The 288358-nt window shown below is 42.9% G+C and overlaps 1 protein-coding gene and 1 long non-coding RNA gene across 3 annotated transcripts; one reads left to right on the top strand and one right to left on the bottom strand.

The window, feature by feature from the left end:
* Window positions 1–45856: 45856 nt before the first annotated feature.
* TMEM132B (transmembrane protein 132B) lies at window positions 45857–284270 on the bottom strand. Of its 2 annotated transcripts, XM_030501673.1 has the most exons (9): window positions 283589–284270; window positions 218344–219223; window positions 181088–181228; window positions 117683–117869; window positions 85533–85676; window positions 57933–58138; window positions 50210–50483; window positions 48662–48853; window positions 45857–47858 (listed from the first exon to the last, which is right to left on the bottom strand). In XM_030501673.1, the coding sequence occupies exons 1-9, from the start codon at window positions 283671–283673 to the stop codon at window positions 46707–46709; spliced, it is 3261 nt and encodes a 1086-aa protein (XP_030357533.1). In that variant the 5' UTR covers window positions 283674–284270; the 3' UTR covers window positions 45857–46706. The 2 variants fall into 2 exon arrangements, with proteins under 2 accessions (XP_030357533.1, XP_030357534.1); XM_030501674.1 differs by lacking the exons at window positions 218344–219223; window positions 283589–284270 and adding an exon at window positions 211165–211194.
* Window positions 58741–63426, top strand: LOC115614597. The gene is made up of 3 exons (XR_003993783.1): window positions 58741–58844; window positions 62731–62943; window positions 63348–63426. It is a non-coding gene; the product is annotated as an uncharacterized LOC115614597 (long non-coding RNA).
* Window positions 284271–288358: the final 4088 nt, after the last annotated feature.

The raw sequence follows: 288358 nt of genomic DNA, 5'->3' as shown, positions 1-288358 counted from the left end.
GGTGTTCTTTCACATTTTACCTTTTGTCTGCCTCGTGTAAATCTCAAGAACTTTAGGGGAGGGGTTGATTGAGGTGTGACTGTGACTTCAGTGTTGGCTGGAGCTGGCAAGTGTTGTTGTAATACAAACAATACCTCATAAGAAATCCAAGATAATGATATGGTAAAAATTACCCTGAGAAATCTGCCCAAATATCAAGACAATATTGGATAAGCAAGAAGAAAATGTTTTTAAAGTATGTGACAGATACTTTGGATGGTAAGGAAGGGGTCTTGCTAAAGTAGTAAGAGACGATCCTGTTTGAAATTCTTTTAACTCCATACTAGGCAGAAGTTTAGACATCTGTGTCATGAGATGATGTTACAGATACAACCAACCAAAACATGCAAACTGAAATTCAAAAGAAAAGGTTAGATTACAAAATTTCCAACATGGTTTTTTTATTTTTATTTTTTCCCCTAGATGTCTCTTTCCTGGGAACCATGAAGCAGAAAAGTGTCCTGGTTCAGATGAGAAGCGAGTTCTGAAGTACTGGTGTTTTCTGCAAGCTGAAAATTCTGGAGTTTGACTGAAGTCAGTTGTTACTCAACACAGCACGGGTAAGTACTGCATATTCTGAGGCCAGAATGTGTTGTATTCTTTACCATGCCAGCTATTAGCAAAATAAGAAGAAAAAAGTTTGAAAGTTATGCAAGAAATTGGGGTTTGGATTCCTATTGATAATAAAATTAATTTTGTATCCAAAACTTTGGACAATGACCTCTTGGAGAACAATGAAGAGAGTGAAAATCCCATAGGCAATGAGTGTTGAAAGGTGTATAATAGTCTTATCACTTTCTGAAGCAGCCTTGGTTGAGAGTGCTGTAATTAATTATAAGAAAGTGACAAATGGTCAAGGCTATGCTGAAAGCAGTGGCCCTGCTACTTGACATTGTAATGCAACTGGGGAAAAGCTTGTCAAATCAAGGCTGTGTTAATTTATTAGGCAGCTATTTGTGCCAAGTTGAATAAAAGGAAGAAAAAAGGTGGAATGGTACTGCAAGTATGAAATGTTTGAGGGATTTTCATAATCTGTGTACTTTAAAGAATAAAGTAATTCTGTTCATCTGGCATCTGCTCCAGATGCTTGGCTACGTGTCAGTCACACCTCACACAGTAGGCCACCACTAAAAATCCATACGTCATTATTAGTTGATTATATCCTGGAGTGTTAGTGGAGTAGAATCTTAGTTGGTCGAATTTCAGTTCAGTTTCTTGTAAGTGAAATACAAGTCTTTCACACTCTATCTTGTTTAACTCTTGTCAAAATATATGTTTCAGAATACATCCTTCTGCTCCTTTGGTTCTTCATGCATGTGCTCTGCAAAAAATCAGCAGTCCCGTGGTTGAATTGTTGGGTTCAGGGAAGGTAGACCACTATTACATCTTAGACAAGAATGTGACAGCATGTGATGGTACTGCTTTTGCAGCTCTCCAGGTGGCTGTCACCAGCTCATCACTCCTGTTTTTTCACCATTCATTAAATTATACCGGGAAGAGGTGACTGATCTAACTGCAAAATAACCCCTCCTCAAAAAATCAGTACTTGATCAGTTGATTGCTAAGACTTATGTCATTTTGCAGCTTATATCTGATTAGAGACACCTTTGGCTGAATGTTAAGCATATCTCTACTGTGATGCAATTCCAAGCAGTGCTATAAATCTATCTGTATAGATGTTTAATATATGGTTGTCATTTGAAAATTGAAGTGATGAATTGCAATTAATGTCTTGGTTTGCTCTGTAGGCAGGAGATGGGGCTCCAGTCGTCCTCTAATGTGCAATTTCTTGTCACTGCCAGACTTCATGTTCAGAGGATTTGTGCTGTTCCACTTAAGCATGACCTGATATGGCCACAGTCCTCTGGACTATGTTCTGGGTTTATATATATTTGTAATATATATATACATGTGCTATGGTGCTTATATGTAACAGCTGTATATGGACTGCTTTGGGCAGACCTTCTGATACCGCAATATACTGGTGATAAAGTACTAAAGATTGGTGCCACAACACTGCAGTAGCAGAACAGTCCATTGCCCCCGCTTGCTAAGAGTTGAGAGATGAACTGGCTGCTATGTTTCTGTTGATATCCTGACTCAGGTCGCCCTCTAAATACTCAGCAAAATACAGTGACCAATCTGTGACCAGAAGGGGCCATTCAGACATGGTGACATAGTTAAAATGAGGTTATTTTTGACATGGATAAGAATCCTGGTGTGGGACAAAGCCACTTTCGCATCAGTATGCAATTAAAGTTCACCCTGAAGCAACTGGCAAGCTAGAATAAGGCTTATTTTCTTAGCACAAGTTTGCTGACTGAAGATGATGAATCTGTGTTTTTATTTTTTTGTTGCTGAGGCTCAAGACATGAAAATGTGTCTGAAGTCTTTCATTTCCACCTATTGAAAATGCTTTAAAAAGAAAAGAAATAAACAGATGGCTCTCATTAGCACAAGAGTGCTTTAATCTTTTGCACATTTTAAATTTTATTTTCCTTTCAATGTTTGTAAGTAAATTGGTATAAAATTAAGACTTCACCAGAGCAATTGAATTTCACACATTTCAATTCATGAAAAGAGAGGTGGACTCCATCCAAATTGTGACAACTGATGTAATCCTGGCATCACAACTATCTATTATGATCAACAAATGCATTCTAAGTGAATGAAATGTGGCAAGGCTGGCCCTTACACATCTTACTCAAGCAAATCTCATTTTGTACACTCCTGTGTACAACTGGGTATCTTGCCTCTACAGTTCAACCAAATAACTTTTATTTTAAGCTGGAAAAATACAGAACTCATCATTTTGAGGAACACATGCAAGAAAGTGTGGATAATATTTGCTGTTGGTATAAATTGCCAAAGTTGCAGGGACATCAATGGAGCTATGTGATTTTCACCACAAAATAATCTCCCAGTAGCATGCTGTGGGGGTCACCTGTCAAAGATGTTGAAATAACTAGATTCTTCTCATGGCTCGCTAGCTGAATGGTGTTTAATCGATAGGCTAATAGGACCCTGATGCCCTATACTGAAGAAGTAGAGGTTGCTAGAATCTCCAGCTTCAGAACTTTGTGTCTACACATCATTTATCGGCACGTCATGCTTATTAAATTCTGTTTCAAGTCAGGGGATATGGCCATGGATGGCTGCTCCATGACTTTTGATCCTACATCAGCCAAAGTGCGTTCAGTCAAAATAGAGTTCTTGATTCAGTTAATAGGGAAGAGGTACCACTTCTAAGGTATTAGAAGGTCATGGCTTCCCTAAAAGTGTTATGAGTTGTGTTTCTTGTCAGTGATCAGTAAGATTTCTCCAGAGGAGATTCCTTGTTATGAGCAGTGGTTATGTCACGTTGTTTGTGAGAGCAGTGTTATCAGTACATAATTAAAGTGCAAACAGAAGGTTTCTGGTATCTTATCCTGTAAAAAGTATTACATTCTTTAAGGCTTGTTTTATATGATAGAAATTGAGGTCTGATCCTCTCCTATTGATTTGAGAAAAAGTTGAAAATTGGGGAACTGCTGGATTTGTAACATCAGAGAATGAAGTTGAAGACTCTTGGGGGAGGGCGAAACATCATTTTAATTCTGTCCCTCTTAGAACAGAACTGTGTATCAGGTGGTTTTTCTGCTTCCTAGGAGCTTTCTTAGTTTCTGCAAAAGAAGGTTTATTATTGGTGCAGCATTCGGATTTAAAAAAACCATTTCAGTTCCATTGAGGAGTTTTGAGACTAACCTTTGAAAATACTAGACACTTGAATAGAAAATGGAGAGCATCTGATTTCAGAAAGTTATCTTTAAATGGGGGAAAATTGAGCATTCTCACTTGGCTAATATAGTCTGTTTCAGGTATTGCTATCTAATTGCATTATTTCAGATGAGGGAAGGTGTTTCGAAAAATAGCATGTCAAAATCTGAATAACTTGAAATGACATGTTTCTTTCTCCTTTGCAAAGGTTTTTTTACTTTGATATTTAAATAAAAGCCTCTTTGCATCTGATTAAAGTAGTTTGCACCAGTTCTCTGGACAAAGTCAGCTGTTTGTGTAGGCTGCCAAGGCCAGATAGCGTTAGCTTTTTATTTTGCTTTTCTGTATTTCCTAAGGCTATCAGGGTTTCAATTCAGAATCTTTCAGTCATGAGTCAAGCTAGAAGAAATTAGCTATACTTCCTTTCTGTTGCTTTTAGTGTTTAAAATTAGGTGTAAATGACACTACTGCTGACATTGATTTTCATGGAAGGAGTTCAGATGTCATTTTGACCATATTCAAGTCCTCAAAGCTTTATGGATGTCAAGAGGTCTTCTCAGACCTTGTGCCTTATGCTAGAATAAAGCACCCTCCATATGTCAAAAGAAGTGTTTTTCTTTTTTGTTCTTAAGGTTCTACAAAGATGAAGAGTTCACATACTCTCCAGGCAGTTTGTTTGGTGCTGAAATAACTTAATGTTTGAAAGCGCTTCCAGCCATCTACCCTGGAGCTTCTTAGCTACGTTGTTCTTTTGCTTATTGCTTTTGTTTCATCTGTTGCCTTGTTCTTAACAGCACTTCTTCCTGTATATAAGCAGCATTGACATGCAGCTCCCTCAATTCAATCACACTATACATATATTTGCACCTATACATGCATGTACATGTAGGGTGCATTCTAGTTTAAAAGATGGAGTTCTGTGCTAATTATAATCACTTGTTTCCACAAAAGTAGAAAAATAAGACTGTTGTAAGCTGGTTTTTGTCATCTGATATATTTCTTGCATAGCCAGATAAAATTATTGCAGTGACAAGTCAATTGTATGCCATGAAAAATAATAATTTCCAGCAGAAAGCAGTCCTGCACAGTGGTGGATAATCAGAATATGTTTAAATTCATGGGTACACAGTTGATTTTTAAAGTAAGGAGCACTGCATATTGCTTAGGATACATTTGGATTCTAATGTACATGCCCATATTCTTGAATGCCATCTTTTACCAAAAGCCACTCATGTACTGTTATATTGATACCTCTTCCTTCAGTTGAGACGTTCTGTTTATAATTACCAGACTGCAACTCTCTCTGCTGTGCTATTAAACAAGTTACCTAGAAGATAACCTGGGACCTGCAATTTGTCTAATGGATCTCAGCTGAGATGAAGTTCGGGGGGGGGGGGGGGGGGGGGGGGGGGGGAGGAGAGGGTAAAAATAGCAGTCCTTTCACAATGTGTGTGTGGATTTACCTGAAGACTTGGAGATGTTTGAGAATGCCCTGCTACTTTTGCAGCCGCCTTAGCTATAGATATAGACCCTAAGTTTCCTACTTTGCATGCAGTCTATTAATTTCTCAGACTTCTATGTAAGTGTAGAAATCTACCTTGAAGTGTAATCTCATTTCATGCTGGGAAATGTCTGTGCAATGGGCAGGGAGCCTAGTTCTGTTGTTTTGGTAAATTCAGTTTCAGAAGAATATTGCAGGGGCTCGGAACTAGATGATCTTCAGGTCCTTTCCAACCCAGACCATTCTGTGATTCTGTGATTGCACAGAAATTACTCACATTTTGACACCTCACTTGGCTGTTTACTACTGGAGATCCAGCCCTTCCCATGCTGTAACTGATAGGGAAGACAATAGGATAGTCGTGTAGTCCAGAATAGCCTCTGTAACCATTTAGGGAAGTCCTACTTATTTACTCCTGTAGTTCATTAATGGCTGGATTCATCCCTTTTATAGTCACTGCTGAATATTGGAGTTGTTATAAGGAGATGGGTTTGGATTATCTACTTGATTGTGGAGATTCATTCTCATAGAAACAGTTTCTTCACTCTCAGTCTCAACAACTCAAATGCAGTAGCCTAGAAAACAGCTCCAAAAGGGCAGTCTCTGCATTTCCTCATCTTTCACACATCCACCTATTCATTAAGATATATATGATCCTCACTAAACTCAAGATCCTCGGTTCTGTTAATTACCATTATCCATTCATATCCACCGGTATTTAATCTTGCTTACCTTTGTTCCAATGTTCTATGATTAAAGGAACTATTTTTTTCTTATCCTAGCTAAATGAGATCTTTACTGTACCATTTACTGCTCTGCTTTGAATACTAAATTCTTTTTGCACAATGAAAAATACAGTTCACAATTTATATGCTACAAGTCTAGGATTTCATGTGCCGTAAGGTAGAATTTCCTCCACTAAAGCTGTTTATCCTGCCAGAGTCCCTTTCTATTTGGTATATGGATACTGAGCTAGAATCGCCTTTTGGCTATGCCAGCTTACTTATGTTTAGAGATTATTTATTTTGTCTTCTAAGGAGGGAAAAATGTAGTGTGTGATCTTGGATACACATAGTTTTATTTCATATCTTGTGTAATTTCATGGACCCTAATGGAGTTACTCCTCATTTACAGCAGTGTGAACTCCATGCTGTTCTATTGAGAGCAACCATTAGGGCTCTACTGAAATAAATATGCCATGGCAGTACAATTTCAACATTGCTTGTAGATTTATTTAACAGACTCAGAAGAGCGAATAGAGAAGGAAGACAAATGAGGACTTTAAAAATAAGAATTCTTATTAAAATAATTGATTTTTTCATTTTATTTGAAAAAGGATTTTTTTTTTAAATGGTCTTCCTTTCCTCCTTCTCTGCTCCTGGTAGCAAATAGAAAGGAAAGCCTGTTATTTCCTTGGAGGTGTCTCTAGGCTCATGAGTTCATTAAAAGGTATCTGAGATAATGACATACCTTTGAGTGAAACAACTTCTGAAGGTCTGACAGTGGTAGTTGTATTTATCCTAGATATTGATAAAGGGATTTCAGTAGTATGTGCCATAGGCCCATATGAGTTTCAGGCTCACATATCCGAGAGCAAAATGTGCCCCAAAATATGGAAATGTTGCCACAATGGCTTCTACATGTTATCCAGGTAAATTTCTTTTGTGAAAGGAATTTAGATCCCTGAACCTTTGAGATGCTGCATTTGAATATCACACTTCATAGAAACCATCGTCTGAAGTACAAGACTGCTCCTGTCATTCCATTAGATGAGTTATTAACAGACTGTGTGTTTTTATAAAACCATGTAACTTTTTTTAATGAAGTTTGGACAGGCCTGTTTAACAAGAAGAATCTTTCTTGATGTCTTTCAAGCTGAAGTAAAGATCTTTAGTATTAAGGTTTTGGTGCCAGTATTTTGACTGTGTATCTGTATAAAAACAAGCTATTACTGTTCCTTCTTCTAGCAGTTAATAATCTCCAGAGCAATAGTCCCGTATTTTTCTCCCTAGCAGGGTCTCCTCTAATATTTACTCTTTCTCTGGAATATGGTTTTCTTCCATCAAGCTCCTGTTGCCTTTGGTATCATTCTCCTGTCATCATCAACCTGTTCCCTCCATCTCCTGTCTTTGCTAATAGGTCTTTCCTGCCTACTGTTGCCTGCAGGCCTCTTTCACTTTGTTCTTAGTAAAGTGGTGCTGTTCTTGTCTTTGTTGTGTCCCTCTTAGACATCACATCATCTCTCTGTCTTTGCCGTTATATCCTCCTGTAGCTTTATTTTCTCCTTCTGCAGGCCATCATTGCTGGCACACTGTCAGCTTAAAAAGTCCTTGTGTCTGCCACAACCACTGGCACAGGTCACCGCTGCCTTCCCGTTCCTGTTAAAAGACATCTTTTCTCCCTTAATCTCCAGCTGTAACTGAAGCATTTTAACTCTCAATCTAACAACATGGTAGTTCAATAGTTACTTCTGTAGCTGAGCTCTTGTTTTTGTTAACTTCTGGTGTCCAGTTTCAGATTAGTTTTGGCTTTGACAGGAGAGTATCCTGTGTAAGTAGATGAGAGAGGGTGGGAATAGTAAAGCTTGTTTTCCTCTGGATGTTTATTTTTCAGCTGTCCTGACAAAAAGGTGAATATACATCACATTAGGAGACTTAGGTTGAAATTAGGACAATTCAGAACTTGATACTGTTGATTTGCTGGTGTTTAATTTAAAAATAAGTTGTTACTATTAACACCATCAGACTGTTGAAGCCACGTATGGCGTAAATGCACTATGTGTTTGTTTCTCAGAGCTCCCACTTTAACACACCATATTTGTTCTTCACATGCACTGTTCTTCTCCACTCTTCATTAGGAACTTTTCAAGCTTGAATAATACAAAGAGAATATGGCTCTGTGCTCCCTCCAGGAAGTGTGGGACATTGTAGTTACTTGGTAAAGAATGGTGCATTAGTGAACTCAAACACCTAATGCTGATGCCAGACCAATTGCTTTGCCAGCCATTAAAGCACTAACTTTATCTCTAGCATTGATCTAGACTTTAGAGAGAAGCTGTCATGAGATGAACCACCTATTGATTTGGTCTTCAAGGCTTCCTGTGTGTCACCTTCTGAGAGAAAGCTGTGCAACATAGACAATTGGCAAGGAACAACCTTGTTTTGAATTGGCAGCCGTTCTGTTTGGGCACGCGTTGAATTTGAGTGTTCAGTCTGTCTTTTGAGCTTGTGTTGTAATTATTGGCCCATTTTGAATCTAAGTAATCTAAGTAACAAGAAAGTCTTCAGGGTGTGGTTTCCCCTTACAGTTTCTAAAGCCTGATGTTCCTTATCCCAGATGTAAGGGAGCAGTTGCAGTGCTCTGAAGCTAACAGAGAGCTCCTGTTTAAAGAATTTACATGCTAATACGGAAGTAAAATGGATGGAAAATGAAAATGTCATTTTATTATTTCTGTGCATGGGATACTGAGGTGAAGAGATTCAGTGAATTAACCAAGGCAATGAAGGGAGTAGATCACAGAACTGATCTATATTGTGAGTGTACAACCGCCTCCTGTATTAGACTTAAAGCTTTTTTATCTATCTGAGAGTGAACAGGCCAAAGCTGATAGGATGTTTTAATTATTGCTTCTGCATAGTATCAATCATATAGTGTCACTGTATACTTAACAAATGCCATACGTGTATTGACTTGAACTGTTTCCTATTACATTACTGGGAGAAAAATATGAATCTTAAAGTCTGGAAAATGAGTTGAATCTCAGCCCTAGAAATGTTATTGCATTAAACAGCTATGAATGATGGTTTGGGAGTCCGTTTCTTGAAGGATCTAGAAGCAGTGACCTTGTTGCCCCTTCTTCATCCATCATCAAGAAACTTTATGTAAGTGGTTTAAGTTAGGACCACACTATACATATCTGAATATTTTGACATGTAGGGATTATCAGCTGAATTCCAGCATCCATCAGAACAAAGATTGCTTTCTACCTGATTTCTATTTCTACCTGGCCAAGTACCCCTGTTTAGATGAATTTACTGCTTGCTTATTATTAAATGATGAGAAGATTTATTCATCAGGGTCAAGTCAAAAGCTAGGATCCTTTCCGGTGTAGACAGTTTGGGTAGATTCCTTTAAATGTTTTCCTGTAACTTAGATTTAACTTTCAGTAAAAATGATGGGGCTGTTAGCACTGGTTGGGTAAACTGCTGATGCTCTTGAGAGAAAGTGTCTGTTCATCTTCAGCCAAAGCATCTCAAGACATGAAATACTGAGAGGAGTGAACACTGGAAGGAACCTCTTTATAGGACTTGAAAAGAGAACAGACTTACTAAAGAAGCTTTCTTTCCTTTGTACCAGAGAAGGATGAAGTATAGTAAGAGGGAAGAATAGAAGGAATCCTTAACATCAGAAAACACAGAGTTTCTGCAGGAGCTGCTGTATTATAGAAGACCCTGGCCCTAAAACTTGCTTTGGCCATGTGTTCTTCCCAAAGGGAAGTGCTCTAGCTGAGCTCTAGGGCAGGAGCAGTTACAATACATCACCTTGGTTCACTGCAGGAGAAAACATGCTAGCTCACTAGAGAGTTGTAGCTACAAGCAGTGTGCCAGGTGCCACATCATATGGCCCCAGCTCTTCAAACTGCAAAAAAAGTTGTATTCAAGTTCAGCCCCAACTGGCATTCAGCTTTTAAGTCTGTTACAGAAGTAGTATTTCAGGCAGCGTTTGTTGCAATACTGGATCCCTGGGAATAGGGATGGGAGTCTAATGGAGGAAATGAGTTGTGCCAGTGACTCTGTAATAAAACACTAATCCTACCTATTCTTTCGGAGTTCTGACTTTTAGAAATACCCTGGTAGAGTTTGGACCTTCTGTTTTGGTTTTTTTCCCCACAACCTAACAACTAACCAGTATATTAAAGTAATGTAATTTGATGGGTCCACCTTCCCATCATCTTTTATCCCAGCTCAAACATTACATCTGTTATCATTTGAGCTGGAGGGTGTGATTATCCTCTATAGATAGAAATGTTCTATTGACTGAGTCAAAGGCATTTAGTTCGTCCAGAGAAGTTATTGTTTGGAGGCCAAAATGTCTCCAGTTCATATCCTAGTTCTTGTTTCCATTATTGTATGTGTGTGATATTAATTTCTGTCTTTGAGGGAAAAAAGAAATCCATCCAGTGCTGAGAAGAAGGGAGAAATGAAAGTGAATGTCTGTGGACATCTCCCCTGGCATATCTTTCCATCTTGGCAATAGCAAATAGTCAGGGTTTCAATTTAAATTCACAAATATTTTTTCTTTTCAATGTTGGATATGTCAAGGAACTAAAAAATCTACTATGATGTTCATAACATTTATATGAGAGAAGTAGCTCTCTCTAGTGGGGCCTCCTATATCAGTTTAATCCAAACAGATATACAGACCATTGCTACAGCAGTTAGTAAAGTGACACTGTGAAACAGTTAAGCCAAACACCAAACCAGATGCTATGATCTATATTTACTTAGAGAAATGCATTATAGTCATCATTGCCTTTTATCTCAGCCATAGTGTAGAAAATTACCTTCTACTGTCACAATTTGTAAAACACTCTTTGAATGTTTATCACCAATACAAAATCATAACAGCAGCAAATGAGCAAGATTCTTTCTAACAGCTCCTCATGATATTCAAGTAATTTATACTAAAGGTAGCCAAAAATTGGCAGAGATGGGAAAAAATGTAATGAAGTCATTGAAGTTACTTTCTGCTAATATAAGCTCCATTACCTAAGAAACTCAGAACTTTCTGAAGAAGATAACTCTTGTCAAGTAAGCGTGAACCCTTAGAGAGAAGTGTGAGGTGGAGGTCCAGTGATGTGCTCAGGGTTGCCAGGCTGATCAGTTGCCCATCCTCAGAGGTCTAGTTCCCAGCCTGCAGTTCTTTCCTCAAGCAGTATCTTCTTGCCTTCTCCCAGTGTTACTGGAAAAAGATCTTCCTTTTTCCAGTAATGTTTGCAGTTACAAGCTTACAAATTTGGCCTTAAAAGTTCCACCTCTGAAATACAAATCTGATTCTTTGGCATCCTTCAGCCATACCCATATCCATTTAGCTGTGTTACTGTATAGCCATCAGCAAGCCAGAGCAACTCGGGTCTCATAGAACAGCCATCCAAAACTGAACACACACAAGAAAGATTGAGGGCAGAGAGCATTGGAGCAGCTCCGCTCCCCTACTTCTATGGAAGGCAGCCAGTTAATTTATTTAAAATAAAAGTATTTCAGCCAGCTGGATAGTGGCACTTGGCTGCCCTTGCAGGGCCTTCTTGGCATTTAATCTAGCCATGGGGTAACTTAAGTATTCAGAATGTGTAGAGGTAGCTGTCGATACCTAAGGCTGTACACAGAATGGAGAAATACAATACCCCAACAACAAGTAGTTCAGCATAGGAAACTAAAACACCGAAGTCTGACCTTTCTTGTTCAGGCAGTATGTTTGTGCTGCTGTTGAAGTTAAAGGCACAGATGTTTGGCCACTCCCTGGCTCTCAGCCTGATGTTAGAATAGGTGGCTGACCTACTCTAACCTATTCTCGGTTCTCTTGGAGCAACCTGTCAGGACTGTTACAATATATAGTGCACAGTATTGCAAACCTGTTTGGGAATGCAGACCAGAGCAGGAAAAATGAGGAGCTATGAGTTGGGTTAATTTCAGCAAGTTGTTTCTTTGAATGCCTCAACAAATAGATATGTTTGAGTGGAAATTCATGGTATCTCTTGCATGGTAAGTATAAAAACCTGTGTTTCTAAATTAAAACACCTTGGAAAAGAAGGACTTGTTTATATCTTCCCTGATTTTTGGCTTTGGGTGATCTTCGCCTTTTGGAGGGATTTTCAGTAAGCTGGACTGGTGTGTTCTGTGTGTATTGGTGAAGTGGGGCTCCCTCTTCGTTGCTTACCCTTCATGCTAGGTCTTTGCAGAGCAGTGCGCTATGGCGGTGATCAGAAGGGTACTCTTCACGTTGGCGTGCAGGTTTCAACAGAGCAGAGTCACAGGCTGCAGTGTACACAAGGGTCTGTCTTGTGTATAGTCAAGTCTAGGCAAAGAAGAGATGCCTGTTCCTTAATTATGGGATTCAGTATAAGAGCTCCTAACTTTTAAAGCGCACCACAACACTGGAATTATTTAAGCAAGTGTTACCACAATTTCTTCTATTCCTTATAAGAGATTGATGTGTTCAAGGTCATGACTCATGCTGCATTGATTTCTTGCCACGGGATTTAGACCTTAAGTGATGGATTGTGTTGTTAACTGATAAATTTTTAAAAAATCAGTAAAACTTCACAGTATACCTTCTAATTGTTAATATTTACTGAGTAGTGAATGTATCACAGCTCTATGTTCTATTACTGTTTCCTTCGGGAAAGAGCATTTAGAAGACACAAGCCCTTTTCAGTGGCCTGCCACACTGTTTGATAGCTTTTGTAACTGCTTTTGAAACTGATAAAAATGATGAGCCAGGTCCTCAGTTGGTATAAATCATCCTCACACCACTGGATTACACCAGCTGTCACTCTCCAAAGAGTTGTCCAAAAGAGCCTTTCACTGGCTGCCTGGCAGGGTTTCGGCTATGTCAGTCTGTGAACTCTCAATGGCTCTGCACTGAATTGCCCCAATGTGGGCTGCACCATCCACCCTCTATTCTGGAGACTGGCAGACATTGTGCAAGCCAAACAGAGCCTCACTGCTGCTGGACCCAACTGCAAATGATAACATCCATCATCACTGCCTTCCTATTCCACTGAAAGTTTATGAATCTGAACTACAGCAAAGCAAAACCTGGCTAATACTTATTTGAATTGTTAAATCAGTTTTCTTGAGCTGTATTTTCCCCTAGATTTAATTTTCTACTGCTGTTCTGAGTCTTTGACTGCGATGGCAGGAATACTTACTGAGTTTCCTTTTTTCATATAAGAGGGTAGAGGAAATAAATAAAACGGTGTTGCATTCACCACCAGGAGTGTTCATGCCAGGAGCTTTGCTCTCTGTAGATTTATCTAATCATGGGAACACATAATCTAGTTGTCCAATGCCAACTGATTAGAAATTTGAATATCAAGGGAGGAAAAATGTCCCAAAGCTGTGGAAAGTTCAGGAGTTGTTTCTCAGAATTAGTTTGCTTTGATAAGGTTGAGAGCTTTGGGTTGATTTCTTTTTAATGTTCTGATTGGTTCAACACCAATATTTTAAATAGGGGGGGGGATCCACTATGTTATTTGATGTATATTCTGTGCCCAGGTGTGCTCTGCCCTTCTTCATTTGCTTACAGGTCATCTATATTTGGAACAGCATCCAGATAACAGTTCAGGAAAGTGTTGACTTGTGATGGCAAAGATCAGTGTTCCATGAAGTTAAATGCAAAGCCCTTTTCACTATATATGCTGTTGCTAATGGATAACTGTATATTGACTATCCATTAGTACAAGAGCGAAGGGACAGTCCTCTGTGGATATGTCTTAAGGATTCTGCACAGTGTTTTCTTGTACCACTTTTGATCTTTCTAGTGAGTATAATGAAAGTGGGAGTAGATTTCAACCTACTCTGGGATGTCTTCAAGTTGTTTTGCACATCCAACACAGGAGAAACCTGGTCCCATGGATAGCTTTCAGAGCGTAAGTCAGTAATAGCACTTTGTAATAGTATGAGCCCAAATAGGTTTTAGCTCTTAGAATTAGTAAGTAAATTACTGTTGATAAATATCTCCATGTCTCAGGTTTAAGAATGACATAAATCAATGACTGTATCAAGAGAGAGACAGTAGCTTGCCTTGATTCCTGTGGTTAAACTTGAGTATTTGCCATCAACAGCATTTATCTGTTTGGCCACTAGAATTCTGTGCTGACAGTTGGCTGCACAGGAGAAAGGTCTGTATTCAAAGTGCAGTGACTGTGGCTACATGGAAAAGATTGTGACCAAAAGCAGTGATTTCCGGTTGACACAAAGGATTTAAGCATGTGAATCCATTGCATTTTGGTTGCTTTTCTGTGCATTTGGAAGTACCTTGTGTAATTTCCTAATTGTCAAATACTGCTCGCGTTTTCAGTGACTAATTCCCAATCACAAGTATTCTTTAGTTAACTCTCAGACCATCAAAAGATAGGCACAGTCCTGAGAACAAAAACCATACGTGTGAATTTCTGGTTAGAGCATGGTGAGGGACAGGAAGAAAGGCTTTATCTGCTGCCGCAGTCCCCACATGGCAATACCGCTCACTGTCACCATCACAGCAGTATCTCATCATAAAGCCTCAAAACATTAATCCTAAATCAGCATTGTAATATTAAAATATAATACCAACAAAGCAAAGGAAACTGTATCTCCCTCCACATGGCTTGCTTTCTCCACTCCAATACTGAATAGAAAGGAGAGTGCTGACTCTGGCGTTCTCTGTCTTTATGAGCCAATGTAGGAGGTTACAGAATGGTGTGAGGCTCTCTGCACCATTTGATACTATGCCAATATGCCAATATGGCTTGCTTTACAGAGCAAGAAGTTAGGTCCTTCTAGCCTGTACTGGAAGAAAAACTCAAACAGTTTCTTCAGGTGACTTCATTCTTGCATGGAAATAAAGCAGGAGTGCGGCCCTTGAAAAACAAAATCCTAATCCTATTTTCCTCCTCACCTATTCACTGTTCAGCATTCATTACTGTCTGTTGCAGTGCTAGGACTCCAATAAGACTTCATCAGTCATGGTTTTGCAGTCCTGCTAAAAAAAGTTGAGATTTCATTAAATAATGCTGTGCAGTGAAGGATAGAGTAAAATTTGGTGAGATTAACTGGGCTGTATTTTAGATGTCAATCATCTTCAAAGCAATGAGCAATGTCAAGATAGATGAAAAATGATGTACCAGAGAAGTGTCACCATTGGGAATGAGGCAGCGACTTCCTCGTAGAGAGAGGGATGTATATATTTGTTTTAATAATGTCTGAATGAGAATCTCAGTTTTAATTTTTCATAATATAATTTGGCAGATTTTGGAGGCTGATGATATTTTTCAGAAAAGGCTCATATCTTTTATCCTAAAAGTGAGCAGGAAAGAACCCCTTCACCAACCTGTTCCTGTTAATTGTAATATTATTCACATACTCTTGTAATTATTTCAGGATCTGTTCCAAATATTTTTTAGCTGGATCCCAATGATAATGAACTTCCAAGGCCTGTTTTCCTACAGCTTGCAGTGTCATGCTAAATGGACTGCAACAGGAAATGTTGCTGTGCCTGAGCTGTACTAGAGCCAGATCATAATTTGCAAATGTGTTTTTTGGGAGCTGCTGATATTTCTCACCACCTCCTTGCAGAGAGAGCAGAACAGTGCAGAACACTTCCCACTGCTGAAATCTTGGAGTGAGAACTTTTCAGGCTGATCCTCTTGACAGTGACCACTAAAGCATAAACCAAGGCTTTAAAAAGGACTAAGGAATCTGGGGTAATATAGTTCCCTTTTGTTCTCTCACAGGTACTTGCAAAGGTGCCTGGGTTTTTGGAAGGACAGAATATCTGCCTTCTAACAGATAAGCTCCACTTTAGGTATCTCAATTTACCCAGAGAAAGTGTCTCCAAAATCAGTTGGATTTTATGATCATGTCATGTCATAATTCAGTGCTTGTCCAGCCAGGAGTGTGTGTGTATATATAATGTATCTCTTTTTCACACCAGTTTCTCTCTGTTAGAGAAAATTAAAGAACACAGAAATGGTGAAAGAGTAGAAGTAGGCAGTTAAAGGATTAGAGGACTGATATAAGGTGATTAGTAATGAAATAAGATGCTTTAAAGCATATGAAGTCCAGGAGCCAAATTCTGAGCTATAGCTTACCTGTTGAAGTGAGTGAAATAGTAATGTAGACCACAGCTGCTTGATGCTACCCTAGTATGACCAGGACAGAGCGTGTACAGAGAGGATGAACAGGCTGTTGGTTCACCATTTGTTTAATTGGCAGTCATTATAGGAGCTTGGGTTTCTGCAACAATGAGTAGAATCCTGGAAACCATTTGGACAGGAGCATCTCAAATTGTTTTGGAGGCAGTATAATTATCTGAAATGTCATTATATTTTGTCCTAATGAAGTGGCTGAAATCTTGCACATTTTCCACCAGTCATTTCCAAAACAAAATGAGGCAGCCATACACGAAAGATAACAACTTGATTTCTTCTAGTGATATCTGCAAAGTAATAAAGCCAGCAACCTTCTCAAGTGAAGTAATACAGTTAACATAGTCTTTCTGCAAAAGGGCAGCATGTTTTTTCCTGTAATGACTTGGGTGGCTTGATGGCAAAGTTACGGAAAGGAGGTTTACTCTTGTTCTTCAAGGGCAACGATATGCTATAGTGGAAACAGACTGTAATTTTTTCTCCCCCTTATCAAGCATTTTATTGTTCAAGAAAAAGTGTTTCGGAAAAAAATGTACCATGGGATGAATGAACAATGTGCCTGCTGTTTGTGGAGGTAAACACAAAACAGACAGAATGGAAATTAAAGACTCTCATCAGAAGTGTCATTTTTTTACCACTGAGAATGTTTTCTTCAGCACCATAATAGAAACTCCTAATGTCAAATATTAAAACACTTCCTCAAAAATAAATTCCAATCACATTACAGCAGTTATATGTGATTTGATGGCTCTTAGCATGTGGGCCAGAAATGTCCTCAGTAGCTGAGCTCGCTATTACTATTATCTCTCACATGAGTTTTTCCTGCAGATGCTCATGCCCTGTCTCAGGGAGGTAACTAGTCTGGTGGCTGCAATGAACTGGTGCTTTTGGGAGCCATGCTTCTGGATTTCAAGCTTACACCAGCAACGCAGGAAAAGCAAATTGACAGATCTTGTTTTCAGTACTGCTCTATTCTTGGAAAGGAGCTACATTAGGAGGATGAGTTGTTTTAAAGAGCTTGCCAGCAAATGATAGATCCTCTTCTGGGTCATGAATTCTTGTCACCTTGTGTATTAATAGGATCTGCCAAGGTTTTGTCATAAGTTTCATTGCTTACAGTAAGTCACGTGGGTGACAGAACCACAAAGAGTTGAGCATCTGTGACCCATATACTGAAGAATAGAAAGGAAGGGAGGAACAGTCGAATAAGGACACAATGTTTGAGTCAGGAGCTTGACTGGCTTAGCAAAAATGTTTATGCAGTGCTCTGAAAATCAGATAGAAACATTGCAGCAGTGTAAAGCATTGTAAGTGGTGTGGGATTATCTCAGTTACCATGTGCCACCCATACACAAAACAGCATGTTTGTTTTGTGAGGAGGTTTGGGGATTGCCATGCTCAAGCGCTATCCTCTCCCACTTCAACAGACAAGAATCTCTGTAGGCTTTCAGCAAATGGCTGGCTCTGTGTGTATGGTCACAAAGTCTGGTACCACCAGCAATAAGTACTGATGCTCCAGTGTTGGTCTGTTTCATGCTATTTATGATACACAAGAGGGAAGTTCATTTCTTGGTTGTGTTTTCTTGCATTTTGGGGGGTCAGAGGTTGGAAATGCTACAGAATTAGTAGTGCAGCAGACTTACCCGTGAGGGACTTGCAATGCCAGGCCTTGATAGGATTGCCCAACTGTCAGCATATGGTATTTACTTCTAGGCAGCCAGAATATTTTGGACCCACAGAAATACACAAGTGGGAAAGACTTCACAGCAGGGGTATCCAGAAAGGGTACCTGGATTCTGTGACCACACCGCATGCCTATGACTTTGAAATTTGAAGTTGTGCTTAAATAATTTTGCAAATCTAATGGAACCAGAGTATTTTGTCCAAGACAAAGATTTACTCTGTTAGAACATGAGTTTTTCTCTTAGTGATAATGGAATTGCTGCTGAAGAAGGGGCTTCTCTACTGTCCTCCATTGCATTGTATCCCTTCAAAATCTGGAAGCAACTGAGATTTACCTCTTCTCACCCCTTAGTATCAAAAGGGATTTTTTCAACACTGTTGCAGTGCTACAGTGTTGGATAGAATTGCCCTTGTGCAATAACTTCCTTGTGCAGCTGTAGCTGATTTCAGCAGACTAAATCAAATCTGAATCTGTCCTGTGTGCCCCTCCATCTGCAAAAATAAACCCTCTTCCAGGTATATTTAGATGTATCTCACAGATACGACCAAAATCGTTGTTCCATGGAACAAAGGAACCTTAGTTTTCCTACTGATGGCAGTATATAACAGTTAGCTTTTTAATTAAATGCTAAAGAAACAAATGAGTAATTAGCATATAGATAATGTGAATTAGCCCTTATGTTATACATTAAATTCTATTGCAGTTATTGGACTGTAGTGCACTGCTGCAAAGTGCTAAGCTGAAATCCATGCCCTAATTATTTGCCATGATGTGCATGTCTTAGCTTTTGTGCTAAATGAATGTAGGTAAAGATAAAAACGCATTACAAAAAGCTGGGATTCTAATGTAAGATAGGCTAATGCTAATTGCTGGCTAATCATTGTGTTAGAGTAATTATATTATGTGCTTTCACAGCCTTGGTTAGTGCCAAGTTGAACACTAGGATATAATTTGTCAGAGAGGAGTTAGCTTTTCTTGTTATCACATCAAGGTACTATTTTCTTTTTTCCTCAGTATTTTTCAGGATTGTATCATATTGTCACTGATTTAAACATTTTTGCTGACTTGTTAGCCTTAAGGAGCTGTTTTGCAAATGTTGGTGTCCAGTTTAGGGCAGGTTTCATTCTCTCTTGCACTAATGTGAGAGAGCACCAACAGGTCTTGTGACTGCTCAGTGAACTGGATGTGATGATTATACAAGGCTGCGTTTTCAAAATGATGATTTAGCACAGGCAGAACTTTTCTCAAACAAGTCCTGGCAAGGAGTCATTTTTTTGCATTCCAGCTAGGAAATCTCCCAGGCCTGATCCTGCTTGCCTGAACACCAGCAACAGCCTTCTCTTTCTGGACCCAGAGCAGTGCTGCCCTGTACTCAGCATCCTAAGTAGCTGAAATAAATATAGTCATGCAGGCTGATAGTAGTGAAAGTCAACACAGTATTTTTAAAGAACTGTTTACCGTGATAGCAATTATGGGAAGATGGATGGTTTGAATCTCTAAAGCAAGTAAATAGTTAGAAACAGCTATATTCTTTGCTTTACTTCTGTTCCAATTATTCCAGAGACATGTGGAATATATCATTAATTTTAAAGAGGGAAATAAAACCAGATTGAAGGACCTAGATTCAAAGGCAGTACCTAAGCATTGCCATTTATTCTCTCTGTAATGGCTTGAAAAGCCTGTGTCGAGCTGCTTATGACAGAACTGGCAGAAGAGTGCTTCCAATTAAATATGGACTCTTTACAGATCAAATCAGGAACTTTTACTGGCTGAAGGTGGCTGTGTTAAACTGGGTGGGGACAAATGGTTCTTGGATTCCTAAAAGTTACACTGTATCTTCTTTTATGTATTTAAACAGGCAGTTCTTGCTGTCCTGCTCACCTAGCATAAAAACTATTTTTTCTTCTTTTTTAGGTTTTATTAAAAAATGATTTGATTTACTTTAATTTACTTCCTGCAAAATCTTTATATCCTTAACATACCGAATCCACTTCTTGATTTAGACCATTGTGATCCTGGGGAAATGGCTAGGTTTTGGTACATCTTTTACAGTGACAGCTATGTCTGAAAAGTAGTTCATTTTCTGAAGATTCTGGGGCAGGTTTTTGCATGTTGCTCATGATCTCTAATTGGAAGTAATCTTCAGAAGAGCTCAATATCTGTCATGCTTTTTTGAGAAGCTGGTCACTTATTTTAGTACCTGAACAGATGAAGAGCTCTTTGGAAAAATCTGACCCCATCTGTAAGTGCTGAACACATTTCAGAATCTGATTTGTTGTTTTCCAGCCTGCAGACAGTGAGATAATTACCTGTCTCTGGTATTAATAGTGAGGGAGAACTGTGCTCCCAGCCTCTTGCCTAGGACTCCATGACTGCATCTGTACTAATAAATGAAATGGGCCATGGGCACAGGCTCCTGCGCCAGTGCTTGACCATCCTTAATATTCACTCTGGTAAGGCTGGTGTTCGCTGGCCCGTGCTAGACAGTGTCTGGCCATGGTTTGAAGTGGTCAAGGACCACTTCTACTATGGGCAAAACTACTTCGTGTCATGGGGGCAAAAGAGTTATTTGCAGGGATGAGAGCTTGTGCGTTTATTAGAGTCATAGAGGAGAAATTGGGAAACAGGCAGGATTTGTATGAGCTGCTACCTGAACAGGCTTATGGATCCAGCCAGCGAACTGACAGATGATGATGCTGTCACTGGAGAACTCTGAATCATTGTTTAGTTTTATCTCCTGGTAATGATAGATACTTTTTATCTGCCTTTTTCTGAATGATTTCTCTTTTTGTGAGAGGAATATGCTTTTCCAACACTTTGAATGGAAAAGCTACTTACCTTTTCTGATTTATGGAGAGTACAAGTCTAAACTGATGTCCCAAAGGTTGCCTTTAGAGTATCTTTCTCAAAGTGTAATGGTACCAAGCAATTTGCCTCCACGTTACAGGATGACATAGAAAGCTTCAGAGGAAGCTAGTGGTAATGGGTCTCCGGAAGATGTCACTAGAGTTGGCTCCCATGACAGACAGAGTGTTAGAGCTATCTGTTTATATCCAATATTAATGCCTTCAGTTTTGAAGAGACAGGCTAGAATCTAGGCTGTCAGCAAAAATGTCCCCTTTCTTCATCTGGTGAATCTAAAGAACTGTCTAAACCTGACAGAGGAATCTCATTAATGGGGGAGATATACCGACATGTGAAGACTTTGCGCCAAACAAGTCTGCAGTAGGAAATCTCACCGCTCTTTTATGTTTGGGTTCTGAGAAAACGTCACCTGCGAGACACCACAGAGTTTTTGCAGAGACATCAGAACCTCCCTCTGTGTTATGGGAAGTATGCAATAAAGCTCAATAACTGAAGGTCTGATTTTGTAAGAGCCAAATGCTTCCTGCTAAGTGTGTAGCCCCATTAACTCGCACATAGACATTCAGTATTGCCTCTTTCCAGCTTGATCTGCTTTCAGAATTAGTAGCAAAATATCAAGTGGCTTTTTGTGAAAACAAAAACAGGCCCTGAGTAGAGTTAGAACTGAGGCAATGATTGCTGAGGTGGTAAACGCTGGATTGTAATGCTGACCTGCTGTAAATTCTTGGATAATCCTTTCCCACTTTGTGTTTCTATTTACTGTCTTCCAGTATTTGCCTGCCTAGATTGCCAGGCTCTGCACAGCAAGGACTGGGTCTCATGTTTGCTGTGTTTTTCATAATAGTGTCTGAATCTCAGATGGCTGCTATTAATCATGAATTATATATTAATGGTAACATTGTGGAGTCAACTCACAAAATCTTATCTGGTAACAGACATAGGTGAGAATCATAAAATAGATAGAGATAAGTATAGCACTCTGTAAACTCTGCTGTAAGTGGTAGAGCTGGGAGACTCAAGGGCAGAGTTGCAACAGGAGTAGTATCAGAAGGGAGGCAGAAAAAGGGGCTTCACATTTTATGAAGCCTGCTCTGTGCATGTCATGTCTCAGTTTGCTCTGTGACATTAAGTGAGATGGAAAGTCAGTTAATCCACTGTGCAAGGTCATTTTAATAAATGATTGAAGGAGTGAGAGAAGGCAACTCCTGAGCAGCACCTTTGCAGACTTACTCCAGACTCAGCCTTTCTGGGTCTGACTATGGAGTTGGCACGAGCAGGTGGAGGGCAGACTTGCTGCACAGAAGTGGTTATAGCACATACAGAAAGCTGTAGGAGGGAGACAAAATGCAGATTAGTGTCTGTAGTTTGATACAGATACTGAAATAAGGGAAGAGAAAGGGCACACAACACAATGAGAAAAGAGAAAACCTGCACTTTGTTGTAAATCCCCTGACACTCATGGAGAGCTGCCTCAGAATTCTAGTTTAGATTTGTGCTTAAATTTCCCTTACCATGAAATTAACAAAAATATTATAAACAAGGAAAAATATAAATTAGTAAAAAGAAAACGCCTGATCCAACATCAAAGCAGAAGCAAAGAAATCTGCAAATAGCACTACTAACAAATCCAGTTACAAAATCACCTTTTCCTAGAAGAGGATAGCCTAGTTTCACACTGACATAAGTTCATTGCAGTAGCTTTACATCTGGGGTGAATATGGTCCAGTGAATTGGCTGAGCCTCTGGTGTGCAATAGTTATCAAGCTCATTTTAACTGCAAGGAAACTAGACTGTAATGTGCTAGATGCAGACATCCCAGGATTACTGAAGTGCAGGAGTATGTAGCAAAGTAATATCTGATATTGAAAATATTTGGAAAACCACTACCAGACCTGAGGTTCTGCATGTTCTTATTGGCAAGCAAAGTATGCATCAACACACTGAATTCATTTAAAAAATGGCAATTCTTGCACTTTGCCTCATGCAGCAGATTGCTTTAGTGAAGAAATCATCAGCATGTGACTACAAATTATATCTCTGATACTGGGAGAATTTAGAGCCAAGCTATTAAAGCCCAAGTCAGGGAAAAGCTACATTTACAAATATTTGCAGAATTGGGCCCTGACTATGACCTGCTGCTTATTCATAGCTTTTGGTTCCATTTGTCTCTTGCATCTATTAAGGTGATAATGATACTGGGGTCATCCAGGAACACTAGGCAGCCTGCAGCTTCCGACCATCTTTCCAGTCAAGGATTTAGTGTCCTGAACCTAATCCAGGCTCTGGCTGGCTGCTTGACATGACTAGCACAAAGCATAGAAGAGGGCAGAATACAGCAATGATGGGATTGTGAAGGTGGCTCTTGGAAAATACAGCTCAGTGGTAGCTGCAGTCCAACAGGCAAATAGAATTGTAGGAATGAACAGGGAAATCAAAGTAAAAGTAATTGTGCTGCCCTGTAGTCTGTGGTGCTCCCATACCTGGCTGGAACACTGTGGACAGCACTTGCCACCAGACCACACATGGATAGTGCCAAAAGTTTGCAAAAAGGCATGGAGATGCTCAGAGACGGAGTGTGGCGTAGAGAGAGGGAGGAATTAAACAGGGCAGCACTTACCAGCTTGAGCTGGATTAGGTGAGAGATTTGTAAAACCATGAAGGAGGTGGAGCAGGCATGTAGAGAATGCTTATTCATTACTATTGCTTTTTGTAACACAAGACACAGGGGTTCCAGTGGCATTGTCAAAGTGCCGCTTCAGAACAAATAAGGGGAATTAATTTTTTATAGAAATTGTGATTAAACTGCAGATCTTGGTACCATACAATGTTGTAGGAGCCAAAGTATAAATGGTCTCAATCAAATTCATGAGAGATTGGCTAGGTATGAGTGGCTTTTAAGGAAAATGACCTGGCTGCAGTATCCAGCTGAAGAAGCCACTGAACCACTGAGTGCCAGAGGGAGCTCAGGGGTTGTAAAAGGGGTGTGATCACTTCCTTGATACCTTACACGTTTCGTCTGGGCAGTCTGTTGTACCCACTCTCAGGGGAGGATACTGAGTGAGCACCTTTGATCTGATGCTGTATTGTTGTTGTTCTTATGCTATTCCAAAAACTATGTTTTTTTCCAAAAATTATGTTTTTCTCTGATTGGCAGAGATTAAGATAAAATATCCTAATGATTTTCGGCATATGACACTCCAGCTACCTTTCATGCTCTATTATGGAGATGGAGACAAGGTAGCGGTCCTCTGCTGCAGTAACGATGGTGAAAATTAGCAAGACACCATCCGCTGCAGTGCTGTCATCGCTGTATCAAGCTGGTTGGTACACTGTTCTTTAGTAGACTCTCAAGAGAAGAGTCAGCTCTTCAGTTGCAGTGTTTTGGTCGGTGGTGATTGCAGGACAAGACCAGAACCCTGAGGTTTTTTCCCATAGAGAAACAGTTGAAGTGCTGTGGTGTAACGGGTTTGTGCACAAGCAGCGCTGCAGCAGCCAGCGGGTGGCACTCGTGTTGCAAGGAAACGGAAAAAACCCAACACGTAACACTTCAGAGATGTTTGGATGGAAGTTTTCCATTGAAAACAGCAGTTTTGCCGAAATTGAAATGTTTCATGGCACATGTCGCTTCTCAATGAATTTTTAATGGAGAAAAATGTAAATTACTCAGTTTGACTTTATAATTGCAATTTAGCTTGTTTTCCCTTACCTTATTGATTCAGTGTATTAGTTTCTGTGGATATGCAATTTCAATAGAATTCTTAATTTTGTAGGTTTTTGTCCTCCTGACTCTCAAGAATTAAACAGACTTACTTTGGGGGGAAACAAGAAACTTTGGTATTTTTAAAAATAATAATTTTAAAAGCCTTTCAGATGCTGTCCCAGGGAAACCATCATCTTTCACTCTCAATGTGGGACAAAAAACACGTTTCTGAAGGTCTGAATTTTGGTGGTCTGGATGATCTGTATTTTGACTTGCTCTGAATGGGTCTTCTTGACAAGAGAGCATGTTTTGAGGTGCTGTCTCGTGGTGTGAGTGGCACTGCTACCCAGCAGAACATGCACTGTAGAGGGACATCTCAGTCCTGCTCCAGCAGCCGGTCATTATTACTGTGTGGCATCAGGCAGGTGGCAACATCCCTTGGGGTCTTTGTTAGCTGTTGAGGGCAGGAAATGGTGTCAACGTAGGGCTATAATCTCAGGTAGTTGTTGGTTTTTGTTATTAATAACCAGTTGGTGGGGTCTGACTAGGGAGAGCTCCCTGTCTCTGTAGTTACTGTGGTGCTAGTGATGGCTGTTTACAGAATGACTAAAGGCAGTGCAGAAACTGGGAGGCAGAGGGAAAGAGAACTCAGGGAAATGGAGAGGGAAGACCTTCGCTTTTTCTGTCTTCCAAAAGAAAAAGAAATGCTATTTATACATATATGACTTGACTTGTTTGTTATGGCAAATGTGCAAAACATGGGTTTGTTCTACACAGACAGGGTAAGTTATTTATAGTGACTTCTCATACAGTCTTCTTGGAGAAAGCCCAGATTCTTCATTCTGCCATATGCAAAACTTACTGCAGTTATTACAGGCTTCTCAGATTCTGCCCACTTCATGTCAAGTTAGCACTGCTACAGCTTCTCTGTGCAGAGAGTAGGATTTGGAGTGACATACACAGGGGTCCTGTGGAAATAAAACTAGTGACAGGGATGTTGGCTAGAGAATCCAGAATAGTTATTCATAAATATACTTGTTTTCTAATTGGAAATTAATAATGGCCATGCAAGTTATTATGAGCAGCCTGTGTCTCTCCGGATTGCATGGCACAGCTACTGCAACGCCATGCAAAATTGCTTAAGCATATGCAGTCATCTCACTGAAATCAAGATACCTAATTAGGTCAAGGCAAATTCCTTAGAGATACTCAAAGTAAGTATGTACATAAATGTTTTTTTAGATCAGGGCATACAGAAGGACCTCCAGATATCCCAGAGGAAGACCACAATTTCTACATTCCCTCCAGGGATACATAGCTGTGCTTTTGTTCTTGTAAGTGCTGCAGTGAACTCTTTGAGGAAGCTCAGCAATAAGGAGAAGCACATTCTTTTTTGCTTTTGTTTGACACAGTTACTTTGGTGACTGTGTCAACAGTGGAGAAAGAACCAAAACTGTGTTACTACCTCTGTCAATTCTTAAACAGCACTGCAGAGTCCCCTCTCTTCCCCAAATGAGGGAGAGAAATTCACACTGTAATATTAATAACTGTGGAGCCCTTTAGCCTTTAATAATTAACACGCTGCTAACTGCAGCTGAATGTTCCTTTTTCTGATTCCAATTACAGACCCATTTGGACCAGGGTCAGCTGAGGGAAGTGGCTCAATTCCCTCACTGAGGGAAGCAGCAGTATTATAACAGAGACCTAGATCTGAGTGAAATTGTTCTCCTTTGGCCCACACAGTAGATTAAAGAAAGGTTTGGACTCAGGCAGTAGTGAAGCCAAAGGATCAGGTGTTACAGAAGAACAAAGTACTTCTGTACCCCAGTCATTCCAACCCAGGGGAATACTTCTAACATCAGAGGCAATTCCTGGAGCCTGCTGAGAAATACGTTCCCCTGCCCTGGGGTAAAATGAAATGTTCCTTTCAATAGGTGACAACTGTTCATATACTTGCCATTTTTCCCTAATACACTGCTGAGTAGGAGGCTTTTCCTGCCATTTTCTTATTTGTGGAGCAAGAGGATGTTTGGTACCATACAAGTAAGACAGGAGACCTGGTCTAAAACCATAGCTCCCAGATTGGCTATCCCCTAGTATTTTCTACCTGAAATAGAGTTGCTAGTGCAGCTCTAACAAGAAGTTTAGCATTTAGCAAACTTATTGTGATCTTTGCAATGTGATTTACAAGTCTTGGATAAATGTTGTTAGTGTTTTGCTGCAACATCATGATGTTTTGGCAGTATTCCTGCTACCCTAGACACTTCTGCTAGCAGACAGGCCAATTTAACAGTAACAGTTTAAATGCTTCTCAGATTATAGCCTTACATCAAAAGGTCTGCTATTATTCAACCAGAACTAGAAGGGAAGGGAACTAGTAAATTCCAAGATGTGGTGACATAGCAGCTAAAAGTGAGTGATGGAGGCTGCTTTCCTGCCCCTGGTTGTGCAGTCCCTTGTGTGTGCAGCTGTAAAGTGAGAAGGTGTAGAGGGGCTGATCCAGCAGAAAACTAACCTAACAAAAAATAGGTTTTGTGGTATGGCTTCCCATCCATGTTTAGATTAGCTCAAGCTATTATAGCATTATACCCAGAATTAATCAAAAGAGGTAGTGAAAAAGACTTGGAATTGTATTGGATTATGTCACATAGTGGGATGGTTTTAATAACTGTGACTCTCTCTTAGAGATATACTATCAGGCTTTTCTAATACTTGGTGAAATGTTAATTCTCATCATCTGCAGCACAGCCATTGGTATGCTTATTTTCAGCTACCTGTTAACAATTAATAAAGCTCTCAAGAGATTTTCTCAGTTTCAAATTATTTTCTCACTGCTTAAACTTGAGAAGTTGTGAGGTGGAAACATAGTAGGGCAAAGAGTGAGAAATTCTTTTGCTCAGTTATAAACGTAGGTGGCAGCAGATGGGGAGTAGGGAAAATTCCACATACACCTATGACAGTGTCAGAAGGAGGGTAGTTGGAACGTTAGATGGAGTGGCTCAGCGGCATTTAAACAGCATATATGCCTGGGTTAGAAGTCATCTGCACAATCTGGCCCTTGAGGGACTGGCAGGTTTCGGAAAGTAGGGTACTCAAAAATCAGATTTAAGTCTTCAATAGTGGCAGGAACCAGATTGAGAATTCAGAGCATGAACATGCAATGGAAATACACCCAAAACAATCTCATTGCAGAGATTAGGTTAAGGAGGTGGTAAATTCAGTATTATAAACTGAATCTTTACTTGGATTCAGTCACAAAGTGGAATTTATCTTCCTTTGTGAAGTGTGAATTTTTCAGTGAAACGTTGAAATAATGAATTGTATCTGTATTATTTAGATTTTAATTTTATTTATATGTAACTATGTATTTTATTGCAGTGTTGATTCCTCATAGGCATTGCATCTTGTCTTAATTTGCCACTCTCCATAGTGTTAGTTCCAAGGTCAGGCTTTACATCCCACGAGGCTCATCACCAGAACGTAGGTAATGAATCATGTCTGCCAAGTGTCTGTGCCACATCCTAGAAGATGTAGGCCAGGAGTCATAGAGGAGAACAGGAAAAAGGCAAATGAACTACAGTTCTCAGAGAGCATAATTGCAGTATTGGAGAATCAAAATACACTGTTTTGATGGTTCAGCTTTTCAGTGAGAAAACAACATTTTCTGCAAAAATTGGCTGCTGCTTGAAACTGAGGTTTCCATTGGAAAACTAGTTCTGACAGGAAGAAATTTAATGGATCTGTTCTTGATCCTTCTCTACATTTCTTTAGTGAGAACTGCAGTTCTTACCTGCTTCAGCAACACACACAGAGTTTCTCAATGGCTCAACCTAAAAACAGAAATGAGAAGGACAATTGAAGTTATAAGTAATTTTATGTTATGGAAACATGAAAAACATTGGAATGAATGAAAATTAAGCAGCTGAGAAGAGTTAAGTTTTGAGGATAATCTGATAATTCAAAGATGACATTTTGAAATTTTTAACAAGCGTACAGAAAGCAAAAAAAAAAAGGTTTCTCATGTTTTTAATTAAAAGGATTCTAACAGGCTCTAGTTTGGAAAAGTGAGTACTTGCATTTTTATCTAACGTCTAATAGACAGGATTGCTTCACACATTTTGGACATTTTGGTAGAGGTTGTTTTTTGGTTTCTCCAAGCCTGTTCACCCATCTGTGATCTTTTCAAGTACCATTAATTGTTACACCAGAGAGAAAAGAAACTTGCTTTAAAGAAAAAAGTGTGTTGTTTGACAAAGTACTAAAGGCAGAAGAAATCTGACTGTAAGAGAGCGTGTAACAGATAACAAAACTAGAGATTGGAGATCAGTGGTTTCATCCTTAGGGTTGTTTGCAGTTTATGGTATGAGCTTGTGCTTGACAGCCGGTCAGCTGGAAGGCAGTTGAATGATGATTTCATGTGAAAGACATTGAACAGGGCCCTTAAGTTCTGGGTTTAGTTCTTCGTGGGTGAAACTCTGCGTATGACCACGTCAGTTGGCCTGTTCTCTACTTACAATACAGGGGTGACAGTACTTCAGGGCAGAGGCTGGTTCCTTACTGTGTGCCTCAGTCAGGTGTACTTTTGCTCTGTATTTTGACCAGAAATTCCATCCCAGGCTTGGCTAGCCTTCCCATAAAACCCAACAAAGCCAACCTTCTCTCATTTTAAGCTGCACCTTCAGTTGCTTCACTTTCTGAAAATGCATTTTGTTGGAAAATAACCAGCTATATTCTGGGCACTGCTGTGGTGTTAACTGCAAACAATAATTATGAAGAGAGGATTTAAAAAAATCTCTGCAGGTTCTGGTTAGGATAAAGACTGAGATTAAACTGTCCTGGAACACTGGAAAACACTAGTTAAATTCCTCTGTAATACTTTGTTATGTCTGGATTACCCTGTTTCATGGCCATGCAGACCCTAGAAAGGCAGCGGGTTAACAGAAAATACAGATCAGAGGGGAAAAGTTGCTGTTTAGGAGAAAGTTGAAATTAGCATGCTGGATTTAAGGTAGGGGAGGGGAGAGCAGAGCTTGTTGTTAACTTTGGGATCTATGCCACAAGATGGTCACAACACATTTTGCCTACATTGTCATAGCCTTTTAAAGTCCGCAAGATGACGCACGTCATCACCATGGAAAGTCAGGATACTCATCAGGAAAAACAGCCAACACAGACATTTTAAAGATAAGCCATTAAGAATAATCCATGAGCAACTCCCATAAGAAATGGTAGCTGCTTAGGAGGTGGAGATTTAGTTTTTAATGCTGATCTTTTCTCCCTGCAGAATATTGCTCCCACCTTATCAATATTTTACAAAGAAAGAGAAACCTACTACAACTGTAGAGTCAATTTGGAGGGATTAAAAATTTATCCTGTTTTGAGCAAAGCTTTCAGCAGGTGCTGGAATCCACTTAATCACAGGTGGGTAACCTGCACAGCCTCTCTATTCCAGGGTTAAAACAGGGAGTGAAGGTCCTGGCAGTTCTTTCATGCAGGGATCTTCTGTCAGGACCTGCTTCCAATTCCAACCATAGTGGGCCAGACCCTTTGCCTAGAATGGCACAAAATTCAAGTCTAGGTTGTAAAAGTGATGTTTTTTCTTCTAGTTTCTTTTATTTGGTGAGGAAATAGAGTCAAGCCCACTCTTGGAGCAGCTCAGTTACCATGGCAGGGTTACGCCAGGCTTTGAATTTGGCTCAATAATTGGAAGGGCTATTTAACTGAAACTCAGAATTTGGCCTCTTCAGGAAATTCAGACAATCCCATGTTGATTTCACTGTAAAGTGGAAAAAAGCATGTGGCTTAGAAATTTCTCTCCAAAATATCTCCCTTGCCAAGAATTTTATTGAGGTGAAGAAGGAGAATAGGAAACCTCCAGTTGAGACTCAGAAATCAAAATAAAACCTTAATTTCTAGAAGACTTTTAAACATATGTTTTCTTCCCATCTCTAAAGGAAACCTGGTTAAAACGTTTCCTTTCAAGTATTTTTCAGTGAAATTTCATTGTGATTGTAGTGTTAAATGGAACATTTTGCTTAAACAAACCAGCATTTTTCAGGTGTAGAAACATCACCTGGAGAGACTTTTCCCTTTTTTCACTTGGCCTATTTGACACTATCACAGATGGTTTGCTGATCCATATGAATGAGCAAATATACACCATTGCTAAGGGCTGAGTTCTTCTAAGTTTTTTCTGCTCTCACAAGAGCAAGTTGCAGCTGACAGTGATAGACTGTGTAGAGTAACCATACCATTTGTTTACAGATCTGCGTGTAATTTACACCCACTAGAACTTATTGCATTTATCAACACCAGTAATTAGAAGCACCAAAGAAGCATCAGATTTTCTGACTGGGCATGGTATAAAAAACGGTGTGTACAGTGTGGTGTGACAGTTCAGACTAGGGCAGATAGCAATTTGGGAAAAGAATATAGTCAAAGAGCTTGTTGCTACACAGAAAACGGAATTGGAGCTTCCTGCTGCGCTTTTGGAGAAATAAGAGAGATCCTATTGCAACTTCTCTTGGCCATTTTCTTTAGAACTCTCTGCAAAAACACACTGGGATTAATCTTTTGTTGAGAAAGTTTTCTCAAGTAGAGAATGGTACAGCAGAGAAGAATCAGTCTGATGCAAGTAGAACAGACGGATTATCAGGAGAATTGGGTAGAAGTCAAGAGCTCCACTTCAAAAACAGTCTTTAAGTCTAGGTTTCCCACTGCAGACATGAGCATTTTCATGATCAGGGTGTTCGAATACTGCCAAGTGGGTGTCTTACTAGCTTTGATCCTGTCCTGTGATAGAATAGGAACAGGTTGGGAAGCCGGAAAACATGCTACCAGTTCAGTATTGGGCTCAGTGAGCCTATGGGAAAAGTAGTCCCCACTTCCCTATCCTTCCCTTCGCCTAATGACTGTCTGGTAGGACAAATGCTCTCCTGGACACGGTGAAGTGTCCAGGACTGCATTGTTCCATGTATGCAAACTGCAAATGTATCCAGCCTTGTGAGGAGCAGTCCAGTGAAGGAAATAAAAACAGGAAGTAGAAAAAAAAAGTAAAAAAAGGGTGATTTTTCAGGTAGTGGATTCAAGCTCTGTCCCTCAGTGCCAGACAGGTTTCTGCATCATTTGTGATAGGTAATACTGGAAATCTGTTTCTAACTAAGCTTGAAGTAGTTACTGCCAGAATGCCATCGTGGTACTGATGAGTATTTCTCCAACAGAAGAGAAACAACATGCTCATTCTTGAACCACAGAAAGCCATAATTGTCTTTTAAAATCTGGCATGTTGTTTAAAATACTAAATTCATTATCTTTCAGAATCTTTATAATTATACATCTAAACTATCACTCTGAATACATTTGCAAGTGTAAAGGAACAGGCATTCTTTTTTTCTGACAAGGGATTAGAATTTTGATTGTTCCATTTTTAAGATCTTCCTAAATCTATCAAGGCCCAAGCAAAAAATGAAATTAACAAATCCTACCTGCACAGAATGTAAAGCCCATTCTGTTTCAAAGCTATTCATTCCTCTTACAGTTACCCCCCAAAAGTTATAATTATGAAATTACAACACTTACTTGGAACATGTCTTTTGCTCACACAATAGCACATGTTCCATCTCCTCCTTTCACAATAAAATGACCGTACCAAATAATTTTTTCCATAAAAATCAAGAAGTGCTGGGGGAAAAAAAACAACCCCACAGACTATTAAAACTTCTCAGCTTCAGAGATCCCAAACTGTTATCAAGGACTGTGACAGGGTTTGCATTTTCAGAAATACTGAAAGGATAGGGAAAAAAATCAAGCTTTGACGTTAACAAGATGATAACAGCCCCTGGCTCTTGTTCACCAGCTTCCACCCCAGAATTTCAGCAGTGAGATAATCAGGTTTTCACAGATTTGTATGGGAATGGATTTGACTTGGATCAGACTCTGCTCTTTGGCCTGGCTGTTATTATGTGGAGTTATTCACTGGAAGAGTTTTGGCAAAAATAATAACCCCCTGAGTGAGGTTTTCAAGAGCAGAGACTCTATGCCAGACAGGTAAATCACAGGTCCTTGAATTAGCTCTACACTCCTGTGATGTCTGAATGTAAGCAGAGCTCTTGAAAATCCAGAGCTTTGAAAGCTTGAGAGACTGAAGGATCTATCTAGTGCTGATCTCAACGTGAACTATTCTGACAGTAGTGGAAAAAAGAAATCGGACATTGCTCCTACTCTAAAACGTGTGTCATGGCTTCTTGCTTTAAAGTAGTATTACAAGTATGGAAGACATTATCAAAACTTGAAAGTTCATAAGGTGATTTTCACATAATTTCTTCCAGTTGCAACTGGGAACCAATGAGCAGTGGCGAGAAGAGCTGCAGATCTTGTTTCAGGTAGTCTTCCTGATTTGATTTCTGGCTATACATAGACGACTTAGTGGTTAAATGCTAACAGTTAAAAGGAGTTCAGTCCCTCTCGTTATTTTAAATGATTGAGACACTGGTGCATATTTGCATCTTAAATAAAAAAATTCATATTTTTGAAAAGCTTCCTCAATGCAGCAACACTTCAGTGATGCAAAGTTAATCAATAATAACATGGAATCTCTTGATTCAGTGACTCTAGAGCAAGGGAATTCAAGGAATAGAATTGTTTATATCCTCCAAACTTTTCTATTGCTGCATATGCCATGTGATCTGGCAAGGAGTTAGCCTTTCCCTAGCAAACACCTGGGATGTACATTATTACATATATAGTACTACTTACCCTCCCATACCCTGCAAAGCCGCAGCAGAGAAGCACTGTCTGTTTGTAGCCTTGGCTGCGTGCATCTGCTCAGTTGGTCTTTCTTCCCATTCTGCTGGCCTGCTCTTCATTTTATTCCAAGGACAAGTTATTACGTAGATAACATTCCTGTTTTCTGGAGTGATAGTGTTTTGACTTTTAGCTGGCTATCACCCTAAAGATCAACAAGGCTCAGTTTTCTGTAATGGCAGGCCTTGGAGTGCACGGGCAGCTGAGGCAGCTTTTGTCTTGGGTGTCAGGTGTATTATTTATCAATGACATCAGGAGTTTATGGGCTTGGTGTCAGGATTACACAAGGAGCTCTAATTATGAGAAACATGACAAGAATGTGGCCAGGTACTCTTAGCATGTGCCTGCAGACATCCATATGTGCTGGGCCGGGTGTTGGCATGTGTTTCAGTCTCCTGTGTACTAACAAATGCTGCAGCATTTTAGGTACCAACCTACAAAGCAGCCCATGTGGCAAACCCCTCTGAATTCTGAGTCATTGTTTGCCAGCTCAGGAGGGAAATGTGCAGTTCCTGGAAAAATTACATTGATGCACATTCATAAGAAACTTCAGCCTCACTGCTATTGATTGTGGAGTTTGTGATACCTGCATCTGGGGCTTACATGCATTCATCGCTGACACTTAGCCTTGAGAAACAATCTAGCTGTATGCCAAGGAATATCTTCAGTGTTGTGTGTTTCTTGTACAACCTGTGCTATTTTGGCAAATAGGAAGAAGAGAAGGTACCATAATGTTTCTCTTAAAAAGAAAATCTTTCAAGTTCTGGTGCAGGTGATGTGTTTTATAGAAAGGGAATTGAGCTGAAGTAGTAGTACAGTGACATGCTTGATCGCTAAGGAGAGGAGATGTAATGATTTTGGACAGCAACTGTCAGGGTTAAGAAAGTTATTTGTTCCATTGGTTTATGGCACAGACTAGTAGTATTTTATTGTCAAACAGAATTAGTTTTATATCAAGAAGAGTGATTACTTGAGTTCACTGTGTTTGAGATTAAACTTGATGATTTCATGTCCATTATTGATTTAGGCTTTACATTCAGAGAACTAGTGGTTTATATTTTACTTAAGGGGATTTGATCACAGTAAATGCAATCTTCAGTGGTTTCTGCAAATAAATTAATAAAGTTGCTATGCCTCTTACAGTAACTGAAGAAGAAAAGTGAAGGGGGCCAGAAAAAGACCTTCTTACCTCAACAAAACCAGTCCAAAAATATCCAGAGAAGGTAGCAAAAAATGCTGCTTACTTTTCAAGTGTGCAAGGCCATGCTAACAGCTGAGTATGGCATACACAAAAACAGGAGCCACTCAGAAGCTAATCTGTCCATGGCACGTTGCATCTCCACTCAGATGATATGTATTTGCAAAGGGATGCCAAAAACTCACTGTATGTCGTCTCCTTTAATTTATCCTGAAATTACACCGAAGGAGAGAGGGACATCCAAGGTGCTTTCCAACATTAGAACAGGGTCAATGAAGCACCAAATGTAGGCGGCCTCTGTAGGAGGCAAATGCACAAAATATGTGTCACTAAAAATAGCCCCTTTTGTAACATCTTAAATCAGACAGTCAGAACATGCCATGAGGAACCAACCAAGCAATGTGGTCCGATCTGGGTCCTGCTCTGCTGCTGCTGGGAAATCTGTATCCAAGAGAAGACAGATGGTTTGTGGCCAGCCAGGGCTCTGCTCCCTTGGGCAGTAGTGCATGTCTACAGAGGGAGGGGAGAAAGCGTTTCATGGAAGCCACTGTCAAAAGTAGGCCATATCAGCTTGAGAGCTCTGCATGCTGTACTCCTCAAGGGATGGACAGTATGGGATGTTATCTATTGTACCTTCACTGTGAGCAGTTGTGGGAGCAGAAACAAGTCCTGCCAGCTTTGTTTAGAGCTGTCATATTCGGACCATCATGACTCCAAGCTCTTCTGGCTTCCAAAATACCATTCTTTGTTAGAGCTCTCCTCAGACACAGATGTCTCTGCAGAGGCTGAACTAGCATTGAACTAAAAAATTTGTGGGACTATTGGCTAGCACTGAATCATGCTGCCTTTACTGTCTTCCTCTTTCCACCCTGCTGTGTGCTTGTACGTTGCCTCTGTGACTCAGGCATTTTTCAAACACAGTAGAACAGGACCGTAATGCACTTGTACTTACCCAGCACCTGTGTGCAGTGGATTTTCACCTACACACTCTCATAGCCTTGACCTAACCAGAACCACTGTGCAGCTAACCTTAAAAGAAACCCTTTCCCTGCAGACGCAGTGTAGGATGTATTGAGTTCTGGCTCAGCAATGCATTTACTCCCTAGTTTCTGTGAGATTTCTTGTCTTTATACATGTCTGTAAATTGCTTGTTAGTACAAGATGGTAATTCAGGAAACAATCTTAAATTGTGTTACATTCCTTGCCTAGAATGCAGTGCACAAAACACCCTGGGTACTAAGCACTTGTTGGTTGCACAGTTAAACAGTAATAGCTACCAAGACGTATAGCAGCTAATGTTGGCCAGGGCTCTTGTAGTGACGTTTTCCTTTCTGTAGTTTGGGTTACTCCTAGTTCTTTGTTCCTTGCAGTGTATTTGGTTCATTAGGGACACAGCAAAGCACAGTTCTGCCCTGTCTGTGACATCCCCAAGTGTCAGGTGTTTACCACCTCTTTTTTTTCTGTATTTCAATTAGTGCCCTTTGCCTTTTGTCCCTTTGCTGAAAGGCATGGAGAATAATTGGGCTCCATCATCTTGATTTCTTCCCATCCAATGCTTATGGACATTGTTAAGATTGCCCCTGAGAGACTGAGACTTCCCAAGACAGAACAGTGCCAGCTCTGAGCCTGGCCTCGCGTGTCAGGTGCTGCAGTCTCTTAATCATCTCAGTGGCCATTTACTGGACCTGCTCCAGTGTGTCCCTGTCTGTCTTGTAGTGGAGCATCCAGAACTGAAAACCTTACTTCAGCTGTGGTCTTCCCAGTGCTAAGTAGCTTTTCCAGTCTTTGGAAAGGCATCTCTGTTCCAAAAGAGAAAGAAAAGAGAAGGAGGAAGCAGATGCATGGTTTTGAAACTAATTGGATGCATTCATTGGGGTGGGAGTTAAAAATAAAAAGCTGTTGCCCAAAGCATTATTTTTATTATTTTTTTCACTAATTTGGGAGTTTGTTTATAATTTTAGTTTCTCTGTTCAGTGAACTGGTTTGTATTTAATGGATCACTAAGTTATGACTACAATAGAAATGACAGAGGATGTGTTTTCTAATCTAGATGTATGGACAAGTGGCCTCTTATGCTGGAAAGAAAACAAAGCTAATACTGCTCAATAGCAAAGTTGAAACAAATGCTTCTCAGTATAGGTGGCAAAATGAGTGACAGGTATCTGTTCTTGTGGCTCTGATAAGCTTTTCTTGCTGTAATACTTAAGCAAAAGACCTGCAAATCTGACTAAGTCAGTGCTGCCTGACTAGTAGGTCAAGGTCATAAATCATTTATGATGCTTTGGAGCATGTTACCCTGTGGCACCTGGGAACACGAGCCCTGTTAGCTATCAGGAAGATTTAGCCTTCTTCCTCCTTGAAAGATTGTTAAAGGTATTTGGATACTGTAAGAGATGTCAAAACGTATGTAGATGCCAAAGAATATTTGAAAATCTCAGTAGCTTTTTACTGGGGCCTCAGTCTCAACCCAGACTGGAGATTGTTGTTAACACTGTTCAAGGAGACAAGACTCTGGTATCTGCTGTGTTTCTCCCTGCCTGTGTGCTCCCCTTCTTCCTGAACAGCAGAAGGGTTCATCACTGCTGCCTTTCTCGGGGCTGCTGCAGTGTAGGAACACAACTGCAACATCTTTTGCTTGGGACAGTTTTTTTCCCTGACTGCAAAGCCAAACAAGTCTCACTGTAAAGGCAACCCAGGTTTAATATATAGAAGTGGTGTTAAAAAGAGATGAAACCAGGCAGAAATAGATTCAGTTAAAAGCTTAGAGTTTTAAGTAATTAGGAGATCTGGCACACTACTAACACATTTGCCCCATTCATGAAAAAAAGAAGCAAGCTGTGAATCTCTTCCTCTGTTTTCTCTTTTTACACCATGCAGATAATAGCATGATGTATCATTTACAGACTATGCGATGCTGTAACTGAGAAAATGCCAACTATTCCCAGTGTCTGTACTGATGTGGCTGCCTCAGTGTTTCTAACCCCTATTTTTCCTTTCTCGGCAGGAAAAAAATAGACTGCTACGTGTTGTTACCTTTCATGAAAGGGATTTCCAACAAAAATGGTAGAATATTTTTTTAACCCATGAAAATTGCCAACTGCAGAAACACTTCCCATCTACGTGACCTGCAGATCCAAGGCATTTAAACGTGAGTCATACTAGCCTTTTTCTCAACATGACCCATCCTCTCTGGCTTGAATTTTTAATACAAGGAGTGTTGTTTGCTAGAGGCCAGCTCAGGTTCTAAGGAGGAGGGGGGACTTTGAGGTTGGAACTAGATGATCTAATTTAAGGTCCCTTCCAACCCAAACCATTCTATGATTCTTCCATCATAGAGAGTCCTGTATCCTTGCTAAAAAACGAGCCTGTGAGCATAAGCAGCAAGTGATTAATTCTGAGTCCAAATTAATGGCCAGATTGAGTGGCTCCAAAGGCTTGTATGAAGTAGTTTCACAATTTTCATATTTAAAAATGGCAGAAAAATGAAGGCAAAAGGCAGCCCCAAGCACTGGTATGACTCTAGGCAGAGACATTCCGTCAGCTTCTGGGAAGACATGGGAATTAGTTCACTTACAAACTGTATTACATTGACAAAAACATACATCCACTGTTTGGATTGCTGGTACGCACAGTGCTGACTCAGATCACTAGCATTTCCTTTTAAAATACTATACATCCTCATGAGTTACAATGACCAAGAGCATAAGAAAGTCAGCCACAGTAAAAAAAAAAAAAAAAAAGTATCACAGTCAAATAACAGCTGAACATACAGCAAAATCCTTGCTTTGATCCGTGTTTGCCTTCAGAAATACTATGTCAAGTGTCCTTATTTAAATGAAGCTTAGTTGAAAGTGGAAGTTGTTGTCTCAGGAATGCCACAGTGGCTCCTGGGTATATGATAAACTTGTTAAGCAAAGGGCTGGCTGGTTTATACTTTGTTTCTGATGTGCAAACTCCTCACCAGCACACCAGGCTTCTCTGCTTACTGTGAAGTTTCTCTCCTCCTGTGTTGCCACTGTCCAGTTTCTGATGTACTCCACAGGCACGTCCCCCTAAGGACACCCAGCTCCCTGCCACTTCACACAGGGTCCTGGAGGTGGAGTGGTCGCATGGATCTTGGTGTAGCAGGCATCAGCATCTTCCTCTTTGAAAAGTAATCAGGAATCCCAAAATGGCTCATTACATCCCTGCTGTGATCAGGTATCCTGCCAACTTTTATTTTCAATGTACTTTCAGCTGGTGGGGTCAACAGAAAGAAGTGCCACAAGATGAACTCTTTCAAATTAGGGAATACCCTTAGAAACTTTGGCTTTTAGAAAGCTTATGTAGAGGAATGCAACTTCTGTAGGGCAGCAAATTAAATGGTTTTAGTTACGTGCTCAGCTTCTTCTGGCACAAACCTTAAAAGCCTGAAACCTTTTGCTAGTCTGTATTTTGGTGATGTGTGCTTTGGAGCTTTTAAACCATTTGCTAAGTTAGAGTGATGCATTAGAGATGGCTGAAAGCCAGAGAAGGACTTGAGCAACCCTCTTCTGCAGTGAGCCAGAGCTGAGAGTCAACACAGGCAGCATACACCATATGATGGGTATTTTCAACATCACTGTATTTGGGCAGTCTCTGATTTCTCCCAGCCCCTGCTGAGCCCTTGCCCCTTTCCTGCTTGGAAGGTTATGAGTTGAACAGAGCACAGCACGGCTGTGTTTGCCATTTGTGCAGACCCCTTCTCTTGTTCTGCAGGCAGGCCTAGGTAAGGTCAGGGGCAGCAGTACCAGTGTGTCTTTCCTCTTCAGTGCAAAGCTGCTGAAAGCAGCCTTTTGTGCTTACAGCAGAATGGGTGGGATCCCAGCTGACCTCTTCTAGTCAGCAGCTGATGTCAATGGGATTAACATCCTCTGGCTCTGGATAAAGTACTTCATTTTGCTTGGTTTGTATTAATCTCTTCAATCCTTGCTAAACTCCTCTAGAAAAAGAGATTCTTGTAACCTGTCTTTGTAAATCAGGCTTAAATTGGCCAATTTAGTGCTATCAGCTACATATTAGTAGTGATGCCATATTATGCATGTATACTACATGCATATGTAGCATAGTATTAAGTGGTTTAAATATGTCTTACCTACTGTCCCTGGAATTAAAAGAGATACCTATATCCAGTTTATACAAACCAAGGGGAAATATTAACAAATGCTTAGCTATAACTAGGCAAAGAGTTCTATTAGTTCTGTAGTTCAATTTCCTTGCACTAGCTAGGTGGCTTTTAACATAGTTTGCCTGCCTGAGTTTTGACTCTTACCTCTCACTGTGTACCAAAACTGAATTGAACTGATAAAAACCATGCTCTTAATCTATCTATTAGAAAGAAAATTGTCAAAATACATTTTCCATGGAAGAGGGAGTATTTTACCTCAAGTGAAAGGTTGATTTATAGCCTGCAGTATAGTAAGTGGCATCTTTTTATATATGTTACATTTTTTTGAATGTTAGTAAGTTACTAATTCCTAATGAACAATAATGCCACCTTGTGCTTTTTCAGAGAGGAGCTTCCGTTATGGGGGTTGTGGGTTTCTCTTTGTTTATTCTTTTTAAAGAAGATACAATTAACTCAAGCTTCTGTTTTTTTAAGCACCTTCCATGGTAGGTGATATTTTCTATGATGAGAGAATCACTGCAAAGATTACAGACCATGAACTTCAACTATAGAACAAACGTCAGTTCTGAGGTGAGGTCTCACATTAATCCACACTAGACTTGTGCCTAGACTGTATGTTTCATCTGATATCTTGATCAGTGTGGTGTGCATAATGTATGGATCCCTTCCCAAGAAGAATTAGTATGCATTTTAATGGACTTTTTTTTCCATTTTAAGCTAGAAGTGTCTAAAAAAGCAAAACCTATAGTTATACAAAAATCCATTTTACAGACTACTAGTTTCACTTTATGAAGAAAATACATGGAAATACAGACACTCGAAAGTCCACTGGCACATGTACTCAGAGAAAAGGGAGTCTGGAACAGTAAGCAGGAGGACTTTTTTATACATAGAATCATAGAATGGTTTAGGTTGGGTCAGATTTTGGGCAGTACAACTGCTGTGGGCTTCAGTTTGCCTGGTAGCAAACCTGGAATACTAGAGAATCCTGATTGTGGTTAAAGCCAGCATGATTCCAGTTGGACCAAGAGTATCTCCTACTCACAGCATACTGTAACTTCTGCTCATTTGCTATTTCAGCACAGGAAATAACTCAGGGATAATATTTCAGTGTAAATGTATTGTAAAATGGCACCATTCTTTGTAATAAACGCATAAATTATAAATATAGTGTAGATAGACCTAGTTGAAAATGAATACTCTTTGTAATAGTCACAGATCTCGTGAGGTCAGGATTTTGTTCATATGGCAGGATGTTTTCTTTTTTAAATCCTACTGATTAAAAAACCCCTAAACCTACAGATAATACAAGTTACACTCAAAGGTGTAGATTGGGAGGGTGTAGAATTAATAGCTTCAGCTCCATGAATACCACATACTGCAATGTGTCACCACTTACAAGAACTCTAATGCACCCTGTTTGGTACTGGCCAGAGGCACTACCAATTGGGTCCACTTTGTATGACACGAGGACATTGCCAACCTGTCAGGCTCCAGACCTGACTGGCAACTGTCTGGTCCTGCCTCAGTCCAGCTCCTAACAAGACCAGTGGGAGTTTCAGCTGAGACAGCCTCCAGGATGTGGCCTATTTAATTTGTGGCAAATATCACGGTGTGGGCCTTCCGCCTGCCAAATCCTGAGGGCTCACTTTTTTGGGAGAAGAAAAAAGTTGTATTTGTTGGGCTACTTTTTTCCCACGTGAACGTAGGTAATTATTTTCTATTACATAGCACGCACACATGGGTAGTTAAAATTTACAGATAGGGTAGTTGTTTTGAACAGTTGAGAGTGTGTATTGTGTGCGCGCGTGTGTGTGTGTAAAATATAACTGCAAAGACTGTTTTCCTGTAAAAGCTCATAGCCTGATCCCTTTACTTACACTGAATCTAGTACTGCAGTGTAAATAGATCCACTGGCATCTCTTTAGTCAGATGCTGCTAAGGGGAAGGGTGTCACTGTAATGGTCAAACAGGGACCAAATATAACCGCCAGTACAAAAAGAGTGTCCTTTATGAAAAATGTTTCTTATTTTACTGTTGTGGTGACTGACTGGAATTGGTGCCTGAAGCACCTTAAAGTTTGGGTACTCTTGAGGCACTTCCTAAATTACAGTTTTCAATCCACTCATTCAATTGACTTTACATAAAACCACAATTCAGTACTTCAGAAATGACAATAGTGATCATTAAATCATTCAGGTGATGTTGAATTGCTCCCACTGGCAGAAGAGCAGCCCATACCTTTGCAGTGAGTTTGTATAGTCAGATCTAAACGTGGTCCAGCTGGAAGCAGCAAAAGGACGATGGAGGCCCCTCCTGAGTGTTGGTACTGTATTGTCTGTGGGAGGCCTGATCGTGCCCAGGAGATTTTGGGAGACTCTGTGTTTCTGGTTCTGCCACCACCTCCAAAACCTTGAGTAAAAGCTAAAAGCTGAGGCTCAATTTCCTATTTTGACATTAGCAAGCTCCTGTCCTACAGCCCTTGCAATGAGGTCAGTGGTCACTTAATGATTTGAGGCTTGATACTAATGGGAAGGTAAGGAAATTTAGAACACTGAATCAAAATCTGACCTATGGTTATTCACAAAGGAGAGCTAAAGGGATGGGTGAAGTTTGTTGCCTTTGAATCCAGAGATACCTCTCTGCTATTCTCTGCAAGCCAGTGGTCATTTAGTAGGTCATCTGTTTATTACGTTTGGTGCTGGGAAGGGATCACTCACTGCAGGAAGAGGGGGCTGGAACACCATTTGCTGGGAAGGTTGGGTGAAACCCTTGGACTATGTAATCGGGTAATTTGTGTTGCTTTGAGCAGGGAGGCAAGGAGCATTCCACCTGCTGGTGATTCTGCCGACTGTTAGTGCTGCAAGCACACATCCCCCTCCACCCAACCAGCAGATCCCCCTGACCAGTATAAACGGTGAATGGTTTAGTGAGTGTTAAAAACACCATGAACATTATGCTTATTTCTCCAGCAGAATCTGTTTCTTTCACAGGCTTTCAGTTGCTGCTTTACTGAAGAGTGAAGTCTTTATTTCAGACATCTGCCTATAGAAAATAAGGATTTTTTTTAAGAGCACAATTAAAGATGAAAACTGAGGCTTGAATAACTTAATCAGCATACAAATTACACAGATATAAAAGTTCTCTTTCATTGTCTTAACTTACAGTTTATTTTGAACAGAATTCATTATGTTATACATCTAAGACTTATTATATTGTATAAATACCTTGGGTGTGATGTATATACATATTCAGTGTTATAGATTCAGCAATTAATGTATGCATTTCACAATACACTATAGTGTATTTCAATGTAGTGCACATGATTCATATTTCAGAAAAGAGCATATCCACTATGAAAAATTGGTATTTCATTCATAGGGTACTCTACCTTGAAATACAGGGGATCCATTGAATAATGGACTGTTTGTACTGTATGGCTGTAAGATTTTCTTGTACATTCCCCAGTATGAATTAAGAAACAGCAGCTCAAAACGTTGATCTCTGTGGTTCTGCATCAAAAGGAGAGCAGGGCCTTGGTTTCCTAACTTCTTACAAGACTGGGAAAGAAGGTGTAGACAAGCCACACAGAGCTGCACTGTGCATGATGGCCAACTGAAAGAAAACCACCTGCACAGGTGAGAACTACCGGCTCTTGCTTCTCTGTATGCCAGTGTGCAGCTGCCATAAACCACTCTCATTACGTAAGAGGTGAGGTCCGGCATCAGCTTTATTTTTAAAGTTTGCAAACTCCCTTTGTTCCATTAATTCATTCTCTGCCCGGGTGTCTCGTGGTGTACGTGTTGACAGTGCACACTGTCCTTCCTCAACAGCTGGCAAAGAACTTGCGCACAGCGTTTTCTCTAGATGTGCTGTAAGAAAGATGTGCTGGGTTTGTTCAGTAGTAAATTACAGGTGTTGCTCTCCTGGGCACCTACTGAAGCATACTACTAATTAACCTGTCAGTGTAGTCTGGATTGTCTTTTTTAGACAATCCTAGTTTCCTGCATACATACATACATACATGCACATGGCGCCTGTTGATCATGTGGCTACCTTTGCTTTGTACTCTCAAAAGCAGAGACTCTTTTTATCAATGTATAAATGCTGTTCATTTAACAGCAAAAAGGAATATTATATATTCCATGAATAAAACATTTGATTTTTAAAAAAGTCATTGAAAAAAGTTTAGGTGAATCAGAAAACTGGGGGGGTTTTAATTTAAAATAATTTTTACTTATATTTAAAGTATGTCATAATTTTGAAATTAAAGCTATTTAATTTTTAAAGGACCGATCAGCTCAAAACCGTATTTTGCATTGAGTGTATTCATCTAAATTCTTTTCCTTTCAATTTTATAAGAAGTAGCATAAGCGCTTAAAGCAGCATAAATCTAGAATAACTGCTTTACTGGTGTTATTACTGTGAACAGAATTCTCTCTTCCCACTTCTTTTGGTTTTTTGTATTGCCATTTTTCCATGTAAGAACTTGCATGTAACAACATGTGATGTAAAAAAAAGAAAAAGAAAGGTTCTATGAGCTGCAGTTGCAGATTTTTTCTCCTTGTTGTCAGATTTTGGTGGCTTCTAGCAACGACCACACTGCATATAGGGCTGTCCTTCTTCCACATACTTAGTGTGCAGCCAGAATGTACAGTCACTGGTAGGTACTATGGACAACCAGGGATCAGGCCCCAGGTACAAAAGTTCAAGGACACACCAATATGACAGTGGTGAGCACACTGACTTAGTTATGATCTTCAGTCTTTCAAGCCATAGTCCTTGAGAATTTCCTGCCCAAGTAAATAAAGCTGTTGGTTTCCATTAGCTATTGATGAGTCAAAGAGCAGCTCAGCACACCCCCAAGGGCCCTGGTTCTTGGTGTGCCTTTGTGGCACTGACAGGAGGAGGTCAGCATCTACAGGTGTACTGAGCCACAGTGCAGAAACAAGGCATAGAGTCCAGTACACTGTTGTGAGATCACAGTTCCACTGGTGAACTGGTGGTATGTGCTCAGGAAAAGAGCTCTGCTGTTTGCCCTCTGCAACTGCCATCAGCAAGCTGTTCCCTCTGATTTCCAGACAAAACTTATTTGTGGTTTATATATATACTCATTTAGTATTGTGCAAAAAACATTCTTGCTTTATGCTTGGGCCACATACAAAATAACATGATGGAAAGAGACGTTAAACTCTAAAAAGGGATTTTTATGTTGCTAGTAATAAGGTTCATAGTAGGAATTAATATTTCCTTATGAGGTCTGGATCATTTAAAAAGGAGAGAACATTTGTTAAACAACCCAAGATTTCATTTGACGCACAAGTGCTGCATCCCTTATGAAACAGAAGTATCTCTGTGCTCTATTATTTTCTCTACTTAAAATTAGATTATAACAGATGCCATCACCTCACTATGCAGTTCAGTGCCAGCAAACGTAAGTCTCTCATCACTTAGCTAAGCCTGGTGTTCTCACTTTCTAGACTCACCATTAAAATTCTCATACTTTGCAGTAGTTATATTAAACCTGGTCCCAGTTATGGATTAGGCTGCAAATGCAGGATTCCCAGGGTTAAGGTGGTCTGGTCTGTTCTAATAGCAGAACTGAATGATAAAATTCAAATCCTGTCCCGATCTACCTAAAAGATGGGAACTAAATTATGTAAGGCAGTTGTAATTCGGATCTTGTGTTTATTGCACAGGATCCATCACAAGAACATGTGCTTTATTGTTTTTGTTAAGTATTATGTAGATTAATTTTTTTCTAACTGTGATTTTCAACTTGAGTCATCCTTCAGTAAAAAAACACATGTAATGCATATGAAATAGCAGCTTTGAATCTCCAGCATATTTCCCTTGTTAAACTTGGGAATAGTCACTCTGTAATATGCCCAGTGTGTCTTTTCTTTCCTTCTTCCCTTTAATGAAACATGGTGTAAAGTTTTTAATGTCTTTACAGTCAGAGATGTTTTAGACTAGGTCTGGGCATTAGCTGTCGAGCATGGACTTCTTTGTCCTGCTGAACTCTACCATCAGTGTCCTAATTAGCGCAGAGCAACAGTGACTCCAAGCTTTTGCTTATTTGCTAGGAAATATCCTTCCTATTCTCTGCATTTCAATGCCACATGTGACTTTCCCACTCTGATAATATGTATTGTCAACCCAGCTGCTGTTTCAGCAAAGCATTTTCCTTTGAAGTATGTGCTGTTTTGTGCAGGTTACTTTTTCATACTAGCAATGACAAAAGTAAACCCAGGGGTTACTCCTTGATTTTTATTTTCCAGGGTTTATTATTGTATTTACATTTCCCTGTAAGAAGATACAACCCTTTCCCAGTAAGAGTTCTAATACCTTTCTGTGTTTCAAATACTAACGAGCCATGTACCCATAAGGAAAGGAGAAAGATAATTGGTGATGAAAGAGGTATCTCTAGGGGCTGATGCAAATGAATAGAAAACTTAAATCATCATAAATATTACCGTACTACACTTTGGTACAACCAAAAAAGAAACCTTCAAAGAAAATATTTAATGTTTCCTAAGTCAAATAATATTCATAAACAATAGGAAAAGAAATTAACCACATGGGGGCTTTTATATCTCTAAAAAATAAAACAACTACTTGGCTGCATTGCACATAGGCAATAAAATTAGATTCATTCAGATCCCTTTTAATGTAAGCCTCGTTTCAGGCTGTAAGCAAGAAATGTCCACTGTGCTTTACAAAGGACGACGACTAGAAAAATCAATGCAAACAAGTATCCCTTTCTTTTCTGATTTACCATTTATCATGAGAGATGACAAACAATGAAGTCTCCTCTGAGTCTGAGCGTAGTTGTATTAGCATTTTGCTAGTACCAGGCAGTATACAAAAACAGCCATCGTGTGTGACACCTCCAACACCTACAGGTAGCTGTTTTAGGGGCACATCCTGGTTTGTGGTGAAACAGGTTTAACTCAGCCAGCCTCTTGTACCTGCTCAGTGATATCAGGTTATCATCTCAGTAACTCCAAGGTTGGGCTGTCTTGTTCCTATTGCTGACTGGACTGACTGCTCCACCATCCATAAACAGAAGGCATAAAGGTGATTACAAACATAAGAAAGTAGTTTTACATATTGTCTTGCAGTCTTTCCATATAGTCCCTAAGTTCCTTGGAATCACCAAGATTCATATCTTGGCATACCCATTTAATATTATCATCACTGTCAAATAGAATTGAATTGGTGTAGGGGCCTCCATCCTCTGGCAGTATCGTTGTATATGAAGTGAACTTTACTCGCTTCTGCTTTGGCCCAGAAGGATTTATAGGTTCACTTTTAACTTCTTTTTCACAAAGGTACTCAGAAGATCTGAGGATATGATTATGAAGAGTCTTCTGAGAGCTCCCATTAAGGAGAAAGTTGCTTTCTTCAAACTGCATTCCTCTGTCAATCATGGTAGTGCACTCCTCTGACGGGAGCGAAATGTCAACTGTGTTTTCCAGCAGTTCAACCTCATTTCCAAGCCAGACCCAATCATGGGAATGGGGGATATTGCCTTGCTCGCTCACAGCAAACCTTTTATGCCTGTACTTCCAAGCAAATGCCACACAGTTAATCAAGAAGACCAAGATTGCTAAGCAGAAAACACACAGCAGGGCATACATGCCGATCTCTAAATCCGTTAATCCTCTTGAATTCAATGTGAGATCACTGGGATTGTTTTCTCCTGGTATTTCTACTTGCACAGGGAAACCTGTGTAGGCAGTTGGGTTATTTTGGAGACCATCCTCCAGGGACTCCTGATCAATGGGATATACGAAAGTTGTGCTTTTGTTTGCATTGTCCTCGTGACTGGACATGTCCTCATGGTTTTTGAACCACTCTTGTACTGTCCTCTCTTGTTCTGCAGGTTTCTCTATAGAATTGCTTGCATGGCTTTTAAAATCTCTATCCATATCATCAATGTCATTAGTGCTTCCTTTTCGGTCAGAATCTTTTTGACCAAACTTCACTTTGACACTTCCTTTCCCAACAGCCAGAATGCTCTTCCGCTTGGTCTTCTGGCATGGCTCACTGATGACCATTTCAATTTTAATCAGAGGTCCTTGCCCGTCCCCTTCCGCCACCACCACAGGCCATCTGGACTGAAGGTTTTGGTGTGCAGACACTACCATCTCATCCAGGGAGGTGATGGCGATCGAGAAGTCCTTGGAGTCATAGATATCTAACGGCGTCACTGACCCATCGCTGAACAGAATCCACGCGCTCACTATGGCTTCCTGCGGGGAGAAAGAAAAATGTGGGAGAGAGCACAGATCAGGCACTCAGGTATTTAGGTCTGTTTGACATTGGCAAAATAATTACACAGTTTAACTTTGGGTTTGGGGTTTTTTTTGGTCAAAAAGAAAATCAAAATGTCTGCTTCGCTCCTCGTTTTCTTCTTGCAGATTTGTGTTCTCTAGACCACTCGCTCGGGCTTTTCTCTCATCTTCAGGAACTATGAAAGACACAGTCATCTAAATTTAATAAAAGGTGCTGACAAAATTGTAGGGTTTTCTCAGTCTGAAGTGAGGAGCCTCTTTTGAATGTTAGAGCCTCATGATGAAAATAATCCAAATAATGAATATTTCCAAGGTCCTGGTTAATTAATTTTCTAAAGGACCTATAATGGGGAATTTCTCTAGTACTGCAGTTCTAATGCCAGTTTTAATACCACATGCAGAGCCGTTATGTGTTGGAATGGTGTTCCCATTCAGCCCATTGAAACAATTTACCTTAAGAACACATCTTTGTGCTGTATTCTGAATTTTCTGTCATGCTTTCAAATATAGAAGATTACATGAAATATACAAAAGTGATTGTAGCCTTTTCTGGGAACTATAGAAACACTCGCAAAAATATCATTTTAAGGATGTTTTGATGAGAACAAGTCTTCTTACTGCAAACTGCCAGTGTTAAAAAGATAGTTACACTTTCTATAGTGATCTAGAGTCTCAATTCTATGATAAATACAACAACAAAAAAAGTTATATACATATATATATATCTATATAAAAATTCTAGATACTGTTTTGGATCATACCTGTTTCGGAGTATGAAGGATATCATATGCAGAGGTGGTGGAAACGATAGCTCTCTTGCTTCCTTTACTGATTTGTAAGGAGATGGACAAGCCTGAGACTAGCTGTACTCCTAGATCTGTAATGGTTACACGGTCATCTAGAACAATCACTGTCTTCTCTGCCAGGATGGAATCGGAAAGAGGTGACAGAACCTTGAAAGAGAAAGCAAATGTCTTGCATGAAACAGCAACTAACTGCTTTAAAGCAACATTAGACTCTAATTGGCCCAGTACTTTTTATGAATCTTGGGGTTGCCACATCCATGTATAAGCTATAATCAATGCTTCCCCAAGACTTGACACTTACTTGCTGCTAAATTACTTTAGTTACAAAAATAATTTAATAAAACAACCAGTCACTTCAAAATTGCAGCTTCATCTCAACAATGGAGTATAGATTAAATGGATTTGTTTTGCAAAAGTCATTTATTGTGTGGGCTATAAAGCTCCCTGTGAATGCAGTTTAGCAGGAGGCATAGTGTAAGACACTGATTTAACGCTGAAACTCAGTAAGAGAAGAAGTAAGTGTACAAAGCTTGGCTGATAGGAACTTGGCCTGATGCCTTTATAGGGACAGAGAACCTGAATGAAATGAAAGAGGACTTTGAAAATCCCACTGGGTGCCCGTCTGCATTTTTCAAAAACAAAGTAGTCCTATCAGTTTGTTCTAAGACCTTGTTTCTGACATGCTCAGAAAGAGACAGCCATCTTTCTACTGATGCCAGAAACAGCTGGTTCAAGCCCAAAATATTTGAGATGCAATTTGTCTAAACATGAGAAATCCCCAGCACAGCTCCCTGCATCGGAGCTTGCTGCCTGCTGCTCTCTTGTAGTCACTGGAGTGAAAGATGCTTTTTAAGGGCAGAAATCACTTGACCTCTCTGTGATGTTTGTTTTAGGCTGAAAGGAGCTGAGCTCTAGAAGTACCTGTTCCTTTGAACTGACTACAAAGGAAACCTAGCGTGAGTGGAACAATATGGATGTGTGCAGTTAAGAAGAGCACCAGTGCTTGTGTTCCTTTATTTTGATTAAGAAATATGTATGAAGTTAGACAGAGAGACAGGCAGTGAACATGAACACTGAAACATTTCTGAAGATTATTTTTGTGTCCATTTTGTGAACATAATGGGACTAATTTTTCACAGACGTTTAAGCATATAAAGATGCATGTAGATCTTCTTTGGTAAAATTTCCCAACAGTTAAGTTCACAAGGTCCCACTTAATTTGAAAGGAGCTAGGTATGTGCAGCACGTAACCCGCTTCACTGTTCAGAACATCTCACTGTGTTGCTTGTCACATTAACGTGGATAAATTCCATCAGGAGTTTCACCTAAAGGTATTTTATGGAAGTTCCGAAAACCCATTCAAACTTCCTTTTATGTTTAGCATGTGCATTTTTTTTTCAGCTTTTTTTTCCGAGAGCTATTAGTTTTCTAAGCTAACTATCCATTGTGTGTGTGCACCCAGAACTCCCTCTATGGAAGCTACAGATAAATCATGGGCTGTACCTGGACCGTGGTGATGCCATGCTCACGACCAACCAGAACTCGGCCATCTTGAAGCTTAGCAATCCTGGGTTCTTCTACCTTCATGAAATCAGCCACAAGGTCAGTGATGTCAAACTGCCACTCAGAGCCCAGCATATAGGTCAAGTGGCCTCCAAACTCAGAGGATTCAGCTACAAACTGTGTGAGGACTCGCACCATGGCATGCTGATACTGGAGGGTACAACCTTTTCCTTTTTTCTCATCATCCTCTTCATCCTCACTGTCACGGGTAGGCCTGTAAACAGATCCAGGTTTGTTATCTGCACCGCCATGATCTCCCTACAACACTGCAGCACTTCAGTTGCATGGTATTTTCAGTTAGGTTAATGTTGTTATCATCTGCTGCTGTGTGAGAAATAGGAAAGCAGATTTTGGATGGGTAGGTTACTACATCTGGGTGGGATGCTTCTGCAACTTTTCTGTGCTGTACAATTTAAAAGCTACTGTCACTTCTGATAGTGAATTCGTTGTTTGAGTGGGACCTCCCAGCAGCTTGAAAATATGTCTGCCACATTTCAGTGGCACCACTGCTTGTTCACCGTGTCTGCAAAGCAGCAGCCAAATCCTGCACAGGGCTAAGGAAAGCAACATGAAGTGTTTATGAGAGGGCAGTTTGGGAACAAAACCGTGTGGCAGTTCAGCAGGGATGGGAGAAGTATGTTTTAACATCCTTTCCTCCACCTTTCCCCATAACATTTGTATCACTTTCCTCCTCTCTTCAAAATTATTGTAACACACTGAGGATTCCCTGCTTTAGGTAATGCCACCACACCTTATCCCACATGTGTAGCTCATTAAGCTCTCTGCATCTGAGAAATATACTGTTTCACCTTAAATCTCATACAGGTCATGCAAGTGTCTGGTATGTTTAGTCAGGTAATGACCACAGGGGGCTTCCACTCAGGACATGAGTTACTCCATGCAGAGTTACTGCATGGATTACACCATGCAGTAACACCATGCAGTAATTCTGCATGGTAATGGTAATCTGCAGTAAAACAATGCAGATTACACCATGCAGACTGCTGAGGCTACCACTCACCCCACAGAAACAGCAGCATTAGACACTTTAACATTTTCTAACTATCCGTCCCCCTGCAAAATACAACCCATGACAACATAACAGCTTCCCATAAACCTTCTTCTATAAGGCAGCCCAGTGATTTGTACCTGACAGCTGTGCTGTCACACCTGACAGAGCTTTGCCTGGTTTAAAACCCTGTTTCCCATCAATTCTTTTCCTGTCTGTTATTGTTTATTCCTTGGGACAAACACATGGATTCTCTTATCTCTCTCAAGTCAGGGATTAAGTACTAGGTGGTCACACTTTTACTCATTATGCCCCCATGCTGTGGAATTCATTGCTCAGAAATAATTTGCCTTCCTCGTTTACTTATTTATTGAGCCTGAAGCCACCTCTATAGCAAGGGTGAGAAGCTCAGGGTAAGCCTCTTATTTTTCACAGTATTTTGGGGAAGTAGTTTTGTGTTTATTGTATCCCTTTATCTTCTCCTTTGAAATACTAGCTATGAAAAACTATTATAAAACAGAATTGTTTGTGTTATAAATTGTTTTATGACGAAGTTGGCAAACAGTCAGCTGAAAACATATCTAAGAAAAGCCCTTGTTCTCTTCAAAATGATCGAAAGATCTGGTGTTACAGAATCTAATACACTAGAAATATATTTTCAATGCACCACTTGGTAGCTGAATATATGTATTTGGCCTAAAGTAAATGGTATTTCGTACAGCCTTTTTGGTTTTGTGTGTGCAAAACAACAGTGTTCATCATTGTGTCCATCATTAGTCAGTGAAACATCACTGAATTATTAAGAAAAAACCAGGATCCTAAAATGGGATTTATTACACAAAAGAAATTAGTCTTGCAGAATTAGAGTAGCTGGGTGTTTCAGGAAAATTCAATTGTTCTCTCCGTCCCTACACAAGTGTCAATCTGGACTATGAACTGAACCAGCCAGGCAGCAAAACAGATGAGGGGAATATTCAAGAAGGGACTATTCATAGAGCTTACATGGCCAATGCCTACTTAGATTGCTTTTGGCTTGTAATGCTTATAAAGAGTTTATGAACTCCTTAACGTTCCCACTTCCAACTCCTGTATTCTGACCTGCTTCAGCTCATCTAAACTATAACCTAGCTCTGAATAATCACAGACTTTGGGAAAACCAAGTTTAGCTCCAAGATTAGGGGATTTAACCCTTTCTTTAGTGATACAGACAGTAACATTAGTACCTGTGCAGAATTGGAGAAAAGTCCACAGAAGCTGTTCAGGTAAGAAGTACTCACAGGATTTGGGGAAAAGAGCCACAGAACCAGTAGGAACCAGTCTTCTCATGGGAAAAGAGACACAGAACCAGTGTTCTGTGGCTTGAAAAAAATACGTTTGGCTTTCACACTGACTTAATTTTTTTTACACAACTCCCTTTTCTGTTTCTGTTACACAACCAGATGTGTTATGCGGATCCAATGTGTTATTGTAACTCATATTTATTCCTGTGCTTATTTGTTTCTACTTTCACTGTTTCAAATTTTAGACTGCTGGAGTGTTCTACAGGAAACAGAGCAACTTTGAGGGAAGGAATTGTTCAGCCCCAGTCCCATACAGCTCATAAATGTGGGCTGTGGGAAGAATGACCAGAGGTGAGGAATGCTGCTGTATTAGCAGGCTGAAGACTGTGGGCAGTCAGTACTACCAACCACAAAAAGATGATTCCGGTCCAACTCTTTCCTTGTGTTACCTCCTAACAAACAAAGGTAAGGGCTCCATTTCATTGAAAAAACCGTAAGTGTTTGTATCTGCACACTTCTCCTTAGGAATATGTGGTTTCAATTGCATGCAACTGTGGACCAGCAGAAAAGCATCCCAAAACCACGGAATGGGCAAGGCGCTTTCTTACATCAGTGCAAAGTGAAGAGAGAGCTGTTTGAATTTTCAGTACAAGCTTTGCAAGTCTACATCACCAGGTATCAACTTCAGTTTTTGCTTTATTTAAACAAATGATACCGATTTCTACTTCGAAGCCACAAATCCTGATTCAGTAATCGAAGCTCTTCAGTGTTTTGTCTCCATGGGTGCAACAAAATGTTTTGAGATCCACTGAATTGCATAATTCCCTTTAGAGTCTTAAACTTGTTACAGTGTTTTCAGTAGGCTTAAAATCCTTCATTAAGCAGTGAGCTCATTTTCTTTTTAAGAGATGTCCTCCTGAATATAACTTCTTGATGCATACTGTGCTTTTCCCCCCCTTGGTCATCTGTAAGGTTAGCTCTAGATATCTCTCAGAATCCTTCCTATCCTATTTCTTCCTGTTTGGCAAACTTGCTTGGAAGATTTTTTGCTTTTCTGTAGTGAACCAGTGTTGCCAGAATTACATTTAATTTACATTTCACACAGAGAAAGCCTTTGCCAGAGAGCTGAGTTACAACAGCAGCCCTGTTACAAGGGTGCCTGCTAGCACTGATCTAATCAGTGATCTGTCAACTTTACATTATAGACGCTGTCTGTGAGCAGTTTAAGTATGTCTCTTTTAATTTGCACCACTCTCAAACCAGGCATCACGTTCTTGGGCCAGGTGCCAATTTTCTGTTACAAAAAAACCGTAAAGAAATCAGTTTTGCTGGCTTTGAATTTAAATACTCATTAAAGAGTCATGTATTTAAAAAACAATTGCAACACTTCTAATTGGGGGGAAAAAAAAAGTAGTTTTGGACACAGAATACAAGCCACTGGAAGTTGATTTAGTGGAAGCTAAAGGAATAAATTGCAGATAGCTCCAGCCACAGTTCGAGAAGAAACACAGTTTGGTACCTTTACATGCCTTGAAAATACAGTCTGCCTATTTACAAACATCTCTATGGCCTTATCTCTGTAGGACATTAAAGTCACTTAACTAAAGGAGGGAATTTACAGCATGTTCAGGCGTTGTGTGGAAGTTACTCACAATTGCAATGGTTTGAATCTGGTTTCACTTAATTCACCGTCAAGTATGGCTTCATTTCTGAGTGGCAGCACTCACATAGAGCTTTATGTGAAGCAGTTTTGGTTCTTCCTGCATTTAACTTAGGCTGACTTCCCTGCTTTCTCTCTAGTACTAGACTAGAGCTACCACCTAATTAACCATTAGTCCAACAGACTACCATTCATAAGCAATACCACATCTCCCTTAACTCTGTTCTGAAGGTTTTAAGGGCTGATGCTACTCTGAGTTGCTATGACCCAGTAATGGCTTTACCAGCTTTGTTCAGTAAGGCCAGGTGCTGGTAAAAGGCCAATAAACTGTGTGCCAGATACTGAAGCATGTGCTGAAGTGACACAGTGTGGTGGCTGCCTCCCTGGGAGCCTCGTGACAACAAACTGCTATCCCAGTTGCAAATATCTACTTAAATTTCCAGCTTGTTCTGTGAGCCTTTAGCCATGCAATTCCTATTAATGCAAGTGGAAGCCACTCACCCATACAAATGTATGTACATACAGCTGCTAGTGCAGGAACTTCAAGAAGGTGGTAATTATTTTGCAGATACATGAGGAATCAAAATAAATGTTCATGTTAGACTAGCAAAGTCTGCCTGGACCTCTTCTACGCTCTCATATTTGACTTCCATTTAAATATACACCTTTTGTTTGCTGAGGCTCTGTGGGCTGCTGGGCAGCCTGTTGCAGGAGCAGGGTTTCTGTTAGCCCAAGCTAGCTCAAGGACCACATTCCATATGCATTTGTCATGAGCTCATCCCTGAACTGACTTTCATCTGGTGAGGGAGGCCCTTCACATCTGCAGTAGTACACACCATAGATCAAGTTCTCTTCTAGACAATAAACAAAGGTCTACCATATATTTACAGACTGATATGCTAAACTGTATTACTGCTCTTACACAGGGGAGACTGGATTTGTCCCAATTGCCTAGTTTTGCTCTTTCTATTCCTCCAAGAACTTCCTGCTCTTACAGCAGTTCAGACAGAACCCACACAGTTCAAACTGAGCTGGGCATGGGGCATTTGCAAAACTTGGAAAAACCCTTTTCCATTGCTTTGTGGAAATTACTCAAGAAGTTAGGTAAGCCAACATGTCTGTAATCACATGTATTTTTACAGTTACAGACATAACAGGGTTTATAGGGAGAAGCAATACATTTTAATAGATCAACAAACATCATTGGAAAGAACAGATGTGATCTGAGGCACATAAACACTTTTCAGGTCTGAAATAGAAGCTGTTATATTCAGATGAAGAACAGCCATGCTGGGACAGTAGTTTCACAAGCATTACTTTTGTTGACAGCACCAATAAAAACATTTACAAGATTACTGTAAACCCAGTTATATTTTGCCATCTGGCTCAGCCCCTGTGACAACTGAACCAGCACAGCCACACTGAGCATGTGGGAAGGAGGCAGTGGGGGAACCAGGGGAGACAGAGCAGTGTTCAGAGGTTGGGGAAGTGTCTGCACAATCCCTCTAAGAAATGCTCAAAAATATGTTACCTTCTGTATATGGCTCTACATGAACGTGAAGTTGAAGCAGTACAATGCTATGGCAACCACACCTGCTGGGAAATGCTTGCATTTGGGGGGTTAAAAAAGATTAAGGCCCTCTCCTCTCTTTCAAACCTATCCTCAGGTATCACACAAGACAACGTTCTCGCTGCTCAGCAGTAACACTGTATGACACACACTGGGCAGGCATGTGAAGAACTACGGGCTGAACCATTGCTCAGAGTAAGCGAGTGTGGCCTCCTGTCTGCATCACTGAATGAGGATTCAGGAAAAATTAATTTAGGAGAAAAATAAAAAATTGAAAAAAAGAAGAAAAGCCACTAAATCTCAGGTAAAACCCATCCGAATCTAAAAATAAAGGAAATGTAAAAAACCTTTGGTACAAAGCAAATGTCAGAGTGAGCACAACTAATGCTAGTTCTACACTACCTATTGATTTAGAGTAACTCCCCAAAGTTTAAAAAAAATCCACGTGAATGTTCCATAAACCAAGAGATAATTTATTTCTAGCTGAAACCTTTCCCATTCCCACGGGCCTGGACTGCTGACACACAGTGTCATAACCTTCCAGCTGCAGCTGAGGGGGGTGAGACAGGGGCCACCCTTTCTCTTCCACCCTCCATGGAAAGGCTTGCTGAAGATGTGCCAGCAGTTCTGATGCAATCTGAGCAGCAGCAAACCCGCCCCGCTCGCCAGCTTGCAAACAGAGCAGACTCTCAGACCATTATCTTTATTTCAGCTGGCCAAATAAATCAGAACTAGACACCAGGGGGTAAATTTCTAGCACTGCATGTAACGGGTTTAAAGTCAGAATGTCCACGACTGTTAAGCACAGCTGAATGTCTAACTCACTGAGCTTGCTGCTCAAAGATTACTCCTGTAATAAATGGCAACAGCCTAATCCTGCAGCTATTTGCTCAGCAAAATCCCCACTGGTTTTAGTAGGAGCTGTAACACTCCTAAGGGAGTGTTACAGTGCTGCGCAGGTTACAAGTAGAAGGTAAGTTAAGTGAAACTTTAAGCAGCCAGCATACTTTCCTTCCTCACCCAGCACATCTCTCCCTGCCACAAGTGGCAACTTTGCCTTTATCATGGAAGCAGACACACAACACACTCTTGTGCCAGATCCTCATCACCTATTCTGTCACTGCCAGAAGAAATGTCCCCCATAGCCCAGAGGTAAGTCAGTCCCCTTCTTTGGAGCTTGTTATCTCAATGTCCTGTAAATTCTGTCCTATTACCACCCTTAGTTTTATGCCCTCATAAAGTATTAGATAATTCTACTCCACTGCTGCCTGTTTGGGCTCTTTAAGGCTCTTCAATAGCTGAGATGTTCTCCTGGGCAAGGCGAGTGCTTCAACGAGAACTGCCTCAGTGTTTACCACTGCACTTACTGCTGCCAGAAATGCTTTTTCACTGTATTATAAATCTGAGCTGGTGTCATGCCTTGTTCTCCAGTAGCATTTTTCAGCTTAGCCTAGAATCCACCAATATAGCAGTATTACTGGAAGTTCTTCATCTTGCAAATTGTGCAAATGATGGGTATTTTCAGTAGAGAATAATGGGAACAGAGCTCAAAATCCCTGCTTCCCCTACCTCCCCCCACACACACCACCTTTTTTCCCCATCCACATTTGTCCTGGAAGAATCTGCTCATCAGAACACAGACTTCAATAGGAACATGAATGGGTTTTTACGTAATTCAGATGTGCTAAGTGGTGCTTCAGCCAGGTCTGCTGTACACTACAGAGACTGAACAATCATCCAAAGTTGCAGAATCACAGGATGGTTTAGGTTGGAAGAGTATATTATCTAGTCCAACAGCCCTGGCAGTGCCCACTGACCTCACTCCCTCTTTCTCCCTGTTTCCACAGAGCAGGTCCAGGTCCTTGTCCTCAGATTTGCACATCAGAGTTACGATACAATTTCCTGAGATAGTGTGGAATTCCTTAATGCTCCAGGCAAAGCCACTGACTTTTAACTACATAGATCAGGATAAAATGTAGCCTACGGATACCGCTGTTGGATGTCTTAATGAAGGCCAAGACAGACTGTAAACCTAATTCTAAACACGATAGGTTAGATTCTGAGAAACACTCTAAAAATGTGTTGTGTTCTAAAACCAGAGGCCCTGGGCATGTATGTGGACAGTGCCAGTGCTGGAAGCGTACCTTTTATTGGAGGTGACGGGTATCCTCCAGCCTTTGATCTGGCTGAGCTCTGTATCAGAGATCTCGATCTGCAGCGGGAGCCTGGGAACCCAGACCGTCACTTCTAATTGGGTGGTAAAATGCTGGTAAGTGAAGTTAACAATAGTATCCACTTTGCTTTTCATTTCCTTGCCATTAACGAAGATGGAGTCACAGCTGTCAGAAACCTTAAAAGAAAAAAAAAATTAATTAGGAAATGAATAAAAGTTCCTGAGGAAGCACAAGGAATGATACATCAGTCCAGAGACAACACTGATAATGTGAGCTGTGCATACTGCATTTTCAATTTTCTAATTAGTAGCAAACAGTGATAAATGGACCCCAGGGACACAGTTCTGCTTTCCTCAATGGATACTACTCAAACTACAGAAATAATTTAATGATGTTATATAACCTATGTGAATCTTTTATGTGAAGCAAATTAAACTGTTCATGAATCAAACTCCATGTGCATCAAAGTTTATGTTTACAACTTGCTTAAAGAACCTGGGAAAAATGGGGCCATATGTTAGTAAGAAAAAGACTGACTCAGAACTATAAAACAGAATCCATTCCTTTTTCCTTGAGCACTGTAACACTGAAAGACAAAGATCCCCTTATGGCTCAGGAGCACAAGTGCAGCACAAGCATTCATTTTTAGAACTTCTCAGTAATTGTTTTAGCAAAATGTATTTGCAGTAGCTGTGTGTCAGCATTCAAAATTACTGCCAGAACTAGCACATGGGCTCTAAACTACACCTCATCTACTCTCTTGGTCCCAGGGATCCTTTGGCACAAAATCACAGATCCTGAGCACAGATCCTGCTTATGTAAAGGCTGTGATATAGCAACGAGTTTGAGCTGCATCCTGACAAGACAGAACTGCTTCAGGAGGTATGGGTTTAAATTATATTTATGAATGTGTGTGTATACCTTTACATTATATATAATACATTTAGATTAACATATAACATGTTTGTAGATACATGTACATACGTACACGCATGTGTATGTGTATTTGGATCTATATAAAGGTTTGTATTCTGCTTCAAAGTGAGAGAGAGGTGATAGTCTCCATGAACTGTGGTTTTAATCTTTTAAAACCATGGCTCATGAGATGTAGCTGTGTTACTGAAATGGACTTTGTTCTTGTCAGGACTGTTCTGTGTCACGTTGTATAATGCATTGGGACTCAGATCTGAAGGGATTCTGGCTAAGCTGGTGATTAAATTCTGGTTTACTGGAGTTACTGAGATAGCTCATGTAGACTTCAGTGCTGAAACACTGAAACAGTGCTGAAACATGCTGAAACACAGGTTGGTTTTTGCTCTGCAAATGTCCCTCCCTCAAATCTTTTCTATTAACAGGAATTAGGGGTCACTGAGCCAAGAAAAATTACAGAAACTGTGTAGCAGCCTATTTTTTTTTCCCAAAGTCAGTCCTCACACCGCATATGACTTCAAAATTTAAGTCTTGTCCTGCTTTAAATCTTGGAATAACGTCATTTCTCTCTTGAGCTCTATCATATATAGCTATATATATAGCTGTTAGATGAACAATACCTGAGTTGTACTATCATATCAATTTCTACTATCAAGCATGGAAGGGGAAACATTTGGGAAACACTGTGCCAGCTGATCTGTTGGTATATACCCACTGAACATTGACCGTATCAAATGACTGTTGTTGCACGCTCAGTGACACCACGCAGCCAAACGTTGCAGGTTGTCCCTTTGCCAACACCACTGTACAGCTAATGTCACTCTCCTGTGCTGCTTAGTATTAGGTAATAGCTTTGCTAAAAATACTGTCAAGTGCTTTGAGGTTCTTGTTAGAAAAGCTCACTGTCCAATGTTTTTCCCTCCCTGTGCAATACCCATATATAAAGAGCTGCACTTCCACATTTGCCATTTCCACGTCAGCTTCTCGACTCCTCATTAATGTACTGAAACTACAATCAATTACTTGTTTACAAAGGGACCAAGCCACATGCCCCAGACCGCAAGGGATGGGGCAAAGGAAACTACGTCACTCTTTTGGAGAGATGCTCCTGCTGCAGAATTGCTTAATAAGTACAGGAATTAAAAAATAATAATAAATAAATCCAGTTATCTGATAAAGAGCTTAAAATGGACTCCAGGCCCTGGAGAACCACAAATGAGATGGAGCATACTCAGAACCTTTGTTTCCCCCCTCTGTCATAAGTGTCTCTGGAAAGTTTAAGCACATTAAGCAAGCCCATTAATTGAATGAGCAGCTGAGATTCTAAATCATAAAGCCTACACCTAGGGAGTTTTGTGAAAATTAATACAAGACAGAAATAATTAAGAAAACTCAAAGAGGGAGGGATAAACATCAAGACTGGATCAGGGGAATAACTGATATCTGACATGACAGCAGCTAATATTTTAGATTCTCTTCTTGCTGTTTAAAATGTTCTTGTCTTGCCAGCAGGCAAGAAAGGTGCTAAATTAGGGAACTGAAAGATGGACTTTAATGGTAGCTGTAAAAACATGAGGCTAGGCTTACAAATTTCATAGATTATATGTCCAAACAGAGCCATTCAGTCATTTGTACACTGACCAAGAGGTAAGTAGAAATCAGGATATATGACTATACTATAGAGGTTCACACAGCAGCCTTGTGTAGAGTTCAGAGCTAGAGTTTCACTTGATTCTATCTTCCAGAAAATAATCCTTGATAGGACAACTTAAAGAGCGCCATTGTTTTATCAGTTCTCTATCTGGAATTTGGGTTTACTCTGCTAGGTACAAGCAAACCAAAGCATTTAAAGGAAAATCATGTATCCATGATGAAGTATGTGAAACCATGACCACTGTTAACCATTCGGGCTAGACTAAAGCTCACCTGAGGAAGCCTCTGTTATCTAGTCGAGGTCATGCTTTGCCTTGAAAGGTTGAGCCAGATGATCCTGGAGGTCCCTTCCAACCTGGTATTTTATGATTCTATGATCCCTGAACATGTATGGAAAATGCCCAGCACTCTGTTTCACTTGGGATCTACTACAGGCCCAGAACAAAGAATTATTTTCATCCATGTCTCAGGTGAGAGCTGTGATTTCATGCTAACAGCACTCTGACACCCCTCCAAAGTGAAGAGGGAATGAGAAACACACGTTGAGTTTTGAGGACTCGGTGCCAGCTGTTTTCTCTGGCTAATGGCCTACAGCAAATGTTCCCCGTCACTTTCTCCCTTTCTCAGTCTCTTCCATGCCTGTGACTCCAGGCAGAGTCACACTCTGCCTGCCAGAAGTGGCTGGTGATGCTGCTGGAAGGGGAGCTTGTACAAGTTTGGGGAGGGCATGGCTGTTTGCAGCAGCAAGTGCTCAGGTTCCCCATGGAGCAAGCTGACACAGCAGGGTGACACAGGCAGAGTTACATTAGCAGGTAACTTAACACACAGATTTCTTTTGAGCTGCTGCTTTTGAAGGAACAAAGAGGGGAAATGCTGCAAGCACAAATCTCCCTTGCAAACACTACACAGTGAGAGGACACAGGAAAAACTTAGGCTGCCACCCTCTCGTCTAAAATGCAGAGAGCAAACCTGTTTAAAACAGTCTGTCACCATCCATTGTCAGCTGCCTGCCTAAATCAGGAAGTGCTGTTTGAGACAGTTTGCAGCCAGGAGGGCAGGATGGCTGGGATGTGCTCTGGTATGCAGGTCAAGAGAAGAGAGCTGCAATTAACCTCTCCAGGCTCTGGAGCAGGTGGTTGGATCCAATCCCCACAAGTAATTGTAAAAAGCACAATTGGCCCTGTACAGCCTGTCACAGCCTCCTCATTTTAGACTAATCCAGTACAAAAGTAGCTAGCAGTCCAAAAAAGTAATTGGGAAAGCATTCAATAGTCAGGTCAGCAAAGGTTTATACACCCTTTGAGTGAGCAGGTAAAATGGAGGAATGGGAACTGACAAGAAAACAAGTAACTACCGTCTGCTGCGTGGTTCTTCTTTACATGCAGGTTCTATTCCAAAGCTCATACCTTACCCTCAGCTTGCGGGAGACTCACACTCCTCATGGCTGTTAACTGCTGACGAGTTTGTTGGTTAAACAAGAGCTTGCTGCTGAATGCCCGCTCGGCATCTCTCCACAGAGGAGAGAGCAAGATGGCTTTGGGAGAGCCCTGCCCCACGGGCACCTCCAGCCAGCAGCACCTTCCCAGCACAGGCCTCATCTCCAAGTTCATCTTTTTTCACCTTCAGACATACACTTCTCACTGATATTTACATGAATGGTGTGTATGAACATGTACAATGAATTTTAAAGGAAGAAATGCTACCCAAAGGAATTAATTCTTTTTCTTTAATTTGGTATGAAGCAGCAGTGACCTTAGTCACTGGATGCAAGAGCGATACCAAGTACAATGCCGAACTGTCCTATGGCACTTTTCATCTGGGAATTTTTGATATGCAAAGCCTAAAATGATGTTATTTTTACAACCCAGAGGAAACTGAGGCACACACAGTGTGTGTCAGAACTGGGTCTAACACACAGCCTTTTCAGCTGAGAGCTATAGGCATTTGCTTATCTAGTCAGGTCCTCAAATGATTTAAATTTGAAGTTCAAATTCACCCTTGAAAAAAGGTCCCTTTTACACTTGCTTTCAAAAGATCCTTCACCAGTAACTCAGCAGAACTGGCCTTTACAGGAGTATTTTTGCTGAAGTCAAGATCTGCTGGCATTTAAAAATTCTGAATTTTAATGGGACAGATGTGCAGTCTCTTCAGTCTTCTAACCCTATTTTGGTTTTTTTTTCAACAGCAAAACCCAATCTTATTCCAGTCCCTGCCTGAGAAAACGCTGTTGCTGATGTCCAGCGCTTGAGAAGGACCCCAGAACATGGTCTGGTGGCAGCCACCAAACTCCTCTGCAAACAGGCCCACCCAGAGTCCTTGTGGAAGAGGAGGCCGGGATGACAGACCGGCAAATCACAGGCATTTAGAAGAAGTCAGAGGAACAGTGCACAGTGAAGGTGTAAGGGATGCAAAGTCTCGTTATCGTGGCTGAGGCTTTAAAGAGAACAGTTGTAACAAGATTTTAAAGTCAGTAGTGCCTAGAGTAAATGGCTCATTCTCACAATAATCTTAAAACTAATTTTGTGGTATTTCCTGAAGCCTTCTTTTCCTCCTTCTCTGCAGCACTGTTCTTAGCATTGTCTTTTTAACCCATTAAGAAGTACTTGCTGAGCTACCTCAAACCCTTATTTCTGGTTGGGATAATTCTGTACTTTATTTTTGCTACATGTTTGCTTTAGAAGCACAGTCTGAAATTACTTCCTCAGCCTGAGGAACCTGGCTTAGTGTTTGGGTAACAGCTGAAGACAAAAACGGATGATTATTTTTCTTCCCTGTCCTCTTCTTTCTCACTCTTCCAAACAGCTAGCTGGCTCCCTGCTCCTGTCCCCTCTGCACTACCTGCTCGCTGAAGCCACTGCTGGATCTCTCCTAAACAACAAAGGGATGGAAAGACAAGCCTCATGTCTTGCAACAAATAAACAAAGGGGTTTTCCAAGCCCTTTTCAGCTAAGAAATGCTGGTTTTATTTAAATTCAGAATTATGCCTGGTAGTAGTCTAGAAAATGTCAGAGTTCTTGTTTTGGCTGTAATTGTATGTTGTGTTCATGACATGTTAATCATTGTAGTGCACAATATTTGCCCATATGCATGTGTCAAGCAATAACACAAAAGTAGACATTGACATTATATTTCATTTTCCTTTTAAAGTTAAAACTAATTGGCCAAAGCTGAATTACAGGTCTGCCCCAGAACAACGTACTGGGCTTGTGTGGCAGAGACAGTGAAGAGACAGGTACCTCTTGAGAAGGAGACATCACCCTGGCGTCTGACGCCAGGCAGAATACAGCACAACTTCCACAAGCAGGCATCTTTCTACGCAGGTAATTCTGGCAATAGTTCTGCTTCCCCCTGCCCCAGCTAATTACATGTTCTGGGGTCTGCAGATACTGTCTCCAAGCAATTTGAGGCACATGGCAGATTAAGAATATGCAGAGTAAAGGATGGGAAATGATGTGATGCTGAAATTGAAACTAATGAAAACAGAAGTTTTATTCCCTTTTAGACACGTGCAGATGTCTTGGAAGTGTCATTTTTGAAACATTCTTTTCACGTTAATTTGTTTTTATTGGCAAACCAGTTCTCCAAGTACTGTTCTCTGGAATAGCTGCTGTGGTTTCAGATCTAAGTGTTGGCTCTAGGCATCCCTGGAGATACTATTTTAAGGTTGGTTTCCTCCGTAGAAACAGCAAGAGCTTAAGTCAAGTATTCCCCTTCCCGTGTGTTCAGTACGTGTTTGCTTTTCATCTTATCAATGAATGACAATGTTACACAGAAACTGTATACAAACGGTGTGATTCAATGCAGTCCAATAGCTATACTTACTTACAAATAGAATATCACCATTCCAGCCCCCCCACCTGCTGAAGGCAATCCAGTTGAATATAGAGGATGACCAAGCACCAAAGGCCAGAATTTCAGGGGCTAGCAGGCATTTCAAAAGGTAGGTGGAGATTTCCAAAACACCACAAACTAATCCATTGGGAAATCCAGGCCATTTTGAAATTATCATTTTGTGATGGCCATTTTTCCCAGTTTTACTGTCCTAAGGAGCTAAAGGGGCAGATTCAAAACTCACATCTGGATGTCAGGTTTCTCTCATTAGAGATGGATGCAGAATCTGACAACCACTTGCTCTGAAAGGGAGGAGTTGTTGGGAGCCCAAATATTTCAGCACTCAGCCCACCTCACACGTAGCTCAAGGCCTCTGAGAACAAGCCCCAGTAGCACAATTTGCTGCACAGAACGTTGCAGATAATGTACCTGTTTTTGAAGACTACCTGAAGACTACTTACGGCACTGGTACAAAATACAAACTGTAATTTATACTTAGGTCTGAAATGTAATGACAGGGAATAAGAAATAAGATTGAAAGGAAAACCCTTTGTCCAGGAAAGCACAGGTTAGGAAAACCAGGTAAGAGACTGAAGTGCTGCATGTTCAAGAAACCAGAAAAACATGATGGTGTAAGCAACAGGCTTGTAGAGGGGATGATCAGTTACACAGATGCACAGAGCTCCACGTGGACAACATGAGACCACTTTAATAGCAGCTCAGCAGCAATTAGCACAATACTTAGTGGTACCCTGTTGTTTTATTGAAGAAGCCTCTGCTCATTTGCTCCGTAGATGTTACTATTTAACACTACTGATGAGAGAAGCAGGATATTGGGGGACGAGGGAGATGAGACTACATATAGCTTATAATGATGTGAATAGGTATTTGAAGTTTTAGAGTGTTTTTACCTTTTAACCCCTATTGAAAGGCACTGAACTGGAGGGAAGGACACCATGGAAGACATTAACATTTTGGTGTAACAATAGGGACGACTGCTATGGCTTAGAAAAGGTGCAACGATCCATGAATGTACGATGAGAATTTAAAAACCTGCTGTACTGAATGAAGTGTGCACTATTCAGAAACTGTTGATCTATGCAAAATGATTAAACAACACATGAGCTCTGCCAGGATTGCAGTCCCAGGTGCAGAGCAGCTGCTCTCATTCACTCCCTGGCCTGCGGTGCAGGGGCGTTCCTGCTGGAGATGGGGAGTTTGGTGGATGCACAGGTTGAAAGGGGAGGACCAAAGAAGGTGGGTGTGCTTCCAGAGTCCAGCCTGCTGCTCGGCTCAGTAACAACCGCTGTGCCTCCACAGCGCGGTGCAGCTGGGAAGGGCAGATGCTCTGGCATTTCCTTCTTATTGATAATGTAGCGTGAATACTGAAAGCAACTGGGGGCAGCTAATAGCAGTACATGGTGGCTGCCAAAATGTGCTCTGCTCCACATACCAAGTTCCTTCGCTAATCAGATGAGCTTTTAATTGCATGCTTTCTACAGAAATCAAGCTGAGGAATTCTGTCAGAATTAGAAGTTACTGTTTCTGCTCTCCCCACTGATTTATCATCACCATTTGTGATCAGAATTGTGCCAGTCCCATTCTTATTCGATGAGTATCTGTTTCTTTTAAGCAGTCTAGCATGCAAGTCAGCATGGCTTCTACTTGCCTTGTCACCGTGATGCAGAGCCTCTCCTTGCATCCTTCCCAGACAGGCATGCTTATCTCTAGACAGACATCTTCGTTCTTACACTGAGATGAAAGATCTCTCACCAGCCCAAATTCTAAGCACATGCTTGTCTGAGGTGTTTCTTGCTTAAATATTTGATCCTTAAATTTCTGCAGATTAGGCATTACCAACACCTGTTAGTTTAAGTAAATATCAACACTTTTTCATACTCATAAGCTGGTATCTCAGAAGGGCTTAAGAGTTGTTTATCTGGTGAAACCACAGCATATGGTGCCAGCTCTTTCCTGCACCAGTACTAACTGCAAACATTGAACCTGTTCTGTAAAAGCTGTTAATTAGGTGAAGCTAATACATATGTTTGAGCTATAAACTAAGGTGGGGGTTTCTCCTTCTCCTTTTCCTGGCTTGAATTACACGAATGGGGTTACAGGCTGACAGAATAATTTACACATCGTCGAGAGAGGTAAGAGGGGAAAATATTGAGGCAGATGTAACATACTTCAGTTCCACTGAAGTTCTTTGTAAGATAATGGGCTTTAAAAGCAATCTTCTGTGTACTAAGTAAACTTAGTGTTCATGATTCATGGCTCTAATCCCTGTGACTGAAATTTAAGATCTAAGGCTCCATGAAATTAAAAGAAAAAGAAACAATTACATGCGTATTCATTCAATTTCATGTACTGAGTATCCTTCAATTTTTCCAATGAAATTTTAATGGGGAAATAGGGGTTTCTAAAGAGTGTGTGTTTGAAAAAAAACAGCTCATCAGTTAAAAGCTGTTCTGGTTTTGGCTGGGACAGGGTTAATTTCTTCATAGTAGCTGTTATGGGGCTGTGTTTGGGGTTTGTGCTGGAAACAGTTGATCACACAGGGATGTTTTCCTCACTGCTGAGCAGCACTTACACAGAGCCAAGGCCTTTTCTGCCTCTCACCCCACCCCACCAGCGAGGAGTCGGGGGGCACGGCCGAGACAGCCGACCCCAACTGACCCCAGGGATGTTCCAGACTATAGGACATCGTGCTAGCGTGTAAAGCTGAGGAAGCAGGAGGAAGGGGGGGACATTTGGAGTGATGCTGTCACCATTACCCACTATGGAGCCTTCCTGGGAATGGCTGAACGCCTGCTTGCCCATGGGAAGGGGTGAAACAATTCTTTGGTTTGCTTTGCTTGTGTGTGTGTCTTTTGCTTTATGTAATAAACTGTCTTTATCTCAAACCATGAGCTTTCTCACTTTTACCCTTCTGATTCTCTCCCTCATCCCACCGAGGGGAGTGAGTGAGTGGCTGTGTGGGGCTGAGTTGCTGGTTAGGGCTAAACCACAACAAAGAGCTGAAGTTAACCAGCTCTCCTGTGCCTGCTGCTTTCCTGGCATTCCTGGACAATGCCAGTCACCTCCAGATTTCCCCTTTTCCCATAAAAAATACTTCACAGATGCCACAACACAGTGTGCAAAAAGCACAAGGACACTAAGTGTGCACAGCCCTCTTGTAGGACACGGGCCGCTCAGCCCTTCCCAGCTGCACAGGAACGCTGCGGAGTAAACACAAGGGTGCTCACAACACGGCCTCTGCACACAGTCCTTGCTGCTCCTGGACTCCGCCGCAGAGGAAAGGAGCCCTTTATGCTGCTGCTCCCACCAAAGGACATCTGCACACCTTCCCTATGAATGCAATTTGAATATATGGCAACTACAACAGCACCGTAAAGCCACAGCCTAGAGGAAGACCAGACAGCCAAGGGATAAAGCCTGTGAGCTTAATGTAGTACTGAGAGTAATGTGTTAAGTTATGAATGTTAGTCACACTGATCTAGCCTTTAATCTTGTCCCTGTAGTGAAAGGCTACACCATCCCAAAGGATAAACGGAAAACCAAAAGAGCTTTTAAGTACACAGTACACTTCTACTTTGTCTAAAAAACTCTGATCCTATGCCTAGGTACTACTGCATCGACATTCCTAAGTCTGCCCAGCAAGTTTTTAGTCTCTGAGCAACAAATAATTCATTAATTAGTAAACAAGGAGAAAGGGACATTCAGAGAGCACTCAGAGCCCACAAAAGCAGCCCTCACCCTGCATTCACTCTGCCAAGTGCTGCAATAAAATTATTTGGAGAGAATGTCAAGAGCCTTTACCTAAAAAAATTACCTTCCTTTGCTGGTCTTACGAGACTTGACTACACTTGACTGTTTTATTCATCTAATACAGAATGGTGCAGAATACCAGCATTAGGAGAGAGTTCCCTATTCAGTAAATGGAAAAAGCCAAGCAACAATCATGGATGTAATTCAAATCAAATTTAGCCAAAGAGGGTCTGAGCTCCTCACACAAACAAGACAGTCAAACAATTTCTAGTCATCACCAGACCACGCAGCCCATTGCACCGATGCACTGCGGTCCTGCTAACGCTTGTCTCAGCACAATGTGCAACCTATTTGGTGCTTTCTCTGAAAAGTTCCCATTCCTGGAGTCGAATCAGTCTGTGGAAAACGAAACCTGATTTTTTCATATGAAAAAAAAAGCATCGATCTGTAGCGGGTCTGTGGCTGTTTGTTTAAAAATGTGAACTCCCTAAAGGCTGAAAGTACAGATGGGCTCCAAAGTATTTGAAACCTGATTTTTAGCCAGTGTTGTCACTCTTCTGGAGGGAGGGGCTGTGTCTCCCTGTAAGGCCATTATTGTAACTAACTGCAGTATTGCCATATACCATGCATAACAAAAAGCACTTTCTAAACAGCAGCAGAATGGTAACAACAGAAGGGCTTTATCTACAGCACAGGGGAGATGAGAGTAAAAATGCTCACTGGCTACAGAGGAGCAGAGAGTGAAGGTGAAAAGGGGAGTTCAGCTCTTGCCCATCACCTCTGAGCCTGTCCCAGGGGTCCCAGCTCCCACACTGGCTCTGGGAGCTTGCCATGGGCTGTGCTGTGCCATCTCCTTGGAGCCGGCTCCTGTGGACAGACTTGCAGAGAACACTCACCCAGGGAGACAAGAGGGAGGTCCTTCAGGGTGCGTGCACCAGAAAGAAGTCCCAGTCTATTGAAAATATGGCCAGATTTCCATTCAAGTGTACTGTCTCAGGGCTCTTGAAATTGTCAGGAAGACACTGACTGACACAGCAGATCTTTCCAAGAAATACTTCATCTCTTTTTAATGTCAGAATGACACAACCATGAGACTAAGCTTAACTCCTTAAGGCAAAGTGCTGGATTTGCTTCTGTATATAAACAGATCTAAGACTGTGCTGAAGATGGCATGCTTCAGTTGTGACACAGCCTCAACTCAGAAGCTTAAATTCTGCACATGAATTCACTGGAATTACCATACCACACATACATCAGCTGCACCTCGGGCAGATGGAATCCCTTGGAAGCAGCCCCCTGTATAACCCACTGTTCTGACGGCCACACACCTACAACTCCTCCTCCTCACTGAGGCTTCTTGCCAGACCAGGGGAGGAGAAACCCAAGGTAAAAACAAGGGAAGGTGAAGGGTGGAGGGAACAGCCAGTGCTGTGAGCGCTATCTGAAGGGTCTGCAGGACTAAGGGGCCACTGACATCTCCCACCCTTATGTCCTCTTTCATCAGCACTCGACCTTTAAGTGTCCTCCACCATAGGTAAGGAGATGGCACTGCCAAGGGTGACAGCTTTCCCTACACGTTATCTACCCAAACACAGGATTCAGCCCCACATGACACACACTGCCACGAGTCACTGAACAGTGCTTATATTTCTCTAGAGGCTCTCTGCCAGTCACCTCAATGCATTCTAGAAAGAGAATTAACTGTCAGAACCCTGCTTTTTTACCAAGAAGGGAACACAGCTTATTACAACCCTCACACAGAAGAGGAGCCCTGAGGACACGTGAGGCTCAGACACAGCTTTTGGGCCGGTGGCCCTGCACTGAGCAGCCCGGGCTTGCCAGGTCTGAAGCTCCCAACACCAGAGCAGAAAGATTGTGCTGGGGCTGCAGACCTGGGGACTGCTGGGGCCGCAAAGCACGTAACAGACCTGAGTTTTCTCTTTTGAGGAGAATTTTTAAAACCTCCTAATTACAGTGAGAACAAATGTCAAAATATCTACTTCCTGGATGACACAAAATTCACCTTTTCCCACAGAGCTCTTCAGAAACCATGTCCTATCAAAATCAATAGTTTGCTGCTGGCTTTAAGGCAGAGATTGAGTTATCAGAAAAAATCAGTGTAGAGCTACCCGACTCCTGCTTCACTCTCTTCACTGCTTCACCTTTGCTCCAAAGCCCACATGACCTGGGTGGACTGAGCTTCCTTCTCACCAAGACAGACCCTGTTAAAATCCAGCTACAAACGAATGTTCTTCCTGTCTGTCAGTCTCTCATCTACAGCCACAGTGCACGTACTTGTATGAACTCCATCTAAATGCCAAGACAGATCTGTAAAGTTCTTCAGTTTCCCCATTGAATCTGGGCAGAAATAACCGATCCAATTCATGCATGAAAGAGAAGTGACAAACCACAGAGTGCTGCCATAAGCTTTCTGTTGTACTTTTGGATTTTTCTCTTTGGTTTGTTTTCTGACATCTTCCCTTAGGGCTATGTACATACAGAAAAACACGCCACAGCCAAAGAATGTAAAAACCATGGGAACGGAACAAAAAGGTTTCTACCTTTCCTTAAAGTTAGACCAATTCACTTCACCACAAGTATATGTAAAAGCTCATACAACACATAAATACATCCCAAACTGTGCAATCACAGAAAACATATGCATCCATTTGGCTCTTACGAGCTGTTATGGTTTCTCTTTCCTAACCAGAAAGACCAAAAGCACATTATGGACTTAACGGGCAGTATATTCAATCAGCAGCGTAAACAAAGGACAAGCACACCATGGAAGTTGTTTGTCTTGACCATGCACATTACTTTATGTTCCTCTAATGATACCACATTTGCCTCATCACCCAGAGAATATTCCCTAAAAGCCTCTGGTATGGGTCTCAGTAAATGGAGGTTCATTTAAAGCCTCTGCCATTGATAAGCATGGAAGGAGCCTGACAGCTTCTTTACACTATCCCTGTGCCTGTGTCCTGTGCAGGAGAGATGTTGCTGCTCCAACACAGGGGCAAGGAGGCACTTAGACAGTAGGTTTGTTGGGTTTATTGCTGCTGTTACTCACACAGAGCTACTGAGCACATGAAGATATACAGACAGATTGTGCTGGAAAAGGAAATGGTGTCATTAAAAATGGCGCTTTGTTAAAAATCCCTAAAAAAGGGATAGAAAAAGCATATGTTAAAAATCCCTAGAAGAAGAGACAGGGAAAGCAAAATGAGAATAAACTAGCCAGAATACAAAGCAGATTGACAGCACTGGCAAAGGTACCTGATCAAGCTGCACATCATTTCCTACTTCATCCTGTTTCATGTATTAATCTCCCACTGCTGTGGCAAAGGAGGGCTTAGTGCTATTTTGTTTGGGATTTTAACTACACTGCCATATATTTTATCTGTCCATTCACCTTATTCCCTGATAAGATATCACATTCTCCCTTTCAGCTGTTTCTTTCTGCTTTTTCTTTCACTCTTCTTTCATTTTTGTCCCTTTAAACTCTTAGATCTCACAGCCGTGTGGCTTCCCTTATCTGTTGTATTCTCCACACATAAAGACTTTCAAAAGGGGCTTAAGAGAGTGGGATCCCCACATCCTCTTAGTTTATGTTGGTGATGAGTGCCTAAGAGAGGTTTAAAAGCTGGACAGTCAGAATCTCAAAGCCAAAAGGCTTCCTACACAGGCACAGAAGCCCGTGATCCAGCGGGATACACAGCCACACGGGAGGCGTGAAGGAATCTGAGGAAATCTGCACACCTAAAGAAGGATTACCAAAACCATCTCTAAAAGATGAGCTCGTGAGCTTCCAGAGTAACTGGAACCTCTCCCCCCAACCTCCTGTCTCCCTACGGAATGCCTGTCACCACTGAGCAGCAGGGGGGCAGAGGCACCATGTCCTGTGACCTTTGCCTGCGCTGCCTCGGCAGCCATGCTCCCAACATCCCGGCTTGGAGCTCTGCCCCCAGACATGTCATGGACATGCAACGATTGTTTTCCCATGGAAATTGCTCTGGCCATCGTGGCAGGTACCAGGGATACTCCATTTTCTGTTTGCTAAGGGGTAACGTGAAAAAGGTCACAGGGGCTCTCACCGCTGACATGGCGCTTAAACGTAAATACTCCAACCTTTCAAGGAGGGGAGAGCTCACGAGTTTAAAGGGTATTATTTCTGCCTGCCAATAATATCATCCTCAGAGCACAACATCCCCCTGCAGCAGGCAACTCTGAAGTCAGCTGGTGGCTACCAAAGCTGTTAGGTTCTGTTTACTGAAATAACTCTATTAAAGTCTCATGTTTTATGCAGATCATAGATGTAGTCCTACTGATTTAACTGGAGAGAGCACCCCTTCTTGTGGTGGTAAGATGTTTGCTTTTCTACACTTTGCTGCCTTCCTTGTTGTCGCACACAACAGTCTGCAGCTGGTGCAGGTCATCAGTTCCCAGTGAAGTGCAGAGCATTTGCACTTACTGATTCAGCATTAAGGGCCACTCTCGTGCACATGTATTCTGCATTGCCAATCTACAGCCCATTTCTAGCTCTGCTCTCAGGCTTAAGGGGATTACTCAGAGATTTTATTCAAACTAGAATAACCAAAACACACTTAGGTTTTCCTGTTCTGCACCAGAGGCTGCTATCTAGAAATCACATTTGCACTTTGCAACTTGCGTCTCACACACTTCACAGCACCTGAAAGGCACTATCAGAGTGTTCACAGACGCCATGGAAAAGGTCTGGTACAAAGGGCCTGTTTCTCATGAGTTAAAAAGGCCAACTCAGTTGCTCTCAGTTAGACAGCGCTGGTGGGTATCTGTGCTGCCTTCCTGGAGAGCAGCACAGGCACAGGGGCTGTAGCTATAGCAAAGGGGTTGGGCAGGGTTGCACCAACATCCTGCACTGGGCTGGGGAGTTGGGAAGGGATGAGCTGCTCCAGGCAGATTCCTGCCTTTCAGGATACCTTGTGTTTCTTTTCCTTAGTTCTGTTCTTGTCTCTCAGTCTCATCCCAGCCTTCTTTATTTAGAATCACCTTCATTTTCAGGTACCTCGGGCTCTTCCCTGGGCTTGCTGCAGCTCTCTCTGAACTCCCACTGACAGAAAAATAATTACTTGAAACACAGGCAGCAGCAGCCACCTTCAAAACCTCCCCAGTCTCACTAAACAGGATCCCTTCCCATCCTGACCCACAGACACTCGCACAATGTCAGCAACCTCCTCCAAGAAACAACCACCTTCTCCAAGGAGTCGTGCTCCTGTACAGAAGCACCTCTGCATTCTTCAAATGGGCCGAAGCTGGAGGTATTTTCTTATACAAATTAAAGAGATCAAAGTTGGCAATACAATATTTTTCCTCAGCAAAATTAGTTACACAAGATGAAAATATCAATAATAACATAAGGCGATTAAACAAGCCACGTTATCAAGTTTGCTACGAACAGAAGGTCCTAACAAATGGCTGTCTAGTAGACTTTAGACAACCATACTCACCAACAACACTGCAAGAAACAAACAAGCTCTAGCTCAAATAGTTATTGTTGTGTGGTATTCACAGAGTGTGTCCTCCCAGGGATAAAAAGCCACCCCTGCGCCTCTGACAGAGGAGGTCTGACAGAGGAGGTGTTGCAGTAAGGAGGAGATGCACAACTCTGGCACTTTGCTCATGGAAAATGCAGCCCCGTATCCACAGCCACTATTTCCCTTTCACCCTTTATTCGCCTCAGTGTTAGCTTGTCCTCACTCGTGGTACCCGGGTCCTGATCTTTTTTGCAAATGTTTGCTTTGCATTTACAGTGCACAAAAATGTCCTTAAAACCACAGCAATGAAGAATTCACTCCAAGGAAGGATCTTCTCATTTTACACTGAAAATCTCTCATCCAAACTCACTACAGGTTGGGGAAATCTAAAAGTCTACAGCTGCAGTGTCGCAGGGACTATTTCAGTCTGCAGTTTTCCAGTCTGCAGTTTTCCAGTAGTGTTGTATTGAAATCTTTTATTTGTGGGGTGTCAATAAAAGTTGTGGAGGGAAAAATCTCCCCTGGCAACATGTACTCTTGAAAGGCCCTTTCAAAGCAAACATTCCAGCAGTGCAAAATACTTCAGCACGCTGCGTTCCCATCTCCTCCTTCCCCCCCTCACCCCATCCCCTATGCTCTTAACATCGGAATAATCCATTTCTTTGTGCCCCATCTTCTGAAACTGTTTCACATCACCTTCATGCACGTGGCTGGGGGAGGCCTCATAAGCAAAGGTTACATGCTTTCACACAGCACTGTCAGTATTCTATGCTTCTTGGCAGCCAGGTGTTATCAGCTGGCCACTCAGCACTCAGTTTTGGAGGAAAAAACTAAAAATCATTGTATTCTGAAACACTGATTGCATCAAATGGTAACTAGCTCGGAAGAGAGTAACCACGCTGGGCTCAGCCGATTAAAAGCTCGCTTGGAAAATTGGCGCTTGCTGAGCCTCTGTGGAAAGAAATGAATTAGGAAGGAAAACAATAAGGAAGGGCATACATTAATTTTGCTCTGCAGTGGATAATAGGGGGTGTAAGAGACCTAGGGAAGAACTGTGTGTCTTAAGGATTTTCTCTTGCGCTTTCAGAAGAAAGCCTGAGAGCCATTGGAGAGGGGCTGCAAATTAAATCCAAACAGTAATCTCAGAAGCAGCAATTGGAAAAGAGCAAATAAATAAAGCATATAAATAGGAGGCAGCATTTCCTGCTAGGAACTTATCATTTCTGACAATGCATCTCAAACAAAGAAATGCCCCTCGCTGGCATTCCTGCTGGGCCATCTCCATTCTCCAGTCCCTGGGCAATGTCATTCCCCCCCTCACTGCTAAGCTGCACTGGGTATTTGTACAAGTAGCTCAGTAAAGGATTACCTCCCAGAATGTCTATATGGTAGCAAACCCTGTGTAACTCTGGTTCTGCTGTGAGATCTGTAGGGTAGGCACTGTGTACACAGGACTTCTGTACAGAGATGAGTAGAGCATCAGCACTCCACAAATAACAAATGGCTGCAACTCAAATAAACGCCCAAATCTTCTTCAATGACCTATACATGCACTTTACAGCCTTTTCTTGACACTTGCAAGAGTTCATATATCTCTGCTCATTATTCCCCTGTTCCTTACCACACTTCCTTTTCTCTGGCTCACAACAGATTTGTGAATCCAGGTAGATGTTTCAGGGAGGTTGAACTCCCCAGCCCAGGGCAGGAGGAATGTGTTGCTCAGCCTGTAAAGCCACCAGTGCTCTCTAGCAGGACTCAGGTGACTGAAGTTCCTGTTTGTCTCCCAGGGCATGGATTCTGCTATCAGTGCCAGCCCTGGGAGCTGTTTGACCACCAGCTACTTTAACAGAAACCCACAAGCAATGTGCTTATTTGTTCTAGAATCACAGAGCACTTCCAGTGCTTTTCCTCAGGGGAAATTCATCAAAGGAGTAAAATTAAATGAGAGAATATTAACAGAACAGAGATTCATTTTCACACTGAATTCAGTGGAAAGCTGCTTTAATTCCCCAGCTGAGCATCACAGAATTCCAAATCTGCCCTCTGAGGAGTTGTAAAGTGTAGATGTGATGGACTTAGTTTCTATTTCCTATTGAACAAATGCAAACTTTAAAGTTTGAATCACTGCTTGACACTTGATTTGTTTAAAGATACACCTGGACCATGCTCCAACAGCCTGACTCGACTCATAAAAGCAACTCTTTACCTCTCTAGCAGTTAAAGGAAGTCTTTCATGTGGCAGTGAATAATTTGGTACAGTGACATCACTACATATCAGACCTTAAGAATCCACAATGCTAACCAAAATGCCAAATCCTGCCATTTAATTAACTTGAAGCCACAGTTCCCACTGAAGCTAACGGGTGCTCTCTCACCAGAGTGCATAATGCAAGAGGAAGGAGAGAAAAACCCCACACCAGCACGTACCTTCCATTCCCTGTACCTCATGCAAATGGCAAAAGAAATACCATTTATAACTTCACTTTGTTCTTTCATCCTTATTTCATGACTTGTCTGATTCATTAATCCAGTATTTAGTTACTATGCTTTAAGGCTGGATTTTCCTCATTCCCTTCAAAATCCCAGACACACCCCAGCCCTGGCTACATGTCACTTCTCCTCTTGTTGCTGTTCCTGTGATGGATATCAAAATAGTTTTCATTTTGACTTCCAATTCTGTATGAGAATGCAGAATTATTAATAATTAAAAACACAGCAAGGAAAAAGTCTTCTACTGCAGAGGAGAAAGGAGCTGGAGACCGTCAATGGGAGGTGCTTTTTATGTCAGATAAATTAAATGCACTTCAAAATGGTGGTGGCGTGTCAGCCTCAACACCTTCATCCTCAACTCCAATTATGCTTCTCAAGGGAATGCATCTCAGAACACAGCACTAAAACACAGGTGTGGATAAGTAAAACCACAAGAACATACCCTCAAGCTGCATTCAAAATCCAACTGCGACCCACGGAGCCAGGGGAATGCAAAGGTTTGGCTGCTGAGCGCTGCTGAGCTGCCTCAGCACCAAGTTCTCTGGATATAAAGCCTGTTTGTGAGTTGAAAGATTCAGCATTGTATGTACATTTTAATACACACTTTTGTGTCCAAAACATTATTGTTTATACTGGGATGCTGTGCCATCCAGAAAGCATCATTTGCTGCCCAGTCTACTCCTCTCAACTATCGCATCAGTGAAGAGGCTGAAAGATAAAGACTTTTCTCAGCTGACAGCTAATGGCTGTTTTAACTTTCACATGGAGCAAACTTTGCCCTCTCCAACACCTCTGTCACTCCAATGCCTTTCACAGAGTTGCCTGACTTTAGCTGAGAGCACATTTTGGCCCCAGGGTTTGACAACAACGGGAATCTGAATTAATGTGCCCAGCCAGAATGAGAATTCGAGAGGTATAAAAGCCTCAGAATCCATGAGGTTCATGCATCTGCAATTAAAATATTTAAATGGCCGGCTGCATTAAAGTTCATAAAGCAGAGTTTATTTCCTACAGAACTTGGAGAAAATGCCTCCAGAAGTTTGTAATTTTCTCCCAACAACAGCTACTTATGGCTGCATCTGCCTTTGTTGAGCCCGGCCTGAGTTGTTTACCCTGAGCATCTCTTAGTATAAAATATTCAGAGTTTATCCTAAGCAGTATCGTGGCTAATGATTGTTTCCCAGGACTGGGATCCATGCCCTTTGCATTTCTGCTCTCAGAGCAGCCAAATGCTAAGCCATAGAATTGTTTTCTTCCTCTGAAGCAGCAGCTGGTCCCTTGGAAGACACCATAAGCATCTCTGCCGAGATCTGTGTAATTGCACATGTCGGCATGGTCTGTTCTTAACGTATCTTCTCCCAGACAAAACACTGTTTTCTCAAGCTGGCTTTGAAGACTGTGTGTGTTTAAAAATAGCTTCAGGAAGATACACACATATATTTTGCTATAAACTGTGTACAATGTGTACTGTGTACAGAATATTAATTCTTCAATATGTGATTTTGTGAGATTGCCTCTTTGGCATCATTATTGCTATACACGGAGCTGGTTTGTGTGCAAATATGATTCTAGACCCGAAGTTTCGGTTTGGCACAATCATAAAACAACATAGATTTCAACCTGTTGCTGTGTAACAAGAACATTTTTTAAGATAAATGCAGTCAGATATTTTAAGATAACATGCAGCAAGGCTGAGTTACTCTTTTCTGAGCATACTTTGTCTGGGTATGAAACTAATGAGCAAAATCCAGTGACCCGAACGTCAGAACCTCTGATACTTCAGCAAAAGGCACAATCCTTAATTCAACAGTTGACATATTGTGGAGAGATCTGCCACACTCTCCTGCCTATCTCCTATGACTCATAAAGATGAAGTTTGTATGGGGGCAAAGAGGGTGAGGTTTTGGCCAAAATAACTAGAAATCATAAGAAACTCTAATTCAGAAGTTTGATGAGTTGCAACCAGCTCAGTGATATTTAATTATTGCTCTTAGACATATGTGTCTACAGGTACAAAAGACAGGACGGAGCAATATTCAACAGCCTTCTTGCCAGTAAGTCCCACTAAGCTAGGAGTATCCTTATCACCACAGTGGCCCTACTGAGGCAGAGACCAGCAGCTTCACAAAGAAGGTCTGGCTTAAAGTGGAAGTAAACCAGAACTTCTTAGTCCCAAGCAGGACCCTCACCTCCTAAGTAATCCTTCTGTTCAGCTGAGGAGTACTTCACTACTAATAAACCTCTTGCCTCTGCCAGGCATCAGGGGAGTCATTATTTCAGGGGCTCTGTAATGGACTGTGGAGTCCATTACCTCACAGCTCCCAGAGCTGGAGATGAAGCTGACAGCGACTTGAGGTTGTTAACAGCTGATTTCATGGAGCTGATGATACAGACTCACTGGCACTAATCAGGTGAGATTAAAAGGACAGCATGGACAGGGAGGCAGACTCACCGCATGAAACATTCACACTTCAAAAGCTTTCTAGTTGATCGGCTGCCTGCCGCAGCCTCGGCCCGTCCCCGGCTCTGGGGCACAATGGACTGGTTAAGCCTCCAGGGCTGTCAATCTTGAACAATTCGGCTGCACTTAAAAAAAAAAATCACTTAAAAAATAAGATCTAGTTCAAAATGAATTGTGTAACATACTGACTGGCACCAAAGTAAATCCATCACATAAACAAGTAGAGAGTATTTTTCACTGCTTCCAGAAAGAGCTTGGACTCCTGGAGCGAGTTAATTTCTGTGCAAGTGACCACCAAACAAAGCTCTTGGATAATACAGTGATAAGGTACTCAAAAATATGATAGATGTAGGAAAAAGATTAGCTTCACTTTATGTATAAGTACATTACATTCTTGATCACACACTTTAATGGGGAAGCAGCTGCAGAACTTGTGAATTACAGGCTCTGGCTTTGTTTTCAGAGCTCCTGCATAAATAGTTGTATTTAACAACTCCAGGCAGGCACTTCTTTCTGTAAATTGTCCTAAGATATGCTGTGAGTCTGCAGCAAGGAGCTGTTCCCAAAAATTTAATATCATCTAAATTGGAGAACCGCAGCATCCCTCCCTTTCCCTAGGTTTTATTTTCCCTGTGTTTCCTTGTAGCAGTTACTGTGCTGGGGTTTGAGATCACTGTGCCCAAGGTACTTGAATAAGGTCCTCAGTCACCGACCTGCTTTCTGTCTGGAAGAGAGAAGAACCTTCCTCAGATCCAATCTATTTCAGCTATTACCTTTCCTGCCTTTCCTACACTATTTTTACTGCACATTAGATAAATCCTAGCTGGCTGCTGCTAGGAAAATTAGGGCTTCTATTGTTTTAATATTAATTATAGAGAGTTCAAGGCAAGGTTTGTGTTAGAAAAGTAGGAGGTACGGCTTGAATTTTACTTCCATTATAATTAGACAGGAAATCACGAAAAGGTGAAGAATAATTCATTGAAGTGCTTTCCTCTAGCAAGCTAACATGAAAAGTGCATTCTCGTGCAGGGGGAGTTCATGGTGTATTATCGAACCACCGTTGTTCTTAATGTATGCCCCTGCCTGGGCACACTGAGTCTCTTTCTATTGCACTTTATATGTGGGTGGAAATGGGCAGGATGATGCCCTCTGACTCCTGTCTGTTCAATTGAGGGCCCTTTCTTTTATCAAAAAATTAGGCTAAATTAGTCCACGGTGTAACTCCATGGAAGCCATTTGAATTACTGCCGAGATTAATTTGAACCATCAGTCAATTTGTGGGTAACTTGCAAGGGACAGGAAAACATGACTAATCTAAGAATGGATTAATTGGGCAGCTGTCTCCCTTTCATTTGTGCACCACCGAGATAAACATTTGGACTAAGAAGCTGACCTCATTATAATTTCCTCACTTGATGCTGCTTTGTGGGTGATGTTTGCGACTACCATGTAACTACAATGTTTTCAGAATTGTTCTTCACGTGAGATTACTGTGGTTCAGGTTTTTAAAGGCACTTTTACAGGGAGGAAAAAAGAGTGCATGGACCTTGTTTGGAGCTTCTGAGCAGCTGTATAGATAAACTGTGCCAAAGCCCCTCAGGTTAGACCTTCCTCTGTAATAAACCATCTTAAGGTGCTTCCTCCAACACGGATGCTGGCCTAACTCTTTACTTCCCTCTATCTATGGCTCAAAGGCCAGTGGGGAGCAAGCAAAACTCACTGTAACAGGCCAGCAAAACTTCAGCAGTGCTTACACTTCCTGGCAGGATGGATGAGCAAAGGAGGGTCTTGTGATGGTGCAACTGCTTTAATCTTTTTCTTCAAGGCTCTTCCCCCCTACCTGTGAAGACTGAGGCCCCATGGTTCAGCATACATATAGAAAGGTTCATCCCACCATGCCTGCAGATCCTTTATCTCCCAGTGCATTGCCCATTACCAAACTAGCTGAATAATTTATCAAAAAATTCTATCAAGTTTCCACCACTTTTTTCTTTTCAGCTCCACAACCCTATTTAGCTGTGGTTTGCAGGAAAAGTGGGGACACTGGGAGAGAAGTCCTTCAAGTGAGTTTGTGGCAGAAGACCACCCAAGTTAATGAGACTCTAGTGGAGATAAGGATTTTGTCCATTCAGAGTCAACAGTAGCTTCAGAAACTATATAAGGCAGGCCAAGACTGGGAAAAGGATGTTATTTGTCCGCCTTGTTTGCAGATAAGGAAGCAACATTCCAAAGGGAATGAGTGATTTACCCACAGTCGCACAGAAAATCAGCAAGAGATATGGAAATTAATGCTGAGAAGCAGTTCGGTGCCTTAATCATAAACCCAATCTTTTCCCTCAAACGCCAAAAGCATTCAATGTTCCTTTTCAATAACAGAATAAGCAAAAGAGTTCCACTGACTTACAGGAATGTTTCCATCAAAATATTTTAGAGGGCAGCCAGTCAAAATGGTTGGTCGGTATTAAGAGCTGTGTCCAACTGCAGTGATCAGCAATTGTAGGGACTAGGGTTTGTAGCTGAACTGAGCGAGTTTATTTGTGAGATTCCTTTGAGGATCAAGGCATGCCAAAGTCAGAAAATGCAAGGTCAAAAAGCACTAGATGTATTTTTATATTTACCACTAATTAGGTAGCCTTTGAAAAGTGTGGACTGAAATATTCTCTTGCTGGGAAGCTATTGAATGGTTCAGCTAAGGAAATATACAGCTCAGAATAGGACAGATTCCCATCTCTTGCCTACAGATAAATCACTCATACATCATCTACTTATTTGACCATCTCTGAGTAGTATTTATACCAGTGTGACATCTAGGTAACTGCCCATGGAAGCACGTTCTGCATAAATACGTAATAGCCTGGGCCAAAGTCTGGTTTTATTTAAACTGGTTTCGATTCATTGTGTCTTAATTGAAAATAATGGTGTTACAGCAGTGATCAAAGAATTGTCTCATTAATTGTCTACTAAATCATCGGCTATTAAACAGAAATAAAAGGTTAAGAATGCAACACACTGTTCTGCTCAAAAGAATATTAATATCTCTCCAATTACAAAGAAACAATAAAGGCAGAATTAACAGTGAAAAGAAGGTTAAGATTAGGCAATTACATCCAAAATGCCTGACAACTCCTATTAGAGGGTTTAGCAGTATGACCTATACAGAAAACGCAACACAAATTTGGAAGCAAAGTCAATACTAATTTTAGTAAAGGGGCTTGTAACTAGAATATTCATTTTTTTGAAGAAATATAGGCACATAAGCTCTGTACTAAATTTTATGACAGGTAATTAATGGTTATGGATTCAATCCTGCAACAAATACATGTATTTCAAGTTAAAAAAACGATGTCTGAATGGCATTCAGCCTGAGAGCACCTCGCAGTAATTTGCAACTGAAATCCATTATAAGCATATTGTGATTTTCACAAAAATAACATTACTCTCATTTTATATCAACAGGATGATGCAAAATGAACTCAGTGAAGACCACATTCAGACCTCTTCATTAGGTTAATATATTAGAAAGCTGGGTACCAGCTCTGGGAAAGAATCCCAGAGGCATTCTCTCCTTTCTGTCAGTGATTTGATACCCAAATAATTTCACACAGCAGTCAAATGAAGCCCTGATTTATACCAACTTACACACTACCAAAGCCAAAAGGAATTATAGTGCAAATCTTGTAAAGCCTGTGCAGAATTTTGGCCTGTGGTTTGGTCTGCTCTGAATCAGATCACTGAAAGGAATGGGAGGATGCTCATCAGCTTGAAGGTGCTTTGGAGCAGATCTAATTCCACCCAGATACACAACCTGTTTTGAAAGAGCGATAGAGGAAGATGGTCAAAGGCAAGAGCTTTCCTTTCCTGAAGTGTATAAATCCACAACCACAACTAGAAATCTTGTCCCTGCTCACAGAGGTCATGTCAAACCTTAGTTCGTTGCCAGCTTCAGTGAATCTTTTAAATTTGGGAACCAGAACAACCAGAGCTGCTGATTGAACCAAACAGACTTTAAACAGGCAGGTTTTTGAAATGCAACGTCTCCCTAATGTCTGCAGATACTGATTTTATTACTGGAAGAGGAATAGAAGTATTTTCCCTGATCTTTTCCTATCTAGTTCAGCTATATCTAACTATATCAAGCCCAAGACAAATAAATAGAAAGAAAAGTTTAGATCTGGATCTGGTTTTCTGAAGTGCAAAGAAAAGACAGTCTCAGCAACATGTTGATGATATATAACTTGGTGCCTGAGTTCATAATATGAACAATTCATTGTTCATATTTATCAACTGATAAATAACAGCCATTAATCAAATAACAGCTGTATGGTACACAGCAATAAAAGAATAGCAAAATTTATCAAGAGAGTCTGTTCCTTTGACAACTACGATAGTCATAAACAGTCATTCATGTTCCTTGTGATAAGGACAAAATTTGGTTTACAGAAAAAGAAACTGTGATTTTTTTCTTTCCCTACCTGATATATAAGGGAAAATACAAAATCACAGGCTAGAGACTCAAGAGACCTATTCCATCACTGGCTGAGGCTAAACACTGGAACAGTCACTTTCATGTAAAGGGAATACCACACTGATGTTGTTTGCAAAACGCTTTGAGGTCTGAAAAGCGCCAGGCATTGTAACTGAGCCCCAAGCTATCATCTTGTCTAAGTGTACAACAGCACACAGGTCACTGCTCAATAATCTGAATCTTATTTATCAATTATTTCCCTTCATGATAAATGGAGATAAATCTTAATGAAACAAGAAGCAAGCAGAGGTTGCCTGACTAAAGCTTTTGCCCAAACCCATCCTGCCTCTCCTGTTGCTACCTAGAATCCAAAGGGTGGCATCTTTCACCTACCTACAGGTCTCTGAGGAAATATCTACAAAGTTACAGTTGCTCTGTAATCTCTTTAACTGCAAAGGAGTATCTTTCTTGTTGAAGCTAAAATGTAATGAAATTTGTTTGGTTTAGAGGATGTAATTTATTCCAAAAATTGGTAACAAGCTTATTCAGAGTTGTCACAAGGTGAATTTTTTGTTCCAGTGTATCATCTTCAAAATAAATAGCTTTGCAGTGTTCAATTCCTTAGCCAGCTAAAGAACACGAAAATTTATCTGACAAAGTACAAGCTATCTATTAGGACCTCTGCAGCTTTATCTACAAAGAGGTTATAATAACAGGTTAGAAGCACACACAGGTACAGGATGTGGGTTTCAAATCCAATCTGAAGAAAACTTAAAGAAGTGCTCAGGTCTGGAATACATACACACAGAACACAATTGGTAGCTAGAATATAGGGAGAAACTTGTTTCTTGAAAGCTATAGAGAGAGTTTATCATAAGATCTACAGGTTATAGGATTACTACGTAAAAAGAATGACCATACTACCCTATTTTTTATAGTGTTTATATATAATATACTGCACTTTCCTGGAACTGAAACACAGAAACTATTTTTCTAGGACTACCCTAAGAAACATATACACATACATATATAATGACAAAAAAAGCCCACCCTTATATGGAATTCATTGTAGTCAATTCTTAAGTTCATTTCATTAAGTTAAATCTCACAGATTAAGAGCAGCCCTCAGGAGAAAGACCTGGAGGTGCTGGTTGACGAGAAGCTCAGCATGAGTCCAAGCCAACTATATCCTGGGCTGCAACAAAAGGAGTGACCAGCAGGTCAAGGGAGGTGATTCTCCCCCTCTACTTCACTTTTGTGAAACCCCGCCTGCAGTCCTGCATCCAGTGCCTAAAGCGGCCGACAGGAAAGTTGGAAAGGGACTTTTGACAAAGGCCCGTAGGGAAAGGACAAGAGGGAATGGCTTTAAGCTGACAGAGGTCAGTTTAAATCAGAGAGATTTAGGTTAGATATTAGGAAGAAGCTCTTCCCTGTGAGGGTGCTGAGGTGCTGGCACAGGGTGCCCAGAGAAGCTGTGGCTGCCCCATCCCTGGCAGCGTTCAAGGCCAGGTTGGACACAGGGGCTTGGAGCAACCTGCTCTAGTGGAAGGTGTCCCTGCCTGTGGCAGGGGGTTGGAACTGGAGAAGCTTTATGGTCCCTTCCAACACAAACTAGTCTGTGGTATAAAACATGAAAAAAACATCCCCGAACCATGTAATGAAACAAATAAACCTATCAAAGACGTTCAAAAGTACCTCTTTTACGCCTAAAAATAATGATGAGCTAAAAGCTGAAAGCCATGCAATGGTGTCAGAAGTCACAAAGCCAATGTCTTGCTAAAGTCACATTATGCTATTTTCATCTCAATGTCAGGGAGGGAGAACCAGTTGAGCTTATTATTAAAAAGACCCCAAACCACAATATCGTTTAAAAGCACACAGCTCTCATTTTAAGAATGTTTGCAATATGATTGTTGTTTTCTGTTCTCTGTCATACCCCTCCAGATATTTGGTACAGTTCAGTATCTTTACTTGTAAGAAATTCCTGAGTGGAAAGCAGTCACAAGCATGTAGGAAACCTTGCTGCACACCGTTACAATATACTGCATCGTTATTATTAAATAATGGATGTAGAAAAGCCACACAAGAACAAAGACCCCTGTGTGGGGAGTTGACTTTTCCCAAGTGGAATGTATCAGACAACACGTTCTTTCTCATCAGCACTGGCTGACCAGCAAAGAAAGACTAGTACTGCTCTTTCAGCAACCTTGTCCCTCTCCCACACGGCACACACCAGCACAAACAGCTCCAGTTGGTGGAAACATGCTAACCCTGCATAACCTCTGGGGACCGCTCTCCTCTTTGCACCATGGAAACAACATGCTACAACAGAAACAGCCATGACTGTAAAACAACCGGTTGATGTGAAGTCCCTAATGTGGGCTAAGTCCCAGTATGGTGGTGGTGGAGGAGAAAAGGGTGAAAACTCTGTTCTCCATCCCATACGGGTGCCTTACCTTTATGACATCTTCATCAGCTGATCTGCACTCAGTGGAGTTTGAAACATCAACCACGGACCCATCCTCCTGCACAGCAACCACCTTGACTGGTACAGACACCGTTTTGCCCGTCAGAATGGCCGTGTTGAGGACTTCCATGTCCTGTAATCACACACAAAAATGAAGAATGGGCATTAGAGAAGCATAAAAGCATGAGAATGCCACAGAGCTCAGACTGATGCACCAACACCCTGCCTCTCACAGGGACAGGAGCAGAGGAGCAACCCTTCCTTGCACATACACTTCAAGGTCCCTGCAGTCATTGGTTTGAGAACTTTCTGAGCCAAAAGTTGCATCTGGACCATCAAGTTCTGGTTTTGACAAACATGGATTTAGTCTTTTTGAGCCCATTTTCAGGTCTGTAGCAATGAAATCTGTAACATGATTACACATGAAGGCACGTCTGCAGCTTGGCAGAACCACAGTGTGATTCAGGTATGATCCCCAGAGGGTGCCAGTGACTCTGCCCACCCTTTTGCCCCAAATCATACCAGTGATGTGGGAGGTGACTATCAAACATTACTATAACAGCATTTCTTCCTTACTGCTCCAGCTAGCACTATTACAAGTTGACCATTTGCCCTTTTTGGGCTATAAATACATGATGGGAAAAACTATGCATGAAGTTGGGTATTACAAACTAAGCAATGCCATCTACATAGTTTTGTTTTGATCTTTCCCTATCAAAATCCCACCTAGAGATGTTTTACCACATTTATCTCTAATCCTGATGAATTCTCAGTGCTGGCGTTCTAATGACTCCATTAACACAGCCTTCCTCTGCGTCAGTACGGCTGCAGTTTGATTAATTACTCCAAATGAGTTGCTACAGAGGTCCCTGCCTTGCATAAGCAGGTATGGAGGCTGGAGGCGAACAGCCTCTAAAGGCCTAGGAGCAGCTTGTCTCTGCTTAAGCAGTGCTTCTGGCAGGCCTAAAACTGGACACACACATGTGGGGCAAGGAACAATCTGTGCTTTCACATACAGATTCAGCTTGGCCTTCTTGAAAAGCCTGCTATAGGAAATGATGCTTTGAATCAATCTACTTCTAATTTTTCAACTTCCATAAAACTAATTGCTTGCCAGTTGGGGGGGGGCGGGGGGGGGAGGGGAAGTTGCTTCAAACTAATCTAACTTTAAATTCCACTATTAGAACTGGTGGAAGAAAAAATGGATTTTAGTGAAAAAATTTGATGGCAGCTTGCATAAGGAGATGCATTCACTATCATTTGCTTCTGTCTGCCAGCTAGATTGATAGAAAATAATGGGCATTGACCACAAGCTTAGGACAGCTGGAGAAGACCAATAAACACTTGCAACTAAGATGTATTATTAATCAATATTCGGAAACTTCTACAAAAAGCACCCTGAATTAAATGAGTTGAAGTACTAATAACACTAGTGCCAGCTAACTAATAGAGTCTACTAGAGCTTTATGGGCAGTCATGTTCCAGAAAAGCATTTAAGCATGTACTCGAGTCCATTTCTGTTCAGAACAGCACTAAAAGTATGTGCTCAACTTGACACTTAGATTTCAATGTGATTTAAGCATTTAAGTGTTGTCCTGAATAGAGATGCTTCTCTGAATAATACCTCATGAAATAAATATACTGTCTTTGTTCTGTTCTCTGTGAGGAACAAACCAGATGTTTTACACACTAAATGACTAGTTTTTTGTGCTGAATGGGCTTATTTATAACCAGCTGCCATCTATGAAGGAGGGACACTGGGAAAGACAGAAGTATGTGACAAAAGGGGAAGTGTGAAAGAAGAACTCTAAAAGCTTTACAAAGGCTGAGGTTTGAACAAAACTAAGAGGAAAATGCAGTGCCAGGTGAAAGAAAACTATTAGAGGTACTTTGGGTGGGAAGAGCTTGTATAAGACAAGGAGAAACTGAGGGTGCTTCATCCACAAGTATGTCAGAAAAGAAGTAGGTAGATTCCATCAAAACAACAGCAAATATCCCATAAATCCTAAGCCATAACAGTTTGGGTTGGAAGGGACCTTAAAGGTCATCCAGTTCCAACCCCCTGCCACGGGCAGGGACATCCTCCACTGGAGCAGGTTGCTCCAAGCCCCTGTGTCCAACCTGGCCTTGAACACTGCCAGGGATGGGGCAGCCAATCAATCCAACATAAACATACACCAGATATATGATGAAGACACAGTGGTCCTGTGTCAAAACACTCTCAAGAAGCAGACTGCCAGTGTGCTATTTCTAAACCATTCTTCCACAACCAACAGTCTCCTTCAGTGCACCAGATCAAACAGGCTTTTTGCCAAGGTCACACACAATGAACACGCAACTAATTCCACTCCCAGCCCCGCTCTCTGTTAGCACAGCTATGTAACCAGGGGCAGGCAGCACTTGTATGCAATTACAGAATCATTCATTCACAGAACCGTTAGGGTTGAAGGGGACCCCTGGAGATCATCTGGTCCGATCCAAAGCCCTACTGAGTCAATAGATGAAAGGCTTCTTTTGACTTCAGTGGACTTGGAAACAGGTTCTCAAAAAGCCTGAACTACTACTTTGGTTTTTGCGCCATTCGTTGTATCACCTTGTGTTGACCCTCATGTGTGACAAAGAATAAGCACACCTTCTAGCCTCCTTTCAGCTCTAAGTGCTGCTTCACTACCAAGCTGAAGTCAAACTTTGATGCTCTGAAGGATAATGCAAAGTTTGTAACGGCATTTGCATTCCTTTTGTAAACTCCCTGTGAAGATGAGCACGAGCTAAAAGGACTCAGAAGACACTTCACAACCCTGCTATTTGTGGGTGCTCTGAAATATGCCCATCCTATTCTTGACTCTGAGCTGAACTTTCCTTCCTTCCCAGTGTGAACAGGTACCCACCGTGCTAATTAGCTGGTGCTGCTTCACAAAAACTGCACTTCATTGGTAAGCAATTCTACTATATAAATCAATATTTCAGATGCCCGATGCCTGCATCGAGTGTTACACAAGTATAATAGGCTGCATAAAGACCTTTTGAAGAGCTGGCTATTTATAGGCTGAAAAAATTTATTTCCTCTGAGGAAGATATATGAAGGCAGAACTGAACTAATTGACTGTCCATCAGATTTATAAAGACACTTTTTTTTTAGTACATCTTCATCAGGTAATAGCATTTCATCTGAATTCTGTTAGGCTTGGTTTATATTTCCATAGTAGGGTTTACTGCAGAAGAAAAGGCTTATAGAATTTAAGATACCTGTGCTGATTATTACTAACAGCATCTGAAATGCAGAGAGGGTAATAATAACGTTGGTTTACATAGGCAGGTCCTCCCGAGTGGCACAGCATCAGTGAAACATCTGGAACAACACCCAGGGACACCAACCAGCACAAAACTCTAACTGCTGGCACTGCCAGGTCCCAGGTGAAAATCTCGGAATCCCTTCCTATTTCTTTTCTTGAGGGTTTCAGCTGCCAGAACCTGACCAACACCTTCAATCCAAGCAGCCTGAGTGGAAGCTACACACTCATATTGCAGGCTCTATCCCTGAATAATAATTATGTGCATGTTTATCTCCAGCTCCTTTTCTGTACCTGAATGCATTAGCACTTCAGCAGAGCTCTTCTTAATTACAACTGTAACCTGCTAATAGCGTTTCTTTGTTGTCTGAAGGAATCTACTTCTTATCCAGCCTAGGCTAAATTAAAATTTAATACAACATCAGGTCGCAACAGAACTAGGAAGCAAATGACAGCTGTTTAATTAAAACCTAAAGCTGATTAGATGGCACTGCTGAGAGAAATACTCAAAAGGAAGAGCAGAAAACTACTGAAACTCAAGGCCAGGATAATGGCTTTATTTAAATATGAATAAACGCTGCAACACAGCCATAGTAAATGTTTGACAACTCACTGCTTTGGAGAAATGGGTGGGGAGGGAAATGTGAATGGGAGAAGTGCCAGGAGTGATGAAAGAGCTGTGATTACCTATGCATGTGACCAGAGGCAGGGATTACTGAGGAATGATTGCAACAGGTAGACACAAACCAGTTGAGTAACTCCAGGCACAAAGTTCCCAATGATTAGGCTTTAAACACCACCACACCGACCTAAATGCTCCTTAGGCATGTGATTCTATAGCAGCTCACCCAGCTACTGTGAGCTGACATGACATGTCAGCCACTGCTTCTGGTTGAGAAATAAAGACATGGAGAAACAGATCTTGCACCTCACAAGAAAGCACCTCAGGAGCCAGGACCTGGACAGGTCCTTGACCCCAGCCCAAAGACGCTGGCGCATCTCCCCTGCCCCTCCAGGAAGAGCCAGCACCCTTTCCACAAGTCTGGAGGGGCACAGAAGCCCCATGCTGACCCAGTTTACCGTGACAGATATCATCCTTGTGATTAATGCACAAGCTGGTTGTGTTTTTTTAGAGGTTAACAAAACATGCTACAGTACAATAAACCCAATAAACAGTCAATTGTAAAGCAGGAGGGAAACCTAAAGCCAGCCCTATTCCACTGACAAATGCTATAGCTAAATGCCTTTTGGCATTTAGTTAAAATGACTGTCTCCAATGAAGAAGGCACAGAGCTGAAACATTTGTCTGTAGAATTGCATTCCTTCATTATTATTTTTTTCCCCAGAGTGTACCTTGTGAAAATACATGTGTATTATTAGAAGGAATCTTTAGGAAGCAGTTCTCCTGCCTGGAAACAGCATCTCTTAAAACATGTAAATTATAGGGCAGATTGTGACATGTGGGCTGGGCTAGGGGAGGTTTTTATATTTGATAAATTATTCACCACCTTTTTCTTCAGATCAAAGAGCAAGGCAATATAAGTCCATTAAGCAAGCTTAATATATAAATTAGATGCTTTGCTGAAATTATTATAATCCAAAGCAATTCTGTACTTTTTCCCCCCTCATAGCTGAATACCATTTTAGGTTTCCAATACATATTAATGAAGCCTGGTTGCCAGAAAGCTACCGTTGCATCAGGTAAGATTAACCATTTTGTCACCCAATGGTGAGAACGAACGACTGGAATTATGTGTTTATGGAACATTAGACAACATAACCTTGCAAAGAGCTCACATTGTTGGCTGACCCTTTTTTCCTCCCTCCATGCATACAGACAGCCCACACCACACCAAGGAGCCAGACCCCCAGTAAGGCTAGCAGGAGTGCTGGTAGCTGCTTTGGCAGATGGTTCATCAGCCATTACCCACAGGCTGCACCGGCCATCCTGCCTGCCCAAGGGCTTTCCTCAAGTCTGCAGAGGATGCGCATGTGAAATGAGACACATTACAAGCCCTAACGAAGGACCTAACAGCCAATGCCTTATTCTGTAAACATCATTTCAGTGGAGTCACTTGTGGAATCAAGGGTTTACCAAGTTTTCAGATGTCAGAGTGAGGCCTAAAGTGTGACCACACATGAGTCCTCCTGCCCTGACAAGCACACGTGTCGCTAGAGGTCATTCCTGCTCCCCTCCAACCTGCCTGTCTCTGTTTCCTCCCATCAGCTTCTCATCCAGCATATCGTCAGTAGGAGTGATCAGTTAGACAGATGGCGAATCACAAATACTGCAGGCTACCGTGTCAAAGTTATAGGTCATCCTTTATCTCTTTTGTTTACCTGCATAATAGCTTTACTTCATATTGGGATCCCCAAGGAAGAACAGGCAGGTGCATATATTCTGCGGGAGAAATTAATTAATGTAGATTGAACCATACAGAGAGGTTCTTAATTACTGATTCTTGCAGAACAATGTAATAAGCAACTATTAGCCTAATTGAATATTATTCTAGATGTCTATCAGTGTGTGCTGCAAAAAACAATTTGCTATAGCACAACAAAGCATGATACAGAGACTCCAAACTGGAATCTTGTTGCATAACTGGCCTTTTTGCCACAGATACACTAAAGGAAGGTCTTAGCAGAGTGTACCTGGCATACACAGTCAGCAGGAACAATAATTCTATCTTGGAGTTCATGGAAACTAAAGCTGAGATTTACTCCATCTCATGTCTTTTTTTATGAAGGAAATTCAGCTCATTTTGGGGTTTATGTAGGATGAATAAGCAAAACCTGCTGTTGAAGTGAAACCTGATTAGAAGCACAGATACTGTCATATCTATGACCAGAGGCAGTTTTATTTTATTTTTTATAACTCAGAACAGATCTGTCCCCATTAAGCAAAGGTTCAGAACACAGCCTGCTGCACTTGGCAGAAGTAATTGCAGCCTGTCAGGCAGTCTCACTGCTCAGCTAAGTACCAGTGCCTTCTGCATGAGCAAAAGACTTTTCCCAAGACTGGGCTCACACTATTTCATTTCAACCCATTATGCCCAATAGAGTTTATTCTCCAAACCTGCTGTGTTAAACATCATGACATCACTGCTCTGAAGTGCACACCTGAGGTAGAAGGAATGGGAAATTCTTACAGCTGGAGAGCAACTATCAGGCATCTGATTTTCATTGTCTGCACAGAGAACAGACACTGAGAGCTCTCGGTTTGTGTTTCAGGACCTTTTAGTACACCAAGAAATAAAGGACATAAAGTTGGCCTAAAAGTATGGTAAACTCTGCCAGTCATTCACACGAGAATTTACACTGTATTTAGAGATCTGCAGAGCATCTGAGCATTCATCTGACAGACTTCTCAATAGAACGTGATTAGAAACCATTTTTAAGCATATTCAGAATTTCCAAGTTCATTTAAAGATATTGTTTTTCCCTGTTTTATTTCAGAAAAAACCATGATCATGCTCTGACTGAATAAAATTGTGGGTCACCTCCTACTGAAATCAAACAATATCCCCCTGAATTCGAGAGGATACAAAATGGGTAGAGCTGTCTACTCAAGAGCAACGACCTGAGCCTCAGTACAATCTGATACACTAATCATTGTTTTAAAATGGCATGAAATAATAATACGAACACTTCTCCCTTCCACAGAAAAATCTAGGGAGGCCATGCTTTGCCTAGTTTATGGAACATAACTAATTACTGGATTCACTTGAGTGCCAACAGGAGTCAAAGATACAATTTTCTGGCTCTCTGTCATTGTCCCACAGACTTAAAAATATTCAACAACATTGTGGATGGCCATTTTGAACAATTTTTTTCAGATATTTCTCTAATTCCTTTCCTAGTCATCACAGTTTCTTTCAGAAGGAGATGGAAGGAGGGTTTTCTGGAGGAAATTCTATGCCACCAGTGCAAAGGGAGAGCTGGCAACTTGCCGACTTGAAAAGGCTTCAGTTTCACAAGTGCAAAACTACAGACACTGAAACATAAGGTTGCGTATCACATGAGTTTACTGCAGCAATCTGTGTGCTCGTCTTCTACCATGAGTGCTACCTGGGCAGAAATCCATGTCCTTCTGTAATAACAGCTGTTTAATGCTATAGGAGAACGCACAAATTAATTACAGCATGTCTACACGACTTCCCAACATCCTGCAGGAGCATCCTCTCAGGGAGTTTGGGTTCTCTTTCTGCTTTGGACACGGTGACTTGCTTCATTAAGCCATTCAAAGAGTAGCTACAGTGTAAGAACACTTATTTGTGAGCAAGAGAAGATGCATGGAAAAGTGACTGTGACATGGTGCAAAGTCCTCTGAAATCCCCTGGTGGAAGACAGTTGTCTAGCACTCCCTAGACAGCGTGTTCAGAAGATCTGGATTTTGTATCTTCTCCCTCAGCACAGTTCAAACACTGGTGTAAGTCCAGAGCTCATAATGTACCAAGAAAATTCAATAAAGAGCTGTATTTTTCTGGACAGAGGTAGATGCAAATACTTATTAACGATATTTGAGAAGCACAGTATGGAGTTTAAAATGAAATAGAGATCTACTAGTTGCTCACATTCATCATCCTGCAAAAGGAGGGTATAGTTTTCCAAAGAATATGGATCTGACAGGTAAGACCCGTGCCTTACTCAAAGAAGTAGTATTATTTTTTCTTGAAGATGGTCTGTCATATCTGTCAGGACCAGACTACTGTACTCACTTATTTTATCTATTTAAGTCATTTCATGGCTTGCATTCAACTACTCTCTGATGTAAAGCATACACACACGCTGCTGCAGGACTGGCTTTTCAGACAGCAAACACTTTGGGAGCAGGCTGTTTCCCACTGCAGCTCTCCCTCAGAAAAGCTTTTATCCCCGCAAAGTGCCTGTGGTGAGTGGTTCATTCTCTGGCAGTCCCTGTCTTAGGACAGTGTAAGTGACACCTGGGAAGTTTTCTCTCTCTGCATTGCCTATTAAAGGGCTCAGATGTCCAGTTTAGACTTGATGTCTAGAATTACAGCAGAGAAACTCTATCCCTTCCTGCTTTCAAAGTCACAATCGGTACTTATACATTACTGTTAACTCCTTTACTCCTAGGAGCTAACAGGACCCCTCACAATTTTTACACCACTGCATGCATCCCACAGTGACAGAGACTTCACAGCTACAACCATTCCTTTTATCTACTTCACTCCATAAAGCTGCCTACTGCTGCATTTGATGCAGAGAAAATAAAAACCAGAACACATCTGCAGCTAGTTCAGGCATCAGCCTTTACTATCCTTGCACATTCACAGCTTTTTGGTGTTTCAGTCACCGATTTGGGGACCATCTACCAGTTGTACATTGCTCATCCTTGCACTGCCACTCCACTTAACCAAGTGTTGCCTTTCAGGCCTTCAACATTTGCTGTCTACTTAAAGAAACACTACAGAAGATGTCTCCTATCTGTGTTTAGAGCTGCCTGGAAACTTTCTGACAAAGAGAAAAAAAAAAAGTTTCTTGACAAAAATCAAAAAGCCTGCAAAAAAACCCAGCCCATCTCTTGAAAAAAGCTAAAATTAAGAATTGTGAATTCTTTCAAGTAAGAATATTGATTTCTTTTTGAGGTGAGTTTTTGAGTCTTCTGACTGATCTAGCGACTACCGGAGCGGTTTTCTTCTTCTTAGCTTGAGTTTTGTTCTTCATTTTAACTTTTCAGTCCGTTCACCTTGTACCTGCTCAGAAGCGTTGCCTTGTTCTGACATGCCCCTATGTCTGATTACTTCTTTTTGCTTGACTTTTATAAAGAACAACTTCTTTTTCATTCAAGTTCAGAATGAAATCCTTTTTTTGTCTTCACAACTGAACCTCTCAGTGAACTCTCGTGCAGTGTATTTATTTCCTGCAGACTAGGACAATATCACCCATGTTTCAAAAGCTGAGCTACTGCTTTCAAAACATCAGCGTTTTTTCCCAGAATCCATCAGCTTTTAGGAGACATTTAGGAAATACTGACTGGATTCTGGTCTCAGCTAGACCGGTGCAGGAGGGAGTAATTATAATAAAGACCATGAAGTTACACAAATGTAAAAGTCCTGTGAAATCAGGATCAAACTATTTCATGTTTCATCTTTTTCCCCTGCCTCTCTTTCATCTGCTCTAAAAATTACATATTGAATGATTTATTTAAATTACTCCTTATAGTATCTTTCCACGACACTTCAAAACCAGTTCTGAGCTCTGCCAAGGACAACAGGAGACTTCTCTTCATTGTACAGCTAAAACAGCTGAGGCAGAAGAAATCCCACCAGGCCAGTGACAGATCAAGAAACTGAATCCATATTCCCAATGTCCCAGGTCCATGCTTTTTCTGAGAAGCTACACTCAAACTTGCTGTCTTTGGGCTATTAATTCTGTACAGTTTAAATACCAATTCCCACATCTTTCCTACTAAATGCTCTTTTTGTATAACAAGTAAATGCTGAGCATGCAACATCTCTAACAGTTAATTTATTGGTTGGTTAACTGAAATTCACCTGTGCAGCAAAACAAGTATGTTGACTGTAAAGAAATACAGAGGGCTACAAATAAAGCAACAAGTAGCAGATGCAAGGAAAGAAAGAAAGACTGTATTATTTGTCACCCTTCTTAAGTGGAAAATGATAATGGCATATTAGCATATACTGTAATGCCACAGACAGCTGAATGCACTCATGAGAAAAATCACAGAACACCTCTTAATACGAAACTATTGCAAAACTATTGCAAAACATTCCACTTTGAGAGGGCTTCCAATGTCATCACACAGGGGGTTTGAAATGGGGCGAGACAGCAGCAGACAAGGGGGATGACATTAATGCTTCTCAGGAATAGAAAGTGACAGTATTATTGGTTTTCGATACAAGCATTCTGTAAACAGACAAAGGTCTTCCACTTATTATTCTATGAAAGCAAGTATGTATCAAAATCACTACATATTTTTCTGATAAAGGATTTTAACCATGGTTCCTTGTCCCCTACCCCTCAGCATCAAACTCAGTCCAAGCAGGACTTCAAGGTAGTTTCAAAACATTTAGTTTTAAACTGTAAACTCTATGAAGGAACGGCTGACTTGCTTTTCCATCTTACCAAAAGACACTGAAAGACAGAAGGAAAGCAAACAAACAAAAAAGACTCCTATCTTTGCTTCCAAAGTATTATCTTCATAATTAGCCTTTAGAAGTCATTAAGACATGATTCAAACTCAAACTTTGCAATCTATTTCTTTAGAATCTGTAACATTATGAGTAATGGGAAAAATACTGATCTTCCAGAAAGATAAAATAGGCAGAGCAAGAGAGAAAAAAGAGAATTACTCAAATTGTGTTGAAGAACTCATCTACAAGAACTATCTCAGTGGACGAAAACATCTCCCATTTGCTGCCATTTTACTTAATGCGAGACACAAAATCACACAGCCTGACTCAGTTGCAAAGAGAAATTAGATTACCACCACTGGACTGTTCAAATGGGATGAGTATCTGTTATTTGTCCCCATTAAGGAAATTTATCTTCCTTAAAATTGGCTGTGTTAACCATTCATTCTTTACTTTTCCTCTAAAAAAGGGCAGATTTACAAATGAAATAGATTTATTATAGAGACACAAATTTTATTATGTAGAAATAAATACATTTATTTCTTCATTTGCAGTACCAATTTCAAATTGATTACTGTTGTAAGGTGGGAAGAAGGTCAGGTCTAATGCCATATTCTTTCTTGTACTGCAGCTGATGGGGTCCTCTTGCTACATAGTCATTGTCCTGATAAATGGACAGGCAAATACAAGGGAAGATGCTTTTTACAGAAGACACGGCTTAAGAAAAGATAAGGTTCTCTGGCATTTTGACACACCATCTTAGCAAAGGATTGACAAAGAAAGAAAAAGTGTCACACCTAAAGGCCTTCATAAATGTAAGACAGAATTCCAGCTCTAAATTGCTTTCAGTTGAAAGTACCCCTCTGCAATTACCACATAGAAAAGAGCAAGCTCTCCTCACCTTCCACTTATAATTCTGGGTCTCTCCCTTCTTTTCTTACCCCTTGAAGTATTCAGCCACATTCTCCCTCCCTGATGACACCTCACCTCCTGGGTGGCTGAAATGCGCACGCATGGCACAGATGTGGGCCAGAAGTTCCCACATTTTGTTTTAAAAGTGTTCTTCCAAAAAGGGAGGGTCTTACATAAAACAAACTATAAACCCATTCACAGACCACTAACATTTCATGTCTATTTCATCAGAAAACAAGCAGCATTACAGCAAAGGAAGTTCAGCTCTGCTGTGTTAGGACCTCATGGTGAGCTGAAGACCCAGAGGTGGAACATCTCCTCCCGGCACCACACCGCTTCACACTATCTCGGCACAGCCTCAACATGCTCTTCTCATCAACACTTTAAGAATAAATCAGTGGTCATGCCACAGTTGAAGCATGTTTAGGTACGAAGGTAAACCTATGAATGCAAACCTAGATGAGAGTATCCACCCACAAAAGCTGAACCTGGGTCTGGGAATAAGAAAGTCCACATGAAGAAATTAATGGGCACATGGCAGGTAATGCATCTCATTTACACTACTGACTTTTCAAATTCTCTAGGCAACAGGAATGATCTGAAAACGGATAAACTGGATCTTGAAACTGAAACTGTGTTTCAGTACATCTTTGTTCCTTTGCCATGATTCGACTTCACCATTTTCCGAAAGCCCAAGAATTATTGCCAGAAGGCTGTTTGTAACAAAAAGCAGGAAAAGACGATCAAAAGTTTCACTCCACATTCTCCTGCTTTACTGCAGGTTAGTTTTGAAGTACAAATGTTTGTTCTTTTCATGGCCAATATGATACAAAGTGGTCAATCAATGCCCAATTTCTAAAGTCACAGGATCACAAAAGCTACATCAAATGTAAATTTCTATTTCTTTTTCGTTTATTGTTAAATGACACTGACATTTAACTAACTGCCCAAAGGTTATGCTCTCTTAAATGCAGTAGTAGTACCTGGCACTTCAATGTTGTTTTTCTTCCTCTTTGTTAATGACGGCTATCGTGCAAGTTGCAATCTGACAAAAAGCATTATGGAGAACAACCCAGAATAAAACTGCAACCTTACTTCTTCCTTCTTAATGACAAGTTGTGACAGGAATGCAAGAGAGGATGACAGACAAGCTTCCTGGCCAGGCAGTGCTGGGCTGTATCACTGATGAGGCTGAGAAACAGCGACAGCCTGAGACAGAATCAACCTCACGCACTTTAAGCAGCAGCATTCCCTGAGACAGCCATCTGACAGGGCTGTCTCCAGGCAGCCATGGCTTGCAGGAGCTTCCTTTTCTGCAGCAGCATTTCTGGTTTGTTTTGTTTTATTTTTCTCTTTTTTTGGCCAAGAACCTCATAAATAGAGTTTCAGCCTAAAAAGCCTCATTCCAGCCTGCACTGACATTCAGTGCAGAGGGGAATAAACTTAGAAGTTGGGAAAATTAGTGTAGAAAACAAGACTGTAGAACCCATTAAGCATAGCTGTATGTAGCTGCTGTCTGTATTTCACCCAATTTTATGATAACTCTTCCCATTTATTCTGCACGGTCTCTTGGGCAAAACAAAGCCAGAAACTCTACATTTGATTAAGAAAACACCGACATGAAAGGTGGACTGGGATATGATATATAAAGATTTTGCTATTTTTACATGTGCAGTGATATTTAGAAAGGTTGGAAATCATGTTTAGATTTTATCTATTTCAGGTCAAATGGATTGCCAGAGGATTTTTCTGACAGCGGCTGTCTGCAATTCGGTGGCAGTGATTATGCAGAAAATGTGCTAGGTTCTAGAATCCCATTCATAAAAAGTTGCAAAATTAATTCAGATGAGGTTGGAGCAACATAGCCTTTCTGCGTGCATGATTTCAGAGCACAGCACACTGAGAACACACACCTCTCTCCAGGGCAAAGCCTCACTGGAGTTCATTTCTGACAATGACAACAGCACACCTGTGTTAATTGTCTCTCTTGGCATCTCTCTTGCTCTCACCCCTGCAGCACCACATGAAGGGGGCTGATGTGTGACTTCCAGCTGCTCCAAGGGGCTCTGGCAGAGCACTGAGGAAAGCACCGTGCTGCTCTGCCCCTGCTCCTGAGCATCACACCTCCAAGTGCACCAGAGCGAGACAACTCCGGCTGCCATGCAATGCCCACACTGACAGCCCTCAGCTCCTTATCAGAGACCAAAGGCCAAAATGGTTTTGCTGTTTCGGTTTAGACCACCTGAAACTGCAGCTTGCAGGTTACTCTAGGTGGAAGCTCCTAGATGACTTGGAAACACCAGCCAACAGAGAATGTCCTTATTCACTTATTTCACAGAACTCCATGCAAAAGTCCAGGATTTTTGTGTCTCACAGACCAACCTTGCTACTGATTCTCCTCTGAAATTCATGCTTAAAAAAACACCGTAATTTGGCTGCTGACATCAGCATCTATATTGACAACATGTTTATCTTATCTCTCCAAGACCCAGTGTCGCTTTGAAGACAGATTTTCTTCTCATACAAGGTATTCTAATACGCATTTCACTGACGACTAAATCTTCATACTCAGTATTTTGTTCACATGCTCATAGGGAATGGTACAAACATTATAATACATGGAGAAAAAATATACAATGATTAATTGAGTAGATTAACCTTCAGAACACTTTGACAGCTGTTTCAACATATTGTCTTTGAGGCCAATATGCTGAAACAGCTGTTCATATATGTAAGGTAAAACTGGCCGCTGTGTTTTGCAGTGTGAGTACTCCAGGTCTATATTCTAAGTTAGTAACTTTAATGTACAACTGGATCATTGCCAAATTTTTTGTAATAATTTGCATACTTTTTTCCCCACATCATTAGCAACTTCACCAATGTCAACTCATTTGGTCAAGAATATGCTCAGAACCAAAGTCAAGCGGCTTTCTGTCACCTTTACGTAGCATCCACACACTCAATGCTGCACGTGGCTGGCTGTAGTAAGATGCTCGCAGAATGGATGAATGAATGTGATTATTTTTGTATGTAGTTTTACAATAGCACAAGTGTTCTTTAAATGGAAAGCATGTTCTGGTTCATGGCGCTTTCTCCCCTTGTTTCCAAGGCAACTCAATACACAGACACATGCAAACACACACGTGCATGCTATTAATATTCTTTTCTGATGCGAGAGGTTTTTTCATTTATCAATGAAACGCTAGCCAGCTTCTGGAGAAGTGAAAGCCTAAGAGAAACATCTCACAGAGTAACTCACAGGAGGAAAACATTCAAGAAGCGTTTCACTTCCATTGTATACTTAGACCACATTTTGGTTTGGAAAGTTTTGGCATCAAGATCTCCTGTCTCTTCTAGCCAGATAAATGAGGAATCCTGAGGCCACCTCACAATGTCCTTGGGCTTTCCTTCTACAACACAATGCTTTCAAGTCTCTGTCCAAGCTCTTCCAAAGAGAAAGAAATAACCTGGGAGGTTGGTTTGCACGTGCATGTCTCTGTATTTCACAGAATCACAGAACCAACCAGGCTGGAAATACCTTTACAATTATCAACACCAACCATTACCCAAGGACTGCCAAGTCCACCACTAAACCATGTCACTGAGGGCCTCATCTACATGGTTTTTGAACGCTTCCAGGGACAGTGATTCCACCACTTCCCTGGGGAGCCTGTTCCAATGCCTGACAACCCTTTCAGTGAAGAAATCTTTCCTAACATCCAACCTAAACCACCCCTAGTGCAGCTTGAGGCTGATTCCTCTTGTCCTATCACTTGTTACTTGGGATAAGAGACCAACCACCACCTCACTACAACCTCCTTTCAGGTAGTTGTAGACAGCGATAAGGTCCCCCCCGAGCCTTCTCTTCTCCACACTAAACAACCACAAAAATGGTGGCCCTTAGGTCTTCAGGAGAAATACCACAGCCTCAGTAAGCCCTGCAAAAGCCAATCTCCAGAAGCTGCACGGCTGACACTTGGCACTGGAACACGGCTGCATCTGTTCTGTGTTTCTAAATGAAACTCATTTCAGAACAAGTAAGGCCCAGGCACAAAAATGATTTGTCATGCTCAGCACTCTGTGCTAAATCACATTTATATCCTCTGATTCTCAATTGTAATCCTCTTTGGAATTCGCTTAATTATTGGGCTCTTAAGAGGGTCAGGTACAGACAATGAGTAAGGAGTGAAAACTGCAAAGGCAAAATTAGTCTGACCAGTTGTGCTGTTTATCTGAGCAGCACAAAATTAGTCTGACCAGTTGTGCTGTTTATCTGAGAAGTGAGATGTGACAAAGAAAGGAGGCAGCTGGAAACTGTAAGAGATGTTTTGAAAGAAAGGGCTTTGAATCATTGTTGGTTTATTGTTGTTTCCATCTATCTGATTCTTGTTCCTTTGCATAACAAAAAGGCCTGCTGATTGCTGTTATTGCCTGGGGTTTTGTACTTGTCATTCCCACACTGCTTTGTAAATTTTCAGAGTACATCAGACTTTGGACCAGAGTTGGCTCTTGCCTATTTAAATATCCTGTTAATCACAGCAGAATGGTGGTATACACAACTCTGGTCTAAGGGTCAAGTGTCATTTCCAAAATAAAACCTACTTCTAAAGTACATGTCAGGGGTGTTTGCAATAATACTGCAATGGCAGTTAAATGGCAATGCAAACTCAGGGCAAGGGAAAGTCAGGCAAAGGGTCTTACTCAGATTTCACTTAAATCTGAGTATGGATTTGAAGGGAAGTAAATGTGATTTACCTCCAAGCTTAACAGTGGGCAATTATGCTGAAGTGGGACACTGCTTATGCTGAATTCGGATCAGTTTAGGGGCTGATGTAGAAACAACTGTCTGTGATTTATTTTATAGAGAATACAGAATTCCATTAACATCAGCAGAATACCTATGCATTTCACAACAGCAACAGCAGGGAACCTGGACCTCTTCTCCATACATGAACAAACTATGCTCCTCCTCTGCAGAAATAATTTGGAGCTATAGTTTACACAGATCTGCTCTACCCAAAAAACATGGAAAAACAATTCAGCTTACCTGGCAGAGCTGAAGCTGCATTATGTCAGCTCCTGTTTATAAATAGATTCTAAAAAAGAGCTAAATCTTGAGTAGATGCTATGGGAAATCCCTGACTTCGGTGAGAGCTCCACTCTATTGTACTAAAAAACTAATTCCCTTAATTCATGCACTCCCTAACTTTTCAAGATTGTTACTATTAACTTGCACACCATGTAGCCTTAATGATTTTTGTTACATTTTCTATTGCATGCTTCTATTTCTAAATGGTTTATAAGGGAGACTAATCGATATTTAATAGGCATTCTAAGTGTGCAACAGACATGAGTAGCATGTTAGAAAAGGTTACAGGCACACCAACAGAAGAGTTATGAATACCTACAAGGTCTGACTTTTAAGTAACCCATTAGGCCAATAGGATTTTGTAATAATGTTAATAGCAGGTTATCCAATTAATAACAGTTTTATTAATAACTAAGTCTTTGTAAACTATTTTAAATGGAATCCTGTTATACCAGGAAGCAATTCTATGACTTAACCCTGTTGACAAGTATTAAGGAGAAATCTGTAGGTTTGGTTTTTAAATGCCACTCTCCACCTGTAAGCTCGAGCTAATACTGCAACATTTCCAATGCAAACACTATTACAGTGTTAGTTTGGGATTTGGGCATTTTATCATATATCCTTAGGGTTAAATTCTGCTCTAAACCACATAAATTTAAGTCTCTCAGGAGCCACTAGAGCTGCTTGCTGTGCATATCTCTGTGTGTAGGAGGGCACAACTTAGCCTTTTTATTTACAGAACCATTAATTAAATTACTGCAATTAAATATCAAATCAAATTGCATTAAGACACAGGATTAAGCATACAGGAAGTTAGAATCAGAGCTCTTATTAGGGTTAATGGGAGCTACACACGGTTAGTTTTTAATGCACCTCTCTATAAGCCAAACCCCAAGGGATGTAGCTTAAACTGATACACACATAACCAAAACTTCATGCAAATACTCTTTTACAATGTCCCAGTTTTTGCATCATTTCCAATTGTTTGTGTGGGTTTTCCTGCTATTTTTCTCTTAAGACAAGTTACCCTAAATGAAATGGAGAAGCTTTATAAGTGACAGTTTCTGATCAATTCCGAGTAGTTGAGCACTACAAAATTACTAACTTGCAATTAGTCCATGCGGCAACATGCTTCAATAACAAATCTATTCCAGATTATGATTTTCTGCTTTATTTTCAATCTAACTCTTCTCTAATTACCTGTAAGAGTCATAGAGACTTCTGCAAAAAGTCAAAGGAATATAAAAACTTGCTCTCCTCATGTCTCATCCCCAAAGCTGACAATTGGTAGCACAGATCTGTGCCACTGCTGAGTGCTGACAGAGCTGCAGGACAACAGCCGTGGCCAGGTATCAACCTGTGAGATGCCCTGAGGTCCTCTTTCAAGCACCAGCTCCACCACACAAATCCCAGCACCCACATCCCCCAGGCAGCCAGTAACTAAGCAAGAGGTGAGATCCCTCACTGCAGAGGTCTTTCATCACCTAGGAAATTAAGAGAATCCTCCAAAGTCTTGATTTTTTTGCCATAGCAATAAAGGGGAAGGACTAATGTTTCTGTTGCTTGCGCCATCAGGAGTGTGTTACAGCACACCAGTAAACTGAAACAGATAGATGTGAGCCCTCCTTAAGGAGCTGTACAAACTAGTTAAGGGAAAATCACCACTGAAATGGAGAACATTGTTATTGCATCCGACTCCTTGTAAATTCTTGCTGTATTCTGAATTCAATGGGGTTTTAGAGAATTTTACAGCAGAATTAATAAATAAAATGTTTGCTTACCCACTGATTAAATTAGCACAGAATTCTGTGTGCCTCTATTTTCAACTGGAGGAAAACATTAAGAAGATTCAATATTTATGTAATGTTTTATGGAAGTTCAATAGCAAAATCCAATATAATTTCCCAATTAAAATCACCTTCTAGTTGACTTACATCCATTACTATTATCTCAAGGCACTGTATACGGAACCTATTCACACAACAGTGTTATGTGAACATGCATAGGTTAAAAATTAGTTATTACCGTCTAGACAATTCACTGCTAGCTATAGCTGAGTGAATAGAATGAATAATTTATGTAATGAATTTTGCACTCTTTTTCCACTATTTGAACTGACCATGGAAAACTTGAAAATGTGCTCATTTATTGGAATTACTTTCTGTGAATAATTCTTAACCTGAATATTTACCCACCAAACAAAACTGATTTAACTTGTGGTTGACTCATGATACCCTGGGCAGCTGAGGTTCTGCTCACCCCAGTGCCCCTGTGCCCCATCCTTAGACTCAGACACACACAACTCATTGGAAAGACACTGAAAATACCCTTTAGTACCTGTAAGAGCCACAATTTGCAGAGGTTCCTGACAGAGCTAAACAGCAAGGTCCATTCAAAAGTCCCATGAAGTGACTATCTGTAACTCCTGGTGTCTTCATAACTTTCAGAAATCCAGCCATGAGATGTTCTCGAAAAAACTCATCTCAAATTCCGTGAACATGATTTAAAGTATATCACAGTCATAGGGCTAGCCTGCTTCATAGGGCCATACGAGTTATGCTTTTAACATTAATTGCTGGTGCCTAGAAACTAGATAATATTACATGATAAACATTTCTGATTTCTATTGGCAGAGTTAGATTTCAGCAGGCAATCCATAGGTAAAAAGCTCCATTACAACTCCAACCATTACAGCTCCCTGTTCTGACACAGAATTTAACAGCTTATTTTTCCCTTTGAAATTTGCTCTTCATTAGGTGAGCTACAAAATGGAGGCTGAAACAATGAGTGTTTTTAATTCTGCAGCAGATCAAATGCATTTTGACATCCATCCTCTAAGGAACAAATGACACGCTAATGAGACAGAGATCAAATACTCTGTTTGTCACTTAAATCTCTAGCGACATGAAGTACATCAAGCCTGTTAACCCATGGCTGGTGCATCAAAATGCTGCACTGCCCAAAGAGCTCTGCAGTTTCTGCTTACTGAACCTCAATTCTTGTGGCTCCTCCTCTTTTGCAGAGCCAAGCCAATGCTACAGGAATTACCTTGCTCCTGACCACAAGGAAACAACACGAGGAAAAAGGACACGGGCAGGAATGGGGATGAATGAAGTGTCATTTCTGGATTACACTCTTTGCCTTTTTCCCCCTACTCTTTACTACAACCCCACTGGGAGACTGCACAAACAGCAACAGCAAATACTGGCTGTGCTCAGTGCGTAAGTCAGGGCAAGGTTCTTCTTCTGCAGGAACTGAGCAGTTCTGGGCTCTCTCCCAAGCTCCAGTACAGGAGCCACGCCACTACTTGTCTCATGGCACTGAGGTTTTGGGCAGTGGTATTCCCAATAGCTGTGAAAAGCAAGCTGGAATGATAAGAGTCATTGCCATTTTAATGCATTTACCAACTCAGAATTAGAAGGTTCCAAAGATTATGCAAAATTCAATAAGCTTCTTACAGTTCTTGACCACAGATTTCAGCATGATGCCAACACTTTGCCCCTTGAAACTCACTGGATCCATTTCTTCCCCCAGCCATGACAGGGAATGCATTTATTACCCCTCAAACAACCTGGAATTTGCAGAACGCCTGCTCCTCTCTGTTCTCACCAGTGCTGATGCCCTCACTCCTGCCATCCCTACAAGGGAGTGTTGTCTCCTGCCTCGGACTGGTCTTGTAACAGCTCACAGACAAGTGCCAACCAGCACAAAATGTAGTTTTGCCTTCCAGCTCCACAGGAGGCAGAGCTGTGAAACTGCTCATTCAAGACCTTCAGAATTGGGCAACACAGAATATTACAAGGCTGTCCCAAAGCACCACATTAGAGTATCTTGATTATCTTAATAAAGATGTAGCTTAACACTTTCAGTAAAGCTGAGGCACCTTCGGAAGAAATTTCTTTACACACAATAGGCTACATTACAACTTCTAAAGCTCACTGATTGCTGCTCTGCTCCACTTTTACGATGCTATTTAAATGAATTCAAAAATAGAAATTACATATAAAATAATTCCTGGGCCCAGTTGATACTGGGGCCATGTATATCAGAAGTAACTACCTTAAGATCAACGCTAGCTTTGAACAAGAGTTGTGTTAAATACAAATGACCATTTAAAAAGAAAAGCTTTCAGTGCAACATGTACTTAGGAAATATAATACAGCATCTGCTTGGCAAGAACATGGTCTGTTTGTATAAGCTAAAAACTGTATGTACCACTCACACACGTATACGCAATATAAAGTTAATTCATGCAGAAGGGACTCAGCTCGCTGTACATCTTGGTAATACAGGCTGACAATTAAATGGTCCTAGTAAGACTTGCTCTCCAGCTAGCAGAACAGCTCAAAAACAAACAGCATTTTGTTCACGTGTGCCCATTATATTCGTGTGCTGATTTAATTAACAGTCATTTCAGTATCTCTGCGATTTCTTTCCTGTTTTACAAATGATGCCCTTTGATGAGGGCTTTAGTTCAAATCAGTGGCCAATCAGCGGTAGACCAAGACTGGAATGCTCAGTTAATTGGCAATAAAACCAAAATCAGCACACTGGAAAAAATTACACATCAGCCAAATTATTGGGTAATTGTTAAGGAACAAGAAGAGTGTCGTTTTAAGTACACAAACTAAAAGCTTTGTAGCTCCCTCCAGCACAGTGAGTTTCCCTGGTCTGGGTCCTGTTAATGGTCTGTACCGCTCACAGAATCAATCCAGGTTGGCTCAGCTCATCCCTCTTGCAATCCCTGTGCCAAGAGGTTCGCAGTGCCCTTATTCCTGGCCTGCAGGAAGTCCTGTCACTCTTGATGGTCTGTCAAGGGATCCCTCCATCAGCCTGCACCAAAATCCCACCAGCAAATTCTTCATAAGGATAGAAAAAGCAAACCTCAAGGAACAGAGGTAACCAAATAGCCCTCCGGAGGCAGCCAGCTGTATCAGCTCAGCAGTAGAGCACCTCTTAGCATTTCCTCAGCACATTTACTATTGGAACCACTTCTAACAAGAATTTAGTGCTTGGAGAGGGTTTTCTAAGAATAGTAACTCTCCACATGGATCGAAGAGAACCCAGATCACTCTAGCTGCAAGAATACCTGGATGTCTTCCTACCTTTGATACATGGACAGCATGCTAAGTCTTCCAAATACAGCAAATCAACTCTGAATTACAGTTTCTTTCCAAAGACTGGGGTGTGCAGTGCAGAATTCAGAGATTCACAGAATCACAGACTGGCTTGGGTTGGAAGGGACCTTAAAGCTCATCTAGTTCCAAAACCCTGCCATGGGCAGGGACACCTTCCACTAGACCAGGTTGCTCCAAGCCCTGTCTAACCCGGCCTTGAACACTTAAGCCATGAATTCAGGCATCATTAGTCTGATCTTCAGAAAGAAGTATCACCAGAGCATTACACTTTTAATAAGAAGGCAGAGCAGAAAGAACTTGGAAGTGGCAATGCACACAGCCTCTGTTTCAAAGAGATTAATCACAGGAGCAGAAACAGCATCGACTGGGAGCCAGGGAGGCTGGGGCCATGCAGCTTGCCAGGCCGCATGGCACAGGGAGGAGACAGGCAGTGTTTAAGAGCAAAAGTGAGGAGAAATGTCCCCTTTATCTCTTCCCAGCAGTTGCTTGCCTGGATGATCATAAATTAGTCCCAACCGTGTATTTTACAGCTATGACAATGAAGAAAAGCAATGCCAGACTTAGAACATTCATGGGCATGTTATCTAAAGACAGATGCCGGTGTGGGATCTGAGCAGGCATTCCCATGGCACAGGCAATCCTGCCCCATTCCTGGTGGTGCAGGGATGGAATTGTTTTGAAGAGGTACGTGGGATACAAAAAGCCAGCTTGCTTATGCTGGAACAGCCTTCGTTTCATGGGGTAATCATTAGCATTCATCCAAACTGCAAACAACTAGCAACATGTGGTCAAATCACTGCAGTTTGGTAAGCTTCAGAGTGATTTCCAAGAGGAGGATTAGTGGAAAACGCTGCCTTTAAGACTTGATCCCGAGTAGCTTGCAACAGGATCTCCGAAGCACTTGGCATCACCACTCCCTGCATATTCATCAATGTTTTGGACTCTGGTTGTAACTACTATCAGCAAGTGTATCTAATTTCATGAAAGAAAATTACTGGTTCACAGTGGTGCTTTTACTAAAGCAGGCATAAAACATGAGTATGAAATCCCTCATATAATCTCTAGCTATTGTCATTAAATGTTTATCATCCAACACAGTTGAATACAATTCTTATCTGTGATGGATGTGGCACACAATAGCTGTTTTCTTGAGTGCATCATAAATATTAATGGTATTCACAGAGCTTCTTAAAAATTTGTCATGTTACATTGCTTTCATGGAAACACTCAAGATGCCATTATTTTTGTCCCACCAATAGCAAATTTCCTTCTGGTTTCTCTCTTTCTTTTTCACTCTCAAAATTAAATGGCAGAGTATGTTTAACTCAGCAGAGGGAAAAAAGGGATAATGGTTCACACCGAGCAATTCCAAAACCTAATTCAGATGCCCAGAATGAGACTGAAAGAGAAAAAAAGTGATATCCTTTGGAAAACAGAGTCCAGTTAAAACAGAAACACTTCATGAAATTAAGGAGATTTGGCTGGAATTTCATTTTCAGACGAACACTGAGAAAGAAGGTTGATATTATCAAAATGGTCCCACTCTGCCATATCCAGAAAGGGGCAGTTTCGCTTAAGGAAAAAGAAAGCCTTTTTTCAAAATTGACCATTTGCCCATTATTTAATCAAGTTTAATCAAAACCCTCAGTTCTACAAGGAAGAATGTCTTTTCCCCTGTTAAACAGCTTTGATCAATCCAAAATAGCTTTTCTGAATGTCTGTTCACAAAGTATGTTGTAATCTGGCTTTACATAGAAAGACCAAGCCCATGAGGGCGCTCCTCATGATACACGCTCCCCACACATTCCTCTTCCAGCATATTTCAGTCAACGTCTTCCCAATGGTAAAGTCCTCAGTGCTTTGTATTTTGGCTGATACGTTTCAAGAAATCTTTTAAAATTTCATCTTTCCCCATAAAATTTATCCTGTGGTTGTCAGAACAGCCTTACAAACCAAACCCATTTAATTCCCTATGACAATTAATTTGAAGAGGGTAATAATTGCAGAAGATACTATCTGTGCTACAGAGACATAAAACATTCGCTATGGGCATGGGAAATATCATAATACAAAAGAAGAATTTCCTTTTTCTTATTCTCTACTCTCTCCACAGCAGTTAATTTGCTTTGAGTTTAAAATCAGTCCTTCCAGTGTGGGGTTTTAGGGAAGCTCAAGGCTTCAATCCTGCTCCCGTTAATTATTATTAAAATTCACACTGAAATTCATGATCTGTGAGTCAGAGATTCCAGTTTTATTTAAAAAAAATCCTGATAACCCCTAATATTTCTGGGATGAAGAGCTACTCTACACTGAGTTTACTTTAAGCATGCCATGAAATGGTGAATTCTGTGAATGACAAAATCATTTTCTGTGCAGTTCACTCTGCATATAAAGGAAAGATGTGCTGTATAATTTCCAGGGAGCTGGAAGGCCAAAGGTTAAAATGATTTCAAGTAAGAAGTATGCATTAAGAGCAATGGATAAACACATATGGGACATTTTGCATATAAATACATCCTAGCCAACCTCTAAAAAGTATGTAAATCGTCTGGGTTTGGTAGAAATGATTCATCTTATTCTGGCATTTTTGACACTCCAGGATTAAGTGTTCTGGGGTTCTATAAGTGACCCCGAGAGAGTAAAGACAAGAGACTGCTAAAGCTTGACATTTTCCTATTTCAGCTGAAGGTGACGGCAAGCTTCTTTCTAAGTCTGGGTCAATTTCCACCTTGGCATGAATGTGTCCCTTTAATTGCTGTCTGAATATAAGCTCTCATGATGTTAGGAAAAAAAAATTCTTTAAGGTTTGGGATTTTTATTTTTAAACATTCCCTTTCTGATAGCTGGATGCAGCAACGTTCTGTGTAGGAACACAGACACTCAGATTCACATTACTTCAGACATCTTTTAACTTGTACTGAATTGAAATGAATGTACAGAAGAAACCTTTTCCCCAAAGAAGGACAGCTCATCCACAAGAACTGTCGTGAATGAAAGCAGCAGCCGAATCTGAATAATGGAACAGGACATCATCTCAGCTGACTCACAGGCCAAAATTACAAAACAATAGAAGTAGTACTAGGAAACATAGAATCATAGAATGGTTTGGGTTGGAAAGGACCTTAAGATCATCTAGTTCCAACCCCCCTGCCACGGGCAGGGACGCCTCACACTAGACCATGTCGCCCAAGGCTCTGTCCAACCTGCCCTTGAACATGACTTGTAAGCTTTAGCTTGGCTGCTTATTTGACTAGAGGGTCTCACAGGCTTCACTCAGCATGGAGAACCACTGCAGACCATGGCAGGATGTGACAGCGGTGGGCTCTCCAAGAATGGAGGTGGCCATGCCATCTCCTCTGCAAATGGGGATTTGGCGGCATTCGTCTCAAGCTGCTTTTACCCTCCTATTCCTCACTGGAGACTCAGCAGCCAAAGCTAGCAATACATTAAAACCAAAACCAGCTACAGAACCCAAACAACAAGCCCCCAAGCACTCACCCCACGCTCCTGCTTTTTCTAAAACACATAAGCAAAGTGTTGTACTCAGCAACACCCTTTCACCCTTTCAGCCCTGAAAAATGGGCATGTTTAAGGATGATTTTTCTGGGTGTTCTTGTCAGTACGTTTGCTAGCAGCAAGGGGAGATGCTATTATTCAGCCTCCCATTTAAAAGAAACCTCACTGGAGTATATACAGCCATCTGTGGTTCTGTGATTCAAAACATTAGTAAACTATTAGTCAAGCAATAGCTTACATTTTTGGGGAGGAGACAAGATTTCTGAAGACACAGATTAAATACTTGTAGGATATACGGAAATATTTCAGGCTGAGGGGCTGAGAGCAGTGGTAAAATATTGGTTGTTGCATTTGAAAAACATTTTAGAATAATGACAGTCTGGGAATTACAATTCTATTACTATACAAGAAAGGATCTGTAACATGTATATCTAAAACACCAATGCTGCCAGTCACAGACCAAGCCATCATTTTCCTAGATAAGAAGAGAATGCTAGATACTCATCTATTATTAAATCTATTGTTCCTCAAGCCCTCAACCTTAGCTGAAGCCTCCTTATAAAAAGCAGTTAAAAGACATTTCTTCAATGTCTTGTTCTTTACTTCAACTAAGTTCCTGGTTGCCTAAGAACTCTCAAAAAGACCTGGATTTTTCCTATTTTTTCATTTTCCCCCAACTGTTAGGTAGGTGACAGATTAATCCAACCACATTTATTTGTGACAGAAACCTGGATGACAGGCTCAAAGCTGGTGTGGTGTTTGTTTCCTGCACCCCAGGAGTGTCAGACTCCACCGACTACCTTGCTATTTGCCATAACTATGGAAATTGCAGGTTATACCTATTTAGATCAAGAGCTGTAACTGTGAGAATTGTATCGCCACTGGCTGGAACAGATTTGTCTGTGCTATCAATTTCTGTAATTAGCAGGACACACACCTCCACTTCGCAAGATTATTTTATCTCAAGATTATTACATCAAGACATACCAAGGCACCTAGTTTAATCCAACTTCACAATGTTCTGACAGATCCATTGGATGCTTAAAACACCCTTCTGATGCATTAAACATCAACCAGATTCACAACTCGCATCCTACTTCACTGCCATAAAACTTACTTGAAAATAATCACCTGCAGTGTTTATAGTCAGTAATTGTAATATCAGGAGGCAGAGTCTGTTCCTGATATTCAGTAATAACAGAGCCAAAAAGAACTTCAGATGTGGTTGTGTTCCATTTCCTCACCTTGATCTGTTACTCTGCTCAACATGACGAAAATGGATCACCTTTCTACTATTTGAGACATTAGTTCCACAGGTTGATGTGTAGACCAGATGTTGAAAGAATCAATTATCAGAGACATTTATTGTCAAAAAGACAACAAGATAAGCCTCTCGGAAGCAAAGCAGCTGACATTTCCATCTGACATCCAGTGCCTTGTGGAACGTTAAACTGAACAGTCACGCCTGGATCCTCAAAGGTATTTAGGGACATCTTTGTATCTTGCAAGAGGACAGTGCAGTAACACTCAAAGCTAGAAGCCTGCAACGCCCAACCAGCCACCCCAGAGCGGTGATCAGTCTCATTCACTTTCTATAGGTAAAGTTTCTCAATGGTTTTTTAATCTTAAAAGCTTATGCCAAAACCTGAGATAAAACTAAATATTCCTTCCACTCTCCTCTAAATAAACCTCCAGGACTCAAATATTCCAGCTTCTAAATAGGATTCAAATGAAGGGAGCGAACCTCCCATCCATTCATTTTTACCTGAATTAAATCAGCTTGAACAGTTATGCACAGCTTTAGGTGATAAAACAGCATTTACATTCTTAAAAGCCACTCATCTGTGCTGTCATTAGTTCTTGATGGTATAAATCCTACCTCTTTTCTAACCAAAACAGTTTTTAGAGATAATAAGCACAGCATTGTAGGATTTTTTTTAAAGTGTTTTAAAAAGTACCTTTAGGTATACAAAAAGTGACTTATACATCATTCAGAAACAGGTAAAACTGAGTAAGAGGAACTTAATTTCCATTTAATTTACCATTCTCATCAAGCTTGGTTTATTCAGGTCTGATTAATTAATTCCTGTAAAGTGTTCTGAAAATATAAAACACTTCATAAATACTAGATAATAATAGAGTACTTAAGGAAAAAATAATTTGTTAATTTGCATGGAGTTTTAGGAATTAGCATTTATTTCTTTTCCCTACCTAAGCATCCAATCCCTTTTAGCTATCAGAAAATGCTCTGGCAGTTACAGGATAATGCATCTTCACATATTTTATGTGCCACAGTTCACAGAAAACGAATTCAGAATGACTTGCAAAGTTGTACTTATAGAGTAATACACAAACACGGACGGTTTTCATCCCCTTTCAAATCCACCGCCCCTCTTACCAGGAACCCAGGTGCAGAGCTTCTGGGACTAAACCAGCAGTTTGCTCCATTTTGAGCTCTGTGTTTTCTCAGCCTGTTGTCCAAAGAACTTAAACCTTCACTGACCACTTCTAAAGCAGTCTGGAATAAAGTAACTAAGAATTATGTAATTCCCTCCATGCTTATATCTGGGTATCTTACGACACCTTGTCTCGATACATATATTTTTATACCTCTACAGCTCTACAAGAGGACAACTATGCATATATCCAATTTTCTTGCTCAGAAAGGGTGAAATTCATGATCTAGCCTCACCTACAGAAACAAAACCTTCCAGGAACTAAATTCAGGCTATTGGTATGAGCACTCTGGAGATCAGTTAGTGTGTAAACCAAGGCTAGGTAGGATAGGTATGTGAGGCCCAGAATCCTGTCTGATCATCTCAGCGTAAGTCACATTGGATACTAGATAAAATAAACAATCTGTTTCTAAAATGGTGCAAAATGCACACAGCAATACCATCTGGGATCAGATGCTACGTGATGCTGGAAATGGTGCCAGTGAGACATCAGCGCTTAGCGCTCTATGTTGATTCTGAACTGGTGCTTCACTCACCTGCAAAGCGGAAATAAGGCCACATCTGGACTGAACAAAAACTGGCTGGGGTTTTTAGGGGGGGTGGGTACGGGCTGAAAGATCTAGCCTACCCTGTTATGCCCCTTCATGTCTCAGAACATTTTACCCACGTAAAACTGAACGCATTTTCCTGCACAACTTTGGCTGTACACACGCAGACTGGGTCACTTCCACACTTTTCTCAGCAGCTGAGAATGATGTAATGACAGCATAGCTTAACAAGAGCATTCCCCACTATGTTCCTCTATAATAAGTGCTATAGGACTGAAGGCTCTCAGCAGGTGTATGATTTACAGGCAGATCCATAAGAAGAACTCCCCAGAAGCCAACCCTTACAGCAGCAGTGGGGTTATCAAACTGTCATCCAAATCACCTCCGGGGAGGTGCAGCCTGCACACAACTGTGATCACCCCTCTTGGTATTTTCTCTTTGCCATGTCAGCGAGGGATGGTCCGTGTTCCCATGCCACCATCTCTGTGCACAGAGTGCACATTGCTCACCCAGAAGGAGAGAGAAGACTTCAGAAAGCAAATCCTAAATTACTGGACTGTGCTGTTTCCATCTGGATGTAGTTCCCTTGGAAATCCCAACTGGCCCTGCGCAGTTGTTGAAACTGGATGTTTCAATTAGAAGGAGCTCAAGGATTTGGGGAGCACTGTCAGATGATGCAGAAAGCAGGCTCTCTTTCAACATGGCATTTTGTTTTAATTTCTCTCATTAGCGCAAACGTTTAATTCTTTTGTGCATTCTGAATGCACTGAATCTGGCCATAAATAACGATGAAATTTATTATATGGAAGATCATTCAAATTAAAATGGATAGTTTGGGAGGAATTCCCAACATTCCAAGATTGAATTTTAGTTCTCTTCCAAAAAATATGCAAAACCCACGAAGTATTTTTACAGTAACCATAGCGAAGGAAGAACAGTTGGGTTTGCTGCACTAAGGATTTCTACTTTTCTCACACGCTGATGAGTTTCCAGCTACTTCCTAATGTCCCTATCAAGGCTTAAGTATCTCTGCTCCTGTTTGGTCACAGCATACAGGCACTGCAGTTTATCACAATGTTCCTTCACTGAGTTACATTGGATAACCTCACCTCAGGAGCGGGCTGAGAGCAGGCGCAGAGCACAGCTGATGGGTGCTACCCTGTCTACCCAGAGCAGACCCTCCCTGGCCCTGCTTCCTTCTGCACATCCCCAAACAGTGTTTATTAATGCACTGCTCATTTGATACCAGAGGACTAGCCAGAAATAATCTGCAATATCAATTCATTCCAGCAAGACTGTCTGCTAATAAGGAGCTATTTTTTGCTACATAACGCGCAAAAATCAATTGTATCTTCACTTAGAAAAACCCAAAAGCAAATCACCCCAAAAAATGCCTTTCAAGCTTGCTGCCAAATGTACCTGTTAAGAACATGAGATTTGATGTTAAGGGCTTCATAAACTCACTAAAGCAAAAAACCAGCTCTTTTCATCAGGCTATTATTAAAAGGTTACCATGCAGTCTCCCGAATCTTTATCTACACTAGAAAAAGGCAAACTAGAAATGAGAAAAAATATCCCCATCACTATCTCCACAGTCACCACAATGCAGCAACAGAATAAATTATCTGGGGGCTCGTTCCATTTTCTCCTGTTTAAGAAAGTAGCATGGAAAACAAAAGTTAAACTCGTGACCAACTGTACCAACTAACAGCAATATTCCAAACCATATGGAGGAGGATGTCTCTTTATTAGCAGAACTAAAGTGGCCTACAGAAAGAGAACCACAGATTAAAGTCCACTTTTGTTGTGCAGGATTTCACAGCTAACTTCTCCTCCACTAAGCTCTTACTGGATCTGCCTCAGTCTTCTTAATGGAAAGAAATTTTTCACCTCCATGACACCAAGCTGCACTTCTCCATGAAAACGCTGGTGTCATTACCACTAAAACATCACAAGGTCCTGATAACCCATCAAAACCTTCACTCCTGCAAATCAAGGACTAAACGTTTTGCTCAAACCTTAAACCCTCCAAGGAACTCTATGTTTTCATCTATAAATATTCAATGTTTACAATGAAAGAGTCAGTAGAGTGAGAAGGAACAGCAAGTAATTTATGTTCCATGCAATGCAAAGGCATGGAACCCCCTAGTTTCTGACCCTTCTGCGGGACCAGGGTGCAGGAGCTGACAAAACTCTCCTTTACAGATACCACCTGCACTCAGAGGGAGACTGCCTTACCAATGAGCCAGGCAGATCTTGAAGAGGAATGAACATTAAAATGCGTTTAGTCCAGTCAGGAATTCTGGGCCTTGGGAATGCGTTTCTCTGAACAACATCTGATGATACACAGAGCACTTATTTCTGCTCCTGCCCAGGCAGTGCAGTGCCAGAACCCGCACCAGTTAGTGACTGTTAAAGGGAGCAGCACTGCAAAATGGCAAACATATGGGAAGGAAAAACTCTTGTTCCTGGCACTGCTGTCATCAGTCCCCCCTAGCAGCCTGGGTCAGAGCCAGCCAAAGACGCTCACATGCAACAGCAAAGTAAAGCCCACATGAGACCCTCATTTAACGATTAAGTCATGAATTCACAAAAGAACCTTTTTCCTTTACTCAATGGTTAGTTTAAAATGACAAAGTATTGGACATTAGATTAGCTCCACTTTCAATTCAGGTTCAGCCTCCGATTTTGTCCAAGGACATCTAGAGACAGCTGAAGTGGCCAACATCTGTCATAACAGCAAAGAGATGAAATGAAACCCTGGCAGAGACAGCAGCAAAGCTCTGATCCAACATTCACAAGGGGCTTTTGGGTTAGATTTGCTTTTCTTTTCTACCTGTGGTGCTCTGCACAGCACAAACTCTAGGCTATCCATACAAAACCAGCAATGCTGTGTGCAAGTCTGTTCATGCACCACATTCTGTCTTTATTATACCAGATTCACCATTCCTACTTGATAATATTTCATTTGCACAATTAGAGTTTTGTTTCAGCTCCTACATGCTTCAAAAGAAAGGACTAGAAGAGAATTCTCTATTGACTATCACCAGGGCTGCCAGTAAGTGTAGCCTTTGGAAGTAGGAACTGGACATTAGAATTATTTAGTGTCTTGTTTACCTCTACAAGCATCTTTCCTTGCTCCTGTACTAGTAGGAGAAGCTAGTGGCCACACAGGGGAAAACACCAGTATTTGTTGGTTATATGGTGGAACAGAAAGAAAACCAGCACAGCCTGACTCAGAAAGGAAGGGCAAACGTTTGTGAGAAAGTGAGGTATTACCAGAGTGTGCCTGAAAGAACTGGTGTAACATCCAGGTTCTCTGGCTGTGTCTCTAGTTTTACAGCAGAATATCGCCACTGAAATAACTGCTCATGTGTAAGCTTAAAGCACTAGTACTAAAAAGTCCACCAGACCCAAATGCAGGCCAAAGGTCCCTCCCAAAAGAGGTGCATTTGATTTTTAGAAGGAGATATTTGCATTTTTTAAATAAACCATCAGCTTCAAGCTTTCTGCACACGGACACCTTAAACCCTGCCTGGAAAATATGGCCAACACCTCCATCTTCACAAAGTATTTTGTCCTTTCTCTGTAACTCAAAATGGACCTTTTGTTAAACTAACACTTCGCAGCTCACTAGGCTGCGTGGCTCTGTGGGGAAAAGCAAAGCAGAAAACTGTCCAGTTGTTTGGTTTAGCAATGAAGTTTCCCACACATGCATGCTAATTTATTTCACTGAAAATGTCCCAACTAATTGCAACATTTACCCTTAGAGCACATGCGTGGCAGCCACATTAATACACCAGAAGACAATGGCTCCAGAGGAGCTATTACCCTGTACCAGGCCAATAATCCACAAACAGTAAAGGATTTTCACAAAAGATTCAAATGGTTTCCAAGGAGCCATTATGGTGTATCAGGTAAATAAAATATTATTGAAATGTATTTTTTGCATTTAAATCACTTGCAGCAGGTGCATAGGAAGTAGCATATAATAAAATGGCTCACGTTCCCTTGAATACTAACGAGAATCAATGGAAACATTTAGCAAGGAGCAGCAGCAGCAGGCTCTTACCATCGCAAGAGGAACGATTCCCACAAACATCGTCCGGCTGACAAAGATCTCGGAGACCACCAGTTCGCTCAAGGAATCATCTCGAGGGTATTCCACCTGCCAGGTGATTTGCTGGGCCCCTGCCAGGCTGCTGGTGTTGTCAATCTCAAAGTCCATCTCCAGGACCTCGAAGGAGGACATGTTTGCTCTGGAGAAAAGAAACAACAGAATTTCCCAGAACATCAGTCGGTTGTTAGTAACAACATATATTTTGATTTCTCCTCTATTCACCAGAAGATTTACCATTAAATTCAACATTCAGACTTGAAGACACTGACAGAATCCTGAATAAAACTATACACTGACCATAAAGTAGCATAAACAGCTACTTCATAGATAAGGTGACGTTGTATCTCTTAGTTTCCTGAAATGGAGGCATTTTTCCCATGAAACTCTGACATTCCTTTGCCATAATCACAATGAACATACAGAGTAAGCCCCAAACCCTGGGAACTGCATTGCACAGATGCCGCTAAATTATTTAATATAGCATTAGTATAATTTTGTTGCTGCAAATTCTGATGCTCTGAAACAACAGCATAGTTGGCCATTCCTCACGCTGTATCAGAAATGAGCTCTAGGCAGGCGGGGGGGGGGGAGAAGGAGTCTCAGAGTCAAACTTGTCTTTATCTCAGTGAAAAAAAACGGATTTGCAGAAATTATACATGACAAAAAATGGGGGGTAGATTATCCTTGTTTTCAATTCATGGAAACATTCTTCTCATCAGTGCTGCAGCCTTGTAATTACATGGTGATCATTATATATTTCTCATCTGGAAATAAAAGTTTAAAGGTAAAGAAATGGATGAACATGAACAGCATACAGAATTGTGTTTAAAGATTATTTCTGCTTTTGTTAACAACAACACTTAGCACTCTCCTCTGGTCAAACACTATGTAAGTATTAATAATTAATCCTCAGGTTATAAAGACAGATCTTCATGTTACAGAGAAGAAAACAGACATCAAGATTTAACCAACAGCACTTGGTCTATCCACAGCAGAGCCCTATTTAGGAAACAGACCTAAAGCTCATCCAGCATTTTACTTCCACAAAAATTAAGGCACTTTACAAAGCAGCATGCAAGTTCCTGCCCCAGTTTCCCAGACAGACACCTGCAGTGTGGAGCCCTGGCGCAGCTTACAGAGCATGGATGCTCTTTCCAGGGATGGAAAGGCAGCGAACCTGACTGCAGACCCAGTTGCTTAATCATGTGCCATCAAAGAGACAACTAATGTTACCATATTACTGAAGTTTCAGCTCATAAAATAGATTAAAATCTGAGTTTGCAGCATTTTAGGCCATTCTGTATTGATTTGAATGTGCTCTTACTGTGAGCATGTGATTACCTGTTCCCAATACAGGGCAGTGTCCCATCCACGTGGGCACCCCTCAGGAATGAATGACCCACTCTCTGTTATTTCACCCTCCATCCTGTCCCCTGGTATATTATTTGTGTCTCATCACTCTAAGAGCTGTGTTCATAAAAAGTTTTAGCCTCTGCTACAAAGAACAGAGACCTGAAACATCCTTTTCCTCTTCCCAACTGCACAGCGGCAGAATCTGGTTGTGCCATATGTTTTTGAAGGCGCATTGTAAAGGAAAAAACAATCCGAACAGGAATTGATTTTTATGTTTTCCTTCTGACAACAACCACCACAAGCATATGCTTCAATGCCTGGAGGATAAATATTTTCCATGCTGACACAAGATAATATCCACCTCCAGGCAAAACTAGAAGCTATTCAAGCATCTTTTGGGTAGCCGACTAGACAATCAGCAAAACCCTTTTAAGACAAAAAATATGACACAATACTAGGGAAGTAATTAAACCATTTCTGTCAAAAACATGACCATGAAGTAGCACTCAACTTCAGAGTTTTCTGTGCATCACTTCTGGCAGTTTGTTTTATCTAAATCACATAAAAATAATTTCCTCATAACACAGAAATAAGATTTCAAGACGAGCTTTACACTAACTATGGATCTAGATATTGAGCCTGGAAGTTATGTGTATAGCTGCAATTCAGCTTCAATCTGTTCAAGTCAGTAGCTGCCACTCACAAAAACACGCATGAGTGGATTCAAATTTGGAACAAAACCACTGATGGAGGGTTTTGCTTTAGATTCACCACTTAAATAACATATCAGGTTAATGTGCACTGATAAATCTATTCCACATGTCCCACCCACTGGCAATTCTTCGAGCTCGGTCCGTCATGCCTTCCATTATTCCCTTCCTGTTGTAAGTTTTACACATCCAAAAAGTAACCATAATAGTGGTTTTATATTTTTAAGACAGACTGGGACTCAGATCTCCCTAAGAAAAGATTGTGTGTCTTGACTATATAGCAAGCTGAAGTAATTGCCAGGGAATAAAATGACTCTTGTGCCTGTAAATATGCAAAGACCATCACTGCATCCTTAGCATGGCTGCATAGCTATAAAAGACATAAGTTTCATTTAAAGGCAGACATGGTTATACACTGCTGGATTCAAAATGAGTCTCTGTGCATCCACAAAAGAGGAGCAACTCACATAAATAAACCTTCCTCAGGTCTAACTAATACTAATGTACAAACTAAAGCAAAGCTGACTTCACAGGTCTGCCAAGACTTCATAGGTCCTGTGCCAAAGCCAACCCTTATCATCACCTGGAAAAACAAAACAGCTTATCAAATGTTTGCTGCTTTGTCTCAGAAGCAAATCATGTAGCACGACTTATTAATATTGATTAAAGGATCCACTTCTTTTCATTTTCACTTCTTTCACTTCTGCTGAAAGAAATGGACTTACTGTATCTAACAGCAGGTCAGTGAATTTTCTCTAAAATTATGATCTCCCTTTTTTCCTCTTCAGCCTTCAAGCAATGCCAAGTGTTACAGTATCTGGAACACAGAGCACCCAATGGACTAATCCACCCTCTTTATTCTAAGTCTTTTACAAGCTTACAACAAGCCCATGATAAAACCTGAAAAGTGAATTTCTTTCTTGCTCAGACTAGTGCCTTCCTACTGGCTGCTGCGTCTCTTATCCTGCAGGGGCTTCTTTCCTAGGGGGAAGATCAGTAATGTATGTGTAATTCTTGCAATTTATTAACCATCCTCTATAACACCATGTTAGACCACTGTCTTTTTCCACTGAAATTGATGGGGGTTGCTAAAGTAAAACCAGAGACAGATTAAACCATAATCACGACCTTGAAGGTTAGTATTTACTTTTATCAGCTCCACTACCTGATAAATCCACGTCAAAACACCTGTATCTAAATCCCTCTCCTGGCTATAGAGCATTACACTATAACCCGTTTTAAAAGCAGTCGCTCCGTCCTGCCATGGCAAATCTTCAGCTCTTAGTCTGATCCGTAGCTGGTCGCCAGTATGTTTGTTGGTCTTTGAAGTGGATCTGCAACTGCCTGGTGAAGACAAAACATTACCAGTGGGAAAACCCACTAGCAGAGAAGACAACAACTGAACTCATGCTGTTACCAGCCATTAAATCCCGCTAATCCAGACTTTATCCTATAAAGATTTTTCAGCTTTTTCTTGGGTCTTATTCCATTTTTCTCTTAAATACACTTGCACCATTGGGAAGAGTCTGATGGAATCCAAAGACTATAAACCACTTCTCCTTTCCACATCTTTCCTCTCTTTTTAGTTAAGTATTTCTATAGTCCAGTGATCGCGGTTTGGAAGGACTTTGCCAAGCCCCAGTTTAGAGGAGCAATAAAAAATAAAAAGTCAAAATTACTTCTATAAAAAAAGATTATTTCCTGCAAGCACAAGGAAAAGACCTTATAATTTTAGGCAGCTGGCATGCTTGCTAATAAGTCCATTTCTATGGAAATGAGTTCATAACTATTAATTTTGCCTGCTCCTGATCTATTCTTGATGAGCTTTTCAAATTTAGAAAAGCGCTTCATGATTCTCTCAATTTGGTAATTACTAACTCCCTCTGATGAAACCAGCCCAGTGTTTCAGACATGAGACATTCATTACACATTTTTCTTTCTGGTGAGAGGAGAAAAAGAAACCATAGGCTTGGATTTATTTCCTCTTGCAAACTCCCGTAAGTAGGCCTTCTTCTTCAAATTGCACGTTGTAATCCTATTTGTGTACTTTCACGATGCTACCTCTGCTAGGTGCTTACAGAACCCTCAAACCCTTGAGATTTATGCACAACTTCCCATTGTTTAGCCTCATATCTATTTAATGCACTCAGAACAGGTCCCCCGCAGCCCAGTCAAGCTTTGTACCATACCCGGTCTTCATCCTCAACCCAGCAGTTAGTAGGCATGGTTGTGATCCCAACCCGGAATAGAGAACAGTTTTAGCACAGAATGGTAAATCCATGCCAAATAAAGCCAACCCTAGCTCTGACCAACTCCAGAATAAGAAGAGTTAATCAGGACAGGAAAACATTGCTAAGTCCCAGAACTTTCCAGCACTGGACACACACTGATGCAGGCATGCAGAGCCCAACTGCCTTGCTGGGTTTGCCAAGCTGAACCTCAAGTTCTACCTCTGGATGTACATATATTCTGGAGTGAGCACTCCACCCAGAAGCAGAGCCTCTCCTCAGTTAACACTCTCTCAGAGGAACAAATCGCAGCCTGCACAAACCACTAGAGAACTAAGGCCTGGGTTTCAAGTGCCCCTAAGTACCTTAGAGAACTCTTGCATTACTGCATTCAGATGCTGTGAAAAGATTCACATGGGTTTTGGAGGGCTATCCATCATGTTACCTTGTTACATATATTCTGATTGATTTTCTTCCTGAATCTGCTAGTGGATGCAAACAGTAGGAAAAATATATGTATTTTTAAATCTACATCTAAAACAAATCCAGTATCGGATTTTTTTTTCTCTACATTTGAGTCCTGTGTCCAGCTCTGGGGCCCCAACACAAGAGGGACGTGGAGCTGATGGAGAGTCCACAGGAGGCCATGAAGATGCTGTGAGGGCTGGAGCAGCTCTGCTCTGGAGCCAGGTTGAGAGAGCTGGGCTGGGTCAGCCTGGAGAACAGAAGGCTCCTGAAGGGGAGACCTTAGAGCAGCTCCAGGGCCTAAAGGGGCTCCAGGAAACCTGGAGAGGGGCTTTGGACAAGGGCCTGTAGGGACAGGACAAGGGGAATGGCTTTAACCTGCCAGAGGGGAGACTGAGATGAGCTCTTAGGCAGAAGCTCTTCCCTGTGAGGGTGCTGAGGTGCTGGCACAGGGTGCCCAGAGAAGCTGTGGCTGCCCCATCCCTGGCAGTGTTCAAGGCCAGGTTGGACACAGGGGCTTGGAGCAACCTGCTCTAGTGGAAGGTGTCCCTGCCCCTGGCAGGGGGTTGGAACGGGATGAGCTTCAAGGTCCCTTCCACCCCAAACCATTCTATGATTTATTACCCTATTAAGTATTTATATGGAACTGCATTGGCTTTTTTTTTTTTACAAAATAATAGATTGCTGTGCATGTTCACCACAGCTCTAATGTGAGAGGTTTTATTAAGTACTACAAAAATCACCTGGTATTGAAATAATACTGAATTTAATTCATTCCTAAATTTTGTCTAAGCCAACCGTGGAATTACTGAATTAAGTACTGGAATGATACACAGTGATTGATGTTTTGATGGCAGTGACAGTCTAAATGGTGAGTAGTTACCTGAAATAAACAAATGACTATTATTAGCTGTTAAGGAAGATTTACATTTGCCAACCAAACTGAAGAGCCTGCCCTATGTATGGTTAGAGAGAATGAAGCACATAGAATGCCACAGTGAAGGATGAGAACTCCTGGCTCCCACAGCCAGTTCATCAACAATTTGGTTGATAAAAGTCAGCCCTTTCTATTAGTGCACTTGGCTATTATAGGAAATCATGAGTTTCATTCATTCATAAAATAATGTTTTCAGTAAATGGCAATCTGTTTATGAGGCCCACAGCAGTGCAAACAAACCTCTAAAAAGCATGGAGCAGGCACTAGGTAATTGAAAATAATGAAATGTCTGGTATGTTGCTTGAGAATCTTTTCAAGGTTAATAATGGTCAATTCTTACTCGTTCTGACAAATTGTCACCAGATTCAATGAGAACAGGATTACATAAGCAAGGTACATGAGTTTATAAAATATTTCAGTAATATAGGTCTCACTCCTTTGATCTCAAGAGGATTAATTTCATAACTATGGTTTACTGAAGAGCAAACACTTACAAGAGGAGGCTTTTCAAGGACTGATTGGAAGTGCTCAAGGCCCTAACTTCCTGCTGAAGTCAAATGAAGCAGCAGACAGCCAGGACCTCTTGGGGAAAAGATCCAGATTAAAGGTCTCGACCTTCTCCCCCTGAGGAAATTAAGATCCCAGCAGCCTGAGATGAAGGAAATGAGAGCAAAAACCTACTCACAGAGCAGCATCCAGCTACTGAATTACGAAGATTTACATACTATCAGCCTTTCCAGCAGCTACAACATCCTTAAGCACAGATCCTACCTGAGAACAACTTCCTGGGGTTAAACGGCTACACCTTGTGTTACATACAAAGTTTGACTTGATAATGGGTATTAAAGCCTTTCCTCCCAGCATGTACCATTTTCACTATGCTGTAAACACACAAAGCTGTACACAACCTTGGAATCTGCCTACTCCCACTGTTCTCCCAGGGTAGTTTGCTGAGGAAAGGCCTCCCTGGATATGGGTCTGGCTGGAGCCCCAAGTGTTGCAGTGTGCTGCAGAGATGGAGAATGTCTGCTTGGTTTCCTCTCATGATGCATTTCAAAATCACAGTTTGCAATTTGCTCTGCTGTCTATCAGAGCACTTGCTCTGTCGTCCAGTTTACTTTATACCAACTACAGGCTTTTGCAAAACATTTCTTGGTGCCTGATCTTGTTTTTCTTTCACTGCTGTAAAAAATCATGCTCCTCAAAGATGCACAGGCAGATGTAAATGGCTACAGAGGATAAAACCAAGCTGCTAAATCTGTTCAGAATGTATGGATTGACACAGCACTTTTTAATAATCCACTAAAAGCTATAAAAAAAACTCAAGAAGAAAATATTTTTGTTCCAAACACACCACCAGGACCAGCTATTATTAATGTTATTTTGCTTAGCAAACATTTTCCCACAACTGAAAACAATAAATCTAGATAATGAGCAAACCTTTTAAGCTCTTCAGCTTCTTCCACTGCCAATTCGCAACTGTGCTGCTCACTAACAACTTGCAATAACTTCCACTTTATTTGATTTTATCAACATCATCATGACAACCCTGGAGACAACAGAGACAATTGCTTCCATTATTTTTATTTGCTTCCAACCTTGTGACAGTGCACAGAAATTCTTCTGGTAGAAGACTCCTTAGATACTATTTGAGTTACCCTTTAACAAAACAGGACTTCTAGGAGCACATTCAGGATGGATGTAGTCGGTGTGCTCCACTGGTAACAAGTACTGCTGGGCACTGGGGCTCCATTTGTTCCTTTGTCATGACTCCCCCCTTTTGAAACAGCATGTAATCTTTTCAGGTTCAAGAAAGCAATTTGATTGCACTGGAAAATTTTTCCAACTACTATTTAGAACCTCTTTATTGCTGTGCTGTGTATTTCTTGGAATAAAGCTTCTCTGCCAGAAGAAAGCATCTTGCTGGGGAATATAACAAACACATCCAGCACGAAATTGGAGCCAGGGTTTAGCTGATGTTGGATGCAAGTATAGAGAGAGCTATTGTTGTTTGAAAAATAAGTATGATTTCATGATGAAAGATTTATGCTGAATCCTAACCAGTAAATAAGTATCAACAGCCCAAACCCTGCCTACAATTTTTCTTTAACTATTCAGAAGTTCTTACATATTGACATACCATAATCACACAGTGTATTTTCAACATTGTTGTGCAAGCAGCTGAAATATATTATACAGCAGAGATGGATTTTCAAAGAACCAATGACTCAAAATTCGGGATAATAAATTCAGTGATAGAAGAACTTCTTTGCAACGCAGGAACACACACACAGAGACCATCCCTCCACAGACTCTCAGAAGACCTTTTAAAGAACATGAGTCCAGCTTCTGATAAGGAGACACTTGGTGACTGTTGAATTTTATATCTACAAATGGGTACGCAGCTTCCTCAGCTTCCTAGAGAGGCACGTTTGGGTAAGTGCCCCGGATGCACCCTAATGGCTCAACCCACATTTCCAACAACATCTTTCCTTGGCACTTTAAATACCTTATGATTTTTATAGTCCTGACATTAGCATGAAGTGATCAGGCTCTTTTGTATACCCTGAGTGCATCAGAAAAGAAAACCATGCCCACACGACCTAGGATGAAGTTGCTAGCAATGCAGTTGCTATTTAGAGTTCAGAACTGCAATTGAGACTGACAGCTGGATCTGCTTGGGGAGAAAAATCAACCAGAGGGGATCTAAAGATGCAAACTCCCCACATGCCGACTTTATGAATGAAAGGAAGGGGGAGACAAGGTGCAGACTCTAACATGAATATACCTAATGTGCTGGAGGATACATGAAAACAGTGACAAATGGTGCTCTCCTCTTGAGGATTTAGAAAGCCTAATCCAGCATCTTTAGAACTTAATCCTTTGCTTAATGGGCAGACAGTGTAAAGGAGTAAATAGCAGAATGCCAAGCAGCCAGCAAAGACAAGGGGAAATTAAAAAGCAGTCTTCTCTTCATTCTAAAGCTTGCTAAGAGTGCACAGAACTTGTGAGTCTGCTGTAGAAGTCACTGTAATACCACCTGCATGAAATAATTAAAGAACAAATCCAAACAGGATTCCTCCTATATTCTCTTCAGATTTAAACAAAATCAAGCATCTAATGAGTCTTTCTTTGAATCTAATGTACTCCTAGATGGAGAAATGATGTGCAGGGTGTCCTGTGGCCAAGTCACCCTTCTGCTAAGAAATAAATAGCCATGACGATGTCCTCAAAGAAGTTAAGGCAGGGATCAGTGTAGCCCATTAACACGAACAGGACCTCCTCTCTCCCCACGTCCCCGAGACACACCCGGTGTGCATAAAACTGTGTTATTTTATAGGCTGCTAATTATATTTTAAGAAAGAGTTGGGCTGTTCCTCTCACTGTGGATACCCACTGAACACACAACAAAAATGTGAAAGTGAAACTGGCACATAAACATCCGTTCCCCATGTTTTCATTAATAAACAAGATTAATTCATCCAGCTGAGCAAACACAGGGTGGATCAGGGTCTGCATTCGGCATATGAACAGAAAAAGCCATCTGCAGTAATTCTCCGTGTGCCTCCACCCTTTGCTACCCAAGATCAGCTTAAAGTCCTGATCTTCCCAACAAAACTAATAGCAAAAGAGAAACAAGCAGTTACAACACGAGTCACTCCATTAAAAGCCTATTTTCATCCTAAAAATGAATCCAGATTTTCCTAGAAGTGCAAAGGTAACTCCAAATAACTAAAAGCAACGGGGCGGATTTAATATTTCTCTTTTTAAAAATCATTCCACAATTACTTTCTAATGGCATGAAAGGGAGGTCAACACCAGGGTCACCACGTAATGACTCTAGGTCACCTCTTCAAAGGGTAACCACTACTTTGACACACTTGCAAGACAATGATTTCCCAACACGTGATGAATTTCAAATATAGTGACAGCTAATGGGGGGCTGCAGGGATATTGCTCAGAGCTAAGGTCATACCATGAATAAATGAGTTCAAGCACAAGTGAGTAGTAAGTGAGGTTAATTCATTTAGGTTCTGAAGAGGAATAATGAGAAATGGAAAGGGGAGAAGCGGTCCATCCCGCCTTCTCCCCACCCCTGTTTATGTGATGAAATGTCCCTCCAGGACTTCATTTCAATGACTTTCCTCAGCAGTGAAGGCTTTAACCTGTGTCCAAGCTGAGCTGCTCACCAGCGTGAGGCCAGTGGGAAGAATCACCACTAAGGACATCGCACTGGGACCTCCCACATTTCCTCATGGAGTCTGAGCAACATATGACCTGAACAGAACACACCAAAGATACCAGTGCAGTGGATACGAAGTTACATTGACTCCCTTATTACCCACTGTAATAATCACACAATTTGGGGATTGGTTTGCTTTTGCATTTTCATTGCTCCAATTAAAAATGTTACCGCAGCAAAAGAAAACCTGCTCTCATGAAGAACAAAGAGTCAGATAAAAGGATTTCTAGCGAAAGAAGGCAGGTTCCTGCAAGCACTGCAAACCACGCTCAGCTACATCAAACATCCTTAACATTAAGGGTTAATGTAAAACAGAATTGACAAAATCCTCCTCCTCCTATTCCTCTCTTTTCTGAGTCTTTTCAGGATTTCATAACCCCCGTCCCTCCTCCCAACTCCCTTCCTCCCCACACAAGAATATGCTCAGCCCTGGAAAATTGTTTAGCTGAAATCCTTAGATTTTGTGAGTCCTGGCATTCTTTGAGACAGCTGTATTTACACCCATTGCTGGTGGGTAGTCATGCTGGAAGCAATTAGCTTTCATGCTTTTTCAATATCCCCTTTCAAAAACTTTGAGATCCCTCATTGCTATTGATTTAGATGTAGAGAAGCACGGGATGGGGGGAAAGGAAATGAATTCATCCATATGCTGAGCTCCTTTAGCTGAATTCAAATGCAGCAACTTCAGCTTCCCCCCACCTAGCAAATGCCTCCCCAGACACGTTCCCAGCCCATCAGTGAAAATGCTCAAAGGCCTTGAAAACCATCGCCACAGCACTCCAAGCCGGCAGCTTCCAACACTGCTGGGCCCAGGAAAGGCTCAACCAGCCAGCAGCCACCTCTCGTTTACACGGACGGGTTGCTTTTGAGCGTGTCTGCTGAGTTTAACACTTTCAAGTGTGTCCTTTATATTTTACTAAGTGAAAATCTGTCACTGCTGGACTACTTAAAAGAAGAAAGAAAAAGAAGAGAAATGGGAAGAAAACCATGGTATAAGACAGTAGCTAAATGTATACTGATTGCAGTAATTGCATCCATTCCTCTGTCGGGAAGTCTTATATTGTATTTCTAATATGTGCTGATAAGTGCATTCACAACATGATTAACTGCCTCCAGACAGGAATGGCTATTATGTTTAACAGACTGATTAGCAAGTGACAGAGCTGCAAACTGTACTCCTGGCAAATTGGCTGCTTTTAAATTACAGCAGCTTTTTTATGGTTCCATTTTTAAAATGCAATGGTTTGTTACACATATGCAATGTAATTCCTAGCTGACAATAAGTAATAGAGGATACTGAGCTTTTAACTTTTAATCTTCAGATCTCAATTAAAGAATTGCTCATTTTCTTTTTAATTACAGCAAAATCTGCACCATACATGGCACTCGTTAGGCAACATCCTGCCTGCAGTACTGGTCTCTCAAAAACTATACTTAAACACAGGAACAGTGATTCTAGTCCACAAGTCCTGTCTTGTTCAAGCAACCATTTTTGCTGGTTCTGTAAGCAGTCAACTAGGACAGGATTTATTGTATTCTTCCCAGCATTTGATTAATTCCCTCTTCATACTGACACGGGCGCCTTTCCCATGGTCTTTCACTGAAGCCCCAGTGACCTCCTGGAACAGGAATCAAAGCCAAGATCTCAAAATCCAACCTCAGCTCAGACATACTGTGGCACAGGGCATGCCCTGCAATAGCCAGGACTGTTTATACCTCACGTGAAATGAGCTCCTCATTAGTGCCCTGTATTTTATAACAACCGGTAGGATTTAGACACACCATTCCTTGCAGTGCTGAAAATCCTGCTATCAAATGTCTGCGTCTGTTTTTAGATTGCTCTTATTTTTATCAACGTAACATATGAGAGCACCAGTCTTGGATTTGGGCCCTCTGTGTATTTCATACAAACATAACCATAAAGACAGTCCTGACCCCAGAGAGTTGCAGTCCACAAGGCAGAGACAGAAAAGAGCTATAACAATCTGCACCAATTTAAATTCATATAGAAAGCACAAACACTTTAAGCACAAATTTATCTAGAGACTTTCAAGCTCAATGACATCATGTACTTCAAACTAGCTTATTTATAACATAAAGCTTAGTATAAGGAGATAGAATAAATCAATTTGCTCTATCACAGAACTTCATCAGATACAATACAGATGGCTCTGCTACCATGGTTAAAAATAACCCACACATTTTTAAATCAGCTCAAGGCATTTATCAAACTAGGAAGCTGGTGGAGGAGGATGTTGTCTAGCTTGTATACAGTAATGGGAATATCCACCCAGTACTTTGATGCTTTTATTAATCTTATATCACGTGTTTATAATTCTACTGTGGACAGTCAGCTGAACTGGGAGAATTCAGTTTCCCAAATCATTCATCTTTGCTAAATAGCAGGACAGAACAACTTGAAGTTGTTTATTTAATGTAGATAAGGGGGTGGGGAGAGTCATCCAAAGGGTGACCTGGTTGTAGAACAGAACATAAAACACTTGGTAACAGAACCAAGGTAAAGCGAACCTGGTGTCCTGGCTGAGCAGCCCAACGCTTCCTGCTGGGTAAGAAAAGATGCTGGGAATTAACAGACCCTGAGAGGTAAGCCCTACAGTAAATTAATCATCAGGGATATTGCACCATAGATGTGGCCCTGCAGATCCTGGCATCCTCCTGCATGGTCCTCAACCAGCTAGCTTGTGTTTCCCAGCTTATCTGCACCAGGTAGGCCATAGAGTGCAAAACACCCCAGAGCCCTGCAAATAATACTGCTTCGAGAATGAAACTCATTTGTTTTTCAGCTTTCATCACTCTTGTTCTCACATTCCACCCACAGAGGGAAAATTAGGTGTTGATGTTTGCTCAGGATTTATTTACTAAAGGATTTGCTGCAAGGTTTTTGGAGGAGCTCTGTCCAGCAATTCCCACTGGACGCAAAACCACCATGCCCCAAAGTCTCTGGAGAGAGGGGACACAAAACCAGCAAGAACAGCTCAGAATAAGGCAGGATCATTCTTTACACTGGCAGTAAACTACAGGTCCTGTGTAACCCCTGCAAAACAAGGAGGGATTTCTCATGCTGTGACCACTTTCTAATTTCTTTTTTTGAAACCAGGTATAATAAGCTCCTGGGTCAGCCAGAGCTTTGACATCCACTGCCTATGATTTTTCTTCATAATGAGCTCTCTAAAGAAGACTAAAAGCCTTTGTAACTCAAATAAAGCCAGATTTCATAACAACAAACCTCAAATATGTAACTTATTAAACAGGGGAAACTCAAAGCAACTAGATCAAACAGGAGAGAAATAAAAAGGCTCATATCCAGCTCTCGCCCCCACATCCTGGTGTCACTGCAGGCAGGTCCTCCACACTTGGTCCCAGCTAACCTAGAGACATCCTGCACTGCAGCAAACCCCACTGCACATCTGGCCATCCCCGGGCAAATGCAGATGCCTTCTGCTTGCTCCTGTTCCCTGTGTCTCCATGCCTGATACCAGTGACCAGCTCCGTGCCATGGCCCCTCCACACTGTCACATCCACCCTTCCCTGGGAGGTTTTTCACCCAAGTCTCACTGCCAGCTTCCTGGTTTGAGTTCCCCGGACTGGATTATAATGACAGCCTCCCATTTCAGTAACCTTGTACAATCTCTTGGGGTCAGCTCAATGACCAAAGTCAGTCCAATGTAAGAAGAACATGGACCTACTGGAGTGAGCCCAGAGGAGGACATGAACATGCTCTGAGGGCTGGAGCACCTCTGACTCTCAGACAGGCTGGGGAGCATGGGAGAGAGCTGGAGTTGTTCAGCCTGGAGAACAGAATTCTCCAGGATGACCTTAGAGCAGCTTCCAGTGCCTAAAGGGGCCAATAACAAAGCTGGAGAGGGGCTTTTGACAAGGGCAGGCTTTAAAGGCTTTAAACTGACAGAGAGGAGATTGAGATGAGATCTTAGGAAGTTCTTCCCTGTGCAGGTGGTGAGGTGCTGGCACAGGGTACCCAGACAAGATGCAGCTGCCGCATCCCTCAAAGTGCTCAAGGCCAGAATAGATGCTCAATGTAGAGGGCAGGAGCACAAAGGGAGTTTGACTCTCTGAAGTCCATGTGGCTTTACAGCCGCTTTCAGTGGGCGGAAGATGAAAAATCTCCTTCCATCCAAATCTAATCCTTTTTCCTGAGGACGACCATTAAAAAAGTAAAAATCAAAATACAATAAACTGTGGCTAGAATATCAAGTTCAAAGTTTACTTCTGCCTTTACAAGATAAATTTAAGAAAAACAAGATACCATTAGAATCCATTAGATACACACTTCAGACATACTGCTTATTAAAACATGTATTAGCTGTTCCCTGCTACCTCAATTTATCAGCTGCACCATGCCCATATTTTGTTTTCAAGAGGATTACAGCAGCACATCTAATTACATGAACGCTTCTGCAGGTTGTAATTGAAAAGGAGATCAGTTGATAAACTCCTTTGATAAGGATTCAAACACATACTAGGAGAAGAAGGTGACATCTATCCCTTCTGCGTTTGTTCCTTTGCAGTGGCCTTAGAAACGCACAGAAATCGCTTCTCTTCTGCTCTTGCTCATTTCAAGTTCACTTCTGTCCCCCGAGATACTCCCTGTTCTTGCAGCAACCCTCCCCGTGCTGCTTCCCTGGCCTCACACCTCCACTTTCCCTTTCATTGCCACTTGGCAGCCCTCTGGCACCAAACCGGTTGTCCCCACTCTGCCACCTCTTTGCTGCTGCAGCAGCACCATCAAGTCCCCTAGGCTTGGTCACCTTCAATCTCATTGATAACTCCCATCACCAAACTACAGCGCTCTGAAACATCCCAACCACAGAGGTATTTTTCTCTGTTCATAAGCTGAATATTGAAACTGGGTTACGAGGGGCTGGAACCAGATGATCTTTAAGGTCCCTTCCAACCCGAACTGTTCTATGATTCTGATTCATGTTTCCCACAAATGGTATTAAACACCATTCTTAGGTTTCTGTGATATATTTGGTTTTAATTCGCTTTGAACACAGGAACAACAGGTTAATGAGTTTTATCCAGTTTGACTGGAGGCAATGAAGCAGATATTGCATGTGTATAAGTCTGCTTCTTTTACAGAATAAAGTAACACCGTGTTATTTATTTTGGGGTGAAACAAAGACACCTTCAGCATAGGACCATGGAACAATCCAGAAAGTCTGGCAATCCTGATACACTGAAACATCAGAGTGGGAAGAATTTATGAGAAGATTGAGAGATTGCAGAAATTGAGAATTTTTAAGTGAAGAATCAGAGGGAAAACAGACTGGGAATTCATTTAAAAAACCCAAAACCAGCTCTTTTGCCTTCAGAACCCCAACCCTTCAGCATACTTCTCACCAGGGCTCCATATAAACAAATCAGACTGTGGGAGGTAGGTGTAGATTATCAGCTTTAGCTGCAAGACTTGTACTTCTGCAAAGCTTTTTGAGCAGAGGCAATGCAAAAAAGCAGAAAAGCCTTTAAAATCGGGAAGCTGATTTGCAGGCTGAGTATAAAGCATTTTACTAACACCTGTTTTCATCAAACTGACTTAGTACTAGGGGTTTTTTACCACTTGTGAGTGATTGCAGGAGCTATTACTTTAAATTAAAATAAGGTAATTTTCAGTTTGAGAGTTAAAATGGGAGTGTTCCAAGGAGACCTGAAAGCAGAACAAGCAAGATAAAGGCTCTGTTCCCCTTACACAATACTTGAAGTCACACTGGTTTTAAACTACCTTTAATACTGGTCTGTACAAACTGTTTGCATTTGGTTTGTGGGCCTGAGAACACAAAGGTTTTTGTGGAACCAATCTAAGGCTGAAGCTTCATTTTGCTGGAGTTCCCTCTCCTCATTTCTTTTCTTTGACTCCTACACTTCGCATCTCTATCACCTTCCCCGAAACAAAGTATTTCATTTGAGTGAAAAGCAGCATGTTGTGAGCTGCAATGCTGATTTAGTGGCATCTCTCCAAAGTGCCCTTTCACTTCACTGAGAACAAGCCCCTCCATCCTCTCCTTTCAGAAGAAAACAGGGGTCCATGTCCCATACAAGTGACACACCTCTGTGGGACACAAGAGCTTCATCTCCCGGTCAGCCCGCAGGAGCACTGGACCAAGCTCCCTGGCACAAAGCACAGCCACAGCTCCCTGGCCACAGCCATGTCATAGAAGGAAGGCGGGCATGGAAAAGACAAATAATCCACTTGGGAAGGACCATGCCTTTCCCCCCCTCCCTTTCAAGTCTTATTTACCAGACATCCAAAGGCTGACTGGAAACCCACTTCCAGAAATGAAAGAACCAAGATAGGAAAAAGCTCCAAGAAGATCAATCACACAAATACCTAGTGAATAACCCAGCAGGCCACAATGTTTCTTTGGAGATCTGCGAGCAGCCAAGAGATGACAATACTCTAATTAAAACAGCAAGCTGCAAAACGCATCCAAAAGGCTTTCCTTCCCATGCAGCCCCTGCTCAGATACCAGGCAATGAAGTAAACATCCAGTTGCACTGGGAATTGTTTCCATAAAGAAAATACAGATAATGAGGCATCCCTAAAAACTCTTCATTTTCTCCCCTTTAATTTAAAATGGAGAGGACCATGTGAATAAAAGGGATAGCGTCTGAGGCAAAAGGACAGATGGTTCTGCGCCCAGAGCAGTGCACAAAACCCCAGCTTCTTACAAGCCTTTTATTTTACTTAGGGGTTTTTTTTATTTACTCTTCTTTCTCTCTTCACTCATCTATTCATCTACCCGTTGGAGTACTGAAAATTCAAGTTCTTGTTCTTCCGATTCATATTCAAATGGAAACACATAAAAGCACAGCACAGCTTTCAGCGCTAAAGTCTGAAGAGTTCTGTTGTGGATTTGGGGGGCTTTAAGTGTGTAACAAGCCAATTACAGAGGCTGAATCAGTACCTTGTAGATGAATACGCAGGAAATGAGAGGAACATGGCAGTGGTGACACATCTCCCAGCCTGAACTCCCTGCAACATGTGTATATACTATTATTTTATGCATAATGAGTAACTTTAATGTGTTTATCTCATCAAGAAAACTACTTTTCCTCTTGCTTTTGCATTCCCTGGGTGCTTAATGAAGTGGGTTTGCTTTTGATGATGGTAAATGCATAAATAATCTCTTCAGAACGACTCCTGTGCTTTGGTCGTGGTCTCCATAGATGCACTCATGTCCTTAGCTGCCAAGAAAAAATGACCAAGGCCACCTGCTTCCAAGGCCTGTGGGTACAACAGATCTTCCACGAAGCAGAGTAATCAGATGAGGGCTGAGGCTATTCTCACTCCTGAAGACATACACAACATTATTTCCTTTATAGTGACTTCCCATTCAGTTATAGCCTCTGAAACCCCACTCCTAGAACATGGCAGATCTGACCCTGCTCGTGCTGGGCAGCAGCCCACCCTCATGGTACATGGACACAAGCTGCACCCTGCAGCACCCTTCAGTACTGATGAGAGAGAAGGTTCTGCCATATGGAGCACAGCATCAGCCTCTCTGCAGGGACTCCTGGCCAGACACCAGGGTGCCAGATCTCTCTGCCCTTCAGCTGACGTACAAGCTACAACTAAAAGACTCTTGCAGGCTATAACATGACCCAGAGAATCAATGGGAAAGGTTTTTCCCATCTCAAATTATTGACCCAGAAGAGAAAACAGGAACCAAGTGCGGCACTGTCCTGCTGGGATCGAGTGCTTTAATGGTTTTGTTGAATGGATTTCAATTGAAACACTTCAGACCAGTCCAATAACAGGAAATACTCCAGTTCAGAGCAAATTTACTTGAAATAAGGCACTGCATTAATAGTTCCTCTGCCGAACACCAAACACTTGCATAAAAGCTGGGAGATCTCGGATTTCCTGTTAGGAAACCATTCTAAAAACCAATTGCTGAGCAGTTCTAGTTATCACAGGGCTGTTATAGAGGTGGCTCCTTCAGCAGAGCTTGGCTATTTAATGTACATGTGCTCTGCTCTTCTGCCTTGATGGCTAGTGTTCCCTTAATTCTCCGCTTGCCATTGAAACATCAGAGGAGTCACTAACATGGAAAGCAGCCCTGTAGCAGCCACACTACAATCCTCCACCTAAATTTAGAATACGTAACACTACCACAGAGCATACAAAAAAGTTTAGGGAGCGTGTACTCAACCAAATCAGACATGGGAACTAATAGCAATGTTTCTGCAAAGAATACTAGAGAACCAGTCAGGAGAACCATCATTTCCTCATTTACAAGGAAGTGGTCCTTGATTCACCTGGATCACTGTTCCAGTTCAGCAACAGTTGCACAATTGCTACCAACTGAACCATCAGTACTGTGAGCATCGGCATAATGATACTTTTTCTCTCACATATAACTTATTTCTTTTGCACACCTTTACTTCTGGTCTTTAACCTTGGAAAAACCCCACATGCTTTGTAATTAAATGAAAAAGAGACAAGGAAAAAAAGGATTTAAACCTAATACTCATTACAATCACCACAATAAAACTATGGGGAATACATTTAACTTTTGCTATTGCAATCTGAAAAGTGTTTTGTTATAATTAAAAGGATAATTACCTTTCACTATTTTAACAGGCTCATGAATTAAAAATTTAGGACAGCTTTGCCAGAGTGAATTTATTTTCATACATTACAAGTAACACGCTCTCATAGTATTTTCTCTTTAACACATCAGGTCTTCTCTATGTATCTTTATACCATGTTGTAGTAATTCTCATTTAGGGGACAACAGTGCACATATGCTTTCATTTTACTCAGCTAGATGGATGGAAAGTTGTTCAAAGCTAGAAAAATGCACGTAGAGCAAATAATTATTTGGGCTAAAAAGCGCAGTTGCAGCAGCACACTCTGCAGGTACCTGCTGCTCTACTTGTTACAGTGAAGAAATCCAAAATCAATTAAAAAGTCGATGTTATTTGGTTTACAAGACTTCCTATGCTTTAAAAATCAAACATTTTTATCTTTTAATTTGAATTGTGTATGTTTCAATTTAATTTAAACTTACCTGGGAGGTAAAAAAATTGAAACTTTGGCCTATTTGGACCTCAATTCCTTCAAAATCGATTCATTGTCAGTTCATAGCCACTTATTACCATCTTTAATAACAGCTCTGGAGGTGTCACCAGCAAACCAAAAAGCAGTCATCACACAAGGCCAGGGGGAAATAGTCAGCCAGAAGCAGATGGGACACAAACGAGCAAGATGGAAGAATGTATGTGCACCAAGTACAACCCTGTGTCACATTTGCAGGACCCCTCCTACCCACAGGAGAGCTTCTCACCACTCTTACTGCCTGTGCAACACATACACAAGGTTTTCACATATCCTGGGTGTGAAAAGCTTTTCAAAAAGGGTTTTATTCAGAGCCAAAATAAGCAATGGCACTGGCCATGAACCTACCCTCCTCCTCAAGATGACTACTGCATTCTACAGAATAAAGTCATTCGTGAAAGCTACTTGGCAAACGCCAAATAATGTGGTCAAACCACAAACAGCTTGTGAACAACTGAAAACAAACAAAAGCAAAACAAATCTTTTGCTACAAATCGTAGGTTCAGCTCAAAAAATCAGGTTGAATAACTCACTGTTATGTTTTGGTTTGTCACCTGCTATGATACAGCACAGAGCAAAAATCTTTGCTGAAGAACCAATGTATCCTATTTAGAGCTCCATTCAGCAATGATTTTACATGGTTTTCAGGTGTAGGTCATGGGTGAAATATAGACCATGGTCCCTGTTACTTGAAATATAGATCTCTACAAACAGCCTTATAAAACAAGCACAGGGTGGAAAACTGCTATTTTTTCACATGCTTGTTACTCAGTTGAAATAAAGATGCTCGTGAAGACTATAAAGGGGCACAAATTAAGAGTATAAGAAAATATGAACTGTAAGGACATTTAGTGTGTAATTATTTAAGCAGAAGACCCTTAATAAGTTGCATGAACAAGCTCAGTTCATAAACTCAGTTTTAAAAAACTAGTTCAGTTTCTGGAAAAAAACAAAACTGGTGTTAGATTGGCAATATATCTTAGCATGCCTCTTTTTATCTATAAAAATGTATAATGTTAATGTACAATATTAAATTGGAAGGAAATGCAAACATGAGCCAGGGCAAAGAATCAGAGAAAAGCACCTATAGAGGTGATATACACAGGCACTAAATAACCATCTACGTGGAAAAATAAAGTGGTACCTCTATGCTGCAATAAAGCCAAGAGGTTCAGGGAGCAGCAGAATTAATGAAACTGAGCTTCAGACTTGGATCTACCAAGGTCTAAGTGATCCATTTCTTGACGCTGTCTTTTCATAACAGTGCTCTCCCAGGTGAGATCTCTGGTGTCCAACAGGCTGGAAATGATGCTGTGGCATCTGTTAGAAGGAGCCCTACACTCTAGCATTTTTATTTCATGAACCTTATAGGAATTCAGTATCTTTGGAAACTCCATCTTTGTCAAATTTGGCTGAAAACAGAACATACACCTCTCCACCTTGTCTCCTTAGCAATGAAGGCCAAAACCAAACCAACAGATTTAGGTGACACCAAGGATGAAATAAGATTTTCCAGTAGATTATGTCTGCAAAAAAAGCTGCCACAAAGGCTGCACCACAAATGGGAATCGTTTGACAGCGTGGGACTCTAACAATCCCTCTTCTGGCAGGACTCAAGCAGGACCGCTTGAGTTTTCCTGGGGATATCAGTGATAAAAGCCAGTCAATCTAGAGAAAGAAGTTGACTATTGGAGTGACTTACATGGGAACAGAATTAAAGAACAAAGTACTGGTAGGCAGAGAGGTAGGGATTTATCAGTACTTGACATGTATTATCAAAAAGAGAAATGACTTTGTACTACTGGCTGCAAACCTGGCACATGATAACTGCTTAACTCCAGGGAGCTGAGAGAAAAGGGCACAGTATTGCCATCGTTACCCGATGTTCACATGCATGGCCAACTAATCAAAGCCAACACAGGTCCCAGGAGGTGCAAGGGCTGCAGAACTGGGCCTCTCATGACTCACTCAAAATCACACAGGAACTGTAGCAGAGCCAAAAGCAGAAAATACATCTACCTTCAATTTGTTTCAACCTTTCTTCAACAGGACCATAAAGACTTCAGAGCATCATCTCCTGAAGCATGCACCCAATGCCATGAAGAAAAAGGCCCGCTCTGGCCTGCTCTCCCGCTACTGAGGATGATGCATACGGTCTCTGGGAGTTAGTGTTAAGCCTTTACTGTTGCAAGTGCAGTTTCACAGTAAATGGAAAGCCTGAAGCCCCTGTCAGTACATCTGCAGTCTGGCACCACCACACTTTGTGACTGCCAAGCTGAGATTTTCATGTTCAGCAACACTAGTGACCATCTGTTTCTTTCTTCTCCTCTTCCTCCTCCTTCTCTTATTCCTTCTCCTTTGCTTCTACTTAACTCAGTCTTAAGTGACCAAGATATCCTGGAAGCAAAAGCAGATGAAAATCTGCAGTGGATGATACAACATCTGCTGATTTAACTCCCAAGGAAAAGAAGAAAATTGCAGTGAGGCTTTGAAAGAGGGTGTAATGTAGAGGGTTAATGGGGAAAATAGAGCAGCTTGAAGCTGAAGTCCTGGCAGTCCTGTGATTTGACAGGCTGTGTCCCTGGGTGGCAGGTAGAAGAGCAAGGTCCCATGGAGGGTGTGTCGGAAATGGGAATGATGTGATTGCAGTGTGCTGTAACCTAAAATAAAGGCAAGCTGACCCCTGCTTATCTCCACAGCAGCGTGCTATGCAGGGGGGTGAGCAGGAACGGAGATTAGCAGCTTCACTCAAGTGCATTGTCTGTGCTTTAAACATTAAGTGCTCTAAAGCAAGCAATCATTTTGATGCTTTGCATTTCGATGCTTGCAGCCTACATCTTGCCATGACAATGTACCAGATGAGTTGAAACTTTCTTTATAGGGATTTACATTAACCAAGGCATGCCCACACCACCCCTCATTCTGTTTTAGAATTAGATGGAGGCTTTGCCTTAGGAAAATTCAATTCCTATGTCAGCAGTTTATCGGATGGCTTCTAGCTAAGGGACATACTAAAGGACAAGTCCTGACTCTGCAGCCAAACGGCCACATAGAGGCCAGTGAACTGCACACTATAAATAACCACTACTCTGCTAGACGGAGGTGAGGGAGAGGAAGAGAAAACATCCCACACAGCAGACTCTTCCGTTTGCTGAAGTTTGCCTTCTGGAGGCACTGAAAACAAGGAACACTGTGCTTCAGCAGGTCACAGCCCAGCCCCAGCTCACTTCACCACATCAAAATAAATTAAGACAAAGGCAGTGCAGGGGAAGGAAGAGGGACTACTCCTTTTACTTTAGGTCTGTCTTTGACATCAGCTTTGGTCTGGTGCAACTGTGCTGGTTAGGAGTTGAATCAGCCCACAGGCACGTGTCTCTCCTCACTATGACCTCAAAGATCCCTGGGGGAGGATGTCTAAGGGAGAGCTTCAGGACAGGGTGAGCACCCCAAGCCCTCAGCCAGCAGCAGTCTACAGTGCATGGATTTCCAAAGGAAAGAAAAGAATATATGAATATATATATATTACTGGATGGATTTTTCTTCTGTAAAGATGCTCTTTCCCTTTCCAAACCCACATAAACTTTTATAATCCACAACATCCCCTGGCAAGGACTTCCAGGGGTCATGCAGTTGGTGAAGCAGCACTTCCTTTCATTCTGAACCTGCCAGCTGCCAGTTTCAAATGATGTCACCAATTCTCTTTCGGAAAAGACAGTAATTTCCCTATTCACCTGACACAATGTTAATTTCTTCAGACCTGACTCATTCTCACTGAGATAGACATCTTCATGCCAGTGGATATATTCCCCTCCTTGCAGAAGAACACAGATGTTGCCTTCCTAGTTGCTAATTTTTATCTTTTCTCTTAATTGAAATTACCTTCTGCAGCCTTAGTTTTATAACTAAATGTCCCATATGTTGATGGTAATGCAGTTTACAGGAAGTCAGTTGAGAAAAGTAGGTAAATTTCTTTAAATAATAACTATTAGAAAGATACCCATTAAAGTAAATGGAAATTATGGTACTCTGAAATTAAACGGTTAAAAATGATAATTTCTTTCAAATTCAGAAAGGACTCCAAAGTTGGTTCTTTCTGTGGCTGCTGAGACAGTATCATGTTATTTTTTGACATGGGAGCATTTGAGAGTCAGCCTGACAATTTCAGCTGATTCAGCTCATGCCATTGGACCTCACGTAAGGACAGAGAACCAAACAGCTCCTGCAACTAAGGCAATGGAGTAGCTTTAACTTTACTTACCAAGAACCACACCTATCAGGGACCCTATGTGTGCCTTTGGGTGCACCAACCATCCCTCCAAACAGCCAAGCTTGTGCTGACCTCAGGAAGGACCTGTATCCATACTGACACCATTCTCTCCTGCAGAAAAAGATCTTCTATCTGTTCAAGAGTTGGAGTCTCTTAATTTCTGCAGTTGCGAAGATGAGGTACTAGCATACAAAGCAAGGCTAACACAGTTCTGACTTGACAAACGAGCAATGTGTCTTCCAAAGAACTGGAGGATCCAAAAGGAAAGATGCCTGTTGCTAAAATAAGCTAATATACTTTAAGAGAGTCAAATACCTCCAGACCCATGCTGCAGCAGCAAAAACCTGGAGTAACAATAACTGCCAAATATTATGAAACCTGTAACCACAGTATGACTGAATAAAGCCTTCAAACCAAGCATTACAAGAAAGGAATTCCAGTGCTCAGCACAATGTAATTTTAGAGAGAAGTCGATGTTCTGTTGTGATAGAACATAAATGAATATAAATGAATTAAACCACTTTAACAGCTTCTCAACAATAATGTGTTTTAAATCCTCAGAGAAATGCTCCTCCGGGCAGCAGTGATTAAATAAACATAAAATGCTTTCATATTAAAAGGGCATGATCCTGTATCAGGAAAGAAAGGTTTGAGTTCCTTTCAATCCCAGGTTCAAAGCATCGACATTGAGCACAGTAACATACACGGGACAGCTCAGACTCAGCATCCAAGCCCCAAAAAGGAGTCTAAGGAGCAACCCCAAGCTCATCAGTAAGATCCAAGCACACTCTTTCAGGGAAGGAAAGGCACTATCAAGCAAGCACAGCTCCGAAAGTAAGGGGGGAAGAGGACATGAGGATATGAGCTCTTAGAAAGGAGCCAAGTTCATTAATTCCTTGCACTGGTGAGTCGCTGTTCTGCTGTGTCTTTGGCAAATGGAGATAGCATCCTCCTTCACCCCAGAGCAGAGCAGCTACCGCAGGACCCAGCTGCACAGTCAGGTGCAGGGGAGGCACGGATCCATCAGCCACTCCAGTGGTTTAGCTGGGGAGGTCTATGTGTTAATGAGTGGTTTAACCATGATTTATGCACAATCTCCCAGATTTTCTCTACAAAACTAGCCACAAGCTTTCAACTGACTCATTCCTCTGCATGCTATACCCATATGAATGCGACAAGAGTACACACCAAGTCACAGGCATTGATCCATGCCTCTGAGCCAGTCAGACGCAAAGCAGTTGGCTGGTTTGCTCCTGGGATGCAAAAAATTATTCTCAGAACTCCCTACTTAAACCTTGCTACTGGTTCCACTTAAAGGTGAGAGAGAAAGCAAACATCAGGGATGTGAGCCTGGGAAAGGCCAGAGAAATGTTTGCACATGTTAAAAATATACCTACAAAACTACTGAGTTTTAAATAGACCATCTCAGGAGCTGCTAACAGTAACGGGATGATCAGTGGCTGAAATGTCTGTAACAAAGTAGTAATAACCACACCTCCTAAGTCAAGCATCTCTCAAGACAGGAGATGCTCTGTCTGTGAGAGAGAACCAGTCAGCATCCTCCACCACACAGGCATCTCTGGGATCCACAGGCTGCCCACCTCCAGCCCCGTATAATGGCCACACTCCCAAGGCACAGGAATTAAACAAAAAACTTGCTACACGATTGCCAATTGTAGCAGACCATGAGAAGTGGGACACTCCAACCAGTCCTCATGGTAACAGAAGGGCACCTAACGCGATTTAACTTGTGTTTTCTGCTATGCATCACAGCATATAAATGATGCCACTTCGAGATGGAACCAAATTCTGATCTGGAGAATTAGTCCAGTCTGTCAAAGCTCTGGTCAGCCTTTCCAACACCTCCTACTTAGAGCATCAGCACTTCTTCACTTTAAGTAAGAACAAAACCCAGGTTTTTCTGCAAAGCTGCTGAAAAACTCAAGTTGTGATGACTGCACTTCAGCCCTGACGATACTTGCCAGTGCCAAGCTGTAATTCCCATTTTCCTACTAACCCTACGCCTTTCCTCTCCCCATTTGTCTGCTTTGCCCCCTCCTCGTGTTCTGCCTCACACCAAGTTCACAACAGCCTGGTTTTTTGTTTCTACAGCACCTGTCATTTGTAATTCCTCACTCTCCAAGGGTTTGGAAGCACCATCTGCCGTAAATACTAACTCCAATGATACATTTAGGTTTTTTGTTTACCATCACAGTTCTCCTTCTCCTTTGTGACTTCTTTTTCTGGTTTTTATTTTTCATTCAAACTTCTTAAATCTCATCTATTTCTCAGCTGTAATATGCTTTTAAGAAAAAAAATCTATTCTTTTTGATGAAACCAGCCTTCTGCACTACAAACAGTATTATTACCATGTAGCGCACACACACACATACATTTCTTGTCACTAAGTGCCTGACAGCATTTCAAATGCTGGACCACATTCCAGTCTCTAATAAAATGGAACAAACTTGCCACAGTTGGTTTTATATAACTTATCTTCATAAGTTACATAAAGGAATCCCACCTAAAGCAAAGCAATTTGGCAGCCACATATTTAAATTAAATGCCCAGTGGAGTTTACTAGTTGGAAACCAGAAGATTTACTGAAGGCAGTTAATGGTCAGATAGCCTGAGTGGGAAAGTTTAATTGAGACTTATTAGAACAGGAGATTCAGGAAATTAATAGATAATTTAGAGACAATTGTAACTGCAGAGCTGAGTTCTGACTGGCACATGTCACACATTGTCAAGGATGGATACCACTGCAACCATCGTCAAACTCCTCCCTGAGAGCATCAGTCCGCAAGAGCTTCACCTTCACTCTGCTCCAAGCTATAGTGATGGTTTCAGCACTAAAAGTGGGAATCCTCCTAACACCTCTTTGCTAGAAGGAAAAGCAAAAACTCTCCAGCTTTAGGATAGACAAGAAAATTATGTTTTTTCTTCCCCTCAGGACAGAGAGAAGCAAACTGGCAGTGTCAAAGACCAAGGCAAGGCACATGGCTTTTCCCCATCTCTCATCAGGGTGTGCTGAGCTCTGTAACAGCTGGAAAGAGAAATCAATACCTAAACACGCTGTGAGAATTGCACTAACTCCCAGCCCAGCCTCAAATGCTGGCTGACTGCTCTAAATCAACATGATGGAGAGGGCTGGCGCCCTACAGGCCTGAAAACCAGGAGATGTAGTGGGCTTCACCACCTCCTTCCTCTCTCCACACTCACTCTCATGCTGGTTTGACACTGCACGGCGCCTTCCCCCCTTACCTTGGCCTCTCACGGGATTTTGGCCTGCATGAATATAAACAGCTTTAAATATACATAATCATTCTGTCTCTTTAAAAAGCCCTTCTGCTACTTTGTCACTCCTGTGCTGAGAAAACTCACGCCAGGACTTCTTGCAACACGAACGTCTCTGCCCATGGCAATGGGATGGAACTAGATGATCTTAACGTCCTTTCCAACCCTAAACATTCTGTGATTCCATGACAGCAAAGGGCAGGGAGGAGCGCAGAGCACCAGCCCGAGCTGCATGCTCAGAAGGGAACTCTTCCCACGGCAGCCGCAGCAGCAAATCCCTGCCCTCTGTTGGGAAAACCAGAAGGCTGTGCCTTTAGGAAAGAACAAATTCACAGGTAAGCTGAGGTACAAACAACATAACCACCCTATAACAGCGCTACCTTCCACGATTCCTCCTCCATCCTCATTACAGGTCCAAGCTGCTTTCTCTTGCATCTGCCACCACTTGTTTCTGGTTTCAAACGAAAACCACATTTGAGGCCCCTCCCAGCAAAGCACAGGGACAGAGCTGGGCTCTTTACAGATTCAACTCCACCACCCCTGAGTGCCAGGGAAATAAATATATGGTATTTCAGAGGTGCAGGACATAAATCTTGGCTTGGTTTAGAAGCCTGCGGGCAGTAAAGTGCTCTGCCCATTAAAACATAAATTATCATCCGAGTATGGCTGATGAGAGGCTGGGACTAATAGGAAATGGTACTAAATCAGAATTATAGGAATGCTCTTTCCAGCCTGATGGTGGGAATTTACTCTCCTCCCCAGCATGCCTCAAGACGGCAGATGAAAATTAAGGCTAGTTTGTGTGGGAGGCCAGACGTAAATTGTTACCCTCCCCAAATACATCCTTATCAATAAAGTATCATCTTAATCCCATCAACTATGACTGCAGAACACTTGTCATCCCCGAACATCCAAGTCTTTCTGAAAAGAAGAAATTTAATCTCACCATCCTCCTCTGAATCAGGCAGCAGCAGCATTAACAGTAATACTACATCTACCGGGAAGTGGAGCCTGGCACTCATTACCGGAGCTGGGCTTTCAAAACATCCCTCACCATGGTGGCTGTGAATTTCCTTTGAAAAATGTGAACCTGTAACACAACCTTGCTGAGTCCCCTTGGAAACGTGGCCCTGTGGAGCACACAGAAACCCCTGTGCAACTCGAAGATTCAGTCCCTGCACAGACAACTGCTTCTCTATAGTGTGAGGGTGCAAATCCTTTTCCCCGCCATCATTAGGTGCCATCCAGAAGAAGATAAGGGTGAGGCACGAGCAGCAGCTCTGCACCATTGCAAGTTTCATCACTGTGAAGCACAGTGGTTCCATACACATAGCAACCATCCTGAAGACAGCAAGGACTATGACCCTGCCTCGTTGCTTTATCTCTTCTCAAAGCTGAGAACTCAAATCAAGGTCTACTGCGCTCCAAGCAGCAGGTTTCTGTGGGGAATTTTAACGTAAAGCAGAATTTCACAGCTGTTTTTCTAGCAAGGGCTGTAAAGTTGACAGAACTTTAACTGGTAGCACAAATACCACTGCAGTAAGTGGAGGGGACACCACAAACATCTGCTTGAGTTCCTGGCTTTACCTCGCAGAGGACAGGCGTTATTAAGTCAGCTTGTGAGATTTTTCTCACTGCTTGTGTCGATTAGCTTGTATCAGTTTAGAAAGTGTGGCTTCAGTTCCTATCATGCCAGTCCTTTATTTCAGGGAAGGCCTGTTACCCTGATTGTGAAGATAGAAAATCAAGGCAAAATGCAGTAATTTAATGATATTTTAGATAAAGTCCATAACAGATCCAGGAATTTAATCCAGATCATTTCAACTTTTCCCGACAGTTTTAACCCAGACCAATTCTTAACTCCTCTTCTGGGAATCAGGAAAAAGTAATCGAAAGAAGTTTAAAGTGCTTGGAGAGATCAAATCTGAGCTTATTTATGATCTACAGATAGATCAATACATTCAGGTAAAGGTTCTGTTTGCCAGTAATATTTTCTTTGAGTCCCAAATTCACCCTTTTCTCCAGATGCTTGTTTCCTACGCAATACTAACTCGCATCTCTTATTTATGGGCCATCTATGCTATTCTTTGCTCTCCATTCCACACAGGGCTAAACGACGCTCTTGAGATACAGCTCCTGCAGAATGGCTGTTCAGTAGCTCATGTCTACAAAGCGTTGTGAGTGTCACAAAGAAAGATTGCACTCCACTTCCATTTCTATAGCCCGTAACGCACGCTTCTGGATGTGTGTCCTTGGCATTACAGAGAAAACGGGATTCCTGACACTGATACATGTATTTTAAATTATGATTGAAAGCCAAAATAAATGAAATGCCAATGTTTAGGAAGAGACAACAGCTGTGGGTTCACGGCACCCATAGCTGCTCTGAACGACTTGGGGGGAATCCTTTAAAGTCTAGGTTTGGCTCCTTGCTCTACCTGCACCACATAACTAAAGTTACTTCAACTCTGCTGGAGACCTATATAGAGCAGAATAGCCACAAATTAAAGCAGATTACAATGGCTTCTTGTTTCCCTCTCAACACAGCGTTGTCCTATTGTCCACTGTAAGTGGAAAATCAGTCCAGTCTGACACGGCAGACCTCTGTGACATCAGACACAATTGGACTGTGTTTCCATGCCATCTGAACTAAACAGGAGTGGAATTGTTACACAAGTCCCAAGGTGCCCACTGATGAGAGATGTGGGGTTTATTTATTGAAGAAGACACTTGCATGCTCTGGGAAAAAGTTATTTGTTGGCCTTAAATCATCCATGCAGGAACAACTACAGAAAGCCTGCAAATATATCAAGAAGGGATTTAGGAGTGAACTGAATATGCCAAAAGAACATGAGTGAAGACAGGTTTAAGAGCCGGGGTGAAGAAAACACCATATTTTAGAATAGAAGAGCAATCTTGCCCCCAGTGCTCCTTGGGGCACTGCACAAAGATACTTCCCACTTTCAGAGCAGGCCAAAGGATCACACAGTCTCAGAGGCGACGGGGATGCTGGATTCTTGGGGTGGGATTTTCAAAGATCCTAACAGCTACTGAAGGACTCGGATCAAGTTTAAGCTAGTAAAGGTTTCCCAACTCAGAGATCCTCCTTTTTTACGTGTTTTTCACATAGGGTTTGGGACACGAGTTGGACCTGCATCTCAAGGTGTATCCTGAAAACGAAGCCTGCTGAGGGGAACCAAAGGCAGTGCAGTTTCCCTGCCTCCGTACCCACTGGAGGATGTGGGGAGCAGACCCTGCCCCTTCTCAAAATGAGACAACCATGAGAGCCATCGAAGGGATTGTTCATCGCAGTGGCCAAACCAAAACTACCATCTTGTTGGCTTCATAATGCCCCAAAACAGTAACATTTTGAAACAGAAAGCCTTCATGTCATTTACTCTGTCTCTCATTACAGGGCTCTCCCCCAGAGCTTCACAAGCTCCTCCGCTGGCAGTCATTCAACGTGTGACAGAGTCAGCTCCAATGCCCAAGCAGAGGATGGCTGTATCTGACACATGGTCTCACCATGCCGCACGGTCCTATTTGCCTACTGCACTATGCAAACCATGCCAGCCACACCAAAAACCAGCAATGGCAAATGTTATTAAATTCCAAAGAGTACAAAGTATGCCCAGCCCAGATATCATTTCCTTGTCATTAATTCGTTCTCAACACTTCATAAACCTTTATTGTAAAGAATGCCTTTGGAACTTAAAGAAATGCTGAAATTCAGCAATATCCAATGATCACGCTTGGTGTGTACTCTGCATGAGAGAGAAATTGTTGTGTCTGTTTGCTGTTGTGAAGTGGTAACCCATATGTTCCTCACATTAGGAAGATATTTAATGTACGCCCTTGGCAAATAACAGACTACGGAGCATCTGAAACAAACAGAGCCATCACCCAAAGACGAGACATATTTCTGTTAACATTAAAAAGGTTTTCTTACAAATAAATTAAAAAAAAAAAAAAACAAAAAAACCAACAACCAAGAAGCAGCTATTTACAGTAAATTAAAAAGATATCACTCAAATCTCACTTATGGTAATATAAAACTATTCCTGAACTTTAATTATTATGACGAACCGGTCTCCTGTGGCTTGTTCATTTCACGCAGCTAAAAAAAAAGTATGTTAACAGTCTTCTAATTATATCAGTTTTCTGTGTGAAAAAAAAAAACCAACACCCCGGCTCGCATTTATTACTCTATCTCGGGAAGCTATGGATCATTTTGCTCTTCACTTAATGCTTTTAATTTACATATCAGAAATACTAATAAGTGTGGCGTTATTAGATCATATTCTCTCTCCCTTCCAACCCAAGAAAAGGGTCCATTTGTTTAGCTGCCACAATTAAATTAATTTACTTTCCTATGGCATGGTTTTTGATAAGGGCTTTTATCAGAAGTTTGACTGTATTAAAGCTTAATAGGACAGCTCTCATTAAAATAAAATGCAAAAAGAAAATATGTTTCATTAAAAGCCAACAATGGCTTTACCCCGCAACCCAACCCCATTTTGTCTTCATTAGCATATTTAATAGAGGAGGTAATTGTACCTTTCACTTGAACAACAGCCACAATCTGAAGGTCTGGATGTGTTTAAAATTCAACAGATTATTTCAGACTCCTATTGCGAGCGGCAGTGCTGCAACTAGAGATGGCCAAAGCAGAAATGGCAAAGCAGATAGATCTGGCACATTGTGCACTTGTTTGACATTGATTTTCCATGGTGCTCACAGCACAGTACCCAAGAAATTGCTTCACTTCCTAGAGTACTTACAATATATTCCAAGGATATCAATTAAAAGATATCCTTTAGTCCCTCGTAGACCACTCTTAGAAGATAAGGAAGTATCTGCTTGAAAAGGAATGTACCCACAGTCTAGAAAATCAACCTCCAAACACACTTTATTGGGAGAGCTAGTTCTTGTTTCCAGCAAAAACAATCTCTGCTGATCTTTGGGATCGTTACTAGTGAAGTTTCCAAAAGGAATAGGAAAATACAAATAATTTTCCAACAGACAAAGAATCTACCTGAAAAAAAATTAACTTTCAGAATAAGAGGGATGTTTGAGACAGGGACTGAGGTTTTCTTGCCATTTCCTCTGATTTCAATTCCCACTTCTAATCTGTTTCATCCAGGCAGGATGCAGCATCCCCTAACAAGCCTGGCTGTTCAGTGGCTCTGTGCCTTTGCAGCTCCCCTCCCAGTACGCAGGGACAGGAGACTAACCTCAGGGGTCCATGAGATACTGACACTTGACAAAGAGAAGAAAAACACACTCTGATTTTGGCTTGACGCTGGATTGGAAAGGAAAATGAGCTTAACAAAGATCTTGGGGGTGATTCTGAGCCATACAGAGATCCTTTCACACCGCCAAAATAGTGAAGAAGAGTCTCAGTGTGGGTGAAATTTGGGCCTTTCAAGATAAGCAGAAACTGCTTAAGAATCTGGTAATACACCCTCCTGGTAGGTAACAGACAGGCCGAGGAAATAAAACGTGCAGTGATCAATGTTGTGTACACATCCCATCCATCATTGCTTGAATGGACCCAGAGAGTGATTTTATCCTAATAATACGATGTCAGTTAGGATCATTCTTTTGTTCTTTTGGCACCTACTCCATTCTTCCTGTTAAGAAGTTTATAAAGTTGAAACTTTTACCTAACCACCTGCATTGCTATCTCACATCCTCTTTAAACAGGTTTCTGCTCGCAGTTGAGCAGACATTAGCTGCCGTAACAAAGCAGCAGCCCACATGCAAAGTTTGCTTGTTTGCACCACAGTGTCCTGTGCTTCAACTCAAAGCCAAAGTGCCCATATGGGCACTGGAAAAAAAGAAGGGGGGGAAAAAATATAGAGTAAAATGTTGAACTTGAAGGAAAGAGCTACTGTCGATACAGAAAGTGGATTAACACCTCAGCAGTGTAAACGTAAAGTTCGTCATCCTGCTGTACAATACAGCAGCTAGCAATTGAACAGAGACAGCACAATTATTTCTTCTAACTCCTTCTTTCCTTCCCCTCTCTGGGCCAACCTCCTACAACAAGGGACCTCCAAGACCTGTTGAGATCAGAGTGCATGTTGCAGATCTGAGCAGCCCACATACATCTAATAAAGGCAAAATGGCACACTGAGTTCATGACACTATTTATGTACGGCAAAATTTTTCATCAAGCTGTTATCAAAAAGTACATTTCATAAGCTGCTCATATGTCACACATAGAAGAGCTAAATAAAGAGAGTTGTCTTCAGTGCCAAGATCAGTTTTAGGGGAGAATTTGAGTTTAAAGCCAGACCAGAGCTAGGTTTGAGTTTTTATTCCAACAGTTGGTAAGCTCTTAAAATTTTAGCCCACAATAATGAAAAAACAAGCCCAAAACATCTTTCAAAATACAAATAGTCCCCAGATCTCTGGGTATTTCTGCTTTTTAAGGCTGGCCCAGAAATAGCACCTTTTTAACATGCAGTCCTCTCAGAGTCCCAGCATCAGGGATACCTAAAGCAGAACTGAAAATTATTGTGTTGGTTTCAGACCTGCATTTGGGCAGGAGAATAGCAGCAGCAGCACCACAAATGATTGCACAGAGGAAGCAATCTGCCAGCCCCTGTGGAGAGTACCCAGAGCATATGTTCAGTGCAGCATGCAAACATCTTTGATTGTACCAGGCAGATCAACAATGCTCTGGCTACACGTCTTTAACAGTGGGAAGCAGGACATTGTGGCATGAGGTTTCTCTAAACTCTGCTGCTGCTGTCTGAATTGATTATATTTATAAATTTTATGGATCATCACTTCTGCAACCCTGAACGTACGGTGTGCTGGCCACAGGAAAGGGAAATGCATGGGGCATACAGAGGGGTCCTGGTGATAAACAGGCTGGTTTCCCTGCTTCAGCTGCAGTTTTCTTTAGGCTTGTCTGAATGCTGTTTGCATTTGCAGTCCTGCTGCTGCTTGTATTTGCTCCTGAGCTAGAGTGGATTCAGATGTCCTTCCTGCCTGCACAAGGTTTCCTTGTACACGACCCTTGGCATTTCTTCAGGCAAACCTGACAAATACCAGCACTCAGTGTACTTTTGGGCCCTTGTTGTCTTACCTACATGGCTCCTAGACTCAGCCCTCTTAAAATAGACTTATGGACCTGTAAATAGCCCTCATATTTACTGCTGTGCAGAGAATTATTTAATATTCAGGACATTAAAACAAACAAACAAAAACCAAACCAAAACAAAACATAAACCCAACCCATCTGTTTTCCAAGGCCTAGAGAAACTGGTTTCAGCTTCAATGGTACACACGTGTGACTAGTTTTGGTTGACACACGAACTCACTTTTTTCAGTGAACGAATAAATTTTTGTCCAGTTCCACGAGTAACTACAGATCATTCAGAATGGGTGAGGCTGTTTCAAAACAAAACAAACAACCCCAAAAAAGCAAGAGAATGAGACTGGAGAACTTTGTTCTTCTAACTCCCAGTATTCCACAGCAGTTCAAGTGCCTGCCATGCCCTTTCCATGCCAAATTTTACAACCACAGCATCAAGAATATAAAGAAATTATTCTGTGCCATTCACTTGCATTTTGAAATGAAAATTAACTTCATAACCTTTAACAATCAATAGCTTCAGATAATTGAGACAACAATGGGAATGACCTACACAATGTGATTACCCAAACCACAACTGAGCCAGGACGTGGGGATGTACTGCCACATTCCCAAGAAGAAAATGCCAACTTCCCTTGTATGCCTAAGTGCTACAGCAAAAATTAGCACTAACCCAGTCTTTCCTTTCTTTTTCTTCCTGAGAGGTGAGAGGAAACACCAGAGCTTTTCCTGGTATACTGAGCATTCCCTTTTTTACCACTTACTCTATTGACTTTCTGAATCTTGGCAAGATGCTAACCCTAGTCTGTATAACCACAGGCTACGGTACTCCAACTGCCAGACATTAATACATCTGTTTGAATCATTCATCCATCCCAAAATTGACAGTTTGAAGAATTACCAGCTCCCAACACATGAAACTTAACTAAGCCTGGACAGCTGTATCAGTGAACAACCTAGATTTCCATGTTAATATGACCTTGCTCAACACAAAATGCTTCAGGTATTTTATGAGCATGTCTGTGAAAAGCATTTGATCTCTTTAGAAGTAGAAAGCAGGGAAAGGAAAGCCCATTTTGCCTAACTGAATTTACCATGCATAGCTGAGATGCACAGCTTAGATCAGCATCCGTAGCTAAAATGAAATGAAGAGCCTGTCAGGTGTGAATTGCAGGCACTAACCATAATCCCCTTCTCTCTTCCAGCTGCTCCTCCAGTCCAGCACACTGCAAACACCTATGAGAAAGGCAAATAAACTGTTCCTCTGAGAGCACTTGAAAAGCCTACCAAAAAATTAAACACTTCATAATAAGCACATGGAACAGTGCTCACTCCTCCTATCCCAGGCCCTACATTTCCCACTTGATCGAGAAATGCAGATGTCCATCACTGCCAGGTTCTGCCCAACTGGTAACCACTCCCGACATGCAGCCTCCTGCTCTGTTCACGCACTGTTCCTGCTACAGATTGTCACAGCTTCAAAGTTTGAGGGTATGAAATGGAGAGAATGGGATGCAACTACGTAAAATGAGGACTGGCACCGAAAAGATGAATAAAAACCAGATTCCTTCTTCTCATAACAAAGGAAGCTGTGGGACATGTAATTGAACTTAAAAGCAGCAGTATTTTAGAAATACTTTTAGTTATACACAATTCAATCTTAATTTATTGCAGAGTTTATTTGAGGAAGTGGCTGGCCCAAGATACCACTTAGGTCTAGAATTCAGAGGAATTTAATTACAAAGTAATGACTAATTTCTCTCATTTCCACAAAATGATTTGCTGAGCCTTCCTCAGCAAGCTCTAACCATGACTTTGATCATGGCCAGTAAAAACAGAGGCTCCAGCTCAAACCAGCTGGGTAAGAACAATCTCCTGTACAGTACAGACACCAAAAATGAAGAACAGCTTCACAGGCAAAGATTGCTGAACTGTTGAACAAGGCTGCAACAAGGCAGGGAGGCTCTGGGCTCATAAGAAGTGTTTGATGATAAGGAAAACAAAAGGTGAGATGAAAAGGAAAAATAAATAAACCCAAAACAACCCTCTGCTTCCTCAAAAATAAAGAGTACAGGATGGCAAACTGATGCAGGATAATCTAGAAGAGACTCATCAGAGCAGGGAACAAGAGATGAGCAGAGCTTTCGGTATAAGAAGTAAGACAGGCCTGAAGGTGAAGCCAAGGAGCTGCAAATTATTGCAGGAAGGGAGGAAAGACCACAAATGCCTTCAGCAGTCACATGGTGACAGCAACACAAATGGTTGTATGGCATCTTCCACCATCGAGCACAAAATTGTCGTTATCTGAAATGAGACTTCCTTGGACTGTCAGTGGGATACCAGTACCTAAAGAAGTGTCTGCAGCCTTGTAATTGTGGGGAGAAAGATCATCCTAGAGCAGGCAGGAGACAAGCTAGAGAAAAGGCTAGAAAAGAGGAGGGATTAGTAACAGAAGAGGAAGGATCCATTTTCTGGGACACTACACAGCAACAGTAACGCTGTTCTTGTTCAGTTGAGGGAGCTGGGCCATTGACTTCAATGAAAATAAAAATGGGCCTTAACATTGTAATGAACTATTTATTAATTAGTATGCCCTAAATGTTCAGAAAAAGCTATTACTTAATGTGCATTATTCTTCTCTCCAATCTTCTTTAAATGAAAGGAGTTGATTGGATTGATGATAGGATTGAGAAACACGGACTCGCCATCTGAAGATGCCCAGTTGCATCCCTTTTTGCTTGAATTTCATCAAAAGCTAGCACAAATGGGATGTCAATGACACAAGAGCAGAGCCAAATGAATCTGCCTTTACTGAGCATAACTGTAATATCAAGTGCCTTGTTGGGTTGTGTCTTTTGGAAACAAAAACAATCCATTGTGATACTTTGGAAAGGTTCCTTCTCATCTGCATGGAACTCATTTTAAAAGGATGATTTAAAACAAAAGGAACATTATCCAATATTAGAAGTAACCGATAGCAAGGCTCATTAATGCCATGTACTGAAGCTATAGTCTCTGCAATTCTATTGCATAGCTAAACTACTGTAATTAAACCATAGTTCCTCTGTGTTATTTAGCAAAGTAAATAATTACACCGTGCCCTGAGGTTTATTGTTAATTTGTGCTACCATTTGGAAACCTCCATTTTATGGGACCATATCCCTGTAGTGCTGCACTGTTACTGTACTGCACGTCAAAGTGACTGCACTGACGTTTTATCCCATTGTGTTCCACATCCTGAATACAAGTCATTACGCCGCCTCGTGTACATGTGTGTTTGTGTCCAAGGCAGCCATCAAAGCTTCAGACCTTACAGGCAGCTCTTAAATAATCAGTGTGGCTTTATTTCCCAAGGTGGAAAGCTAGTGCTTCCCTACGCCCCTAAAGGGGTCTGGATTCATTCACTTCCTGCAATTTGACTTTTTTTCTTTCGTCCTCAAACATATATTTTAGCACAGCAGGACTAGAGTCACTTCCAGCATCACTCCTCCTTCCATAAGCACAGCTCTTCCTGCACTCTTGTTATGGGCACAGCCTCTGCCCTCGAGCTCCCAGCCTGCAGGACTGCATCTGAAAACAGCAGTTCAGCCTGTTGGAGAATAGCCATTTTTCTACAACCTGCTTACAGCTGCCCAGCTGATTTATCTGAAGACAGGAAAACAGAGCAACAGGTAATAATAATAGTAATTTCTTAAAAAATAATAAATTGTTCAACATCCCCTCTATCCCTGAAGTTTTTAGGTCATGCTGAGGGGCACATACCAGTTCTGGCAACCCCAGAACAAAAGCAGGGTGAGCAGGATTACAGCTACATCCCAGCCCAGGAGCTGTAGCAGAGCTGGGGCTGCACAAAGTGACGACTGGTCGATTTGTAATGGCACACCTGGATAACTGTCCAACATCCCTATGCAGTTTTTGTGGCTGGAAAGGGGAAAACAAAAGCAAAATGCCCAAATAATCTCAGTATTCAAGCCAAAAAAATTGTATTCACTGATATCCCAAAAGATGAGACCATCAATTTCCACAAATGAGCAGCAAAGATGATATGGATGTCAACTTCAGTCTTTCCAGTCTGGGAGCTGCAGTTTTCTGCTCCTAAGGAGGAAGACCTGGTTTCTCTTGTTTCCATGCTCCTCCCAGTGGCAGAAAGGAAAGGCCTGTCTGCTGGCAGCAAAGTGGAGAGAATTTTCCCTTTGGCCATTCCCACAGTCCCTTTTAGCTAAGAGCCAGGAAAGACTCATCGTGATGTTCTACATACACAGAATGAACCACGAAAAAGCTCTCTTACATTGCCTCAAAAAGCCAAATATCAAATGTCAAATATAGCAATAGCAAAGGTGATGAAACAAAGGCACTGAAGATAGGGAAAAGAGACTCAAGAAAGAAAGAAAGAAGAAAAAAAATCTTTCCACAGGATATTGTTTTTCTCTCAGAGACTCCTCATACTTGCTACAGAAATTCCAGTGCTCAACGTACTGTGGGGCCCTTGTTGTCTTACCTACATGGCTCCTAGACTCAGCCCTCTTAAAATAGACTTATGGACCTGTAAATAGCCCTCATATTTACTGCTGTGCAGAGAATTGATTTTTTAATGTTAAGGATACTAAAACAAACAAAACCCACCAAACTAAAAAATAAAAATACCCAAACCCAACCCATCTGTTTTCCAAGGCCTAGAGAAACTGCTTTCAGGCTCAATGGTACACACGTGTGACCAGTTTTGGTTGACACACGAACTCACTTTTTTCAGTGAACAAATAAATTTTTGTCCAGTTCCACGAGTAACTACAGATCATTCAGAATGGGTGAGGCTGTTTCAAAACAAAACAAACAACCCCAAAAAAGCAAGGGAGTGAGACTGGAGAACTTTGTTCTTCTAACTCCCAGTATTCCACAGCAGTTCAAGTGCCTGCCATGCCCTTTCCATGCCAAATTTTACAACCACAGCATCAAGAATATAAAGAAATTATTCTGTGCCATTCACTTGCATTTTGAAATGAAAATTAACTTCATAACCTTTAACAATCAATAGCTTCAGATAATTGAGACAACAATGGGAATGACCTACACAATGTGATTACCCAAACCACAATTGGGCTGGGACATATGAGACTCCTCATACTTGCTAGCATTTAAATCTGTAATTTGTATCTACTTGCCCAGGACAAGAGATTACATTTCACTTCCTCACAACAGAAAGTCATATGAAAAGCTCTTTAAAGTTGGGTGTTCATGCATAAATATATACATAATGAAACACTGTATTTAAAACTCTGTATTCAGCCCAGTAGGGTTTGGAAGCTCTGATGTTGGGCCAGCAGCTCAGCTAGCGGTAAAATGTTCTGTTGATCAGCTCAATACGACAACCAAAATGAACACACATCAACATCACTCCCCCGGCTTCAGCTAACTACACGGATTTGCATCTGCTGCATTTCTGGCCTGATGTACTCCGCATCATCCTGCTTCCTAAGGCAATGCGATGACAGCCAGGTTATCGCTGCGTTTCCTGTCTGTTACTGAAGAGCGGCTGCTTTTCAACACAGCAAAGAGCATCTTCCTCTGATGAATGAAAGGACCACATCACTGTCCCTCTACAGTGCTCTGCTGAAACCGAGATGCTTTATAAGTACCCATTATGTGCTCAAATACAAATAATCTATGCACTATGCAGAGGAAATGAGAGACCTAACCTATATATACAACTCAGCCCCTACAATCTTCATGGTAAATCACTATCAACAGCATTCCGAGTACTGTAAAGAACACAGTAAAAGTTATGAAATACTCTTTGGAGATCAGGGAAGGAAACACGGATCAGAGTTTGGAAAGGATTTGGGGATCCTTCAAAATAAAAGGCACTAAAGTGCAAGAAATTTCTATGTCAATATTATGGCATGCCATCATTTCTCTTAGGAAATACATTTTGAAGTTGACATTCCAACATAAGAGCTGAAGGATTTATTTATTTTTTGGCTAAGGAAACTATTTTCACCTAAAAATTCAAGTCTTAAGTAAGCAGAAATAGACTTCCTGCACAAGCAACACTGAAACCAGAAAGACATCATATAAAATCTGTAGCTGTCTACAGCTGCTATAAACCTTAGTGAGTCCCTACAGCTCTGCAAAGCTAATTAGCACCATACCTGAGACTTGGCATGACTGGTTAAACTTTGAGCTCAGTGCTTCCTAAACACCCAACTTGCACCTCTAAAGGTACTGTGATGGCTTTTAATCTCTACTGAAGCTGACAGATGCTGACACTGTCCAAGCAATCCAAACTTCACCACTCATTACCTTTTCCATCACTGCTGTCAGATCTCTCTGTTCTCTAACAAGGGACAAATAATAGAATATGAGATGGCAGAAGACCACATATAAGCTATTATTTGTTTTATAGTGATAGGTTGTTACAGTCTTTCTTTCAAAGTTGGCCTTTAATTTAATGAATCACCTTTCTGCATAGTTGGTTCTTAGCGTACTACACCATGTTTGCCATGGTGCCTCAGCCTCACTTCCTTTTATTTTCCTGCTGGCATTTAATTTACTGAAACAAAAGGATTACTGCTGTATCTTGCAGTCAGGTAGTGATGGTTAAATGCCTACCACCATATTATTTTTAAGCAGCTGATTATTTAGCCTCAGTGAATTGTTACACATGTAATCCAACTTTATTGTGTGTTGTGATTTGGAAAGTTAAATACTGTCACTACTAACATTGCTCGGGACACTCTAAATTGACTGAGAGATGTCCTAAACCACAAGAAAGGACAAAGTAGGGTTCGAGGTGACCTACTGAACCATCTAGGCCATTTGCTAGCTACAATGCTATATTATCTCATTTGTAAACTCTGGTTTAGCTGTGGTTGTTTGACCCTTCCTCAGGGAGCAGTAAATGTTGCAGAGCCTCACCACCAACAGGTACAACAACTGTTACTGGACTGAAGTGGCTACATCTCTGTTGCCAAAATATAACACAACACCTCAAATGGCTTTACAACATAAAAGTGCTTGTGAATCCTAAACACTCATGGAGAAGGACATTTCAAACAGTGAGTTACTTCATCCACTTTGAGCTGCAGAAAGCACACCTACCACAAGATAAATTTCCAACAAATACCAGCCCCAGGTATCTCCCACCTCAGGCAAAACCAGAGGCTATCAGAGAACCTGTGTGCAGGCTGTTGGTACCACATAAAAACAAACACTACCATGGATTTTGATCAAGGAAGTCTCATAAATGCTCAGCCATGATGCTCATGACAATTAACTGCCACTTAACAGGGGTTAAGTGCTTTCCCCACACTTCCTTTCCACTGAAGTCCTGTCCTGTCAAAGCACGGTTTTAGATTTTTCCCACCAAAGGCCTGATTGAAAAATACAAGAAATCCATGGAAAATTTCCCAATGACTTTACTGGAGTTTGGATTAGGACTCTCAGAAGAGGGACACACACTGAGTTTGGATAAACAGGCCACTTACTGTCGGCAATTCATGTCAATACATCTTAGTCTCCAAAACCCACAACATTCCTTTTCCAAACCTCTGGATGGATTCCCTCCTCTCTTTCTCTGGGTTTCCTATCCCTTGTCATTCTTTGTCTCTTTCATGTGATGAAAAAAAATGCTACAGAGTAGGCAAAACTGGTCATCTGGACAGCTCTACTCGCAGCCTTGACCTGAACTGGCCTTTGCATACATACTAATACTACTCACTGCTGTTTCTCTGAGCCCCTGACTCTGCTCTCGCATTGCATTCCCACAGAGCCTTCACTTCTCCAGACATGTCTTCAGCTCCATTGTTCAAATATGTAACACATTCTTTGCCTCAGTGGTCCTTATAAATCAGATTCTCTCATTAATGCAGATATTTCACTTTTACTGTCAATTTCTAACTTCTTTTAAGTTAGTGAAAGAAAGACAAGGAGTTATATAAGGAAGGATTTGTCTTAAGCAGCTTTACAGACAGCAATCCCTCATCTTGATAATTTTTAATGGATAGTTGCTTTCTTCTTCTTCTTTTTCACTCCCTTCCTCCTATCAGTTTCTCTCTTTACCAAAGCACAATTCAGCAGGCTGACTGGACTGCAAAGTTTTGATAACAGAAACCCTCCTTCTCTTGCCTTTTTTGCTTGATCTTACCAGGCTTGTCTTTAAACAGTGCTATAAAACATCGTCGCTAAAAAAAGGGGGTAAAAAAGCCCTTGACAGATTGTAGACATGGTCCTTAGAGGCTTACTCCTTACCTCAGCCTGCAGAATTCAGCCCAACAACTCCTTTACAGCCAAGCTCTTTTCCTAAGGAGCTGAAATATGCATGACATGTCTGCTCTCCCCCCTCTTCTCATTTCACTTCAGCCCTACGGAGGGAAGTTTCTTCAGCAGCAGCAGGAGGAAGCAAAGCAGCAGTTCACAAACCCTGCTACGTATGGGAAAGAGCAGTGCTCCCATGGGTGATGTGCACGACAAAAGCAATAGGCCAGGGCATAAAACTCTCACTTCTACAACAAAAATTGAGTATTCTCTACCTCAGCCATGAAAAAAAAAAGAATCCTTAATACGAAGCTTGCTCCTGGAGGCTGCAGAACAGCTCCTTGCCTTTGACACCCTTCCTGTATATGCCAAGTGCTCAAATCCATTACCTTGACAACACTGTGCATCACTGTAATAGCATGAGTCAGAGTTGGGATTTCTGCGACCATAACAAAAGCAGATTCCCATCGATTGGTCGGAGCTCCTTGTTTGAAGCTATAATTTCAGAAGGATTCTTGCTTTAAATCTTCTTGTCCTCTGCTTTGGGTCTTGCCAAACTTGTACATATACCAAAACCTGTGGCTTGTTTTATGGTTTTGTTTTAATGGGTTTGTCTGTATTCCAAGACTCAGCAAACAAATCAAAAACCCTCCACAAAGGGTTTCGCTCAAAGCTTCTTCCTCATCCTTTACATTCCCAACCTCAAGAGGCTGAGCTCAGTGTCTGAAGCACCTCCTGTAGTTTCCAAATGATGGTTGCAATGTTCTGTTCCACACTAAAATCCAAGCGCGTGGGTGTTTCACTTGAAACACTTTGGCATTTGTGAAGCTGGACCAAAGGCTCAGACCGGTGAAGGAAGCAATGAAGAGGAGATAAACCAAAACTGTACATCAGTTTTTCTATCAGAGAAACTACAGCTCCTAGCAGTTATCAATCCAAAAGCAGGAATGACTGCTGACTAGCACAGGTTTGGCAGACAAGCCAAGAGAGTAAAGAGGTTGCAATAATGACATAAAATAACTGTCACCATTAGCACAAGCAGCAGTACATCTTCTTTCACAATATCCAGGAAAAAAGGGCTGAGGTTTATTGTGTTTCGGTTTCCTTCCTTTGTCAACATCCCTTTTTCATCATCCATGCTGCATCTAGCTTAGCTTATGGGAGCATGACAGGGACACAACTTGCTATGGGTTTGTGGCAGAATACTCTGATGCTAGACCAGAAAAGCATGTAGAAAATCTCCTGAAACCCAGTAGTAGTTGGGTTTCTCATCAATAATGTGGGCTTTGCATTGCCATACAGTGTATCCTACAAGGCATGATTTACTGTTTCTTCCCTGGTACCCAGCCACAGGGTTGTGAATATCAACATTAGCACAAGGCAGTAAAATACAGGACTCCCATTTTATCAGCCCTGTCAGCCACTGACTCTCAGAGCAAATGCTAAAGCAATGAGAGAGAGGTGATTTCTCTGCCTAGTCTTAGTATTAGATATTAGGACATTATTAGAAGATGTGAGCACCACTGAGAATCAGTGACATTGTACATGTTACATGAGAAAGATCTTGCAGTACCCATTGAAGCTGTGATGTGGAACTGTACAGAGAGCGCATGTTTGAGAGGAAGGAAAATAGACAGAAACCACTTCATATAGCCATGTGGAAAGATGACATCTGCCCTGGTAACAAAGCAGGAGATCAAATAAAATATGGTGTGTACTCCTACTAAACCAAAATCCATTATAAGATCAGAAATCCTTGCAGGAAAGAGGGGCAGCTCACCTTGTCGCTTCAGTGCGGGGAAAAGGATGGAGGCAGCAGGAGGGAGCAGAACACGTGAGGCCAACATGAGCCTGCAGCACTCCACAGGCAGCAGCGAGGACATCACGTTGCCCTTGAATGGAGCCTCACTGACAGCCCCAGCAGGAAGGACTGGTATTGATGGCCGAATTTGTGAAGGGGTGGAAGACCACGGAGGACCCCTCCTCAGGTCTCTCAGGAAATCCCAAATATTTCACAGCCCTGAGCCTCCCATCTGTTCCTGAGAATGGGATGGAGGATCTAATTAAGGGGAGATTAACACAATAGGCTTAAGGCAGCAAAGTCTCTGCTGGAGAAAACTCAGTTACCTGCTGGAGCTCTTTGAACAAGTTAATACAGTAGTAGAGATGGTGAAAGGGAACATCATTTTCTGCAAGTTTTCAATAGCTTTCCACATAATAGAGCAAAGGCCCTATCCTGTCCTTAGGAGATACAGTGCTATAGTTCAGAGACAAAAATAAGAAGAAAGGTGAATCAAAGCAAGATACAAATTGACTTTCAGATCAATATTCTGGACTACACGGTCATACACAAGTAATGATGCACCAGTGTGGCCCGTTCAAAGAAAGGGCCCATTCCTGGCAGGACTTCAGCATCCCATCCCGCACAGCGCATGTCCCAGGATACCAGTGACCAGGCTGTGCTGGACAAACCAGCGGCTGCCAGAGAGGACTGAGAGGCTCTTCAGTCAAGTACCATGAGGTGACTAATGGGGATGCAACTGAGGCTCATGAGGCAACACTGCAAGGCACACAGCCCTTGACTAAGGGGTGACATGAATAACACAAGTACCAGAAGACACAAACAGTAAGGGCCTAGTGGAATTTTGTGCAAATTTCTACAAGAGTTAGGTACAAAGTATTTCTGGAAATCCCATGGAAGTTTATCTGCACTTTTAGGCAGAGGAAGAGAGCATCTATTTCACAGTGTTCTCTTGATTATTCCTCTTTCTGTGGCTAATAAAGACTTTCAGTTCAGTTGAAGCTTTGTTGAGGAACTGAAGTCAACACTTTTAACTGGTGCATTAGTCTCCCTCAACTAAGGACGTGATTCAAGCCAGAGCCGAATCTATGGCTGCTGCTTTCTGCCTGTCTGAGGAACATGTACCATTCCCCTCCAACTCTCTCTCTGAGTGTTCAACTCCCTCTTATTACTGTGTTCGTAAGTCCCTTGTGAGACAGACAGATGTTAATATTCCCATTTTATGATTAGAAACTGAGGCACAGAGAGTCTAAGCAACTTGGCCAGAGCCGCAGAGGGAGCATCTGGTTTAGCAGCAAGCTGAAGCCTAGCTCCCCAGCACCAGGCTAGCAGCCAAACTCCTGGAACAGCTTCTGTCAGGAACAATTCCCGTATGGAAACAAGCCATGAACACAAGGACAGCCTAATTACAATTAAAAAGGAATCTTCCCAGACCCAAATAGGGTAGCAGCACACAACACGTAGTTAACTCTTTAGAGTAGTGCCCTACACTGAGCAGGCAGGGTCTTACCATCAGAAGGGTTTTGGAAAGCATCTGCTGCTCTGACCACCGCTGCCACTACCACAGCAGGGGCTGAGGCACGGTGCTAGCCCAGGCCCCGGCTTCATTCCTCAAGATGTCACCCATAAGGCAGCCCTTCTTTTCCCCATCTCTCCTCCCAAAGTGCCTGCAGGAGCCACCACACCAACCCCATCAGAGAGTGCTCTGCCCTGTACAGCCAAGCTAATCCTGAAGCCTCCTCTCCCCCTGGCCCACAGTGCTATTTTACAACAGATACACTTGTTCACTTTAGTTAAATCCCCTCTGTGCTTTCCTTTGGAAAGGAGGATTTCAAAACTTGATTTGTTTCAGTCACTAAGTACTCTCTGGTGTTCCCAGCAGATCCTTTAGCTGACAAGGTTTATACTTGTCGCCACTTTGTTGTGTTTTATGAATAGGGACCCAGAAAAACCCAAGACACCATTTAACATAGTACACATTAGTCTTTTACCCTGCACCGCTCAGCGCCTGGTATCGCTCTCTCTACCAGAGTGTAACACACAAAATGGTCCCTCTAGGCAATATGCTCAGTCAGGAAGGATATTAACTCACCCCAGCAGAGCGTGTGACTGAAATGCTGACAATCCCTGCAGTTTAAGGCATGACTGATAAAACATTTGTGCATATGAGAGAGATGCTGATCTGGTTCATACCATGGCGGCTTCGAGTGAGATGCCCAGCATGTGTGAACAACTCCTTGTACACCTCCTTTGCGCTTTTTGGTGCTTCTTCCCAAATGCTGAGGTAAGAGCCAGGCAGAGCGTGCAGTTCCTGTGAGGTACTTCCACTGCAGGGAGCCTGTACAAGCAGGCACACTCAGGGCATCCTGCTTCCTGAATGTGCCACCTCTTCCCCTCCCGCTGCACCTCACCCTCCTCACCTCACTCTGCTTCTGGTTAAAGCAGGTGATGAGCAGCTGAAGATTTACTAAAATCTATTTCAGCTGTTTCTTCCTTGATAAGGACACAACTGGGCAACCCTCAGTTGCTACCAGGAGTCAGAAGGTGTTTCACCACTGCAGAGACACGGCAAAAGCCAAGTCCTGACCAACACGAGTTCTTCCTCCCCACAGAGCAAAGCCTGCGGATAGATCAGCACTCACTGCACTGAAAGGGATAACCACCTAAAAGGAAGGTGACACCCAGCAAAACACAAAAAGCTGATACCAGAGCATGATTAGCCACTGCAGGCAATCTGAAGTGGTACAAAACAAAGAAATACAAAGAGAGGAAACTGGAACAAAGGAAACGCAGAGCTGTGGATGCAGAGAGATCTGGAGCCAGTGTTCACCCAGAACAACACATGTCAGTGAATCTCCCACAGCAAATACAGAATAAAAACCTGTGTATGAGGGAATCACAAGATAGTTGTTACACCCATCTCTACGCTCACACTTCCCCATGAGAATATTCACACCAGCGTAAACGCTGCACTTGAAGGTTCACAGAAGAATCAAGGGTAGTCCTTCTTTCCCAACGTCCTTAAGAAAAAGTTTGCTGCCTTTGAAACTGTGTATTTTGTTAATTCTGTTACATCGTGCTCTCTGCTGAGCTTTTGTTCAAAGAGAAAGGCAGGGTGTCTGACAAACTCAAGTACTTTTTGACCCTGTGATCCTCCGAGTGCCTTATGTTATATCCAGAATCCAGACAAAACCACCCCTGCTGCTGTCTTGCACTGAGAAAATGAAGCTGGACGACAGCATAACAGCTTGCTCGAGTTCCCACTGAAATCAGAGCTTTTTCACTCACCTCCTTCGAAACAAAACCCCTCCAAGTAATTCCAGCCTCCCACCAGTCTGCTGCTCAAAAATCTTTCAGGCTGGAATTCATCAAAGCAATTCATAACATTTAAGTGAATTTCATTTATGCTTAGATCAAGTGTACAGCCCCTTAAAATGTCCAGAATCTTACTTTATTTTCAAGATAAATTAGTTTTCAAAGCATTTAATAAGGTGAAAGTAAGACCTTTCCAAGTACCTCTGCTTTGAAGAATTATGATGTATCATACTCATTAGCATCTGTCGCATTACGCTGTGGGACAGGGTTTACTATGAGTGACAGAATACGGCAAGTCAGCACCTGCAGGTGTGTGACAAACAAAATCAGTGTAATCATGAGGCTCAGAAAATTGCTTTTAATGTTATGTTTATATATATAATTCTGATAAATTACCTGGGCAGGATACAGCAGGATTTTGCTTTATACAACTGCCTGGAAACCTTAAAATTGCATGCATAAAGGTGGAACTTCACTCACATTCTACTATAAGGACATAATGCAGAATGTAAGGATGTGCCAAGTAGCAAAGTGACACTCCAAACACGGGTAATAAAATGATATCCAATTATTTCAAGTCAATGGTGGGAAAAGGTTCCCAATACAATTAAGCACAGAGTTGAGCAGGTGACTGTATTCTCTTTCAGGGCCTTAAACTATGATGGAAAGATTTTCTGGGTACTTTGTGAGGAATTACCTGGCTGACCTCTGGAAGAGCTACAGAAATCACCCCAAGCCACTTGCTAGAAGTCTGCAATGCCTGCTCTGAGACTCAAGAAGTTGATAACGGGATAAAGAGCATTTCACTGCTCAGTCACTAGTTCAAATCTCACATAAACCAGTGATGGGCAGGAGCCATTATCATGGGAATGCAGTTTGGCTCCTTCTGTGAAAGGAGCTATGAATCTTCCCCTCCTCAGCAGTGAGTCTTACCCATATCATAAACATCCCTACCATGTTTAGAGTTACTAGCAGCCACAGGGACATTTCAGGTAATCTCTGGTCAGAGGACAGGCAGCTATTTGGTACCACTTCGGCTCTGTCTTCAGGGCAGGGAATAGAGCTTCCAGCCTGCTATGCAGGGCTGGGACCTTTAGCAAACATTTTAAAATCACTGCATTTGTAACTAAAAATAAAATGCTATTTCATTTGGCGCTGTGTAATAGTGATTTTATACAGTGCCATTAAAAGTAAAATTCAGATAGGAGGAACTGCTGACTGCTGCTGAAGTGCAGGATTTTTAAGTTCTTTGAGGCAAGAATATGTCAATCTTTTATATGTCTGCAAAATGCCACGAGTATCTATGGCACTCTATAAATTATAATGGAATGATACAAGCAAACAGGAGTTTATGGGATCTTACTCTCTGGCAGATTTTGCCCCATGGATAAGGTAGCTTACAAAGCAATAATGAATTATTATCAGCAAAATAAAGTTTTAGTGGCTTTTTATTCTTAACGGCATTTTCCTAGCACCATGTCAATGGAAGCGCAGCTTCATCTGGGACCAAAAAGTTCTGATTTGCATATGTTATCATGCAAAATGAGATTTGATTCTAGCCTTGCCTTCAGAAACCCTGAGCCAGGCATAAGATCAGATCACAGAATTAAAACAATTTATTGTACTGGAAGTCTCTTCTGTTAGTTTTGGCCAAGTTCCCAGTTCAAGCGATTAGTGAAACTGCAGAAATACTAATTAGCAGTGCAGGGATCCTCCGAACTGACAGTGTTTGTGTTCACGGTATATTAACAAGTAGACTGACCACGCTCATCTTAAAATCACTGCCTGCTCCACCATCAACTGCCAAGACAGGAAATCAAATGACCACTTTCAGAAGACAGGTAACACGGAAGCCTTCCCTCCCAGGGCAAACAGTCCAACTGTTCCTAATGCAAGGGCTCTGAGAGCAGGCATCCTCTGCATCCCCAGCATGCAAAAATGATACGTCAGATTGATGAGCTCATCCTAGGGATTCCTAAATATCTAAGTGTTCTTTCTTCGCTTTCTCATCTTTTGAGTCTCATGAAATTTGCAAGATTTTTCATCAGTCACAACAAGCAGAATCTTCCTTTTAGGTTTAAATGCAAGTGGAATCCTTCTTCAGAATCACTTCACTTCAAGAGTCAGTGGCTTAGACTGTAAATATTTGAAAAGACATGATAAAAACTGCAAGACTTGTCAATATGCATCACCATCACTACTTAATAAAACTCCTCTGTACATAAGAGCGCCAGCATTGTCCTCGTATTTCATGGTAAATAAAAAGAACTAGAGCTGAAATTAACCTCATTCATTTAATCCATAGCCTACGTACCACACAAGTCATTCCTCTAAGGCTGTTTGAAAACTTACACAGGAGCTGAACCAGTTTCCCAAGCACCAGGTTCAGACCAGGGAATAATTCAATGCTGGCCAACCCGAGGGTCTGGACTTCTGAGCAGCCTTCATTACACATGATACCAGTTTGAACGTAAGTGTTCATCCAGAGACCCAATTAAAGCTGTGTTTAAAAGAAAATTAAGACTCAGGTACAGGCTGTACAAGTGAGTGAACGTGAGCTGCCCCAGCCTTTTGGAGCACAGTCTGTCTCCAGCGTTACGCTCTATCCAGCACTAAGCATATTATTTGCAAACATTAACAACCAAATAAAGCTTTGAATGGCAAGAAATCAGAAAGTGATTGGCTGTGAAGGGAAACAGGTCTGTCCTCAAGTCATCGGAGGAAGAGTTGTCTCCTGAATTTTGTCAAACATCAGCTGCTGGCATAAATTCAGGCGGTTCACTCCTGATCTCTCAAACTTCGGTGGTACCACATACATGAAGGTCTCCCTGTAACATAAGACCTCCAGAAGGAACACCCTCCCCTTGCAAAAAGTGCTCAGGAAATGTCAATCCACTTGGCAGCTCTATAGAAAATATCCAAAAAGCTAATTTAAAAGTTCCTCCTGGACCAGGCACTAACCCTGCCATATCCCAACTGCAACACACACTTCATATTCCAGAAGGCATCTCCCACATAATGGTTTAGCAACCTACACTGTTGCCAGGAATAGAAAAGTACATCAGACTTCAGCAATTAAGTTTTTCTGTGCTACATAAGCTGGAGAAGAACCACACAAAGAAAATAGCAGCACAGAAAATGAACGGGATGGATTACAGGCATCAGCATTAACAGATAAAAGAATAGCTTCTTTCTTTCATTCAGTAATACATTTGGAGGAATAAAGCTTGTGCTGACAAAGAAAAATGTAACAAGCGGGACTACACATCAACATGCAGTTAGCATTCATTCGGCTTCATGTTTTATAGGAAGTTCCTACCTAGGTCACAGACTTATCCTACAGTACAGGGTCAACATGAACCTTTACCTTTAACTTCATTTGGAACAAGAGGACAGATGGAGTTAAGGAAGGTGAGGCATGCAAAAAAAACATTTTAGGTTTGTATTTAAGCATGAAGTATTAGTGGAAAAAAAGAGAATAAAGAAGGAACTGGGGGTTTTGTGTGTTACTCTGCTTTGTTAAAAAAGAAGTCCTATGTATAGAATAAAAGGTACTGGAATCTAATCAACTGCTCACAGCAGGAATCCAGAAGTACCACTTACGGTGTGCCGCAGACTGACATATAATCATGGCTGGAACAGAATTACAGCTCACGTCACCACATCGGTTCTGTTGATCTCTGCTGGAGCTTGTGGGTGGAGGAAGAGGTGGAGGGAAGAAGTCCAGCAGACATCCCCTCATCAAAAAACTAAAACTTCAGGACTAACCAACACCAACCCAAGAGCTTCACAAATTCACTGAATCACAAGAGGCAAAGGCACAAATCGTCCCACTGCAGGTGATCAACTTCTTGTTCCCTTCAACTGGTTGAAAGAAATCCTGCTCCCACCCATCCAGTTCTCCAGCTCTTCATGATATTTATTGTTATTATAAATTTTGGGGGGGGGGGGAAATGTATCAGAGAATGTTCTGTAAAATACAAAAAAGAGCCCTACTGTGTTTTCAAGCACTTGTGCAGAGAATAAAGGCACAAATGCTTGAGTATCTCCACATCAACACAAATCAAAACCAAATCTTAGAAGTTTCAGCTTCTAAGAACATATTTGACTTTTTTTTCCCCTCCTCCAGAGTCTCTTCACCTGACCTGGGGCAACAAACACATGTAAAACACGAGTGATTGGGAAAGTTGAGCTAACTGTGGATTGGCCAACAGGAAGGGAGCCACAGCCCTGAGCATGACTTGTGCTGCTCTGCCCTTCCCCTATGAGTGACAGGGCAGATCCCAGAGCCGTGCAAGGCTGACCACATCTGCTTCAGCACGTGCCATGATGTGAACCACCTCGAACCTGCTGGAATGAATGCTCTGGGAAACTGGGGAAGGTGCAGGGGGGGAAGTGCTGCTGGTTGCAACCACAAAGAGTATTTTTCTATACTGTATGACAGCCTTCCTCCCAGAGGCCAAGGACTAATGTTACCCTGATGATTGCATCATTTCACAAAGCTTTGGACACAGGCAATAGAAATGCTTTTGTGGGATGGAGAATACACTGTGATGAGGTCTTGAACTTCTCCTTCCCTGTCTCCTTGTAATGAATGAGAAAAATACATGTTCTAGTGAGGAACAGAGCGCTTGAACCTGGCTAAATCAGATGCTGGACTGGGACAGTCAGGTCCTATTTCATCCAAGTAATTAAGTGGCAGGTTTTCAGTGTTACTGAACTCCAAACAACTCTCAGTTTAACACCTAGATTACTGACCACACTGCAGAGGAGCTCAGCACCCCACTTAAAAATTAAACAACTCATCTTTCTGAAAACTGCTCAGTTACAAGATCCATCTCCCCAACATCCCAGGGGTGAAGGCACTCACCTGTAACATGAGGAAACCAGCCTCATACCTATGGACTACCTGGGTCACTATTTTTCCAGTGTTATACCAGCACTAAGTTTATATAGAAACAACAGGAAAACCCAATTAATGCATTTTCAGCAGCTCGGGGTAGGTTAATAATGCCAATGCTCAGCAAAAGAGAGTCAATCTCTGCCAAAGGCTATCACTCAGCTAAGCTATGCCTTGAAACAAGGGTAAGCTGCTGTATCCCAGATAACAGTCTCAGCTGAGGAATCCCACAAATTAAGGAATGGTATCAAAAGGGAAGCAAAAAGTTTCCAACAACCAAAGGCCTGGATTAACCTCACTCTATTTAATATTCCTCTACTTTAGATGTATCCATCTGAGCTGGCCCAGTAGCCTCCCTGTATGTTCTGTGCACTCTTACTGCACAGCTACGGGGGGGCTGGTTTAGGTACATCCCTTGAAATTCATCATACCTGGAAGCACTGAACCTGAACACAGTCAGGTCAGACCTGGGCATCTCCCACAGCAGGCACCCAAATGCCTCCAGTGTAGACACACAATTCCCACTCAAAACAGCTGAGTATATACTGTGACAAATCCAATTTCATGCCAGTACGCTGCAACGATATAGAATAAATATCTGCCACAAGAAAAGTGGTGAAATACAGAAAAGGCAAAAATGCCCCATCTCTTGTACCACACCCTTTTGGGAAAGCTCTAGAAAGAAGTTATTTTCTCCTACAATGTGTTGGTCAGCAGGGAGCTGCAAGGTGTTCACTGAATAAATAACAGGTTTCATTATTAAGGCATTGCCAGTCAGCGTGTTCCATGCTTATCGTTACCATTTTTATTTTTTTGATAAATGATGATCTACTTTTCCTTTATGGCAAGGCTTGGGAGTGACAGATGAACCATCAGCTTATCTGCTGATTTTTAATGATGGCATTTTGCATTCATTATTCCCTACTTAAGTCACTCTTTTTTTTAAAAAGGAATAACTTATTTCTTCCTCCTGTCACTAGAGAAATTAAATAGTACACCATTAAGAAGAGTGCTTGTCTAACAATAAGATACACAAGCCAGAAAACCAGGATGGACAAAAAGTGCCTCAGAGGGAGAGCAAAAATAGGAATCTGTTATCTCCAAATACCTCCACTACCCACGCAGTGCTGAGGTCAATAGCTTCTGGAGTACAATCTCTGCACTGAAAACTCCTAAGAGAAAAGACCAAATAATTCTTTCAGAGCTTGCGATGCCAACCAAAACATGCAGCACCCAGACAACATGTGCAGAAGAGCAACCCCCAACAAAAAGCTCTTCATGAGACTTAAATGCCGATCTTTTGAGCACAGTGAGTCCAAGAACTTCCGAAGAATCAAACCTGTTCATTGATTATACCAATTAAAAAGAAAAAAAACCCAGGATTTTTTGCAAGATCAAGCTATTGGCAGTCGGTTTTAAGGAAAGCTTTTATGCTAAAGCTTTAGCGATTTGCCTTAATGACTGCAGTATTTCACAGCAAAGCCCTTAACAAGTATCCTGGGAAAATCCACATAGACCAAATTGTATAGAAAGAACAAACACGGCCAGCTGTCAAGTACCTGTGTACAAGTTCCCAAAGACAGCATGCCCAAGTTTATAACAAAACAGACTCCTACATTTTCAGCCAGGTGTCAAGGGGGACATAACTCTTGTCCTATTACAGTCCTGATGCAAAGCTGTTCCCTCCAGCAGGGAAGTTACCGTGCCCAAATGTGCTCCCCAGTATTTTGCCTCTTGTCCAAATCTTCCCTGTGCTCCCTGGAAGCTCCAGTTTACCCCTGGCCTTTCTGTACTGGCACAAGCTGCCCTCTGGAGCGGTACAATCTCCAGACACACCAGAGGACCAGGGGTCTTGCAAAAGGGCCCGAGTCTCAGTTTCCAGACTCATCACGCTCAGGAACATGTGAGGGCTCTCAGCTTAACTCCCACTTCACATTCTTCTGAAGGAAACAGTGAGGTTTAAAAGGAACAAACAAAAACCATACGCTGACACTGACAGAAGCATCAGCCAATTCTTACTTTTTCATTTCACAAGAGCTTCTGGCTTTTTAAGTTCTAAACACAGGTGAGGAATATCAGTGGCAAAAGGAGTGAAAAATTTAACTAAAGCAAAAAATAATTTATGCAAAGTTAATGCCAGGATGTTTTATAATGTATTTGGCACAGAGGATTCGAATAAATCAAAGTAACCAACTTAATATTTGCCTGTCTAGCAACAGCACCTCCTAACAATAAAATGAGTTTGAATGTTGGCTAAGTGCCTAATAAATGAGTTGTTAGCTTTTGTACTTTAATGCACTGGCTGTTCAGTAAGCAAGTCAACACATCTCAAATGGGATTCAAATGAGCACAGGAGCCTCTGCTACAAGTCAAACTCATAAATTGGTAAAAGTGGGAATTAAAAGTACCTCAAACACCAGCTCCCCAATTTCACACCCATTCAATAATCTTTTCCAGTCCTATTATATCGAAGAACAATCCAATTATGGTTCTTAAATCCCTGTGTACGGACGCCAAAAATAAATTCCTTAGCAACACTTCCCATATATTGAGAAAGGTTTCTGTGCTGCAGATTTCAGTTCCTCATTTCCACAATATTTTCAGGTGTAGCACCCTAACACCTCTCATTATATATAACTTGGTTTACCATCAAGACTTATGTTTCCTGCATATTGCTGTCTCTAATTGCTGTATCTCCTGTATCATTATACCTGGCATCAAAAGAACCAAGGTAGGTACTTAAAACCAAGTACGTACTTAAGTGGCACCCTACATAATGGTGCTCTTCTGAATCTAGATTTAAGTTTGCCAAAAGAACAGGTTTTAAATCTGGGTCTATATAAATATTATTTACAGAGGAATCAGTAATGCTTTTGTGACAATGGTTTTGATCATGTCTTCTCTCTCCCTCTATAATCTCCGTAAGGCTCACTGAAACTTTTCCATCACTAAGGTGATGTTACATCTGTAAAGGTGCTGCACAGATACCTAAATCTGTGCAGACCCCACATTTATAACATGAACTCAGAATTGTTTCCTGGCAATTCAGACCAACATATACCAAAGAAACGGCTTCTTGCAGTCTAAGTTACTGAGAGAGAAGAAAAAGTTGATTAAATTACAGAAACAAAGCCTAAAAATCCAACACAATCACTTTTGTTCCTTGAGCCAGAGCATTCACCATGAGAGTGAGGAGTCCAGCAGCCCTGGTTACTTGGGCTTTATCACTCAGTCTTTAAGTTATCAGGTAAACATGGCTGGAATGTGCTCACAGATCTCTCAAACTTTAGAAATCTCCCAGAATTGTACAGATTTGTGCCATGGACCTCCTGTGGCAGCTCACGTGTGATCATCCACGTGGCCATTTAAACACGCTGCACAGGAAATAACAGACAGCAAACCAGCAGAGACTCAACAAAGCCCATTGACTCCTGAATGTGTCATCACTCCCTCTGGCATCCAATATGGAAAAAGCATGCAAGCACCAATGGATGAATAACTATTTGAAGAGGCATTCACTCATCAGCATGCATGTGAAATTTGCTCCCAGCCTCCCTGCTATATTCTTGCAGTCCTAATTATGCAGACTACCCTACCCTGAAATTAAACTTTCCCAACTGTTACATCAATATTAAGATTCACATCTAGGAATGATATACCCAAAATGAAGCTAATTAGACCAAATTAAAAAACAAGACTCGTTTCAGAATGATTGGGCTCATCCTTCAAAAGAAATGTCATTCAGAACAGGCTTTGGATCAGGTTCTGTGGACCAGGCTTGTTTAGATCTTATTTAAGCCACTTCTTCACTTGTTTGTTGCTGCATGAAGGAAGAGACCAAAGGATCAGTTCCACTGATTCTTTTTTTCCTCTTTAACCCCAGATTATATACAAAACAGAAGTCAGATATTAAGAAATGGCTCCTGTTTTCCGTATATGACCTAAAATGCCAATACAGAAAAATGAGATCAAAATTGAAAAGGCTTAAATTATAACCTAAAAATTTGCCTGTCAAACCACTTCTAGAAGCTAGAACCAGACTTCTGGAAGAAAGTCTTCAGCCACAAACACAGCTGACAAACAACTGCCTTATCTATCAAGCAAGTTGACCAAGGAATCAGAATTCCCTTCCTTCCGACGGTTCTCTGGATTTACACAAAGCTTTCTACTAGTCTGGCAAGTTAAGAGATCTTTATCAAACGTTGCTTTTCTAAGTCATTTTCATGCCTCTGTTTGTATTGTATCACCCTACTCCACTGAACATAGATGAATACTATTGAGTTCTTCCAACAAGACATTCCCCAAATTTTCAGATGGTCCTGCTGCACTGCATGACAGGTTTTTCCAACTACCAAAGGTATACTTGTTCAAAAAGATACCCTTGGGTTATAATAAAGGTGCCATATCAGCACAGCAAGGATGGAGTAAGAAGAGTCACTAAGTCATGACCTTCTTGGACTGGTGAACTGGGGCCAGGAAGCAATTAATCTGGAGTAGCACTCAGTAATCCCTCTGACCCATCCCTACTGGAGGCTTCACCAGAGCAGCAGTGAGCCTAACTAAAGAGGAAGAAACAGCCATCCAAAAGAGCTGGCTGGCCAGGAGAGAATTCATGTGGCTTCCAGGCTATTAGGCTCCCAATAGGACATGGACAGACAATTTCATTGTTCTTGGCCTTCAATGAGGGAAATAAAAAGAAGATTCCCTCCAGAAATGCTACTTTCCTGTTTGATCCTAGAACCATGGCTTTCTGTTGCAAGTTGTCCCTCCTACTGCTGCTAATTTGTCTATTATTTTTTATGTCCTCTCTAAGCTACTGTGAGGTGTCAGGGCTTTTATCTTACAGAAACACTTCCAAGCAGGCTTGGGTTCCTCTATACAAAAAGGTCTATATGTAAAGAATAAAGGTTAGTTAAAATTCTTGTAACTCAGGTTTTCTTTGTGACTCTATTGAGACACTTATGTTTGAAAATGTGCGTGGATGCTTCTCACTGGAATACTCTTTACACAAAGCAGAATAGACTCCCACCACTCATAATAGAGGTCACAACCTTCAAACTGGTGCATTAAAGATAAAATCCTCTTCATCAATGGCTCGAGAGACAGTGCTGCCTTGGGGTCTGGCCAAAGACCAGAGAATGAACTCCTGCAGGATCTATAGGTCTTGCACACTCTACATTCAAAGCACATTTCTTTGCCCAGGACACCTCTGACCTAAGGAAAGCAGCAAGTGTATAAGAATAGGAGGGAAACACCCAAGCCAGTACACTGCACCACATAGTCTATGACTTCTTCTCACACCTTAAGCTCCTCTATTTTTTAATTCAAACCCTTCTTTTTCAACGTAGCTGAAGTACGGCTTCATTGAGGTATGGCTTTCATGGTGGAAGGGGGTCCTAACAAAGCCTGACTACTTCACCTGCATCAGACTAGTGTGGCAGGGGTAACAGCCATCCATTTCTCCTTCCCCATCTCCCTGGCTTTTATTCCTCAGCCCTTCTCTATTCTTTCCTGTCTGCTTTACACATCTCCTTGCGTTTCTTTGCTCCCTCTGCTCCTCTTACTCATTCACTTTATACTATGTGAACTTAATGGCATCCAGCCCACTGCCTCTGCATGGGCCTAAAATAAGACCAAGCCAGGCTGTCTGTCTGTACCAGTTACTGCTCTTTTGTGGAAAGCCACACATGCAATTGATCTCCTGTCAGCCAACTGTTGTTGCTGATGGCACGTTACACGCTCGGTGTCCTGGGGCCAAGCAAGTTCCTTCGGCAATAAACACATCAGTAAGTGTTTCACTGCACATCCTGATGCCTTCCCAGGGTGGTTAACTGCTATGTGCTACTGCAGGCTGCAGCCACCCATCTTTATAAGCTTATTTATGTTCCTGAAACAACCCAACTCCTCATTCTAGCTTCAGCATGCCCCGTTACTCCAGATACAACCAAACTGCATCCTCTGGAAGACCAAGTCAGTGCAGTAAATCAGTTCATCAAACAACCAGGACTGCAGCAGGCTCTATTTTGGAGGCAGGAGGAATCTCTGCACCACACTGCCATTTCTGGATGACATATGAGCCTGGAGGACCCATGTATGTCATTCTGGAGCAGAGTGGTGGGGAATTCAGTGCAGAAACACCTCCAAAAAGCTGTGAGAGCGAGCTCCAATCTGGCAGAGCCAGTGCTGAGTACAGCCGGGAAGCCTCATAGCACCCCGGGGGCTTCCAGGTGGAGTGTTTGCTTGTAGCCCTTGGGAAAGTGAGGGCTGGAATATCTAGCAGGGAAAAAGATATTTCCCACAATACAGAGATGAGTGCCAAAGCTGTCTGTCAAAGCGAAGAGGGAGAGGAGAGAACCTCAGCTCTTATTTCTGAGACATACCCAAAGCTTTAAAAACAAAACCAAATGATACATCGTTGCTCAGTTGATCATCAGCTCCGATAACACATATTTACTTTAAATAAATATATGCACATATTTTAACTGGCAGCCAACTTTACATCTTTCTTTTGAGTGATATTTCTGGTTCAAAGGGTATTCCCAAGCACAGAAAAAGAAGTGAATTATTTCATAATAGGAGGCTCTATTTGCATACCTATAAATACATGAAATAACTGCTTTTTCTGATTTATATATTTATGTATCTGACAGTACAATTGCAATTTTATGTCATTTAAATTACTTGAATTCTGTAGATACCTCTTAAAATGGTAAATAAATTGAACGATCATTAAAGAATCTTCATTTTTTGGATTCGAGTTTAAGGACAGATGATGTCAAATGCCAGACAGCTGAGCTGGTCTGCAGCAATTAACAATATACACATCTCCAGGCAATACAGAAAATACTTCTGAGGACACTTGAAAAAATCCCTCTGAAGATTTTACCCTGCCTACTTTTGCATTCTGAGTGTCCCTCATGCAAGTCTAATTTATGCAGTGATGGATATCTTGAGAGATGGCAGCTGTATTATAGACATGGAGATAAAATAATCCCTAAGTGAGAAGAACCAGATTGGTCCCAGTAACATTATACTCAGCACTGCAGGTAGAATCAATGCAATTAATTTTGCTAGTTAGCATAAATCTTACCTTTCTGATTAAAGTAATAGTTTGTCAGAAAATCAGACTCTCCTCACCTGATAATAACCCAATACAATTTAATGACAGTTTTCCTGAGTAAGGAAAATGATCTCTTCATATACTCTCAAAGAAGAGTTGCAGCTCTGTGGTGTGGTTTGTGTTTGTGCCACTTCATCTCCCCTGAGCCAAAGGCCAGCTCACATAAAGTTTTTGTTCTTCAGCTTTCTAGCAAGGAGACACTGAGCACCATGAAATATGTCATACTGTGGGGTCATGGAAACTCAGCTCCTGCTCACCAGTGATTTGAAATAACTTAGTCCTATAAAATGCTAAATCACTCCGGCAAAGTTCCTGAAACCCCATTCCTCTGGATATCAGTGCTGAGTTATGAGGTACTGCAGCTTGCCAAACACAGACCATGCTCTCAGGGCCTTCTTCAAGCCCTTTCGCCCTAGTCCTTCTGCAGCCTGATTTGCGGCATGTTGCTGAGATGCTTCCAGAGAACTCTGAGGTGCAAAGTACAGAACTGCAAGGCTCAATCCATCTTTTGGCAAAGACAGTGGAAAAACCCTGCATTTTCCTGACAAAAATAGGGTCTGTTTTCTGGAAACCATGCAGGATTTGTGTCTGGTAGAATCCCAGATTTGGCCTTGTATTTCAATAGCAATTTCTGCACTAATTCAACACATTGGCCTACACCACAGGGTAAGATCCCAGTCCTTCACAAGAACAACTATTCTGCATGGGAGGCTGAAAGCATTCCATTTTTATCTAAACCCACCAGCCCCAACTTTCTCCCCTCCTTGCAAGATGCACTCTGCACTCAATGCAGAAATCCATCAAGATCCTTTCCTATGGAATGGAAGCGCTGGGTCCCAGCTGCAGGCATAATGCAAGAGGATTTGTGCTTGAAGTAGGAAACGTGGTCTTTTTGAAACAAAACACACTGCTGCTTCAAGTAACCTTACCAAAATGAGATTCACAGAGTTCTGCCCTGAGGAAAGAGTACGAGGGAGAATAAATGCAGATGGCAACAATCAATCTTCTCGCTCAAAGAGCTACCAGAAAAGTCCTTAGAGATGGCAGCAATAAGGGCAAAGCAAAGCTCCACACAGATCCGAATAGATGTGTGCATATATACTTCTGTGTGTATATTTAAAATAAATCTCTTCTTTTTATGCTTTTTGTTCAACTACAGGTTCAAAAAGACGTTTTAAATACAAGCTTATGGGACTACTAAGGAGGTGAATTTATGAATGTATTCCTAACAAAACATACTCTGGAAAGCTTTAATCTATGAATTGTGACAACCTTGGACAAAATGGATTTTTAATAGAATATAATGTAAACCGCCTGAAACACTGTGATAAGGAAGTTTTTTTTTAAGTAATGCACAGAAAGGCATGACGCACTCTGCATGAAAGGAGGAAAGGTCTTAATTTAAAGCATTTTAATGAACACTCAATTGGCATAGGGAAATGTGAGAAATGGAGATGAAAAACTCATGATAACAATAATATTGCAGAGGGGAGAAGGAGAAAGATTAGAAAACTAAGCAAGTTTGAAAAGGCTCCAGCTGATAACGCCGGCTAAAAGGAACGGAGACTGGATTAAGAACATGTCACAGTCCAAAGCTACTGTTCTCCTTGCAGGCAGTGTCTGTTGGTGGCTCTTATCAGAGCTGCATACTGGGGAGGAAAGAGCAACCCAAGTGCACAGCAGTGGAGAACAGACCTCTCTCTGAGCAAAGGACGACGAGAACAGGCAGATTTCAGCAGGTGCAGCTGTGACTTGCTGGAGTTTCTCACTTTCACCAAACCAACCAGAGCTGTGGGAGGTTTGGAGGCCCCTCACAAAGCCCAGGGGAGGTTGCAAAACCATAGTAAACTCAGCCATCTCTTCCACAGCGAAAATGAGCCAGGCTCAGAGGCTCATGACTTACTCACTTCTCTATTACCAGCCTAACAACAGGCAAGTCAGCAGAACTGAAATTACTTCTGAGAGAGAAAAAACTGTCTCCCCTGAGGTAGATACAATTCTGTTTACTAATAGCTTCTGCTCTGCAATGAAAGAGATTGATCCTGCGCTCTCACTCATACATAAACTACCTTTAATGAAGTTTATTACTAAAAGGAGGAACAGATGAATCGGGTCCTGTATTACTAAAAGGAGGAACAGATGAATCAGGTCCTAGCAACAGTTTTGCCACAGTGACCTCAACAGAAGCAAGTTCAGGTCTCTGCTCATCTAAATGAAGTAGCAGAATCCCCACATAAACACTTAATATTCTTCAAAAGAAACAAGAGGGCCACCATTATAACCAAAAAGGCAAATTAAAGTAAAGATCAAAGTTAAATATTTACTCTAAGCACTACAATATTTGCAGATCTAGAGACGATCTTTCAGCAGTTTCTATTTGCATACTTTAATTAATCAAAAAATATTAAACTAATCTCATAAAAGAAAGGGTCAAAGTATTAATTAACTTGAGATTTGTTGCTTTTGTGCAATTTAACAGTTCAACACAAAGCAAAAGTCAGTTTTAATAAAAACTAAGTTACTGTGACAGGTATAATTTCATGGACTGGTGAAACCACGTACAAGGAAATAACTTTCAGTGTTCGTCCTATTTTTTGTCTAACTTTTAAAACTTTGTTTCAGTTCAATAAATTGATTCCTCCCTAACACCAAATGATCTTAAGTCTTCTTTTAACTTCAGCATTTCACTTTCAAATTGATGGGTTTCCATCCTGCCCTGAATGGAACAGAGGTCACAGCTGGTTTAGCAAAAAGAACCTGACTGCAATGACCAGTGGAGAGCAGATGCTGCTCAGACCCCCAGATCTGCTGCCAGAGCTGATTCAGGCCGAGATGTCACTGCTGGAGCCACCACGGGTCATCACAGGCGCGAAGGTTCCCCCCTGAGCCAGGTCCCTGCTGGCTGAGCTCTCGCCCCACCAAAGGGACTCCCTGGTTTCTTTGACAGCTTTTGGAGGAACTGGGAAATCTTACCAAAAGATTCAGAGACCAAGCACAGAGCGCCCAAAGCAGCCCATGAAGCCCCAGCAACCTCTGAATTACAACTTTGACAAATGTGCTTAGGAATCAAGAGGGGACTCCTCCCCCCCCTTCTGTTTTAATGGGGAGGAAATGCATGAAACAGCTAATGAACTGAAAGGTTTGCCTGGCATTTCATGCCAGAAAGCTCTGGCACTCTGTAGCACTTGACTTCACCAGAGACACCGAGCAGGGAATCACCTCCCCTCACTTCTCGCGTTTACAATGCAAATGTCTGCGTCCCACTCAGTCGCCTCCACTCTGCATCTTTACTGCAGAGAAACAGGCGCTTTTTGCTTGCTATTCCGTCAGGCCTGTTTTACACATCCAAGAGGACTCTCACCTCTGCAGTGCCTATTTATCCCTGCTGCTAAAAAGGGAACTCGCATTAAATAGCTTTCACCTCAACGCTTGTATTACAGGTACCCAGATCTACATAGGATTCATCTGTTCCTCAAATACAGCTTCAGAAACTAAACAGAGTAGAAACTCTCTCTGCACTCCAAACCTCTGGCAGCAATCTTCCTAGGTCTGAACAATTGCTAACAACCATTTTTCTCCCCTTAGAGGAGCTTTCAGAAAAAAGATGGATGCAAAAGACTCCTCGATAAAAATTCTGACATAAAGTTTAGAGATTTCCTAATTATGATACAGTTTCAAGTTAAATTCATGCACAGCGTACTTTAAGTGCAGAGTAACTGCATGGCAACAGAGAGAAATGGCTTGTACTGTAAAATACATCATTCTGACTAACTAACAATGTAAATTTCTCATTACGTTTGATACAGCTTGCGGGAGCATTACCATAACAAACAGCATTCCTGAAACAGTTCATAGACTCATAGGTGTTTCACAGCAATTACTTCCATAGCTTTTCAAATAAAGAAGAGAACATTGTCCTATATTGCTTTCAATTATTCTTCATATTTCTCTATTTTAATCCATGTCTTTCTGTTGGCTCTTTGGCAACAGGAATCCTCCTGCTGCCCTGAAGGTGCATGAAAAGCAAATGTGAGCTATGATTAGTTGGCTGCCTCCAGTTTAATTAGATAATCTACTACTAAAGCTCAGAAGTGAAACAAAAGGAAAAAAATCTCTCATCAGATCACCTACAGCTCTTCCAAGGAGGCTGAGGAGGAAAAATTACTGCTATTAAAAGAGCAATACAACTCGTTAAAGAAGCTATTCTCTGTGTCTCACAGCGTTTCAGCAAGGGTTAAGGCACAGCAGCGCGGGGTGGCTTACCTGCTCTCCGCGCTCGGGTCGTTGTGCACACATGTCACCGTGGCAGTGGTCCTCGCGCTGTCTGTCTCTTCTTGAACCCCCCACTGGTCTGCATCACTGACTCTGATGTCCAGGATCTTCACACCTGGGGCTGTCCTAATTCTGTTGGGGAACAACAGGCATTGCTTTAGTTACAGACCTCCTACAAATAAATCCAGAGGTAAACAAGGAGATGAGAGGAAATATTCCCTCTTCCATTAGTAACAGACTAACACATTGCAACTGTAAGTCGCTCTACTTTAAAATTATAAAACTGGCCCAATCATTTGAAAGAGAGGAAGTATGAGTTTCGTTATGTGCAAAGCCAGTTAATTTTCAGCCTGAACAATGTGGAGAGAATAAGGATGCTCTCTGCTTCAGTGGCACTAGTTTGAATTAAATGAAACAGATGTGCCTAAGTGTAAGTTGATTTAATTTGTGGTGTCTTTCCCGCAGTTTAAGATGGAGACTCAGAGCACTGTGATACAAAACACATCCTCCTGCTTGCAAACCTTTGGGAGCAAAGTGCCTTTTAACGTTAGGGCAAGCTGCATGCAACAAACGTGCTTCACTGCTCCAAGACCATAATGCAGGAAAGAGAGAGGAGTATGTTATCCTAGATCCAGGACTGAGGGATGAAAATAATCATGCTATCGTACCAGGATGTATCAAACTGGGCATGCCAAACTCTTCCTGCTGAAAGTAATACAATGCTGACATGGAAAACCTTGATTTCCTAAGCACAGTTAGAGTTTCAAAGCAGTTTGGTAGTTGGTAAATGCCACCATTTTTTGGCTTTAAAATAATTTGCTTAAAAAAGTCCACGCTCCAGTGGGGCTCAGAGTTAGGAACAGATTGCCAAGGAATAGGAACCAAACTGCTTTTAATAGCAGGGACTTCATTTGTGCAGCTTGACTCCTGAAACAAGCCTGGGATTTCGACAGGAGTGCTGCAAATATGCCTGGAGAACAATTAGGCAGAAAGCAAGAGCTGTAGTGCCACGTTCACCACTGCTGCGACTTCATTAATTAAAAGCAAAGCCAAGAGGGACCTCTTAGTTGTATGGTGGAATGAAACAGCGCTGCTGAGACTTGAAGCGTTACTTAACAGTGAATTGTGATGGATTTGCCCCGATGCCTCGTGGCCAGTTGCTGCTCACGTTACACTATTAAGAATTTCCTTTAAGTTCTAGCTGAGTTCATGGGTTTGGATCAAAGGAACTTCAAGATTCGATGGGTGGTTTTTTTCTTCTCAGAAGGAATTAATTCATCTTGCTTTTATGATATCCTTATTCTTGCCTGTGAGGCTTTACTGACTTGATGGGCCATATTCACGCCTGGCATAACCAATCTGATGAAAAACGTTCCCTTCAAGGAGAGAATTTTCCCTGCTATTTTTCTAATTGTCTCCTTCATGTTTCTCCACAGATATTCATATCTCCAAATAACGTGCCTCAAAGCTTATGTGCCCCTTTCCCATCACCTCCTCTTTCTTTCAGAGGAACACTCATTTATTCTGCAATAATTACACTGGACCAAATAATTCCTGCCAGACACCTACATGGCTTCATTTCAGACTGACTTGTAACGTACATGAGAGAGAGAATTAAGCCTTCAGCAATGGATTCAATAGTTTTCCTCATCAGACTCAGCCACCCACTTGAAAAAAAATCATTGGGGCCTGGCAAAAATAAAATCATAAATTAAAAATAAGCAAGCAACCAACCAGCACTTTTTAAATGTTCTCTTTCCCAGCCACAATTATGGGTTTTAACAAATTTGCCTCCCCACCACCCTCTCAATTTCTCATGTTTTTTCTTGCCAACACGTCTGGAAACCTCCAACCCGCCTGTCCACCCAAGTCAAAGCCTCGACTAATTAAAGGTTAATTGAAGGGCATAGGATGCTGAGGGGACACAAGAGGACAGCTGGATTTTCCCCAGGATTCCAGGATTCATCACCCTTTTTCCATCTGTCAGAAGCCTGGTAAGTCCTCCTACACAGCTTTTACACTACAGATATCTTCACTCTGCAGCATTTACTTTTCATCTACTCTGATCCAAATCTAGCACGTCAGTTTACCCCAACAAGGATGGAAAGCAACACGGAACAGTTCCCTGCCACACCTGAGCAGGCTTTCACCATGCAGGACCCCTGCGCAGCTCTGTTCTTCATGGAAGCTGAAGCTGTTGCTCCTCTTTCCCTTCATCAGTGGTCCTCACATGCAGTGTAGCGGTAAGGATGCAATAGCCTTCAATATCCACATCTATCTATGCTCAGCTGTTCCAACCTCCTCCAGGCATTCTGCATCCCCAAAACTCTGGCTTCCCTCTTGGGCCAACCCCTCAGCTGTGCCTACCTCCCTCAGACAGGGAGCTTTGTTGTTCTCCTCGTGTCTGAACACAGCTATGAGATGCTCTTTGCCAATGTGGACATCAGATGAGGCTCTCCTGATGCCTGTCCTCTTGGCTCACCACTTGGCTTCTCCCTTCAGGGCGCTGTCCATTAACAGGCGTCCCTCTGGTTCTTGGCAATGCTGTCTTGTTGGCTGTGCCTACAGTTTTGCTTGCTGCACATCCCCTGTCTTGCTGGGTTAGCACCAAGTGAACATCCATACTCTGCTCCCCAGCTACATCTTCCAAAAATGTCTCAGAACGCTGCATTTTAGGAAATTTTCCAGTCTAATCCCCTGCAATGCATCTGCTCTGGTGGGCTGAGACAAGATGTCATTTTGCATTTTTGGATATCAGTAGAGCCAGGAAGGCTGAAAGAAGGAAGAAACTGAATTCAGCTTCTCACTCAGGAAAAGTCAAGAAATTCAAATGAAACCAGCCTACATATGGGTGGTTTGAGCCTACTGTTCTTCAGATAAGTGATTCATATCTTTAAATCTGCCCCCAAACTATACAGGCACAGAAATTATTGTAAGTATTGGGGACGGAGGCTTTGCAAAAGAGTAAGGAATTCCTACCCGAGCTGACAGGAAGAAAGGCTGGTGAACGGTCAGTGTGCGAGCCCAGGCGCGGGGTTTACTGCCCTGCTCTGTGCCAGGCTTCAGTTGTAAGTTTGGGTGGATCATTTAGTTTTCTTATCCCTCCCTTCCCTCCACATAAAATACTGGGAAGTGCTGCTCTTCCAACTCAAAGGGAGCTGTAAGGATAAATACAACTTCATGAGAAAAGTCTGATGTCCTTTAATTTTACCGGCTGACAAAAATTCTGCCACCTCTGGGCTTGAAAACACAGAAATGACCTATTGAAGTATTTCACAGGAGCATGACCCCAGAAGTAACTGTTACCACTCAGATGGCTTAATGCCTTTTTATAAAGATAATTGTGAATTTTTGAATTTAGTTTTTAAAGGAACACAACATGGGAGCCAATGGGAAACTTGGCAAAACTGACATTTCATTTCCATGAAATACATCCTTTCTGAAAAGCAGAAACTTCAGACAGGAAACTGTCCTGTTGAAAAGCACTTGCCTGCCTTTAAAACATTACAACTTACATGGCATTCTGATAACATAATTAGCAGAGCTGTGAATGAGACCAAGGAATACTGAATGAGCTCACCAGAAGTTAGCCTGCAACAGGGCCCCCAACGTTCCAGCCTGTATCCGGCCTGTACCACAAATCACTATTTATTCCTGATACTCTCTTCCTTAGGGGTGGAGGAGGTCCAACAGAAACATGATGCCCTCAAGCACTGCCTCTCATGACATTTATGCCCATAAGATCTTAAGAGGAGAAAGCTGGGGGAGAAGAAGAGGGGTAAGCATCAAAGCTCTCCAGAACAAGGAATCAATGAAACAATTGCTTCATGAGTGAATTTAGCCCCCTTCTCCAGCTGTAAAGGCAGAAGAGAGGAAGCTGCTTTCAATATAGATTGCAGAATACATTTGGTATCCCTGGCAGTGTTTCTTCCCCTGAACATTGTGTCCTCCATTTACTGCAGAATATAAAGATGGAAACAGGATGGACTGAATGGAGCAGGCAGGCAGTAGCATCTCCAACTTGGAACAACCAGAAGGGTCTTAAAATGCAACCCCAGCCTTAAGTGGATGCGACCCCATGAATTCAGCTGTGCTAAACCTCTTCTCTCAGTTACAACAACAGAAGGAAAGGAGAAGGTACAAGTAATGACCAGGGCTGAAAGCAACTTCAGGGCTACAAAAGGGATTTGAACAGCCAAGCACTCAATAGAAGCGGTGCAGGGACTTCCACCACCTCCCAGCCAGTTAAGTGCAAAGTCTGCAAGGTAAATGCTTTCTTGCAACACCCCCCAGCAACACTCCCGGCAGTGGTAATTGGGAAGTGAAAACTTGGCAAAAGGAACTTTAAAATAGAAACAGAAAGAAAAGATATTTAGGAAATAAAACAGGAATGTGCTCACAGCAGATGGAAAATGCTCAAAGTGATGAGAAAAAAAGACATTTTCAGAGCTATTTTAGAAATCCTCTTATCTCCCCCCATCCCATTATGGGGGAAAACATGATCTGAGCTAAATGCACTCTCAATGACGTACGAATAATAATGGTTATGATAACAAAATTCATTTGCGATTTCCAACCATTTCAGTCGTCAGCCCTTCAACATGCATTTTTAGCCCGATTAAAAATAAAATCATTCTCCTTCCCTTACAGGAAATCCAGGCTGAAGGCCAGTGTAGTTAAATTGCCTAAAATTATCCTGCCTCTGCAGAGCTCGAATGAGGGTGGATACATCCCGATTCCCAGGCTCACGCTTCAGGCAGACACCCCTACCCAGCGCTAAGACCAAAGCTGAGCGGAGCTGAGTAATTCCGAGCCCTCACAGAGCATTTTACATATTTGAAGAATTGCACAAATAGCAAGCAATTAGTTCTGAACAAGGACCCTGGGGAGGTTCTAGTTAAAATACGTGTGGTTTAAGATACATTAGGCAGAGCACTATAAATTAAAATAATCACCGACTTCAGATGTAACATCTGGGGACTTTGGGGGCATGAGATGGGCAGTGTTTCTGTATAGGAAGGAATAGAAGCATTACTATATAGGGGGAGGAGACAAGTGGAGTTTGGCGGGAGATATAAGGAGAAGAGGGTATGTGATTCACAGCTGCCACATCCAAGTGCATTCCATGCAATTTGGGAGGGAGGTACAGGCAGTCATGAGTTCATTGATGTGAGCATATGAAAACAAAACCATGTGGGAATCACTGGTACAGCAGATGGAAGGCTGAAATGGAACCAGAGCTCCCCCAGGAGAGGCACCATCCCTCTCTTTTGTGTCCTCCTAAGCTTCCTGGCCAAAATTCTCTGTGGGTAATCCAGAAATCTGACGAAAATGAGGTGATGCAAACTCATCCAGAAAACACATGGTAGAACCAGGAATTATCCCTAGAGCTGCCAGGGAATATTTTGGCATCTTCACTACAAACCCACCCAGCTCTCCTGCTCCTACTTTAGACCCACTAGTAACAGACAGCATCCCCTTCACTGGCCAGGCAAGAGCAGCCTGTGGGTAAAGTGTGAAATGAGAATGCCCTACCAAGCAGATAATCATCCTGCACAGCCTCACCTCTTATGGAAGTCAGATTTACAGCAAGGCAGAGGATCAGGTCCTAAATCTTCAGCAGCTAAGCAAGTGTTTACTTTCTAAAGTATTATTCCCAAGAACTTCACTTCTTTGTTCCTTTATATTTTAAAAGACCTGTCACAGATTTATGTTCCAACTACTTCCCCATCATATTCTCCTTAAAATGGGAACACTAGGTCAGCTGTGTTTGTTTCCACGGTTCCATGTTAATGTCACTATAAGTAAAGCTATCAAAGTATGTAAAATACACATCAAAATACACTAAGAACCTGTAAAGATCCAAGCCCTCTCCAAAAGGTCACAAGCACAAATAATATGATGCTTTACTGCAAAGTAAACCAAGCAGCCTGCAAAGCCCTGTGGAGAGGTGTAGGTAGACAGCAGGCAGATGGCAATTTGGAACAGAGGGCAGCTGCAATGCATCAAACAAAAGGAAACCCCAAGTAAAAGGGTTTGACTAATGGTACCTGCAGGTAAAAAACCTCAACACAGCCTTGGTATAAAGCCAGTGGCAATAGGTGTTACCAGTGAAATAAGGTGGGAAGTCATGGTGGGATAAAAAAATAAAAGCATGTTTGCCCTTGGGGATAAAGACAGCTCAGTACTAAGAGACAGCAACTTCCAAAGTCAGCTGGAGTTCTACTTAAGATTTGACCTCTGCCTTTCACCCATGCTAAAAACCACTGCAGTGACTGCAGTCCTTCATTGCAAGTCCAATGTGTAATTGGCCCAAATTCGTTCTCAAAACAAGACACAGATATGCTGTGTTCTTCTCCCCACTGCAGGACAAGGCTTTCTCAGCCCCACCTCATGTTGTGGAGATGCCCTTTCTGTATCCCCTGATCTCAGCACTCTCCCACTCTTACACCGTATTGGGAAATGTGCCTTTCCCTCCCTCCCATTCACCTCAATTTCCCTCTGCATCTGTTATTTTTATACAACCTTTTCTGGCTGTCTTATTTAACCCTGTCAAGCATTCGGGGATGCAGTTTCTATGAAAGCAGTTATTACTGTCAGGATATCTCTGACATACATATACTGACAGGATATCCAGCACGCACTCAAGGAAGAAAGTCAAAGCCAAAACACCGGGTAGGACAAAGCAGAGAAAATAGGTAGCGACCAGCACAGCACAAGGCAGGAACAGCATTGCTCAACAGACATGGTGGCTAACATGAGAAAAGCCCAGCACCTCAGAGAACAGGAAACCCTTTGAAATAGTGGAGGGGATCAATGCTAAAGATTCAGGATGATACAATTACCACTCTTCTACTCGAAAAGGTGAAGCCATCAACCTATTTTTTTCAGCCCATCAAATGTTTCAAGATATGCCAAGCATCCAGCTCAGCAGCATATTGGATTTTGAATAATGAAAAGAGTAAACAGGATTTTAATTTGAATTCTGACAGTAAAGTGCTTTCCATGTGATAAATTAACTATTAGGGAAGACAAATTAACACAACCTACCCTTGAGTATGATGGTTTATGATTTTGAGGAAGCTTTTACAGAAGCCTCAAAATAAGGCAGCATAAAAAAACAGGAGATGATGATGGGGGGGGGGGGGGGGGGAAGTATTTTATCAAAATCCTCCCTCCTCCTTTTCAGCATGTGTAACTTCTCTAAAATGTGCAGCAGGTTTTCCTAAGAGCCCACCATTCTTCCTAGGAATGTCTACACATTTTAGGATGCACCATCAGCTGGTCTAAACCAGCAGAGATTGATGAATATTGTAGCAACTGCTTAATATTAAGAAGCTAAATTTCACATCTCTAAAGCAAGGTCAGAGAAAGAGGTGTCCACTTTTGTAAAGGAAGGGGTCACAGAAACCTTCTCCAGATAGAAGGCTGTGCTAATACAATCAGCAAAGATTACATGAACATCTTCAAAGCAGTCTCACATGATGTTGTATTTCCATATCCAACAGAAAATTCAAAGACATTTTAAGATGTCATCATGTTTCAGCAGAAACTCCCATTTTTCAATCTGTTCTCTCTCACACTTAGGTAAGCAAACAGAGCTTAAAAAAACAGCAGTAAGACATTCTAATTGGCTTGGAATTAAAGCTATTAATTTTTATTCTTATATATTCCTGTCACAAACCAGACCTTGTTCATATGGGTTTTCAACACTGCTATGGAAACCTGAGAGATTCTAAGTCTTTATGTAATAGGAGATGAAAATGCCATCTCCCACAGTGAACACTGTTTTCTTTGAAATATATCAACAGTGGAATTTTGTCCCTCTGGGAGAAAAAGGGTTGCCAGGCACTGGGGCAGGAGACATCGAGTCCAATTCTATCAACTCAAGACATTTTATTAACTGTTTAACTGTCTGGGCAGCTTCAAAATGGGAATAAGGATGTTTTCTCACCTTTGCTGGGATATTCATACACGGAGAAAAAAAATACACTGTCCATTTGTATACTTAAGAAGTGTCCACATACTGTATTTCATTATATTTCTGCAATTTCCCAGTAGGTGCTTAAACCTGCAGGTCAGTGTTCTGCAGCAATTGAGATTTTCTTAAGAAAACTAAAAGCCAAAATTTATTTGACTCCACCTGAATACGTTGTTGTGCCTTTGACATACAAATTACTTTAATTATACTGTAAGCAAATGTGCCTCTAGATTGTGCTGAAAGCTCTTAAATTCCAGCAAACTCTCCACACCAGCAGCACAGGCCTGATGTTTGGGTTGCTGACCCTGGCATCCCACTAGCAGGGCTCCAGTGAGTTCCAGCACAGGGAAGCAGATCCTCTGTCCTCTGCCTGGAGGGCTGGAAACATTGCCCATAATTTGCAAATAAATACACAATTCCTTGACACATTACACTTCCAAAGTATCCAATGAATATGAACTAACCGTTATTACTATTGATCAAAAGGAGAAAGCACGTCTTCTTCCAAGTCTAAACGATCCTCTTGCTACCACACAACTCATAACATCCCTATCTCCTTAGGATGCACCACCAGCTCACACCTCTTCCTCCCCTGAAAGAGGAGAGAGATTTTCCTTTATTCCACTGCCTCCGTTCACTTAACTGAGTTATGATGTGTTGATCGTTATTCAAAGAGCCACAGTGCCTGCTGTCATGCGCCCTTAGACATCTCCAAAAGTTGAACTATGTGCCCTCTTTTCTCCAACACAACAATCTGTGGTGTACCTTCTCTGTAGAGAGAAGAGGGAAAATGCTGGAGTGGTTTTCGGTAACACATGTCCACAGAACAAAAATCAAAGCCTGCTCAGTCTCTTCAACCTTTCTCTGAAAGATCTAAAACACTCAGACTATGTCCTTTACCTTGAAACCAACGCAATGCTGTAACAGATGAAACTCTTCCTTAAAGCCTAGAAGTACAGCACAATATGCATTACCATGTCTGAAGGCGTCCAAAGTATTTGAACGCGGAATTCTTGCAATGATGCAGAAACACAGCTTTGAAAACTATAATGAAAAAATCAAACTAAGTCAGAGGTTCCCTCCTGCAAAGACAAAGATACTTACAGGTTTCCTTTTATTGAAAGGCTCCTTTCAGAAATCAGCCCTGCAAAAATGTTTGCAGCCTGAATAGAGTTCAGGCCTCCTGTGAGACAAAGAGTTTTTATACAGGTGTCATTTTTCTACCTCTACAAGCAAAGAAAGCCCTGAAGGTCATGGTTTTGGGAGCACCTAAACAACAACAAAGCACAAGCTTTCCATCTCTCTTCCTGCAAAACTAAATAATGAGCTCCCCAGCATTGTCTTGGTCAATACTGGATGGGGACTCAGAGCATTTAAAACAGTCCATCACTGTGGCTAAATTTGCTCACCACTTTGGAAATTTTTTCCTGTAAGGAAAAAGTTTGGTAAATACAATTCAGATTAATATCATTTCATTATCTTTTACCAGCTATCAATGTGTTTGATTTAAGATCAGAAAACATTCCCTGGGTTGCTGCTGAATACTACAGTCAACCACAGAGTTTGTTGTGTTCCTTGGACTGTTTGTGGCACAATCCCTCAGGCTCAGGGCAGGTTGTGACTGCAAATCCCCTGACTGTCAGATAGCCAGAGGAGGCCAGTGGCAGCCAGTCTGTGGCTACTCTTGAGACGGTGTGTGTAATCTGGCCCAAAAAGTACGTAACAGAGGCGGTCTGTATGCACTGAATGGGGTCCCACCTTGACTTTCACACAGCTAACATACATCTTCTGATGGTCTAATAAGTACAAGGGAGACCAGCAGTGAGGCTGACGGGCCAACATGTTGACATGGCTCCTCCTCTTAGGAGATGAGGCTAAAAGCAGTAATGGTCATCTTTACCTAAAAGGTTGCTTGAAACTGTACCAGTAGAAAAAAATTCAAACAGAACATTAAAAAGAGCAGGTTTTTGAAACCTGCATAAACCCCTCAAGTCACCTGAGACCAGCCCCAACCCCTGCCACATCCCACAACTGCTTAACAGCAGGAAGTGATCTTTACGGGATCTATCATCCATTTTTCCACACTTGCTCAGTACTCTGCGTAAAAAAGCAGCACAGAAAAGGCTGTTATCAGGAACTCGGCCTAGGCTGTGGCAAGGAGCACAAGGGATGGAGTTAGAGGGAAGAAGGGGGGAAAAAGCACAGCAATGAAAATCCTTCCAGAATTAAAAAGGCCACAAGAACTTTGCCTGCACTCGTAGTTGTTGTTTTTATTGGATTATTTTATGAGGTTTTATGTTGTTTAATCGAAGAAAGAAAATGGATGCCATAAAATATGCAGAGCTAACCGGGGCTGCAGAGTACATTGCTGAATATCACTGGTAATGCCATTTCCCCTTCACTGTCAAAAAATACAACTATCGTTCTTTATATCCCTGTCACATGGAACAGTGGTCCTCTGCGCTTGCCAATCAATCATCTTGGAGTGCACCTTTACCTTGAGCAGTATGTGCTAGGATGGTGAATAAGGAAACCTTAGGAAATAATCTCCCTTTCCACAAGATAGAATTCAATTTCCAGTAGAGCTCAGACCAGTACTTTTCGTGAAAAGGTGGCCCCATATATTACAGCAGAAAAGCATTTTTTTGCTGTTAGTGAAAACTTCAGTGAGCATTACGATGATGTGGTTTGTACTCCAGGCACCAATGACCACCAAGCAGGCTAATAATGTGCGAGTTCTGATGAGAACCAGCCCTCCAGCTGGGATAAAACATCAAAGACCTCTTTCCCCTGGTTGTTATTTTTTCCCATTCTGCTTTCTATTGTAAGATTATTTTTCTTCCAGCTGCAGACAACAACTTTCCAAGATTCTCCTCGAAAGTCTGCACTTCAGAACAAAATTATCCCGCTCTGGTGCTCAGACAGCCCTAGTCAGCCCTGTGGCCACTGTCCCAACAGGCTCTGACAGCCCCAGCTCGGTTTCTTCGGGTGGTGCTTCTCAGAAGCTTTCTGAAGACTCTCTGCAGGTAGATTGAGCTTTTACCAGTGACTCTTTGAATCCCTCCTTGGATCTCAGCAGATTTGGCAAGGATTTTGCAAGTCCCAAGCTTTGTCCCTCCTCCAAGTGTAGCTGATAATGGCTGTGCAGCAGACTGGCTGGGTCCATCATCTACTGCAACAAAGTCCAGAGAAAGCCCCACAAATGGATGGTGCCAAAGCTCTGTCAGAGTTGCCTGCAATATTTCTAACCATGCAGATGAGGAGACAGCTTTCCCCCTCTAGATGCCCTGGCCAAAATATCATTCTGGTGCCTGACAGACAGACCCCGGCAGCCCCAGAGCCCGAGATGGGCAAAGAGGCCAGGAAGATTCAGCCCTCCAAAGTCCATTGCTCAGAGTGCTGCCGTGGCTCAGAAAGCTTATCCAGCCTTGCAAAGCTGTCAGGAAAATTAACCAGCCACCACACAGAAATTGCTTGCCGTTTACCACAGTGATTGATGGTAATGCAAGAAACTAATGGCATTTTACTTGCCTGTCAAAGGAAATTACTCATCCAGGGCCAGCAGGATTGGGGAAGGATTATTTAATCCTTGCAGTGATTTTTAAATTAAACTCTAGTGTTTGTAGGGCTGAAGAGCAGGCACAGACAGCAGCCTGCTCCAGGATGGATTCAAACGTGATATAGTACATGGGCAGATAGGTCCAGCACAGCAATAAACCAGAGTGAAAGGCAACTTTACAGATTTCAGGGAGCCAAATCCATTTCCAGATCATTAATCTCTAACAAAGACTTAGGTCCTGGCACTGTGCATGTAACAAAGGCTGGGGAAGTAACAGGACTAAAGGCCATAATCAAGAATTGGAGGCAACTGATCTAAGTGGCACAGGAAGGTGCTCCTATTTGGTCTATACTGCAGTATAGGGGGTCAATTCACTTCCTAAATCAGTAGAGTTGATAGGATCACTTCCTCTGTGGCCTTCCCATTCCTTCCTAGCACTAGTACTAAACCTTCCTTTATCCTTCAGCATTCTGCCTTTCCTGCAACTGGCCTGATTGCTACCAGGTCTTCTTTGTTCTGGTTTTACCTACAGTACCATTGCTCCCCCTGCATGGATGGCAGATCCCTCCACCATGGTTCAGTCACAACATCCTTGTTAAATGAGCTACTTCAGTAGTTTGGGGTAGACAACATTTAATCATTATCTGGCAGGTTCAAGGGTGAAGGACTAAAAGCAGTCCTTCACCAGCAGCTGATGCTTACAGGCAGTAGCACAGCAGGCTCCAACACCCAGCACTACCCCTGGGGAATTTCAGTAAGACAAATAGACATCACACAGCACTTTTGAGGGTAGGAATGAGCCACTCTCATAGTTTTGATTTTGGTTAGCCTCTGTTTTCTTGACCAGCCTTTATACTTCAAGCTCCTCTACAATCCTCAGAAGCTAGATGAAAATTCATCTCTGCAAGAGGTCATGAACAACAAAGTGGGAAAAGAAACAATTCATGTTTCATGAAGACTACACCCTGCCTAGGTGCTAGCTACCACAAAGTCGCTTAAGCTTCCCACATTTCAAAGCATGCACTGTGTTAGCAGTAACAAACACTCTAAAACCAGGCTTCCCCACTGGGGCAGCTGGGGGACACGGAATCAACTGCCTATAAAACCGGCTACAATCCATTATAACACATCCAGTGGTTTTCAGTGAAGAACACCCACAGTGAGATACCGGAGCTCATTGAGCATTAAGCACTTCCCATTCTTGTTCCTCTTTTTCAATTCTAACTAGTCCCTAACCCCGTTAGTTGTGAATTTGCAATTAATGAGCCTTGTTTAGAGGATGTGAATACTGAAATCGTTCTGATATACGGGCTCTAACCACAGAAAAACGATCTAATTCAGCGAGGGAATCTGCTGCACTTCAGGGGGATTCCAAACCTTCAATAAAGGAAATCAGCTGTTAAGTCATTTTAACAAGGGGCAACATGCTGTGCACTCAGCTCCATGGCGCCATGTGATGGTCTCACAGTTTGGCATCTGGGGACAAAATCATCTTCATGCATTAAGGATGCTTAACATCTGCTTGGAAATCTGGGGCTGGTCAAAAAAGCGCCGTGACTGAAATGCGGATGGTACAAGTGTGATTTTCCACCAGAATTCTTAACTACAATAAACATACACACATCTACACCCACACTCATACTCTTGTGATCTAACATAGCAAAGTACCGATAACCCAGGGCTAAACTAATTATGACTAGCTATGCTTGAGCAGGAAAACAGCAGTCACTCCTCTCCTGCTTCAAGGGGACAAGTAAAACAAGCGCCTTTGTGGCTCTTCTTTCCTGCGCCTGGAAGGGAAGAACTGCTCCTCAGGAGTCTTCCTCTCTCAGGGTGTCCAGAGGAGTAGATTTCCTCCTCAGCTGGGGACATGGGGACAGGACGGTTCTCCTCTCCAGGCTTGACAGCAGAGCTATCAAGAAGGCCCTTGTATGCAACCTCATCAGCCCAGCCTAATAGAAAATACATTTCCCACGCCATGAAAAATCTGATAAAACAGTGAAAAATAAAAGGATAGTGTTTGTATCAGCCATCATGTGCATACCAATACTCGGAAATAATTTGGGGTAGGAGGGGAGCTTAGCTACATTTGAAATGGTTTATAAAATGCACTGAACAAATGTTCCCTGTTCTGCTACAGCAGTCACTTTCAGACATATTTCAGGTGGCTAATCCTGGAGACCAGGAGAATAATTCCTGGAGACAAGCCCTTTTCTCCCCGAGCTCCTCCCCAGCTCTTCAGAGAAAATTACCTCGTCTGATCTTAACATATCTTGAAAACGACACAAAGATTAATTACGCTCCTCCTTATTTCATCTTCATGGCACATGTGAGCAGCTTCTACAGCTGCAAAACCTCTATTTCCAGGGTACTTCTGATTGTACTACTGAGATATTCAAAGACTCATTAAAGCTAAGGGGAAGTCCCATTCACTGAGACTTACTGTGGAAAGGAGGGGGAGTGGGGCTTAAAGTTATCTTGTACTTAAGTTAAAGAGACAGTTGGAGAGGATTCATTCATCGATCAAACTCTCCATCCTCACAGTGCTCTGCACACAGGAGATGCTGTTGGGACTAAAGGACTGAGAAACAGCCAGCTCCCATGACTGGATGACTCTGCTTGTTTCTACAGAAGAATCTCGTGATGAAGAAGTGAAAGCAAAGCAACCTGCCTTTTGTAGAGTGTAATTTTGCACCTAAAAATCGCAATTGTTTTCCAATTACAACACTAACAGCAAGTTAGAGCTCAGTTTTCAGAACAGTCTCCTGTAAAGGTGGTGCTGTTCGATGCCTGCATGATTATGGTTGTAATTGTTTCCTCCAGCAACTACTATCACTATAGCTGACCTTAACCAGGAGCCAAGTACCGAGGCATTAACGTGACAATATCTTCTGTGCAAGTAATTGTTGATACAAAAGCTTACTCGCAATTACTAACATCAATAGCTTGTGGATATTAAAAGCAAAAGCAGCATGTGAGTAGGGCCGAGACTGCTTTCTCATCTGATAGTTAGGCCATAAATTATCTGATTTGCTGATGAAGAGCTCAAATTACAAAGGCACCATTCAAAAAAAAAAAAAAAAATCATTAAATATCTGGATGACTTCCTTTGATTTTAAGTGGCACTGAGGAAGTGCTCCGTTCTTCCCTGGTGGCGTTGCCTTCCTGACTTGAACCTTCAGTGTCAAACTATCATCCTCAATTAACTTCAGGCACAACTATTTTCAGGTGTAACACTGTCTGTCAGCACAGCAGCAGGCTTCAAAAAGCAGCCCTTCAAGCTATAGTCTAAAGCTCATCTCCCAGAAATACCAATATTACCCTTCTTTTTTACTACTTCGAATTGTGAAGCCTCAGCAGGACCATTACAATCAAGGTTGTACTTACTGGTAATTGCAATCTGAAAGCAGACCAAGATTTAAAACAAACACAAAGACAAGGGGCTGTGAATTTATTAAATTTAGGAATAAAATAGCACAGACACTGATATGCATTCAATTCCTACAAAGCAGTTAAAAGCTGATCTAGAGAAAGCATGCAAGCCAATGCATCGGTAGTATGCCAGCCAAGGCATACTACAGAAACAGAAGAGTTACTCTCTGTAAAACAGATACCACTAAGCTTATAGCTATAAGTTAATTTCAGATGAAATCCTGCAAGCCCACCTAGGATGAAACAATTACAGAATAATTTCAAATAGCAACCAATGTTGTAACAAATGGGAGGCATATTTACAATCCATTTACAAACAGAAAATTATTAAATTGATCAAAAATGCTATTTACTGCTGGCGGTTCATTTGGCGTTCTGCAGAATGTTTCAACACTTATATTCCTTTACTGGAATAAATAAGTATCGAAATAGAATGGATAATGAAGCAGATGCTAAGAGGCAATAAATGGGCATAGGATTAGTTTTTTTTTCAGTAGACCAATATAAACTTGAAGGAAATAAAACTTTAAAAGCAGGTTTTGAAGCTGGGGACTTTTATGAAAAGTAAACAAACAAGAGATTTAAAGCAATACAATTACCAGTGAATCACAACACTATGGAAAAGGCTTGGAGAGCTCTGAACACATTATACACTGTGGAGGGGAGGGAGAAAAGAGCCCCTAAAAGGAGACAGCGCTGCAGCTCTCACTCACACAAATCACCTGCATTTCACACAGAATCACAGGCTGGTTTGCGCTGGAAGGGACCTTAAGATCATCCAGTTCCAACCCCCTGCCATGGGCAGAGACACCTTCCACTAGAGCAAGTTGCTCCAAGCCCCTGTGTCCAACCTGGCCTTGAACACTGCCAGGGATGGGGCAGCCACAGCTTCTCTGGGCACCCTGTGCCAGCGCCTCAGCACCCTCACAGGGAAGAACTTCTGCCTAAAATCTAACCTAAATCTCCTCTCTTTCAGTTTAAAGCCATTACACCTTGCCTTGTCCCTACATACCCTCATAAAAAGCCCCTCTCCAAATTTCCTGTAGTCCCCCTTTAGGCATGTAGCAAAGTCAGCTGCATTTGGGTTACAAAGCCAAATCCTGAGATTCTTCCTTCCATGGAAGTTTTCTTTGGCATGAACAGAACTGTGGGGAAATCTCAAGATGTGCAGGCTTGTGACAAGCCAAGGAGGAGACCTCAACGCCTTCGGCTGCTTTTTGACACTGTCAACGTCGAGTGGCACTGAGCAAAGCGACGTGTTGCGAGAGGCTCGCGCAGCGACCAATGCCAACGCGTGACAAAACACAAAGAGCCGCAGAGCCTCGCCTGGGAACACATGCTGGGAAGCAACAGTGGGTATTATTGATGGCTCAGCAGTCAGAAGACCTCAGCGCATGGAGAGGATAATGGCTTTGTCACCTCCTGCCAGGAAAGAACTTTAGGAAAGTTGAAGAAAGGCAGTGTTCCAGGTCTGTGCCCACCCTGCGACCCTGGCACACGGTCCTGCAGGGCACACCAAGAGCTCAGCCGCGATGTCTGCCTGCTACAGCTCAGCCCAAGGCACCAAACCCCAGCCCATCCAACATATGCACATCTCCACTCTTTCTTCCTGAACAAGACAAGCTTCCCGACAGCCTCAGCACTTCCAGATTTCAAATCCTTACTTGGGTTTCTTCAAAGAGTGAATACATTTGCAGGAATTAATTCTGGGCTGCAGCCTCTCCAAAGGCACCACTTCTACATCAGGCAGATTAGTGGCTGAGCCTGCTAGAAATGACAGTCTTAATCAAAACCAAAAATGCACTAAGCAGACTTTCCCTTTTGTTTATTGAAAAGCCTATTTTCTTCAAGGTGACTGAAGACAAGAGGCAGTTTGCTTAAACAATAAGAGATTTGCTGGATGCCAAGAGGCCCCCTTTTCATCCCTGAGCACCTTCTACAGCTCAGGAAGAGAATTCTGCAAAAAGTACTTGGAAATATGACAGACAGGTCCTTTATTAGGTTAAATCATTCAGGACCAAGTCAGAAACACTGGGACTCAAACTTGGTTAGAAATGAGAAACAATTTGGCTGTAGCAGGATTACAACTACATTAGCTGGGAGGTCAGCCTGACTACTCAGGACGTCCATTATCCAAAGGACTGTGAAAATCTCTGCTCACCTAATCACCACTCAGCAGTTACATATTCACATTTCTTTCTGGAATAAGTGCAAATTTGCTTTGATTGACTGACATTTCATCACTTAATACATTCATAATGTGTCAAGGGAAAACTTGACTGAATTCACAATGCTGTACTGATTGAGATCCTAATAGGAACAGTTGTCAGAAGGACTTACAAGGATAACTTTGGAAATCACATTCACTAGTTGGGAGAGGGCTTTCTGCACCAAAGAGGCTCTCCACCTATGTGCAGGACTTCCTGGGACACAGAGATGGACAGCCCCTCTCTTCCCAGTTGCCATCCACCCATGACATTGCAGTTGGCTGCTACTGCCCCAACAGTTGCACAATACTTTTTCTCCAAAGTCCTGCACTTGAGACATACAGTTACAGAGTCAAAGAAAGCTTTGCTAGAGGCTCACAAACAAGCTATGTAAGAGGAGCTCAAATGAGAAGCAAAGCTCTCCTTCACCCTTTCCACCCACCAAAAAGTCTCAATTACAAACTACCCAACTACAGAGCTGGAGGGTGAACAGAGAGCACAGGAGGTAACAGAGTTGTAAGTCAGTGTCTACCTTAGCTGAAAATAAGGAAAGATTTCAAGGAAAACTGACTCAGTTCAAGTTTGAGCCCTTGGCCAGTGCCCCAGCCTCAGGGCTTGCTGCCTGCCATGCACTGGGCAGCTTCCTGCTGCTCTCAAGTTCAGCCTATGAATGGGAAAAGCCTGCTGAGTTTTCCTCTGCTCCTGATCCCTCACCTGAAATCTTCACATTCACTTAGAAAAAAGTCTTCAAGGTAGAGCTTTCAAATGAACCTTAACATTTCCAAATTCCTTCCCTTCTCTGCAGAGACCTGTAAGGCCCAGAAACGACCTACCTTCAGCATTCATGACATGGGTAAACAGGCTATCTGGCTGCCTTCACCCTGCTTTAATTATACAGCGAGGGGAAAAAGCAGTTCTCTTCAATACTTAAAACCAACCCATTTCAAATAAATATTTAAAGCTGTCCTGATTGTTAGATAAGTAGCTTCTAACAAAGCGATTGCAAATGTTGCAATTGTTTTGCCATACGGTCGCCAGCAGCTGGAAGCTCCGAGATGTCCATTTCAATCATAGATCTTCCATTTCAAAGGCATTTGGCAGTTAGTTCATGGTGAGAAGTGAATCTCATCACATGAGCTTTCAGAAGACCCCAAGGAGTGAAACAGAGATGGCTTTTCTTAAAGCCTGGGTCAAAGCACAACTTTCTGCAAACACTCCTTTTTGTAAGTAAGTAAGTAAATAAATAAATAAGGGCAGGTTTTGTGCCATACCTTCTGCACTGCTATTAGGGGCAGAGAGGCTCCTGCTAGACCAGACAAAGCCTTCAGTCAGTCCCACCGAATATTCACAACCCAATGAAAAGAACAGTGGGAGGAATTGGCTTAAAAGTGCATTCATTGTACTTTCCTTTTCTTTAAATGCAGTAATGTGCAATAGCTCCTTGTGGTGCTGAACAGACAATACTATTAACTCCTTTTTTGTTCCAGCACTTCAACCATTTATATACTTACATTCTTCCACCTAATCACTACCTACCTGTTGTTAAAATCCATCATGTACCATGACCAAATCTTGAAGTCCCCACTCAAACCCTCCTTTAAGTGAAGTTCTTAGTAGGGTTTTTGCATGATTAAGGATCACAGATTATTTTTCCCTAACTGGTATCTGCATAAAGAACCCAAGAATTGCCCCTGATCATTACCATAATGCGTTCATGGTTTCCACAATGCCACTCAAAAGCCTAAAAATATGGCATAGAAGCCCTGCGGGGAATTAATGCAAAGTGTCTGCAGTTGTACCAGGAACCAATTGCTGAAAGAAAGAAAACGGATATTGAAATAAACCTGGAGGATGCATTAGCAGAAGCACTTCGGAGCAACTTTCCCTTTAAAGCACGCATGGGACAAATTCATCTCAAGAGTCTCTTCAAAGGGAATGGTCTGTAATCAAAATTAATTGCAATTAATTTGGCCCTAGGTTTCTGCCACGGAGAGGGAGGCTCCCGCAGCCAGAGCTGCAGGCAGCGGATGGCAGGAATCGCATCCACAGCGTCCACCTCTGCTGATATTGCCAATTCCTCTGCTATGCCAGTGCCATCCTACAATGCTGCAACAGGATTCAGGCCAAATTTGCTTATCGGCTCTGAACCAGGAGGCCAGGCAGCAATATGTGCTGAACGCTGCTCTTTTGGAGGATGTCATCTTTCTATTTAAATTACCTAATTCTCCTTCTCCAACTCCCTGTGGCAAACCAACAGTCGAAATCATACAGTATAAGCTAACAGGGTTATGTAAGTGTCCATTTGCTGTACATATGCTCTCCCCCCTAAGGCGAGTGATCACCACGACTCTGTAGCAAGAGAGGTACACCTTCCAATTTTGATGTCTAAGCACATCAGAGTTTTGGAGGTGCTTCAGAAAGTGTCTCTGCCCTTCTTGGAGGAAGGGATGTGGGTAGCTGAGCGAGAAGCAGGCAGCAGAGAACTGCCATGGAGGCAGAATCAATGAGAGATGGTTCTGGGCTGGACATCTGCCTCTCATCATCCCATGAAGTGCAGCTACACTAGAACAAGACAGAGGATGCCAGTTCCACATGTGGCACCTCTCAAGGTACTGCTGAATAGGCACAACCCTCGAGCTTTTGACCCAGGCTTAATTCCTTGCTCTGCCTGCATGAAAGCAAAAAATTTCCTTGATACAGGAAGAGCCAGCTTCTCTATCTCTTGGTGCATCTCAGTCTCCAGCACCCAAGATTTGTGGTTTTAAGCTAATTCTGCTTCTCTGTCCTCTTCTGGTTTTCTCCAACTCCATTTTGGCAACACAAAAGCAAAATAATTTACATAAACAACTAAGCTGTTTCAAAGTAAACTCAGTGTATCGACATAGATACTTCCTTTATTTCAAATATATTTGCCTTGCATACCTATACTTGAACGAAACAATATTAATCCATGTCATCTATTAATTCCTGTATCCCAAGGTATGTAAAAATGGCACAGGCCATCTAACAGAATGGACTTTTGGCACCAAATCTCTTGCTCTCTGGAAGCATCCAGGGTTTAAAACCTCAGAAAACTGTCTAGGAAATCTAAATCCACATAACATGAAGTTTAAAGTATGCATTTTATTTATATTGACATTTTTCATTTGCTATGTTCTACCATTAAACTACTCTCAAATTCAGAAAGACCCATTTCTAGATACAGCTGGAACCTTTCTCCAGAACAGTAGGAATACACAACCCAGTAGAGGTGGGGGCTTTCCTCTTTTACACATATATCTACTGTATATGTGTAGCTTCTTATTTTACCCACTCTGTAAGATTGCTGCTCCCTCCTTGGCAGTTTGGAGGGCACAGATGCTCCCGCATGGACAGCAGTGTCACTTCCCAAACTGGCTGCTCCCTTCAGTTTTCTGGCCAAATCCATTAATCAGGCCTGATCCGGGGAGTCTGCATGTGCATGTACTGTAAAATCCCCTTACAGAGCACTGTTTTCCACCAAAGTGAACCTTTGCCAAGTTCCCCCATGGCATGCCAGCCACAGAAAGCACACAGCACAAGCTAATGGGGCTCCACATGAATCCATTTGCCACACATATGCTATGGATACCCTCAGGAGCAGAACCCTGCTTCTATGGGTGACTGAAGGGAAGGAACTGCTTCCCAGCTTCCCATAGTCCCCATGCTGCACCCACAAGTTAAATTCCTTTCCAACGTCTTTGTGCTGCAGTGTGGCATTTCTGTCCATTCTCCTCCCTGTCAGGCTCAGCAGCCTCCTCAGAGAATTTCTTTTCTCTCTTTGCTTCCTCCCAGCAGTCACATCAAACAGACGTGTATTACCCTGCTTGGAAACTGCTGCTTTTATCCTCCAGGTGAAGAACTGAAGTAGTTAGTGTGCATACGTTTCCAAATAGTCTTCAGTGAGAAAACTCAATGTTCCTATTCCAGGGAATAAAATAATTACTTGCTTTTCAAACTTCCTGTTTTTCAAGCTGATAAAAGCTGCTGTTACAAGTGAAGACAAGTTCTAGGCCTGAACAGACCTCCCAGTACTCAGCTGTACTTTGCAGTGGTTCTGAATGTTGTTTGTGTCACCACTTCCCTCGCTGACCTGCCACAGATGGCAATGTCTCCAGCACAGTCTGGGGCCAGCTCCAGCTCCCCAGCACACAGAAGCCCCTGATTTGGGGTCTAACACTGGAATTCTCTTCCTTCTCCCACTGCAAGCAAAGCCAGTTTGCCTCGATCACATTCTTCTCAAGCAGAACACCAGCTTGAATACAGCTACATCCTATTAACACTGATATATGTGAGACCTTTTAAAAGGCCTGGGGAAGACAGATTCCACTTTGTTGAGATAAATTTAGACACCGGAAACTAAGAAGATGAAGGAATCCAATATACTATCATTTATCTTTCTTTTTCATTTGAATAGAGTTCACCAATATACAGCACTACGGTTTTATGTGCATGGCAAAATCTGCAAATTCAGTTCCTCCGAGTCACGTGAAGACAAAATTGATTCGCACTGTCCCTCCTCCCATATTTAACGTGTATTCTAGGAGGGGAATCTTCCCAGAATGTAGTATTATCACTCCAAACCCAAGTTTTTGAATGTAAGTTCATGTGACATACCCAAGATCCATGACACTCAGCAACTGGAAATGCTGGGTTCTTTTCTGCAGAGCACCAACTGCCTCCTGCCAGCAGCCAGTCTCTACTGAACTCAGTGAGAATGATACGAGCCTGGCTCCAGCAACACAGAAAAAGAATGAGCCACCACAGCAAATGAGGAATGTGTCGTTTTCTCCATCTTTTCTTGGATGGTGAAACAGAAGCACAAGGAAAGCAAGCAAATCACTCAAGGCCACACCAAGAATAGCACCAAAATCCCCATCTACAGGACATGCTACATACTTGTAGTAACAAAAATATATCTGTCATTGCATGTCACACGAGCTCAGTCAAACTAAAAATTTATCACTTGCTTCGGACTCCAGCCAGGTGACAGCAAATATATCATGGAGCTGTCAACAAGCTGCTAATCTTGGCTGTGAAGTGTAGGAATACAAGAAGCTTAAAAATACACCGCTCCTTCAGAAACCATAAATTTTGCTGGCTCTTTCTCACATACCACTGGGTAATCGGTCTACTCCAGCTATTTCACTCCCACCTCCTGCAGTTAAACAGTTTCATTTTGCATGTCTATTTAGAGAATGACAATCAGACATATGAGGTAGTGGAAATAACCCATGGGTATACAGATAAAGAAACAAAGACCCTCTCTGGCTCCTTGACTGAGAAGAATCTCACTGATTTCACTGCAAAGCCTGTACAGAAATCCCAGGACATACACAACTGGATTTTCAGAGCCTCCACAGAAACAGACGGAATAATATCTCTGCCCATCTGGAAACGTGGTCTGTTGTGCTCTTCTGAGCAGAGAACAAAGCAAAGAGAAGCAAACAAAGGCCTTTCCTCCTCCATCCAAAACTAAACCACGTGTCTGGGCTTGCACCTTTCAGAGAGAGTGCAAAAGGATGGCATAGTCCCATGAGTGACTTCAATTTTTCCTAGCACATATACTTGGACAACAATGTAAACCAGGGTGGGAGAAGGATCTTTTATAAACACAGTAGAAGTTTCAAAGGATACTTCCTCACAAATCAGGGCTTGTTCATGACATTTTGTACTGGATGCATTTTGGGGAGACTGCAATAAAAAGCAAACCTCCTCATTGTCCACATTATGATGCTTTAGGATGAGCAAGCTCAGCCTGAACACTACTGCCCCTACAGCTGTGACGTGACCCAGCTATAAAAGATGGTTTAACTCACCATTCTTTACTTGCATTTCTCCTATGCCACATGGCTGGGTGTACCTGCCATTCTTCATTTCCTGCTCCGACCACAAACTTCAATTTTCTCTCCACAGCACTTACACAGCGCATAATTACAACTAATTATCGATTACTGAGGGATTACTAGTTGACAAATCCAATTTTCACACTGTTTTCAAGCATGACTGACTGTGGACCGGAGAGGATAAAAGGTACCTGCACTGCCTTGGAAACCCGTGGGTGCGACTAGCGTTGTCACCATCACCAGTAAACCCACCAGACCACAGTGGCACCTGAAGGCCAGTGTGTTGAGGGACCTATTATGTCAGATGCTATGAATCTACCCAAAGTGCCAGTCCTTACCCCAAAGACTTTTGCAAGCCTAAAGAAAGCCAAGCCTTTTACATCTGCAAATGTATTCAATGTAGCTGTGTTTGTACCACTTTTGCACTGCATTTCTGCACATACTCTCCCAAGCAAGCTAACTGGCAGCAATGTTCACAGGAACAGCTCCTTTCAGGGAAAAACAGCACTCAATTTTCCTCAAAGCAAATCTTAACTTTGCATGCTTTGGTGCTCTGCTGATCCCAACAAATGGGATCAATGAAGGAACGGCGAGCGCTGTGCAGTGCCGGCGCCCTCTCCCAGCCCATCCATTAATGTTATTCCTTAGCCATGGCAGTCCCGTTACCCAGAACTGGGGATTTTGCTGTGGCAGGGTCTGTGCGCGGTACCATCGAGGGGCTGTGCAGAGAGTGCTTAAGAAAAGAGAATTAAAAAATAAAATCTGAGAGAAAAATACATGGAGCTGCTCAGACATCACTGAATGGAGTAAAAAGGCACATTTTCCTAAGCGACACGATGACGTTTTTCCCAGTTGTACTTCAATGGAGTTATTCACATAATTCAAGTAGACACAAATCCCAGTGTGCAAATATCTGTAGCCCAGTGGCAGCCCTTCAGCATGACTTACAACCAAAAAATGGAAAAGTCCACTCCCCTGGTACACACAAATCGGTCTGTTATTAAAGCTCATCCAGAACCATTATTTTCTGACAGTAAATGTGGTTTTAGCAGAACTGAGATTTCTGTGAAGAACATTTTTCTTGCAAACGTTTAACCTTTCTTTTTGGGGAAAAACCACATTTTTGTTTCATATCTCTTTAACACGATGATACATTTCCCTTTCCCTTCTGTTCCAAAGGAAGCACAGCACAATTTAGAAAATGGTGCAGTAAATCTCCCTGGCTCCTCAAATGAAAAAACCTGAGACTGAGCCTCACATAAAGAAGGATTGCAAGTGCCTTACCAAGGGCTTTACTCATTAAAAAGGACTCAAATCTATTCTGCTTCTTGTCTACAAAAGTGAAATATGATTTTATTAAATGAAGCCCTTAATATGTTTGCTAAGACTCTATCAGGCTGAACATTAACTACATTTCCATTGTTTTTCAAGTCCAAACAGCAAGTTGCTCTGCGAAGAGACAAGCTCACTTACAGCTACTTAACCTATGGGCCAGGGAAGAAGTTTGCTTTGTGAAGTGCAATGTCCAGCACACACAAGAGGCACAGAGCACTCAGAAAAAGAAAATGCACAGCTTTCAGAAATCATTTAAGGGGGGGAAAGGGAAAAAGAAAACAAAAATGAATAAGAAAGAGCCATGTTACATACGTTTCAATTTGGGGTAGCACATGAACACAAAGCCACTATCTACTGTGCAAGAGCACCCCAGGATGTGTGGAGGACACCCCAGCAGAGCGATGCTCCTCCTCAGTAAGGAATAATGCCTGGGGGAGCCTTCCAGGCCACTGGGTCTCTGGCCCTTGGCAGAGGGCTTGCACCACAGGGTGCACACCTTGCCAAGTCTTCCCCCATAGAGGCATTTTTGAGGTGATGCGTTGAGTCCATTCAGAGGATCACAGCCAAAGTAGCCTCCCATCTCAGCTGGGGCACCTGTGCCAGCACCAAGCCACATCCTTGCCCAAACGTATTCCCCTCTCGACCTGCAGTCGACTTTTGCCTGGGTTTTCTGCTTCAGCCACACGCCAGACACAAGTCCGCTCTGCCCTCTCCTGGCCTGCACACAGATCCGAGCCTGTGCAGTCATCCTGAACCTCCCATGCGGAGGCTCGGGATGGAGGGGTACGGGTGGGCTGGGTAAAGCCCGGGCCCCTAAGGGACAGAGGGAGAGATAGAGCCCCAGGGAAGAACTGAGCATCATTTTTGGGGGGACAGCACAGGATGCAGGCACAGGCTGGCACCTCCCTGCCCACCAAACTCACCACCCTTGAGTTGGGTACTCGACTTTGGCCACCCAAATATATCTGTCTTGGTAAGAGAGCTAAAGGAAAGGGCAGGAACATCCCTTTGGCCCCAGAGTCCTCACTGAGAAATACCTATTTGGGAGTAGAATGGGCATTGCCTTCCTCCTATTGGAAAGCACCTATCTGAGGTGTATCACTGGAACGTGAGCAATAAAAATAGTAATTTGTAGAATGAAAGCAGTGACAGACACTTCTTGTAAAAACACCACAAGACGTTACAGATAAAATAATGTCACAGAAATAGGCCAAGCATTAGAACTATTATCATCAACAACAGCATGGGGGACACAGCAGTTTAGCAAAGGAAGTGAAAAACAGCGGATGTGATTTAAGAGGCAGAGAGAATCTGCACTGGTAAGCTGTAATTACTGAAGCTGAAACCCAGCCAGGATCCTGGTTGATTGCCTCCAGGCTTATGAAATGCAACCTTTAAATGACCAAATAACTGGGACCTGGGTTTCATGTCACCACCGAGATTGCACCATCCCATGGTACTTGTGAGTTCAGATGTCTACAACCAAATATTGACCTGAACCACATCTGCTTTGCAGAGTCACTTTTCTTCCCAAAGTGATATAGCTGTAGGTTGCTTCCAACCATTCTTCAATTTCAGCACCCTGTAAGCACCTAATGTGTAGTCAAAGGATATCACTCATCCATTTTACAGCTCCCAGAATGCAAAGATATCTACCCAGTTTCCTAAGAAACATTAATATTGAAGTATGGCTTTCTCAGCCCAAGTCATGCAAGCTGAACAAAGTTCTCCTGACGTTTTATGACAAGGTGATTAATAATACCAAGAAGAAGAATGAAATGATACCAGATTATAAACTATTGTAAATCTTTCAGTCATCCCAGGAATAATGAATGTAGGAGAGCACTACAGATTTAAACAGAATCATTGTCGTTTTCTTGTCAATCAAGTTGCTATTTATATAACAGCAGAAACAGACAATGAACTCAATCTTAAACTGAGGGTGTAGCACATTCAAAGCAGGAGTTATAGGCACTTCTTTAACATATTTTCCTTTTTTTTTTCTTAAAGAAAAGAATCAAAAAGCCATCCTAACCTAGAATTGTCAAAATTGTTGAAGTAGATTTTCCATCCGAAGCATCATTTCTGATCCCTGCCCTTCCCCTCTCCAAGTAAGAGCCACAGCGACAAGGAATTCAGCATTCAAGTCACCCAAATGTAGCCGGACTTGGAAAGCCTGAGCTGATATGACCTACTTTTAATCAAATATCTAAGTAAAAAAGTTTAAGAGTATGGTCAAAACAGTCCTGGCCTAAGCATCCACTGGACTGAAATACCCAAACTTCCTTGGGTTATGGAGTCAAGCAAAAAGCAAATACAAACTCTTCACAAGTTGTTCTAGAAAAGCTGTTAAGTCTTCAAACCCTGCCTCAAGACAAGGCTTCTGGCCTTGTTCTGCTTCTGGCTGCATGGAGGAACTCTGCACTCCGGGACCCCTCGAGGCACTCTGTCCTAGACGTTACCTCAATGCAATAATTAATAAATAATACTACTGAATTTGAACTCGTCCAACTCATACAGGCTGTTCCAGAGACAAATGAATAATGCATGCAATAGAGATTCATTTGGGGGAAAAAAAAAATCTAACTTCAGTTTGAAATAAAGCTCTGGTTGCCTTGGCAAAGAAGATTTAATTGCTGTAATCACTACATCTCACATAAGGTTGCTATTTGAGGGAGTCCACAGTACCACTATTCAGTATCTGCTCCATAGCAAATAAAGGACTACTGGTCCCAGGAGCACCAGTGAAATACTTCTGAAAAGGTTTAAATTATTTTTAAAGGGTTATTAGCTTTGGCAAATGAGTCAAAAGTCATCTTAGCTGAAGAGCATAGGTACTTATGTCACATTATGGAAATAACAGCAGGAAACGCCATAATTAAGACTGTACTACTGGTGTGACTGTATCACATTAAAACAGTACCCAAAACATAACCATTCCCTACTCATCTGTGTCCTATCCACCTGCCCAGGGTTACCACTGCCCCTAACAAAATTCCCTGCAATTATCAGAAACACGAAGCCAGAGCACACACACGTGCCTTGCACACAATCAAATTCAGACAGTTTTACTGGCACAAACCCTAAGCAACTCCACGGAGGTCAATTAAATCACCCTTCTTCTCTGTGTAAGAGAGGGAAGACTCTGGCCAGGCAAATTAAATTAGAGATGGGCCAGAGCCAACTCCTAGGTCCAAAACAACCCAGAACTCACAATGCATTTGGATCCTGGTCCAGATTCTCACAGCCTGCTACCGCTTCTCCCCTTCCGTCTGCTACCTCCCAGGATGGGACAAACTTTTCAGACTGTTCCCCCAGCATTACTTGGTGCATTTTATCACCACCTTCCATCAGGGATCTGCATCAAAGTGCTCATACGTGTGCTTCCTGTGGCCTCTTGGCACAGTTTTTGCCCAGACCCTCATTAATTTGAGCAGATGCTTAGAAAGCCCATGAACAAGGCATCGCCTATCCCACACTTCTGCTTCTTCCTTTCCCACTTGCTGTCTTCTAGGACCAGCGCAATTAAAAGATGGGGATTCACTTAAAATGCATTTGAGGACTCCTTCATTAATCCCACAAAAGCTTGGGACACACAGTGAGAAAAAAACAGCTAAGAAAGTTCCCTTGGCAGGAGAATACTGAAAAGGATGTGCTGGGGAGGGGAAGGTATATTTTGGTCCCAGTGAGCAACTTAAAAGCACGTCAGGAGCAGAGGGAGACCTGCTGGAACCATCCCTGATGGCTCACAGTGATAAGGGTGACAAATCTGCCCCACAAACATGGGGCTGCTTGAATACGGCCCTCCCAACAGCACCCTCCTCATTGTGATACCTCTGGAAATTCTACTGCTCTGGCCAATTCCTCCTCTGCTGGGAATACCCAGAGCACCTCTGAAAGGGTCCCAAGGAGAATATATTTCAGACGTGTTCTCATCTGACATAGCTGTATGTACTCAACACAGGACGAAGCACTGCTCCACACAGGGCACTGACACCCAGCACCGCTCAGGTACAGGGCTTTTAAATGGCACAATGAAAGCTGGGAGATAAGAGCTGAACCCAGCCATGCAGGAGCAGCTCCCTGCGCTCTGGGAAGCTCGGGAAGAGCTCCTGCTGCAGTCCCCACCATGCGAAGCAGCACTGGCTCCACTGCATGGAAGCTTTCTGTAGCCCTGCATCACCTTCCTCTCACTGCCTCGCTCCCCACTGCCCACACAGCGTTGGAGGGCTGGCAGCCAAATACTGCAAGAAGTGAAATAGCTTTAACTGTAAGCACCATTTGCTGTGCCTCAGGATGGCAGACTCATTTGTCACTGTTTTCTTCTCCTGCAGCTCTTTTGATTCATCTGGGATCCAATAACTTTGTTAATATGATTTGTTTCATACCCTGGCCGAGTACAGCTTCCAAGGTACACATGGCAACTGCATGAAGCATTAAATACCTCACAGGAAGCACACAAAGCACAGGTCCCTGCTCTGCTTTGTCCAAAACCATTTCTCACAAGCCCTTTATTGACATAAATTGTGCGGGGACGGATAGGAGGAGCACCCAAACCCAAGAAGATACATTGACAATTTTCTTGCAATATTCTGTCTCCTGCTCTTTCTGAAAGTCCTTGTTCCACAAAGCTGTCAGCCAACCACCCCACCGACCCTCCTGTACCAGGCCATCCAAAAACTTACGGGTAAACACAAGGACAAAAGCAACTCTCTGTTACATCAGCAGGAACATGAAGAAATTGAGACCAATGTGCTCACGCAAAGCAATACTTCATGAACTTCATGGGATAGTATTCTACCAGGATAAAATGACAGCAATGTACAGTCCAAAACACCTCAGGGAGAAAGTAAATTTCAAAGTAGACACATTTTTATACTTTTAATACTATTCATTACACGCTAGAACTAACTGCATCAACGGCCAAATCACTGTTGTGTCTGACTTGTTTAAACAAGATAGTGATTTACTGTGCTGCCAGCTAATGAAGAGCCTACAAGAAGCTGATCAATGCCATCATTGTCTGGCAGCACAAAGCAGGGACCACTCAGCATACTGTCCAAAACAAAGACACCTCCCCAAGCTCCTGGCCAGGGACTCGCTCACTAGAACACACAGTTTGCAAAAAGCCACAGCACGTCCCCAAACTTGAAATGATCACTCAAAGGCAGGATGGTAAGAACACTTACCTTGCAGCTATCTTCCTTAAATTGCCCTTTGTGATACTGTGTATTTAAGCAGTTTTGTCATCTGAAGGCAGCTATCTGTACATTAATAGAGGTAACTGAACTCAGAAGCAGGTGCCCACAGGCAAAACTCAACTCCTAACTCCATCTTCGGTGGCTCTCCCTTCCCACTTCATACCTACACCAATGTTAATCACAGCAGGGGTAAGTCATCTGTGCCCTCCTGCAGGCAATAACTACAGACAGGACAGCCACCAACAGAAGAGATTTGGGGAAGAGCAGTGGCAATGCCCTGTGCAAACTGGAGAGGCTGAACCTTTGGCAGCCTCCTGACACAGTTCCTCATCCAAGAGCAATCACTACCCGGCACACCCTCACATTGCACAGAGGGAGTCTGAATAGATGCAACAAACCAAGAGTGTCCTTTTAGCAGTGGTCTCCTCCAAAATCCACTTGCCTTCTTCCTGGACACTCCGCATCACAAGCAGATACCAGAGCTCATACCTTGCTCCCAGTGCAACTGTGCCGCATGTGCCGGCAGTGCTGTGCAGCTCCGCACCCGGCCCCGCAGCAAGCACGGGGCTGTGCCGGAGCTGCCTGGAGTTAATTAGCAGGAGCTGTCATGTCGAAGCTCTCGGAGACGGGGGATCAGCCAAGGAAAAAGCCTGTAGAACCTGAACCATTTAAAAATGTAAAATCTTTTTCCATTACCATCAACAAGGCTGAGCTTGTGTCAAGTCACATGGCATATTGGCACCTTCCAAATCCACGGGAACTGCTTTTCACATCATCTCCATTTGCAGAGTGTAGCAATGGCTGCTAACAGGCTGGCAGACAAGAGGTTGTCAGGGCTCCTATTACAAACCTTATTTGTCACACACGTGCAAAACAATCTGATCTGTCAAACAAGATACACTGCCACCAGTCACACACAGCACTGCTCACCCACTTGTAGTTCAGTCCTGCAGACGCAGATGCCTCCTCACACACCAACTGACTTTAAATCAACATAACTAACTCCCTTTTTTTCCACTTTACGGTTCTGCATATGAGATACAGCAAATTAATTTACATAACATTGCCACAGCCCTTAGTGCTCATAGATGCAGATGGGCAGATGAATGAGAGAGCTGTGCTGCTGGCAGGACTCAAATAAAACAGAAAGTAGGGTTTCAAAGCAAACCAAACACCTTTTCCAATGGAAAGTGGGTCCTTCTTTCAATCCAGCTGTACTCAGTGTTCCCCCACCACACATGTGAAATATTCTCAAATCAGAATTAAAAATAACTAGCAGCCACACTATTCACCTTCCCAGAGAAAAACACTGGTGAAATACACAGGCTAAATATTTGTAATTCATCTAATTCTGCATTTTGGTCAAGCCCTCCAACTGTTACAATCATTTCCCAGCTCCCATGGGAGAAGTGAGCATCCCTAAACCAGGAAGGGCGAGAGACGAGGCAGACAGCAGGGACACTTGCCACAGCCTCCCAAACTCAGCACTGCAGCCTCCTATCACTGTCTCATCCTCCTTTATCTTAGCAACACCTTAATACCACCAGAGCAAGGAGTAGCTGTGCTTCTGGACAAAGCAGCACATCGCAGACCCCTTCTGCAGGGCAACAGAAGTTGCTGTCAGAAAATGTCTCAATAAAAGAAGAGCGTTCATCACCACGCGCCGCGATCCCGTCTGGAAGTGCTTCAAAGCCAATATCCAACAACTAACAAGAGCTTCTCGCTGTCGTGTGGGGCTGCTGCTCTGCCTGGTTTATTCCTGTGAAGAGTGATCGCGGATGGCTGATTATTGTAGCAGATAGCTGACCTTTATCTAAAATTCCATTAAAGAGCTTTATTGACTATAGTCTTGCGGGGTCTTTCAGGATTCACTGGGTCATTTATTCACTGTCAGATATCCATCAGGTTTTAAGCTTTTAGGAGTGCTCAAGCTCTAGGAAAGAACTATTTTTTTTGTTGTTTTTAACTGGTTTTAAGACTGTATGAGGGGTGGTTTCTTCTCTTCTCCCTCTCTATTGTGGCTAGGGCAGAGAAGGTTATCTTGAAGCACATGAAAAGGAGAGAAAACCTGGCAGTGTGGTACAGCCCCTTCCAGGGCAGGTTGGCTTGTGCACGTGGGTGCAGCACTGCCAGGCACTGCCTGCGGGTACCCAGGGAGGATGTCCTTCTCTCTGCAGTCAACAGAGATTCAGGTCTACCCACTTCATACAGCATCCCTGTGAAATTTTTAACTCCATACCATCATGCCAGGCTTTCATCTGCTGAAGCTACTTTTTCTGGGGCCACATGCCTGTCTCAAATAGAAAAATAAAAGAATGGTTCAACCCTTTCTGAAAGAGAATTTATAGAAATGGTTTATCCAAGCTAAAAAAAATGCTGGTGACAGCTCCCCCAGGCTTCACAGGAGTGTCCTGAAAGATGTTACTCCCTTCCCCATTCAGTGACAAAAAGAAGAAAGTGGGAGGAACACAATGTATGCATTGAATGAAGCAGGAGATCTGCAAAAAAAATGGTGTGAATTTGCCTTTGAGGAATGTTATAATGTGTATATACACTGGGACTGAGTTAAGGTTGCACAGATATCTCTGGCCTTTCCAGACACGGCAGTGCTTGATATTTTGTATTAGTATTACATATTACTGTTTCATTTTACATTTAGTTCAGTCTACACTCAGAGAAAAGAGAGAAATAACAAATTTAAACATTCATTCTGGGTTTACTAAAATCGTTGCATAAAACCCAAGTATTCCCAAGTGGCCAGTAAGGCTTTGATTCTGTAATTATTTCTACATCTGAACTAGCACTTCTGATGAATTTCAGAAGTATATTTTTTCCCCTTCCCAACACTTTCAGTTCTGCTGAATTTTCATCCTAAAATGATGCTTCAGTTAATCATTCATTTCTCTCACCAGTAATAATCCTGCCCCGCTTCCCCATTCATACCAGCTTGGTTACAGGCACCGAAGGCCACGCAGAGCCTCTTCCTCACTCACAGCCAGGCTGCATTCCCCACAGTCTGTATGCTCTCATTTTCTATGCATTTCCAGATCTAAAACCTTCTGTTTTCTTTCCTTTGTTTGCTCTTGGCAGCTATTGGCAGGAGACATCCTCTTAATGATCTTTTTCTGGCCTTCTAGACGACTGCTCAGACTTCTACAAATCTTTCATTATTAATGCAGAAGCCTTGTAAGTCAGTTTTAATGGCCTGTGCAATTTTTATTCGTTAGCGGGAGACATAACCTCCTCCATATGGATGTATGTTTATTAATATAAATCCTTGATATCATTTTTCCTAGTGAGAATAATCAGTAAAAGCCAACTGGCGTGTATTACACCTTGTACTGGTTCATCCAAAAATCAAAGAGCAATCTGTGCCCTGCACTATGTGGAGCACAGCAGAGCAAAGCAGCAGCTTTTCCCTGAGGTTGCCTAGGCACCAACGGCAGGGGGGTCCCGCCATTCCCCGCCACCCAGAGGCCGCATCCCAGCCGCTTTCATGTCTCCAGCCTGGGATTCATTACCTGGATTCAGCCCCTTCCTGGAGATATTCCTGGAATATCTCCAATCTCCGTTTCTATTCTGATTGGCCTTAAAAGAAGGATGGGTCGTTCATGTTTAGGGACATGTAACAGATGCCAACAAACCCATGTTTTGTCTGTAACTGGACAAATGGCTGTTAGTGCTCAGCCTTCATTACGAGCACATCCTCGCTGATGGTGTTAACTGGGAGACTTGGAAAACACGACAAAAATATGCTGTTTATTCACAAAGAAAGTATCCTGGTTTCTTTCCTATAACCAAGGAGCAATTGTCCATTTATTCCATTAAAGATTTTCCTGCTGTACAAAATGACCCTCATTTTTCTTTTAAATATACCCATTGAGTCTCAAGATGGAGTTAAATAATAACACATTTCAGAAGAAACACAAGCCATTCCCAGTGCCATTAGGTGAGGTTTCCATCCTTCCAGTTAAGCAAGAATAGTTTTCTCCTGTCTCTTTTACAACTCCCATCTGTAGGAGGAGACTTCTTGTGTTTAGCAAACAGCACAAAAGTTGGTGTTACCCCTTCTTTAGCCATGATTTCCATCTCTCCTCGTTTACTATGTTTCATCTAAGTTTGGCAGTACAAAAGGGAACAGAGATACTCCTGTGAGTCAAAACACAAACAGTACCAGAATATTTGTGCCACTGATGCCAGTATTAGTCCTGCTGGAATCTCAAAGCTGTGCTTCATTTTTCCTTTTCTTTTTTTTTAAATTAAGTAGCCCATAAAAAAGTTTAATCATGGCAACACAGCCCATTCCACCTATCTTTACAGTTAAACGATGGTTAGTGGCAACCCACCAAACTTAATGGGCAAAATTTATGTTCACAGATGGTAAATTTTACAGTACAGACCAGACCAGCAAGGCCGCAAATTAATCTCCAGTGTCATAAGAATTTCACTGCACACATGTAGAGATCATCTGTCAACAAAGTGAGCAATATGACTGTCAGGTCCAGCGAAAGCGTGAAATGCACACTTAGCCTCCAAACTGTGCCCTGTGACATAGCTGGGTCCTTCATTACACCACATCACACCACACTGCCTGGATTACAGTGTGAAAAGAAACAAATTCGCCAGACCACAGCACAACTAGAGCTTCAATCCAATCTTAAATTGTAGTTATTGAATGAAAACAAACAAGCAGGCTTAGCTTAACCAGAGCAAAGCAGTTCGGACCGATGAAAGAGACTGGAAGTGACAGCTGGAGCTTCACATATAACCTGCAGCATCACCCTGGAAGTGACATTACTGGAAGGACGGGAGTTTAAAGAGCGAGTATCTTTCAACAAAGCATATTGCTGAATCAAGAAACTGTTTCCAATTGCTTTTCAGTTTCCAAGCTTGGTTAAGAATTCCACATTTTACCAAAATGAGGAAGAATCTGCTTTTACATGAGAACTGAAGTCAGTTTTGCTAGAACAAAATCCAACATAAAATCAAATACTACACAACACAGCATGAAATAGTAAAGAGGTGCATAAAACTGAGCCTATCTGCTCTTTTGCATACTGTCAGAGCTCAAAGTTGGCATCAAACACTGTGTTGAGAATGACTTGATTTTGATCTATCATCTCATATAAGCCAGACTGCAGCTCACCCTGCTACTCTTAGAAGAGATATGATTAAAAATGATCAGCTATATTACGCAAAAATATATTTCCCTAGGCAAACATTCGCTTCAATGTATTTTTCTCTGGCTATAACACACAGAAATTCTATGTATATAAAAACCTTCTGGGTTTTTACAGACATTAGCATTCAGCTGAAACACAGGGAAAGCCTGCAAGGGAAACTGCATAAATTAGATGCAGGCACTATAGTGATTGTATTTCCCTCGGCATAATTCCCTGCCTGCTATGTGAACTCCAGCTGAATAATCTCTCCATGGGCCCCAGGTATGTCATTTGAAATAATCATAGCAACAGTTGCTGGTGTTCTCTCCATCCTGAAGGACAGGTGAACCATGAGCAGAATTGCCTTCTGCCTCTTCCTTTCAGCATTCAACTGAAGGGTAAATAAAAACACTTGCAGTTTCTCAGATGAAAAGCACAGTGCGAGCAAAGCCAAAGGAAGGACCACATAGGCTTAGATTGCACAGAGCCAATCCTGAATTTTCTGAGGAAGTATCTCTGGGCATATGAAAACATGCTGATTTATTGTAACAGAAACATCTCCTAGAGATTAACACTTTTCAAAGAAGGAAATCCCCATGGAAACCTGCCTGCCTTCCCAGCAGCTCGGGAGCACCGCAATGCACGAGCTGCGGGTCAAGAGCGTGCCACAAAGTGACTCCTGCCTGATGGCTGGGGACATGCAAGTCACAGGGGCCTGTGGGGGACAACGAGGGTCTCGGCAGCAGCCAGGCTCTCATGGCTCATCCTGGGGCTCCCGACTCCATCTGCTTCTGCTTCCCTGAAACCCCAGGTTGGTTGCTGTGCTCAGTGCTTCCAGAATCTACTTTGCTTTTTAAAGACAGCATTTCAAAACTAGCTCGGCAAGAAGTTTTTAGTGCTCTCCTGGCCAGCAGAAACATCAAATCCCAACCCTGGCACCATTTGTTACAAGGTGAATGTTATTTTAGAAATTCCATTGGCAAGAAAACATCCTCTTCTAAGACTGTCTCTAATACCTAGGGAATTTTATCTGTGGTGTGGCAAAGAGAACAAAAAACTGAGAATTAAGAGCTAATGTTAAATCCTTGCAGAGCCTTAGGCAAATTCCATAATCTCTCTGCTATAGCACTGAGGATCAATACACAACTGCTGAAACCTGACTGCTCAATGAGGTTGGTCCATCTACTGACAGTGGATACTGGACAAAACCGTATTTAATGAAGAAAAATCAGTAAAACCATGTAAAGGCAAGAAGGTTGGGTTTATAGGAAGACCCTTCCTGACCCAAACCTTTTAAAGTCTAGTTAAACCCTATGATTTTCCTCACATATTTCCCCCCAGGCCTGAGTAGTGCTTGGGATATTGTGGACCACTGCCTTCCCTCTGCCTGTGCATTGTGCTACGAACCACTTGTCCTGATTCACGCACCAATCTGCAGGTTTAACAACATGCATGTGCTACTTCACAAACATTGAATGATTTCCAAGTGCTGCAGAAAGTTTGCTGTCTGTTTTCTCAACATCTCTTCCCAAAGTGCACTTCTATCATGTGCTGCTCTCATAGTTCTCGGATCAAAAAGTTAGAAGAAAGCCATGAATCTGAGGTTTGCTAGCACGGGCTGCAACTCCTTCTTTCCCAAACGTCTTGCATTCTCTCTGCATATGACACTTGCCAATTACCTTTTGGCCCTTCTATTCCCCCAGTCTGGCTCACATTTCTCTCTGAATTTGGTCTCTACGCAGCTCTGAACCCACAGCCTGACAGCTAAGGACGTAACAAATGTACAGCACTAACCCTTGGGGTAGTTAGAAATGCCTGAATTCTCCTATTACAGTCAGATTCACAAGTAAAGGTCAGTAGAAAGTCTCAAAGCTTAAACCAAAAATGGCCCATGCAAGAAGCAGTCAGAAGCTTGACGAAGGATGGGCTGTCTTACAGAATGAAAAACGAAGACGACTTGTAAAGTTTGGATCCAAATCCTGGCTCTGCCAAAGACGTCCTACGCACGCTGAGGCACGTCTCGTTTTCTCACCTCTCAGCTCCCTCTGTACAATGCAACAAGATAGTTCCTCACCACATATGACCTTGTGCAAGATGTACCCCACGTACTCTGGAAAGATGCTAAGAAAGTTGATAAAAGGAGAGGAAGCTTCACCAGAGAAATGGAAAACCCTCCTGCAAACTGTCTAGCAAAATGGATCACAGCAGTTACCCCGGCTGACTTACAGAGGCAGAATTTAAGAGGCAGAACTACGACTAGAAGCAAACAGAATTAAAAAATAATCACACAAACATTTATAGCTTGCACTTTAAAATCAATTCCCATGTTCCAAAAAGCGTCATCCACACAGATAAATCAAAACTATTTATCATTTTCCCCAGTTGGAAAGGAAATGCTTAAGTTCTCTCAGAGAAACCCTGAATATAACCAAAGAAATTACATCTGACAGGGATTTGTCCCTATCTGTGGACTGTTCAGCATAGAACACTTTAAAAATTCTCTTACCTTAATACAAACTGGTCTGCTAGAGAGTCCTCAGCCAGGGCAACATGAAAGGTCACAACGTCACCTTCTCTGACCGGGTTGAGTGGTAAGCGAATAACGATATTTTCATCCAGCCTCAGTGAAGACTGTTTTAATTCATCTTGATTTGGGTAAACAACGATGCTACCAATCCTCTCCATAGCTGACAAAGCCTTCTGTTCATTATCTTGACCTGCATGGATATTATTTTCCCATTTTTCATCCTCTGCAGAACATTCCCCATCTGCTGTATAAATCTTATAGAAGAGCTCCACAGTAATCCCTTCCAGGGAGGCTGCTTCCTCTGAAACCAGTGGTGGAGGGGAGCTGAACCAGGTAGAAGATAATTCCAGCTCTGCAACACATAATCCCAGATGACCTGTCAGCCTACAGCTGGCCACAGCTTCTCTAGACTCCAGGAGAGCAAACATCTTCACACAAGGCAACATCTCCTCAGGATTATAGTCATCCCAGTCCTTCCCCACAATATAGAACAAGGTTTGTATTTTAGGTTTGTTGGAATAGATTGAGCTGTTGATTATGTGAGATTTTAATTTCCAATTAAAAGTGAATTGATTTGAGAAACCAAAAGATGCAGAAGTCAGCATGAGGTCCAAGGGAACAGCCTGTTCAACAGAAAAGGGTCCATACGTGGCATTTAGGACAGGTGGCAGTTTAGCTTTGTATATAAAGAACGAATCCACCCTCGACTGCAAACTGGAGTTCCTCATGATATCCTGGTTGGCTTCTTTGAGGAAGAAGTAAGTATCAGCATTGCAGATGTGATAGCTCGCAGGGAGGTACGTTGGCAGGTTGGAAAATCTCTGTATGCTGTCCATGATCCCTCCTCGGCTCTCCACCACTACAGGCCAAAGGAAACAGAAAGACAACTCTTACTGTTTGCTTAGCACACCTCTCAGTTTTTCTCAAAAGCAACGTATTCCCAGAGATCAATACTGCTAGCCACAATTACAGAACAATCCGACACAGGTACCATGGAATAACACTGTTGGCTCAAAGGTCATACACTGAAAACATGCCACTGCATCAGCTGTAAGCTCCCTTTCCACCTTCCCCAACCTCAGATCTACTTGAAAGCCATTATCAAGACTGGATAAAAGAAGGAGATCAACTGGCCAGACCCCAGTCAAGTTTCAAAACTTCTTAGTGGTTGCTCTTTGTTATTTTATTGCCAGATCAAACTTCCAACTTTTCTCACCCATGTTGCAATACACATAAGAAACTAGCACACTGAATACTAATATATCAGAACATTGTCTTTAGCCTAACACCACCGACATACAACGCCATGGGGGCCGCAAATCTGCATCACTCCCAATCTACTTTTGCCAGGTCAGCAGTTTGGAAGTTAGTGGCAAACTGATAAGGGCTTTGTGTTCTTGACACCCAAACTTTTCACACACACAAAAATGGGGTCTGATAGAGGTGTCAGTGAGATGGATTTATAGGCAAGAGTGAACTTGAGAGAAGGAGAGAAATCCTTTACATGCAAGTTCACAGACGCTTAGAAAGATTCTCTGATTTAATTCCAGAGGAGAATGAAACACATTTGGAAACCACAAAAGTTTCTCTACAGCACAATGGTCAATCCTCCAGCCAGCGCCGAGCAATTTTTCCTAGGCAAGAAAAGATTCCAGAGGGAGGGAGGGATCAAACAGACGTCTTTGGTTTGGGCTGATCTCTAATTAATAGTGAGATATATTCAATCTGGGCTGCAATTCTACCAGAAAGAAATAAAGGGTCTTTCAAACTATCAATTCATACGCTCCCACAAAAAGCCGGTGAATGCAGCTCCAGGGACTGCCAGGGAAGAAATAAACAGAAACCAAATGAATTAAAATGAAGCAGTTCCATAATGTGCAGAGATAACAAAGGAACAATGACAGAGCCTAAGGTCAAAGCTCTTGTTGTCTCTTGCTGAAGCTTAGCGGCGATTTTACTGTTTGTCAGGACTGGGGAGAGCAGATACACAACGCAGCAACTGCACAAACAACTACACCTGCTACAAGCCAGGTGATTCAGATACTTGCAGCCACAATTCAGCAGATAAAAGCTCTAATATTTAAGCTAACTTTTCAGGTTGTGTATTTTTAAAGCCTACACTTAGTGCAGCCAGATTCTAGGGCAAATTTCATCCATTTGACTTTGCTCCACTCTTGTTCACAGTTGAAATTCTGCTCATTTATTTTCAATGGCTTGTGATTATCTACACTCATTTAAATGCTTCTTATTTCATCACAACACTTCTGCCTTTACTTGTGCTGTATATTGAATTGTGTCAAGGTTTTTCTGCAGCCATTGGAATATTCTTTGTGGAAATTAGTAAATACGTAAAAAAAATACAAAAGCATAAAAAAGTTCTCAGCAGAAAACAGCATCAACAGTCACCTCTCTCACTACTCCACATGGGGATCAGATTAGGGTTTCCTCTCAGCTTCACAAGCAAATGTAGCTGCAGAGCAGCTGCCATGCAAACACCCCACTGGAGTGTCCTCTCGTTTCTTATGCCATGCTTAAACATTTCAGCCCATCTCTCATAACACACCAGTGCAGGCGACACCTTCCCCCAGTTGCACACAGCCACAGACCCGGGCACCCGCTGAAATGCAGAAACCCAGATCATGAGAAACTTCCTCCTCCCTTCCCTGTGTGAGCACTGACCTGGGCCAACTTGGTATGGCATCACACCTCACATATGGGACAATCAATTTTGTACTGGAGAAAATTAACTTTAGCCCTTCCCTTCCGCAACTCTTTTCACCCAGATGTGAGCGATGGGCACGTGGTGCACTCCCTGGGTCCAGAGACCCCAGCTCTCTATGGGAAACCAGGAAGTGTGAGTAGTAATAAGCAACTCTGGAAGAAGATCAGAGGTAGTCTCCTCTAGGCAAGAGGCTAACCAAGCTGCAAGCAGTGTAAGAGGCAGGAGGCACAGGTGAGAGAGGGCAGAAAGCAGTAGGTGCTGCATAGCTGAGATGGACACATTGCTGATTAGCACCACAGCAACCCACAACAGGGGTGGAGGCAAAGAGCAGAAGCTAGTGAGCACCATTTACCAGGGGTCAGGTAATACCCCACCACTGCCTGCTGTGCTGCTCTTATCCCACCGCTGAATAACAAAGGGCTTGGGAAACACACTGCAGGTCAAACCTCATCCTGCTCATCTCCCTTGGAGAAGGGAGAAAGAAGATCAATGCCAATTCTAGAACCAAAGTCACCAAGCGGTGTTTTAGCAGCTCCATTACTGCTCTGCTATTTATAGAGCACCTTGACACTGCAAGGTTTGTGTGCTGTTGTACAACTGTACAACTCACTCACTGAAAGTGAACTTCGCTCCTGTGAAACCAGAGGCAGCAAGGGAGGAAGGGTGGTGTTTCTTCAGCAGAATCAAATGCAGACAAGCACCTTGCTGGATTAACTGTAGATAAATTGAACTACCTTTGAAAGAAATACTTTTGATAAACTGCATTTATAATTAAAACTGTGTAGCCATAAAGAACGCACAGCAGCAAGAGTAGCCTCCATTGCTGGGAGAAGAGCTAAAATCTGCCTTCTTCCCAGACACAGATTTAAACACTGACATAGTTCCTGAGCTTAAAGAGGAACCAAGAACAAGGCAAGGCTTAAATGCATTTGTGTTCACATTATAGGACTTTCCCTCTTCATTCTTTATGCAGATATTTTCTCTCTCTCGAGCAGAGATTTACACCAAGTTTAAAAGGTACGTTTTTCCCTTTCCTCCATTCCGTTACAGTGGCAACATTCAGTGCCTCTTCTCAGAACTGGCACGAGGGCTCTGATATCAGCCAGCTGTAACTCAAACAAAATGAGACACAAATTTTGTCTGAAAGCTTATATGGGAAGCCATAAACACCAGTAGACAGGGCTGGGCTTTGTCCTAGAACCAGCCTGCAACAAAATATGATATCTGAATTTAGCAGCATTTATGACACTGAAGGTACATCTAAAAAGAAATACTTCATATGATGGCAGGCCAACACCCCACCTTTTTAATTCAGCACATCAGCACCACAGCATCAATCTCCTCACAGCAGCAATCACGAACAGGACACATTTGCAGCTTTCTGGTTTGCAACAGAGCAATGAATAAATCACCTGCCCCTTTAATAAGCACTCGAGCACGATCAAAAGAGGGCAGAACATTAGATCAGAAGGTGGGTGAGTCCTAATTATGTAACAAAAGAGAGCAAGAGTTGAAGAAAAGCAACTGGAGGCCGAATGAGCATCCCCAGAGCCCAGTGCTGAAGACAGTCCATTTCTCAGACTACTGTGGCACTGGAGGCATTGAGGGGAGATGTATGGAAATAAGATGATGTTGGACATGATCTAGGATATTTAGCCTGAATTTCTAAAATAACTTTTACCTTGTAACAGGTTTTCAGGAGGTGCTTTGCTCCTTTTAAAACACTCACTTGGACTAGCCAAATACCAAGACCCCTAAAGCAACAACAGGTCTCATCATTCCCATTTTATGCCAAACCCCCTCGCTCCAGAGTTGGGCAACAGCCTCATAGCCCAGTTCATCCTGCAAACAGAGTGCAGATGGAAAGGAAACACCCTTCTGATGTTTCTGAAAAGCATAAAATCACCTTGGTTTTAATCTCACTGTACCATGGATTAATGCCATAAAAAGCAGCAAAGAACTAAGGCACATGCAAAGCCACACGTGTAGGTCACACTGTGCAGTAAGAATCTGCTGTTCATGTAACTCAAAATTTCATCCCAAGCTGTATTTCTTAGATTTCATACATTTTAATAAGAAGCAAACCAAGTATCCTACTAGAAGGCAGCGGTGGCAGTGGCAGATCAGCATTAAAAACTAATGCATCTGCGTTAAGCTGTGGCAAGAGGTAAGTCTTTAAAATTCATCATTTTCAAAGTAAAAAGGAAAATAACTCCTGTTGGAGCATGAATCCAAATTTCACATCTAAATTTTCCCTCTACTTTAGCTAGCTACTTAACAGGAGCCAAGTCTTCCATAAGCCCTCGGTAATTCTGAAGCTGAAGGTGTGAGGAACAAGAAGCGTTTAAAATTGCAACTTTTCTGATACTCTTTTTCTCTGAAAACAAACAAGAAATCCAATCCTGCACCTGTGGAAAAACTGCGAAAATGCTCAAATTCAGCTTTCCTGCAGCATCATCAGAACTGTAGCGTGAGCTCATACAGACATTCCTCTTTGTAAAAGAGGAATCATTTCAAGTAATGCAGTGCCAGTAAGTACTATGATGTTATCCATGACTCATACAGAGGCAATCAATGGCTTGTCTGTATAGGAGAAAAATCACCAGCCCTTCCCACCAGCCCTCGCTGAAGACCATAAAGACCAAACTACACATGTACATTATTCCACTATAAAAAATGGCTCTATTCATAATAATTATTTTGCTCTGGAAATGCAGGCATTATCCCTAAATAAAAACACACTGTATCTCAGAATAGGGTGTCTACACAAGGAAAGCTATTCTGTAGCTGATAAATCATAGCAGAATAATTAATTCTGGACCAGCTGGGTAGGTCACTTTCTCTCATATATTCAAGGGGTAACCCCTGATGCTGTTTAGGGACTCCAGCCATGTGCAAGGTGATTTGGCCTGGCTACAGCTGGGGAAACTCTGACTCTTAATCCTGGCAGCAGGAAAATAAGAAGGATGATTACAGAGTGGAAATGTACCATGAGTTTAGACCTCATTTGAGCACTATGAGTAGGATAAGTTTGGGTTGAGTGAGAATTTAAGGAGCCCAGATGAACACCCGCCTCGCACTCTCCCTGACTCATTCAAAATTTAATATAATATCCATGGAAGGAGGATGTCACTGTTTACTTCCACATTCAGAGTCCATCCTGTGACTCATCTCCTCAGTTTTATGTTAGGGCGGAAAAGGAAGAGAAAAACCCTCCGTAGTCCCGCTGAGGAACAACTTCCATCACCCACCATTCACAACCAAGCCTTGCTCCTTTAGTACTTGAGGCAGTTACACCATAGAGCCACACCAGCACAGAACAAAAAGACAAAACCCAAACCATAATAACAGTCTTTTCAACTGTAACAGAATAATTCGAAGATATGACACTGCAAGAAAGAGCTAAGAAGATATCCCAATATTTTTTTAACATTAAACTCAGTGCAGAAGCTGTCAACGTATAAAAAATTGTAGCATGAGAAAAGATTCTAGGAGCCCTTTGAGCTTTTTTCATTCTCCCCTCTTCTTATCCTAGTTTGATGTAATTATCCCAGTTGATGCTAGAACTCACAACCAGTGCACAGTCCTTACGTTCAATCTTGATTACACGTTTGTGGAGAGCGATCTGCTCTGCAGAACACTGCTGGTCAGGCAGCTTGTTTTGAAAGACAAGAAAAAGGATGCAATTTACACAAAAAAAAGGTCTACTTAATCCAAAAATCTCAAAGTGAAGAGAGATTCATTAACTTCTGTAGGCCTGGGACATTGTCTCACTTATCTTCGAATGTCTCAGACTTCTGCTACCCAAGTGCCACTGCAGCTCCACGTTCTGGCCACCCACTATAGGAGTTAGCCCACCTCATTTCAGATAGGTATCTAAGCCCAGCACAACTCCAGTCTCCCCTCTCAGTAAATCACTGAAACATTCTCCAGAATTCATCCATCCCCTCCTAGACACTTTTATCTTAGGGGTGATAAATCGACCCTTGGGAGGAGCCTATTTCTAGCAGTTAACTGCTAAAGGTGGCCAACGCAGACCTGTGTGCTACAGATGTAGATGTCTATGGGGTAAGGAGTGCTGGCCCATCGGATCTGACAGCTCACTCTTCCCTAAAGTTTCTCTTCCCAGACCACATGCCTATGTTTGCTCATCGCCCTGCTTCAAAAAGCTTGAAAGCAACACCTTGGGCCTCTTCAATCTTCTGTCTACTAAAATACATCTTTCAGGGCAAAATTAAAGCATGCATATGAATGAAACCCCTAATCAGGCCACAAGTTCAGTAATAAACTGCATAATTGTGTTCCAAAGCAAGTCAAGTGCTTTGCCTGCTTACCATTGCCAAAAAATAAAGTAGGATGTGGAAGTTTCCGAGCTGGTGCTCACTACACTTTTCAGCTTGCATGCATTTTGCACAGTCACCCATACTGAAAGACATACGTACAGCAAGGCCACCTACAGATAGTAATAAAACCATCCTGTCTGAAAGGCTGCCTATAAATCTTATTAAAGTAATCCCTTCCCTGAACCCAGATTATTACATTCACCTTTATGGTAGAATAAAAATTAATTTTCTCAGCTATAATAAGCGTATGATAAGGCAGCATCACTTGGGACTAAATAAAGATTATAATTAACTCCAACTGAATAAATCTAAATTTAGCTTGGACTAGCAATTTGTTTTCATACATTTTCCTCTACGACTGAGTGAATAGGTGCGGCAGGATTAAACATCCCATGCCAGTTCCAGCACTGCTGGCACAGAAAGGAGTGAGGCAGAGTGTAATCCAATACCCAAAAGGCCTGAAGATTAATTCAGGGTTCTCTATCAGCAAAAGTTTGGAAAACTGGAAAAAAAAAAAAAAAGAAACTAAAAAGGCTCAAAAGTGCCATTAGTCCAGCAAGGAAAGCATGTGAAGTGTTGGACTCCAGAGAGAATACTGCTCACTGCACTCTTTAAATCAGCATTATGCAAAACCAAGACCTCTGCCATGGGCTGCTCAGGGCACATTTAGAAGCATCCTCAGTGCTTGCCTCATCTTACTCTTTCCTACCGAGTATCTGCTTTCGGGTGCTATCAGAAATGGGCTGCAGGGCCAGAGGAATCTGCGCTCTCATTGGGTACAGCCAGCCACTCTGCACTCCCCTCATCTGCGACACCTCGGAACTGATCCCTAAAGCAATTACAAAGCAAGACGACACTAAATCACACAAGCGCATGCAAGAACACAAAGTGGAGTAAATGCACCACACAAACACTCAAAGTTTTCCTGGTTTTTTTACTTAGTTGAAAATAAATCCCCTTATAGCAGCACTACACCCAGTGAGAGACTTTTTTCTTCCAAGGAAACGAGGCTCCACTTACAAAAGGTTGAGGAACTGCCTTGTTAAGCCACCACCTCATTATTTGCCATTCTCTGGGCAGAGCATTGCTAACAGGATTGTTATAACTGAAAAGGAGGAGTTCGGGCTTGTTTACCAAAACAGACCACATATTTATCCTAACCAGGAAACAACATGCAACCTAAGCAATAAAGCCACCGTGCTTCTTCCTCTGAATTCCATGCTAGCCCATGCAGTCATTGGATTTGACCACATAATAACATTTTATCAGCTATAAAGCTACAGCTGAACCATCATTACTACAGCAGAATGGTTCTCCAAGCTGATATGCTTCTTTCCAAAGACTGAGGTTCTTTTAAAGGTAACAGTTTGAAACACAAAAAGATAAAGTAAGAGTATGTAATGCGTTACACTACTGCAACAACTTAAATTCATCTCTCATGAGGGTTTAATATTTCCTAGACAGAGCACCCTTCTGCCACCCCAGCACCATCATTGCTTTTTGAGAACTCTCAGGCTTGAGCACAATTCCTGCCCAAATATTAAACGGCCAACAACTATGCTGTCCAAAACTGAGGAGCACAAATTCCTCCTGAACCATTAACACTGAATGTTAAACTTGTCACAGCTTCTAACCCAAAGATCCAGTATCAATATAGGTTATCCAGTAAAACTTTTATTCCACCAGGGAGAGATCCCCTTTCCTCCAAGTGCTACCATCACGTCAAGGCCGGGAAGGACCTGAGATACAGGACATTAAACCTGGGACATCTGTAACTGTAGGAAGGCTATTTCAGGTGAGTTTTAGAGGCTTTTATTGCTCCCTCTGAACCCTGGGGAGTTACCTGTGGAACACATGGTAACTAAGGCACCTGCGTTTATGTGCTGGAGTAATAGAAAAAACCAGTCACAATAAAAAAAGAATTTAAAACTCTCTAAACATCCCCAAAATAGCTTTCCTTGAAACATACTGGGATGGCTTCACTATCTGTGAGTAACGTGCCCATCCCTATACCTCCTAAAATCTTTATGTCATCACGTATTCTGTTTATTCACCTCCGCCTCCCTCTCACAGGCCTGCTTCTGGCCAAAGTCTTCGTTGCTAAGAACGTTTATTCAAACGTGTCTGATCAAAAAAGCTGGAAGTTACATATATTCCTGCAGTACTACTTACATGTTGTGCAGAAGCACTATGTGGTCCCATCCAGGGACTGTACGAAGCACAGGATAACAGTGTTTCTAGCCTCCAAGGGCCAGTAAGCTCTTGCCCAAACAGGAGAAGGGGATCATTTTGATGGGTGAAGCGCAAAGGAAAACATATTGAGGGTGAACCTACAGAGACAAAGGTGAGCATGAAGAGAGCACGGGGACACTGGACACTCCCTCTCCAAAACTCAAGCAGAAATGAGTTAAGACATTCACAGGGTTTCTCCTTCGAGCCTCCATCAGCTGTCTCCAGCTCCTCCTTCCTCTGACAGAGGCAATACAGGTATTTGCACAACTAAGGTTTTCCAGCCCAGACTAACTCCCCAAGTGCTAAAAGGGAGTTTTCCTCCATATCACACTCCAAGGCCACCTCGGTGCAGAAAACTGACAAAGCTGCTTTAACTGCCCAAGCCTCAGTGCACGGAAGGTGCCCAAGAGAGGAAATCCCCCATGAGTTTTCTCATTTCATGTGGCTGTTGCAATCACTCAGGTTGCTCTGCTGGGCTGATCAGTGCCCTAACTTGCCATTCTAGTTTCAATCAGGGGTGTTGATACAGCAGTTAAAAGTCACCGACTGCTCTTGGCGAGTTTCTCTGCATCTCTCATACAGCAGCAATGGGGAAATTGTCCTGCCAGTTACAATTAGAGGCATTAGCACAGCTGCTAAAGGTCACGAATTCATCGGCTGAAAGAACTGAGTGACAGAGCAACTATTGCAAGCAAAACTGAAGTTTAAAAACACCTGATTAACCAAGGAGGGTTTCTATTCTGGTTACCCAGAGGGGAGAGATGACTGTTAAAGCCATGCATACATACACAGAGGTTTTGCATAACTTGTTGCTTGGTGGGCAGAAACCCCATAAACGCAAACCATGAACACCACAGCCCACTTCAAGGGGCTTCCCCCAGGCACAAGCAGTGTTAGGACTTCCTAAAACCTCCTTCTCCCTTTCAGACACCCCTCAGCTCTTCTTGGCTGGAGGTGGAGATGCCAAAACCAACCCTGAAAAACAGGCATCAACTCAGGAAGGAGGGTGATTTGCCCACTGAGGCAGCACACCTTTGTATGGGTACAGTCGAGAGGCACAGCCACTGTGGGTGCAGCCAGGCTGGGTGACAGTCCCAGGGGCCGCAGCAGGGCTGACGGATGCATCCCCAGCTCCCCACCTCACGACACTGGTCCTGGTATTGCTCCTTACCCTGGTGCAGCCTTGGTGCTTCCAGCTGCCAGCATTGCAAACCCCTGTGCATCCTACCCGACACCTGATAAATAAGGTTTGTCACGGCTACTGGATGTTCTCATTCCTAAAGAGGAGGTTAGGAGAGGGCTCCGTAGTACTGTGATCTGAAGCAAAATTCGTTTTCCCTCAGTAATATTTCATAAACAACAGAAAACATATATGTGTACGGGAGTGTGCAGATATATTTTCCAAACAAATGAAAGGCCTTACAAGGCAAACACATTTACTAAAGGCACCAGGTGATTGCAGAAGTAAATCTCTTAAATATATGCTCTAAACTATTAGCTAACTGTGAAATATTTGTGCTCAGTGTCAAAACATCTACACGTCACACATAGCCAAGAGACTGACAGGAGAAAGGCGAGGATTTATGTTAGCTGCGGTCTATCTGTCATGGAGATAGGAAAGCTGAGAGAGAGTCCTTTTATTAAAATCACTCTCCTCCTGCAGATATTGATCTAAGCAGCTAAGGTTGAATAGCAAAGTGCATCCTCATCTCTCACAAAGTTACTCACTGGTACAGCAGTAAAGAACTGGAGTAAATGCCCTCACAACCCCTGCTAATGGCACCCCAAAAGGAAGCAGGCAGGGATATCAAGGGGCACTGGTATAAACAGCACCCCATGACGTTATGGCACAGCTGTCTTCCAGGAACCAGAAAGTTCCTCTCAACTCCACTTCCCAAATTTTCAGAAGACTGTTTTGCTCCCAAATCACTAGCACAGGTTTCTATCACTCCCAGATTGAGTTCACCATTAAAACCGTACAGAGAAACACAGTGATGTCTGCACTGCTTACATTTCCATTTTAAGGAGCAAATGCCATTTCAAAAGGATCCTTCCCTAAATCTGCTTCAGCATTTTCAGTTTTTCCTCTAAGCAATAACAGCAATAATTTCTGCCGCAGTTTGGGCTGATCCCTCGCTGGCAATTCCCCTTTGGCTCCTGGAGGACCTGGATCTTTGCTATGCTTCTCTTTGCAAATCCCAGCTTGGGACTGCAGTCAGTGGCCTCAAGAATTACACCTGAAGACAAAATGAAGCAAAGTAACTTGAAGTTCTATATACTACAGACTTCCTACGTTCCTGCATCCACAGAATACACCGGTACATCATTTTATAGTACTCCTGATTCTCCCCACAGAAGCTTCTCCCTTTGGTGATACTGTAAAATTCCTTGCATGAGCCAGAAATTACAGGATATTAAAATGCTGGCAGCAGATTCTCTAAAGGCATTGTCAGAAAGAGGTAAGGTTAGTCCAAAGCCCTTCTCCAGAGCAATGGGTTTTCCCTAGATTCTCCATCCTGTTGTTTCAAAGATCTTGGAGGAAACGAGCTCCAAACTGATGGGCACGAACAGCCACAGGAAACCACAAAAGCAGCTTACAATAAAACCCCTGTAAAGTTATTAAGAACACAGGTATGTCTTGAATGCACAGAAAATCCTCTGTCTTACCAGCCCTTATCCATATCCCACTGTGACTGTAATCCCAGGAAGAGTAGTCACCACACACAGCCCCGCTGGGGGACTGTGACAGAACAAAACAGGATGCAGAGACACGCACAGCAAAATCCTGGGTCCGGCACCAGTGCCACAGCTCTGCGTGAGCACTGGGAGCAATTCCCATTCCCATTCCTGTTGGATTCCTCACCTGGATAGCGACCCTGACTACACATGCTGAGTTTTGGGACTCTTAGCAATGTAGATCGTTAAATTCCTGGTTCAATCTTTGCAGTGTTCAGGTCTGTGCAAAGAAGCCAGCTTTCACTTAGGCTTCCCCACTGAACTGCAGAGGTGCAGGCTGTTGCCTCCAGCAAGATTTGTGTCCCCATCGTGCAAACACACATGCACATACACATCATTTCAAGTGTGCATGCAGTCTCACCAAGTCAGGGAGTTTTCCCACTGGGAAATTTAAGCACAAGCTACAGAGTTTGAGAACAGAGACCTGTGAGGCCAGCCAGCCTTTCAGCTGCTTCAGAAAAAGCTCCATGGCTTTACAGATTCACCACTGTAAGTTCAGAGATATATGCACTTTTTTTCCTCTCTGAACCCAATTTTCAATCCACACTTTGCATTGTTCTTGCAGACAACCAATATTACACTAACCAGGCTCCCAGAGCAATATGTGCTCTCTGACTCTCATAGGAGCAACCACACAGGCCTAGTTCTGCAGTTCAGATATCATTAAGTTATCAATTTATACCTCCTCTAAAGGAACAGCACATGAAAACATGAATTCTTCCTTTCTACTGACAGCTTCCCCACCCCAAAAACGTACCCAGAACAAAAGTTTCTGTCTTCTCTCAGCTTCCTTTACTTAATTCAACATTTTATTTTTGGAATGACAACAGCCTCAAGCAACTCCATTAATTTGCTATGGAGTAAAAGAGCTTTGTATTCCTAGGGAGGCTGCTGACCTCCTCCCCTGCTTATTGAAACAGTCCTGCTCAAGCACATCCTGCTGTCGGAACAAAGCAGAATTTTTCATGCTCAAATGCATTATTTTACTTTATGAATACACATCTGACATATTTTCCAAATCCACGTCAGATGCTGTCAGAATGGACAAAATAACCACCCCCCGGTACCGCTTTTCTCTTACTACAAAGAGCAAAGGCTGCAGCTTGTCATTCACACATGGAGAACAGTTCCTCATGGGGAGAGGGGAAGGAGCCTGCAGCCTCACCCAGGACTTCTTGGGTGTTTGTTTCTCTTTCTGCTGCCGATTAGCAATTTAGAGTTCGATTTTCTAAGCACAACGAAAATTCCCAATAGCTCTGGAGGAGGCAGTTCAAGGAGATCTTGTCAAAATATTAGTGGGGAAAGAAAGTGAAACCTTATTATGGCTTTCGTACTGTGATGCACCAAACACAGTTATCTTGCTCACACACAATTATTAACTTACAGGCAAAGAATAAAAACTCCCAAGGAAAAAACAAAGTTGGATGAGGCAGTTCACTTATGTTACTATATTAAGGTAATAAAAGATAATGAGCGTTAGCTGACAGCATTTTCAAACTCTTCAAGAGTCAAGAGAAATAAATTAGATCAGATTTAAGATTGCCCAAGAAGGCAAAAAGCTGGATCTAATTATTTCCTCCATGACAGGGCAATTATAACATTGAGAAAGAGTCACAGGACAGCACTATCACAGCCCAACCAGCACATGAGCTAGGAAACTCCAGATCATCCCATGATGATTACATCAGGATGATGATTAGTTGAGAATTAGTTTAAGCCAGTGCCTGGACCAGAGCAGAAAGCGCTCACCTACCAGATGAGCTGGTAGTGAATTGGATGCACACTAATTTATCGCAGTGTTTCCCAATTTTACGTCTGAATTGAAACAACTCACTGATAGCAATCTGTAGCAGCTTGGGAAAAAGAACTGAAGACTGAGAGACCTGGAAAGTCTAGGAACAACCTTTCTACACCAGGAGTGTTTATGCATAGGGTTAGCATGCAGTACTAGTTGTCACCTATTTCAGGGAAAATTAATCATTTCAAAAACAGAAACTGAATTTGTACCAGTAATAATTTAGTGTAAGGGTTAGAAATACAGCTTCTTCCTGCTCCTCTGGGCCACTTCTTGCATTAACACAAGTTTGCAGGCCCAGTTTCTGGCTGGAATAAGACCCAGTAAATCCAACTGACCTCACCAACCCCAATCTCGTCTCTGTGTCTAGGATGCAGCTCCATCACAGCTCAGTGTCAGCGTTTGCCCATTTGAAGCTGCCGCAATGGTCAGTGAGGGGGAGCAGCAAAAAAGCTGTGTTCACCTTCTGCTTAGTGGCATCCTCTATAAACCTTTGTGTGGAAACATCACAATTGCAGTTCAAGTTTTGAGTCAATTCAAGTTCAAGTCATATCTTATTACATGCAGTAATGCTCACCTACCCACAGCCTAGAGAATAAAATCCTGCAGAAACTCAGCATACAGGTCACTTTAGCACTCTCCTTCATCTGGCATTTGTAAGTACAGGCGAGCACGTAATTCACACTGCATAATTTATCCAAGGGATCTAGCCCATGGAACACCCAAAGCAGATAACAATTCCTTCAGACTTACTTAGTTTTCAAAAAACTCAATCAACTATTTCTCTGCTTCTTCTGAACTCCGCAAAAAGATTGCGAACCTCTGGCTACATTCTTTTGGGGCTTGAGCTCTCAGCTAGCTGTGATCAGTCAGATTAGTTCACCTCTTTTTCAGTCTTCTACCTTCAACTATTCTTGTTTCCTGAGTGGAGGAAAATGTGTGCAAGCACTAAATCTCAAACATGCTATTCTAACATTTGGATTCCATTATCCTAGAGATAACATATAATACTATAATGATACATAGTAAATTAACATTTAATCTCATATCAGAGAGTTCAGAGGGATCACAGACAGCTGGTGCTAAAATAAGAATTTGCTACAGGCTGCAAGAGTGGGAGGTAAAGATGAGAAGTGAGATCTAAGCTGCTCTGATGCTTTGGCTTGGCAAGACTGGTTGGCAAGGAAAGGATCAAGTAAACCCCTGATATGAAGGAGACCATCTCCAAAACCAACCAACCTGTGCCCTTCTGCTGTCAATGTAGTCCTGGCAGTGCAGCCAATGGGGAGAAAGGGAAGATTTCCCACCTCAGAGCTAACAGGCAGGGAAGGTCATCATCACACAGTACTACACAGAGGACTTAATTCAGTGCTTGGTTTATTCCATTTGTCAAGGTACAGGGATTTGACGAGACTGGGAACAAACACCCAACGCGGGGTGGACTCCTCTCCAGTTGCAGAGATCCATCGCCATCCCCTTTTTTTCACCTGGTCCTACTTTGATCATGCACATGCAGAACTGATGAAACAATGCACAGTTTCAACAGAGAAGCCAAAAATCGTTTCTCATTTTGTTCCCCTTTCACACACCCCCATGCAAAGTGCCAATACACCAATCACCACACAATCTTCATTAAGAACAATGGCTATTAATAAAGATTTCTCCACAGAGGCTTCCTTAATAAAGCACATAGTGAGTCTGGTGAGGATGTGTTTCTCCTGAAGATGGGCACCATTAAAAGCCCCCAGCAGGAAGATGCAGCCTCTCAAGCAGCACAAGGCACTAAAGGGATGATCAAAAGAGCAGAGATCAATCCCTGGCTTGACTAAGTCCCTCCAACTTCAGCCAAGCCACGATTTCACTGTCAGGGTAAGAGAATAAGAGCTGGTTTTATCTTTCCAAACACTCCATGTGCTGCCTCCATTGTCCCACGGTACTTTTCCTGGAAATTTGCAGACCCAGCACTTAATCTTTGTTCATGGGCAGCAAAGAAACTACTGACATTGGTCAAATTCAGGTCCTTTCTCTGAATGCAAAGACACACTTCATTGCCCTATCTCATGCTGGAAATACACATTAAAAAAACACTCTCAGGTAGCCAAGAATCCAACACAGACAGAGACAGTAGTTCTAAAAAATACTGCCAAACCTTGCTAGTTTCCAGCGAAGACAAACCAACCTCACTGCCAAAGCAGCTACAAAGTAAAGGCAGTTAAATCAAGAAAAGGAAAAGAAACTTAGGCAGGATAGCCAATAAAATATAGAGTGAGCTGACTGCCACAACTCTGGCCAGTGGCCACAATTCTGGATCTAAAGAAAAGTTAATAACTAAAATTACCAAGAAAATCTGAAGTGTTGTGAGTTTTCTTTGCCCTAGCATGTAACACACATTTCTATTCCCCTTTCTCGATTAGCCAAACGAAGATCAATGTATCTATAAAATTCAATGACATGTTAATGCAAACCTTAAAAAAGATAAAATGCCTTTTATCTCAGTCTTAGGAAAACCTAATAAAGAATTAACAGTCCATGAAGCCATGGAATTTCACTCAAGGCTTTACTTTATGCCAGGACTTCCTACTCCATTAATTTTTAATGAACAGGTTTCCCCAGGCTTTGGGACATGTCAGTACAATTGTACATTGTCATTAACATTGGTCCTATATTTTCCTTTGAAGCTGGGATAGGAACTGGGCTGTAATATGCAGACTTAAAATACAGACAACACCCACAATGGATCAGAAATGTAAATCTGGAGCCGCTGTAAAGATAAATATGCAAAAAACATGAACAAATATTGATTTTGATAATGGTCTGAGAGTTAATGAATTTATGAGCTAAAACTTTCACCTACAGGATGAGCACTTTGGATCAGAGCTCATTTGTAACATCAGCATTTCAAATTTATATCAGAAGCAAGTGCCAGGAATCTAACACAACACTAGATGCTGAATCTTTAAAAGGATGCAGTCAAATATTAGTCTAGGATTTCATTCAAGATTGGCTCTCAGAATTAACAAGCCTTTAGTGAGTGCCATGGGCTGCGCCGGGAGGCTGGGATACAGAAAGCCAGACATCCTCAAGCTCAGTGGGAAACCGGTCCCATCCAAGTTCCCAGCTATATTTATTCGTACTGACAAACACAGAGCAGCAAGGCAAGAAATTTAAAATGCCAGTACTTAAAAAACCAAACTAAATCCAATACTTCGGCACATATTTAAAAGTTTCCTTCTCTCAGCAGGTCCTGAATACCTGCAGCCCCCACTGACATTAAAGAAAATGAAGATGCTTCCCACTTCTGCTAATTGAGGTGGGCTTGATTTGGATGCCAAGGAAAGGGCCCACTCCTTTTACACCCCCACAGATGAAAACTGAGGCCACAGCATCCAGCTGCAGCAGGATGCTTTCCTAGCAGGCACATGCCAATACCAGGAGAGGCACAATACAGAGCCCAAGCTCATCCACTCTTAAAGGCTGACAGGTTTGGGCTTGTGAATCAGTACAGGGAGAAAAGAGATAGCACTAGGCAGGGAAAACAGTCCGAGGAAAAGCAGGAGGCAACAGTCCAGGGGAGAGTGACAAGAAGAGCAGTGAGCAAAGAGGAGGTGGCAGGAGTAGAAATGAAACTCGACTGTACAAAGATTGAAAACTTGCTATTTCCATTAAATATAGATCTAAAAATAGAAACCATCAATCATTGGTTCAAAAAGCTAAAAGCCATATTTGAAGCCTTTCTATCGTCCCTGGGATGAAGATGTCCTGCCCTTAACCCACAGTAGTCAGGCAGGAAGAAAGGCTTTCCTACCTCAGAGGTCCCACCAGCACAGAATCCTCCATGAGGGTTAAAGCTCCTTAGATGCCGCCAGTCTTGAGCACCATTTGCACCAGTTTACCTGGGACCATCCTCACCTCCCTTTCTACCTCTGCTTCTCCTCCTGCTTTGGGAGAACAGCCGCTGCTCCCTGGCACTCCGAGATTTATTATTCTTGGTTTCTCTCCTGCACAGTGCCTTGATCTGGCAAATTTATTTAGATAACTTCTCAGGCAGCATATCATCTGCTGAGCATAAAAATCAACATCTGACTGATGACAAACATCGTGCCAGTTGAGTGGAGATTGTCCTCTGTGAACTTTACCACCCTTATTCTGATAGACTTGGACCACACAGCAAGAAGTCCGAGTCTCTCCCCGCTTGAGACACAAGCACAGGTCTTGGCTAGAGTGAGAAATCTGGCATGGGACAACAAGAGAAGGTGAGGACATCTCTCCCATCAGTACACAGGGACCCAAGCTTGAAGCACAACCACTGCCTGAGCCATACTCACGCTCTGCCAGTCAGAGGCATCACCAAAGAGATAAGGCACAACGACTTAATTCAGGACAAGAAGAAAGAACACCAAACACACCAGGTAGGGAAATCCACACCATGACCCCCATTTCTACAGTCCCATTGTAGAACATGCCACTGAGGACATGCAGGCACCTCTGCCAACCACAGTGTCTCATCTCTGCATTTCAGCTCAGGGTAAGGAGTTGAATGACTCAGTTGTCCTGTTGTGAGAGTAAGGGAACAAGGATTACACACGGAGCCACAGTCAGTTCCGCCTCCACATACAAATGCTGGACATGGAACAACAGCCCCGGATGCATCCTGCACTGCAAATCTACTTGTTGGCAAAAAAACCCCTTATTTTGCCATCTTTACTCACCCAACATCTCATACACACCAAGTACACAAGTACATTTGGATCACCAAGGTGGGATGCTAAATTAATCAGCGGGGAGCACTGCCTTCCAAGGGCAGCCTTTTCTAGATCTATTCCTGGCTAATCTTCAAGGAATGCTCTGCCACTCTTGCTCATACAGAAAATTTGTAAGAACCGCAAACAGAAGAAATCACTCTGTGCACTGGGGTTCAGATCCTTTGTTGCCTGACACGGAAAATTCCATCACCAGATCCCCAAATTTGCCAAGAATCCCTTCTGGGAGCCACTACTTTTAAGAATTCTTACAAAAGCCTGCTGCAAGCTTCAAAAACATGAAAAGTAGGAAAATAATGACTTAATAAAAAGCAAAAATCCTAACCCTTACCTTTCAAACACACTCTTTGAACCTCGCTATCTCCACTGAATTTTAGATGAAACTTAAGACACAAATATTTACAGGCATCAGACTATAAATGAACCTCCCTTTTGATGTCACCCTCTTACCCTTCGGTTCAAGGCTGGGCGAGACACAAACATGAAGATGAAGGGTGAATCAGCTCAAGAGGGGGAACTTGTCAATCAAAGCTGCTAATGCAAGACCACAACAAAACTCCGGTTTAACCTCAACTGTGACCGCCCATCATAATGTGGCACTTTGACTGCTTGTCAGCCTGCTCTGAAGAACAAGGATGCTGCAGAAGTCTTTCTGAAACTCAGAAAGGAAAAATGCACCTGGCTGCTAGGCATCCATCAAGGCTTCCCAAAGTCTGCAACCAAATGAATTCTCAACAAGTTCCAAGTAGGTTACGGAGAAGAAAAATATCAGTATAAAGGATTAATACAGATACAGGCTCCTCAGTGCTCCACAATGTGCCTGGCACATCATTCCTCAAAAAAATAGAGCATTTCTTACATAACCACATCCAACTAGGGCACAAAGTTGCACATGGAGAGATCCTGTGTCTTCCTTCACCCCAACCTCCAAGAACACCAGGCTGTCGAACACACACTGAGAGATGCTCTACAACACAGTTGGGAAAGCATCACATTTAAAACAACTCCATCCAGGAATGCAAGGTGCACACACCAGCACACGTCCACTGAAACTGGAGGTACCCGCAAGGGAACAGATGATAACCCAGAAGAGTTACCATTCTTCTTCTTGGCTCATGTTTGAATATATTGGGTTTCATCTCTTCACACCAGGAAAGGTGAAGGTGTTTAACTGGACCCCTGACATGGACTGCAAGTAGGTTTTGCCTCAACTGATTTATTTACACCTGGACAGCCCTAGAGCTCGCCTTGTTTCCCCCACATTAGAGCCTTAGAGGCTTGTTGTCTGAACAACAGTGCAAGATTAGCAAGACATTATATTTTAAACAGAGGATTTCTGCAGTTTTCTTCAGGAATATTAGTTTTCAGAAATGTAGGATACTTATTCATGCAGTTAATTGGATAGATTGTAACGAAACCAAAAATATCTGTTCCTTCTTCAAAGTGTAGGAGTAAAAAGGAAAAATACAATTTTAACTGATCAACATCCTTATCTTACTCTTCCCTGAACATTTAATCACAATGTTTCCAGCATATACAGCTTCCAACAAAGACCCAAACTAGTTAATTTTCCAAAAGCAAGAAGCGTTGCAAAACCTGTAAAGCAAATAAGCCAATCTTCACCTTCTGAATATAAAGGTATCCCACAACAGCCTATGATTAAGTCCCAGGAAGTGTGTGCTCCTGACAGTACCGCTATCAGGGCAAGCATCAGGGTGTTCAGGCAATAGAGCAGCAGTGGGGAACGGAGGCCGTGAAGGTTGAATTCGTGCCCTACCACAGACCCGTGTAATCCCCAGCTCTGGGACCGTGCCTATGCTGTCTCCAACAGCGCAGCCCACACCAGCTCCAAATCTTCTCGCTTTATCAATGAGAACCAGGCATGTGTGAAGAGCAGCTTTCATTGCACTTTATTGAGTTTTTAGCATTAACTAAAAATCGATGGTGTCGTTAATAAAATTCCACCACAACAAACCAATTAGTGAGTCTCATTAATTCTTTATGGATGTTACTAATGTGCATGAAGCCAGCTGACCTTTCACTGATGAGTGTAGCATGCATTACACACTTCATGTTTTCTGCCTTCATGTTCCAGGACTTGCAATGCATGCTCCAAAAAGCAAAGCCTGGCTTTTCCATGAAGCTCAGAGCTGGTTTTTCCTTCCTGCCATGTAATTCCTGATCACACCTGCCTAGTCCAGCAGAGCCGAAGGATTAGGGAAGCACAAAGACACCTCCAAGCTATTTCCACCTGCAGAACAGATACAAGCAAAGCCTGGCCACACATGAGATTATGTGGAAACACAAGGACTCGGTAGCCACCAAGACCCTATCTCTGCAGTGGCTGAGGATGGGCAGTCCCTGACCTGCTTGCCCCCGAGGCAATGACAGCTTCCATCTCGCTCAGTTACTCACAGCAGGGGACATCGGATGGTGGTTTCAAAACACAATAGCCCAAACGCCAGCAAGTCCATCCCAAAGCTGCCCTCAGTGTGGCCCAAAACTACCCACGTGCCAGTAATGGATACATGGGGCCATTAAGTCAGTAAAGCAGAAATAAAAGAATTTAGAAATAAAATGAAACTTCTGCTTGAGTAAGGACTTCTGGATCAGGCATTAAATCTGCCTGGTATCTCTCTCTGGTGTCACCGCACACCTATTTTCTCCTTGTAAAGCACAGTATTGATTTTTAAATGTTTTCATTCACACTTAGGAGCTTTCCAGGATTGGACTTTATTCTTCAATATTATCCGCTGAACAGTGAAACACTGGAACAAACTGCCTGGGAGCACCAGACACTCTTCAGCACTAGAAGTCCAGAAGGACGGGCTATCTGCAAGGAGAATCAGAGGTAGAGTTGAGCTTTCATTGGGATAGAGGCACAGATCAGGCAACCCCTCCTGCACTGTCCCAGCCCTATTTCTCTTTGAGCAGTTAAGCACAGTCTGCACCTGAACCAACCAAGAGAGTTAATCTGCCCTTTGAGACATCAGCAGCGTCTCAGTGGTGGGGAAGATGACAGGTCGTCCTACCTTATGTCATCCCTCTAAAATCTGCTTATCTCACAGCTTATCTGTAAACCATACTCTGAATTTCTCAGATCTTAAGCAGTCACCACAATATATTGTACAAAGAGAAAAGCAACTTGTCAGAACTGAACATACATCTACAACAGTATTTCCTGGGTCCTGACACTGGCCTGGGCACTCCATGTACACTTATTTACGGAGGCACAGTTTTGAGACTCTTACAACAACTAAAATTTGCTGCTGAAGTATTATTAAATGCAAAAGTCTAATATACAGTTACAGAGAAGCTGTCTGTCCCCCTGCCTCCCCCCTTAAAGGTGTTTTGAGGTTTTTTTAAACCCAATTTCTACAACCTGACAAGTTCTGTGCCAAATTCCTCCCCTTCTTACTTTTTCTGGTGCACGGTATCAGAAAAATGCCCTTGCTCTTCCAGCAGACTGCAGAAAACTGAGTTTTGGCTCTGGACTCTCTCCAGCTGTAGCCCCAAGGACCTGGCACTAATGCAGCTGCAAGTCAAACCTGTTCCTTGCCACCAGGGTTTTTGGGGCTCTCAGCCTGCACCCCAGCGAAGGGAACAAGCCAGGGCAGGTTTTCAGAATAGTGGCACATGCAAGGGCTCTCTGCAAAAGAGTCCACAAAGGAAGGACCAATTCAACAGCTTTTTGCCATCCATGGTGGGCAACAAGCCCTTTAGAAAACACAACCCATAACCACCACGGGCATCAGTTATGTTTAGAGGGTTAATTTGTTAAAATACAGCAGAGTGGTAAGTACTAAGAAGCAATATCCAAGTGACAAGTGCTTATGCATATTTTATGAAGCATCTTCAACCACGGTTCAATGTATCCAAGAATACTTCTGAAAAAATGGCAGATTCTAGAGGGGATTTGGAGAGGAAATAACATATAGAATAGGAGGACAGATGTTGCTAATTTATGATGCAAAGGCCTGTACTGAAAAGTGCACATTTTGCTTAAGATTCTCTACAAACGCTATTTTAATGCTGATTTCCTCCTCTTCAGAATTTCACAAACTCTTCTCTGTAAGAACTTCAGCTTGGCTCAGAAGTTCTGCTTGGATCAAAAGCAGCATCTGTAACCAGCAATTAAACCGGGGCTTCGGTATTGTGCATGTTTTTAAATCATATCCACTTTTTAACAATGCCATTTGGAAAAAAGCATGACTCAGCTGCATGTTGGGAATGTGAGGGTGCCTTTTCCCCTTCTGCTTTCCACTGTTGCCAGGGTTATTGGGACTTTCTGACCTTGGACTAGACTCAGAACAGCAGCAGAGTGGGAGCAAGTGAGATGGATGGTGACTAATACCCAATGAGGTCAGAAAAGAGAAGCAACATCATCTCCTGAAAAAAGAAAAGTAGCAGGATATATTGGCCCAAGTACTTCATCAGTCACCCCCAATGCCTCATGCACCATCGCACATTCTTGCTTTCCCTATCAATATTGAAGATCATTTTGAACATGAGTCAGGTGGTTTCTCCTCTCCTCTCTTCCTACTCTACCCCAAAAGGTTTAAAATAAAGATGAGGAAGACACAGGGTTCATGTCCCACAGGCAGGAGCCCACACAGACTTTCTTCTGCTTACCAGCCCCTCCACATGGACATGTGGCTTCACTGCTCCTCTGCAGCTCCCCAAAGATGACACACACTACAGAGATTATTTTCTGCAGGCTGCAACACCACCAGGGGGGTCTGTGAAATCCTCCTTGTATGTAAATATCAGTTAAAAATAATAAAGGAGAACCAAGCACCGCCGACTTCTCCTTCTGGCATTCATTTCAGTCACTGCTGGATCACGTCAAAGTGCAAAGGAATGGCAGACACCATCGTGTGCAGATGCTGTACTGAAAAACCTGACATCAGCCCAGGACTCTCACTCTATAACAGGGCAGTTTTTGCTCCTAAATTATGGTGGTATCATTACTGCACATAAAGTGACTTTAAAAAAATAAATAAATAAGCAAACAAAAAAGCCCCCCCACACCCAAAACAACCTTACAGTTATGTAAGTCAGCAACCAAAAAACTCAAGAATTCATGTTCCCTGTACAGCACATTAAGAATGAGAGCACCAGGAGCTGTCACAGCTCTAACAGAAGGACAAGGCCAAGGGCTCCACAGCTGCTTGACTTCACATCATGATAATGTCTCTCTCTCTCTCTCTCTGTGTGTGTGTATATATATATATATATATATACACATATATATATACACACACACACACACACCCCCTTGCTCAGGGTGAGGCAAAGCGGGTGCTCACTCAGGGAGCTGCAAGCCAATGCTTCGCTCGCTCCTCACTCGTCAGTGCTTTATTTCAGTATGTTGCTTGGGCTGCCCTGAGCACAAGGCAGCTCACAGCTTCATTGCTTTTCTTTCATCACACTGCATCCCAGAGCTCAGCTAACCTTATTGGGTCTTCTCTACACAGCTCTGAGTGAGGCTTCTGCTCAGCTCCACAGCTGGAACAGGGCAAAAAGCCTAAACCTCATTCACCATCCCATCTCTATTTGACTTGGAGTGCCTCAAGCTCATTTCTTTACTTTCAATACACAACAGCATGTACTCAAATCACAGGTGTTCCACTCTTTACTTGCAAGGGTGCCTCTCAGCAATCCTGCAAATCAGAAATGCCGAGGTAGGACCCCAAAGAACCCCAAAGCCAGGGATCAACAAGGCAGCATGGGCTGTGTCTATTTCCCTGGCGCCGCACAGAAAATCCATGGTAAAGGCAGGGAGAGAAGTTTCCTAATTCAGTGCCAATCCCTCTGCCCATGGATTGTTCCAGCCCAAACAATTAATGACCAGCAGAGTTAACAGCTGCTGAAAGCCAGATCCTGAAAAGGCATACGGGGGCAGCAATGCTAATTATAAGCAGTGCTGATGTCTGGGCTTACCGAAAGCAAAGGGGCTTTCTGCTTCTCCGTTAGTGCTGCCTGGGACCACGCGCTGTCCATCACCACATCACACAGTCACAGCCACATGGCCACAAGAACACCCCTGTGAAGGAGGTTCTGCCTACACCCTACCAGACCAATTCAAACCAGATGCTGCTGCCCCAGTCCCGGTGCAGGTCCCCCTGACATCAGGCAACTTTGGGGAGCATCTCAACACCACCAGCACAGCGCTGCACTGGAGGCACCTGGCTGGATCCAGCACAGTCCCCTGGCAGCTTGGGGCTGCTATGAGATGACCAACACTTCATGCTCCCATATTCCCGCTGCACTCTCAGAGGAGAGTGATTACTCGGCAGAGCATTATCTCACCCACCCCAAGCAGCATTTATTTACTTTTTTGTTTTAATCTGGTAAGTTGAAATTTCACTAGGCTTGTCTTCAAAACCACTGCATTACGAAGACATATAATAAATACCAACTGTTTATAGACTAGGTTATTTGTTCCCAGTGTATTTTCCTGCCTTTTACTGGCCACGTCTTTTATCAGCAATAACCAAGTACCTTTCAAATTGACAACCTGCTTGGTTTACGGCAGGAAAATACATCCAAGTCCCTTTCATGCCTGCTCTTGCTGCACAGAATTCAAATAGCTCAATGAACATGGTTCTTGCAAAGCTTAATTTTGATATGATTGACATTCTGTTTGGGTTTTTTTTTAATCAGTATTGTCTCAGGATGGGATTCTAATGGCCAACCAAACTTTTCAAAATCAACAGTCAGTGCCACAACCAAGTACCCCAGTCCACATAATGCCCAAAATTACAGTGTCTAAACCCAAGAATAATTAATCGTAACAAAGGTCCAAGTAATTCTGAGATGATAGGCCATTTCTAGTTAGCATTAAAAGGAGCTGGGCTTCAAGGATATAGGAGTAAGATCAGCTAATGAAGAGTGACAACAGAAAATAGTTAGATGCTGACCTGGGGAGCAGCTTGCAGGGACATCCAGATTGCTGGAACATGCATGGGACACACACAGCTACAAGACTTCAGGGCACAAGGAGAAAGCCTGATAACAAGATCACCCATGTGCAAAGTAACAGAGAAGGAGCCTGAACACTCAGAGATGGACCCCAGACCTGCCTTGTCCACTGACCTCTTACATGTATGGAAGTAGTGGAGCAAAGCCAAGCTGCACTGCCGGGTGTATGGCCACATCCCATACCCGCTGCTCCCCTCCCCTGCCTGCCCTCCTCCTCCTTCTCCTCCCTCCCTGTCATCGCCTCCATCTCCTCACCAAGAGCTTGCTTCACATCACTCCTCCCATCATTTATTTCCTTTTGAAAGGGCTGATTCACGAGCAATAATCAGGCTTTCGTGTTTTAATGTTTTGATTGTACTCAGTCCCTTGCTCTCCCCCAAGCCCCCTCCAGGTTCACAGCAGTGACACCTTCCTTTCAGATTCCCTCTCCAAGAGCCTTCATTTCTCTCTCTAATTGAATTGTTGTCATGGAAATCATTCCTCCTCTCCATCTTACTGAAAGGCTTCAAAAAAACCCAGCCCCTGCTCTACCACTTCTCCAGCAATCAGCCACACCACATCCCCTTCCAGCACACCACAGCCCCAGCAGCTCCTTTTGCCAGACCTCAAAGCCCATAGGAACTCCCCCACTGCCCTTCTCCCACAGCCATGGGCTGATCCAGCCGGAATATCCAGGCACCAACACATTAATTCACTTTAACACATCATTATGGTGATCAGTGGTGTTGCTACACCACTTTCCTCCTCAGACATGCAACAGCTCTGGAGCCATTAGCTACCAAACACAACGTGCAGCCACAGCCACCTGCTCTCTGTCTATATATATATTTATCTAGACCTAAAAGTGAAGTGTTTGGGTATTTTTACAAAAAAAAAAAAAAAAAAAAAGGTAGTTCCTTACATAACAGGCAGTAATTTTGCAGTCAAGAAACGCTGTTTGTTTTTTAACAGGCTGGAAAGCAAATTACCGAAAATCACCCTTGATGAACCTCCAAGACGAAGGCTGCTGGCTCCAGGCACAGAGCGGGGCTGATCCGGCTCCAAAGACACACAGGAGGAAACAACGGTGCCCGAAATACAGCCCGTTAAAACGGGAACGGGGGCCAGTCCCCCGCCGCCTGAGGCGCTGCCGGCGCCGCTGTGAGGAGCGGGCAGAGCTGCCCCACCCGGATACGGCCGGTTCCAGCCGGTTCCACCACAGGGCGGGGCTGGTAACGCCTGAGGGAAACACATCCAAATAAGGGCAAAACCTGCCCGCAGTGAGGGGAAAAGTGCGAGAAACGGCACCTTCCACTAGAGCAGGTTGCTCCAAGCCCCTGTGTCCAACCTGGCCTTGAACACTGCCAGGGATGGGGCAGCCACAGCTTCTCTGGGCACCCTGTGCCAGCGCCTCAGCATCCTCACAGGGAAGAGCTTCTGCCTAAGAGCTCATCTCAGTCTCCCCTCTGGCAGCTTAAAGCCATTCCTTTTGTCCTGTCACTACCTGCCTATATAAAAAGTCACTCTCCAGCTTTGTTGTCAGCCCCTTTAGGTACTGAAAAGCTGCTCTAATATCCCCCTGGAGCCTTGTCCAAGAGGATGTCAATGTCTCATCAATACATTATAGTGGAGTATGCACAGAAAAGCTGCTCTGTTTGCATCAGGAATCCCACTGACAGCACTAAGCACCCAGGGAGAGCAATCTCCATGCTCATCCCAGCCCCATAACACATCTGCAGCACTTGCAAATGCTGTGCTTTCCTCTGTTCACCTGCACGTCCAGCCCAACCTCAACCAAAACCAGCAGAAGACTCCTCAGTTAAAAGAGCAAACCATTCCATCACTCAGAGGGGCAATAGCACTAAACCCAGGCCACCTTCTTCAAGTTCATTTGACTGACAGAAAGTCAAAACCAGAGGTCAGTGTGAGGCCAAGGACAGCTTTTAATACTTCATAATAGACAGGGCCTGCACAGAGAACCAGGATGAGAATATCCTAAATCCCAGCCAGGAAGATGCAAGCAGGCATTCAGCCATGACTAATACTCCAAATATTTTCAAGATGGAAAGCAAGAAATCTGCTCCATGATCACTCACTGACAGAGTCCCATAAAGCTACTAATTAGAATGGTGTTTACAGCCTATATTTCATTTCATTTGATATTTTTACTCTGATTAGTTATTCTATCACCTGCAGAGAGCTAGCTAGCTGAATGCAAAAATGTCACTGGACTTAATCAAGTAAAGTAGCATTTTATAGGGGGAATTCAGCTAGCTCTGTCCTGCTCAGTGCTGTTACCCTGTTGATAACTTCTTCTAAAATTAAAATTGGAAGCTAAGAAGAGTCAAGGTAGGTCAGTGCTCAGAAAAGAGACACCTGCAAGAAAATGGGTGAGCTGCAGAAAAACTGTGTATTGCTGATCCTTTCTTCTGCACAAACACTCCTGCTGGTCACCATGGCTTCTGGAGGAAACACAAAGCAAGGTTCGGTGCTCATCCATTCCCAGATCATACAGGGCATCTCTCATGGGGAGCAACACTCCTCCCAGTGTCTTCTCACACCAAGCCATTCAGCCTACCTGAATTCCTCTGGGATACCAAATACTACTAGAAGGCTTTCTCTCCCTCCCAGCCAGGTCATCAGTGGTCATGCTGTACCTCGCATCTTGCTGAGCCCTCCCCTGGGCTGCTGGAGCAGCAGCATCACTCCATGTGTCTTCCCTGCACACAGCCCTGCAGAGTGCCTTTTTATCATTACATGACATGCTGATTTTTGTCCTGCTGATAGCCTACTGTAACCCCAGACTCTTTTCCTGAAGCGTTGCCTAGCCTGCTATTTGCCATCTGCAGCAATTCCTGCCCCAAGCTATCACTTGTCCCTTTTATCCTTTTTTCCAGATCACCATTTCAATCTGTCCAGATTATTTTAAGAAGGCGCTGTGGTTCTTCCTCCCCAAGAATCTGCAGTCCCTCCTCCTGACTTATATACCTGTCATTGTAACAAACGTATTCTCCATTCCATTACCCAAATTGAGAATGAAAATATTGATCAGGATGGACCGGAGCCAGTCCTGCAGAGCCTCACAGATTTTCTGGGAATCGAAGATAAATGGGCTGGTCCATAAAGCCCAGACTCCTCTTTCCCCTGTGTTTTAACACTAGCACCATCTCTGCTGTTAACCTTTCCTCCAGGCAACTTCTACCTGGCATGCACACTCAAAGCACTCTCCTGCAGCACTGGGATGCTGCAGCCAAGTCTCTGGGGCATCTGAAGCTCCCAAGACCCTGAAAATACCCAAAATTGCAGTTGATGGGATGATCTCCCCTGTGTTGGAGGCATACGTGGGGCTTCTCACTCACAGTGCCCTTGCTGAGAAAGCACCTTTCCTGCTCAGCACCCTTGTCAGTGAAAGACACAAATATACTTTTGCTTTAGAACAAAAATTGGTGCTTTTTTCCCCATTTAGGTTTCTAATCACAGCTAGCCAAGCTTGAAAATGCTATCCTGCATTATACAATAATCCACTGAGAGCAGGGGGGGTTGCATAAACCGTGTGCTGCAATGAAAAGCATCTCCCCCCTTCTGCTTGGGGGGAAGCAACCCCCACAAAACAAACAAAACCTCTGTCCTCTAAGAGATGTTCACTTTTGCCAGTGATTTGTTCCATTTTACTCATTCATTTACTGACAATACTTCTGACAAAAGCAGAGCAGAAACAGCTCAATTTGCCAAGAGCTGGGCTGTATTCACCTCTACAAAAGCCATATACAGTTTCATACCAAATTCCACTAAAAATACTAGTCGAGGCTGCTTCTCCAACGGAGGGGGCTGGGGTTTCTTTTTATGAAGGGAAAAAGCCATTATTTAGTTATTGGAGTGGAGAAATCTCACTCTCTACAAGACATGGAGCAGTGAAATGTTCTAAAATTAATAAACGGGTCTAGTCGGTGCATTTTAAAATTACAGTTCATTTTTCAGAGAACCTGTATGCAAAGTTGCAGCCTGATGCAAATTAAAACAGTAATAAACACTTCAAAACCACATTTATAATAGAAATGCTAACAAATCCTTAACTGTAATGATAATGGCTTGCTAGGCAGCTCTATAATGTAAAATTAATCCTTAACATGTCTTAATTTTTTTCCACTGGGTCATTTAATAATGTGATAACTCATTTCTTTCCTCTGCCTTCATCTCTCACATTGCCATGGAGACAATTGTGAATCAGATATAAATAAAAATACTCTTAACACTGTGGCACCACATGTTCTTTTGATCCCTTGCCAACATGATTTTAAAATTACAGGAATTCGCAGGAGCTCAATAATTAACAATTCATTTGCTAAGAAATCACTTCTTTTTAGCCAGTTTCCTGGTGATTTGCTAACTCAGGACTGCTCAGAACTAAAATTCAAAGTTCTGTTATTTCATTTCAAATGTATATCTTGCACTTCAATCAGCAACTCAGAGGCAAACAGCTATTGCAGGCCAGAGCCTTCAAAGCCAGCCCTGCATTTCCTTTTGTAGTCTCATCAGTCTCAGTGTGATTTCTAATGGGAATACATTTTAAGGCCATTTTTAATTGTTTGAGCTCAGAACTTAAAAGGGAAAACCAAAGTAGTCAGTGAACAAGTTTATTGCTGGCCTCTATTATTAGAAGTGTCAAACTGAGCGCACGGATCCGTGCTTCCATATTGGTTTGTTAAGTATATACAGCAGTAGAAAGATTAAGATTAATTATGTATTAATGATCTTGACACCCCTTAATTGCTGCCCACTGATAGAGGCTGTAATCCCCGATATTACCCACGTTCTCAGAAATCCTGATGCAAAACTCTCCTCCGCAACAATACCGCCATGAATTTGCACAGGGGCACGTCTGGGTCCAGTGGCTTTTTAGACCAGAGGGTGCTAAATGAAATCCTTGCTGAGGGGCACGTGGTCTCAAGCAACTCCAGTGCTCATAACACTTTGTCACTGTCATTGTACACATCCTATAACAACTTGTAGCTCTGCCCTCACGACATGAGAACAGTCCTAGCGCTTCACAATCAGGGACTTCGGCTTATTAAAGAACTCCACTGTGCGCTTAAACCTGTGAAGCCAGGGCAGAACTCACAGTCTCAGGTTTTACAAAGGATCTTATGCAGCTCCAACAGTTTTATTTGCACTTACATAAAACCCTCAGTTAAGCAGCATTATTATACCATTTACACGGTATTCTGTTCAGCCTCACCAGGCACTTCCAGCCCAGCATCCCAAGAGGAAATGTGTTTCTCTGCACAGCATTTTCCATCTTCTGCAGCCCTAGAGGTGGAAGGGCCAGCGTGAGCTGACCAAGTTATTAATCATTGCCACATCTCTTCCATTAAAACATATAGGCTACAACTCTACAATTACCTCTGTGCATCACAGGGAAATCTCACACATACGACGTCTTGTAAAAAAAAAAAGCCCCCAGCTCTAATAACTGTTTTGTCCGAAAGGATTCAAAGTGATTTAAGAGCTGAACTCTGACTCTCAAGAGCAACATAAGCACCTAAGGAGTTTAAATAATAGCAAGGACTCAATGGCTCAGCATTTGCCTTCCCAATATCATTCCTGCTGTAACAGCTAATTATAATTACTGATGCAGCAGGTACAGCTTGATACCAGCCCCATCCTTTCGGTGACTTACAAAGATCTGCTTCTAGAGCAGACTCAAGTGAGAAAGGAAAAGAAAAAAGGAAAAAGAAAGAAAAGAGGAAAAAAAGGTCACTCATTCCCACATGAGAGCTGCTTAGGGCTGGTCCATGGGGAGATAACACATGTTGACCAGCCCCACCAGCTGTCTGCAGACAGAACATTCCAACAGCAGCTGCTCCAGCTCTGCCCTCTCCTCTCCTGCAATAACTCGCAGGTGGACAAATGCTCTGGCCAGTGCTGTCAGAAACGGGACATTAGTGCACGTGAGGCATTCGCCCTTTCTCTGTCAGCACGTACAGGGCAATGGCATTCAGACCCTGCCTTGAATCCAAACACTGAATAAATACAATAGATACTAACTGGATAAAACTTGGTAGGGAACCTATGGCTGGCAACCAGCACAGAGAGACAAACCCAGAGCACCAATTCTGTATAAGGTGAATTCAGCCTTTTGTGCCTCCCTGCCACTAGGTCCTGGTATTTTATCAAGCAAAGCGAGCTGGTGTGATAGTGAGAGACACAACCCAAAAATGCAGGAAACCCCCTGGTGTTCAGTTCTGCGCAGTGGGGAACACCAGCCCATGACCACAGGGCAGGTGAGGAGGGACACACAGACCTGCTGCTCACGGACACACCACCTTCAGATTCCTAGGTAATGCCAAATAGCCATGGGAGGTGCAGGAGGATGAAACTCGGCTGAGAAGGAGAAAAGCAGGGACAGAGGGGGCTCTTCCTCACTTTTTGCGTAATTTGGTCTGAATTATGTGCTCATACTAATCAGCCAGGAGTAGATTTGGGGAAAACAAGTTACTACAGGGGCTTTAACCTCCTGCGAAGCTCCGCTGTATGTCTTCATGGGCAGCGTTTTGCCCACTGCCTAAGTCAATTTCTCCTTTTGATCTGGCTCAGTAGTCTAAAAATAAAGTTACAATATAAACACTGACATCCATATCACAAAGAGTGTCAAGGCAGGAGAGGATTTTTAGTTGAGGGAGAGGGCTTAATCCACAAAATAACTTTGGCGTTTTGTCATCCTCACTGAAAAACTATTCCAACACCTACAGCCTGACTAAGACATTTGAAAATACAGATGAGCTTCCAATCGATACACAGCCTATCCTTGGCAGGCAAGCAAGGCATAACGGTGCCACGTTATACCTCCACTATCCCAGACAGACAAATCAATGATTCCCAATTTTTCTGAACACTGGGCTGTACCATACCCTTCCTCCTCCTCGCTGCTGCACTGGTTCTCAATCAGCCTGAAACTATTTCCATGATAGAATGAACCTGTCTGCTGACCCGACCTCCCTTGTGGTGTCTGCTACAGAATTTCACAGTTAACCCTAACTTCGACAGCAGGGACTCCAAAAACATGCACCACCCCCTGAGGAAGCTCGCATGGATGGGCAAGGCTGGCATTGCTTGTCCCAAAGGCCCATCCCTGGTCCTACCATCTCCAACTGTTGAGCTTGTAACCGGCTTGGAGAGGAGAAAAACTAATGGAGAAATGCACCAAAAGCTTTTGGAGGACACAAGAAGGAAGAAACCTCAGTCCTCAGAGACAGGGGTGGTGGAATAAAAGCCAAATCAACGGGTAAAACAGATCTGCACAGAACCCTTCCACCACCCAAAACCCCTCTTCTCCCATTATTCCTTGTTCCTACAGTTTGCTTTGAAAACAGTTGCACAGAATCAGGTTCTAACTGGGGAGTCACCATGCATGGATGCAACTACAGGAAAGGAGGGGAAGGATTATACGATATTCCTTCTTAGAGCCACTGTCCCACCACAAGGAAACCCTCAGGACACCAGGGACAACTCAGCGGTGGAACTAACACAAATCCAGAGGCACATACAGCACCAGGGCTTGCCTGGGCAGGAAAGTCTCAACAGTGGAGCTGGCTTAACATGCTCCAACAAAACAACTTTGTGGGAGGGCTGGTGGCATCCTCCGGCTGTGCTGCCCACCCCAGTTACTGTGTGCAGCCTGCCTGGCATGGCAAAGCAAGAAGTCCACTGGTGACCCAGGCAGCAGAGAGAAGAGAACTGGAGCTGTCGGCTGGAGGAGTCCCACCTCAGGCTTGGTGCAGCCTGGCAAGCCTTGCAGCCAGGCAAGACCTAGGATGGCAGCCTCATTTTGCAAACGTTATCTCTACTTTATGACTGGAGAATTGAGCCACGCACTGATGAAGCGCCCTCTGACACTCAAAGCCCAGCCGCTGCGCAGAACAGAAGGCAGATCTCTTGATCATAGTCTAATAACTTAAACCACAAGAATATCTCCTACTCTCCTCCATCCAAACCCCTCAGTACCCATTAACCATCCGAAAGGGAGCAGGAAAGCCTACACACCAATTAAATCATGGTTCAGTGAAACATCATTTTTGAGATGGATGCGCTGCAATATCCCGTGCGCTCTTTCTGCAGGGTTGTGCTTTACAACTGCTGTAGCACGGAGTTAATGACACACGAGTTCCACTCTTGTTAGGATTTTGCTGCCTGTGCTCGCTCACAACGGCTCCTGTATTTATTAGCAGTTTGATAACAAAGCGAAGCACTTGTGAAACCGGCCCCAAGCTCCGCTCCGTGAACTGTGAATTAACTGTAAATATAATTAGAGCCATACCTCACACTCGGGACTGGGAGGAACAGGAGGTCTGCCCCAGAGCTGTTACTACAGCAGTACACAAGTCCAGGGCTGATAAAAATAGCAGCCCCAGCTAAAAGAGCAGAATTAATTACATCAGCTGTTAAAACAAGCTACGCAGAATGGTTGTTCCCCTACTTCAAAAGCAAGAGGAAATTCCTCAGTCCTGCCTGCACTGTTTGAGGAATGAGTGATGGTTTGAGCAGCCACAGTCCCCTCTTGTTACATTACTGATTTCCAGGTCTGACTCTGTGAAGCACTGCTCAGTCACAGAGAAAAATTAAGCCCAAATTTTCTAAGACAGCTATCCAAACTGATTTCCAAAAGTACCCATCTGCACCCCTTGAGGAAAGTCCAGCCTCCTGGTCAGAGGATGCACAGAGCCATCGGGAGCACCCACATCAGCTCCTCATCACGCAGCTCCCTGTTCCCAGTGAGGGGACCAGTGCTCTCATAAGATGAGCAATAAAAGCAGAGCAGGGCTGCAATGGAAGGGCAAAGAAAGCTGTGAGAGCTGAAAAACTAGAATCTTTTCAGGAAATGATGTACTGTTCACCTTGTTGGATGGGGGGAGCCTCAGCAGGCAGGAGGGAAGGTGATAACAGGTCAGCAAGGATGGGAGGGGAGCAGAAGCAGTTTTAATTGAGTGCAGTAAAGATCAGATGGAGGGGTCCCAGAAGGCAATCCCTCAGGAAAACAAGGTCTTCTCTCAGAAGGAACCCAGGAACAGGCCCTGGGGAGAGGAGGAATCCCCATCATGGGGGGATTGGGGTTCAGCTCACTGCTGTCCTGACCTCATGTGGGCAACTGTCCTGCTCCAAGCAGGAGCCTGGGCTGGAAACCTCCAGACGATTCTTCCAACCAACATTTTTAGAGCGTCATGAGATACCACGTGTGTGAGATTAAATGAGATGCACTTGGTAGGGGGAGGATACAGGAAAGCACAGGCCATGAAGAAGGGGAAAAGCAGGAGGTTGAAGCCCTGAGGATGACCTGCCTTTCCACAGAAACAGCTTTTCTATGGAAACAATCTGGTCTTTTGCAGGGCAACAAGCTGAGACCTGCAGCAAAGGGGAAGCGCTCAGCAAGGATGTGCACCCCTTCCCACTCAAGCCAAGGAGGGAGGCTCAAGACCCTCTGCCATGGGGAGGACCTGCACAAAGCGCCTCCCACAACCCAGCTGCATCCGTCAGCCTCCCTGTCCCATGGCAGATGCGTTTCCCCCCCATACCTCTGGGTAGTGCAGGCAAAGCAGGACACTGCACCCATCCACACATTTCTGAGTTAAGTCCATGACTGTAGAGGCAGGCAACACACCATAAATCGAACAAAAAACCTTGTAACATAATGTCTCCTTGTGTTGCCTTCTTCCATAAACAAGCAAGATTTATGCATTCCTGGGGCTATTAACAAGAGCCATTTGTCTTTATTTCTGCATGTAACTAATGGAGACACCAGCAACATTGACAAGCCTCCTGGGATTAATTACTGAAGCTGTTTTCAAGGGGGTATCTATGGACTTGGCTTCCCTCATCGTAAAGGGAACGTCAAGCATTTTTCAAAGCATAGGCTGAAATTTCATTTAGGAGACCAATGGCCCATGTGAGTGCAAATCATTACCAGGCCTGGATGCGTCCTACCAAAAAATTACAGTGTCCAAAAGGTTGACGACTTCCTCAAGTTTTCTTTAATTCCTTCATTGTATAGCTATGACAGCAGCATGCTGAATCAAATCCAGTGAGGCCAAAAACAAAGAAGAACTGTGAGTCCATATGGGTCCACTTGGACTGGCTGATGGACAGAGCCGAGGTGGTTCTTTTAGATACCCATTTCAAACCAGCCTGGAGGAACCTGGAATTCAGGAGCATTCCCTTTCCAGGGAGAATCACACAAATCAGGAAAAAGAATTAAAACCCCTATGGTCCCACAATAAATCAAAGGGTCACCAGGGCTTAGTACCCTATAGCCTCATGTTTTCTATAGGTTCATTTTCCTAGTGAGTGCCCAAGCACAGAAGAACCAAACCAGGATGGAAGGAGAAGGGTGACCGGAAATACTGGAGACAGTTTAAACTTTGTAAATACGAGCTTCCACCACGACAACACAAACAGACACGAGTCATTAACTTAATTCATTTTATGAAAAAGTTGAATAAAGGTTAATAGAAAATTACTCATCTTTCCTTAGGTTGTTTTTTTTTTTTTCCTACCCATCCTACATAATTTAATTAAAAACGTGCTATGGAGTTCCAGAGGATGATTAAAAATAACCTCTCATTTTCTGTTAAACTCCTTCGGTTTGTACAGGAGTTCCTATAGAACCTTATTAAATTTCTGTTTACCTCTGCTACATTTCATTTCTATTCTATACATCTTTTCCTTAAGTCCAAAGGGATTTCAGGATGGGGGTGGCTTATTAAATAAATATTCTTTCCCATGGCTGGCAGTTGAGATTAACATTAGATCAGCGCAGAAGAACATCCACAGTGTAAAAAACTCTTCAAAAGCAACATTAGCAGCTTTGCTTTACTGAATGGGAGACAGAAGGAGAGTCGAAAAGATCTTTTCTAGTTATGACTGCAGTAACTCAGCTGAAGAAGACAGGAATAAGAAGGTTGGTTATACCCGATGGTTATTTTTTCCCCAGCTTTCTTGGCATTTGAATTCCACAGTGGCGCATGCAAGAATCCAACCCATAGCAACTCGGTCTCTCCGCAGGCTTGCCGAAAGCCAAGAATGTTTTTTCCCAGTTTTCTCATGTTGCTGTGGAGCTACAGTACAGAGCTATGTAGCATTTATTAAAACAAGGCTAGATTGCTTTACAACAGGTAAGAGATATTCAACAAAACCAAAACAGCATCCAGAGCTTGCAGGCATATGAAACCTATTCAAAATGGTAGAGAACAGGTCTAATATCCTGACTCAAGCAGCTGCCTCTTGCTGGCACCCTCCTTGAAAATCTGATCCAGCTAAATTCATCCAGCTGCTTCTATGTTCAGTCCATCCACACTGGATTTCTGGCTAAGCCTAGCCAAGCCAGAAGCCCAGAAAGGCTTGTACAATATATATTGACATGAGGGAACTGCACAGACCTTTTTCTAAGGAGCAAGTGACCAGCAAACTCACACCCAGCACCCACCATGCTGCGCTTGCACAAGGAGCAGGGGCTGCAGTTGGAATTTGCACAGGAGACACACAAGGGCACGCAGAGGCTTGAAGCCACCCACAGAACAGCCTGCTGGCACGTCTGCCAATGCTGGAATCTGCAGTAACAGCAGGAGCAACAAAAATAGTGGTGGCTGCTCCTCCTCCAGCAATGCAGTCACCCACTGCTGCAGGAGGACAATGATGCAACAACGAGGAACCAGCTTTGGGGCTGGGAGATCCAAGTTTGATGCCAGCTGCCTCCTGTGCAACTCTGGTTAAGTATTATAAGCTTGGCTTCACTAAACCAGGTTTGCTGAAGCCCTGCAGCAAACTTAATGGGACTTAAATGCTGAAATACCTTATTGGACCTTAGTTTTTTCCATGCTGCTGCTTTCATCCCATGTGAATGCATCAGCACTTTCCAGGCAAGATGGGAGATGAAGAGGCACTTGTAAACATCCAAGCACACACACAGAGATGGGCTGGGAGGCAGACATGGCATATGGCACATGTCCTCACCATCAAGGCTTTAAAGAACCAGGGCCTACAAGGGCAAAAAGAACCCCTCCAGGAGTTCTGCCAAGGTCTTCCCTGGCCCATGGCTGTCTGCCTTCACAGAGCAAGATTGATGCACCACCAGAATATGCCATTTTGAAACTAACTGCACAACAAGAAAAGATTCTTTAATATGATGCAGCCAGTCCTGGGGGGAACAATTATGAGGAGATAAAAAGAACAGAGGGAAAAAAAAGCCCAACCTTCTGTGTGCAGAAGATGGATTTACACAGTTCCCACATTTCATTAGGAAAACCTTCTGTGGGTTCCACAGTCACCTTGAGCAGCATTAAGGAGGGAAGAGAGGAGCCAGTAAACATTCAGGAGCCAACACTGCAGTTCTGCCCTCAGGTAACTGTGCTGCCATTAAAGGCCAAATCTAATGAGAACTTTCCCTGGTTTGCAAGCCAGAAAAGCCTTCAATAATCAATTAAACTGTGAGATAAGACTGCAGCTGCTTCCATGTACATGGACCACTCAAGTCTGGGTCCCTCATCAGTTTCCTGAGATCAATATACATCAATGCATCGCTGTCAGGCACGTATCCGTCATCCCTAAAAGCTGCAATCAAATACCAATGCCTGTAATAAGAACCATCCCTTATTTTTCTTTGCAAAGCCGCGACAAGGTTTGACTAAACCAGTCTGTGCCCTGAGAATGAAGCACAAAGACTGAAGATAAACTTTTCTCTTTACAAGGAACACCAAATCACATGAAAGGGGCTTGTATTCATTAAGACTCAAGACTGAAAATCCCAGCTATTACCTGTATGCAAAGGACCTTACAGCAGGTGTCTAAGTGCCATGAACTCAGTTCCCCCAATTTTATTACCACTGAACCTTGCCTATGTTTCCATCCTAACATTAGATTTCCTTTCCTGAATAAACCAGAATAATTCCTAATTTGAATTCCAGTGCACAACAGAAAAAGCCTGTAAAATGTTAAAAAGAAGCTAGTTCCCTCTAGCAGAATAGAAGATACATTAGGCTTCAGGACTGTATAGAGCAGAACATAAAATTAAAATAACAGACATCATAGAGTTTGATAGCATCTTCCAATCTCAAAGATCTCAAAATACATTACTAACTGCAACAGCCATTGCTCTGTTAGACAACTGCACATCTCTAAAGTGAATCATACATTCAAGAGAGGAGTTTAAAAGTCTTTATGTAAATGGGAAGTACTTTGTTGATCCACGAAACGCTACCAGCTCTGGAAGGGAGCACAGCAGCTCTACACGAAGGTCATAACGTTCACCATAGGTGTGCCTGTTACTCCAGCTCCGTTTAGACAGCAAGAGTAAATTAGCATTTACTCTCTCACCAGCAGAGAAAGATCATCCCATAAATGTATTTTCATCAGCTTTATGTAATTCAGGATCTTCACTTTCTTTGCTCTCCCCAGAACTTGACGCCTCGAGAACATATTTTGTGGTTAAAAATTGGTATTGCTATAAAGCAATGCAATAACAACATCCTCTTTCAAGCTGTCTCCCACAGGCTCCTCACTATATGGTTTAATCAAAAATGACAGTTAATAGTTGCCTCAGTGTTTGCATTAGTGGCTACTTTTTTAAGTTTTAGTTTTGATGAAGAGAAAAAGAAAGCAGCACAAGCTGCTGTAGAAAGTTTCTGAAGTTCCCGGTTCAGTGTTGTTGATTCAAAACAGTCCAATAGACTCTTTCTTAAAACTCTTTTATTATGTGCCTTTTAACAATAAGCTTGGTTTATCCTTTATCCTCTGCCTGCAGACACGGGAGAGTCACATCTATACTCAATACCCAACTTCCGCAAAGAAAAAATCATTTTAACAGAAATACTACTTTTTTTTTTTTTTTAAATGCAAAACCTAGAATTCAATTTTTAGGTCTCTCAAATACCTCCTGATGCTGATAAACAGGAACATAATCCAAGCAAAATAAGTGTCTTCAATCCTCACAGCTAAATTCCAATTTCTGTGCAAATTTCAAATGGTGCCCTCCAGCCCCAAGAGTTACGTGTTGCACAAGCAGACAGTAAAGGCAGTGACCTGATTTGTTCTGCCAAGCATGTAACGTGTCATGAAATATTGCAAAGGAAAACCCAAAATTAGCTATTCCAGCACCTTCAGAATCAATGGCAAAAAACACAGGACTCTCCTCCATAGCCACCGAGCAGCTCTCCAAACCCTGACATTTTCTTCCTGAGATCTTGTTTTCCAAGTCATTAATTTGTCAGCATCTGTACAGTATTTCCTAACTCCAGAAGAGCAGCAAACTAAAGCATCTTGAAATCAAAAGCCCAAAGACTTCCCATCCGTTGCAACCCACAGACAACAGCTGGCTTCCTCCTAAACATCCACAGTAGTGCCCTCGAGCCTGTACATCAACTAACCCAGTTCAAAGAAGGTTGGTCTGCCTTCCTCTCTCTGCTCAGCAATGAGCACCCTCTCTTTCACCCATGATGGGAGCAGACTTCAACAGGGGAAAACATCAGGCTGAAAAAATCTGGTTGAAGTCAGAGACATTGAGCACTTGAGCATCCGTGAACTCAAGGATCCTCCAGTAGCAAAGAAATTGGCATCCTGCAGGACTAAGCTTGACTCCCAAAGAGTTAGACATGCTTTTGAAGACCCAGTCCTTACGCAGCCATCCTGAGAGACACCAGCAGCTATTCTTTGCCATATTGGACTGCAGGGAAAGACTTCCCTGCGCAGAGCCTGTCACATTTGTTATTTTCTCTGCTTACTGTAAAACTTTGCACCACAGAAAACAATTTTTTATATAACTTTTTAAAAAAGGAAACTAGCTCTAGAAGACCCTAAAATAGCCACTAATCCTTAACTGATCCCAGAAAGCAACCTACCCAGTGCCTGTTAGCAGCAGAGACCTGATTCTGCATTGTTCTGTGACTCAAACTCCTGCTCGCTGTCAGGGAAGTAAGTTGGTAACACAGCAAGAGATACAGGCTGCAGACTAGAGAGGCAACCAGGAAAAACCAAGTCAGGCTGGATGCACAGTGTGGAAAGCCTTTCCTGGGGGAAAAGCACCAACTTCAGTAGTTAACACTGTCCTTGCGAGTCGCATCACAAAATAGCTCAGACATACCCAGGAACCACCCCCTGCCAGGAGAGGACAGCTCATGGTAAGTACTGGTGGGGCACAGTCACCACTGCGATGGCATTTCCTACATGAGCACAAATAAATACCCAATTGGGATTTTATACTTGAAGTGGATTTCAGCTTTTGTTATGCCCTTTGCCATTCCTGTGCTGTAACTACTTTCTGTTCCATTCAGTATGGCACTATAAATATGACTGGAACTTCAAACCATCATTGTGATGCCAACCCAAACCCATGTGGAGCAGGCCTGAACCACCACCTAAGATAGCCTTAAATTGCCTGGTGGAAATGATAATTCCCTCTGCTAGGAGAGGGGCACTATCTCAGTGGGAAGCAAAATTTATTTGGATGAGGATTTGAAGCGCTTAAGCTTCATTCAGACCCCCTAACCGGCAAGATAAATCCAGTTTAGGAACCCCCTGCGCCCCATCCCTCCAGATAGGGCCTTCCACCACATGCTGATCCAAGGATTTGCGTGTGGATTTGCTAAAATGAGGCATTAAAAACATCTGAGCCTGACAATTGAAAGTATCTTTCAAAAGTGTGACCAAAAGCCGGACAAAACTTGAGATTTCTGAGTCACCCATTGCCTACCCACCCTGCAAGGCAAAGACTTGCGCATGTACCACCTCAGAGATTCATTTTTTATTCTTGATATAGAGGATACTCTCATAATTGAGATAGGAAGTAAAATCCAATTAGCAATGCTTATGGCTTTTGGCAATTGTCAGCTGAAATAAAAGGGAAAATGCAGTTTCTGCTCCTACAGTCAGGACCACAACTGTTGCCACCCCAAGACAGGACACAGCCCTCAAAGGTAATCCCAGAGAGTGGTACAGAAGCACCACCCTCATGATGGTATAAGGAAAGTCAGCAAATTACTAAGGACTTTATGGCCTCAAGAATACCAGAAGGAAAAAGAAAAGGAAAATAAAGAAATATACCTTGTTTCACTTCTACTGTATGTGTTCTAATATACCATACATACTTCATACTACTGTGTGCATGTTATTATCTAGGGATACATCAGAAACTGCTACCAAGGTAACACGGATAGTAATAAACAGCAACCAGGGGAAAAACACCACCAGGAAGACAATGTATTTCCTGAGGTTGTATTTTCATTCCCCCTCTTATAACTTACTTGATTATTAACACATCAAATATTGGATCTGCGTAGTTTGACATCTTTTGCATTTTATAAGAATCAAGATCAGAGTTTTTAACAGCTCTGCTAAAAGAAAAAAAAAGCTCTCATTAATGAGTGAAGATGAAGTGCTCTGAGATTTCTTACACAAGGGACTCTCCAGGAGACATATTGTGTGAGTCAACAGCATGTGCCACTCAGAAAATAACGCATTTGAATGAGATTTCTTCTCTGCTACTTTTATTTAATGAACAAACAGAACAAATCCTCAGCACATCTTTCCAAAAGGATGCACGGCAAGGCACAGGTTAAGTTGGTTTTCAAACTTCACAGTGACAGGCAGAGAATTTTCCAATACTGGTATAGATCTGGGGAGAACGGCTGCACAGGGCAAACAGGAGGATTTATTTCCCTTTTTATGATAAGATGACAATTCAGGAGCCTAGCAAATCCTGAAAAAGAAGTCTCTAGTGGATGGATGCAAACAGAAATGAGCCCAGGCACCTCTGCTGCTGCTTTGCTGATCACATTTATATACCTAGCCCAGCTCAGCAAAGGGAAAATTGAGCTCTTTCAGGGGCCAGATGGCCTCTCAGTCTCAGGTGTTGACAGCTTTCATTTCTAAGCTGTTTTACAAATGAATGTGGATGTTTAGGGATGAATTTCCATTTTCATACAGCACATGAGAATGGCTTTTCTGGGTATACCTGTCTCACAAAAGCCACTGCTTGATCATGGCCCCAGCTCATCCCAACAAAAAATGCTGAGGACATAAAGACTTTCCAGGAGAGCACTTGGGAAGGACTGTGGCTTCCCCAGCCTCTCTCTTACCTGTGTGCATTGAGCCAGGTCCCTCGCAGTGGCCCTTGTATTGCTGCTGTAATTATTATTATAGCACTACAGCTGATACAATGGGAGGGAGGTGAGGTGGCCTTTACTCTGCCCTGCCAAACACTAATATAATCACACGTCCCGACCACACCACGGTGCCTTTGTAACTGGAAGTGATTCACGAGTCCAGAAGAGCTCAACTGGAATTTGAATTCCCAGGGGAGGCCATTGGGCTGACAGAAAAGAGAGGGAAAAAATAAAAATCTCAAAATGGGTACATTTGATCTGAACATCTCGGGGAGACAGATATTGAACTCCACAGCACTCTATTTAGACTCGCTTTTCAAAGGATAAATGCACTTCAGATCTCTTCAGCAGTGGTTTATCCTGCTAAAAGCAAAACCACTATGCCTTGGAGAGGAGCATGGGGGCCCCTCTTCCCACAGTGGCACAGGGCGTAGGGAGCTTGATGGTCCCTTCCCCACCTCAGAAACATTCCCATGAAGAATGGGAGGAGGGTAGTTCTTGGCTCAAGGGCTGGGTGCCAGAATGCAGAGAGTGGAAAACCCAGTACAACTGGAGACCAACCCCATGGCTGTCCCCAGCCGGCAGCACCTGGGAGCCCATTCCCCTGCGTGCAGAGACACGAGTCAAAGCAGGACAACCTACCTCTGAAGCAATTAAACAGAGAACCAAAATGCCCTTTTCAGATGACTGTTAGACAAGATACATCCCACATGTGGCACACTCCTCCTCAGCACCACCAGTCCAAATTCAGTATGTTGGGAGGTGCAACAAGTACTGCTCTCTTTGGCTACCTGTGGAAAGCCACATGGCAGTGATTTAGGGATGGGTTTTCACTTCAGAGCCAAGCCAAGCTGCCTCTGGAGTCTTGTCCCCACAGCAAAACCACTGAGCATCCACCTGGAGCCTGGGGACCCCTTGGGGACATGGCATATGGGATCACTGCTGACACACAGCTCAGGCCGTGCTCTGAATGCTGGTCAGCTCCTCCCAGCAAGCCTCACTGCTTGCAAAACACAAACACAAATGCAGCACCCTGTGAGCTGGATCTGGCCCACGAAGAGCCCTGAGGGGGCACGATGAGACTCACCCCCCCCCCCAAGACCACATAGAACTGCCTCCCAGCTGCAAAGTGCCACACCAGAGCCTGCCACCAAAGTTTTTACTAAATTGCATCCCAGAAAGTTGCTCAGCTGTGAGGAATGTATCCAATTTGAACAGGCCTGGCATGGCCCAGCAAGGCAAACACTGCTCACTGCGGGCTCTCCTCCAAACGCTGCAGTAATGCATTTTACAGAGAGCGATCCCCATGCTCTAAGTCAGCTCAGATTTAGGAAGCCACATACTTCAAATGTCTCCAAAGAGCACTAAAACGAAAACGCCATCACAGTGCACTGGGACTACTGTGAAGCACTATGAAAGAGAAGCTAACATTTGTTTTCAATTACCCAGCACAGATTTGAAAGACTTAAAATTGTCCCCAAAGTATTACATAAATGTTGTGTGTTTACTACGCGCTTGTGCATGGAAAACTAAAGTTATCTGACAACCATCTCCAAATACCAATATTTTACCAATATTGTACCAATATCATCATATTGACATAGAATGAGTCCCCCTGGGCTTCAAACTATGTTAAACATAAAATTAGAGAGCAGAGGTATGCTAAACACTGCTGAGACGTACAATAAATGCAAATGATAAAGCTAATATTTTATTCCCACATCTCCATTTTGTTCCTAGCAGATCCCACTGCCATTTTAGTCAAACTCTCCAAACAAAATGCCACAGAAAGCAGGAAAGTTTGTGCCAAATGCAGAATGACATCCATAAATTTGTGAACTAACTAGACTGACACTCAATGCAATGCAAAGTGTTTGCCAATCAATAGCCATGAGCATCAATTCTCCATGAACAGCATTCCTGTGCTGTCAGCTTCCCACCAGCAACAGGCGATGCCATTTTCTGTTTAACTTTATGATCACTGTAATCTCCCCTAATCAATGCTATTGACAGGTCTGTGAGATCCAAATCCAGCAAGCACTGAGGCAGCGGACAGTGCAGAATGATGTGTGGTGAGGACAGTGCCTGGGGTATGCAGCGCTCCGGCAGTGTTGCTTAGCAATCCAGCCCATGCATGTCCATCCTTACGTTGCTGCCTACACCCAGGGAGGAGAGAGATCTCCACAGCAATCAAAATACTGACAAGGAGAAGCAGAAGCAATAACTGCCTGCAAAATAAATAATAAGTACTCTGCTTTTTCTATTTACAAAAGTTTAACTCCCAATTATCCATAGCATCACAGGAAGCAGGGAGGTGGTGCTGGTTGATTAAGGTAATGTCTTGCTTTCGCTGATAGCATTCCAGTGACTTTGCTGCAAAGCTTACTGTCCCCAGAAACAGACCTGAAAAGCAGTCTCCACTGGGAATGGGGAGAGCTTGTGCAGATCCAGAGTCATCTGCGATCAATAGCAAACTTGTCTCTTTTTCTATTGCAAAGTATCAGCAGAGAGTAAACTTCTCCCCACTACCAGAAGGCTTTGCTGGGATCTCCACTCAGGATGGATTAACGGCACCAGAGATTGATTTGAGTCACTGACAGCTGTGACAAATGAAAACCATCATATTTAAGGGCTGCAATGCCATATGCCAGACACAACAGGCAGGGCTGTAGAGCAGTGCTGTGGGTTGTGAGACGTGGCCCACGCTGTGCCTGTGGACAGGGAAGAGAAGGGTCTGTGCTTACTTACCCTTACTCCAGCAGAGCTGCTGCTTATACTCAGCTAAAATGAGCTATATGACCTGCAGTCATTGCCTTGCACATGAGAGCCAGAGAACACCAGAGCAATAGCAAGCGAACAGGCTGTTTTGGGGGGTTTTTTTGGTTACCCTTCACAGTAAGTCCTTCAATTAAAGATTTAATTCAGATTTATTAGACACTTACTAGGAGCTAAATTCTGCTGATTATTGCTAAAAGTGACCTGCAATACGCATAACATAATCCTTCATTTCTCTATTGCTCTCAACTACCTGCAAACAAGACCATGGGGAAAAAACTCCAGCATCTCGGGCCCCTTTTAAGCATGTGCTGCAAACAGCAGGTTTCTGCTCAGTGACTTGTCCAGTTTGCTCAGTATTGGTACTTTCACCCTCCCGGGACCTTGAGTTCCCCAGCAGGAGCCAAGTAAATGGTCAGCAATGGTATGACAGATTGAGCATCCCTCTCGAGCACGTACAAGGGATGCCTCATAGTCAATGACTGAAAACCCCTCTGCGTCAAACACTGTCAGAGTAGTTAGATCATAAACTAATAACTGTCAATCTCCATTTGTTTGCAATGGCGCAAAGGGGGCTTTCATAATTCTCTTAGAGATATAAAATAGACACTCTGATTTTGCTTTAAATGAAAGCATGTGGTAATGTTAGCTGCCAGTAAACCTCAAAGACAATATTTATACAGCATTAGGAACATTTGCAAAGACAGGAAAGAAATACCTTTAGGCAGCAAGACCTTAAAATCTACAACCCATAACTTTTATGCCTCTGGTTAAGCACAGTGCAGGGTCCATGCTACAGCCTCCTGGAAAGCCCCATCCACAGCAGGCAGCCCTTGATGATGGGGCCGTCTGAAGCCTCAAAGGTCTTTCTGTGGGTTCAGAAACTTCCCAGGCTCTAAGGGAACTAAGACCACATCAGGTCTTCTCCAAGGGTCTGGTGAACCTACCTGTGCACCCAGTGACCAAACTCCTGGTGTCAGGGGTGCAGGAGAGAAGTGTTATTGCCCTTGAATCGATCACAGCAGACCAGGCTGTGAGCCCATCAGGGAACCCTGAGAAGGATTTGATCTTCCATCACCCAACAAACACTCCGTTTTTGTTAAAGAGAGGAGAAAGGCCTATTTTATCTGAGGCGGGAGGGAATACCTATATATACACACATCTCTCTCTATGGTGTGTATGTGTATATATAGAATATACATATACGCGCACAGACTTGCCAGCTTCCAAAGCAGAAGATGACAGCATGTTTTCATATAGTACATCTGAAGAAAAGGTCTTGTATCACTGCTAGAGCAGAGAAAATCTCATCTTGAAACTAAGAAAAGAAGGAAAAAAAAAAAGAAAAGAGAGAGTGCTTTGCTCCTCATCATGCCTGAGGAACTGAACTATAGTGATGAGCAAGATATAAAAACCTCAGACAGCAAAGCACTGTTCTGGAGACCACGATATGCGTAAAAACCCCTGCAAGCCCTTGTTAAATGTTCCTACCCTCCTACCCTGCAGCCCTTACCTCCAGGGTGCAATTTTCAGGAGACAAAGATTTAATGCTGCCTTGGTTAAAATAACCCCCTGGATTCTCGCTGCAGAGACTGTCATGACAGTGTGTTCCTCTGCTTTATTATATTAATAAGCAGAGTCATTCAGCACTCAACATGATGTGGCTTATTTGACTTGCACATGACTGTGTCCCCAAGCTGCAGCAATAGAGGCCTCTCCCCACTCCTCCTTGCGAAAACACACTGTGTTATTTTGAGGCAAAATATCCACAACTCCTCACAAACACGGATACACATATAGCAGGTTGCCATGAGCATGCAGAGGCAGGGGCTAAATTTGCCCCCAGCCACCTCCACTTTCCCCCCAACTCCTCAGGATGCCGGGGGTGACCCCCTGCCCCAAACCCTCCATCCCACTCCCATCTCCAGCTCATCCCCGTGCACCCCAGGAGCATGTTGAACCCCTTCTCCACTGACTAAAACGAAACGAGTAGAAAACAAAAGGCTATTAAAACTGCAAAAAACCCCACCTAACCCATGAACAAAGCTCTCCTTCCTTTCCCTGGCTTGAAAAACAGCACTATCCTCTTGTCCTTGCCTGAAACTGCACAAACTTCCCCTGTTACATCTAATTACTGCTCCCTGCCTTTATTTCCCCAGCTGTGAGAGGCACATTGTGTTTGTGCACGCCAGGCAGCACCACTGCACAGCTTTTGGAAGATACCCTGTTTTTATCACTTTTTCCTGGGGTGTTTGGTTCAAGCACAAGCAGAAAGGAGGCTGTGTCGCTGCTGCAAGCTCTGATGCTGTTATCCACATGAGCTTGATGCAGAAGAAGGACCCCAACTGATTTCCTGCTCCCCTTCCCATAAAGGCTTTTTATTTTTTCCTTAAGATGCAGCCGCAGTAATATGCTGTGTTGCAGAGGTTTCATACCATGTAAATGATGGATGTTTTTTCTGTACTGATTATGGTAAACCCAGCTGTTTATCTTTGCTAGGACTGCAATTATTTTAACAGTAATTGTAAAAATAAATTGGGGGGAAAACCAACAGGAACTCTGCAGTTTGGTTTTCAAAATCAGAGCGTTGCCAAGCGCGATTCGACCTCAGACAAGTCACGTGTAGCCACTGAGTTTAAAAATCAACTGAGCTTGGCCATGCAAGGAAAACAGACTGCTCTGAAGGGTTCTGGGCAGAAATGGGCCCCAAAAGGTTCAGAATTCAGCCCAGCCACATCTTCCTCATTTACCACCACCTGCTTAAGCTGCTGCAGCACCCAGATCTTCCCAGCAGCCAACCAACCATACAGTGCTGACAGCAAACACATAGGATAGGGTCAAACAGGCCACAAGACCATCACCTCTCCTCTTTCCAACAGGTTCTCCCCCACACAAAAATACCAACATGGACCAAGTGTTTTTGAAGGTACCCATTTTGCAGCTGGAGCAACTGCTCCCCAGCCCTCCACGCAGTTCCCCTGCTCCTCCTCCTCCTCCTCTCGCAGGGTCGCGGGCAGATGCCAAGCCATGGAAGTTGTTCTTTCATTTACAGCATCTGGTTCCTTGGCAGACTCCTCCAGCAATTATGTTCATAGCTTTAAAGCTGTCTCTAGCTCTGCTCCATAGGGTTGCTGCTTTTGGCTTGCAGCAGTCACTTCTCATCTTCCCTGTCCATCATTTTGGCTGAATGTTGCTCTTAAAGTATGGGAATTAGACCACTCACATTTCCCTCTGATCAGGAGCAAAAATAAATAATACCCTATGTTGTTCTTTAAACACAAGCACTTGTTTTACTTCCACAGCCATATTCAGGAGGCCCTGGACACTCTCTTGGTCTTGAAGCACCATGTACTTGGAGTCATTTGCAGAGAAACATCCACCCAGCACCTTGGAAATCCCTACCTGAAAGGCTTCCGAGTCAATGGGCTCTCTCGGAAGGAAGCATGTAGCCCTACTTTAAAAACAAGGGAAGAGGGAAAATCCATGAGTGCCAAAGGTCCCCCCAGCACTGCGGGAAGGATTTTGCACTTCATGCCAGTGAAAGGCTGTAGATAAAAGGTGAGGGACAATATAGATGCTGTCCCTCATCGCCAGCCTGACGCGACCACCTCCTGGGATAAGAGCATAAGCTGATGCTCGATCCAGTTTTTCTGATTAAAGCTACCAACAGCTAAGAGATCCACACACCTGCCTGAGGAGCTGCAGCTCACTCTGGATAAGCCAAGGCAAGGCCACCATGGGGTGACAACCTCTGGAGACCACTAGCTGGCACAAGGCTCCCATCAATGATCCCTGAAAAAGCACCAGATAAGGCTTTCCAAAAGGAAACATCCCAAACCACGCCACCCCAAGGGCACAGAGTCACCACCCCAGGGGCTCACAGCTTAGTAACAGCCGAATAAATTTAGTGGAGAGCCAATTTGTAAAGAGGCATTTAAAACCAATCAACTTCACACATTATCCTCAAGGGATGCTTCATGGAAGCAGCACCTTTGCCAGCTCCATGTCTCACCAACAGAAACAAGCTGCAAACCGTTCCGGAAACACACCCACCATGGTGGCTCCTGACCTCCCAAAACACTCTCCTGGAGGAGGGAGTGACAGCCTGGCTATTCATCATTGCTTCCTACCATCACTGGCTCAATGCCCGGAGCAGAATTAATTGGCCTGGCTTGCGCGAGTGTACGTTGAACTGGATGGTGCTTCGCCTCAGAGGAAACCACAAGCCCTCATCCAAACACCTCCCAGGACCACCAGGAATAGCTCACACACCTCCAAACCTGGGGAATGTATGGCTACAGCCAACAGCCATGATGGGAAAAACCATAAAGTAACCCTTTTCTTTGTTTTTAGCAGAGACACAGCTTAAACCTTCTCTGCCACTGTGCAAATGTAGAATCATCATCATCATCATAGAATGGTTTGGCTTGGAAGGGACTAAAGCTCATCCAGTTCCAAGCCCCTGCCACGGGCAGGGACACCTTCCACTAGACCAGGTTGCTCCAAGCTCCGTCCAACCTGGCCTTGAACATGTACAGGGATGGGGCAGACCCAGCTTCTATGGGCAACTTGTTCCACATACACTGTGAGTCCCCACCACGAAGAACAGAGCTGGGACATGCGCTGACTGCCAGACAGACCAACACGAGCGGTGCAGCCACGGCATCAGCAAGGACCATGGCAGGCACGCTGCATTAGCATCCAATTAGCAGCCCTGTTGATTTAACAGGGCCATTGGCTCGAGTAATTGATGCTTGTGATGGGCAGGTCAGAGAAGGAGGGATGCTCTCCTCCCCTGCGTGGGAGGAAAGTTGGATGCTCTATCAATCCCCATCCCCAGCATCCAAAGGCCCCATCTGGAGTATGGAGCAAGCAGACCGAAAATGGTGCTTCCTCAGCACAGGGGGTGCAGCAGGGGCTGGGCTGCCTCACAGCATCAGCACTAATTCCCCGTGTGCCCTCTCTGCTGCAGAGGTACCTGGAGCCCCCCTGCAGGGTTCAAGGAAACATTCATCCTGGGCAGGTGGGGACTTGGGGAAAATTTATCCTTTTTGAAGGAATAAGCCCATAAAGAGAAAAGTACAACAGATTTAGGCATTTAAGCACATTTCCATAACTGCTTGCAATGATTCCCAGGCAGCAGCCTTCATTAAGCTGGAACTGAGGCTGAGAGCACCAATTAGCAGCATTAAAAAAAAAGGAATGAAACTGCTGCAGTTATCCCCAAACAAGGAGAACAGGCCCAGCCTAACCTTTTGTGCCTGGCTTTGCTGGAAACGACAGCGGGTTAATGCCCTGGGAAGGTGGAGGGCACAGTACTTGGGATGGGCAGGCAGCCCGGTCCCCCCGTGCAGCCACCGCAGACCCAAGGCGGCCGGTTGCACAGCACCATTTGGCTGCCGGGGGAGGAGAGATGTAAAACACAGCAGTTCATCCTCACATCTCTGCCATCAAAGCAAGAAAAGAAAGGAAAAGGAGAAATCCTGCAAAGCTCTGGTGGACACTTCCCTTGTGCATCAGCCCCCAGGGGCAGCTGGAGGAGGAACGGGCAGCCCTGAACTCCTCCTGCCCAGCAGGTCCCAGCAGCCGCTCACCCCCATTTGAGAAGGTGCTTGAGCTATTTTAAATCATGTGGCAAAGGAAAATTCCTCTTTTTTTCCCATTCATTCTGTATTTGGGAAAATTCTTTAGCTTTGTGCTGCGCAAACCAGTTCTGTTGGCAGAGCACAAAGTGCATGGCCCTGCAGCATCTCTGCTGCTCAGCTCCTGCTGCGGGTGCTGCTTTCCAAGGCAGTAACATTACTTACCCAGTTTTCCTTCCCAGACTCAACTTGACCAGACTCCACGTAAATTTAGTCAAGTTTAGCCTCAGACTGGCAGCAAAGACACTCACCAATGCAAAACACAAACCAACAGGAAAGAAATCATCTATTTAAAGGGTGTTATGGATTTTTTTCTTCTTTTTAAGGGCCATGAGCAATTATTTTTGAGCACGGAGATCTTAACCATGCCTTTATCCTCAGAATAAAAGTGGGAGAAGGGGAAATGATTGCTTTTTCATTATTTGTCAAACTGCCAGTACTAACACAAAGTCAGTGGACTGCCAGAAGCTCTCCTTTGATCCAAGTAAGTACCATTCTCATAAACATTTCAAATCTACAGGGAGAAAACCCAAAACCCCAGTCAAATCTCTCCAACACGATTCTAAAGATAAATACATAAACAACAAAAGAAATCCTCTTCCTCTGTATATAAGACTCTGCCATTCAAGCAAGGCACAAAGGCTTTTTAAAAAAGATGCTGTTGGGGAGGATCCAGAACTGGACCAGAGAAAGCCAAACCTGAAGATTCACATCATCAGCCCCACATCATCACTCACAGAGAGAAAAACACATATATATAGATAGAAAAAAAAGATTCTACACTGGGAACCGATTTACTTTTGCTGCTCCACAGAGCAATCATGCCCCAGGACCTGCAGCTAAATGGCTGGAGCTCACATAACTGGAACAGCAAAGGAAGCAGCGGAGAACTTTAATGGCTTATGAAATTCAATTGAAATTGATGGTTGGGAAAGTGAAACATTTAACACCCCAACAATTTAACACCGCCGCACGCACGTGCACATACACAGGCACCTACATGGACCACAAAAGGTGAGAGCTCATTTTGTGCTTGCTTACATGTCCATGACCCCCCCAGTGCTCCAGGGAAGGAGACAGCCCCCTCAGACAGTAACTTAAACAATAGATAAATATTTTAACATCTCCAGACCTTTTTCCACTGGAACCTTTAACATAAAATCCATCTTTTGTGAAAATGGCAATACATTATTACAACCTGCCCCCTTCACTTCTCTGAAAGATTAGAAGCCACGTTCTGCATTTCATCTTCTGCTGGAGCTCATAAACCATGGCTGCTATTTGAGAAGACTTTGAACAAACTGTTTGCAGCTGATGTACTTTTCCAACACGGATCTCTTTCGTTATGAAACCTGTCTCTGATGAACAATAGAAAAATATTGTTGACAGGGGTGTACTTTTCCATCAACTCAAAAATATCATTTTGCAGAATATTTTCACAGCTCAGCAGAAGGTGGAAAGAAAGACAATATTATGACTACATAAGAAAGAAAAAAACCAAGTCACTATAATTAGCTTATAGTAGTTTTCTTGTTGGTTTTGGCTTGCTTAAATGAGATTCTTTACTAGTTAGAGCCCAACTCTGACTTACAAAGCCTTCAGGCAAAACTCATGTTAATCAAAGATTAACCTGGGTAAAACGTTCAGAATTTTGCCAAAACACTTTAGAATGATGCTTATATTCACAAAGCAACAACAAGAGCCACCAGTAATCTTAACACTATTACTTTCAAGTGCTCCAAGTGCATGGTCAGTCAGGGGCTTTGGGTGCATCACCCCAACTCCAATGCAGAGAAAGAACTGCCACATCCTGGCAAGCATCACCCTATTGCTTATGGAGCGACCCAAGGCACATGGACACTGCTGAAGTCCAGAAGGACCGAAACACCAGGAACCACTGCACTGGAGCATCTCTCACGCCACTGCCACCATGCCCCAGGAGCAGGCAGGGGACATGTTCATGGGGGCACTTCACACAACCACACGGTAACTGAGCTTGCTCCTGTGTTCTGTACCAGTTGATTCATGGAGAGGCTTTGATGTGCAAATTAATAATTATAACTTTTAACTTAGCTAATGTAAGCATCATATGTTGCTAATTACACAATGAAGGGTGAAAAAAATATTGCAAATGAATTTAACTGCTTAATCTAATCAGGACGGCAAGTTGTGTTTTAATTACAAATTGTTGTGCAGCAGCAAAGCATCTGCTGCAACTCAACAACTCTGGTCCCAAAACAAAGCCCCCGCTGCTCCTCACTCGTGTGCTCAGTGTCCAGCTCTGTTCACCACAGCCCCAGCAGCCCCCAAACACCAGGCCAAGCCAGTGGCACAGACCCAGGTGGCTGCAGCCTTGGCTGGGGACAGCGGGTGCATTCCTCCAGCAATGCTGGGGTAACGTACCTGTGCCTGGCTTGCAGAAATGCCCACCTGGAACACCTCTCCCCAACAACATGTTGCCACAAGGGCTCCTGATGGACACCTTTGGGATTGCCACGTTCAAACCCCACCGTTTGTAACCCTTCTTTTAATCTCCATGATTGTTTCAACACGCCAAGGCAGAAATCTCTACAATCTTCCTCCAACTCACTGCCTGTCAATTCACATGAACAAGAATCAAGCAGCGCCGTTGGAGGCTGTTTCCTCTATGTCCTTACACAAAAAACCCAACCCACTCCCAGACTTTGTCATCCCAGATAGTGCCTGGAGCAAGTTTTTACAACCAAATTAAAATCCCTGAGTACTGTGGGTTTTAATGGAGGCACTGATATAGCCAAGCAGCTATAGCATGGCAATGATGCACTTGCATAATGCATCACCTTGAGAATGCATTATCATGAGATATGCGACGATGACAATGTTCACTGTCCAACTGTACCTGTGGCAAAGAAAAACATCCACTTGCCGATAACTCTGCTGGTAATTAACTAGAGAGTTTCAGGAAGGAAAGAATGCCTCTGAAATGTTATGGCAGATACATGGGATCTAAAAAGCAATCTATTTTTTCTTGTTTTTTAATTCAATACAGCTTCTGCTTGTCAAAAGGAGAAAAAAAAAAAAACCCACAGACTCTGAGCACATCAACGTGCTTCAGATTTTGCCAGTTTTTCCTATTAAAGCAAAAACCTGCAGTATTTCTGTTGGGTTTTTTTTTAAACACCAGGGGGCTGATTACTGTGAAATGATCTTAGGTTTCTCCCACTAAGTGGACAGATGGATTGCTACTTTTGCAACTTCTTTTTTGCAGCAGTGAATTCAGTTGCTGGCAGGAGTCTCCGTTCCAGCACTCCCCAGCATCGCTTCTCTCCTTGCACTTACCATCTCGCTTCCCAGCCTGAGGCTGGGGTATGGAAGAGGCTCTGTGCAGCACAGGGATGCGCACACACCCTCCAACCGAAGGGTGCACCCAACTGTGTCGGCACCACACGAGACCTGCACCTCCATCATGCCCATAGTGGGGGAGAAGGAATGGCACAGCACACCCAAGCCCCACACCTGGATTTTCATGCCAAGGGAGATGGTGGTGATGCGCTGGAGAGAAATGCCACTAGCACTAGCCAGAACAAAAATGAGATCTCTCCAGCATCCCAGCAAGCAAGCTGAACTTTAAAGGGTTCTGCAAGGTGACAAGGAAACAAAAGCACTACTAGACAAAACCTGACTTAACTCTTTTTAAAAGAGAAATCTAACAAAGTGAAACACTTGCTGCAAAACTTCATCCCTGCTACCCTGAGGAACACAGCGAGCCCATTCGCAGTGGTAAATGACTCACTAATGGTCATGAACATTTTGGGTCTCCGGCCAGCAGCCATTGCATTCACAACCCATCATTCTCACAGGAAAACACAGCTGGTCGGGAGCAGCACTTGGAAGGAACTCCTCAGCATGCAGGGAAGGGAACTGCTCATTCAGAAGGTGCTTTTTAGGAACTGACCTCCGAGAGGACGCAGCCCGACATGCCCCCTGTTGGGCATCATCCCACCACAGCCCAGGGACTGCAGTCCCTTTAAGAGGAGGACGAGGGACAGGAGGAGGAAACACTCAGCTTGATCCAAGGAAGTGAAAAAAACCTATGAAAAGCAAACTCCCAGCCCCAGGAATGACTAAGCACAGAGCCAGGCAAAGCAGGCATTGGGCTGGCTAAGGCAGCCTCACAGCACACGTTCCCAGATCCATGCCAGCTCTGAAGGTATGCCATATCGAAAAGCCATTTCTGGGGGAGAAAGAACAAACCCAAACCTAAAAATAGGCACCCAATTCTTTATCAAGCTACATGTACTGCCTGTGAGTGCTGTTTATAAGCATCCACATGCATCCGTATCTCCAGCTGATGCACAGATAGCAATACATGGGTAATAATCATTTATCTAAAGATGTGTGTCAACCCTTCTCTCCTCAGCTCTCAGACAAACCTGTTACAATCGCCACTTACTTTAACCCTGAATTATCCGCCTCTGCTCATCTCCGTGGAGAAGGAGCACAGCAGAGAAAGCAGCAGGCAATTCCCTGTGATCTGAAAGCTCACTTTCTAAATCAAATCAATTTTTCTAACGTAATTTGCCTAATCTAAATCACTGACCCATGCATTTTCTCACAATTCTTTGACAAGAGCTGCACCAATTGAAGCAAAGCTAAAACACTTCAACCAGACCAATTCATAGAAGTCTTTAGAGGAATTCTTTCATCTCTGTAATTAATTCTTTAAGTACCACAGTGGGATGCTCTGAATTCAAACCCAGTCCAAGGAATAATGATTATACTAATGGGATAAGCTGTGCAGTAAATAAATGCGAGTGCCCTGCTGAAAGATATCATTTTCAATAGGAAACTGCCATTCAGGGAGATAACTGTGTTTTGGAGATAATAACTCAGATGATGAAGTCCCACAGACTGGAGTCCAACACAGCAATTCCCAGACCCCGCACACCTAACCAAGCTGAGCATTCAGCCAGGAGATACGGGGGGCCTGGCTGCTGATACACACTTGGACTTGGCTTTACTGGCTCTGCTGGCCACAGGAGGGCTAGTGGGGACAAGCAGAGCAGCAAGTGAGAAGGTGGGGGGGCACAGAGCCTAGGGGAGCTTGGGAAACCATCTAGAAGTTTGTTGGTTGCTGTAAGAACCAAAGCAATGACTTCTCGTTGACTTTCCGTTTCTGTTAATTGGCTAAATGCAATAAAGCCTCCTAATGCATTTAATGTGTTGGGCTGCAATATGCTCAGAGAGGAAGGTATTTTAACTCTGGATGAGCAGGACACTTTGAGAAGGCATAGCTGAAGGTGCACCCAGGAGTTGATACTTGTCAAAGCCCCACATCCCCCAAGCTTACAGCAGACAACAGTAACCTCATTACAACACTAATAGTGTTGCAAATATGAAGGGTTTGTGGTGAAATAAAGTGCATGACATGGACATCTGGGGTGTAAAAAGGCACACCAGAACAGCAGCTCCTCAGTCCCTGAAGAGATTGTCTTCACACCAGGGAGGTGACAGGGTGGGCACCACAGATTGGTGTTTTTTTATTTTACCAATAAAGAACATTGACTCCATCTCTTTATTTCTTCTTAAGACTTCCCATAACAGTTATAACAGGCTGGTGCAAATCAAACTCAGCAAAAGAAACAAGTGTTAATTCAGCTCTTCTCTAGCACAACTCATGGCACTCAGCCTTGTGATGCCAACTCTGGGGCAGCCTGAGAGAGCCCTGACACCATCCACATGCCTCAGCAGTGCTCAGGATAGGGTCTGGAGATGTCAAGCAGGACCAACAGGCTGGCCATGCCACCTCAGCAGCCTCCCATCCATGGTGAGCCCCACTCCTCAAAGAGCAGCAACAAAAAACCCCAAACCATCAGCTGCCTTCAAAAACTAACCCCAGAGCCAAGCTTCACCCAACAGCTCTGCTCTCCCTGCCAGTAGCACTACAGGCATGGGCCTGGGACCCCTCGTGGGGATGATAGGAGAGCATGGACCACATCTTCAATGGTGCCAGCTCTCTTCTCTAAAGCCCTTGGAGATCTACAGATAGAAGAACGATGAATGATTAATATTTGAGAAGGAAAAAAAAATGCCTTGACTGCAGTAAAATTCATGCTATCATCTTCTGCTTTTCTCATTTGTTTCTCTTCCTCCATGAAGTTGAGCCTTTTTTGCACCAATATTCATGCTAATAACTTTCAGCGGGCTACTCCCAAACAAAAGACAGGAAATGAGTAACTGAGCTGCATTAAAAAAAAAAAGAGGAGGAGACCTTTGTATATTAATTCTCATAGCTGTCAGAGATGAGGATTTAATAATGTTAGTAACTAAGCTACTCCATTATTTCCAAACACCTTGGAGGAGAATGTCTTAGTGGGAAATGAATTAGATAGTGTGACTGTAACGGCCTTTTGAGTATTTTCAGGGCATAATCTATGGCTCATCACCACATGCATTTCAATCCCTTGCCTTTTACTCTCCAAATAACCTCCACCTATAAATGTATCTACAGGCTGGGCTCAGCTCCTTCTTTTGAGTGTTTCCCACACACTGTTTAACCATTTGTCCCTGTTTTGCAGGCTTGCCTGGGTTGGGTTTTGGATGGGTGATAAGGATGGAAAGTTTTGGATTCAGGTCATCCAATAAATGACAGAATAAAGCAGAGTAGAAAAAAACGTAGGCGGAATACGGGGAAGGTCTAATAGGCTGTGAAATGCTCTGCCAAAGGAAGCTGCAAAAGTCCTGCTGCCTGCAAACCAGCCACGCTCAGGAACAGGCTGTACCGAGCAACCATTGGAGACAGGAAACGCAGCTCATTCGCCAACTTTTCCAGCTCTAATTCCCATGATTTGGTGATGGCTGAGGCACACTGGCCTTCAAGCTTGCCCTGACAGAGCTCCACTGCTTCTAGAGAGCTTTTACCATCCTCTCTAGATGCTTCTGTTGCACTGTTTTAAAAGCCCGTTTCATTGTGTGGGTCTGCGTTGTGTCCCTTTGCACACAATGAAAGACAGTCGGACTTTTTGTGTTTATAGGCCCTGCACCCCCAGCTCTCTTAAGTGCCTTTCAAAACCACTCCTGACATTTCAGACTGCTGTAGCCCCACAGAGCAGGGCACAGAGACACCCAGGGCTGATGGCTGTTGTCTGTCACCACACTAGACACTCACACCAGGCAGGGACTTGCCCCATGCGCACATCCAGAGCAGCTCCTTCAAGGACTCATCTCAGACTTGCTCCTTTTCCATCTAAAAATCTGGGTACCAAAGTCAGCAGCTACCGACTATTTGTTGAGTTTCTAATTATTGCTCGTTGCATAGAAACCTGCTCCATCTGCTCCAGGGTTCCCTTTTAGGGTGCATGTACTCTTGTCTTTTTTTGGTGCGAGGTTTTTTTTGAGCTGCAGCATCCATTAAACAGCCCTCCTTCCCCATCATGGCAAAGGTCTTGCTGCTAAGCAAACGCTGCAGCTAATTGACAACAACTTCTAAACTGAGATATAAAATAGTTGTGCCTGTCACTCAGGGAAACAGCTGGCTTCGGCAGCCCAGCTGCTAAATAATGTAGAATGGTTCATTCCTCTGACTCGGAGAAGATCCCTTATGAAAGGAATGAAAGTCTCCGGTGCTACAGAGCCATGCCCTGATCATTACTGCATCTTAAAAATCTAATATTGCCCATAAAATCCATAAGTAACATAAACCCTGTTCTTTCCCCTACTCTCCCAATCAGAAATACTGGATTTAAATCACCTGCTGGCAGGTTTATTACAGGGCCCACAAGCAGATAAGGTCCTGTGCACCAGCCCTCTGCACTTAACGGGAAATAAATCTCTGCATTGCCATCTGGTTTTGAAACGCTCCCTTACAAGCAAAACAAAAAACCCCCAAAGATATCTGCGCCTCTAACTTAATCTTCTGAATGACTTTATTTCTTGGGTAATGAAGACGGCACTTTCCCCTCTCCAGCACAAATGCTTTTCCTCTCCAGGCTGATTACCCCCAGAACTCCCTTGGCCCATGCCCAAAATCTCCCAACATTGTATATTTAGGGCGTGTGTTACCCCTGTGCAGATAAATGGGCTCAGGATAGGGACAACTGTTTGGCCAGAGGCACCACCTCCCACACCACCCAGTGGGCTGGAAAACCATCTCTGGAGCCTCCCAAGCTCCTTAGCTCAGCCAGAATAAGGATTTTGGTTCCTACTTCTCCATTTAGCCCCAATTTGAATTGTATCAGTGGGGTTTTTCCAGCATTTCTTCCCATCTGGGGCAGCTTCGTGGCACTATCACTGATGGGTGCTGCCCACCCAGGTGGTTTTACACAATCTCCTCCTCCTCTGGTCCCTGCATGGTGTTTAACCCAAGGGTAGCACAATGTCCTGGGGCAGGAGGCCACAGCCATGCATCCACAGAGCATCCCAGCACCCTCTCCCCAAGATTTAGCATCTTTGTCACTAGAAGCCCATCCTTCTGCCATTGCAGGTCTCCTCCACCATGGAGGAAGCAATGAGGCAGAGTGGCTCCCAAAGGCCAGTTGGTGCAGGCACGGTGAGGTGAGCAGAGCTGGTTTACATGCAGTTTCCAATTAGTTTACTCAGCAGACAGCAGCCTTGTGGAAACCCCTCTGCTCCTGGCTATCCCTCACCCCCTCGGGGCACCCCTTTGCTTCACCCCCGACTATCACCATCACCAAAAAAATAGTCAGAAAAAACCCAGTTAAAACCAAATGCTACAATTCCTTTTCTTCTCCTTGCCTGAAGTTCCGGGAGACAAGATAGGACATAATCACCACTTTTAAAATCATCTCCTATGACAGGCAAATTGATCAAGTAGGGAGGCTGGGCTGCTTTTGAACTTGAACAAACTGATTTTCCGTGAAAGATGGTGTTTACATTGCCTCTCAATAGCCTGCTGAAATATGCACACCTCTTGCCATTTCATCACCAAAATTTGGGAAGAATGAGCATATCTGGGGGAAAAACGAAGAAAAGGGAAAAAGACAGCATGTTTGAATCTGGAGCACATCATAAATTCATGAAGCTTTCTGAATGCTGTCAGAAACAAACACATTTATGTAAACAACGAAAAGCTGAAAGTGTGCAGCAAGAGAAATTTTGGATAGCGTGGAAGAGATGTTAATATTTACAAGACCACTCTGCAAGGTACTGTGCAAACAGCCAAGTCTTTCCACGTTGTATTTATCCACCCCAGACACTCCCTGCAGCACTTGCATTACTTCCCATTGCAGCACTCTACATCACAGAGGTGAATGGAAATAGCCAGGGAAAGCCAGACACCGAGTAACCCGTGCCCACCCTGGAAGTTATGTCGTGAGACTTCTTTGCTTGTAATTTCTGCCTGCCCAATCTCACGTGGGAACAGCTTCCTCTGAAATGCCAGCTGGGAAACTCTCGACAGCATGAAATCGAAGCATCTTCCACGACATCTAGAGCACCACATGGTAACTCACACTCCCCAGCCTCCATGGCACTTAATGCGAGAGGATTTGACAGCCGTAGTTGGGAAGGCATCTCTGATACCACCACATGCCAGCGCATCAGCTGAGCCACTGACAGAGGTAAGTGCTAATGCTATGCCAACAAATCAAGTCACCGCTTGTCATTAACAAACATTAGTTATGTGTAGGCAGGGGGAGAAGAGGGAATCAAATTCAGTGAATTTAATTTGTTGAGCTGACAGCATTTATTTCAGTGGGATGGCTTCTCATTCACCAGCATGTTTATTAAGGCCAGAAGGTTTTAGTTTCACTTCCTTCCCGCGCGACGTAGGAGACTGCCACCTTCCCTTTGCTCCCTGCTCACACCTCCGAGACAGGAGAGGTCTGCAGCCACCTGCGTGAGTGAGACACATTGTGAGGTGAAGCCACCACTCCATCACAGCAGAACTTGTGCTTCACGTCAGCCTCAACAGCTGAGGTTGGGAAGAGCAGCACCATAAGTTGCCATAACCCAACACTGAGTAATAATACCCTTTGCTTCCTCCACCTTTCACTAAAGGGACCCTCGCAGGACAGCAGCCAGCATGGGTCTCCTGAGCAGCCTGGCTTCACAGCACATGTCTGAGGAGCTAAGAAGGGCAGGAGGACCCTGACCCAGTGTAGGGGCACCAGGGTGGAAATCTCCATCCCATCAGCACCAAAGGCAAAACCCTATGTAGCCCAAATCACTGCCATGCTCCATGGTGCACAGACTCTTAGAAACAAGGGAGTCCTTGCCCAGAGATGCTGTGTGCATCAGACATCTGCCTGGGTTCAAAGAGGGACCAAATCCACGATGGCAAACCCATCACAGCAATTAAATAAATGGATGCCATCTCTGGCTCAGGAATGCTTCCTTGATCCAAAAATCCTTCCCAAGACACAAACCATGTGCCAGTCTCTGCAACCCTCTGCTCTGACCTCCTACAGCTGCTTCTGGGCTCGTACCTTCCCTGCCACACTAAGCTGCTTTAAACATGAACTAATAGGGCTTGGGCTGCCTATCAATCCCAGTAATAAAATACAGCAAATTAATTGCACTTTATTGATTTTTTTTTTTTAAATGTAACTATTTCAGCATTCAAACCTCAACAGACTCTATTGATCAGCCACAGAGTCAGGTGTCAGTGAATGGAGCTTTGCAACCAAGCCTGACAAACTGAAGAAAATAATCAAAACCCCAAAACAGTGAGTGATGTGGACTTCCCCATTTCGAATCTACAAAGGAGCTGCAGCATCACTGACAGCAGATGTTGAAGTGAAAAATGCTGCACCGGGCAAGTCACACAGCTGCCCCCTGCATTCCCAGAGAGCCTAATGCCAATGGCAGCAGCAATGCATAAAGCCAGAGCAGCTCCACTGCTCTGATTTACACTGATGAGAAGTAAAATCAGACTATCTGAAATATACTGCTCTAATGGATGCTGGAGCAAGAGGCAGTATAATTTCAGACTTCTCCCCCCACCCCACTATCCCTCAAATCACATCAGTTTGAACAGTCGCTGCATAAAATGTTGTAATCTGCACTAATATGGGGAAAGTAACCTACATTTCAACAGTTTGCATGATCACATTCTGCAAATCTATTATACAGTAGATAACACAGGTCTTTCATTTTTGTTCCTGAAGAGCCTCTGCATAAAAAGTGCCTCCATATTACGTAGAGTGATACAGGGACACATAATAAAATAAGCATAATGTCTCTCCACCCACACCTCCCTGGAGGCACAGTCTAAAAGCAATTCACAGGTCCTTCCTCAGACATGGATCACGACAGCCCAAGTGCATCTTACAGGGGCTGAATTAGTTGGGTTTTCATCAGCTTTGCATAGCCCATCCCTGCGCTGCCATACCCACACTGTCAGCATCCAGCCCAGTGTTCCCATGCCTGCTTTGGGGTGCGAGGCAGGGGAGCAAGCCAGTGAGACAGCACCAGGCAGGAAAACAAACCAACCAGGTAATTCATCCAGGGATACTTATTCATATAACCCCAGAGAAGAGCTCCGCCACCGTCAGTGAGGAAGGTGGCCAAAAACCCTGCCTAGATGCCAGCAACAAACAGGGGCCTGCTGCCAGCAAGAGACATCTCGAGCTCGGTGTGAGCGGCCTTTGGCTGCCAAACACACATGCACACCCTCTGCTCGCACGCCAGCAGCCGGGCCGCCAGAGACCCGGGGACAGGAGAGTGATCTCTTAATTGGACCTTCACAAAGCTATTTAGGGGACCTGCCTGACAGGCAAAACAAATGCCACCCACTTTGAAGAGGCTGGAGGGAGTCAGACCGGTGCACCTCCAGTCTCCGAAACGCAGCCTGCCCAGAGCCAGCTCCAGCAAGGGGGAAGGGAGAGAAAAGCAAATAAATAGAGAAAAATGGCAAGTGCCCAACACGACCGTCTGTGTGAGCTGGGAGCTGTGCGGAGATGGCAGCACCGCGGCATGACTCATGCAGGTGTCTCTCCCGGCTGCAACAACCCAAACCAAGATGTGGTTCATTAACCCCTGTAATCCAGAGGAGAAAGGCGATTTGGAGCACAGCGAGCCGCAGGAAGGTCAGCACAGCCCTGCAGGGAGGTGTTCCCAGGCTCTGCCACCACTCGGCTCTCTCAGAAGAGGTTTCCCCAGCTCCCAAACCCCTTCTCCACACTCACACATTGCTGCGGTCCATGGCAGGGGTGGGACAGGGCAGCACCCTGCTACAAGAGCAAAGGGATGCTACAGCCCGGAGAGGAGAAAGAGGCACAGGCTGAGGACAGATTCGTTATTCACAGCTTGAGCTGAGAGCACACTGCGAGCTTCTAATGCGCACATTGTGCAGGGAGGCATTCAGAGAGCAGGGGAGAGGGACGGGTACGACGGTAGGTTTGCAACCACAAACTGTTTCAAAGTGGGTTTCCATATGTTTAAGCACTCAGAGCGCTGGAAGAATTACACCCACAGCCCAATCTCACCATGGTAGCTACCCACACAGGAGGAGACGGGAGGGGGGAATATCAGAGAAAAGATTATCATTAATGTGGCAAAGCAATAAAAAAGTACCACCAGAAAACCTGCTCCTTTGCTGCTCTTAACTCTCTCCTCCAATAAAAGGAGCAGAGGGCATAGCACTGGCAACAGAAAGTCATCCCTCCACCGGGGCAGCTCATGCCCTGCATCCCATGCTCAGTACCCCACTCCCCACGACCTGTACCCCCCTTTCTGTGCCCTGCACCCCAGTCCCCATGTCCTGCTCAACAAGACTCCCAAGTGCCCCTGTAGCTGCACGAACCCAGGCAAAGGAGGGAGCCGAAGGGCAAGGGGTGCTTTTTAGGACAAGCAGAGCAAGGACCTCCTTGAGTCCGTCGCATGTGTGTCTCCGAGACTAACGCCTTCCCCTAGCAAATTGTTCCTCCTGTCCCCGCAGGGACCTTTCCCAAAACACTTCCTTACCGCAATGCATTCCCTGTGCCCTTCCCAGGAACAACAGCTGCTGCTACCACTCAGCCGCGATCCCAGGGATCGCTCCTTTTCCCCCTAAAATCCTTGCATTTAGGCATATTCCTAAAGCCCCAGTGAAGTTTCCCCAGCAGCGCAGGCTCCGCGCTACGGCCAAACGCAAGCACCGTCCCGAGCAGCAGTAAAGGCAAACGAGTCGCTGAGCAACTTCAGCACCGATGCACCTTAATTAATTTGCTTTTAACAGCCCCTGTTTATTAAGAACAACATCTCTCGGGGAGCTCACACGAGCAAGCGGAAGAAAACCCAGAGAGAATTCCTGGAAAAGACTTTCCCAGGGGCAGCGCTTCGGTTTGCCAGCCTGGGGTGAACCTTTCCCCCGCAGCTGGGACCCAAAGGGCCGCTCCCCAGTTCAGCTGGGAGGGGGGAAAAGGAAAAAAATAAGGAAAAATAAGGAAAATTAAAGAAAAATAAAAGAAAAGAGAGCGCTGCTCTGCGCCGTGAACTCCTTCCCAAGCCAGGGGCGTGATGCCTCGTAGCCGGCCGCAATTAAGAGAACGCACCTCAGCTCCCCTCAGGGCCTGATCCTGTTCCCTGCCAGGCCGTTGAAACCCACCCTCCTTAAAATTAAAGCGCAGGAAAGGCGGCACAAGTATTGTTTTATCGAGATTTAACCCCGTACATCTCTCTCCCCTCACCAAGGGCAGCCAGAGGCGGCGAGGAGCAGCAGTGGGGCAGAGCAGGAGCCCTGGGCAGCTCCAAACCCCACGACCCTTCTCCGACCCGCGCTCCGGCCACCCCAAACTTTTCCTTCTTCCCCCCAACCCGGCAGCGACCCACCGGCAGCGGCTGCGGGGCAGCCCCGCGCAGGGGGCCGCGGACACGCGTGGGGAGGGGGGGGGACACAGAGACTGCTGTGCAGACCGCAGGGAAGCTGTGGAGGTGCATGGAGGAGCTCCATGCGCCTAGGAGATGGGGTCTGCGTGTGTCCCACCTGCGGGCGCGCAGCACAGTAGGGGGACACCCCCGACCCTCTGCGGCCACGTCGCTGGGAGGGCTGGAGGGGGGGGAAACAGCCATAAACAAAACTGGAAAGAGGATAAAATAAACAAAAACAATTTTTAGGAGGAAAAAAAAGGGAAAAAAAGGGAAAAAGCCCAAAGCGGACCCAGGGGCCGGGGTCGCCGCGGCGGAGCGGGGTTTTACCTCGACACAGGAGCAGCAGCGGCGCCAGGAACAGCGCGGGGCCCCGGGAGAGCATCCTCTTTGTTCCATGCCCAGAAGTAGTCATGGTGCTGATTTATTTGGAGCGGGGCGGCTCGTCGGGGCGGGGGGCCGGGGGTGTCGCGGCGGAGCCGTTAACCACTCCCCCCGCGCCTGCCCGTCCGGCGGCGGGGCCGGGCGCCCCGCGGAGGGGAGGCGAGGCGAAGGGGGGGGCGGGATGTCCCCGCTCCCCGCCGGCCCCGCGCTCACGGCCGGCCCCGCCGCATCGCCGCCCCGGGGGGCAGCCGGCCCCGCCCGCCGCGGCGGCAGCAGCAGCGCTCCCCCGGGGCAGCCGGGCGCTGTGCCGGGGGCTGCGGCGGTGCGGATGGACGGACCGATGAACCGCGGCTGGGCCGGGCGGGGCGGGGCCTCACCTGAGGGGCTCGGGGCAGGGGCTCGGCGCGGGGCCGGCCCGCAGGTGCCCCTCTGCGCCCTGAGGGGTTGCGCTGCCCGGGCCGCCGCTCTCGGGAGCTGCCCTGCGCCTTTCGCCGCGGAGCCGCAGCGCTGGCGGCCCGCACAAGTTTGTGTCTCACTCGCGGTGGGCTGCGGCCGGTCCCCCCTGAGCGGAGCGGGGCTGGAGCGGGGCCGGGGGTTCCCTCAGCGGCCGCGGGGCTGCGGGAAGAGCGCGGCTGCCCCCTGGCGGCGGCCGCCGTCACTGCGCGGAGCCCGCTGCGGCCGGACGGGCGCGTGCCCGGGGGGGGGCGGGAAGTGTGCAAAGAGCCGCGCGCGTGTACCGTGGGAAGGGGGGGGTGTCGTGTGCAAAAGAAAGAGCCGTGTGCAAAGGGGTGCGCTGCGGTTTGCACGGGGCTGTGCACGGGGGATGAGGGAGGTGTGCAAAGGGCACCCCAAAGGGTGTGCAAAGAGTTGTGCAAAGGGGATCCCAAAAGGTGTGCAGAGTTGTGCAAAGGGCATCCCAAGGGGTGTGCAAAGAGTTATGCAAAGGGGATCCCAAAAGGTGTGCAGAGTTGTGCAAAGGGCATCCCAAGGGGTGTGCAAAGAGTTATGCAAAGGGCATCCCCAAGGGTGTGCAAAGGGGTGTGCAAGGGGCATCCCAAAGGATGTGCAAAGGGGTGTGCAAGGGGCATCGCAAGGGCTGTGCAAAGAGGCGTGCAAGGGGCACCCCAAGGGGTGTGCAAAGAGGTGTGCAAAGGGCATCCCAAAAGGTGTGCAGAGTTGTGCAAAGGGCATCCCAAAGAGATGATGTGCAAAGCTGTGCAAAGGGGCATGCAAAGGGCATCCCAGGGGGTGTGCAAGGAGTTGTGCAAAGGGCATCCCAAAGGGTGTGCAAAAAGTTGTGCAAGGGTCATCCTAACGGGTGTACAAAGAGGTGTGCAAAGGGCATCCCAAGGGGTGTGCAAAGCTATGCAGACAGCAGTTTGCAAAGGGCACCCAAAGAGGCGTGCAGCGGGGTGAAGGACCGTGCACAAGGACATGCAGGGCAGCACCACTGGCCTTGCACAAGCACTGCCTGGCAGCAGTGCAGGCACAGGTGAGCTGCTCACACACGCAGGTGTGCGTTTAGTGGTGCTTTGATTATGAAACCACCCTTGATCTGTTGACCTCTACCATCAAATCCCAAAATCCCCCTCAGCTGGGACCAGCCTCGCACTAAGAACACAGTCAGCTGGGAGTTGTAACAGTGATCACAATAAAAACAGTGGGGGAAAAAAAAGAAAGAAAAGGAGAGGAAAAACTGAAAAAATCCCATCCCCTTGGGTTCTTCTGCAGTTTTGCAAACATGTCTCTGAGTTTGATTTCTTCTCCCTCCCTGCATAAACAAGCTTTTATGTAGTACTTGCTGTAATCTTGTTTGCCTCCATAACCACTCCTATGAATGTCATAAATAATTTAGGTCCGATATTTTACCACTCCGCACAAACAGGAACGTGAGTAAACGCTGTTCTCCCATGTAGAGAGATGCTGTGAGGTGCGATGAGAGCATCAGCCTGGGGCTGGGCCCACACAAGTGTGGGAAATACAATGAAAAACCAAGAGAACATGAAGATTTTGTATCCTCAAAGAAGGTAAAACTGATCAATCAAGCTGCAGTGATGAAGGTCATCTTGCTGTCTGCTCTTGGTACTTGATATAATAAAGTGAAACAGGATCATTTAGCTGCTTGTGGAAGCTTGGTGATCCAGAATTCAGCTAATTTCCTACTTCAGACACCCCTGTTTCCTCCATGGGCAGTCTGGGGAGGCGGGTTTGGCTCTGCTGTGAGGCTTATGCCACTGTGAAAGCAGCGTGCAAAGGGCATCATCCCAAGGGATGCACACAGGAGGTTGAAAAGAGCATCCAAGAGCCATCCATAAGCTTTGCCCTGCGGCTCAGCTGTATCCCTGAGGGCAGGGGTGCGGGTTACAGGCACCCAGAGCTGTGCATGGGGCACAGACAACCCTCTTTTGCTGCCCAAAACCAGAGGCACTCCACGGCTGGACCAGCACCTTCTGTCCCCCTCATCTCAGCCATGAGTCCTGCGCCCAGCTGATGGCCTCCACCACCACCTCACCTTTACAGCAGCACGGGAAAGCACTTAAACTTCATTCCAGCACTGCTACATGTTTCAAAGTGTGATTTTATAACCAACATGCATAAGAAAATCCAAAATGAGAAATTTTGCAGACCAAAAAAGCACTGACCCGGAACCAGTTCTGCTTCCCTGGATGCAGGTGCACCAGCGAGAGTCACTCAGCCCCATCCTGGTAGCTGCAGACAGGACTAGTCTGGTCAACACCTTTCCAAACTTGGCCTTAAAAGGAATAGTAAAGCTGAACTGATTCATCATGTGCCTTTCAGCCAAATAAAGCAGTAGGATCTTCTCCCTCCTCTAGGAAATGCTTTTATTGTCTTTTAATGAAGGCTAACATCATTCTGGTCAAAATGAAATGCAAACAAGTAGTAGGTGATGTCTACGGACTAAGATGGGAGATAGAGAGCAATGCCAGAGCAATGCTCTTCCTGCAGGTTAGCTTGTTTGTGTTGCAAGAAACAAACCATAACAAAGTAAAATACCAACAATAACCTCTTTTGAAGGTTTTGCCACTGAACTGCGTGCAAAGGAGTGAAAACAGAATTTATCACAGACTTAGAGATTTCCCAGCACAGAAGGCACCTTGCAGCAGAGGAGCTGCTCCCAAAATTGGGACTACTGGGAGTTGCTCCAGGAGTTTAGGTGGGGGGGAGCTGGAGAATCCAGCTGAGCACCAGCCATAAGGGTAACCGGGATTTATTTCCCTTGCAGAGTTTAACAGAGGTGGGAGAAAACAGAAGGGGATTATTGGGGAATACAAAAAGCATAAGGAAGAATTGCAGATGCATCAACAAAGCAAACGGCTACAGCTGATGGAGCACAGCTTCCTCGTTAAAGCAACAGGGCAATAAATGCTCCTTGACTGAGTTTGCACAATTCATCAGAGTTTCTGGTTTCTGAATCAGCCACTGAGCTGTTTCTAACCCTCTTAGCTGGCTTACAGCGTGCCTTGTCTTTTCCCATCTTCTTCTGGTGCGAGAGCAGCCAAAGGTGAGTGAGGAGATGCCACCGAGCCACCCGTTGGTGCCAGAATCTGCATCTCCCATATGTGAGCCTCAAAACGATTCTTTTCCCAAAGGAGATTTGCTTTCAAGTTACTCCAGTAGGATGTGGCTGTGCTTTCTTTGTGCCAGTGTGATTTTGCACGCAGAGGCAACCCATGTTTAACAAAGGACTTGAAAGGCATGGCAGCATTATGGAAAGATGTTGGGTTTTTACATCAATCACATGTCAAAACACCGAAGGTTTGGGGAGCGCCATGCAGTAAAGATGGGAATTTAAAAGATGTCTCAGTGTATTAGGAAGTAAAATGCCAGCTGGGAGTTAAAAGGGAGGTAGGGATGGGGCCAAATCCTGGTGGTGGTTTAGACACTTATTTCCTAGAGGGAATAAGGAGCCTGAATAGCGCCAAGGCTCCGTACAGCACATGGGGAGCTGCAGAAATGCCATTGCTTAGGCTGGATTTGACTCACATGGTCACCGCACACTCAAAGCAGGGTGAAAAAGAACCACCTCTCTGCAAACGTTAGGGGCCAACATTCCATTGGGCAGCAGGACTTCCTCATCCTGCCCTGTCTCATCTGGACACTCAGCAGAGCAGCGGAACCCTCAGTTTTGGCCTTGAGAGCAGGGGAGGGAGGATCTGCATAAAAGCATCTGCAAAATCATCAGAATCAGAGCAATGTCTGATAAGGGGGGCAGGAGTTAAATATTTCCTTATCCCAGCTTTTCTTCTACCGGGGTTCAATAACAATGGGAAAGAACTACATTTAATTACCCTTTGAGGTGTGTTACAGTATTTGAAGCTGCCCATAGATTTTAATCCCTTTGTACCCTTGTGGCCAAGCTCAGTAAATCAGCATTTATTATAAAAGTCTGCCAGACCTAAAACCAATTAGGTAATTCCAAAAACACCCAACCATGGTTTGTCTTAAAACTGCTGGTTTGGGGATCACTAAAGCAGCTTGTGAATCCAAGCCAAACTCCACAAACAGTTTTGGCTGGGGGCAGAAAATGGTAATGTCTAAATATTTTCAGTGCTTTTGAAGGGAAATACTTTGATTTTGTATGTCAAGCCGCCCAGTTCGTTTAGAGCATCATTAAGGCATGCTGTCCCATCGGACCATGTCTGCTGCCTGCTTGCTTGCAAGAGGCAAGAAAGAATGTTAACTCCAGGTCAGAGA

This window comes from Strigops habroptila, chromosome 11 (assembly GCF_004027225.2).
Source record: "Strigops habroptila isolate Jane chromosome 11, bStrHab1.2.pri, whole genome shotgun sequence".
Taxonomy (NCBI): Eukaryota; Metazoa; Chordata; class Aves; order Psittaciformes; family Psittacidae; genus Strigops; species Strigops habroptila.
The sequence above is the reverse complement of the archived record's forward strand: the minus strand, read 5'-3'. Positions and strand labels throughout refer to the sequence as shown.

Excerpts from the sequence above, each read along its gene's own strand:
- TMEM132B (XM_030501673.1), bottom strand. The coding sequence starts at position 283,673 with ATGACTACTTCTGGGCATGGAACAAAGAGGATGCTCTCCCGGGGCCCC. Across the intron at positions 58,139-85,532 it reads CTGATGAAGATGTCATAAAG|GTTTCTGACAGCTGTGACTC; the intron begins GTAAGGCACCCG and ends TTTTCTTTTAAG. Across the intron at positions 50,484-57,932 it reads CCCGTCACCTCCAATAAAAG|GCCTACCCGTGACAGTGAGG; the intron begins GTACGCTTCCAG and ends ATCTGTTTACAG.